Source organism: Carassius auratus, chromosome 14 (assembly GCF_003368295.1).
Source record: "Carassius auratus strain Wakin chromosome 14, ASM336829v1, whole genome shotgun sequence".
Lineage (NCBI taxonomy): Eukaryota > Metazoa > Chordata > Actinopteri > Cypriniformes > Cyprinidae > Carassius > Carassius auratus.
The window spans coordinates 18,798,334-19,010,560 of NC_039256.1; the positions used below are offsets into that span (position 1 = coordinate 18,798,334).

At 37.6% G+C, this 212,227-nt stretch overlaps 4 protein-coding genes across 7 annotated transcripts; 1 reads left to right on the top strand and 3 right to left on the bottom strand.

Moving 5' to 3' along the window:
* Nucleotides 1-13,501: 13,501 nt before the first annotated feature.
* On the bottom strand, nucleotides 13,502-131,930 carry ebf1a (EBF transcription factor 1a). 3 transcript variants are annotated; one of them, XM_026280423.1, is made up of 17 exons: nucleotides 130,970-131,930; nucleotides 130,076-130,232; nucleotides 129,179-129,242; nucleotides 128,249-128,304; nucleotides 121,075-121,148; nucleotides 116,541-116,609; nucleotides 56,606-56,687; nucleotides 55,546-55,687; nucleotides 48,654-48,784; nucleotides 47,587-47,713; nucleotides 33,144-33,232; nucleotides 24,049-24,114; nucleotides 22,496-22,673; nucleotides 21,503-21,682; nucleotides 20,141-20,335; nucleotides 19,034-19,102; nucleotides 13,502-16,616 (listed from the first exon to the last, which is right to left on the bottom strand). In XM_026280423.1, exons 1-16 carry the CDS (start codon nucleotides 131,101-131,103, stop codon nucleotides 19,035-19,037), a joined length of 1,812 nt encoding a protein of 603 aa, XP_026136208.1. In that variant the 5' UTR covers nucleotides 131,104-131,930; the 3' UTR covers nucleotides 13,502-16,616; nucleotide 19,034. The 3 variants fall into 3 exon arrangements, with proteins under 3 accessions (XP_026136208.1, XP_026136207.1, XP_026136209.1); XM_026280422.1 differs by having other exon boundaries at nucleotides 19,034-19,105; nucleotides 130,970-131,929; XM_026280424.1 differs by lacking the exon at nucleotides 19,034-19,102 and having other exon boundaries at nucleotides 130,970-131,928.
* A 4,600-nt stretch (nucleotides 131,931-136,530) lies between these two features.
* Nucleotides 136,531-153,727, bottom strand: rnf145a (ring finger protein 145a). 2 transcript variants are annotated; one of them, XM_026280426.1, is made up of 11 exons: nucleotides 153,429-153,727; nucleotides 151,850-152,088; nucleotides 147,509-147,617; nucleotides 144,911-145,002; nucleotides 142,805-143,040; nucleotides 142,547-142,722; nucleotides 142,192-142,332; nucleotides 141,260-141,442; nucleotides 141,024-141,171; nucleotides 139,220-139,576; nucleotides 136,531-137,973 (listed from the first exon to the last, which is right to left on the bottom strand). In XM_026280426.1, exons 2-11 carry the CDS (start codon nucleotides 152,031-152,033, stop codon nucleotides 137,647-137,649), a joined length of 1,953 nt encoding a protein of 650 aa, XP_026136211.1. In that variant the 5' UTR covers nucleotides 152,034-152,088; nucleotides 153,429-153,727; the 3' UTR covers nucleotides 136,531-137,646. The 2 variants fall into 2 exon arrangements, with proteins under 2 accessions (XP_026136211.1, XP_026136210.1); XM_026280425.1 differs by having other exon boundaries at nucleotides 151,850-152,093.
* Nucleotides 153,728-155,935: 2,208 nt separating this feature from the next.
* Nucleotides 155,936-159,174, bottom strand: il12ba (interleukin 12Ba). The gene is made up of 8 exons (XM_026281408.1): nucleotides 158,924-159,174; nucleotides 158,380-158,476; nucleotides 157,993-158,256; nucleotides 157,242-157,344; nucleotides 156,958-157,136; nucleotides 156,715-156,878; nucleotides 156,407-156,516; nucleotides 155,936-156,278 (listed from the first exon to the last, which is right to left on the bottom strand). Exons 1-8 carry the CDS (start codon nucleotides 158,924-158,926, stop codon nucleotides 156,218-156,220), a joined length of 981 nt encoding a protein of 326 aa, XP_026137193.1. The 5' UTR covers nucleotides 158,927-159,174; the 3' UTR covers nucleotides 155,936-156,217.
* A 2,374-nt stretch (nucleotides 159,175-161,548) lies between these two features.
* LOC113114495 (EF-hand calcium-binding domain-containing protein 9) lies at nucleotides 161,549-163,268 on the top strand. The gene is made up of 4 exons (XM_026281409.1): nucleotides 161,549-161,762; nucleotides 161,961-162,109; nucleotides 162,338-162,514; nucleotides 163,053-163,268. Exons 1-4 carry the CDS (start codon nucleotides 161,627-161,629, stop codon nucleotides 163,179-163,181), a joined length of 591 nt encoding a protein of 196 aa, XP_026137194.1. The 5' UTR covers nucleotides 161,549-161,626; the 3' UTR covers nucleotides 163,182-163,268.
* The last annotated feature ends 48,959 nt before the right edge of the window (nucleotides 163,269-212,227 follow it).

Genomic DNA, 212,227 nt, shown 5'->3' on the forward strand with positions numbered 1-212,227 from the left:
GTTTCAATTTTGGAAGATTTTTTGCTACATTTCTATTTACAAAACTCACAACCGGCAAAATTCTTGAGATATGAATCACTCTCTTGAGATTATGCCAAAGCATCTAAATTGGGTTAAGCTCATTAACTCCCAGAAATAACATTCTGTTTAAGACATTTTGTTGTTGGTTTATTCCTATGCTCTGGGTAACTGTGTTGTTGCCTTACCCAACTTTGTATAAGCATCAGTTGGTGGACAGATGGCCTTACATTCTCCTGCAAATGTCCTGATAAACATGAGAATTCATTGTTCTGTCGATGATAGCAAGCTGTCCAGGCCCTGAGGCAGTAAATCAGCCACAAACCATCATGGCCTCTCCTCCATACAGTACTTTACATTTGGGATGAAATATTGGTGTGCAGTGCCATTTTTATTAAAACAAACTATTTTGGTTTGATCTGTCCCTAGAATATTTAGAATATAAAAATATAAGCTCATTTACATCTTAAATATTCTAAGTATAAACTGATAAAACAGATACCATCAGAAATACAATAACAAATGTAGATTCTACAGCATCTAATACTTCAGCTCCATTCATCGCACTCATAGAAAAATTGCAGTGCTTTACAAATATAGGACAGGAAGAGTTAAATAAACTTATCATCAGAACCTGTACCCAATAAATTACTGAAAGAGTTGTTACCCGTAGCCGAAAGAACCACTTCTCAATATTATTAACTCATCGTTATCTCTAAGTCATGTCCCAAAACCATTCAAGCTGGCGGTCAGTAAGCCTCTTATTAAGAAGCCACTACTAGATCCTAGTGAACTGGCAAATTACAGACCCATTTTAAATATTCAATTTGTGTCTAAAATTGTATTAAAAATTGTGTCTACTCAACTGTGCTCCTCCCTGCAAAAAAATGATCTGTATGAAGAATTTCAGGTTTCAGGCCCCACCATAGCACAGAAACTGCACTTGTTAAAATTACAAATGACTCCCTTCTTGTGTCAGACCAAGGCTGCATCTCATTGCTAGTTTTACTTGATCTTAGTGCCGCGTTCGACACCATAGATCATGACATACTCATAGATTGATTACAAAACTATACAGGTATTCAAGGGCAGGCTTTAAGATGGTTTAGATCCTGTCTGATTGCTACCACTTTCTTTATTCACATTAAACGGGAGTGGATGGCTTAAGATTTACTAACTCATATTCATAAATCCTCAAGGGAATTTCTCTGAATTAATTGATGCTTGTGCCCCCCTTGAGATGTGCTGGCACCCCCCTGGGCAAAAATATAAGAAAAATATAAGAACCTTGGTTAAATAAGTTTTATTCGCTGAAAATCTTGATAACCACCCTACAATGTCTGATTCATGAATGAATTGTTCCATTGAGTCAGACAGATATTTTTTTATCAATAATTTAGTCCAGTTCACTAAATCAGTCTGAATGATTTGTTAATGTTAACGAATGAGAATTTTTGTTATTAGATGAACTATTATTGTAGGTTAATGAGAACCAGTCACCTGGCTTAGCTGGCCAAGAGGTCTTTATTTCACAAGCTCTGATTAGTTGACATTTCACTTTAACCTTGAGCTCAGAGAACATTCTATCACTGGAAGGCAGGGATAAAAAATAGAAAGTGCACTGGAAAAAGAAAATCAGCACGGCAGGTTGACTGAAAGTACATGGACAATATTGTTTGCAATACATGTTAACTTGTTCAACACAGCCATCTTCGCCAGTTCCTACAAACATTTTAATGGTCCTTTCATACAAATGACCACATCATTTGGTTGGAACACAAATGTGATATAATAACTCTATCAGTCGAGATTTTCATGAAAATGAACTCCAGCCTGTCCTTATATCAGACGTACAATTACTGGAGATTACAAGAGAATTATTTCCACATGTTCTCAATAAAAACAACATAATCTCTCTCTCTTCCAGAACATTAAGGTACTTTTGTTTGGCCTTCAGCTGAAAGGATGGGGATACAGAGAGCATACTGAGTGACAGACTAATATAGCATGTTACTATCGTAATTATATAGCTCACAGATTTATATAGTGTTTGAAAAATCTGTAAATATCAAATATAGTACTGAAATGTGTTTTATAAAAGGAATTTGGCTGAGCGCCCCCTGTCTTTAAGCATAAATGTGTACTGTACATATTTCAGGTTACATACACACACAGACACACATTTCCCACTCACCAGCTGTATGGAAGTTTAATGCTTGTTAAAGTACTAGATCAAATTGTGTACATCTAAATCAGTGTTCACTAACTTCATTCAGCAGAAAACTGTAATTTTCGTTCTCCAAAAATGTAGGTCAGTGGCCAAAAAAAAGTATTTGAACAATTTAGCTATATACTTAAAAATGTATGAATGTCTTTGAAGTAGCTATAGCGAAATACAAAACAGATACAACGTAATAAAACAGATAGCACACTTTTCAAGTAAAATATATTTAAAAAGAGCGAGAGAAGAGAGAGAGAGAGAGAGAGAGAGAGAGAGAGAGATGATCAGAAAAGTTACCCATACATTAAAATGAAATTCGAACATTTCAAGTGTCCCAAAAACTTTTTGGGCCACTACATGTCACCCTGGGTCCTTTTTATGTATTTATAATATCTTAATATCCCATTCGGATACAATTTCTCAACAGTCTAAAACAAAAATAAAGACATCAGGACAAGCATCCTGAAGAAGAAGAAGGAAAAAATAAACACTCCCACATCCATATCAAAAGTTTAATTTAAGGACGCTAGTGTGCAAAAAGGTATGGAGAGAGATACTGATAGATGAAAGGCTAAATATGGAATCACACAAGAAATTGATCCCATTGGCCATTGTGTGCGTGCTGTCCATGGCCGGCTCTGTCCATCTGGCTGAAATACAAGACAAACTTCATAAAAGGGCCAGGAAAAACAGGTCACTCCTGATAAGAAAACAGCACTGACAAAGAGTGTTCTCATTGGACTTCATTGCTGTAAGGATGTTGTTCCTCAAAAAAGACTCTCAATTTCTGTGCGATCAGACTGTGAGTTGAGTGTTCAAGTGGGTGTGTCGGCAGCTTTCATAAAGGAAGTGCATATACGTTAGTTCAGCTAAAGTGCTAGGAAATATGAGCCTGATCTCCCTCTGTTAGTATGGACTGTAACAGTTCTCTTTATAAAAGGGGAAAATACATATGTCTAACACCGGTTATATGACAAAGCAGAAAGTGTTCTCATGACCTTAATGGTGCAGTGAGTTTTAATTCCAAAAGCATGTGTTTCAAATATAGATAGTTGTTTTAAGTTTTTCAATTCTACTGTCAAACAATTTGGTTATGTTTTAAAATGTAATTGTGGAGCTGAAATGTCGAAACCAAAACATCACTATGGCTTGGGTTTCTAATGTTTCTAATTTGTTAAAATATGCTGAGTGAATGACAAAAGTTTAACTTGAGCTCGCCAAGAAAAACACATCAGACACCGGTCCGCTGTGGGACAGACTTTCTTTTAGAGGCATAATCAATGTATCCTTTGTTGCTGGTGAAAGGAAAGAGAACTATTGTCAAATACATATAGGGTATTTTTTTTACAAGAAGCATGACTTTTAAAATATTCCCATGAGCACTTTACAAGATGGAAGTTCAAATAGACTGAGTACTTCTCTACAACCAAGGACCACCGGAGCATCTGGCAGAATCATGCGTATGAAATATAAACCTTCCTATTGCACAAGAATATGTGAAAGTGAAGCGGTCAATCTAGAAGTTGTATTTTAATTTGAGAAGTAAGAAAATTATACACAGAGTACTATGGCACACAGGTGCATCTCAATAAATTAGAATGTTGTGGAAAAGTTAATTTATTTCAGTAATCCAACTCAAATTGTGAAACTTGTGTATTAAATAAATGCAATGCACACAGACTGAAGTAGTTTAAGTCTTTGGTTCTTTTAATTGTGATGATTTTGGCTCACATTTAACAAAAACCCACCAACCTACCATCTCAAAAAATTAGAATCCTTCCATAAGACCAATAAAAAATAAAAAAATAAATTTTTGGTGAATTGTTGGACTTCTGGAAACTATGTTAATTTACTGTACATGTACTCAATACTTGGTAGGGGCTCCTTTTGCTTTAATTATTGGCTCATTTCGACGTGGCATGGAGGAGATCAGTTTGTGGATTGTAGATTCTCTTTGGGGTTCAGGTCTGGTGAGTTTGCTGGCCAGTCAAGCACATCAACACCAACAACTTTTTGTGCTTTGGCAGTGTGGGCAGGTGCCAAATCCTGCTGGATAATGAAATCAGCATCTACAAAAAGCTGGTCAGCAGATGCATGAAGTGCTCCGAAATTTTTTGGTAAACGGGTGCAGTGACTTTGGTTTTCAAAAAACACAATGGACCAACACCAGCAGATGACATTGCACCCTAAATAATCACAGACTGTGGAAACTTAACACTGGACTTCAAGCAACTTGGGCTATGAGCTTGACTCGTCTGTATGCCTTGACCCCAGCCTCAGTACATTCCTTGTGAAGTTCACTCAAATTCATGAATCGATTTTGCTTGACAATCCTCATAAGGCTGCGGTTCTCTCAGTTTGTTGTGCATCTTTTTCTTCCACACTTTTTCCTTCCACTCAACTTTCTGTTAACATGCTTGGATACAGTACTCTGTGAACAGCCTGCTTCTTTGGCAATACATTTTTGTGGCTTACCCTCCTTGAGAAGGGTTGATTGTCTTCTGGACAACTGTCAGATCAGCAGTCTTCCCCATGATTGTGTATCCGAGTGAACTGAGAGACCATTCTAATTTGTTGAGACAGTGAATTGGTGGGTTTTTGTTAAATTTAAGCCAAAATCAATCATTACAATAAAAAGAACTGAAGACTATTTCAGTCTGTGTACATTGAATTTATTTAATACACAAGTTTCACAATTTGAGTTTGAAATTACTGAAATTAACTTTTCCACAACATTTTTAATTATTGAGAATTATTAAGTGTTTTATCTATCTATCTATCTATCTATCTATCTATCTATCTATCTATCTATCTATCTATCTATCTATCTATCTATCTATCTATCTATCTATCTATCTATCTATCTATCTATCTATCTATCTATCTATCTGTGTTCTGATGGCTCGTAAGAGTCACTTGCTCAGGAATCAAATGTACTGGGTGCAATTTATGCTTTTGAGTCAGTAAAAACTACACTGTTTGAGATCTATAGTTTTTTTTTTTTTTTTTTTTAGCAACCTGAATCTGAAAAGAACTTTAGTGTTTTTAGGCATTTAGTGTATCTGTTAATGTGTGTGTGGCAGCTGGTCACAGGCTCTTTGAGGAAGCTATAGGTCTGAGAGAGGCCTAAGTGTTTCATACCTGCCTCCCACCCATTGCCCCCTGCTCCCTCCGAACAACGGCCCCTTACATCGCTGGACTTTCTCACCTCCTCAAGCCCAACACAAACAGAGCGCAATGTGGAAAAAAGATCCCTATTTCCCAAGAGTACGCGAGAGAGCTTCACCAGATGTTTATAAACCATAACTTTGAAATATGGCACAAAAATGCTTACATGCTGTCATGTTGCGTTAATACTGAGAGAACGACAAAAATAAGTCTAATTATTTCCAGATGAGGATATTTTTCTCTCTCTCTTTCTCATGTTGGAACGCGAGGAGTGTCCAAACTTCATAAATCTGAAATATGTGCTGCGCTCTCCATTTTTTGCTTCCTCTAAATGCCCCCCACCCAGCTGAAAAAGAAAGAACGAAGAAGAAAAACACAGAATGGAAGTGGGCTACAGAGAGCTTGGCCTCGGGGGTGGGGGTAGGTGGAAGAGTTACTGCCCTCTGGTTCATTATAAAAATCAGCTCGGCGTGTTTGCCTTTCTGAGCGGTTTCCTCATGCTGTGAATCGGTGGTGGAAAGAATCTAACATTTATCATCATTTTGATGAAAATAAATCCATAAAGCATGTAAAATCGACTCATTTTCGCACCATTTTCCCCACACCATTCACTCCAAGACAAAAAAAAATTACAACGAACGATCCTTAAAAAGGGCCAAACAGCAGCATGACAACGAGGAGGTCTTTTTAAAACCGAACTGCACAGTGCCTAAGAGACTCGAACCTGGCTTCTCGCTCAGTGGAATTCAGAATAAAGGTGAAGAGCAGTAACACCACACTGTAAAGCCTGCAGGGCATTTGGGCACTGTGATTAGATTGAGTCCAATAGTACAGCCAAGACGTCAAAATGATGGAGAAACACGCAGCAGACCTGCAGGTCTGGAAGCCATTAGACAGGTTTGAGGCAACACTACACCACAAACAGACAGCTATTGCATCCATAATAGCAGTGGGTGTTCGCTATCATATTTTAGGCCCTTCTTTGTGGATGTCTATGTAAAAAATGTTCAATGACCCAACATATAATAGCTGTAGTGTGTGCTAATAACGGTTGTATTATTCTCCACTTTTCTCTGTTACGCACACATTCACACAAATAAACGTGCACACAGTGCCTACATCACACCTCGCTGTTTACGGAGGTTACAAAGTGCCAAATTCATGTCCACACATAATGACTCCCAGAGTTCCAGAGTCATGGAAAATCCCTATTATCCCATCTCCCTGCAGATGAACTCATTCACAAAAAGGTCCATATCACATGCCGCATGTGTCCAAACTAGGAGGCATTGCCTTGATACAGTACAGTGTATCCCCTGAGAAGGACAACAAGCGAGAGCTTCTTCAACACGCTCACACACACTCGAGCGTAATTGAGATGCATACATAAATTAGACGTGCAAAGTTTCCTCCCCCCGGACTGAAGTTCCTTGGTCCTTGAGATTAAGCACTCATCTCCGTATTGACATGTTTGTGCGGCTGTAGGTGTTTCGATTTAAGCCCAATCGATTCCTTTAAGTATCTAATATAAGGAAGGCAGGCCGTAAACACGTCAAATTAGCAGTAATGAATAGCACCGCACAAGCAGAAGGGGCTGTCGAAGGGACAATACTTTAGGAAGAGTTATATGTGCCTGCCCTCTCCAGCACAGAGGGTTAAACGGTGCCTTGGCAGCCTCCACTCCAAAGTGGATAGGGCTGTGCGGTGGTCACACACTGTTTCATTGGCTGGGGTACAACAGCAACAAGCAGAAATTAATGTGAATCTGTAGCTGATTTTAGTGGGCAACAGGGCCTGTAAACAGGAAACTTTCACAAGCCCTCCAGCCCCAAGGAGATGAGCCAGGAGCGGGGTATGAACGCGCCAAGATGGAGCACGGGGGTGGTGGCGAGGATGGATGTGTGGATGGAAAGATAGCTATTTCACAATCACACACATGAAGCGGAGATGGATAGACGAACGGATGAGTAAACTATAAGGCCTGTATGAAGACGCAAGAAAGACAGGCAGAGAGAAACGGAGGCAAAGAGGAAGGGAAAACAAACGTGCACATTTATTTTCCCTCGCCGTATTTATAAAACAGCTTTAATAAACCATAATTCCTTTCGGAGGGTCTTGTATATTGTTACAAGAACAGCTGGGGCATGTTTTGTCTCAATGTCGTGGTTTGCCTTGCCAGAAATTTAGGTTGTACAAAAAAGATCTTATACTACATCTGATATCCGTCTTTGCTATATACGTTTGCACGAATTCAGCATTTAAATACAGAATTGTTTCATTAAATGGCAAATCTTCCATCACTGATACACAACATTAATCACCGATTAGCTTGTCTCGTGACTCAGAAGTTCTATCATTATACTATAATGGCACTTAATGATGCTTGGGAAACGTAACTAATAGAAAAGAATATATAACATGAGAAATCACTACAAATCATCAATCAATGTGTCTCTGTCAATGGAGAGTCCCGTCAAACGAACAAGCCTCTATTCTGACCCCATTAAGAACAAATCAAGGGCTGATTTGCTCCATGTCCAAATGTCACGCAGAGTTAGTGCTATACAAGACAGCCATAATTATTTGCTAATATACAGTAGTTCTCAACTGGGACGCTAACATCGAAGCAAAAGGACCGGACAGAACATTAGTAAACAATTAAGTTTAAAATGTCTTTAATGTGTGTTTTTTTATTAGAGCCAATGGAGTCCAGTATGTTTTGGACATTATTAACTTTCGTCGTAATGTCAAGCATTCTTCAAAAAATCTTCCGTAGAAGAAAAAAAAAATCAAACAGCTTTGGGTAAATTATGACATCATTTTCATTTTTGGGTGAACTATTCCTTTTAAAAGTTGCAAAGCTCTGTCCTCTTATGTACCTGTTATGGAATATGTTTAGTTAATGAAGGCTGTTAGATCGATCAGTTATCAGAAAAGCCAAAGATCACCGTCGCGTAATGCACTCCGGCAAATGCACCTGCCATAATTGAGTGACGTGCACATGCTCTATTAGCTTTGTGGATTTATTGTGGTGTCCCTGTCCATTTATCTCCTTTATGATGTTGTAATCATAACCACACATTGTGATAAATAATTACTGCCATGGAATAAACAGCTAAACACACAGATACCTGCACTAATGGCTCCACATTCATAATTCAGCTATCTCACTCCTCTGCCACTCTGCAGTCAATTTACTGAATCACAGCCAATTGGCAGCCACAGCAGGAGGTGAGAATAGCCAGAGCAATCAAACGAACGGTAATATATGCAGGTTTGTCTAACAGAGTTCATGTTCCCTCATTCTCTGTGGTGCCACCTGTGATATCTAAACGGCTAAATGCAGCCTCCGTCATCCATTAGGTCCCTCCGACCCTCTCATTAGTCCTACTCACAGCAAATTACCTGCAGCAATTAGAATAAATATCAAACACAACAAGCGCCACTGCAAGCCCCGGCCACGGCACATTCGGGTTCACGCTGGAACACCTACTGTGGGTGTTCTGATTAGGGTGATACTTACATCAGAGCCCTGTAGTGCAGCCTAGGTAAAACACGGTGTTAAATGGACAGTGTCACCGCAGTCTTTTTGCCTTGTCAGGATTGCACCTTTTGCATTGTATGTTCTGGTTACAGATGATGAGGTTGACTCAAAGATCTGGTTGATAATAGCAGTTCGGGGGAAGAAAATCAGTACATATTGGTCTGTTCCTCTAACAAATCTCTCATATGACTGTAGAAGACTTTGGCTATTATACAAGTCACAAATCATGCTCTCATTGTGCTTTTGTCTGACAATTCCTCAAAGTCAGCCATGATCACTAGTCACGTCTAGCTAGATATTCACGTTTGTTTTGTTTACAGAACCATCAACAGCGCGTCTTGTGTGCTGCGCTAATCACTCCGCCCAAGTAGCCACTCCACCAAGTAACGTTAGCTGTGCTCCTACGCCTAGTGAGAATATAGTTCCCAGTATTTATACGATTAAAAATGGTCTCTGTCTCATATAGCTTTGTTATGTGTACACGCTGTGACTATACAGACCACAACATGTAAATAGGAAAATGTTTGCATTATTTTGTCACTTATTGGGATTACTATGCTACCATTATCCATTTACATCCAGTCTTTGTGCTAAGCTAGGCTAGCGGTGGGTGCGTCAAATAACACTTACAGAATCCCAAGTCCAAAAAAGTCGGAGTGTTCCTTTAAAGTTGGAAAGCTTCATTCTCCATTAATTGTAATAATGTAAAAGCACAACCAGTTAATTCTTTAAAAACAAGTTGGTGAGTGCACGAATGTGTGAAAATACACAGATTACATCTCAAATACTTCTGAAATAGGCTATGCGACCATATAATGCAGACTTCAAACTGCTGAAGATGGACCCTGATGTGCAGAATATGAAGTAAATCTTGATTTATGCTTTTGCCCTTTTCTTCGAGTGTGCACGTTAATAGCAGTAAATCTGCAGTTATGTCTAGAGGGATCTGTCTACAGTGCAAAAATCTAGGAGGCTTTTGCAAATCAAGCCCTGTATCAGAATTGACTGTTATAGACAAACATGCAAAGATTAGCTATATAAATACATCTTTTTTAGAAGATACAAAGCCTTATATGGGAATGACAACAAGATTATGTAAACAGCATATCGTCATTGTCTATGGCCATATTCACACAGTAGCAGAATATTGTTTTAGACAGAAAACAAACCAACACGCATATTTGAGTGCATAATGTGGTACGGTTCACACACAGTGACAACAGAATTCCATAACCAAATTTTGGGGGTTGGGTTAGTTCCCCTCGGTATGAAATCACGGTCCGGACATTGACCGGTGTTCTGTCGATTTGTGCGACCCTGTCAGATTTTGCTATCTCCCATTAAAACAGTGGGTAGTACAATTCGACAACGAAAAAATGCTACCTGTAAAATGATGGTTTATTAACGTCTATAAATAAAATGTTATATAAAGATTGACAATACCCAACACTGACTGAAACGATTTAAACAGAAACTTCGTATTGAAAAAAAGTGAACTATGAACCAGTTCCCAGCTGTCTTTATTTTATTTCAACCACAATAATCCCAATGCATCCAATTCAATTCTTCCTCCTAGAGGGAAGTGTCACTCCTCATTTGAGGCCAAATGTTTTAACATTTCATGTCCTTTATGATCAGTGGAGTCATGTAAAGGACATGTGGGTTTACATTCACTGCATTATTGTGGCTGTTTTGTGTGTGAAGTGTCTGTACCCACACACTCAGGTACCTGGCAGCATTCCCTTCTCTCTTGGTGCCTTCCCGCATTGGTTCGAACATCCCTCTCTGATCTTAGGTATCTCTCCCTTCTCTCTGTGGACTATGAGGACCCTCTCACTCGCTCGCTCTCCATTTCATGTCCTATTCTTCTCTCTTGTGGCTTTTTATTCATTCAATTTTTTCCCCCCTCTTTTCAACCCGTCGTCTTTGTCTCGTTCTTTCCTTGTTTTCTCCTTTTCTCCGTTCTCCCCAAGCTCCCCCGTGGGACCCCTGCTTTCCCTCTCAAAGATGTCTTCAGCTCTCCTCTCCTCCTCTATCCCTGCTCAAGGGAAGAGCTGGAGACCTGCTTCATTAATTTATTTATTTATTTGGCGCGGGCTGATGTACTTCCTGCATGTTTTAGTCTTTGTCCTAAGGTATAATCTGAAAGGTTTTTGAGCAGGTATCTGTGCAGTAAAGAACATTCCGTGCATGACTATTAATTGAATGATACGCAATAATGTTGTATGGATTACATCAGGACCTGCTGGCTGGAATATCTGGAAAGCATGCATGTTTACAATATTTCCAATGATTAAACATAATTGCAAATATTGAACATAAACAAAATTAAAATAAAGTTGATAATGTATAGTGTCAGAAATAAATCAGAAATACTCAATCAGTTTATTTATTTACATTGAACATTGTGGAAACTAATGATTTTTTTTTTCTTGAGAAACAAGATGCTACTTGACATAGCTGAGAACTGAACGAGCAACTTCTGAGGAATATACATGTTCCTCTGTGTGTTCAGTACTCTGATGCTTTCTAAGTGCCGCATAAAAATAATCAGCTCACTCATTAATGCTGGAAGAGGCTGATTTGCTCTATAGAGTTTCTGTCAGCGAATGTCAACAATGACAAGTGGAGAGAGATGCGCACACACCTCTGTTCAAATTGTCATCTATCACTCATTCCTGTACATTAGCTCCCAGACAGTCTTCCCCTGGGATCTGTGACGAAGAGAGAGTGGGAAGAGTGACAGAAAGAGAGAAAAAGACAGTAAGAGAGAGAAGGAGAGATAAGTAATCCTTCACTTGTGATGTTTAATGTTCAAAGTGGGCTTTGTTTGCTAAGTGCCTCACGGCGGGGTGTGGACTGAAGGTTTGGGGGGTGAGGGGGGCGGCCGTGTCTCTCAATAATCCATTAGCTAATGGCTGTACAAAGCTCTGCCATCTTACCTCCATACAGAAGCCAGCTGAACAAAAATACTGACATAAAACTGACAATTACTGACTCCAAAACACTCAGACATTAGAACTAGGTGGCAATATAAAGAATTCAAAGATCAGACTTGACTCAGAATCAACTTTCTGGCAAGACTGAGCAATGAATAGGAAAAGAGAGAGAGAGAGAATAATAAAAATAATATAATACTGTAAAATATGTTAAAATACTTATTTTTAAATTTTAATTATATTTATCAGTATTATTGTTTTTACTTATTTTTGATCAAATAAATACAGACTTGGTGAGCGTAAGCAGCTTTTATTAGATTATTTTTCAAAATAGTTGAAAAATAAATTATTTATATTAATCACATTTTCCCATTACAAACAGGGTTGCCAGGTTTTCACAATAAAACCTGCTCAATTGCTACTCAAAACTAGCCCATGCCATTTCGAGGAGGGATGCATTCTGGGGGGTAAAATAATTTTTTTGACAGAGGGTTCCACTGGTTAAATTAGCATTTTATGGTCTAAATATCACATGGGGTTGTTTAAGCCTGCGGACATTAAAAACAATCCCTGGCAACAGTGTTGAAATAACCCAGTTCCGAGGGAAAACCGCGGACTTGGCAACACTGATAACAAAACTTTTTTTTAAATAGTGCATTGTGGATCATAACCTTACTTTATATTAGGTGTCCTTAAATACTATGTACTTGCATGAGGTATTGGTATGTTTAATGGTGGGTTAAGATGTAAGGGATGGGTCAAAAATGTAATTATGTTATGTAATTATCTCTGTATTAAGTACAGAAATGAATTACAAATGTAACTACATGCAGGTTTTTTTAATATATAAGTACAATGTAAAAGCATGTATGTACACAATAAGTGCATTGGATTAAATATTAATTTAAACGTAAGTACATAGTAGTTAAGTCTACCTAATATAAAGTGGGACCAACAATCTAATAATTGTGGCCTCTTTATTTCAGCAAACAGACAACCACTGATTCTGGCTTTAAAACAACAGCAATTCCCACTGAAACCATGAGCTAGATTTAGATTTTTACTAATGTTTCAGGGTCATATGAAGCTCTTTTAAGCTGAGGTGGAGTTTGCCCTCATGTAATCGGGTCAGCAGAATCTTGCCAGTGACTTTTATAAGCTAATCAGATCAAGAGCATCTTAAATTAAATATGCAATAAAAAAAAAAAGAGAGATTAGTTTTTGCTGATGACCGTAAATGCAAATGATGAGTCAATTAAATGCAATGGAAAGTTCAATTAATAAGTTGAGGAGCCCATCTTATCATGTTTGCGAAAGTCTGAGCCCACATTCATTATGCTATCAGGTATATAATAATTTAATGAATGGGGCTAATTAAAATGTGCTACTTAAAGGGGAATTAGTGGGTTGGGGTAGAAGGAATGTGGGCTGGGCCCAAGGAGAGATCATTCCCCAGAGATAACGAACAATCAGACATCTGTTGGCAATAAGATGGCACAAAAATAACATGCCGGGTTACTTTGTAACATCTATTTTCCTAACATGCCCCCAAACGCCTGCTTCTGGAAGAAAGGATCAAGGAGAAAAAAAGACACTCCAGGAAAAAAGAAATCACAGACAAGAAGTAACTTTAATTTAATATTGTGAACTTTGAAAAGTTATTTTACAGCTTTCATCAAAAATGATAACAATCTATACAGTAGTTTTTGTCTTGAGTTTTCCTATCAATAGAACGGTTCAGTGTGTATTCAGTCAAAATAATAAAAAAAAAAAATTAAACAAACAAACACAAGAATAGGAGACAGGAAAAAAGGAGACCAGCTTTTTGGTTCGAGTCTTGTGTCCAATCAAATGCTTGTCATTTTATAAGAAGTCCATCTTATTCATTGCGATGGAGCCGCTAACAAAGCCACAAATGGAAAAGAAAAACATCATGAATGGTCTATCATCAGTCATTTCTGATCAAAAGTCCTCACACATCAGCATATTAAAAGCCATTTTTCTGTTAGATGGCAGATCGCAGACACACATTACAGAAGACAGCACTTAAACCATTGATAAAAGAGCCCTGAAGACGATCCTCGAGGGCCGACTCGGCTGACAGTAGAATTAGACTCGAGTCACAGCGTTACAGACTGGGAGTCAGAACCTCAGCTCCGGGGGCAAGGCCTTGTGCTCTGATATGGATTCACTTTGCTCAGGGTGAGAAATACATCAATGATACCATACAAAGTGCTATGGCACGACCCAAAAACATGCAGGTTCACATGCACCTCCAGCTAAAGCGAACGTCCCCTCAGAGTGAACGGTGACACTGTAGAATATGGCTTGAGCTCTCAAGAACGCAGCGGACATAAACGAATGAAAAACGGCAGCCTTTTGCTTTAAATTAACAAGAAAGTGCAACCCATGGCACTAGCAACACAGAAAATATAATCTCTCTCATTATCCTTCATAATACAAACAACAGAAAAAGGGCAAATAATTAATTTAACCCTCCTCGTTTTAGGTAAAACAGACCAATTTGTGCTTTTTTTTCCTGGAAAGAAATCCCTTAAGGAACTCTGTGGCTACTGTTACTGGTAGTGGTGGTTGTGAAGTCTGTACAAGTGATTTTTACGCTTATGGGTTTGCATTGTTAAGGCATCAATACTGCTGGTACTGATATATGTGTGAGAGAGAGTGGAATAGACAGGTCTATAAGCTGGCATAAATAATCAGATAAATAAAAGAGGAAAGAAAAGAGCGTGGATTAAAACTTCATCAAACACGTCCTTCTAGGCTTGACACACAAAATAAAACCATCACTCTCAGAGAAGAGCCCATGCATGTTATTACAATAGTACAGGTTCTGTCAGCCTCAAGGAAAAGATATAGATTTATATATTCATCATATATTTATATATATATATATATTTATATATATAATCTACGTAACTAAATGCTGAGATGCTACTTTTTTGCCATACATTAAAAAATTCCAAAAAGAAAACAATTGCTTTTTAACTTACAAATTATACAAAAATAGACAATGGCTTTTTACGAATAAAATAAAAATGGAAAGCTTGACGTGATACAAAACATGGACCTAAATTCAAACAAAGACATTAACAATAAAGACAATGCCGGTGATAAACGCCAACAGATGGATAAACAATCACGAAAAACCTTCCACAATCAAAGTGAATTTGGGGAGAAAAGCAATATACAAAATCTGGATATACATACATTATTTATATGGATATTTTACAGAGACTCCCCTCTTTTTGTCCAGAATCCATGATTTGTGTTTGCTGAAATTGGTGAGATTTTGTGTAACTTATGCAACGAACCGACTGTCAGTATTATTATGAGCTGCCATAAGCAGAGATAATTCTGAGATAAATACAAATAAACAAAGACTTTGGCAACTGAAAGTATATGTACAAAAATAGATGACTACCAAAGTGAGCCAATCAAATTGCTGGGTGTTGGGTGTTTGACACATTTGGAAAGCATCCTTCCTACAATGCTGTCTAAACATGAAAATACTTAGCTAATTCAAGTAATGTCCCCCCCAAAACAAGCCAAAGAAACACATAGAAAAGGAAAAAAATGGGTTGCTTTAACCGTTGGCTCTGAAATAATATTCTTCTTATACTTCATTTAACCTGTATCCTTCACTAGCAAACACAGCAAACCAAACACATTAAAATGTATATATCACAGTTTCATTTTTTTTTCCATAGACAAAGCAAAAACTAAAAAGAAAAAACTAATCAGCACATTCTTTGAGCACACATAAAATTCAAAAGTTTTTTTTTTTTTATTTAAATGGCATGGCAACTGAGGTCTTTTTCCTTCAGTCCATCTGCTTACTGCATATCTCTGCTCTATTTAGCAGCAAATATTTGCAAGAACATAAATTCTGATTTGTTGTGGAAATTGGGTCACTTTTTCTTCTCTTTGAGGATGGATCTGAACATTGAAAAATTACAGCATGACAGCATTTAATAACTCTAAAATAACTTTCCTACATCATAGCCATTCAAACCAACTGGTACCCAAATGCTTTGTATGACATATGATTAAAAAAAAAAAAAAAAAAAAAAAAAACAATAGGCAAGTGAGTATGGCGCTACAATTTCATTTCGTATGAAAACAAACAATATTATGGCAAACATTTTGTTGGCTTCTCTTTTTTTGGGACAAAAAAAAAACAAAAAACTTTTTTTTCTGTGTTCAAACGGTTGGCCGTTGCTCTCAGTTGGATTTTGCACCAATGTGTCTATTTATATAAAAACTGGTCAGTATTAACAGAGATCTGTGCTGTTGCCCGTCGCTGCTCCCAGAAACATTACAGATGCACCCGCTCCTAAAGTGTCATGTTTGTGTGATACAGTCTGTAAAAAAGGCATGTGATCATTCAATTCATCAAAAAAGCCCATGAACAAAATAAAAAGGAGTTACATCTCTCCTTTCTGCATGGGCAAAACACGGGGGGTGAAGTCCTTCGGTACAGCAGTCCAGAACAGCTTAAAAACAAAAGCAAACAAACCATTTCTTCCCATGAAATGAGATTCCTTTGTCAAAAGGCCTGAGTTTTAAAAGTTTAGTTTTCATGTCTCCTCCACCAGAAATTGCCTTCAGCCTAGAGAGTAGATTCTCTGGTCAGAGCTGAAATCAAATGTGCCTCTTCAGCGGCCCAGGAGCCCCTACATGGGAGGAACAATCATCCCTGGGATCGCTATAGTCACAGGAAGAGAGAAAGAGAGAGAAAAAGAGTAAGACATGGGATTGTTTGGTTTCATCTGTCATGCAACAAAACCAAAAGAAAAGCATCTGGAAAGCACATCGTACTCAAATGATATGAACAAATAAGACCTTGCACAAAGAGAGAAAGAAAAATCGTATTGCTTTTTAAGTTTAGGACTTCAAATAATCCAAATAATTGCCATTAGTTGCCAAAAATGTATAATTTTCTTGTGTGTGTGTGAGAGAGAGTTAAGAAATAGTTTTAGTTTTAATGAATGATTTTAATCCTGATGCGCTTACTGAAATGTTGTGCAAAGAAATGTAAGGGTTAGCTTAAGGCAATGCTCATGGATCACATTCAAATAAGAGGGTACAATATGGCTTCAATCAACTGAAGGAGGGATGGAGAGACTAAATGGACGCAGTAGTATATTCCATAATTCTCTGTGCTTTCGATCACACCGAAGTTGTGCATTAATCAGAAGGAGGTACAATTCCCTGTGAGTGGATGAGGATAATCTTTATTCCGTATGATCCACCTAAGGTTGCAGGTCGGCCGTGTTTAATTGGAGTCATTGTCAGGATAAATAGTGACTTGCTTTACAGGCTGTATATCAGTCTCCCCATCAGGGAGCCATTATATGAACAATTCATCAATCCAATTAGTGATAACACTATAGGACGGCTTCGCAACGCATTAGCTAATGCTTCTCTCCCATGAGGACAAAGCTCCAAGGGTTCGGAGGAGACGGTCAGGATATTCTTACAGTCGGAGGGATTTTGCATTTACATGAAGAGCGTAGAGGACAAACTCAGTGTATGCATGCAGTTGAAGTTATTTTTACCCTTAAAAATGACTTCCATTGGTGTAATCCAGTATAATCCAGTCATATTAAATAATATATTTGACTTGAATAAAAACAGGTCATTTAAAGCAGTTTTTATTTGACCTTGTAGCGTTTCGCCTGTTTCGATGAGCGACTGAGTGTTTACTTCATGTGCCTATGGGGACCGACGCACATTTATGCGGACATCATTTTTACGAGACAAATTACATACAAACAGCTATGCTAATGAAAAGTGCATGCAGTGTATACATAGTCTGACTGAAATTAACTGGCTTGCCAACATTTAAACAAAAATAGCTTAAGCTTAGATAAATAATATTGGCTCTCAAACATTAAACAATGTTCAGTCAAACATTAGTATCACTTCTATTCATTATTGGCCAAGAAGGAGGAAGTCCCATGAGCACTGAGCCGGGTTTCTCTCTCCATCACTCCCAACTTTCAGCAGGCCACATCACCGCACCAGATTTTTCATGTAACATATTGGCTTCCTATTGATTTCCTCTCGCTGGTCCCTCATCTCTAATTCCTGGGTTATTTCCTGAGTGTCTCTGCCTCATTTGGAATGGAAAAAAAAAAATTGAGTGGTGACCGACAATCGGTCATTGGGTCAGAGTGCTGAGTGCATATCAACATACGGAGAGGAAGCACTCCACGCTCGCAGATAAGAGATGTCTGCCTCAAACGCTCAATTACTTTAATATTGTCTCAATGAGGATGTCTAGATATTTCAGATCAACACCCGGGGCCGAATGCTGTGCAGAGTAATTGTCATAAATCAGAGGAAGCTGATTATGGCTTTGTTTCAGAAAATAGTGAACATATGTCTTTATAGATATCACACAACTGGTTTTATGTAGCCTGCTACTATTTGGCTGAGTCTCAAAAAAAAAAAAAGAAGAAGGAATGTACCCTAACTGAAACTAACTAACTAACTAACTAACTAACTAACTAAATAAATAAATAAATAGATAAATAGATAAATAAATAAATAAATAAATAAATAAATAAATAAATAAATAAATAAATAATGTAATGTAGGACCATTAACACATTTGTTTACATTGTGTCATGTTTGCAATTGTCAGTATATATTAAAATCCACGTATTTATTTATTGGCATTTTTTAAACATTTTTAGGCTGATTTTTATAAAACAAAATGGCCAGGATTACTTTATTACTTTATGAAAGATTGTCCATATTAAAAAATTAAAAATCATGAAAATAATGCCCAAAACACAGAAAATTTTAATAGCCCTAAATATTCAGCTTTCAGAATTTTATATTAGTGGATGTTAACAGACGTATGGTTGGTTAACTGACAAACACAAGCGAACAAAAAACAAACTCTGAGGAGGATTTGACGCAGGAAACAGGAAGTCAGGCAGGAAATGAAACACATATGGCATGCTCTTCAAGATGTGCAGCAGGCTCCCAGCAGAAGAGAGGAGAACGAGGGAGGATGAAGGCAGAGGATGCTCTGACAGTCACGCTGATGGATGGCTTAATGGATAGAAAGAGAGGATGATGAAGAAAGAGTGTGAGACAAGTGTAACATACTTCAGGAGAAGGCCAGTCCCTGCAGGGAGCTGGCGGTTGAGTACTTGCTAGAGTCCACAAAAGATTGATCTACTGGAAGCAGAGCGAGAAAGCAGGGGAAGGGGAAGGAAGATGATGGAAACAGAGAGAAAGAGAGTTATTTCTTAAGTACAAAAAGAGGAATTGGGTCAGAGAAGCAAATACAAAAACAAATTACCACAAGTTAGGACAAACTGACAGCTGTCTAAGTGTTAGAAGGCTGTAGATCAGACACTTCAGCTCGGTTTCAAAACAAGTGAGTTGCATCACTGCCAAATGCCTACTTAGACAGATGCCTTTCAACCTCATAAGTGACTATTTGGAAAGCTTTACATAGGCACAGATTCATTGTGTTATATAAACAGTGCTCTGCTTTGACAAAAAAGTAGACAAAACTAGGTCCCTTCGAAGGCAGCATAATTAGCTTATTGTAATTTTGGAGGCAGCTCACTTGGTTTTATAACAGAGTGCTTTGAAACAACACTGCACAGCAAAATCCATATAAAAAGGGTATAAAAACTATATACATATAAATATAAATATACACAAACATACCGACACACATTATTGTTTAAAAGTTTGGGTCAGTAAGATTTTTATTTTAAGAAGTACTTTTTTTCTCAAAAGGGAAACATTATTGATCAAAAGTGACAGTACAGGCTTTGACATTATTGCAATAGATTGCAATAAATGCTGTTCTTCAGATTTGTCTGTTCTTTAAAGAATCCTGAAAAAAGGATCACTGTTTTCATCAAAACATTAAGCAACACAACATTTTCCCCGTTAATAATGATGATATTTGTATCTTGAGCAGCAAATCAGCATATTAGAGTGATTTCTGAAGCATCATATGAAGCATTAATAACGATGCTGAAAATTCAGCTTTGCCATCACAGGAGTGAATTATTTTAAAATATCGAAAGGTATTTCACAATATTACAGTTGTACTGTATTTTTGATCACATTAATGCAGCCTTGGTGAGACTTCTTAAAAACAACTTACGGAACCCCACGTTTTTGAAGGCACATGTGTCTGAATATACAGTATGCAGATATAGGTCAAGCTTTATATTCTGCTTTTCCTCTCACCTTGGAGGCCGTTTCCATTGGCACTGGTGCAGGTGGGGGGCGGCGAGGCCTGGGGCCGCACGACGGGAGCAAAAGCGCTCTTCTGTTTGACTGCAGACACCATGTTGGCCGGAGAGAAAGAGAAGATGCCTGAGGAACTGCTGCAGTTGGAGGGAAGACTGGTGGAGGAGGCCATGGTGGGACTGGAAGGAACAACTGAGGGACGGGAATGAACGAGAGAGGGGAAAGGGTTTAGGGAGGATACCTTATAGACCTTATATATCTTATAGACTTATACCTCTCATATTATAGGCAAATACCTTTATAATATAAACATATATAGTACTCCTTGACTGGAGGTTCACAGTGCTTCACAGATGCAGTCTGCTCCTCTCAGAACAACATTAGCACAGGTCCCTCCCCTGTCCCATCTCTACTGCCTCTCCTTTTGTCTATTAATACCCTAAGAGCATTTTCCCCCTCAACGATTTTACAATTACTCCTGTCGTATTTCAGCTGCTCTCTTATATCCTGCTCTACCTTTATTGTTGTTATTATTCTGCGCTTAAATTTTATGGCACTTTCCCAAGTAAATTCTCCTGATAGTGTCATAATCCATTTATGAAGGCCTAACTAATCAATTAATGAAAATTGGAGTCCACAAAGCCTGCTCTCTCGCATTGATTGAAAGTGTCAGCATGGAGTCAGTGAGCCTGTTAAAATACTTGTTAACATCACGGAATCAAGGTACCGAAGTTGAATTGCTTCTCCCGCAATTAGTTTATTGATTTAATTAAGACGCTTTAATTTAGAAGCCGCGCGAGAAGATTGGTGTTATACGAATGGCTAAGCATTATAGACAGCGTCTGATCATGACTGAAGAAAAGAGTGGATGGGATTTGATTTCTGTTCTTAAAGACACACACACACACACGCACGCGCGCCCACACACGTCAAACGTTTGGGGTCAGTAAGAAGAAGCTTCTTATGCTCACAAAGGCTGCATTTATTTGATCAAAAATACAGTAAAAATACAGTAATATTGTAAAATATTGTCACATTTCAAAACAACTATTTTACATTTTGATATATTTTAAAATGAATCTTATTAACTAAGCTGAATTTTCAGCATCATTACTCCAGTCTTCAGTGTCACATGATCCTTTAGAAATCATTCTAATATGCTGATTTGGTACTCAAGAAAAATTTCCTATAATAATCACAGTTGATCAGGATTATATGATGAATAGGAAGTTCAAAAGAACAGCTGAATGTAAAATAAATAAAAGTAACCATTTCTTTAAATAAAATGAAAAAAAGAATGGTAATGGTAATTTTGAAAAATATAAAAAAGAGAGAAAAACAGAGAGGATCAGTACTCACTGGCATAAGGAGAGTTGGCAGCAGAGCCATTGAGGAAGTTGGGCGAGCCTCCCAGCGTGGTCATGCCTGTGTTGCCATATCCATTCATACTAGTAGAGACGGTACTGTAGCTACTCTGCTGGGGGGTCGTGCTGGGTACATAACCGTGAGGGGATACACTGCTTGTGTTTCGACTGAAACCTGAAACACACATATAATGAGGAAAAGAATATATTTAGAAATGAACAGAATCAGCTCCTGGTCATCACTGACTTAAACTTTATGGAAAAGAGCACTGTGAGCATTCTACTAAACTCCTCCTTTTTTGTTACTGGGTAGGAATAAAATCATGGACGTCTGGAATGTCATGAGGATGAATGATGAGAGAAATCTCATTTTTGGGTGAACTATTCCTTTAAAAAAAAGATGTGTGTGTCAGTGGCATACGGAGGCAGATAGGACAGGAGGATGATATGGACTATAAATATACATCAGGACATTAAACGCTGACATGGGTGAAAGCAGCAGGAAGTTCTCGCTCCAGGAGTCCCCGCTGTCTGGTACAAAGGCAGCGCTCATCTCTGCTCTGCTTACTATTCATTCTCCCTTTCATCAGACGACTGATAAATTATTGCTGACTTAACACAAATCATTAACTGTCACTGAGGCCAAGGAATGCTGAGGTGAGGTAAAGGAGCCTGGAGGTTCAGGGAGCATTGCTGAATGCTTGTATCTGTCTGCATGCTGTCTATCTCGCTAGTTTTCACCTACTTGCCTAAGGTTTGAAGGACGCAGCAGACTACTGAATACCGTGATCTGGCACAATTTACTGAGACAGTACAGAATCACTCTTATATAAAAGGGAGACAAATGGAAAACAGACAATGATTTGATAATTGCTCAAGTGAATTTGCCCATTAATTTCTCTCTTTTCATACACACACGCAAACTCTCATAGTCAATCACTTTTTTTGTGAATGGTCAAAATATAAGATTGGTGGCATCTCTGCTCACCCTGATTGGTTCCTTGTATGGACTCAGAGACATTGACAGCGAGCTGGCTGTGGAAGGAGTTGACTCCCATCATGCCAGCGTGGACTGAGCTGTTGGCCAGACCTGACAGCTGGTTGTGTCCACGTGGGACGTTGTAGAGCGCCTCTGCGATATCCGCCGCTCTTTTCAGAATGATCTCCTGTTAGGATCAACACAAAAATGGACCAATGATTAAAAGAATATTATCTAGCCAAAAAAAAAATAATTATGTATATAGAATTCAGTCACCTTAAAAAATAATCATTCAGTATAAATAATAATGGTATAATATACAAAACAGATCAATAAATAATGTTAATAAATAAACAAAACAGAAACCAATAAAAATTAAAATTAAATGAAAAAGAAATAATAAATCATCAAAAAATAAAAGTGAAAATAGTACTTAAAAAAATAAAAATAAATAAACAACAATTTAAAAACCAAAAAAAAAAAAAATACCCACTGCAATTATTTCTTAAGATGATTATATCTAAGCACGGGCAACCTATAAGCTGGCAGATAAAATTCACCTTGGTAAAATAAGATCAAAGGAATCAGTGAATAAGAGAGTCCATTTTTTTTTAATACTAAAAGAACAAAATCTAGAAGTAGAATCATTAAAGATATCTTTATCTGATAGTCAGCCCAGCTAGAGAAAAGACACTAGTTTTGGTGGCTGGGGAAGGGGGGCTGCACATTTTGATGGAAAATTAATGTCTCATAATTTCCCCTCATAAAGACTACAGGACCGTGAGGAGGTTGGGGGGATAAGGGTTCCTGAGAGAGAGCTCTTTGAGTGGGTTGATGACTGGAGTCATGCTCCATCCACTACCCAGCCTAAATAATTCAGCATCGCTGCACTCATGCTCAGCTCTCAATCGATGAGCATATGCCCTCACTCGCAGTTCATAACTGATCTAACATTGAAGATGCCCTTGTGGTCATTCAAACCAATGAGAGAGAGAGTTCTGGAGGAATTATATTGGGGGATTTATGTTGAGGGAAAATGCTAGGGAATATTAGAGAACAATTCTATAGTCTTAAAGCTCTAAAATGGCCTTAACTGAGAACAAATGCTTAATTGTGCTGCTCAATTAAACCACTGAAATGTGGAACATGGCATTATTTACAATGATCCTATAACACATTGTGCCTCTTTTACTAATTATACAGTTTGATCTCTCTTATGCACATGCACTCTTGCCTGAGAGGATGTGTAGCTAAATTTTACTTTTCATTTTAGAAAAGAGTTTTTCAATATCTAATAATATGCAGTATTTTTAAAAACGGTCTTAACAGATTACTTCTTTCTAAGGTAATTTTAGAATGTGATTTCTAAAAATTATAAAATGTCATAGTAAATTAAAAATATATTTTACACCCAAATTATTTTTTAATTGTGATTTCTACATGAATATGTACCTAAACACATTTATGAACAAATACAAGTATATGCATGGATACCGAATGAGGCCCTTTTTGTCTCTGAGTGCTCATGGTTTGACGTTTCATTGTGTTCAACTGAATCTCACCTGATTATTGTGTGGCATCCCATACAGAGCTTCCACCAGGTCTGCTGCCCTCTTCAGAATCACCTCCTATAAGACAGAAAAGACAAATGTGGCACTTTAGATTTCCATGACAGTTTTGATGCTAAATACACAAAACATAATCTTCATAACTAGACCAATTTACTTGACAATTGGTGATAATATAACTGATAAAATGGAAAAACAATAATGGAGAAAATGGAGAAAAAAAAAGATTCAAAAACATTTCATAGACATTTTCTGAAAACAAGTCTTAATCATATGCTATTATTTTATGAAATTAAGCATTTTAAGTAGTTTAGAGAGCAATGTTATTATTATTATTATTATTTTTTTTTTATTAAGCCAACACATTGCATTCAGTTTTTCCAGTCTAATTGGTTACTAGACACTCGACAGACACAAACAAACTTACACTACAATTACTACAGGATCAGTCCCTTTGGAACAACATCAGTTTCAGTGCTTTACTAAAGGGCAAAATGCTAGATTGCTCTTGACAGGGTTTACACATGCAACCTTTGAATTGCTAGCCAATATCCTTGACCACAACTCCCCTACCATTTTTAGAAGGTACAGTATACATCTTAGAAAACACTTTAACAGCCCTGTACTTCATCTAGCTCTTCCTACCAACAATACTGCCACCGTTTCCATGTATAATACATGAATACAAACACATTTAAAGCAAATACATGCATGTTAGTACATGCAAACGACCGCTCCGCAGGAGGCAAGAGCTACAGTAACGCTATTTTCCTTCCAGGTAATCGACTTTCACTTCCATAACCGAAAATCTATTTATTACCATCCTTTTCACACATTAAACATTTATTTACACAGTGTTTTTTACACTGTGTATTCATTTCCTTTCTTCCAAGCCCTCTTCTCCTCTTCATTTTTTTAAACCCTGAAGCTCCAGCGGAACCCTTTTTAAAAGTTAATGTGCCGGTGCTGAGGAAATAAGCTCGCAGTGCGACAACCAGAAAATTGTTCTCACCCTCGGCGTATAACCCTCGCTGTGAACAAGCCCCCGAGCATGTGTGCCTGCCTGCTAGCCGACATATTGCCTTTCAATCAGGCCCCCCGCCTCCCCCCGGCGGCCCCAGATGCAACACACAGGCACGAACATGACGAGGGGGTCAGCAAAGCAATAAAGATTTTTAGTGCGCTGTCCAAGGTGCTAAATTCACTCAATAATGGGAGCTCTGGCACTGCGTTAACCCCTCGTTAGGGGTGCTTCGCGGGGGAGGCGCCCGTCTTCGCTCGCCCGGGCTTGGGCTGGGTGATTGAGAGAAGTGCGGGAGCCTGGGGAGGCCTAAAGTGGTGCTTTAGTATGGATGTGTGACTCCGACGGACTCTCTTCTCCTTTACCCTCTTCTTGGCGGGATGGTGGAAGAACATAAGGGATGAGAAGCATTAGTCTATGGCTTAGTCCCCTGCTGCACCAGCACTGTGTCATTTTATCCAGTCCACCTCTCCTCTACTTCTACCCTTTTCGCACTCACTTGCCTTTGTTAGAAGGTCTCATCCTTACCTATCAATCTCCTGTCATTACGATATTGGGGGGTGGGGGAGAGATCTGTTGAGAGGGCAAATCCAATAAGGAAGGGGCCAAAAGTTTGTCCAGATAAACAAATAAATGCTATTAGCACGGGCCGTGTGTGGTGGCCCTGTGTCTGGAAGCAGAGCCCATTTCCTGGGTGAGTAGCAGGGCTTCCAGTAAGGGCCAAGCAGGGAGCCAGGAGCGGTAAACAGGAAAGAAACCTGATCTCGGATCTGCGTGTCTGTATAGCTGTCTATCAGTCAGAGCCATCATAACCCATACTCAATCCTCCCCCTTCTCCATGAGCTGTGAGCTACGAGGACCCGATCTCTGCTTCGACCCATTTGGAGTGTCTTTAGCACCCTGACAGGTGTTTTCCAGCCTTGTTTCCCATCAACGTGAAAGCTGAGATGTATATATACATTCATAGTAATACATAAGCAAGTATAAATGTGAATGTGTGCAAGCAAACAACCCCAGGCGTAGTGTTTTGAAGAATATAATATCAAATAGCCCACAGCGCAGCACCGTTAGGGCCAGCCTCCACATTAATGTGTGCCGGACATTGAATCTGTTCCTGTGTGTAAATTATGGTGGCTGGTAATATGATATACATTCATTAGGAAGGGGACTGCTGAAAAAATGAAATAAGGCCCGGGTCACATCTGGAATGTTAAGGCAATGGCGTCTGCACATTTACAAGGAAGCCAGGCCTGTAAAAACATGACAAATTTATTCCTGTGCTTGTTCATTTGCAATTTTATCATCTCCTAATGTTCTATTAGAGCAGTATTACCAGCAGGGTCACCGGCGTCGCTCATGCGGAACGGAGCCCAGTGATGATGTCATACTTCCTGCTCTGCTTCCCTAACCTCATGGACTGCTGGACTTGTGGAGATTCTGGTTTTATTACAGTAGCTTAACTGAGGTCCCTCACACTTGCTGCTGTGCAGTCTCAAAATAAATATATCTTATATGTCCTTCAGTCCACAGCATCTCATGGAAACAAAGGCTGTCAGGTGATTAACATTTTTTATTAAATTAATTACATGATATGCAAATTTAGGGGAAACGCCAGTAAAGGAGATTATTTAAAGCATTGTAGTAGAGTAGTAAAGCACTGAATCAGGCGTCAATGTATTTTTATCTTATTTACATATTACTGAATATATAGCATAAAGAAACCTTGCCTAGATCAACTAATCACATTTTTAATTTTGGTAATTAAATATTTATAAACATAACAGATTATAAATATTATTAATCATTAATATTGTTAACCATGCACTTAAAGTTAAATTGACAGCCTTAATGCAAGCATTAAAAAACTAATTTCTAGCATGTAAGAACAGCATATACTCTATATATGGTGCACCAAATGCAAACCCAATCCAAGTGGGATGTACATATAATCTTTGCAATCTAACCACACAAACTCATATGCCTCTATCTGTTTTCAATAACTGTAAATGCTTGGCTCAAACTGTGACCACACTGGTGTGTAATGTCATGCTGTTTATATCCACCAAGGCTGCAATCCATTTTGATGAATGAGGGCTATCATATAGTGAGCCTTTCCCTATCCTGACAATAATCTAATCTTCAGTTTCAAACACACCATTTGTCGCTGATGTAAGAGATAAGATACTCCAAAAGTGAGTCAATACAACCGTGATAGTTCTCAGAATAAAGTGTCAGGTTTTAATCTGACAGAAAAGTGCCTTTACCATAGTAATCGTAAATATATGACAGTAAGTAAATGGAACCTTATGGTGCAGTGGTTCATAACAAATATGGCTTGTGGTGTTATAATGTATGATAGTTAATGATTAAGTCAGTTACAACAGCAAGTTTTTTAAGGTACATATGTGTTAATTACCTTTGCGTGAGGTAAACTGTGATTTATGCAAGAGTGCATTGAGTGAATGTGGCCATCGTATTGCGTAGACATGGTGAATCACATGTGAATTAGAGCAGAATGTCCGTTACATGAGTGTGAGCACAGCTGATGCACACTTCTTTGACTTCCGCAGATTTGGGTTTGCTCACTCTGTCAAATGTATTGCTTAACATGGAGGCTTATCCACTGAGCTTATCTAATGCAAAATCAAATATCCTTAGTCTCCCTCCAACCCCCCCCCCCCCCATATCTTCCATCCATCAATATCTTCCTATCATAAACATCAGTCACTGTGCTCTTTAACTAATGTGGCTTCATTGCATAATTCATATTCTCTCCGGGCCCAAAAGGTTACTTTCTGAAAGTCAATAATAACCTGTCTGTCCACATCTGCACAGTACGACAGTGGAGTGCAGCCACCAACAATTTGCAAAGACTCAATTGCTTATACAACGAATACTATTTTTTAAATAGTTTTGCTACATTTGTCTTTACTTGCTTTGAGATTTGCAATGCTGGCCTAGAATAACTTGTGCAGGTTAAGTTTAACTAGATCCATATTCAGATATTTTATAGCGGCCTTAAGGATTTCCCAGCAAAATATAAAGAGCGTGCTGCAGTGTTACCCAGAAGCAGGAGATTTTTTCCTGGAAGCACAGATTGAATTCTGGACCCTGTGGAGGCAGCCAAGGGGGATCAGGTGGATGTGAAGTGACAGGGAAAATGTGGGAAACAACGCTGACAGAAGAGATGGAGAGAGACCAAACAAGGCCGCAGCCTAGATGTGCTGAATATGGGCCAGGTGCATTCTGGGACGAAGATTCCACTATTCAATTATTAGTTTCTCCTTCAAATGATTCCATATACAATAGATAAATATATAAACTCTACAATAAACAAGAAAATAAAATATTTGTAATGTATTATATTAATCAGTCTATATAAACGTCCATTTAAAATATGAAATAATATATGACAAATTTACACACTTATATACATAATAATACATATATTTTAAACAATATTTGGGAAGTCAAAGGTCCATTCAATGTTCCATTCAATGGGTCCTTGTGGGCCTTATATTACTATCACTGCACGCGTGCAAAAATCGTGTTGTTATATGGTACTTCAGATGTGATATTTCAATAAATTTTTCTTAAAAAAAAATATAAAAAACCATCTTGTTGAACTATTGCTGCGTAATAAATTTGCTGGGCTGGATAACATAGTAGTAAGCTTGTTCAAGGACTGAGAGAAACAAGTTAACCTGCCGTGTTCCACACTTGGCCCTCACCTGTGATTGAGTCCAGCAGTTTAGAGAAGTGCCGTCAACAAACTGTTATTGCCTCAATAAAGGGCAAAATCAATAGTGCTGAAATGAGTGGCTGGGCACGGTAGCCGACGCTGTTAATATCTCGCTGAGAGTGTTTGAACGAGAGGAGGAGGGACAGAAATAGGGAGGGGAATACAGGGAATACAGGGAAAGATGCATACAGCCTCAGATACTCGAGGAAATCAGGGTAAAATCCATTTGCTAACACCAGCCTTGTCCCGACAACTGGCCGGACATGTATAGGTACACAAAGAAATTATTTCTCATTTACCTTTCCCATGTTCAATACTCTTTCCTTGTGCAGCCTTGGCTGCCTCTCCCCCCTTGTGGTGACTCAATTATTGTTGGGCGAGCAGTAATAAAGTGAGGGCTGTGGTGCCTTCGATCGGCTGACCTGTGAGAAGGCAGCACCGGACAGCTGACTTCACCATGATGGATCACCCTGCTCTCTCTCTCTCTCTCTCTCTCTCTCTCTCTATGCCAACCTGTCAAGGCCCAGGACTTAAGGTGTACATGTTTGTGTGTTGTGATCTGCATTCTCTGGAGATGAACATTAACCAAGTTGGCATACACAATGAATACCTGTGTGATGGCTCTATTTTTGACATGTGCATACTATATAGGGCAACATTTGAGGGTAAAAAAGTCATTTTCTATTCATCAGTCTTTCATTTTTTCCATATAGAAAAATGTAAATCTGTCAAGAAAGACCTAACATGAGCTTGGGGGTTGTTAAGTGATAGCATATGCTTCTGGTGAAGCCAAAAGTACACTAAGCCCTACACTACCTGTAATCCTGCATATCACACACACACACACACACACACGCACATGCAGAGCATTTTTTAAATGTCTTTAAGTAAAGAGTGGTTAACATTCTTGAAATAAGACATTTAACTGAGAAGCAAAATGACCAATATATTAACATCTGTATTTAGACAAATATAAAAAAAATGTATAAAGGTTTTAAAGGGAAAAAAGCAAATAGAGCAAATATAAAAAAATTATATTGCTTCATATATATATTTTTTTAATTTGGCTATTTTTCTTACCCAATTAGACTTTTTTCTCTGTTTATAATCATGAACCTCAATTAATTTGGTTAGATTTCTCTCAAAACAAGGCTTAATATGTCATTTTGCTTTTAAAGTGGGGTTGTTGAAAAAGTGGGCACGTACTTCAGTATCTTAATATAACCAAACAAGCATCTAACTGCTTCCTCTGGGACTTCCCCTATACCTGACCCTGAAGCTGTCTCACCGAGTAGTTTTGCCTACCTGTTTTATTCAGCACCTCTAATAGAGTGAGGCTCACTTGTGGGCCATCCCACCCTATTCATTAAAAGGTAAAGATTCGGGTAAAAATATGGGCGGCCGTTAAGCGGGCTCTCTGGGGAGTGTGGCCACGAATGTATTCAGATCTACCTCCTTTGCACTGAAAATAGTGGGAAAGATGTGACAAGTGACCCCGACCATGACCCACCTAATTCATTCAGCTTCATCATCAGCCCAGGAAAATGAATCCAAATCAAGCCAAGGTTAAGATCACAGAGAGCATATGTGAGCAACATGCTGCCCCAGTTTCAATGAGAATTACCAGACTGTTCCAATATGTCAGAAAAAGAAAAATAATCATCATGGGGTGCATTTAACTTTTTTCTCTTTCTGCAGAGAAGCTGACAAGCAAATGACAAAAACAGGGTTCCCGAATATTTTGACAAATTGATTGCTATGGCATGTTGATTTTTAACAATTTTTTAACAATATTTTATTGATTGTTTGAATGAATTGTATTAATTTGGAAATTAAAATCACAATTGTAAAATGTAATATATATATATATATATATATATATATATATATATATATATATATATAAATATATATATATATATATATATATATATATATATATATATATATATATATATATATATATATCCAGATGACCGTGGGAACTTTCAATATGCTATTTTAAATGTCTAGCAATTTATATTTTATTTGTATCTGTCATTATAAGGGTACATTTATATCTTCATCAGTGACATCAATGAGCCAGTAATGTAATAGTCCCTATCAGCGTAAGGAGGGACGAGTAGCAACACATGTTTGCTGGGCCCTTTAGTGGGTCAGCACAGTGCTCCAGTACATGATGGAGGGGGAGTGTGTTTTTGCAAGTATGCGTGTGTGTGTGTGTGGTAGCACAGGGTTCAGACTGTGGGACTGCAGAGGAAGGTATTCAGACAATGTCCATGTGGTTCATTAGGGACTGAGATCAAACACTGTGGCCCTTTTTAGCCCCACTGACAGGAGACAGAAGATCTGTCCTCTCCCCACCAGCTGGGGAATGGACTCTAACATGAGGGATGAGTGAGAGAGTGAGCGAAGAGAATGAAAGAAGAAATAGAGAGAAAGAGGAAGGAAAAGGACTACTATGTGGGAAAGCCTGAATGTGCAATCTCCTGATGTTGGATAAAAAATAAAAAATAAATCTAATGGAAAACTGTTTAAGACATGTTAAGCTAAAGATATTCTTAAGCTACAGATAACATTTTGGACACATCTGAGTTAATATTTTCATGATCTAAAAACTCAAAATTATTTATTTATTTATTTATTCATTTATTTATTTGTTGTAGTCAAATATGAAATCTGCCTATATGATTCTGTTTGTTTTAGAAAATAGTTAAGATTGTTTTCCCCAAGTGGATGGTAAATGAAAAGCTTTCATAGTTTTGATTTTGTCATTATTATGTAGATAAAATGTGCATGATAATAATAATAATAATAATAATAAATGGGAAATATGCACACATTTGACAGGAAGCATATTTTTTTAAACCTTGCCTGACTACAACACCCAATCTGTGCTGTCACCCATGACCCGTTTAGTGTGCCTGCAAAATGTTAAAATTTGACATCACAAAGGCTCAACTATGATATCACTTCCTGTCAAACACTCACTGAGTTCCACATCACTGAACTGTGTGCCTCAATGAAAATAAGGAGAGGGAAAAAACAGACTGTGTGCCAGGGTTATTAAAGTCATAAAAAAGAAAAAAATGAATTTTGCCTCAACAAACTAATTTGCTGCTTATTACTAGTTAATAAGGTAGTTGTTAAGTTTAAGTATTGGGTAGGATTAGGGATGTAGAATATGGTCATGCAGAATATATGCTTTATAAGTACTAATAAAAAGCCAATATGTAAATAATGGCCATGCTTATAAACAACTAGCTAATAGTGGGAATTGGTCTTTACACTAAGGTGTACGTATAAAACTATGATATTAAAATAACATTGCTGTGTGCTACAGGTCACATGAGATCAGCAGTCCACTGGAACTACTTGGCCACCAACTCTACATTTGCCTGATTCCTGTAGATTGGGTTTGGTTTGACTCCACATGCGTTGACCCCCTGGTCTAATTTGATGTGTTTAAGATGTAATGGATTGGGAAGTGGCTCATGGGCCGGGAATACTGATGGCCCAGCTTTGATACAGAGGGCTTCTAACAGCACAAGGTCAGTCCTGAGCGTGAGCAGGCCCAGCCAGCCATAATTACTTTTTTTTTTTTTACACTATTAAGTGGTGCTGCTGGAGCGGGGCTCTGGGGTATAGGACACGCACAACAAGATAAAGTAATGTTTATTTATCCCTCCCAAAGGATCCATTTACTTGGCCTGCCTCTCCTTAAGAAATGTGCATGGAGAGAGAAATAACCACCAAACTGGGTCCACAACTGGGCTCCTTTCATGAGAATGCCGAACACAACTGCATGGAATTAAATATACAGTATATAATCTCTGAACTGAAGGAGTCTTTAATGAATGGTTCAAATACCTAGACCGTGTTTCAGTTAAGGCTACCGTGATAAATGGAAATCAGGACAAGTGTGTTTATGTTAGTAATTGCTCTTTGAAAACAAAAGCGAAGTAGAGAAATTAAAGTCAACACTGAAACCCATTTTTCTTCTATAATGCGATGAGTGAAACATCATATTCAATGAGAAAATATCTGGACGATGGGAGTTATTCTTTGGGATTTCTTATTCTTTTAGATACCAGATTAGAGCCAAACAGTGTCTAAATAGTTATTTGGGTATTGGTTAACATTATTCAGTAGCCTGTGTGGCCTGACTAACATCAGCAGAAAACAAAAAGCTATTTGAAAGGATAATCTTTGGAATAAAGCACCAATGAACTGTCCACAATAAGAAAGTAAATAGGGTCAATATTGACTTCATGTTAACGTTAAAAGAAAGAAAGCACAATAGTTACGTCATGTTAGAGAACTGACCTTTGGTAAGCGCTCAGGGTCGCCTGGGTGTCTAGGGATCACCTTCTGTAGCCGCTGGAAACCGTAGTCAATAGTGGGTTCATTCAGTGCTGCAGGAAAAAGAAAATTCAACCATGTTACCGCAGGGTAATTCAACACCCCTCTGCAATTACCATTACAAAGAAATCTATATAAAACATAAGTGTCATTTCCTTCAAACCTCAATATATAGTTCCAAAAAACACAAAAGCAAAAAGCAATAAAATGATAGCTAAAGTATCAAATATTATGTTTCCTAACTAGCTGCCAAAATATCTGTATCGATTCCCACTATGCTTTAGCAGTTTGCAACCACAAGGCACCACTTTATGAATAAAACAACACTTGAGCAGTTTGTGTGAATGGATCCTGTCTATTTTTGCAGTCGGCGGAATGGCACAACCTTCATGGAAAGCTTCAAAAACCGGTTGTGAGCAATGAGACTTGAGACAGATCCAACTGCATTGCAAGTGCTATAGTTTAACAGCAATGTAACTTTTTGAATTAAATTATAATAATTTATTATTTAACAATTAATTATTAATAATTTATTAATAATTTAAATGATTAAAATTAATAATAATAATAAAAAAATGACAAATTGCAATTATTATTTGTTTATAATCAATATTATATGGTGAACACATAATGTTTATTAAGCTTAACATATACTGAACTAATAATATCCCTTTAAACACAAAAACACATACAGCTAATATCACACATTAGAGCCAGAAGCAGCCAGATCATTTCACCTATAAGCAAGATTAAGATCAACACAGAACTTAAAGGCGCCTTTTTAAATTTGCTGTGTCCTTAAACAAACTCCAATAACAAATAATTCTGAATTCTACTCCCTCTTCTGTTTCGTATATGTAAGCACCAGTAATCTGCAAAACAAATCCATAGACCTCTGTTATGAGCAAATAATTAAATTAAAGTTTTCATTTCTGTAAAGTGGCACCTCCCACTCCTCAGAGGCCCACAGACAGCTTCAAGAATGCTCACTGAGGACAAAGCAATAAGATAATATTGAAAAAGGAACCCGATCTGTGTGATAGGGCCAAACATCCTGCACGGGTGGACCACATGGTGCTTGGTCCAATGTTTTTCTAACCTCCCTGGATTGAGTGGGACTTTCACACTGAGACAATGGGTCTTTCTCCAGCACTGGCCCACTGAGATTGTTTGTGTGTTTATCTGTTGTGGTGTTAAACTCCAGCCCTCAGGGGCACATTCACACAGAGCCCTTCTTTGCTTCACTGAGAGAGACTAAGAGATGTACAGAGAGATATATTTTCAGCAGAGATACTCGATATTTGATATGCAGCATACAGAAAAGTGGTCCAAAAAGTAGAGCCCGATCAATTTATCGTTTTGTTGATTTTATCGGCCGATATGAGCCTGTTGTCGATATATTGGTATTGGCGAATATGCCACCGATACAGTTATTTATTTTTTTTACAAATCATATAAGCGCACTCCATTATTTGCAACTGACCTGGATAAGATGCTTTTTAAGTCTATGGAAAACCATTAAAACTTTGAACGGCCATATCTCCATAACGGCGCAGCAGATCCGCACTTCAACTCAAGGAACCCTCTGGAACGGCGAATCGAGTGTACGTCTAGAGGCCCCCTTTCGAATGAGACCCCCGCGTCGATAGCCCCCAGGGTTCGGGAGTTACGTGTGGTTAGATTTTCAGTCCGGCGTCGGATATCACTATAATCTGACTGATTTTGTTTTAAAGTCTAATGTTAAATTGTTAAATGCTCTGCCTCCATTACATATCTTTGTCACATCATTACAAGTGATTGATCACCACATTTGAGTATTCACTGCAATAAATGTGTTTATGTACGTATATATATTCTGTTTATGTATATACTATATTCTACAGTATATAGTATCAGTCAAATGTTTGGACACATGAATGGGAATGTGTCCAAACATTTGACTCTGTACTGTATTATAATATACACAAAGAAAATTTGCTGATATAGCAATATTGGCCTTTTTTTACTCCCTAATATCAGTATCGGCACCAAAAAACCCATATCAGTCAGGGTCTATCCGAAAGTATTAAGACATGAAAGATTAAGAAATCAGTCAATTTCAATGCATATTGTACATCGATCCACTAACATTTGACAAGTTTCACAATAGTTGAGTTTCAAAATAATGCCAAAAAAACTTTTTATATTCATACTAAACTGTATATCCATTTTTTAAGTCATTTTAAACCTAACAAACAGCCTTTTTTTAAAAGTTGTCATTGAAAAGTGTGCTTTCCTATTTTAAAATAAATGGCTTATTTTAAAATAACATTTTAAAGTGTCACGATACATTATGTTGCCACTTTATACTGGTTTTAAGCTGGGTTTATACTATATATATATATATATATATATATATATATATATATATATATATATATATATATATATATATATATATATATATATATGCTGCACAAAATATATATATTTTAAAATTTGCTAAACATTTTTCATACTTAAACAATTATCAGCACTTACAGTGAGCAAATTCAAAGAAATGTACGTTGGACATAATGTATTCCACAATGGAAGGAAGTAAGGAAAGAGGGCCAAGACAGGGGCGATTCTAGGATTTTTTCAACTGGGGGGCACAAGAGGGGCCACGATTAATACAGAGGGGCCAATCTTGTGTTGTTTGAACTGTATATCCAAATCATTTCAAGAGTTCAGTAACCTTTAAAATCAGTAATAAACAGTGATACCCTATTATATTTTAATAGCAGTTATTCACTGCTCTAAAAAAAAAAAATCAAATACAATTTGTATTAACTTTTCACTTTACAAAAGTGAAAGAAAAACTGTAATAAATAAAAGAATCCAATGTATGAATAGTGTACAACTCACAAATAATAATAATCAGAATAACATTAATAATTCATAGAAATAAATACACAATTAATTAATTAATATAACTACTATAAATTTTATATAATTTCATAATATGTTTTTGTTTATTATCCACGTCCCATTCAATTTGCATAGCAGCAGTTGCAGTAAATTTGCATTGACGAATAAACAAAATCTACTTATGTCAAGGCTAATTAATCTTGAGCATATTGATTTAAAAATATCATATATCCATACTTTGTTAGAAAGCTACTTGTTCAAAAAGGTAGCTTTAGTTTAACATGTAAAATATGTGGATCCTATAAAACAGCAATCGCGGAGCACCATGGTGATTTAGAACGCCAACTGAATTTATTAGGAATCTACAGACGCAAATAGACTAAAGGTGTAGAAAAATAAAGACCTATATGTGTATTTTGGACTTTTTTTTCACCACAAGTCTGAAAGAAGATATGTTACTGAAGACAAACAGGCCCAAATCTCAAAATTGACCAGTAAAAAAAACGATGTTTTTGCATGTGTCCAGAGGTGGGTAGAGTACCCAAAAACTTTACTCAAGTAAAAGTAAAAGTAATTCTAGAAATATTTACTCAAGTAAAAGTAAAAGTACTAGTCTTGAATAGTTACTTGAGTAAGAGTAAAAGAGTATCGGATAAAAAATCTACTCCAGTAGTTAGTTACTTTGGGTCATATATACGGAGCCTATTTTTATTTAGATATATAGATAAATGTATGTAATGTATGTGTGCGTGTGTAAATGTATATATTTCATCAGCCTTTACTGCAATTTATTATAAAACCCTGTCTGTTTACTTAAGTAACAGATATAGGTTTCATGCCATAACATATTTTTAATACGACTGACTTTATATTAAATGTGAATTTAACATTGAAAGTTAATGTGATATAAATATTGCTACTAATCTTTCATTGTTCAGAAAGAGAGCAAATAATATTAACATTATTAAAGATCATTTTCACTGACAGTCTAGATTTCAATCACTCTCAGAAACTCCCATTAAAATCACTGAAACTGTTAACACTGTGAAATCAATATCTTAATTATAGATTAGTACACACATCTGCACTGTGTTGTTTCTGACGAGAGAATTCGCCAGAAAGAGCTATTCAGTAAGTGAGCGAGTGAAGGAAGCACCGGCATTTCAGCGATGACTCATCGGAACACCTCTGATTGGCCAATGCATTCAAACGAACCGTGTGTGATTGGTTATAATGCGCAACGCTGTAAAACGCATCTATCTCTGGCTCAGCGCCAGCAAGCGATCACAGATCTGAATTTAACAGCTGATGATATGACTTGCTGAACGTACTCGCACCGGTGAGATTGAATTAAAATTAATACAATCTTAATCGGCTATTTTTTGTCTTTTGGAAGCTGCATTCAACTTGACTCCCCTCTGTTATAAGCCACACACGTACAACAAACTACTGTCATAGTGGTATCGTGTACTGTAATCGAATGTAGCCCAAGTTATTACCTGTTAAACAGTAGACAGCACACGCGGTGTTCATCTAATAAGGATCTCCATCGCAAGCAAATAATAGCCTTTGCAGATTTGCTTTCAATTCAGTGCAGTTCCATAGTCCCGTTTTCAACGCTGTTGATGCTAAGCGTTACAACTCTGAGTGAACCGCTTCAGACGCTCAGTGCGTGAGGCAGGGAACTGAACGAATCATTCAAACTGATTCATGAACCAATTCACTCGTTTGCCAATTGGTTTGATCAAGCCTTTGAACAGAATTGACTCAAAAGAATGAATCATTGGCGAATGGGCATCGCTCATTGCCCAGAGAAAAGTAGACGGCGCGTTTGGAATAAACTGAAGCATTTATAACATTTATTGCATTAAGATAAAGTAACGAGAGGGGCGTCGCTCACAGTAACGAAGTAAAAGTACAGATGAGTTATTTACTAAACTGAAAGATTATAATTTGAATTTGTGAGTGACAGACAAGTAGAAATGTGGGGGCACACTGGGGGGCCAATCAGTTTTCAGGAGGGGCCAGTGCCCCCATGGCCCCTCCCCTGGCTACGCCACTGGGCCAAGATCTTACTTTAATTCTCAAATACTATAATAAAATGATTTGGGTATATGACATAAGGTCCCTTAAGAGTCCCTCTAATAGTTGTTCACTCCTCACATGTACTTTTACCCTCTCTTATTCTCTTTTGACAGACTGACCCATACCTGTCAAGTATCCCGTTTTGGCCGGGAAAGTCACGTATTTTACCCTTCTTTCCCGCCGTCCTCCCGTATTAGTATTTTCCCGTAAATCTCCCGTATTTTTATTTATTTGTTTTTTTACCTGCGTTATTAATAAAATAATAATAATAAAAACATTCCCAATCTGAGCTCTGTCACTAGTCTCGCGATAACTCCCACCTGTAGTAGCCTGTCGCGAGGGGTGTGTGAGGTCAGATGACATGAGTTATAACTTGGGAAAAACAACAACAACAAAAGAAAAAACAGAGACGGATAATGGATGCTACGATAGAGAGTGAAGGCACACCTGCCAAAAAACCAAAACCCATGTGTAAATACCGTGATAAATGGGACAGCGAATTTACTTTTTTAAAGAATGCAAAGTCTGCAACAAATTGGTACAACAACTCACTAAAAGAGTAAAAGAAAAGTTGTGAAATGAAAAGAAAAACTGTAAAAGAAAAGCAATATGAAATGAAAAGAATGTGTGGAATTAAAATAAAATGTAAATGTAAAAACAAGCAATGTTAAATTAACAGAACATATGCAAATAAGCCTTTAAATAAATGCTCTTCATATATACCCTTTTGTGTTTTCATTTGGGCTATAACACCTGTCTTAAAATGTAAGGGATACTGGAGCTTTGTTGGGGTGGTGGGACCGCTCGCAATGGGCGCTGGAAAATTTCCCTTATTTTCAAATCCAAAACTTGACAGGTATGGACTGACCGCCTTTCTATAGCCTGAAGCATCAAATCTCAAACAGAACAGAGGAGGAGCAGCAAAAAATAGCAATTGAGGACTGGAGTCCTCTGGCCTTCAGTTAATTGTCTTGCTGAAGACTGGGGTAAAAGAAAAACAGAAGTGTAACAGCCTCTCTCTCTTCCGGCCTCCCTTCTGTTTGCCCTGTAGGCCGCAGCCTGGACGTTTCCTGAGGGAGTTCACCCAGCTCCCATCAGCTCCACAGCTGAGAGGACAGACTGTGGGCAGCCTCTGAATGCAGTGGAGTGGATTCAGATGGCCAAGGGCCCAGACAGAACCAGACCCCTGGAGCCCAGAACCCAAGCTGTGCCCAGCCTGGCCTTCCTCCACCAGGGAACAGGGGCAGCTCTGACTGTACATCGATGCCTCTTGATACAACATCCAATGGCAGGTGGGATCTACAGCTTTGTGAGAACATGCAAATGCTGGTCAGTATCTGGTTTTGACATAAAGCCTGAAATGTGCATTGAAAAGAAATAAGTTATTTGTGAAATACCAGGCTAAATCCTAACCAACTCTATAAAATGTCATGTTTACTTTTACAATAAGCTGTAACTTCATTAAAAAGCGGTTGACATTGCCTAATAACAGCAGACCTCATCCGGCGAGACACAGCAGAGCTCAACGACTCGCTGATTGAGTGGCGGCATTAACCTTGACTCTCTCGGCCGCAATGACCGCCTGGATGCACAATCATTCACGCCGCACTGTGAATGACTGGCTGTTTACTTAAAGAGCAAGACAAGAAAAAAAAACAGTTAAAACAATCCTGGAGAATGATGGAGAACAGACCACAGCTATCGGCGAAGGAAAGAACAACAAAAACAGTCGAATGTGACAGAATGATTCAAAGCCGCCCTGCAGCTGACAATACATCATATCTAAATAGGCTTCCTGTAATCAGGTCTGTTGGTGGTTTGGAGACAGGGATATGGAAGTGCGGACCGGTGCAGAGTGCAGAAGTGGCCCGAGTGGAGCAGGAATGGGGGCTGGGGGGGAACAGATTGCAGGATATCGTAATGGGAAAGAAATAGATGGAGGCTGAATGAAAGATTGTGTTGTGCAGTATTACAGCAGGTCTGACATGGAGGTAGAGAAGAGAATGAATGGGAGAGTAAAAGAGCGTGGGTTGAATGAACTATGCAAAGAGAAAGCTGTAGCTGCAAGGTCTGGACAGCCACCAGCTCCTGTGGCTTGAAGACAAAATGACGCAATATTCGCAACACAAATAATCTGTTGTATTTCTGGGTGAAACAAAATAGTAAAAGGTACAATACCATCCAAAAGTCTGGGGTTGGTAAGATTTATTTGTATTTTTTGGAATGAAATTTCAAATAACTTCGAATAAATGTTCTATTTTAATATATAAAAATGTTTTGTAACACTATAAAAGTCTTTACGGTCACTTTTTATCAATTTAATTCATTCTTGCTAAATTAAAGTATTAATTCATTTCCAAAAGATCAATCTTACTGACCCCAAACGTTTTAACAGTAATGTAAAAAAAAAATAATATATATATATATATATATATATAAAACATAAAACATAAAAAAATAAATTAATTTTATCCAGCAGTATTTGAATACATTTTGAAAAGTGATAAATGGTTAATAATATTTTTCTCTGACTAAACAGTTGCATCATAAGAAAAGTTGTTTCAATGGAAGAAGAAGATATTGCCTGTAAATTATAAAATTGCCTGTAAATTAGATTTTTTCTTTTTGTATTTTTTTATTCAAATAATAACAAGAATTAATGATTTGTGAGACATGGACCAAGACTTGAGACGATTATTAGCAGAGCTTCAATCTCATTGTAAATAATTTGTCTTCAAGAAAACACATGCAATAAAAGCCGTAAAAGAGCTGGTTTTGAGGAAATCCCCACTAAACTCATTTAGGAGTGAATAATCAAGTGGCTGCTGGAGCAGAACTTTTGTGAGGGTCTAGACAGGGAACATTTAAAGTACGTCTCTTTCAAGTGGACCCATGTGCTAGCATAATGAGACTCAGGCCATGATGCAAAGCACCTCTGGGTGTTGAGTTAATGTGCTGATACAGAGATGGATGGGCCAGATCTCAGGCTAAACTGTACTCCGCCACACTTACAGACATCTGCACATGTTTACTCTCCTTCATTGCTATTGATTTTCACATACTGTACAATCCTCTCACCAGCCGACTCAATAATGCAGATAATGCTTGCTGGGAAAGAGACTGTGTACTGAACAGTTAGCAGTATAGTGCTACTATAAATTATATAGCCTCTGAACGGCCACTGAAAACAATGATGCAAACATTTCGTGGACATGAATCCATGCAATTCTGGTATGTGTCACAAATCAAACTGACATTGACCAGTGACAGTACAGTAAGTTACCACAATAACAAACCCAAACCCTTGAGACCACACAGAGAAGAAAAAAACACCTCCTGTGGTGGGCCATGGAGTGAACTTTATCAGAAAGATTGAATAAAACAGTGTATTTTGAGAGATACACTTACACCAAACAGGGAAGTAAAATCCCATGAGCTTCTTCATTTCCGGAGCCTCTATGTCCTACTTGGTGTGTAACGTTGTTTACCAAACCATGTACAGCAGACCTGTATATTTATAGAGAAACACCTTTCAACTGTCCATGCACTTGTTTACTTTTACAGTTCCAGAAACTCGCAAGCTGCGGTTTCCATTTCTTTCTGGGCTCAGGGAACGGTTTCACGACAGAAATAACACCGGCCAGCACCCAACATATATGATAGAGTTGGTTTCATGTCATCACAGATTCATTGCAGCTCTCCGATTTCATACGCGAAGGAGAACGAAAAGGTTACGTGTGATGTCATGAGCTGAAATAAAATCTACAAAATCAATATTTAAAAGAGCAGAATATCTGCCATATACCATGCCATCTCATTACGTTTACTGAATACAATCAATATAGGCAAATATAGGTCTGTTACGGATCTAACCGGAGCTCCTGGAGGCGTAAATTTAATGTTCTGCCTCGCGGACAAAAGAAAAAAAACTATCAAGGATCCTAACCGATTTTCCAAAAAAGGAAAGCTACAAATGCATTAACAATCGACAGCTCTCCTTTTTCTCATGAAGATGGGATCAAAACGAGTAAAACATATCAGCAATAAATAAATAAATGAACAACAACCACTGCTTGAAGGATTCCTCGCAATCACACAGATCAATGCTCATTGAAATTTCATGAAGGCACAGCCGGATCGCTTCATATTTCACAATAATAACTACAGGCCCGCGGGGGTGAAGAGGGGAGAGGAGGGGAGGGGAACAAGCCACTACTAAAAGACAATACTATGAGTGCTGTCAAAAGCAGATGGAGATAGTCAAAACAGTGCGATTTAAAATACCTTACACCACCAAAAAATCCTACACTTAATATCTCGCACAGAAGCCCGAGGGCAGCATGTGGGCGGCAGTTTTTAGACGGTATTTGTGGCTTTCCTGTTTTTGAGACCAGATGCTAGCACTGAGCTGCTGGTGGTAAATTGAATCAGCTGACCACACATAGACCTGCAGGGCTAGACTGACGGAGCAGAAAGGCATGCTGGGTAATTGGTCTTTAGCAGAACCTTTTAACAGGCACTTGTGGGCTTTGTACAGAGCTGTTAATGTCAGGGTGGTAATGTTCTGTACATGTTAGGGAATGGCAGACTCCGTTTTAGCTTCTCTCTCTCTCTCTCTCTCGCTCTCTGTTTTCCCCAGAGCTCTCTTTCATTCAGGTGTGATCTCATATGCTGTGGATAGGAATCGATAGGCTCAGTGGCAGGGTGTTCGATGCCTGCCTGAATTATTGCTTCATTTCTCTCCCTATATAGATGAGGCCTGTTTTTCCTCAGCCCTCCCCACGCCAGGATCAATACCTCACAATCTCATTTTTATCCATTTTTCCATAAACCCAGTGATTGCGTTTATTTGGAAAATCCGACAAGCTAAATAAGGCATCACTTTAAGACAGGGGGGAGAAAAAAATCTTGGAACCTGTGGCCGTAAAATGGATGACTTGTTTTTCTTGATCGTGAGCAGAAGCTTCTAAAAGACAGAGACATCTGTGTGAAATGGCCCACTGAAGACGCCCCGCTGTTGAGCAAACCAATTGCTCTATATCTTTATGGCTACAATCTCCACCATGCAGAGGTTTAGCAATTTAATTGGAACGGTTATCATTGATCACCTAGTGTGACCCCATTTGTCAATAGAATTAAAGAGACTCATTATCAAAATCGAACGATCACTCAACCCACTCAAGAAGAAAGCCTCTATCAAATCTAGTGCTTGAAAAAAAAATAATAATAAGTTGGTGACTATGAATGCATAAAGGATTTACATTTACAGTGGGGTCCAAAAGTCTTAGACCATGTAGAGATTATTATTTAAATTAACATTAAAAGGTTTAGGGTGAGTAATATTAACTTATTTATTCATTAAAGAAATGTAGTCAGCAGGAATGCATTTAATGTATTGAAAGTGAAAGCAACAACATTTATAACATTACGAAAACAATTTTTATATATATATATATATATATATATATATATATATATATATATATATATATATATATATATATATATATATTGCAAGTTGCTCATAAAGTCATTCATAAAATTATGCTGGATAATATGATCATCAGGTTTTACACAAACTTGTAGATTCTACGCATCTTGAGTGTATTAAAGCAAAAGGATGAGCAAAATTAAAATATTCTGAGCTTCAACCCAAGCGTTGATATAATTTTGTATCAAACTGATTTTTCCATGTCGTCTCACACTTTTGGACCCTAACGTCAATGCATTTGCATTAAAAGAGAGGGTGAATGCATGTATGATGTGAAGTCTGGCTTTTCCTCAACTAAAGTGACAAATGCCTCCCATAGACTTAATCATTGGGCAGGCGTAGAGAGCCCCCTCTAATGTGATCGAGCAGAGTCTTTTAATATCAGGCCTGATGGGTGCTGTTCAGCCCACTGGCCTGCATACTGAGCAGCAACCAATTGCCTGCTGAACATTTCAAGTGATTCATCAAAACCTCCAATCTATCGGCCGCACAGGGCTTCACATACGCTCACTGGCAGATAGCATTATAACTGTCTCTTTCCCTCAAAAACAGACGGAAAACTCCTTTGACGAATGATGCAAACATGGCAATCTGGTGAGAAGTAATACACAACCAAACATGGAAATGCATTTATTGCAGATGAATTGAAAGGGAGGGTGAGAGAGAGAAAGTAGGGAGGAATGATCCATCCCTCTTATCTGCGGAGTGCCATGCAGGATGGGTAATGTCCCAGGCGGTGAGTGTTTAATTGTTTCTGACAAAAAATATAATTGCAGAGAGCTTCTGGATGTTTAATTGCAGAGACCCAGAAACTGTTGGCGACATCACTTTGACTGGGTCTTCCTCATTAAAGCTTGGGTTTGTGAAAGGGGCCTTAACTTTAGCGTTCCAGCAATGCAAGAAAGTGCCTGGTGAGTTGGGAAATGATGGCTACTGTACCAAATGTTACTGAAATATGCTGTTACTTTTAGTTAATTCCATCATTTCCAAACCGTATGGTTTTCTTTCTTCCGTAGTGTACAAAAAAAAAAAAAAAAAATCTAGTGGTCATTTTTCCATTCAGTTGAATTCAATGAATGGGGACTGGATCTGTCAAACTTAATACCTTAATCATGATATCTTTATGTAAGAAACAGACCAAAATTTAAGTTACTATTTACTGAAAACTTATTTGGAACCATGTTCCTCAGTTTTTACATGTTGCATATTCTTTACTATAGGTACTGTTGCAAAGGGTATTAAACCCTCCAGAACAGACTACCTCCGGGCAAAAGTGAGCTACATATTAAAATATACTGGCATACTGGTAAACCTGATGGTATATTGGTCAGAAAATGCATTTCTTTGCACTTCCTGTATTTAATCGTAATTACCCGAGTAAGTGTGTGCATATATTTTCCTCTCGGCTGCCTTGAAAATGCACTGCCTTTTTAATTAATCTAACCGCTGCCACTGTATACCATCCAATGCACATCCATGACATTTCTGTATCCAGTTCACGTACAATCTGTTGCACCTTAGCTTATTTTTATGCGTATATAATGTAGAACGTGTACATTCTGTGTATAATGTGTAGTGCTAACTGTATGTATGTACATATTGAGTATAATGTGTAGTGTAGTGCTAACTGTAAGTAGGTCTAATAGTACACTGTGTGTACTGACTATATGTATGTGCATATTGCACATTTTCACCTGATGAAGTCTGTATGGTTATATGTCAACTGTCTCTGCAATTTCTGGAGCACGCTCCCAAGAAGTTCCCTCACCAAGTTACAGTACATTTGCTGTGGTGATGTGACAATAAATCGACTTGACTTGTCTAATACAGCTTATGAAGTGAAAAGTCATTTGAACTACCTTGCCTAAAATTTCCATCCAGTTGTCTAAAAGGAAGAAGGTGTCTCTCCAGGGTGAGCTCGTGCTGTGTTATGGCTTCTCTGGAGTACTGAGTAATGAGTGCTCAGCACATCACAAAAATAAAGTTGTTGAAGTTGATGTTTGAAATTCACCTGGTAGTCGTGTCTATCTCTGTATCTAGTTGTAACACAATATGATAAACAGACACACACGCACTCACGCACACTTTATAGTGCTTTTGATTCTTTGCGCTTATACCCCATTTATTGTAGTTGCATGGAAATAAACACCCAGCACATTTTCCACAGAAAAGTGAAAGTCATGCGTGTTTGGAATGATATAATGATGAGTAAATTATGACTGAACTTTCATTTTTAGGTGAACTATCCCCTTAACTAAAAACTGTTGGCCAGCCAGAGGCACCGTTCACACGAGCATGTGCCAAGAATCCTAGAGAATCTGAGACTTCTGAAATGAGAGGAATCCATTTACTGGGTGGCTGCTGGGTTCATAATCAGAGTGAAGTCAAAGCCAAAACACAGCTCTATCACTACAGATGGAATGGTATCAGATATAATCAGCATCATAATTTACTCCTAAAGACAATACTCTAAAATCATACATGTGGTACATACATAATTGTGAGAACCATGCATTCAAAGTAAAAAGCAAAATGAAATGAGTTTTTTTTTTTTTCTGAAAGGCTTGTTTTTTTTCTCTCCACCATGGCTGTAAGGGATGTTATCCAGGTACGGCTCAGCCTTTCCGCATGGCTGTGTGGTGTTTGAGCGAGGCAGCATCAGTGCACCATTGATTTAATTAGGTCTCCATCTCCTCTGCCTGACAGAAGTTGATTAGAGGTGCCAGATGCCCCATGTGTAATTCCACTGCCAGCTGCCACATAGCTTTGCCAATACTCTATGATTAGTACCCACTGGCAACTGAGCAAGGCACAGGTGCCAACTGGAGCTAGGAGAGAAAGACACATACAGGCTGATGTCCCACTGCAGTAGCTGGTACAGGGGGACAAGAGGAAGAGAGACGGCCCAAAATGCTTCAAACTGAGGAAAATTGCATGGTGGGGCCAACCTGAGGGCTGGGCAGCAGTTTAATGTGTGTGGAGACTGACAGCTCTGCATTTGGTCTCTTGTCATTAACAGCATTGGGTTTCAGTGCTGTGCGCATTAAAACGGCACATTTAATCAAAAGCTTTCTTGATGGTTATTAAGCTTGAAGCTTTAGCAAAAGGGGCACATCTAGAAGTGCAGCCATAAAACGGGGTGACCATCTGCCCTCTGTTTTGGAGGGTGTGTGGCTGAACGTGTGCTTGCATGGTTGTGTGCGAATGTCTAAATCCCTCCCTCCACTCCTCCCCATGTGCTCGCTGAATAGGCCATGAAAAGAAGCCAAGTCCAGAGCCATAAACCCAACGAGCATACTCATTCACACCCACAAATGCACAGGCATATACATAGACACCTACTGAGCCAACAATACCCACAGCTGTGCACTGTTTAAACCTATTGATGAGACAGGCCTTTAACATTGCTCCCTTCAGCGTTTTAACGCTCTTCAGAAAAGCTGCGCTTGTACTTTGACTGCAAACTCTAAATTTAAACGAAAAAAGCTGCAAGATCAGCGAACAAACTCTTCACCTCATCCTCCACTGTTTCATGTTGTTTTACCATTAGATTCCATCTTACACTTCCATCATGTGCTTCTCTTACTTCTGGAACTAAGTTAATTACTTCTCGTTGGCTGAACTCCCAATATGTAGAGTGTACAGTAAACTCATTTTGAAGCCAGCAGATATCACAGGTGACCTCTTTTTCCTCTATAAGATAAATCCTACATTTCCCTTATCTGTGCAGGCTGCAGGATCTTCCTGGAGTTCGAGGCACAGCCATTTGTATTAAGCTGTGTGCTAAGGAAATTGGTAGGATTCCTCTATGGTGTAGGTTTCTCGCTACAGGAAGCACTGGGTGACATACTCAACCGCGACCGACGAGAAATCAAGAACAGTTGAAAAGGAATACGACATGATGGTTGTACACAGCTGACAGATGCTTAATGTTATTCTTACCTGTGTAGATAAATCTGCCTGGTGTGCCTTTGCAGAACTGCTTTGACTTGTAGGACAGAGTGACCTCCACAACCCCGGGAATGTGTCTGGGAGGAGTCTGAACTCGGATGGCATGAGGGGTAATGAGCTGAAAAATACAATTAAAAATAAAACAGATTATATAGGTTGAAATAAGGCAACAAAATATTAAAATAAACAAAATACAATGTGTATGACCTTTCATTCCAAAGGAACCTGAACTGATCACAACATCAATGTTCATTATTTGGTCAATTACTTCCAAAAGATAAGACATTTTACTCTATTATTATTATTTTTAAATATACTGTATTTTTGACCATTGTACTGTAGAACTAGTTCACAAAAATGTAAAACGTGCATACCCACGTCTAACTGCAACCATACTAGCTGAGATATTAAGCTGTATTGTATTGTTCTCTGATTAGACTATGATTTGACTGCTTACAGTGTGAAACTGTGCTCAATTGCTTTTGAAGAGGATCTGTGCAACTACAAAGCAGCTGCGAGTGCTCAGTTTCTCTGCAAACGCTCTGTCATATTCAAAGCCAGCAGCACTGGTGCTGCTTTACATGGCTTTAAACTGTCCCTTTCATTGCTCACTTAGCTGGGCTTTCATATGCCAGGCACTGCACTTCTCACCTCTCAGATAAATATGGCATTGTCAATGAGAAGCTTTTTATAGAATTATCTCTTTCATCTAGCTCTTCCCAACATGAGCAGTGCAGAAACTGAGTGAGTAAAAGACCAAAACAGATGGACAGACAGGAAAACAGACAGACTGGCTGACCAAAATGGAGAACAGAAGCATTATGCCCATTCAAACTGGCACGTGTCTTTTCATATTTGTAAGCCAAGTGGATTTGGGTTAGGTTTCTCAACTATTTTAGTTAAAAAGGAGCATTCATTAATTTTTATTTGTATACAAATGTATTTTGATCCTAGTTGTGATTCCCAAATCTCTGTTGTAGTTGTTGTTGTTTTTTTTTTTGGCGAGAGCATGGCATGGATTTATTCTTGGCAGAAGTTTGCATAGAAAGGTAACTGACCTCACTCCAGACCAGCATGGTGCCAAAGATGACCTGTAGACCGTCGAAGAAGTTATCACCAATGATGATGACTGTGGCACCCCCTGTCGTCCAGCCTTCACTGGGACTGATGGCCTTAATGCAAGGGGTAGCTGTTTTAGAGAAAGACGAAGTGGAAAGAAATGAGTAAGCCAGTGGCTGTTGTATAAAATAAACAGCTAGTTAATCTCGAAAAGGCATATGCAATATACATTAATTATGACTATATGTATTTGCCTGAATACATCAAGATACCTGTAAAGAGACAAAATATAAATGATGTCAAAAAGCATCAGAATAAACATCTGGAAGCAGCCAGCAAATCATCACTAGTGTGCATTACCTGTGACATAATTTCATGCACAGACTAAATACTTAGGAAATAAATCTAAACCTGTGCAACTGATTTCATCCTGATTACAGCAAATAGATTTATGAGCCACACTCCATTAGGAAGCTTTAGGCACAGCATAATGACAAGTGACTGACTCATTAGAGTCGTCACATATGATTAGACTGTGGCCATTCCTCTGCACCCTCCCCATATGCTTCCTGACAGCGGCGCGAGCATGAGAGATGACGCCCGCTCACTGATCATTTATCTCAATCCACCCTGTATAGTAGCATGATTCACTGCTGTGGTTGCCAGGAAATCACCTGCACCCTCACCCTGATCATCTCTATCTGTGTTTTAGGAGCATTTTATTGTCGCTATTGCCACGTGAAGGAACACGACTCGGAGAGTGGAGTGACAGCATTGTCTCCTCCCTGCTCAGTGTTCTGCTCCAGCTTCACTCTTATTCTCTTCTCACTGGTGACAGAAACCCCACTACATAGTCATCATTGTTACAGCTCAACTGTCAAGTTTCTCTTTATCCTCTTCTCTCTTTGACATATGTATTTATTTAAGAGATAATATAAAAAAAAAAAAAAAAAAAAAAAAAACGTAAATTAACAATTTGACATAAGTATATATATATATATATATATATATATATATATATATATATATGTGTGTGTGTGTGTGTGTGTGTGTGCGTGTGCGTGTGCGTGTGTATGTATATATGTATAGAGTGCAATCTGAAATTTCATCTAAAATTAGGTCCTTTTCATTGCCATTAAGGTGAAATAACTGAACATAAACATAGGAGCCTGAGAAAAAGGCTAATTTATATATATATATATATATATTATTTATTTATATATATATATATATATATATATATATATATATATATATATATATATATATATATATATATATATATATATATATATATATATTATATATTTTTCTCAGGCTCCTATGTTTAATATATTGTTTATTCTATGTCTATGTATACACACACACACACACACCCATACAACATGCACGTTTATATTATTAAATTTAATACAATTTATATACAAATTTAATAAATCAATATTGGAAATTTAATTCTGCATGCTAATTTTCCCCAGTTTTCACATTTTGATTGCTTTGCTGTTATCTAATGCTCAGTTATTTTTTTTAAGAAGACAAACAATTTATACATTTTATTTATTATTAAAATTACTTTTTGTAAAAATTAAATATTTTAAAATATTACATTATGTAATTACATTGTTATATGTAAAAATTATAAAAATAAGTATGTACAAAATAAAGTTGTAACACTTAAACTCAGTTTTAGCATTTAAAACTATGACTAAAGCTATTTTAGTCTTTAATGTTTTAGTTTTGAAATTATTCAAATGAGTATATCCCATATCATGAAAATTATCATCAGCAGCCAGAATATTAATATTAAAATCATATAATAAGAAGTAAAATCATGTTTGCCTGATTTCCATACAGTTGTGTGATGCATTAGTATGATGAATTTTGATTAGACTACAATATTTTGCATTGTCTATATTCTGTATATTTTCGCTTGATGATTTCTCATGTCTCTTCCAGCTTGTTTCTGGTCGTCCTCATACACACTCATGTTCATCTGTCATTTATTTAAATGTTTTGTTCTTTTGATATTGCATATGATATATACAACTTATTCATACTGGTCCACAGACGCTCAGACTCGGTTGACCAAACGGAGAGAAGGCAAAACAGGGAAACAAGACACAGAGTGAAAGCCCCCCTGGTGCTCTGCTTATAAAAGGCATAATTCCCCTCCGCCTTTGTTTAAGTCATGGACATAATTAATGAAATCTAAGGGTCGGGCTGGAAAAGATCAGTCAGTGATGAGTGTACAATAGCAGCACTCCTCCCTCCAACCCCTCCTTCTTTCCCCTCTGGGGGTGGAAGAAGAACACGAATGCTAATTCCGCTTGATTATACACACACCTTTATTAAATATTACACTGACCCCATGTGTGCGCGAGGAGGGAGGGGGCCAGGTGCAAGCGCTTGTTTTATGACACTCGTGCAAATGTCATGAGCGCTGGAGTTTGCCAGGCACAGAGAAAATCCGGAGTCCTTACAGCAGTCGATCAAAAGGCCAGGCGCCCTGGGACACTCTGAGAAAACAGCAGCCAGCCATAAAAATTCAACACCTTAACGAGTTTAAATTTCATTTCAACGTGTTGAACTTTGGCACAGGATTCTAAAGATCGGTGTCTCACTGAAGGCGCTTAAACAGACTAATTACTGCTGTTCTAATTTGCTGCTGAATTTAAATAGAAGGAAAAGACATGAGGGAGAGAAAAATGAAAAGTAAGAGTCCTCGGAGACAGAGAACAGGAGAGTCAGCTCTGTTGTCTTCTCTGACTCTGGTTGGGGGACTGAACACACATCCTTTAACAAGCATTACACACCACTCTGACTGTAGGCAGGACCCCTGGGCAAGGGTGGGGGTCTACACTCAATACACGTATGATAGTGCACCTAACTGAGGCAGACGTGTGGTGGAGGCAGATGGCCTGTGTGCAGGAGGTGCTCGGTGCTGCTGACAGAACCTGAATTGAGATGAAACGAGGCTGTAGGCCTCACTCGCACAGCTCAAACTGGTGTGTGTCAGCTACCGGCGATGCCCTGGGAAGAGCTAGCATAGATAACAGCAGGGGAGATGGAGAGTTTCAGCAGCAGGGGATAAATAGTCTGGGGAATGAAGTTAGGGAAGCTGAACTGTAGTTTGTGAAGCTATAGTGCAATCATGCTACCCACTTGAAAAAGCAGTTAGCACCACTACAAGCTACAAATGAATGGAAGCTAGCTACATTATGATTAAATATGAAGTCGGTTCATTGAAATTCTTTAATACTAACTAAGACTGCATTTATAGTTAAAAAGTATAACATTTATTTTATTCCAGTGATGGGAAAACTAAGTTTTCAGCAACCACTTCAGTCTTCATTGTCACATGGTCCTTAAGAAATTATTAAAACGTGCAGATTTTAAGCATAGACATACATTTCTCATTATCATCAATTTTGTAAATATTGCTGATTAATATTTTTGTAGAAAAATTTTGTGAAAAAATGATAATGAAAAAAGTGTTTTAATTAAAAATTATTTTATTATTCAGCAACAGCAGAAAGTCTGTTTTATACTGCAAGTGTGTAATCATTTTTGGGTGAGTTTAGGACTTTGTATATCCATGTTAAATATAGAAATGCTAAGTAATAATATTCCAAACTGCTGCATCTGTGGAAGACCGTTATAGTCTTCCAGGATTCATATCATATTTGCAGTGTCCTGTTGAATGTTTTCCTGAAGGTATATTGCATATTAAGTATGGAATTACATCTTTTAGATTAAGGAGCTTGATTTTAAAGCATTTCAATGACCCCAAATGTACAAATCAAATCTCCTTAGACCAATCAAAATTTCACATATATTCTGTGTACCAGCCATGTAGTAATTTTCAGAAGTGAAGTAATCCACTTTGCAGCCCTGAGGACTTCCCCAGCTTGTCTGTGCTCTTTTTATTTTTCTTCTCCGAAGCTGTGTGGTGGGTGACTGCTGGGCATAATGCAATTTGGCGGCGTGATAAACCAGGAGAGATGAAGAGGAACGCTGGAGCAATCTGTGATGGTAATCTTGGCCTAAGACGACTCTTTTCCAGGGTGCTGAAATTGTGCATGGATTAAGCAGATGGTGGAATGTGAATCCATCTGATAGGATTAAACTTTGGTGCCTCCTCTGCCGCCATCTGTTCCCTCACGCTCGCTCTTACACACATCTCAGATACAAGCACAATAGCTTTCTCTTCTACAAACTTACATTCTCAAGCCCTGCAGACACCTATTTCCACCACAGTGCGTTTGTGACATGACCTCACGTATTGGTGCCCTCACTTTACCCTCGTCTCCGCAGCCCAGAGCAATCAACACACATGCACGCCATATCTGACAGAGCAGGCTCATTAGCTGGAAGGAACTGGAAATTGTTTAAAACTGACACAATAATGGACAAGAGAGGCTGAGCAGGGGTGAAAGAAGGGAAGTGTGCTATTAGAAGGCCATCTTTTGTGTTAATTTTTGTAGAAAAACTTACAGAATAATGTGAAATCGATTTAAATATGGTAAAATGTGTTAAAAAAAAATTGGGAGCGGAAAGCATTATCATATTAGCTAAAATAGTTCACAAAAATAAAGAAAATATATTTATCCTCAGTCCATCCAAGAAATAGATGAGCTTATTTATTTACAGAAATTTTGCATTACAGTGCATCACTTGCTCACCAGTGGATCTTCTGCACTAAATGGGTGCCGTCAAAATGAGATTTCAAACAGCTGATAACTCATTAGCATCTTGTGAAGTGAAAAGCTGCATGCTTGTAAGAAACAAATGCATGTCCATAATCCATAATAAGGCCTTCCCATCCACAAATGTTTTGACCAACATATTTGTTTAGGCCTGTTTTGGACTATTTTCTCTCGTAAACAGTGTTTGATCTGAATATACAATACAACATTTTCATGGCAGAAAGCAATATTATAGATAGAGGACTTAGATAAACTCATGTACATCTTGGATGGCCTGAGGGTGAGCAAATTTTCATTTTTGGGTGAACTATTCCTTTAATAAGATCATACACAAGGGGCAGGAATGTGTAGCACACGGTGAATGACAGGTGTTTCAATTTCAAGTGGAATTTAGTTATTACAAAAACTCTGTATTGAATTTTGGAGCTCTGACATTGTTTCTGCATTTCCCTCCAAGAAAAATATATGTGCATGTCAGGGTTTTATATGAGACATAATGAGGAATTACAATATAAGCCTGTCTGTCTCAGGAATTATCCAATACTTTCTTTTGGAAAAAAGAGAAGGAAAGAAAAATAAAAAATCTCAACAATTTTTTTTTTTTTTTAAATATGTCCAAGGCTTTAGAGAACTGACTTTTTTAATCTTCTCAGTGCAGTGGAAACTCTGCTGAAGACATCCCCAGGAGAATAGAGAGAACTTAATCATCATCATCATCATCATCAAATCAGCATCATTTAAATCCTCAATTTCTCATCATAAATAGAGGTTAACAGTCCAACTGAAAAATATGTTCTTATCTAGAATCATCCCAAACATAAATGAGAAAATGATTGGATTTGATTGCGGCTGAGGATCAAATCAGTGCTCAAATCATGTCCACATGTTATTAGACAGATTTAGGAGGGCCGCACCATAACCTGCAACACTACAAGAGGAAAGCAGATAAAGCCACATGCCATTCAGAAAAGAAATGCTCGGGGCTTAAGCCTTAGAGCTGTCATAAGACACATGTTCAAACCCATAGAGAACTGGCCACTTGCGGAATGCTGCATTCTCTGCTCTTTTCTTAGCCCTGGTGCATTGTTGGTGCTTTACTGCACAGCTATTGTTGGTATGCTGTTTATAAGTCAAATGAAAGCCCGGTTAGCTCAAACCACCTGTAATATTTGGCGGTGACGAGACTTGTTAGTGGCATTAAAACATGACAGCAGCACATAGACATGCTGACTCTGATTAAATGGTCACAGTCGTCTTTCAGCCAGTGGAGAGTCAAGAGTTTCGTCTGTGCTCAACTGCTCCCCGGATCATTAAATAATAAAGTTGAAAATAGTCTGGATGGATAGTGTACTGATTAAAGCTCTGAGCTGGATGAAAGGTTTCAGGTTCAAATTCAGTTGTACCGCTGTTCAACATTCCCTGACTTGTTATACCCACTAGGCCATATCCGCAATTTTAAAGCTTTTTCATATCCCCTTTATATGCTGAGAAAACTATAAGTAAGTTAATTTTCATGAACATTTTGGGTTTGTAACATTCAGATCCTTGTTTTGTCCCGATTATTTGTCCCGGTGTTCCTGTGGCCAGTGGTAGAGCATTGCGTTAGCAGCACAAAAGGTTGTGGGTTCAATTCCCAGTGAACATACATACACACAAATGTATAGCCTGAATGCACTGTAAGTCGCTTTGGATAAATGTAAACTGAAGATGAGGGAGGGTTCAGGAAACCTGAAATCACAATTTTTGCAATTCCATTTGGTGGTTAGAAATGGCACACTTCAGCTTTAAGCTGTGTCAGTAAGTTTATAAGTTGACGTAAGAGAAGAGTACAGTTCTAGCCATGATGGGGAACCATCTGTGCTCATGAAGCCAAACCATGAAACTAAATTGAGTGTGACAAAAGTGGCTTAGTTTCGCTGAATGGTGCTAGGGACGTTGCTGTTACTAGTTAGCTTCGTGAAAAAAAAAAAAAAAAGAGCTGGTTTTGAGGGAAGTATAATGAAGGAAATTTTACATTGGGTTGCACTACATTACACTAAGTCTTTTATTCCTGCAGTCTGTCTCTTCCATATGTCTCATTTTTCAGTCACTATACAAAAAAAAAAATGTGTATATCAATATGAAACAACGTGTGATCTTTTTTCTCAACAAACTGCATGTAAACAGATACAGTACATACACTCACCGTGTTCTAGGTATGATGGAGTTCCTTCAGACGGGTCCAGCCTGCGAGCTCTGCGTCCATGTTTAGAGTTATTGTGAACAAACATGTTATCAGACACAGCCAGGACGTGTCCATCCACGCTCACCGTTGTAGACACCACCACCTGCAAGAGACAAATGCTGACTGTACTTCACTTGACCCGCAAAGACATACTCTGCTCTTGTATACAAATTAATACGTAGCTCAAACAAACAGCTGAAGTGTTGGAGCAGCACATACACATGGTACGCCTGTGTGACTGCTGACTGATAAATCGACGAACAGACACATTTCACCAGAGAGCCTTGAACAATGACAGCAGCTAACAGCTCTCACAGAGCTGAAGATGAAGACTAGAAGTGTCCCACAGCAACTGAGGAGCCTCTTGATTTAAATGACTCTCAGGCTTTGAGAGGTCTCTCAATCTCAAGAGAGGAAGAGGCTTGATGAGACTTGGCGAACACTGCTTACATTATCCCTGTTCTGGGCAGCCACTTCATTCGCTCAAAGCTTTCTTTTTCTCCCTCTTCTCTACATCCGTATCTCTTCATTTATTCTCTAGTACTCACACTTTATCTGGTAAGAAAACCTTTCATTGGTCAACCATTCATACATTTTTAGTGAAATACAGTGGATTGTCAATTGAAAAACAGAATTTATAAGGGTCATGTTTCGTAATATATTCTCTGATTATCTTAATTTAAGGTGTTTTAAGTATTATTTAAATATTGAAAGTGTTTTATTGTGTTTAAAGCTGATTAATCACCATGTATTATGTATTTAATTCATTTAGAAAAGTTAATCAATTGACATCTCTGAAATATTTTTACATTTCAAACTATTTAATTGTTCATTAACTACTTATTTGTTTGTATTATTGAATATAATAATGATTTTAATGTTATTAATGGACATTTTTATAGTGTTGCCATTTCACGCAGCAAGCAATGCAAGTGTAGCTTATCCACTATGTATGTCATGGTTAAAATTGTAATTTAGCATTTTAATTTGGAAGTGTGAGCTGAGCGAATGTGTTTCCTACCTGAAATCGCCGCATGTCGCGTGGGTTCCCTGCATTCTTTAGGCAGTTCTGGTTGCATTTGAGGAAGAATTTCAGGAAAAACCTGGAAAAACACAGAAGAACAGATTTTATTAGGTAAATCTGTTTTGTTCTGATCTAGACTGTGGTGTTACAAAGAGGTAAAGATTTCAGTGATGTGTGACAGCACAACACTATTTGTTGTTAACATACTTTTCTGTATAGACTTTTACTATTATGTGCATTCATACTATAAGGTCACAGCTTTTCATACTATAAGGTCACACACGTTTATTCACACACACAGACACTGTTCTTAGAAATGAAGCACAGATCATCTCTCGAGAACCCAGAAACAGGTTGTCAGCTGACATAAGGAGAAGAAAGCAGGAGAAAGATCAAGAGAGATTGAAGTGTGATGTTGAGGTCACTCTGAAGCACAATTCAACCCAGCGAGAACATCATATATTGTGAGTATTACTGTTCCATTCATCAATCAAATTAATAATGTGTGTCAAATGATTTGTACATGTTTCTTATTTATGGGTTTTAAGAACAGTGTTTTTATGCTGAATCCAGTGGGCTGTCAAATCTTGGGTTTCTCTCTTTTTTCTTCATTCATGGTTTTCCTGTTCACTGCACTGGTATAGTTGAGAACCAATGTCTGTCTGCAGCATCTATCCACTATTATATCTGCTGTCTCTCACTATTCACACAAATGCATCAACACTCAGTAGCCTGGTGATCACACAGTTTAGGATTCCATTGCTGGAGTCTTTTAATAATTCACTGATAAACAAGTACTTTCTTAGTTTCATTTTAAGAGAACTCTGCGATACTAACACGTCATCTCCACAGTAGTAATGCGCCTGTATGCATGTTTCATACACGGATTACATAATCTGAGAATATTTGTTTTCCATTTATACTGGTTCATTTGAAAGTAGGCATTTCACTCTCTCTATATATATTTTGAATGTCTGTAAGGCAAAGATATATATGAAGTTTCACCCTCAAGTTCACACAGCCCGAGATGGCAGAAAGTGCTTCCTGTTTGCTTTCATTATTTTACAAAAGCACATTTTGTTGTTATTTTGAGTGCACCCAAATAAACGTAGAGTCTTTACAGATTTGAAAGATGTATTACTCTCATCTGTATGACCAAAAATGATGGAGTATTTTAGGAGTAGGTGCGCACACTGACGTCTGTCCTGCTGTGAGCACTACTGTTCAGCTTCCACACTCCACCCAGACACTTCAATAGGGTACATTTATTTATGTAAAATTGCTAATACTTATATATTTCAGATGATAAGCCATATTTGTGGCGGATTAATGTTTAGATGTCCTGCCTGATGTACTGTATTAGACAGCATAGACCAGCAGTTAACAATCTGTCAGTCACAGAGTGTGTGTGTGTGTGTATGTGGAGCTGGCTTGTTAGTGCTGAAGGAATGTAAGATGCATAGTCTGTGTGCGCTCGCTGTGATTCGTCTAGGATAAGCAGCCCAGGTCTCATCCTATGCTCTTTAATCTACTGTTTGTGTCGCCCCTCTAACATCTACACCATCTTACATCCATGTGCATCAATCCATTCATCCCTTTCTCATGCCTTTGTGCCTTGTAGCATGTAAGATTGAAAATTTACACTGTATTTATATGTTTGTGTGTGTGGGTGTATATACATATGTATAGATATCATGCATAGCAAGGCGCATATACTGTAGATCACATCTTGCATTTTGCAGCTCAGTGTGTGTGTGCATTGATGAGAACATGTTTGTCAGTGTTATCCGCTGTGTTGTTTGGGTAAACAGATTAGCGCTACAGGCCTCGTCTATAATATCATTTAAGAGCTCTAAGCCGCAGCTTTCTTTCCCACTGATTCCCTCCTGCCACTGACCCTGTCTGAGCGCTCCTGACCTGTCCCTTATTCTTCCACGCTCTCGCTTTCCTTCTCTTACTCTCTTTCCTGCTTTGTGTGGAGCTAAGTCTGGGCTTAACCCCATCTCTGACATCACGCTCTCATAGTCCTCCTAAATCCCCTGCAAAACCCTGGGTGCCCTTAGTTTAGGAAGACATCCTTTGTCTTTCTTTCCCTCCGTGCTATGGATTTGTCCTTCTGGTCTCCCAACCGCACGCCACTTTCTCATAAACACTCACTCATAGTTTTTAGAACCCTCATCCACATGTGTAATGTGGATATAGTTTGACTTTGTTGACCCTGTAGCTCCATTAGCAATAGCGAGAGTACTCCGATGCCTGCCGAACAGGGAGGGGACATGTAATCACACGTGTAATGTTTAATAAAGTGCGCACTGTCCCCTCCATAGGGCACTTCGGACAGGGACCTTATGCTTTTAGAAGAGATTGGACGGTATGTTGCAAATGGCATGGCTAAGAGCACTTCAATTAGAGAGGGCTATTATCACAGTCAGCGTGAGGAAGAGGGCAACACTCCAAGTGTCTGATGGGTAGGATGAGTTTAAGTCACAGCACAGAGCATGACCTGTCATACATACTGCTCTGCTTAATAACTCTTGCATTGTACTTTTAGACACATCAAACCGGCTGCTAATGAAACTGTAACTGAGATGGAAGGAGTACAGATGACAGCGTGGAAGAATGAGAGAGTAGCTGCGCTCTTATTCACAGGGGTTCTGTGCAGTGTTCATTGCTTGCTATACACACTGAGTGAGATATATCGGTTAAAGTTCACTTCACTTGAGAAAATGCCCCATTCGGGAATGCTGCAGTGTCATCAAACACATGAGACACATCGCACAGGTGTACATTTACATTACCGTTCTAATGATTGCCTGTGATTTTTATTATTTCATTTTATCTTTATTTTAAATCTTAAAATATATTTTGTTTCCTTGATTTCAAAGCTGAATTTTCACCTCCTCTCTTTGTTTATTTAAAAAACAATTATGTGATGTCAGATGGCTTGCAGTGACTTGTTGCTATTATTTCTATACACTTACTGTGATGTGATGTACTGATTGATACGATTGCTTCCTGTGTATTTTGCAGTGCCATTCGGACTGAACACAGTGGGTCAAATAGCCTGTAACGTTCACTTTGCAGTGCCCTAATGGGTGATTGTAGCTTACCCAGGCCATGAAGAGGGGTAAGAGTAAATGTCAGGCCGAAAAAGGAGCGCAATGAATTAAAGCAGCAGTGGAAGGGTGATGGTGTTGGAGTAGGCAGGGTTAATGTAATCCAAAAACAAATCGACCTTTGACCTCGGCCTGTCTAAGGGTCACATCTGTCCGCTCAGCTCTGGCCTCTTAATTAACTCTCCTGCAGGGTCGCCCAACTTGGACACTCAGCCGTTAATCCATTTGCATTATTCACCTCAAATCTCAGCCGAGGTATGATTCACAAAAAAAATGAAGCCTGTTTCGCTCTACGTCAAATTAAATACCAAACAGCCACACAGGACAGTGTTCTTTACAATCAAGACACCCACTCAAAATGCAACGATCACAGAAACATGCGCTTTAATAAACGAAAGAGCATTTGGGAAAGTCTCTGCAGCCTCTCATTGAGTTCGAGTCACTCCTAAAAGCACATCAAACAAAATCAAATTGCCCCCCACCCTGTGTTTGCAGTAATACTTGTAGCCTAAGTCACTAGCGCTATTGATTTAAATGCATTTGACTGTAGCTGTGAGGGTGGTTTCAGATGAATGATAGCGGCGTGCGGAGAGAGCGGCTGATCTGGAGTCAGCACTAACTGCAGCAGCATGGCATTATAGCATGTGGCATGTGCGAGTATGGTATTACCCACACTCTCAGTAAATGAGACCAAGTCAACGGCACCAGCCATCAATTATTCAGAGGCTGAGATGGCAATTATGGCACTGAGCACAACCAACATGAATATTTTATGAAGGCTAACGCAGACCATAAGAGTGTGAGAGGGGGTGACTGAGAGAAAGAGAATATAAATGTGTCCATTTCTGGGAGACACAGCCGATGCCAGTTCTTGCCATGGAGCGACACTCAAAGTGCCATTCGGTATGGCATGATATCTTTCTTCATCCGCTCTCTCCTCACCTTACACCATCTTATCTTCATTCCCATCTCCCAGAATGTCTCTGTGAGAGAGCAGCATGGGCTGTCTTAATAGGAGCAGGGGCAGATGTCCTCACAAGGCAGCTCTCCATTACCTCTACTCTGTGTGCATGATAGGAATGTTGCAGTTGTTTAAAACACAGAGTTTGAGTTGTGGCTAATTGAGTAAGGCGACACCATGTTGACGAGTGATAGGCTAATCTTCTGAGCGGCAGCGTTAAAGCCGAGCAGCCCTGTAACTTGCTGTACGTTTCAGCCTCTGTTTGTCATCCGCTCTCTCTCTCTCTCTCTCTCTCTCTGCCCCTTGTAGATAAACATATCGCTCATGCTTTGAAAATACACAAGTGCGTCAGTTAGCCTCTCTCCTGAACGGTCTCTAATATGCACATAATTCCTTCAAGACCAGATACTGCAAATAAAATAATAATAACGCAAGTAGAACAATCCGACAGCTACAACACGTCTAACCTTCCCCTCTTTCCGCCTTCAGGCAAGCAGAGACCAGTAGGCATGTTGTGCTGACAGCTCTAAAATTGCTTACAATACACATCTCCAAAAGATCTGTCCCAGGCAAAAAAAAAAAAAAGGAAGAAATATCACCGGCTTGCTTAGCTGGTCTTTCAGATGTCTTATTTTTCCCTCCTCCCTCCATTTATTATGGCTGGATTTCTGCACTGGCCTGCGAGTTTGGTGCCAAATGCAACCGAAGAACTATTTCAGAAAGAAAGAGTGAGAAAGAAGAAATGGAGAGCGAGCAAAGAGAATTCTCTTATCATAACATGAGAGTAGAAGAATTCGCACTCTGTGTCCTCCATTGTCTACAAATGTTTCCTCAAGAGAGGAAGCATTATTTATTTTTAGTCCTGTTTAGCTGAGGTTGTGTGGACCATTTTGGTGCACAGAATTTATATACTTATAAAAATGTATTTATGTATTGTATATTAAAGGTACACTAGTAATTTTTCTCATCTGAGGTTTTAAGATATATGTATACGTACATTATTACAGTGCTAAATAGAAATGCTGTTTGATATATTTTTAGATGAATAAAACGTAAAAATAAATAAATAAACTAATGAATGTATCACAGTTTCCACAAAAATATTAAGCAGCACAACTGTCTCCAGCATTGATAATAATAATAAATGTTTCTTGCGCAGCAAATCAGCATATTAGAATGATTTCTGAAGGATCATGTGACACTGATGACTGAAGTAATGATGTGGAAAATTCAGTTTTGTCATTATATAGTAAATTACATTTAGAAATAATTTCAAATACATTGATTTAGATTGTAATAATATTTAACAATATTGCTGTTTTTTTAATCAAATACATTATTTTACATTAAGTCGGCCACCTCATTGGGGATGCCATTTTTGATACCACATGACCAGTCGCTTTATATCATTAAAAATCCTCTTATTTAACACTTTCAGCACTGGACTAAATGAGTCAAAGCTTATTGAATTGCACATTTCTCCAATGGTATCACGTGGCAATGCATTCTGCTGCATCCAAGCCACTAGTTGTAAGTATAAGTCCAAGACAACCATTAGCCAGCTAAACATAAAAAAGATAAAAATATATATACACTTTAAAGTATCATAGTATATTGTGTGCTCACTCCAAAGAGGTTACAATTAATGAGGCCTGTTCCTCTTACTCTACGAAAGCTCCTGAGCATTAACCAGTTTGATTTGCAGCATTTCCTCTCTCAGACAATCCACTGGCATCTTATGTCATTACCTCCTGGGCCGTGTCGATTTAAGAGCAATGCATGCAAGACACAATCTCTGCAAAATAACAACAAAGAGTAGAGTGAGACAGAACGAGTGAGCGAGAGACAATGAACGTGAAAGAGGAGAGCGAGGAGAGAAATTTCACATCAGACAGCGGGACCAGACCCAGGAGACGAGTGCAGTGCAGACGGGAGAATTATTTTACATAATAAATGCTTCAAATTCAAGCCTGTAATTGATAGCTGAAGCCAGGGGACGATGTGCAGCCACCACACATGGGTTTTGGGGAGCTGTCAATCAAACGCTGCCACTGGAGAAGGGATAATGATTGTCATATGACAACTGCCTGATTTAATGTAATCATTGCAGCTAAAGCTATTGTTTACAAGTGCAAGTGAAGGTGTGTGAGCGAGCAAGACCAGCAGTAGTACAGCAGTCGATGGTGTAATAAGTCAAACTTGAGGGTGGGTTTAGAGAGTGGAAGTGCACTAGTTTGCAGCTGTTTCATCCATTTTTTGCGAAGATTTACACATCGAACTCTTTCGTCTCCGGCTTAATGCCTGTAATTGACTAATTCAGCATAAATGACCTCTGTTTCAGCTAATCATACAGAATGCTACGGACAAACAGATATATTTTCTGTAAACAGCCTCTGTACTGTGCATCGCCCATGTACACAAGCCACAAATTAATTGCATCGCTCAGAGGGAAATACAAGATCCCACACAATATATTCAAAGCAATGTGAACTGCGCAAATAGGTGGAAAGTAAAAAAATACAAATAAAAAAGTATATTAAATACATTCTGTTATGCATAATTTACATATCTTAAACTAAATATACAAGAAAAGAGAGAAAGGGAGAGAGGGAGAGAGATAGAGAGAGAGAGACCACCCTCCTGTATATTTCAGAAGCTGTAGGCAAACACCTCAATAATTCATGACGGAGAGATTGATTTTTTTCCTTTGGCGAGAGGCAGCAGATGTGGCAGGGATGGATGGAGGGAGGGAGGAAGGGTGGGAATGGAGGGGTGGTGGAGGGACAGCACAGGCCTGAGGGTTAGCAGCCAGTGGGATCATTAGACCGCCTGCTTTTTGTGTGAAGACTGGAGCTTTACAGTACACTGTTACTCACTGCCACAGGGCTCAAACAAACCAGCCTGAGTAATACTCAGTTACACACACGTCCCTAAATTCCCTAAAAACCACAGAATAGAAGGATGCAGTCAGATCAAACTTGTTTTTTGACCTAATGCCATTCAATGTGATGTCTGCAAAAAAAAAAATTCAATTCAAAACTGGGCTCCATGGATAGTTACATCACATTCCTTTTTGCTATCTAGTGAAAGTAAAGCCTAACTTTTTAGCTGATTATGACATGAATTCAATTATTATTTATTTTTATTGACATGGTTTGCATTAGTTATTTTACTATGGTATCATGAACAAACAATGAACTATTCACTGAAATTTTTATATCATATATTAGTCTAGGTTAATTTAATGTACTGTATATGTGATATATATGATACAGAAATGATGAGGTTAGAGAAAAGAGCAGAGCAGAGAGAAATGTAAAGGAGGGAGTTGGTTCCCCCTTGCGTGTCTGATGGAATCAACCTCGGGTGTGACGGGACGGCAGGTGAGGCTTTGAGAGCAAGCGACATCCTTTTGTCATCGCCTGCTCTCACAAATAATTCATGGCATCAGAGGGAAGGCGAGCGAGGGAGGCGTATTGACAGCTACCACTTCTACTTGCCTTCACCTGTCTTATCCAGTCACCCGCAGATGGGACGCAAAGGACAGAGGGACCTTTTCACAGAGACCGAATGCGAATGCTTTTCTCTTCCACTGACCTAATTAGAGCTCACTCGCGCTCCCTGCCTTCATCTCCTGTTATCTGGCATGTCCCACTAAAACCTAATCACTCTTTTAACCCAGCGCAAAGGGGTCCATTTTACCAGTTGTATATTGGCAGCACTCACAGGATGCTTTGCAAAAGTGCATGTGGAAAATTCAAATCAAACTGCTTTGGAAATTAATTTATTTGTAAATTTAGTCCATTTATTCTGTGTATCTCTAAGGAATCCACTTATTCTTTTTGTACAATCTGAAAAATAAAGGTTCTTTATTGGCTTTGGTTCGATGAAGAGCCTTTAGAGATTCCAAAAGTGGGTTTTCACAGCATTTCAATAGAAGAACCATTTTGGGTTCAGCAAAGAACATTTCTGTGAACAGTTATTAAAAGAACCATTTTCCATCGTGTAAAGAACATCCAAATAATCTTATACCATTTTATTACTATTACATTGTTTATTACATTATGCTTTGGCACAAGGCCTTTAAAAATGACTGTCAACAGCGTTTAAAGTCTGCTGATGACACTGTTTATTAATATGTCTTTTGCTCCCTCCCTTTCTCTCTCTACATACTGTATGTTAATGCACAGTACATCTATTTATATGTCTGTTCCAGTGCTTTTCTCCATCATTTGATTCATTTCTTTAAATGCAATAATTCGTATACAGTTAATTCCAGTCCTCAAATCTGATGCTAATAAAGAACCTTTCTTTGTAATAGTGCGATTCCACAAATGGTTCCATATAGAGGAAAACATTTTCTTCACATTAAGAAAAAAAAAATGGTTCTTTTAGGAGCTGTTCACTGAGAGGTTCTTTTGGGAACCCAAATTGGTTATTTTTTTGGCTGTGAAAATCCACTTTCTGGAACCCTTATTTTTTTAATTGTAGGATATTCAAAAGACTGAGCAGGAGACAAAAAGGTGTGGCAAAGTGGGATATGCGACCCTATTAGTGCTATTGAGTGTTATTTTAGAGGGTGACTGTGAGGTGGAGTGTCTCCGCCGCTTGGTAATCTGCTTCTGATAATTTATTATTTACATTATATTAGACAACGCCGCGCAGTCAGATGGGAGCGCTACAAAACTACAGCATATTGATTTTAACAGCGAGCTGTCTGCAGCGATTTGTGGCGGCACATGGGCTTGACTGCGAGTGCCAGCCTCGCAGGATCACAGGGACAGGATGCCACTGTGCTACATGCTAATGCGCACTTTAAACATTTAACACTAGGAGGTGCTGTAATTGCTCTGACAGCTGACAGGTGACCAGCAGAGTGTAACACACACTGCTGTCCCTACCCCTCCCCTCCTCCTCCTCCCTTATACCAACAGTATTTGTCTCTTCCTCAAAAGTCTCTTTGGGTTAAACCCTGCTCTCTCAAGCTCTCCGAAAAAGCAGGCATGAACGTTGCGATTCTGCATTCTACCTGAATGCAGTTGCTAATTAGAAGAGGAGGAATTATGGGCTGTGAGATAAGTGGAGGAATTTTTTCACTGGTCTGAGATAGATAGTGTCCGCCGTAGCGTGCTGGAGGTGCCGTCACCTTTTCATTAGCATCTCCGTTAATTACTGGTTCCAGGCTGTTTGGAGTTAGCATCATTAGCCCGATAGTGCTGGAAATATTAGTACAGCAAATTGGTGTGGTTTTCAATTGGGTTAAACAGGAAAACATTCAACCTTCATATAAAGAGGGTTGAGGTTTATTAAATTAGCCTCCTGCAAATGAGTACATTTTGCCCTATCGTGCCTCCCAGCACAAATTTACCAAAATAATTACACAGCCGGGCTGCCGATGCAGTCATATTTTAATAATCTCACTTTCTCGCTTTCATTAAGTTAAGATGGGGTTTATGTGTCACTTCGGTACAATTAAACACACAATCACAACCTGAGAAAAGCGCGAACATCAAAGCAGTAATAACTTTTAAATAATCCCTGTAGCGACCAAAATTATTACACCAGATATAATAAACATCTTGGTAATTGCCAGCAGTACGGCATCCTCAGTGGGACATTTTTTTTTGATCTGCGGTACGAGCCGCGTCAAGATAAAACTACAGAGTGGAGAGAGGAGGGGCCCGAAGGAGCCGAGAGACAAGAGCTCTAATTATAAGAACATGAAACACTTCCTAAATAGCTACTAAATGAGGAAACCAAATGAGTCTGGTGATATTACAGTTTAAAATACACTTTAGACAAGTTGGCCTGGTTAAAAGAAACTTTTAAAGACACAAATGCAACCATAATCAGCAGAAGATAAAAAAGAAAGAAATGTTGGTTTGGAAATAATGGATTCACTGGGTTGATTTCATGTCACAAAACATTTAAGACATTGTTTGAGATAAGCAGATAAGTAAGGAAGTATATTTTTGCATACATATATAAGGTAAATATAATAAACATAAATATATAAGGTAATTGAGAGATTAAGTTTTAAAATTAGAAATTAAGGCACAATTGTGAGATACTGTATGAAGTTTATATGAAGGTATACAGTCGCAATTACTAGTTGCAAGAGTGAGAAATAAAGTTAGAGTTATGAGATATAAAGTCAATTTGTGGGATATAAAATCACAATGTGATATCTGAAGTCACTTTGTGAGATCTGTAGCTGTAATAACCTTTCTAATTAGTTTTAAAGGTGGAAACAGACTTTTATACTGTAGGTAACTGCAGAGATACACACATAACTATTCCAAATGTCAGTAAGAATTTGTTTTTTGAAATACTTTTTTTTTTTTTTTTTTACTCCGCAAGAATGCATTTGATTAAAAGTCATTTATAACGTTGGAAAAGATTTATACTGCAAATAAATGATGTTCTTTTAACTTTCTTTTTATCAAATAATCCTGAAAAAAAAGAAAACATGACAGTTATTAAGCAGTTCAGCAAGAAAAGTTTCTTGAGTACCAAATTAGCATATTAGAAGAATATTGAAGGATCATGTGACACTGATTCAGCTTTGCCGTCACAAGAATAAATTACATTTAAAAATATATTTCAAATTGTAATAATATTTTCTAATTATTTTGACAATGCATCATAGAGACGACTTTCAAAAACATTACAAATCTTAATTTTCAATGGTGTAACTGTTCTGATAATCATATGAGCAGGACAGTTCTCCTGAAATGAGAGATGGGTGTTTTGGGTGCCCCTCTTGCCCTTTAGAACTTGTCTCGTAACTGTGACCCTTGTAAAAAGGTTCTTTATAACTGTTTTAAATACTAACCATATCTGTAACATAATATGACAAACTCAACTATAATCATCAAGCAAGTCCACAACATCAGTAGGATTAATAGAGCATGTCATGTGTCACTGGAGGTGCAGTGCACTAAAAACCTTATCTGATCCATATTAATGGCCCTTGAAGAATGGAGTTAACCTGTGGGATCCATCCTTCTCACCTCTCAATTAAAAGCTTCCCTCCCTCCCAACCACACATACAGTACACAATGCTCAAGTAGTGCTCCATCTCTATTACCCAGAAGACATTAGCCAGTCTGTTTCTTTATCCAATCAGATGGAGGTTCCATTCTCTTCTCTTCCCTGCCCAGTTCCTTTTTTGTTCCCCTCTGACAGTCTGTATAAATAGCTCGGGATGAAGTCATTCCTCAAGCACTGCTGGCAGGCCCTTTCATTATTTACACTATTTACTTGAGGGGGGAAGTCACGGCTTGCCGTCTGATTTATCTGTCTGAGAAATGAGCTCCGCTATGCAGATCATCTCCGGAACAAAAGCGACGCGCCGGCGTGTTGCGCTGCCACACTAATTTGGTTCATGAAGTGTGTAACACAGTCCTCTTTGGCAGGGGGGCTTCATTTGTCTCTGACTTTATTAAACTAATATATAACAATCTTCTCTGCGCTCAAAGCTCCGGCACACAGGCTGCGTACCCTGAGCCGAGCGCAACACTGCAGGCTGCTTCAGAGAAGAGCTGCTACTGGAAGAAGTCAGTAACTGCTAGTGAACTCTTGAATCAAAACAGCTGGAACATGTCAAAACAATGCTATCTAACTTGCAGAGGTTTGGTTTTATCAGGACTATTTAAATAAAAAAAAACTATATTTAATTATGATATAAACATTCATGCACTACAGTTCAAAGTTTTTGTAATATTTTTAAAGCCTTAGAAAGAAGTCTTGCAGGCTCACTGAGGCTGCTTTTATTTGATCAGTAAAATTATTTGACATTTTCAGCAGTTATCAGTGTCACATGACCCTTCAGAAATCATTCTAATAGGCTGATTTGGTTCTTATTATCAATACTAAAAAACAGCTGTACTGCATAATAGTTTCTGGCGAAACAGTGATACATTTTTATAGAATTGTTTGATGAATGGAAAGTTTGAAAGCTAAGGACAACAGGAATTTTGTACCAATGGGAATGTTTTTACTTTCATTTTTGATCGATTTAAGGCATCCTTGCTGATTTCAAATTATTAATTGCTTTCTTTCAAATAATGACAAATTAAGAAATGTGTATTTCTTACATTTTACTAATTTCTTAAATAAAATTTACAATGTTAAAATATTAATGCTATTTTTTTCTTCTTCTTTTTTTCCAAAGCAGCTTTTCGAAGAATAGAAAAATCCTCCAGTACCCAGACAAAAACTCCTTAAGATCTTCAAGCAGATGAACAACAAAACCAAGACTCAGCTGGAGGCTGGCACGTTTAAACAAATGTAGGGGTGCATATATACATAAATGCTTATTTAAACTGATGTAATCCATTTTAGTAGAATTGAATTCCCAACTAAATCAGATAACAGATTATTATTCTATTTTTATTTAATTTGTTGGCATTTTTGTCTCTTATGGTGATATTGTCGACCTAGTCCTGCTTAGTTTCTGAACCCAGTCTATAATCTTCCAAGAAATATTATCATATCCACATTTTGAGTTCACAAAATCTTCTGAAGCACGAAGAGGAAAAAGCGTGGGAACTCTACAGTGCATGTGAAAGTGATGTGTGTCAAGAGAAGAACAATAATCAGACGGATGTGTCTATCATCACAAGGTAGTCTCAGATCCTGCCTCCCCCCGCTGTTGGGCTGAACCCTGGGGAGGGTGTTAATTCAAACCACATGTTCGGTTTTCAGCTGCCACTCCACTACCTCCTTCGTCTGTTGGTGGAGCTCTCATTTTGGGGGACTTCTCTGCATCTCTGGAGTCGAAGTTTCACATGAAAATATATATCTGGGTTTCCTGATAAAATCTCTTTCATAGTTCCAGCTTGTGCATTGTTTTGATACCCTCCTCCCTTTTTTTCTATGTGTGCGTGTTGGTAAGAACGTTACCTGCATTCAGAGGGCACAGGCCATGCATCACTGACACTTCATCTCAGCCTTACTGCCTTGTTTCTGTACTGACCCCTTTCCCCTAGCTGCCGCGCGGTATTATTTAAGTAGATTTATGAGGCGGTGTCCCGTGCCAGGAGCTAGGGAGGCAGACACCTCGGGGGCCGAGGAACAACAAGGGGGGCCCATTAATAACCCACAGCCAGGCCTTCGCTCCCAGTCTGGACCGTGGAGACTTAGGTTCCTCCCCCTTAGGAGAGACCGCAGGCTAGCAGGCAGCTACCTGAGTCCCACACACGGAGGTGGGGTAACGGATCTGGCAGACACGTGGGCCCCTGCCGAGGAGCTCTGCAGAGCAGCCGCTTGTGATGGATGGGAGGAGGCAGATGCTATCTGAGCTCGGGCCATCTGTAAGAGCTCAGAGTAACAGTGGGGTCACTGACAGACAGCGCCGGAGAGAGAAAAAGGGGCGAGCCCGCCTAGTGTGTAGGATCACGCTAGGCACGTGTATCGGGCAGAAGGTGCGAGAGGGCATGTTGGCATGCTAATACTGTGTGAGAGAGTCAGGACGGGTCTCTGTACTCACAAAGAGGGCACCATGTTCTTTGTCACTGAGGACAGGCAGAGACACACACACACATTTCTTCATGTCACACATGCTCAGACAGGCTGCCATTCGGTATTGGGTGAAATACGGGAGGATGACACCAAATTTGATGTGAAAGTGGAAAGAAACAGTGCACTGAGAAGAGTATACTGAACTGTATAGGAAGTCGGTGTGGCTGTATGTGACATGAGTGTGTAGCTGTCAACGGCTTCGCTGAGAGACTGGCAGGAAACACCTTCCATGTTAGCCCATGTCTATTTAAAAAGCAATGTTTTATTCAAACACAACATCTCATTGCACTGAAAAATTTATCAGTCCCTACTCTCTGTCTAATCCTGTCCTGTGTCAGGTAATTCCACTCTGTTTTTCTTTAAATATTTCTCATGACAAAGTGGAGGGGTGCCGGACTCATCATGTCACATTGATGGAAGCAGAAAGTGGGAGTCTCGGACTCCTGAATTCAGAGTGCATTTCTCCAGTGGAAGCCCTAAAACCCCTTTTAAGGCGAGTATTGGTTATGATGGCCTATTACACCCTTTAGTATTAATGCAACTTTGTTAATTCCACATAGACTGACCCTTTGCTTAATATTTTAAGGTAATTTATGTTAAATTGTGTTTAAAACTATCCAAAAACGGATCTTCCATAGATTTGGATTAGAAATAAAAAAAAAAACTTTGTCATGAAAAAAAGGTGCATAACAACAGTTGATTATGTACACTACCTTTTAAGGGTTGGTAAGATTTTTTCATATCTTCTCTTATGCTCACCAAGAATAGAAAACTTGTCCCCAAAACAAACACTCATTAGCATAATCAGCCACGTCTATCAATTTGTTTTTAGTTTAACTGCTGTCATTCCAGTCTAACAGTTTATAGACTTAAAGTCATCAAAACTGTCTACATGTCTGTAGCTACAGTAGCTACTTAAAAACAGCATGTCCAGTTTAAAGGCTCAGACATTTGAGGGTAATCTATCGTCCTCATGAGTACTGAGGTTTCTTCCGGCCACAGTAACAATGCGTTGGCTAAGTATTCACGTCTGTGTTTATGTACTTTCTAAAAGGTTTCTTCCACTTAGCCACAGAGCACAGTCTTAAATAAGGGCTTGCCTGGCATGACTGGACTTCAGCAGGGCAATGGCCAAAGTACATAAAACAATATGACTGTTGGGCAGAATGAATGAGATATGTATTGCTGAAAGAAAGATGTGTGTGTTTTTGTGAAGCACATAGTACATAGGATTTAATTCTATGATGTTGTAAATAAATGGCTGTCAGGGTGATGGACATGCTCGGCAGGCACGGCTGATTGAAACACTTCCTTTCTAAAGCAGCCCTCATAAATCTGAGACAGACAAAGTGATGTCAATCACGCCGAGCGTCTCCCAACTGGGTGTGCCACCGCTGGCCCGCTGCCAAACCCCAGAACCACATTACCACCCAATAGCCCACCCCAAGTCCCCTCTCTTCCTGCGGCCATGAGTAATAAAGAATGGCCTTGTCACTAGGCCACTCGAAGACTGTCAATACACAGCCGTCTAAGCGCAAGATCCGTTTCAGCATCATTACAGGCACACACACACATAAAATCGGCACCCTTGCTAATTAAATACTCCAGCAGCTGCGATAGGTTATTTCTTTTTAAGTGGCCCAGCACCCAGGGATATCCAGGCGCCCAGCCAGAACAACAGTCCAGGGCCCAAGTAAAGCTACAGGGTTAACTGTTGACCTGTCAGAGGGGCTTGACCCCTGCTAAGGAATCAAATAATGCTTTATTGCCATAGGACTGCACTAGTAGACTAAAATTTGCACTAATGCATTTATATTAGGTGACGGCAGTCCGCCAGGGTACTTTTTCTTTGCTTGTAGGTGATGTATAAATGCACAAATACTTTAAAATGAAGTATCTGCAAACTAAATTCAAAGTATAGTATGCAAGCTATATTTATCTTGATAAAGAGTTCCTGTGTAAGCAAGGGCACATTGTGTAAATGCATACGGTGTTGATAGATGTGCTCATTTTATTCTTCTTTTTTCATTTGCCGTAACTATTGTATTAAATTACACTAAAACAATGCCCTTTGCATGAGTTTGGAGCAGGAATCCCACTTCTCCTCTTGCTGTGTATTCATAATCCATTATAAAATATTACAAATCTGTTGTGGAGAAACTCCAGAAAGAATGGGTTTGATTTAACCTTGAGAATGGGAACAAAGGACAAATGGGACACAGCTGTAGTGTAAAATAGTAATAAAATTAATTCAAAGAGTCGCAAAAGCACCATGCCAGTTTCTGAATGAGAATAAACTACTAAAGTCTGACCGGTTTAGTTGATTTCAGTCATCGCTATCACATGATGGCACTTTTAAGAAACAATCTTGTTAGAAATATCAATCAGAATCTTAAAAGAATAGTTCACTCAAAAAAATAAATAAAGAAAAAATTATAATAAAAAAAGAAAAAAGTATTGATTCATTCTAATGTCCATCAAACATGTATAACTTCCTTTCTTTCATTAGTAAAAAAATAGATGGTGGAGATGGAAAAAGGAAAAGAACAGCATGAACATCAGGAAAATATCTCAATTTGTGTTCCACAGAAAAAAATAAAATAAAAAAATAATCATGCTGGATTGGAACATCACAAATGTGGTAAGTAAACTGAATTTTCATTTTTGGAGGACTGTCTCTTTAAAAAGTTAGACGTTAGACGTGTTTATTCCACGTACAAGTCGAGTTTAGCTTGGCAGTATCAGGGCAGCTCTCTGTGCTGCAGAGCAGTAGCTAAAGGTAAAGGTGGGTGCAAAGGGAGGTGAGGGTCACAGGGGCGAGCGGAGCGCAGGGTGCCAGAGGACGTGTTGTGTCCCCTTCCGTGTTTGTCAAACAAATTAAACACGTTCTGGAGTCTTCACCTGCCCCAGCCACCATGCCACATATGGCCCACCAGAAACAAAATAAGGCATCGCGCATACATTACCATACTTAATCAACCACCCTCTCCATTTAATATGCAAATTTGCTGAAATATTACTGAATGCCGTCTGTTCTAAATGAATAAATTTGAATCGCAATTAGAATAATCCTTTATAATTAATGAAAACTGTCAATTTCGGTTCATAAGTAATTTGATTAACGAGATGATGGCACACTTATCAAGTTCAGTGGACTGTTAGATTTTCGTACGGCGGCTAAAGGAAAGAATATAGGTCTTGTTTCAGCACAGCACTGGGACGGACATCAGAAACCATGATGAATAGTTAATAACAAAAGTAATTAATAAACTTATGAGGTCAGGTTGCGCCCCAGCAGGGTTCCTGGATTTTAAAGCCGGAATCTTGAGATATGTTTATCAAGTGAGGCGAAAGAATCCTTGAACTTGAGCGCAGCGCTCTTCCACTCAGTTTACACTTCTCTCTCAGCTGACTTTAGAGGCAAGTACCGGGTAAAAGATCAAAAGTTAAATATGTAAATAAATGCCACATATTACAGGCCTGTTTTCCTTCTAATCAGGCTGCACATGCCCAGACTAGTGTTCAGGGTTACTGCCATCTCATTGTGAATCTGCTGAGGCAAACTCAACTCTCCTTATTGCTCCAGATTCAGTATGTGTACGTACAGTATGTTGAGTCCTTGACTAAACACTGCCGTAAGCACTTTAACAAACAAGAGATGCTGTTCTTACGGCCAATGGGGTGAGAGCCAGAGATTCTAACATCATCCATCCACACAAAGCTCTTAAAATATATATATTCCCTTTGTAGCACTAAAACTGTACAGAGCACTGGGCAAAGAACTCAGCAAAACGAAACTGGCTTAGGCTCTGTATGTGTGCATGTGTGTGTGTTGAGGTAGGTGAAACAGAAGGGGGAAGCAGTTAATTAGAGCCGTTATGGTGTTGGGAAACAACAGCAAGGTTAAGGCTACATGCTGATGAAGTATTTGGAAGTCATTAGCCAAGATGAGTAAAGGTCTCTCCAAAAGAGTGCATGAGAGAGAGAGCGCGAAAAGGAAAAAGGAAAGTAATAGAGATGAAATTATATCTGGACAGGGTAAAATCAGTGAAGGTATGAGGTAGATGGAGAACGTGTGATATGTTAACAGTCTAAATTAGTGCACAGTACTGCATCTAAACACACATTCCCATATATTCTATGATACTAATGGTATTTTATGGCTGTTGAATTAACTAATGGTATTTTTGTCTTACCTGTTAGAAGACAGCATAGCACAGAGAAGCAGCAGCATTAGAGAAAAAGACACAGACAGAAAATGTTAAGAAATATTTAAGCATACACACTGTATATTAAAAATACACTTTAAATGCAGAAATGAACATACATTATTGTGCTTGAAAGTTACGGTTACAGGTCACCGCAGAAATGAGCTATGACCACTGTGTTATGTATTTGGATGAAAACTTCTACATTTGAACACTTCATGATCGAGTTTGCATGTACACTATATTATTCAAAAGTTTTGGGTCAGATTTGATAAATTTTATAATTTGATAAAAAATACAGTCAAAACTGTAATAATGTGAAATTATTTATTGAATAGAAAGCACTTAAAATTATTTAATGAAAGAAAATGTCCTCACATTTGCTAAATGCATTGCATCCTCACTGGACAGAGAAAAAAATAATACGTAAAAAAAGACCATCTGACCAGTATTATATAACAGAATATTAGCTATTATTACAGTCCTGTCACATAAGACTTCATATGTAAATATTGAAAACACCAACGTTCCATGGTGTTTAGGATGCATCTTCATGAAGAAGCTCATTATGTAGGCAGCAAAGCAGCTAGAGTATGAACATACAGTACTAATGATTAAAAGTATTTCACAGTATCTCCATGATGTTTGATGGAGTTTAACTGCTCTTAATTGAAGCGAATATTAAAAGGATTTTCCCTCAGGCAATCAAAAGGAAATTCATTTAAACACAGTCAATAGCAACAAACTAACAACCGGCTAGAGCTCCTGCAACAGCCCTAAAGATTTCAGACATGAATTATTCAGAGGCCTTGACCGGATTTTTAAAGACTATAAAACAAGATAACCACATCTTCAACAGATTTTCTTCTGTAAAATGCACTGCACAACACAACCTTAGTGAATACATTACACACACGCACAACAACACACTAGTACTTGTGTGCGTGCAGGCCTCCGTGGACTGTGTTTGGAATATGGGCTTCAAAGGTCTGTGTGGAGATTAGGTCACACAGCAGGAAGTGACATGCTGTGGGCTGAGATGTGTTTTCCTCCTCAGTCCAATATCACAGACAGGCCGGTGGGGTCAAGAGTAAAGCCGATAACATACTAATTAGTGAATGTGTGAACGCTGCGTCTTCAAGTATTAGTAAATAAACTGTGTCCAGTGTTGATGTAGTGCATTTTATTTAAAGGGGGAGACTAACAGACTACAAGCCATTAAGGCCCTGTTGGGTCCTGAGTCACACCCATAATGGTGAGACCCCATAATAATGTGATTTTCACCTAAGTCACAAGTGTCTATTGCTCCAACCCACCAATAATTAGTCACATCCACAGTGCTGTGTCTCCGACTAATTAGCAAATTATGTTGAAAATAGCAGCCCCCTAATTAATGCTATTATGGCATTTCTGAAGTTGCTGCTTTAATTAGTGAGGAATCGGAGCATGCATTTCAATGCTGGCAGAGTTATACATGCTCTCTTCTGTGTAACTGGCTTTTTAACCATCCGTATAACACATATCGTGTAATTAAAAACACACTCCTCCCCCCAAACACACTCATATGCGCTTCCTCTCATCAAGCGCCACATCTCCTCCCACCTGTCAATTGTCCAAAAAGCGCATTAGAACAAATGATCTATGCGAGCGTTGGATCACCGAATAACACAAACAATTGAATGTGAATCATTTGGCATTTTGGAGCAACAACAAAAACATTTGTTTTACTTCCCTGAAAGAGTCACAGATTGTCCCCATTATTACAGACGCCTGTTTCAGAGAAACAAAGAAAAAATGCTCTGAGGTAATTGTGATTTCATGTCTCATACTTGTGGGTTTATTAGTATTATTGAAACTTTATATTTCACATTGCAATTTTTATTTCTCATAATCGTGATTTTATATCTCAAAATTAGATTTGTATTCTTTCTTTCTTGTAGCTCTGACCATACTTTATTGTTCACTCTCATTTCACTCTCTTCCTTTTTGCTTGCTCCTCCTTTCTCCGTCAGCATCAAAGATGAGTGTGGGACATGGAATGAAGTGACAGTAATGAGCTTGTTGAAAATGATAGCTCAGCTCATCAGTGTTCAGGAGACGTGTTTATTCTATAGTGTCATCAATGGTGCTCTTAACCCAGACTCACGGTCCAACACAATGCCCTTATTCTCTGTTCTCTGGCCTTTGTTAGGCCTCAAACATGTACACAGTATCCCACACAAGGACGCTCAGAGCCAAAGCATCTCTCTGTCCCGATCACCTCATGCATTCAGTCTGATTGTGTAACTAAATATACGGATGCATCGGCTTCTTCTCTGGTTTCACGACGGGCTCATTGTTTTCATCATTTTCCTTTGTTTTCCTGTCCGTGTGGTAAGATTTTGTAACTGTTAAGTAAGATTTGTACGAGTGATGGAAACCTCCCTCTCAGGTAGGATGGTTGTCTTTGGTTGCAAGCTGACCCGGGCCGCCCTCGCTCAGTGTGCACTTAGCTTGGCTTTAGCCCAAGGTGAACTCTGAAACGCTAGACATATCTGCTCTCTCTCAGTGAGTGGCACTTCAATGAGCCATCAATCCCCACTCTCGCCCCTCTCCCTGTGTAAAGTTCTGGGTTCTGATGTATACTGGGCTTCTTCCCCCTTCTTTCAGGCCAGTAAATGGGTCTATTTTAATCCGAGAGGTTGGGGGGGCTGCTCATGAAGCACCCGTTGCAGGTGGGTGCATGTCCACATGTTGTTACTTTCGCTGTTTCGTACGGCAGCGATTCCGTCGAGACCTCTTGGAAAAATGGTTGCGGTTACGGCTGCTACGCTGGGCTATGCAGTGCTGTGCCTCAGGAGAGCATGACTAACACAAATATACAACAACAACTTAACACAGCTCGTAAAGCACAACAGAACCCGCAGACACGGCTCTGGAACACACACGGCCACATGTGCACTCGCTCAGCCCGATAGCAGTAAGATCTGGCAATAAGTCACGGCCAATCTCCCTACTATTCCTTCAGGGCCAAATCGGATCCCGGTGTGGAACCCTGGCAAGACTTACTCAACACACAATGTGCCTGTAATAGTGCAAGTCTAATTTCTCCAGTTTGGCCGGGGCACCTGGTTAAAGTTAAGAGGGTGCAGTTATAGTCAATTATGATCCCATATAACACGTAGAAATACACGCCACCCGTTCCAAGGGCATAATTGGAAACAGCTCCGACATGCCTGAGGTCAAAACAAAATGTAGCAGAGCACCTCCCCGCCGGAGCCGGCCAGCCTGGGAGTCTTCACCGGGAGAGTGTGCCACCCATCAAAGCTCCCCAGCAGGCAGGAGCCCTACCCCTTGACCCCACCACCCATGTGGGCCGCATGACATCCAACCCGCTCTGGGCCTCACCACTTTGACCTGAATGAGAGTAACACACACTTATACTTACTGCCAGATATACACACAACCCATCAGATTAAAGTCCTGCTGTTTGCAGCGTGGACAGAAGGGCACAGCGGGATACCTTCCTCCACCTCATCTCTCTATCTTTATTCTCGTTCCTTTCTTTGTCTCCATCTGTCACTCCAGCTCTGACATGTCCAAAGGTCTGCCCTTCCCAACCTCACTTCAATAGGACACATCTTCACCCAGCAGTGAGGATTTTGGGGGATGCTGATTTGCAACCGCTCACCCTCTGAGAAGCCAGGCCCTCCTGTTCCCTTCTGCTAACACGTCGAATGACAAATAAAGGCTCAGCATTTTCTGCGTTGATAAGGGAGCAGATAAAGCTGTTTCAGACAGAATGAATGGCACTTTTTGCAGCAGGCGTCATAGTGAGCCACCACATCTGCTCTGTAGCACCCCTGCCCTTGGTTTCCTCTCTCAGGTCTTACTTTGACGGGACTGATGAGTGACTCCAGGTAATGGCTGTGGAGATCTCTATCCATTCACATAGACTTAAACAGTGCTTAGTGCTTTTCTTGGCTAGTATTAATCTTATTTTACAGTTAAAATATCTAAAATGCTTTGAAACAAGATTATTTACTTGAGAAGCAATACTTCGTTAGATATTAAGAGAATGGATCTTTAATATATGTTGTAAACACTAGTAGATTTTTATTTAAATAAAAATAGAAAAAAATATATACAGTAAGACAAAATACACTTATATTTTATGTACAATCTATAAAAACAAGGCATACACTGCATTGATTTTCTAATACATAAATCTTGTTTTAACAATATTTCGGTATTTCAATGTATAATTATTAGTACAAATTATTTAAAAATAAATTTAAAAAACATTAAGAAGTCATTTTTTGCAGCACTGATGCAGCAATAAACACTTTTAAACAATAAAAAAACAATATGTTATGCAAAACAACTACATGTAGCATTTTTAACCTTGTCACAAAAACTTTTTCTATATGTTACAGATATTTAAAGCTAACTCTGTATCTCTCTAATGCCCTCTTGCATTTAGATAATAACCACCATGTTATGCCAAGAGTTTCCGTATTGATGTTTCTGCCCTAAATGAAAAGTGAAAGAAGAGGCCGACAGCACATGCAAACAGTATCATAACCACAGAACAGATTTTTCTACTGAAAAGCTACAAGCGCTACAATACAAACACAGACTGTGTAAAAAATTGCAGAGGCAATTGGGTAGTGCAGAACAGCTCTAGTAAAGTCACACTAGTAAAGCCATCCTATCTTAGAGAGGACGCGAGATGTAGTGAACCACCTGTGCTCTATTTCCCCTCCACAAACTGATGCTTCAGCTCCTCTGGCCCAGCCTTAGGCTGCAACTGGGGTAAAAGGTGGTGCTGAGGGGGGTGTCAGGGGTGAAAGGTTGCCTCTTTGTCTGTCTCTCAGACAGGCCATGCACAGCAACGCAGGAACCAGAGCTGCATGGGGACTAACTTGATTGACAACTGACATTACCCCCCCTGCCTTCATGGCTGGAGGGACAGAGGGTGCGATGGTTATCCAAGCAGAGAAATGTCAGAGTCCAGACGCTGTCAGAGTGCGTCCTTCCAGCCGCCCTTTTCTCTCGCTCTTTTATAGTGTCGTCTTTTTCTCATGTCCAATCTTTAGAGCAGTTTTGTGCTTTCTTAGAGTGTTGTAGAGTTGCTGTGTGGTTCGGGTCAGAGAGAAGCATCACAGAGGCAGAAGGGCAGCAACAGTGCTTATTTAATGAGGTTACTGTCTCCTATTTGAGAAAGTTACATATATCCCTCCTGAAACACACTCACAGAAGAAATACATCACACAGAGATATCAAACTTGGTGACACACACACACACACACACACAAAGGCTTGGCACACAAAAGAGTCTGGGCTCTTTGTATATGTTGACGGCAAGAGTAGACAGAGATTAAGCGATTAGGGTTACAGTGATAGGGGAGTAGTGAACGGCAACACAAAGCCTGGATCAGCTGACCCCACCAAACCAAGTCATTTACCGAAGCCGCCAGTGTCTATCATTCATTTACAGCATGCTATACTTAGACAGGCCATTCAAGGGCCACTGCACACCTTTACTGTGTGCATAAGTCCATGCAATCTATCCATTTCATTCAGTTGATAGGCAAAGTAAGAACTGATTTTGATTCACAAGGACAGTGCTTTAAACAAGTTACTCAGGCTTTTAACTTTTTTGTTTTTGCTTCACCAAAAAGAACCAGTTCAAAAGGTTCATTTGTTTGTAAATCAGGCTACACTGCCATAGTAAAAAAAGTAATATTTATTTTTTTTAAAAAACACATTTATTTTATACTATGTATAGTTCAAATCTATTAACATTTTTACTTGCATGAGACTTACTGATATAAAAATGATAATGAAACTCTATTTGGAGAACTACTTTGCTTATTTCTTATTATTAAGCCTAAAATGTGTTTACTGTTGAGAGTGTCACTACTGTTCAGAATTGTAAGTCTTTAATTGCAAGATATATTAAAAATTTACCTTAAGTATACTTGCAATAGTTCTACTTTGCCCCAATCATAATTCTTTATTTGGACTTCAGCAATACTGGTTGTGATGTACATGTATGTTTTTGATTAACTAGGAAGAATTTGTAATTTTAGTCAGTTGTTAATGAATAGTACTACACTGATTGCATTCATCTTTACTATTAACTTAGCAGTTTTTTGCATGCAACATTCAAGATGCAATTAAGCTGCTAATGAATAACTGATTCATATGCAGCATTCAGATGACATGCATTTTATGCATTAAATTAATTTGAAACCATTAAGATTTATAAAATATCAGTACCACAGAGACAGGGAAAGGTAGAGCATGTAAACCATGACACCATGAGTCAAAACAGGGATCATTAGCTAACCGGAATCCCTGAACTAACCCAGCAATAGTTTTAATTGAATGCATGTATGTGGGTTTAATATCGCTGGAGGCTAAAGTGTATTTGCAGTAGCGGTGCTGGGAGGACGGTGCGCTGTTTATGCATTCAGCAGTGGTAATGGAGCTCTTTATGCTGCTAAAATGCGAAGTCTGGGCTCATTTCCACAGTGTTGCTGATTCCTTCAGCCTCTGCTTACTCCGTTTTTATTTGCAAGCGCAGGTCTGCCCCTCCATAAACCAGTAACAAGCTGCACATCAGAATGTATGGAATCAAAGTCCTGCTACTGCTTACAGAGTCTATTTATATTCCTCTGTTTGCTAAACCTCAATGGTGTCTCATTTGAAAAAGAAATAAAAACAAACATATAGCCTTGTTTTCCCTTTCGAAATATAGTGTATTTACTCCTTCATTTCACACTATGCAGTTCTAGTAATCAAAAAATGTGAAGATGAATGGAGTTTCATTTGAAGTTGCCATATAACAGAGCATAGCGTTAGCATCACCCCACATTGTAACCTTGCTCCCAGCAAGCTCAATGATTGTAGATAAGTATCTAGGTAGAGCTACACATGCTCCTCATGCTCGACTGACTGACTAAATGACCAACCATTTGCCTTCATTACTGTAGTTTGGACCACCAGTTGCCCTCTCAGTCCAGATCTCAATATCTATTTGCTTCATTAGCATTAAGCTAATTGCTTCTCTTGGATGCAAGGGCTACCTCATCAATGACCTTGTTTAGGGGTAACATTAAAGTTATCTCATGAGCTCTAGGCCCCACATTGCGAAGAAATATGGGATTGGGGAGGGCGTTTGTGTAGTACCACAAAACTTATCTTCGTTTTTGGGCAGCAAGAAGCTGGCGACAGTTGGCGAGTTAGCACAGGGTGCGGCAGTCTGGGCAAGATTAGCATCGTGGAGAAGCAGAGAAGGTTCTGTTCACTTCCTCAGATCAGCAGTACTCTTCATACTTCAACTTCAAAAGCCACTCAACATCAATTAAACACAGCCACCACCAGACGCCCACCACTAAAGACCTGGAGTTATATAACGGCTTTCTTGTTTGGATGCGGCAGAAATGAGTTTGTTTGTTTTTTGTTGTTTTTTTTTCAAGAGAAGAGAGGTTTTTAGAAGATGCCATAAGGCTCATGTAACCGTACGACAAGGGTGTTTTACTTCAAAGTACAGCATGCTTTTGTTTTGTTGGAAATATAAGATATCTTTGGTTGCATCATTAAAATAACCATATTTTACAATCAAAGATTTGGCCTAATTGTGAAATTCTGCCATTTTGTTTTGTACTTGAAAACATTTTAACATTTAAATTCAGTACAATAACAATTATTTCATTTTAGGTCCCACACAAGGTGATCGTCATATTTGGGAGCCCTTGGCATCAGAACATTTAAAAAAAAACTTGTATATTTTGTTCTCAAGAGTATAGTCTACTCATATAACTAAATGCTTTGGCAGAGCTAGTAAAATAGATGCAGTGAACAATAATAATGACTGGTTAAAATTGTCATTCTAAAATGTTCTTGTTTTGTAATTCTTCCAGAACAATCATCCCAATCTATTCCATATTTTAGATACACAAAAAGCATGTATTTTTCCTACAAAGCTACACATAACCCTGACAATGTGAATGTTCGTCAAACTAAAGTTTCATTCTCATCTGATATTTGCAACTTAGGCCACTTTGAAGGTGCCTTCAAGCCTCTAACAAATTAGTTTTTCTCCCATTTTTATTCATCATAATTAGTGTATACCTGCTTGTTTTTGTTTTGGAGGAAGCTTGCATCATTATGAATTAACAGGTCCTATTGTTCCTACATCTGTTATTGTTCTGGCTGTAGCCTGAACCCTGATTACTGAGCAGTGTGAACACCTGGAAGCAGGTGTTTTGGCAGGACGCATGTGCCTGAGGAGGGGTTGCTGGGATTTGGAAGGCTACACAGCAGAGGGACACATAATTCTGCCCACAGCGCTCTTTCACCCGCAACAACTCACCCAAGTCAATCACTGTTATATGCAGGTAAAATTCATAAACATTTGACATGCATTTTTTATCCACTGTTTTGCTTAAAGATACAGTAAACAAGGCTTAGAGGCTTGTCTTTTGCTGTTCCATGACTCTTCTCCTCAAGTGTCCTCAAAGACAGAGAGAAATAATTGGTGTGTGAAGATGTTTACTTCAGGTTGGTTGTATATCTTCACCATTTTCTGATGTTTGAACATGAAAAAATACATCAGGAACAACACTCAACCACTTATTTTCTTCTCTTAGACCTGCATCGGATGATTTTACGTTGTTTATTTACTAATTTAAACATTTTGTTTTAAGCAGACAGACATTACTGAAATGCTTAATGGATGGGCCTGTGAAACTGGAAGGTGAGAGGGTGTCAGAACGTTCCAATAAAAACATTTGGAGATGAAGAGAAAAGCGAGAGACAATCTTTCATCCTGCTCTCTTCCTGAAAAGCAGCCTCGCCAAAACAGTGTACCTCTAAAGACTTCATGAAGTTGTGCTGATCAAAGATACAGCGCTTCAGTATAGATCACAGCTCAAGGGAGATATCCAGACGCCACGCTGTTTCCCTCACAGTCAGTGCGTTTACATTAAACTCTGTCCAAATCATTGCAGCGATCCAAACAGCGTGTAAAGGTCAAAGGGTGGACAGACTTGGATGAATGTATAGACTTTCAGCTATTCTGGATTATTAATGTACGTAAAACATCAGCATAAATGTCAGCTTCTAACAAATTAACATTAGGAGCAAAGTGCAGTACTATTCATAATGAACAATGTAAACATGACAAGCTACCGTCTGTCCAAAAAATCAATTCTCACTCATCCACTGTTCTTTAAATAAACACGCCGTCCTATAAGGCTGGATTCTACCTAATGCGTGTTTAAAACTAGTAAATGTTTGTATACAATAGGAAATGAGAGGTGGACACAGGATGTTAGACATCTTGCTATTCAGCTTTGTCCAGTGTCATTCTGATTGTACACTATTTGCTCCAGGATATATAAGAACAAGGGAAGGAAGGGTAGACAACGACTGGATATGTTTCCATTTCACGCCTGGTTCCCATCGCTCAGATCTGCTGTGCACCAGAAGGAATTGACATCATGGCTTTATAATGGCACACACTGGACTGGACTAAGAATGTGACAAGAGCTAGAAAGAGACAATGTGAGTTAACTGTATATGTTTTCCATATAATTTCATCCAGGTTTGCTGCGCCTGTTAGTACCTACTATGTAGCACTGTTACGGTGTGTGTTTGAAAAAGTGTGTGTGAATGTACCCTTTACAGGTGGAACATACAGATATAGTCTATATATACAAATACAGACTGATATAGTCGTTATAAATATATATAGATGATTGGATAGATATGTATGGTGGATGAATGGATGGATGGATATGTAGATAGACAGATATTCATGAATATAGAGAGACAAACAAACACAATGACATTTTGTTTGGCACTTTGCATATTCACATGTGTGCCTCGGACAGATAGAGCCACAGTGCATGTGTGGAATTAGCTGTGTGTTATTGATAGAGACAGCATCTCGCTCAGGTTTGTCCCGCTTCCATTAATGAGGCTGAATTTCTCCTTGCGTCCTCTCACAGGGGACCTTACCATGCATATTAAAATTCTCCCCAACTTTCAGAAGTAATAAAGTAAAGGCGTGTAAACGTGTATGTTTTTTTTCCTCTAGTTTTCCCCTGTGTGCGCTGTAGAGACTGACTGGTTTCATGGGAACTAATTAACCTCACCTGTGTTAATTACTGCCGCAAACCAATCAACTGTTCCGACGCTAATTACCCTTTTTTTCTGGCTGGCTGCAAGTCACCATGACAACACATATAACCTCAAGGGCCGACAGTCACACCGCAGACCAAGTTTTCATGCATTTTATTTCAATCCAAACTGTGAACATCAAAACATGAACATAAGGAACAGAAGTTTTGTTCCCAGCTATGTACTTGAATCCTACATTGGAGGTGTTTATATTCGTCGGACTTAATCGAAGAGAAAAACTCCTGCATGCAGCATTTAGAAACACACTTGCTTCATAATGTGAGTCACGTAGCTTTTAAAACGGAACGCATGAAATAAGGTGAAGTGTGTAGACTTAATAAAGAGCAGCCCAGTAACAACATCTTATAAAGGTTTTGTGTGTGTGTGTGTGTGTGGATAAAAGAGAGGTGAAGAACACAAGGAAGAGAGGAGAAAGGGAGGGGGATATGTGTCTGTTGTATGATGGGATTGATTTTCTTTCAGTGGGGTGTAGCGGGTTGGCCAGAGTAGACAGAGGGGTCTTGTGGTGCCCTGCCTGACCTCTCCATATGCCTGCTGTTCACCCAGTCACCATTGTACTGACAACCACTGCCTCCTCCCTCATCAATACACTGAGACACAGAAAGAGATAGTATGAGAGAGAGAGAGACAGAGAAATGGGTCTTTGTTGTGTGTCGGGGGAGTAATCTATGATAGTTAATAAAGCAGAGAAACGACAGCATTTTCTCATATGCCCAATATACAAGCCCATCCTGTCAAAAATATGACAGCAATAGAACAGGAGTGCTTTCATTTTAATGAAAAACTGAAAAGAGAGAGAAATATTTCTGAAATAAAATGCTTTGATTCTTCTTTAATTGACATTTTGTTATGAATTGTTAGTGAGATGAGATGTGTAGCTGAATATTATTAGTAAATGTAAATTATTACGCATAATAAAGGTCTCAAGCTGCATAAAGTATTGCTAATATATATTTAAAGGCAAACAACACAAAATGTAGGCCAAGTCAAGTCAGTAAACAATGCATGATTTTATTTTATTTTATTTTAGCAGTGCTGGTTCACTTGGTTCCCCTTGGTATGATAATATGTAATTCTTTTTACAAAATTACACAATTTTATTGTAAAGAAAAGAGCAGCTTTGACATTTTACTAAGGGTGTATTCACACCTGTCTTGTTTGGTTCAATTCAGTTGTGGTGGTGTTTACGGGCGACCGCACAGTTAATTCACTACGAAAAATCTCCATGATTAGCCTGTTTTGAACTTCTTTTTTCTTTTCCCTGCTTAATCATTTTCTGCCAATGAATGGATGTCCTTAGCCAACGTGTGGTTTTGTTTACAATTTTTGGTTCACTTGCAATATGGGTAGTGTGAAAGCGAACTGCATAAACTTTTTTTTTTAAATCAACATTGTATTTGGTCCCGAACAAAGCAAGCAAAATAGTGGACTTCCCTGATGTGAATACACCCTAAGTAACTTCTTTGTGTTCAACAGGAAAAACCAGCAACCTGAGGCTTACAATATTTGGTCCGCTACATTTTACATTGTTCTTGTTACACTTTACTATAGTAATAACTTATAACAAGTATGCATAGTTACATGCAACTAACCCTAAGCCAAACCTATTGTTTCCAATACATGCTGTTAATTAATATTACTCAGTAATTATACAGCTATACTGTAACAAGAACACTATATAGTGTAACTAAATATTTTCTTCATTTTAAATATAATGATCCAGAAAATGTGCGACTTGATTGGAAAAACCTAGATTTAGATGTAAATCTGTAATTTACATCTTGTAGCCCTACAATAATAGCTCAATTATCCAGAGTACAAACACTTTTATAGGAAGGTGCATTCAAAAACCACTCTGCTTAAAAATTGGGGGGGGGGGGGGGTGCTGTCATCTGTGTCTTCCTGAAGACCTTGCTGTTACAGCCTGTGTGTGTGTGTGTGTGTGTGTGTGTGTGTGTGTGGATCGACCAGCCCCTCTTCCACACCCAAAGGTCTGTTGTCCAGTGCCGAGCGGGAGCTTCTGTCCTAATGTAATATAGATGAGGCTGGATACAGGCTTCACATACAGTGATAGGTTCTTGCAATAGTAAATTATAAATCAACATCGATTTAGCCCCAATCCATCCTCTACCCCATCCCCCCCTCCAAAACACGGCCTCCCTCTCTCACACACACACACACGCACACACTCATCATAAACACACATGCGTGCAAACACACACACACTTCTGCACTTCCCACTTAGAAGTTCATCAGAAGGCAGCAAGGCTGAAGTGCACTTTATCAGATTAGGTCTGGGCATGTCTATCAAATATGAATGAGACGAGAGACTTCAGCTGAGCCATGAGCCAGACAAGGCAAAAGAGGCAGTACAAGGTTAATCACACACACACACACACACACACACACGTACAGTACCTGCACATATAAGCACTGAACACTCCTCACCTTTAGCACTCACAGCTACACGTGTGCCATCTAGTGTGACAGGTGCAGATGCAGTAGATGTTCACACACACAAACACGCTCGGGCTGACAAGCTTGCTGAGACTGCACTACAAACATGCGCACATCTATGCCTCTATCACTTCCCTCATGGGACAGGAATAGTTCTCCAAGGATATCCCTCCGTTGCGCTCTCTTCATCTCTTCCTTCGCTCTGTTCTTAAGCCCTCTTCAAAGGCTCCACTGGTTTTTGAAAATAAAGGACCTTGGCTGAGAGCTGCTTTTATGTTACCAGCCGTCTTATTAAGGGGATGTTTTTCAGCCCTCAGACTCTCTTGATTCCATTCAATTTCCTAATGAATCTCAGAGGTTCCGCTTATTTCCAACATTAGGGTGTGGAGAGCACTGGGGTGGAGAGGAGTCATGGCTTAACTTAGATCCTCGCAGCATGCACACAATGGTACAGGAGCACTGCTATTATATTCGCTTCGGGAAAAGAAGATAATACCTTATTCCTCTGCTTATTTTTTCTTAAGCGCCGTTTCCATCTTTTATAGTCTGTTTCGGTATTGTGTTGAAACGAGCGGCGGCTGGAATTCTCCATGCGAACACTCAGGATTTTCAGCACTCTCACACCCTCTCCTTTGTTTTTCGGGACTTTTTTCCCCACTTTCCACTCCCATACCTTCCTCCCACCTTTAGTGTTGTTGTTAGAAGTCAGATTCCTCTATAGAAATCTCAAGTGGCACTTGTGCTAGGAGTAGTGTGTATATGTGTGTGTGTGTTTATGTTTGGCTGCTGGAGTAGATCTGTTTTGGAACACAGCAGCTGGTTTCTACCTGGAGTATGATGGTAATCAACTGAATGGCCTGCTACCATGTTCCAAAAAACAGCATGACCACCTTATAACTACTGGTAGATTGTTTATTGCTGGTACAAGATGGTCAGATGACCAGTTTAGACCAGCTACAAACCAGTTGGAAAACACAGATAGCAGTTTAACCTGGATTGTGGTTGTACTTGACCATGTGGAACAATTAGATGTGGGATCAGTTGATTTAGTCAACTTTTAGATTAAACTGACAAATAGAAAAGAACAGTTAACAAAGTCAACAATAAACCATTTTGATTTAAAGTCATATTTAAGGGCAGTTAAAGAAGAAACAGACTTATTATGGAGATCCCCTTACAGAAAGCACTTAACAACTCCGTATCGTCCACACTCTCTGTTGAGAGAGTTTTAATATAAAATAGCTAGGAGATATTGTGCACAAACACACACTGGATTTTAAGCATACTAATGCGATAACACGCTTAAATTCGCTTTCCTTTTATCTCCATTAACTTCCATTTCTAATAAGAACTTTTTGGTGCTTTTCCACCGTAATAAACACAAGCCTGAGTTATTGAGCCTATTTTTCAGAGTTGTTTGTGGTAATTTCATTGTGCGCTGCGTCTTCCTCTAAATAAATTGTGTTTCATTTCTTGAAGCGGTAATTTCCATCCCTCATTAGAGAGAGCGCAGGCCTGGTGCTGCGGGTCACAGGAGGCAGATCGGGAGGTAATGAGCAGAGGATCTAAATATTACAACTGCCATTTAGAGTGTGATACCCAGCCATTACACACACTTAACTAATGCTGACAGGCTTTACAATTACCTCCTCCTCTCTCGCTTTTAACTGCACCCATAATACACTGTAAAAATCTCAAATTATTAAATTGCGTAAATATGATGAATGGGAGAGCGCTCTGAAATCGTTTCTGCGATTCAATGCTTTAGTGCATAAATGTTTTGCCCGCACAATACGTTTTTATTCAATAACAGCCGGAATGGCTCCTTGCAGCGAAAAGGACTGGACTTATTTCAACACATTTGCTTTAAATGCCGCTGCTGGAAATCTGATTTGTTGATATTTAGGCCTGTGTTTAAGTAAGTTAGGGGCAAAGTGAGCCACAGTGAAAGTGAATGGGATTAGAGGAAGGGAAAACTCATAAAGATGAAGAATGGAGAATGAACAGGTTTAAACAAAGCAGCCATTGAATTCCGATAGAGCTGCGGCTTACCGCTCATTTTTTTGAGCGAAGCAATAACTGAACAGCAATAACCGAGCGCACCTCTCTTACTCATGCAAACACACTCACACACATAAAACCAGCTTCAGAGGCCTCATTTATCTGTACAATTAAGCATGTTCACTCTTACAACGGACACATTTAAAGCCGTCCAAGGTATGTGGAGCGGGGGCATGAGCAGCGCTATCTACAAAGCTTATGTATCTGTTTCCAATAGAGCCCTTCTGTTCTCCAGAGTGCTATTGATTGGCGACTGATGGCCGAGCCGGCAGACACAAAGCTAAACTAATTAAAGTGTGAGCTGGAACGCTAGCACGGATGCTGCCTGAGCGCACATTCAATTATCATGTGGGCACAACAATGCACTGGTAAAAACACACACACATGCACCACACTGCATGACCGAAGCAAAATCGTCTGCTCTGATTAAGTGTGTGTTGTTTGTACGGTAAAAGGAGGAGTTACACGGAGCCCACATTACATGCCGTGAGGAAGCTCTAGAAACATGCACAAACCATTTATGGAGATGTATAGCAGCAAGGATTTTGATTTCTCGCTATTGATCTGTGCTGCTGTATGCAAACAGCCTTAGTAAAGCTGGAGCAATGCATGCTGGGTGCAGGTGATATATAGAGCTGGAGAGCTGTAAAAGCCCAATCAGATACTGTGATTCCGCTACAGCTCTTTTATAGGAGCCAAGCTTAAACCTAGGGGCTGAGCTGTCAACATAAAGATTTAAAGTCAAAGAAACAGCACTGCCAACACATTTTGTTTGCATAAACTGATGTTTTTCTGGGTGAAACCGGATATTCATTGAGATAGAAAATGTATATTGAGAACTTTATTTAGCTGGGAATTGATTGCATCGTAAAAAATGAGCCAGACCTGAGATTGTGTTTGCTAAAATAACACCTAAAATACTATTTTGCTGTTTCCTAATATTATCCACTAATCCGTGTGGACAAAGTGACGTCAGTGGAAAAATGGAAAGTCCTTTTTAGCAAATATTCTTTGGAATAACATGCATGTAAATCATGTACAATAATACCAAGAATGAATTTTAAGAAAGGAAATAGCGTTAAAAAAGGGTATAATATAAAGTGTATATTTTCATTTATTTAAAACCATAATATTTATAATTTTAATTGTGCTAAAGTGCTAATCTGCTTTCTTTTTAACTCCATTAACTCAAATTTCTAATAAGAACTTTTTGGGCATTTCTGACCTAATAAAACACAAGTCTGAATTACCAGGAAGAGTTGTTCATAATAAACATTAACTGAAATGAAACAAAATATTAAATACTTAAAAACTTGTTTCAGCTAATCGCCAAGGCAACATTTCTTATTTTTATTTTGTTTAAATTGAACAATAATAAAAAAAGAAAGAAGAAAAGAAAAGAAATGACAAAATCTCACTAAAAATGAAAACACAAAGTGCTTAAAAATTAGTTAAAATATATTAATAAAAAAGGATACCGATTTACTAAAAATAACTTTAAACTTGGATCTTACATAAAACAATCCCAAGGGGAAACAAATATAAATGAAATTGTATGTTCTGTGTTTTCTCTGTGGTATGTCACACAGGTCTTGACTGTTGCCCTTTAACGCTGAAGTCACCATATGGAATAACTGTGAGGAGGGAGATCTGTGACAGTGTGGCTTTAAATCAACCACAGCCAATGATAGCGCTTGTTAATCTCTGCTCCACTCAAAAGCCCCCACCGCTGCCTGCTGGTAAACACATGCCGCGCTAGGGGTCACAACCTTTGACCTGTTGTAAGACAAGCTAGTTTTGAGGCAGACCTCTCATATAATGGCTCATTAAAATGCACGCCCACAGCTGCCATTATGGGATGCTTTGTAATGACTTTATGGCGAACAGGGAGAATAAATAAGGGGCACCATGCCACGCATGTCTCCTTGACACATAGTGACCCCTTCTTCAGATGACCATTGTTGGAGTGTGCCAACACTATTGTGTACATCAGTTTGTGTGTTGAGTGCATGTGTTCTTATGGGAATCGTAATGAATATAATAATTTCATTTTAGAATTGTCTTAACGAAACTGGTTCCATTAATGATTCAATTAGATTTTTAAGATTTTTCAAAGAAATTAATACTTTTATTCATAAAGTTTGCATTATGTTAATCAAAAGTTACAGTAAAGACATTTACAGTATTTACAAAAGATTTTATTTCAAATAAATGCTGTTCTTTTTTACTTTCCGTACACCAAACAAAAAAAACTTTTTAAAAAAATATTTCGCAGCAAAACTGTTTTCAACACTGACAAAAAAAAAAAAAAAAAAAAAAAAAAAGTTTCTTGAGTGTCAAATAAGCACACAATTTCTGAGGGATCATGTGACACTGAAGTCTGGCTTAATGATTTTGAAAATTCGGCTTTGCATCACAGAAATAAATTACATTTTAATTTAAATTCAAATAGAAAATTATTTCACAATATTTGCTGTTTTTACTGTATTTTGGATAAAAAAAATGCAGCCTTGGTGAACCAAAACATGTCTTCTTTCAAAAACAAAGAAATCTACCTCAAGTTTTTGAATGGCAGTGCATAAACCATGAGATATACAAATTATAAGATTTCAATTAAAGAATGCACAAATCGTTTTAGTGATGATGAATGAAGTCTTGAAGTTAGCTGTTAGCTATATGTTTCTAATTTAAAGAACCCTTGAGCTTTGTTTTTGATTCATTAATAAGAACAAACTGATCACATGTACATGTTTGTACAAAAAGAAAAGCATTAGTGTTTCCAACTTTTGCACCTCTCTGTATTTAGGATTTATATGTGTTGTGTGAGCACTGTGGAGGAGGTTATGAAAGATGGTGAATGGATGGCGCTCTGATGAAAGACTCAGCGAACATTCGTAGGAGGAACACGCACTGGGTTCTGAGCTCTCATTACACACCGGAGCAAACACACCTCCTAACTTTCCTTGAACCCCTCCCTCCATTTCTCTCTTTCTGTGCTTCTCTTTCCTTCCCACAATCTCCTTTTCCGATTCCTCAGGGGCTGACTGACAACTCCTCACCTCCTACACCCCTTCATGACACCTTTCAGTCACACAAGATCTCCTTTTAAGTCTCAAAATACTACACACACACACACTCTACAGTAATTACTGCCATATCTTTGTGAACTCCACCTGAAAGGTATTGTACTGTATTTTAAAGCTGTTCGTAATCATGACAGCTGCATTTACAAAAAAAAAAAAAGACAGAAACAAAACAAGAGTAGTACTGGATGAAGAGAGATCTGTTGTTTCTTTTTTTCTTCACATACTTGTCTGTCTCGAAGGTCCCGGAGGAGATCTGAACTAGTAAGCATATATCTAGGTAAACATGTTGTCACTGTAAAGGATCTCCAGAACTGAGATGCAAAAGGTGTTGAGATGTCATTGTAAGTTGTTTCTGCTGTTGATCTCTGCTCTTGCCTTAAATAAATTGTTTCAGTCATTCTGAGGGAATTGTGGGAACTGGTGTGAGTTTGTGCTTTACAGGCAAGGGGTAATGGGAAGCAGATGTGTGGAGAGCTGGAATGTCTCTGTCCAGGATACAGCAGGACCTGAGAGCAGTCCTACCCATCATCCCGGGCAGAAACAAACACACACACATAAGTACTCAAACACAAACAGTTATAAATGCTTAATGCAAAAGATAAAAAATAGTTTTTTTTTTTTGCTTTTATTTATTTCCTATTTTGGTTATATATATATATATATATATATATATATATATATATATATATATATATTTACAACCCCAAACTTATAAATTAATTCCTAGTATGTATTAGGAATTAATTCATAAGTTTGGGATTGTTAAGACTTTGAATGTTTTTGAAAGAAGTCTCTTATGCTCACTAATGGTGTGTTCACCATACGCAAAGCGTATATGCCCTTTGCGTCCCTCGATCTAGATTACTTGTGTGATGTTTTTCGTGTCACTCGCGCTATTTTTTTTATTTGTGCGAGTGAGGCAAAAAACATCCCCATGAGTATAACCATGGTGAGAATAAAAACGATCGCTGCTTTGTACCTGTTGTGGATGTCCCAAAAACTCCAGAAAGCCAAACACAGATCCGGGATCACAGCACCATACAGAGGCGCACACAACTCTGAAAAGTTGTATCTTAGATTTCGGAGTGCCCACAAACAGCTACAATAATGCGCTTCTCCATTTCCGGATTAAATCAGATGCGCCAATAAGCTCTGTGCTGATTGGCTTGCGCGAGAACGCATCAGGCGAATTTTGAACTTGCACGAAAAACGAGATTTAGGCGAATATCTCGCGTTCGCTGCAAATGTGTAGCACATTTCGCGTCATTTGCGTCATGTTGGCAAAGTGCATTTCCATCATTACATGAGTAAATCATTATAATATGCAGATTTTTTGCTCAGTAAACATTTATTATTATCAATGTTAAAAACAGGTGTTGTGCTTAATATTTTTGTGGAAACCATGATAAAAAAAATTCAGGATTCTTTGATTAAAGAAAAAAAACATTTATTTAATCTCTCTAAACTTTATATCTTTGAAACATTTCTAACATTATGCCTGTACTGTTACTTTTTAATAATTAAAGCATCCTTGATTATAAATACCATTTTTCTATTCATAAAGAAGTCGTACTATGCATAAAATGTATTGTGTACTTGTTTATATTTGGCACTTAGACTAGAAAAAAAGAAAGCACGGAAAACAATGTTTGTCCTAGGATGTCTCATCACATTAAACTCCAAGTAACGAACTAAGGCATTCTGTATTTCCTTTTTGAATTGTAAAAGCAGTTTAAATAATAAAAATACGCTGCCCCACTGAATTAGCCTTAAGTTATTTACATTATAGTTTTATATAGCATGAGTGTAAAAACAATTTGACAGAAACAAACAGAACACTCAAACAAATGAGGTGGGTTCATAAGCTAGCATCTACATTTAAATCTTCACAAATCCTGACAAGTAAAGCAACAACAAAACACACCAACTGCTGCATGATGGACTGGGTTTGAAGACGGAATACATAATGTGTGCTCAGATTAATGCCTGCATGTCTTTATATTAAGTCCAGCGGTCCCATCAAAGGAGCGGGTGTATTTGAAATGAGAGAGATGACATGTTTACAAGTTATTTGTTAATGATTTTGAGTGTATTTTGAGGCTATGTAGTCATCAGCAGCTTTGATCATGGACTGCTGTTGACCGTAATTGCCTGTGTATTGACAGCTTCTCTTTTAATTAATTACTTGGGCTCGTTCAGCTCACAGCCATACTTTGTTCTGCTATTTTTGTATCTCAGATGCGCAGGACTGATTGTCAAAATCTGATAATAACTCAGACTTTGCACAAGTCAAGTAAATAAAAAAGAGATTAAAGGAGCAAGAAGATGCGCTGTAAGAAAAAAACAAAGCTATTGTCTGCGTTTTTGTGCCGGTGCAGGCATTCGTGTTTACTGTTCATCTACAAACAAATGTCATGTCAGTATGACAGTTAGTATGTTGTGCATCTGTAATACATTTCAGCTTGTGTTTATTACGAGTTTCCTCTCTTCCTGTTCTTTTGGTAGTAGCGCGGTAGTGGTTAAGGCTAAAGGATGATAACCTGACGTTTTCCGGTTTGATCCTCACAATGACATATTTGTTCCTTTTCTATTTTGCCTTCACGGATTTTAGGAGAACATTCGGGCAATTCTGTCCAAATGCATGCCAGAAGATGTAGCATGATAAAACAGTGCTATGAAGATTCTCGAATTTTATCATAGTGGTATTACGGTTGATGAGTACAGTATATCAAGAGCGGTCAGGTGATAAATGTCCCACCGCTGTTCCTCTTTCTCAGGTGACTGATATCAGCTCTTCTATCCATCATCATCCCTGTACGGTGGGAAATGGAGCTCTTTCTGTGTTTTTTCGTCAGGGTACTGCCGTCACCGCCTCTGACACTCTCTGTCACAGCACAGTCATCCAGCATTCACACCTCTCAGCCTGACGAGTCGCTTGGGATGCCACACACACACTCATGACAGACACCTCAAACAGCCGTCATTCTCTTCATCATTAACACAACACCCTGGCACACTTTTAAATACTGCTCTAGCAACCACTTATTGACTGACTCACCGAGAGGATGGTTTGTGCTGTCTGAAAAGGCAGGTAGAGATGAGATGGAATTCTTAATAAAAGAACCTACACCCTAGAAATATTCACTCAATACACTGTTTGAGTATTTGGTTCTGAAATCAATCTTAGATATAATGGAAATGAGAAAATGTGTTAATTGTAATGAAAGTACTGCTAGAGTCATTTCTGTGAGGCATTTTTATGAAAATTAAACACATTTGCCTCCCGCATTTGAATGATTTTCTTCTGTTTTACCGTTTCGCGGCATACCGCATTTTTCACACCTGGAAACATCAATATTTAATCTTTATAATTCATCATTTTTATTTCATTTTCTCCTGTTTTACAGTCTCTTGGCATTCTGAATTTTTCATACCTTGAGACATCAATGTTTAATAATTATAATTTAGAATTTTTCGAAAATATTTGAATTATACAATTTTAAGTTTAAAATTGTTATTAATTTATTTATAATAATATGCCATTTATATAATGTTATATACTTTATGATTTGTTTAATTCGTTTTATAACATAATTTCAGACAGATGTCTGGAAGTGAAATAAATAGACTTGCCGATAGAAAGATTACAAATTAAATATTAATACTTTTACTGAGCAAGAATTAAATTGATAAAAAGTGACAGTAGAAACCAAAATATTTATGTTTCTAATAAATGCTGTTGTTTTGAACTGATCTGGTTTTCATAAAAACTTTATGCAGTACAACTCTTTTCTACATTGAAGACTGGAGTAATGGCTGCAGGCTTGTTACACAGCAATAAAGCACATTTTAAAATACATTTAAAAAGAAAAGTTGTTTTAAATTGTAAAAAATATTTTATTTTGCTTTTATAAAAAAGTAATATGATAAAAGACACCACAATGTCTCAACAACAATCACAAACTAGACAGCCCAAAAAACTGAAACTGTAACAAACAAAACTGAAACTGTAACAAACAGAATGTGTATACCTTGTTTTATAACATGCATCTGACAAACATACTGTACACACACACACACACACACACACACACACACACACACATTCATGCAGTTTACTCAGACCCACACCCCCTCTCACTCTCCAACACACAACGCAGGTCTTCCTACTATTGTCAGGACTAAGACCACAAGTGCCGCTCATTACTCGGGAACGATTGTCGACATTTCCGGGACAAATTATAAAAAGCAACAGCAGAAATCCATACGCCCTGCCATCAGCGGCCGGGCAACTCAAGCCAGCAAGGATACAGAGGGAGTCACCTGCAGGAATGTCGGTACGGTACGGAAAAAAGACAGAAAAAAAAGGAAGAACAGCGGTGGATTAAAAAAGAAGCACGCCTGCCAGTCACAGTGTTTACATTAGTTCTGATCTCCCTGACAGCAGCTGAACCTTTCGGCTTCTCTTTGAAGTCGCTCTGCTTGTGTTCACACTCTTTCTCTTTTTGACCGGTAAACACAAGCCAGTGAATTCAGTCCTTGTCAAACACTGTTCTAAGAACAGCCAGGGGTTCCCTGCCAGTTCTGCTAGATTACAGAAGAGCAGGGGAGGTCAGAGCGACTGACGGGTGACTGCAGGGACAGATGAGGAGATGGATGAGGAGGGGAAGGGAGATCTGTGGTGCTTTCCTCCTCATGCATCCTCACTCATTTAGGCTGTAATGAAGCGCGAGACAGGCCCCCTCCTTACACTCCTCTCATCTATCTCATTCTCTTTCTGTCTCCCTCTCTTTCTAGGTCCTGATCTGGAATGCTTCAACCATGAGATACAGCCTAAATGAACACCCTGTGATAAGGGCACAAGGTCATGAGCCAGTGAAATTCAGGTTAGAATATAAGCAAAACAGCTCAATTTACAGAATTTACTAAGTGTCATAATTAAGCAAATTCACATAAGCAAGATTTATGTTTTACTGAATAAAACCTGTGCGGTTGTCGGTATGATTTAAGCTAATTACCTTGTTGTTTATGCATTTGGGACCTAAATTTGCTTAACAAAACTAAACATTAATTCTGCAGTTGCAAAAAAATAAATAAGCCACAAGACTGTAAAACAATAGAAAATTACTGAAATGTGAAGGAAATAATGCATAATTGCCATAACTAATGTATAACTGTCATAAAAATAATGCACAAAATCTTAATGTTTCTAAAAATGTACTTCATTTTCTTTAGATACATAATGTTTTTTTTTGTTTACAGTGGCTTCAATGTTGCTTCTAATTAAGCAATTTCACAAGCTGTTGTACTCAGTAACATGAGTTGTATGAAATTGTTTTGTACCAGTCTTATAAAAAATTACATTATTTGGAGTAATTTCAGACAAGATTTGACCAGTTAGTTTACCATTGTATAAATGCACTTACATTGCATTTATACGCCATATTCCTGCGATCTCAGTTGCAGGAAAATGTGACTCAAATTTATCAATTGAATGATGGAAATCTAAAAATAAAAACAAAAGAAAACATCTCACCACCATAAAAAGGCTATGGAGGAGATGGCGCAAAATTACAGATTTTATATGTATGACTTCAGGGCTTTGTGCGTGGGGCCATGTGTCATTTTAAGTGAATGATGACAGGCATAGTGCAGAGCCCTAAAACACGCCCACCTGCATGTTTCAGGTGAGCTGTAACCCAGCATGAGTAGAGCCCGGAGGACACCAGATGTGTCAATCTGGCCGTTTTGTCGCCGGCCGCGTGTAACAGATCACAATCAGTGAAGCACTGATAACAGCCATTGTAAAGTTGTGAGGTCTGCTCTTATTTCTCTCTCACTCCTGGCTCAGTGCCTGTGGTGAGTGGAGGTCGGGCTGTGCTGCACGGGGCAGGCCTGTTGACGGCTGACGGTGGTGTGATGGATTGGTTCCCGTGGAAACAGCCTGCCTGGCCATACATCACCCAGAGCTGAAGCTGCTGCCTGGAGCAACATGGGGGAACGTCCACTTGCCATACTCTCACTAACCCCTCTCACACCTATATAGCCTTTAAACTATATTATTAAACATTATTATTTTTAAACTACCCAGGGAAACCTTTCTGTTTGAATTTTGTGTCCGATTTCTTATTCGCCTCATTGGGTGAGTGTGTGCTTTTGTGTCAGAGGAAGGGGGTGGGCCGCTGCGTGGAGGTCTGTCTGGCCTGTTTTTGGAAGGATGAGGGAAAAGCAGCTTCCTGTCCCTTGTAGGGGGGATGATTTCAGGAGCAGGGGGGTTTAAGCCAGATGTGAGGCCTGGTTTAAAGGTCACGGCGTAGCAAAGCTCTCCTTCCTGCAGTCACACACACACACACTGTTATTTTCTGCATCTCAAGCATCTTTCTGTCAACAGAGCATCTCTGTTGGCCTGTGTTTTGGAGTCTCCCTCCCAGCTTCCCGAAGAGGTGTAGACAGAGCTGATGAGCCTGGTGTTGTTTTTACAACCAAGGCTCATTGGAAAAAAAACTGACATTTATGTGAAATAATATTACATTGCTTCTTGCATAAAAACTAATGGTCCAGTGAGTGGTGCTAAATGCATGTCAGTTCTATTTGAAACAGAAAGACATGAATTTGGCAATGTTTTATTACGTTGGTATGATGTATATTTTGGCAGTTTGGAATTGAAACGTCCAGTTAGTTGCAATTAAAGGTTAATGCTGTATCTCATACTAAGCCCTACTGTAAACCGAACCAATAACGTTAACAAAATCTCGTGGTTCACAGTATTTACACCTAAGCACTCCATGTTGTACCGGGGGGGCTACCAAGCAAGTTTACTACATCAGAAAAGCCATATACATGGAGATGGTTATGTAATTTGAACAAAATGTACTACTTTACAAATCGTGTACTATGGTAAAAGTATTTTGAGGTCATGCAAATCTGTATAGCTTTTGCATGATCTGTTCTTTTTATTTATAGCTTAGTTCAAATGAGTGAAGTGAAAAGCAGAATAGGAAGGAAGGGGAGGAAACTAAATGGACCTGGAGAAGAGTATAAGATAGATGAAACGCACTTGTTCAGCCCCTTTGCTTCTGTGCTCAATTATGGAGTGTTTAGAGCAAGGTTAATCTGCCTACACAGCTTGAGCGTGGCACTTAACAGACGACTCCTCGTTGAGGGTGTCCAAACAAATCAGAGGTGTGGGAACAAAACAAAGAGCCAACGGAGTGGCAGAGCCCCATTTCACACCTCATTTGAAAAACAAATTGAATGAATCTCCCCAGATTCACTGTCGGATCAAGGAACTGGATTGAGTCAAGTACTCCTTCCCTCCACCTACTGTATAATCGCTCCATCTATAATCTAGCTCATTCCCGAATCTGTGCTGAATGACCTATTCTAACCAGGATAAAAAGAGGGGGCAAGAGAACAAGAGAGAAAGAAAAAGCACCAACACTATCAAATTTATTGCATTCTTCCTGCGAATTCAGGTCACAAAGATTTCCTGCATTTGTCCGTGAGGATCTCAGCACCATATATCACATGGACCTTTTATGAATTTATTTACCAAGCCAGAGCTCTCCGTGCACCCGCATTTCCTTTGCTTTTCTTCTGCATCTCTCAGGAAGCAGCCATGTGATGGCCACATAAATCCTGAGTCCTTTTAGAGCATTTTTACTAATTAAAATTCCACTATATGGACACTTATGCCACGATGCATTAAATAGGAAATAAGGCAGTAATTTACAAGCTCTCATTTACAATTCAACATCAAAACAGGCGAAAACAAACTCTCATGGTAAATTCAACCAAAGTAGGCACATAATCAAACAGCAATCCTTCTAAATCTGCTTAAAAAACACACTAATATTCTTCATGCATTGTTTATGTTTCTTCTCCTCAACAGTTCATGACTTTGACCTCAGTATTACAAAACACAAACTCTTTATGTGTTTGATCTATTGCACTTGTTCTAATATATGATAGACGTGATTGATTTTTTTTAAAGGTTTATTATGCAATGACAGCTATGAGCAAGCCAATTCTAGTCAACTGACTGTCCGTCAGTTTATTTATATATTTAATTTGCTGAAATATCTCTTTAAGACCATGAACACCTCAATAAAGTGGTTGATCTTGAGAGTGTCAATTAGTCATCAAAAACCTTTATAACCCACAAGCAGATTGAATGAAGGCAGTTCCAAGTTGCAAGTTTGTACCAAATGTGTGCAAATTCAGCTGCAAAAGTCATGCCTTGATGTAAACCTCTAGTTATTCATTCAGGTTGCTCCGAAGACTCTCATTCTCTATTTCCAGTATAATCTCGATATTCATGCACATGCACGGCCCAGCACTCGGCAAATAGTCATCTCCTCACAAACGCACGGACACGCGGAAGGGTCACGGGAAGATGTGTGGTGCAGGCAGAGCAGCCACGCTGTAAACATTTCATTGTAATGGAATTTGTAATTTGATGATGTAGTAATGTAGAGGTCAGGGAACGAGAGCTTCAATAAAACAGCACACGCTGAGGCCGTCTCTCTCTCTCTGCTAGGTCTGTGGATGTTTATCCTCCACGTTTCAGTCATCGTTGCTCTCATTATTGTAAAAATGACTATGCAGACATAAATCTCACCTCTAATTGTTTTCATCCTCAAAAATTTCAGTCGCCAACTTTAAACGATAAGACGAGGAGTGTGGGTGATCAGGGACATCCAGTAATGAGCAGTCAGGAGCCGTTAAATAAAGCCCTGCCCCCAGAGCCACCTCTCTATCGCAGTGTGAGACCATTAACAGGACGGAGCACAGCCCCTAAATCAGCAGCAATCAGAGCGCTACTGGTCTGGACTCCTCATTACACACACACACACACATACACACACATACAGCCATTGTCTGACCATACTGCGCCCCAGACACACTCATCTGTCATGAGGGAGGAAACACAGATAAGGAGATCTGAGAGGAGTGGATGCGAGCAGCAGACCTTATTAATACGCACAAGTGCGGAGTCGATAAAAGCCATGTCCACAGCTATCAGGGGCCCTTTACGGCTTAAGAAGGGATCCGTGAGCCGACCGTCATCAGTCAGTTTAGTGTGTTATTCCACATTCTAATGATAGAAGCCACTCTGGGAGAGGAAATGCTGTGGTTTAGTGGTCTTCATGTGGAAGGAAACAGCCATGTTGTGACAGGACCACCCTTCATCCCTCCTGTCCCGTATCTCTCTCTGTCTGTCTTTCTCTCTCAGCATACACCTTTCAGAACACGCTGCTGACCTGTGACCCCTCTTCCTGGCTGGACTCAAATCGTAAACACATGAGCTGTCTGCCAAGCTCTGCTCTGCTGAGTTTGTTCCATCCCTTCAGCATTAAATGGCCGACAGACAGCTATCAATCAATCAAAATACCAATGAGAGAGAAATATACCTTGATTATGATAGAATTTGAATTATGATATAAGTATATTGAATGTTTTTTAAGTTATATTTAGAATATTATTTTAAAGCTGAATTTAAAATGATTTACAAGCAGGTTTCTGGCACACTCACACAGTCTGCCATTGGTCGAACAGAGAGTATGCTAACTTTAACTTATGTAGAGTATAATAATATCAGATTTACTATATAATTCAATTTCTTTTTCAAGGTTGAAAATTAAAAGTAAGATACTTTTCAGCCAGCATAATTACAGAAGGATTAAAAATATATATATTTATTTATTGTATTTGTATTATTATTATTATTATTATTATTTACATTAAAAACAAATTACATAATAAATTGTTATTACTTTAAATCTATAAAATTACAAAATCATTTTGAGTGGGATATGTCTCCCCCAGTATTCAAATTAGCACTCAATCAATATGGTTTTAGATTGACATATCCTTCTGTTTACATTAAGGTGATGAATTGGAATTGGTGTGAATTAATTTCTTGTCTGTAGAGCAAATGTTTTAAGACTAAGGCAAGAGAAAGTTTGATTTGGAAATACTGTCACTATCCTGAAAAGACATTGTGCCAAATTATAATTATAATAGAAGAATGAGAGAATATATGTGAGGAATAAACTAAAGCTAAGCTACACTGCAGATATAAAGCTCCATTTCTCACAATGAAAGCCTGTTGAAAGAGAGTGGCCATGCTACATGGGTGAAGAATTATTCCTGCTCAATTCCCAATCAATATTGCCCAGTTCATACACTGATATTCAATAACTGTATTTGCCTTATAATTTCTGCATCTGTTTTTTCCTCCAACCTCCTCTGTTCTAAAGGTACCAGCACTTAAGGCGCTGAGCAATTATGGAAATGGAGCTTAGCATCCCTCCATCGCTCCCACTCGGAACAGACGAGGCGGCAGCGGCTTGACGGCTAATCGATAAGCGCTCTCCTAAGAGCAGCATTGCGACCTCTGACCTCTGTAAGCCCGGCGTCTGACAGCTGACAAAAGGAGAGCTTTATTTGACTGAATTAGAAAATTGCATCATTCCATTTCGCCTCATGGACAGAGAAAAAGGAAAAGACAAAGAGAGAAGCGGGAGGTGCAGGGAATGATTGTCAGTTCAAAAACAAACAAACATGCAGCAGAAATCAGGACATGAGAGACAGGAAGTTATGTAAGCGCTAGTTCTGCGGTTTTGGATCACTGCCTTCCTCTAAACTCTATACATTAATTTCGCTGTTTTTATCAGTTTTCAGCAGCATTGTCTTGCTCTCAGTCACTTACAGTAAACATTCAACGTGTAAACTGCTCAGGAGAAAAAACTCAACCTGTCAGAACAGAAGAATGAGGTAATTGTGTGGTATACAGGCCAGTTGTTCGCTTTTTTCCCCCACTAGAGCCAAGCAAACAGTCATAAGTGCCAGATTAGCCATCAGTGGTTTTCAAAGTCAAGTCTTTTTACCTCATTTTTAAAGCAATTCACCCAAAAATGATCATTCAGCATAATAATAAAGGTTTTGTGTTTGTTTCTGTCATAAATCTACTGTGTGGCTGCAGAAGGCTTAATAAGTGCCATCAACCATATTTATGGTGCGTTTTGGTCCTTTTATGAGTTTGACATCACATTATGTATTTGTATAGGAAAGAGCAGCAATTCTGCTTAATACCTGTTTTGTGCTCCACAGATATAAGAAGTCATTGTTCGAGTGACATAAGGCCGATTACAGTAGATGATAAAATAATTTCCACTTTCCAGAAATGTTTCTTAAGCTGCAGATCAGCAAGAATGAGAATTAGAATTTCTTCTTGTGACACTGAAGACTGGAGCAATGGCTACTGAAAATCCAGGTGTGCTATCACAGGAATCAATTACATTTTTAAATATATCATTATTCATGTAGAAAATGGTTATTTTAAATTATAATAACATTTCGCCATGTTACAGTTTTATTCTATTTTTTATTAAATAAATGCAGCCTTGTTGAGCATAAGAGACTTCTTACAAAAACAATGTCTTATCGTTTTACTTTAAATGCATTGACTGTAAGCTGAATATAACAGACATGGTAACACTATTGGTGATGGAGAGAGTCTAGGTGAAGGTCAGACAAAGAGGGAGAATGAGGCTCTTAAGGCTGGATTAAAGTCTGCCATCCTCTAATTGAGTTGAAGCAATTAATGAATGTGAATAGTCTTCTGTGACAATAGCGTGATATATGTGCAAACTGAAATGTACCGGACATGTTTGTTGTTTTTGGGCACTGGTGCCATACTGTCAGGGTGGAGGGGAGTGCTAAAAACAACAATGCAGACCACAGTAGGAGGCTGTGGTCTACTTCCTGTGTGGTGCACACTGGGAAGTATCAAATGCACAGACACAACTATCCTAAACAAAACAACTCTCCCTGTAATTCTTAAACATCTGTGACTGACAGCTGTGCTGTAGAATATAGTCTGGGTAAAAATAGCTTAGCTCAAAATGACCTGTGTGCAAATCTGGCCATGTTGTGTTTTCAGTGGAGGCATCCTAATTTGCATCTAGTAAAGAGGGGGCATATTTTCTCTGCATTCCGCTCTTTCTTGCTTTCACACACCGTTTCTCTTAGGTCTAAAATCTACTGCACAAAATGCCCTAAATAGTTGACGCACTGCCTCTGGAGAACTGGGACATAATTCATTTGGGTTAGTGTGGCTCTCACATCCCCTTCACAAACATCTGAACAAAAGCAGACAGAAACACAAGCAGGTAGGGAGTCAGATTTAGGCTTCATGAAGAAAGAACAAGAGGGAAACAGTGGATTTTCACTTGGCTGAAGAGAAAGAGAGAGAGCAACAGGGTGTCTACAGCTTACTGCTTACATAGGCAGCTGACTTCTATGGTTGCATCTTAATTGAATGATTGATTTGGAACGCATAAATATGCATAGCACACACATTTTGAATAAAGTAGTAAATATTTATTTCATTTTCTTTTAATTATTTAAAAAAATATTTTATATTAATTCTTTTTTTTAATTGATCAATGTATTTTTTTATACTTTTTTAAATATGTGAGCCAGATTTTTCCACCAACCAATGTTATTTCTGATTTCAAATATCATGATTGTGACTATATTACTTTTCACAATTAAATATTTTATTAGTTAAAAAAGGCAGAAACAGGCTTTCAATATTTATTTATTATACATCTTACTGAGTTCTTTTAAAAGTATATATTATATACTCTACCATTCAAAAGTTTAGAGTTGTAAGATTTTTTTATGTTTTATGTCTTATGCTCACAGAGGCTGCTTTGTATCAAAATACAAAAAAAGTAATATTTACAAGAATTGTTTTTTTATTCATATTTATTTAAAATGCATTTTATTTATGTGGTTGCAAAACAATTTTTTTTTTACTTCTGAATTTTCGAATTATTTTTTTACATTGTAAAAGTTTTTTAGTTTTAATTACTAAATTAATTTATTTCAAAACAAAAATAAAACTTACCCCAAATGTTAAGAATAGCAGTGTATTTATCTGTTTTTTCTTTTATTCTTTTAATGCAATTTATTTATATATAATATATGGTATTTATTTGTCAATTGAGTTCATCACAATGCATTCTGGAACTGCCTTCTCCACACAAGTTACATGCAATGCTGTTTTAGAATTTGTGCAAAATGAGGTGACTCAGAAGGTAGCATAAACTACATACCACCGACCTGCCATGAAAATGATACCTCCAGAGGCAGCTCACTAGGTTTTGAAACAGACCTTGGTGGTGTGCTTTTTAAACACACATATAAAAAGGACACACTTCTCCAAACTCTTCCACAGTGTATCCCTAAAAAGAGGTACCACAGACAGGAGGAGGTCAGTTGAGCTCTGAGGCAATGTGAGAAACCAGCTCTGAATGCACCCATTGCTGAACTATAACATGTCCATCTATTTTTCATTCTCTGACCCTTTTGTGATTCAGAATATCATTCTCTGCCCTTTGCGCTCTCTCTCTCTCTCTCTCTCTCTCTCTCTCTCTTTCTTTCTTCATCCAGCACTTACAGAGCTGTAACCTGAGCCATCCATTTACCCTGCCAGGGCCACAGCTCTCTCTCTCTCTCTCTCTCTCTCTCTCTCTCTCTCTCTCGCTCTCACTGTGTGTTTCTAAGTTTATGTGAACACTGAATGATAACATGAGCACTTCTGCATAGAAGTGGAACCCTGACATCACTTCATGAAGGAATTCAAGGCAACACGGCAAGCATTCAAGCTATTAATACGAACAAGATTAGCATTTTTTTTCCACATGCACATCAATAATAGAGATGCACATTACATCTCGGGCACTACATCATTTACGTACCAAGAGCACGTACTACACTTATCAAAATATGTATGTCAGCAGGTAAAACGTATTTGTAATTCATTCAACGCTAACACCCAGATAGGGGTGGCATGTACAAACACAGAGACAGAGAGACAGAGAGACAGAGTGAGTGGTCCTCTTTCCTCAGCAAAACACTAAAACACTGAAATCTGATTACGCATTGAGGATGAAACAGATGAGAAATGAGAGACGCCTCCACCAGCTTCTACTAGACAGATGTGTGTGTCTGTGTGTTTGTGTACACTTTTGTTCCCAACCCCCAATTGTGCAAAATTAAGCAAAAGTGTCAGACTTGTTTCCTTATGTTGTAGGCTTCTTAACTAGCTTAACCATCACATCTCCAGTGGTCAACCAGCCTCACGAGAACCTTCACAGTTTAAAAAATTATGTTCTAAGAATGTTTTGCGAGCATTCTATTTATGCTCAAAACATTCAGTTTTTTAAATGTTTAAAATACTTTTTTATTGGTTATATTAACAGTAGGGAAGTGAATGTTCTCACAATCATTTGAAACTAGCAATAAGTTATATATATATATAGATCAACTGAAATGGTTCAGAAATATGTGCTATGAGCAACTATGAAGAACCTGCTGTTTATAGCTTTGCCAGAATAGTAGCCACAAGTTATGAGAACATTCCCTGTTAACTGGGATGCTGGTTGACCAACATTTTTGGACCATTATGAAAGTTTATTTTGGTTTAGACTGTTTCACATTGAGCAAGGCAAAAAATTTCTCTAATCATAAAATGATCTTGCGCACTCCTAGCCGTAAGTGGCTAATTCAGAGCAGAATGTATTACAATAGCATTAGCGCAATAATATGTGTTGATTGTGCACGTATGTGAGCTTGAGCACATAAAGAGTGAAACGCGAGAGCATGTGTATAAAGAGAGCTGGTGTCCGCTACAAGATGAAAGCCCATTGACGTTTTAAAGCAGCTTCGACCTTTGCCTGCATCTGGCTGTCAATCACAGTTACCCACAGTCCCCTGAGGCAGTTTTGCCCGGCCCCAGGAAAAAAAAAATTAAAAAATAAGATGGTGAAAGAGTGAGAGAAAGAAAGAAACATCAGGAACACAACATGGAGGGAGCTCCAGGCCAGCCCAGTGAAGCCACCAGCACCTTAGGGCTGCATAATCATCCACTACTCAGCAACTCAGCAGCATTCACTGTGCACTACAGTTCCCACAGTCCTCAGCCCTAAGGCCCAAATATACAGGATGTCAATCAAATTGTTGAGTACTGATGGTGTTCTTGGAGATCCAATAGATGCACTCGTCTTCTGCACTTGTTTGTACAGGCTCCCTGATGTGCGGAATATTGATGGAGGAAGATAATGATTAGTGTTTGTGATAGACCTCTCAGCCACCCTACTGACCTATACAACTACTGCAACTCCTGCCTTTATTGCCCAATCTAAAGTCACTGTTAATGGTTTTTAAGATCTGTATTGCCAAATACGTTTAAAAGGAAAGTTCACCTAAAATTTATTTTTTTTTTGTCATAATTTACTAATCATCATGTCATCTAACTTCTTTCTTTCTTCAAATACATTTAAATGGAGACATTTAGCAGAATGTCCCTGCTACTCTTTTCAATATAATGCAATATAAAAAAGAATGTCAAAACTTTCATCTGTCATAATAAAATTTGAATCAGGTTTGATTTTCTGTGTTTTTCGCATCTGTAGCAAGCATTTTGATAGGAAAGGATGATGAATACAAAAATCCCCTGAAAAAACGAGGACCTCTAATGATGGCAGAACTTTTTTTCTTGGGTGAACTGTTCCTTTAATGGCTCCCAGTGTAGATTGAATTGACAGGGCATGGCATAGAGTTCAGACAGATATTTTTATTGGGCAGAGCTAGTGTAGGGTCTAGCAATTAGAGGAGTAGACATAAGGCATAATGTAGTCAGTCTCAGACAGTACAAACAAGATTAACTTCCAGGTGGGCGCAGTGTAAGGCACACACACATACACACACAACCAACACACTCAGGTCCAGCAGCAGAAAGCACGTCCAGTGGTAAAAACATATTTGAGCAGTGTCAGCCAATGAAAAGGCTCGGTATTCTGTATGATACTAATGAAACACACACACAAACTATAACTGATCTGGAAAAACATACACAGTCCTCCATTGAATACATTTACTCTGAGAGGGTCTAAACATCTCACCCTCATGGTAGCAACATGGGAGGTGTGCTTGAACAAGGTCTTAGGTCTTAAAAATGGACTTAACATAAGTTCTTAATGCATATTTCTTGTCTTACTGTGATCCCTGTCCTAAATTGTTTCATTTTTGATAACCTGGATGTATGACACAATACAGAAGAAATCTGTCAATCTCAAATTCATGTTATTCTTTCTATATTCTTAAATGTAACAGTTACTTTTCACTATCAAATCAATTTCAGATTTCTAAAATCAAGCCCTGTTGCTCATTTGCATCACATTGTGCAGGTAAAATGGGTTGCAAATGCCACTTCACATTGATTTAACATAATACATTCCGTGATCTTTACCTGAACTGAATGAGAATGTATAGCAAACGTATAGGCCGAAGACGACACGGTTGTGGCGATAAAAATAGAACAAAGAGAAAAAGAGAGAGAGCGATGGATGACAGGGTAAATGACAATGTGTGTGTTTAAAAGAAAGGTGATCATGAGGAGTGAAGGGAATAGGGTGGGAGCTGAGAAGGGGTATAAAGAGGCACATCTGTGCTTAACTTGCTCCAGGGCAAGTCTGTTCCCTCTGACACCTTCTAAACACACACACATACTCGTGTTCACACACTTCCAATGTTTCAGTAATGGGGCACTTTTTTTTTTTTTTAATAAACTATAATTAGTGAACAATGAGTGCTTAACGGTTACAAAATCTCTTCCTTTCTCTCCTTCATTCTTATTTTTAAGACTCACACTACATATATCCATGGTGCATGTGAAACAACTATGTGTAAGTATAATATTTGTTTCTAAGAAAATATCATAAAAATAGGGGAACCCAGGCCTGTCGGTAAACTAAATTAGCATCTAATGCAAATGAGTTGGGTGCTTAATGGTGGAACAGGTGCAGTCAGGGTCCCTAAATGAGATAAATGAATAAAACATCCCTGGGCACGCCTGTGAAAGCTGACACAAAGTCAATGGCATGAATTATTCAGCAGCCAGCCCAGGCTGTGTGCTGCTGACCTCTCACCACAGGAAGTGCATCCCAAACACAACAAACCACAACAATGGACTTCAGACACGGGGGTTCCCTCTGTGCAGCACGCACGCAAATACACACACCCACTGAGCGCTACACAATGCTAAATATAGATCCATGAAATCTTGATTGGCTTCACCATGTGGATGGGAGAAACCAATATAGAATGTGTTGAATGCCAAAAAATTTGTTCTTAATCAGAATTCTTTTCTCTATTTTTTTCTCAAGGAAAATATCTAAATAAGATTTACTTTAGAGGAAAAACTGTGGATATGAACCTTACTCAATTTTGTTAGATTATTGCTTTAAGCAAGAAAACAAACATTATTTTCCAATGATCAAACATACTGTAATTCAATATAAATTCAATATAAACTCTATAAAAATGACTACATATTTTAAAGGAATACTCCATCCCAAAATGAAAATTTTGTCATTAATCACTTACCCCCATGTTATCCCAAACCCGTAAAAGCTTCGTTCCTCTTCGGAACACAATTTAAGATATTTTGGATGAAAAATGGGAGGCTTGAGACTGTCCCATAGACTTCCAAGTAAATTTCACTGTCAAGGTCCATAAAAGTATAAAAAGCATCGTCAGAATAGTCCATTTGCCATCAGTGTTTCAACCATAACATTACGAAGCGACGAGAATACTTTTTGTACACGAATAAATCAAAACAAATTACTTTATTTAACAGTTCCTTTGTCAACAGTCTCCTCTGTGTCTCCCCACATCACTCAAACTGTCTACGTCTCTTGTATCAGCCGTGCCACAAGGATGCGCTGTTTTCTTTCAAATCAAAGCATAAATGCACATAGAAACAAAGCATTCTTGTGGTGTGGCTGACACAAAAGAGCAAATGCAGCATACAGTGATGTGGAGAGACACATAGGAGACTGTTGACAAAGGAATTGCGGAATCGAGTCGTTATTTTTGTTTTATTCGCATACAAAAAATCATTTACTTGGCAGTCTATGGGACAGTCTCAAGCCTCCTGGTTTTCATCCAATATATCTTAAATTGTGTTCCGAAGACGAACAAAGCTTTTACAGTTTTGGGACGACATGGAGGTGAGTGATTACATTACACAGTTTTCATTTTGTTAATTTATGTTTATACATTTTTTTATATTTTGAGCTATCAAAAAGACAAAAAAAAAAAAATAACCTAAATAAAGGTATTTGTCTTCAGTAAGGAATTACAAGACAAATAAACATTTAGGATGTTCACATACTTTTTACAAACTTGTTTTTTCACATACTTTTTACATACCTTTTTTTTCATTTTTGGATGCGGCTGATCACTTGTTTAGTATGTGTGTGTTCATCTGTGTGTTTGTGTGTGTTGAAAGAACTAATCGGATTACCCTGATGCCCCTGCATGAGCGCATCCAGTGGAGATAGGCGGGGGTTGGGGGGGGGGGGGTGCAGTGGTTTCCCAGCATGCCCTTTACAGGGAAATCTGACGCTGCTTACAGTAGACTGAGAAAAACTTCAGGTTTAACATGAACAAGTTGTATATGCGAGCTTGCATTTTAAAAAGTGAATGACTGGGAGAGTACAGTGCATCTGTTGCTGCAGAACTAGACAGGAAGCCGCCCTGAAGCTGCGGTGACATCACCTTCCCCGGGAGGAGTACTTCCTGTCTGACATTCCTCAATCAACACACATACACTTGTGAGGAAATGGCATACATCAACAATACCCTCTATATGAACACACACAAACACACGGTCTCACCCGCACACAAGCTTCTTTAAACAACACCAGTCTAATCTGTGTCACCAGTAGTGTGTGAAAATGAGACCGTTTGGTTATTTTTCTTGGAATGAAAGCACATTTTTCTCTTTGTTTTACTCTTATACACTCTTTCTCATCACTAAGTGTTGTCAGTAGCATTGAGTGACTGATCAGTCATCATGTGGGTCAGATCTCTGTCTAAAGCGTGTGAAGTGGATCAGTGATCTGGCTGATCTGTGGCTCTTATCTGTGGGAGCAGAGGAGAAGACTCAGACTGCCAGGGTTTCCAGCATTAGCCTGAAGGGCCGATCAGCCGTTCCAGAGATCACAAACTTATGCCCTGTGTGTGAACAACAGGCTGGACAAGCAGAGACAAAAGAGCACTGAGTAAAGCAGAGAGAATAGTTGTGTGTTTGCATGTGTTTCTGACCTATGAACTTGGGGACTAAATTTTCTATCATTGAGAATGCAATTCATTTGAAAAAAATGAATTTGCAAGTAAAGCAGAAATCTTTATCCAGTGTGTTAAAGAGCACATATCTGTCACTTCCAGGGACAGTTACACAAAATATGCATTACTTTTAATAAGTTTGAGGTCAGAAGTAATTTTTTTCTTAAATGAAATTAATACTTTTATTCAGTAAGGATGCATTAAATTGTGTGTTATAATTTTACAAAATATTTTTCTTTCAAATAAATGCTGTTCTTTTGAACTTTCTATCCGAAAACATAATGATAATAATAACAAGACATTTTTCTTGAATACTAAATCAGCATTTTAGTATGATTTCTGAAGGATCATGTGACTCTAGACTACAGTAATGGCTGCTGAAATTTCAGCCACAGAAATATCAATTATATATTAAAATATGAATTAACTAACATTTACAATATTTCTGTTTTTAATTAAATCAGATGAAACTAAATCAAATTATTTTTATTAAATGAATGCAGCCTCAAAAGCATTCTTTCAAAAACATTAAAAAATATTACTAACCCCAAACTTTTAGCATAAAAGTTTGATAGCATAAACTGACAAGTTGTAGCCTCTGGTCAAGCCATTATAACTGAATGACTTGCGGTTTAAAGCGTGAAGACATCATACTCTGAAGAAGTTTTCTAGCAAATTTGGGGAAAAGTCACATGCCATTTAGAAATTAATGAAGTAAATATGTGTCATTCCCATTTAGATACCTAGATAAATGTGTTTGTGTGTGTGTGTGCGTGTGTGTGTGTGTTTGGGTGTGTGTGTGTGTGTGTGAAAGAGAGAGAGAGAGCAACAGAGAAGCAAAGCGGGTGCTCAGTACAGAGAGAAAGTAAAGACAGAATGGTAAAGTTGTCAGGGGAGGACAGCACACACAGGGCCACACACACAGGCACGGGCGAGTGGAGAGGAGTGCATGCTCTTCTTTGGGAATCATCCAGGCGGATGATGGAATTGTTGACAGTGAGCTGCATATCTTTAACCCCGTATTAACTCAGAACAGCAGAGCTTGGCCTTTTATTATTCCTGCACCGTTTGGGCTTAAGTAGGCCACACATATACACCTATACACAGACTCACACACACAAGCACAGACACACACACACACACGGGAAGAGACATTGTCACTGCATAGGAGCACATCACCTTTCAGCAGCTGTGACAGCCCAGCCTAGAGAGTCACGCACACTTTTTAAAGGCCAACCCACACATTTTCCTGGACTCACAGTTCCTTTGTATCTCTTTCAGAGTGAAAGACTCCCCAGTTCATTTTCAGAGAGAAGACAGAGACATGTTTACCGCAAATGCTTTCTTTCAATGTATTACGATCATGGCTCACACACACAGATGATCACGCTGAGCTCTCCACAGTCTCTCAGTCTTAATTGCCACACAATAGGCCTACAGACCGGACAGGATTACATTAACAATGGGAGCTCCAGCGTGTGAGGATCACTCTCTGGTCACTGATTCAGAGAGCAGCTCTGTGAAATAGAGTCCGCTAATCCACTAATGCAAACATACTGCAAGAATATAACGCTGCTCACTGTCACTGGCTCTTTCCCAACCATCCAGCCTTGAGTTGCTGTTTTATTGCTTAAATTATGCTCTTTTAGAGCTCAGCAAACTATATATACACATTGTTTTTTCAAAGACATTACAAAAAAAATCTTAACAACCCCAACCTTTTGAATGGTAGTGTAAATAATCAATTCATTTTTAAACAAACTGCAAATAAGAAATAAATTGGCAGCATTCCATAATGCACCATAAGGGCTCTGTTCACACACTAGACATTATTGCGTCTATCTGGGCTATTTTTTAATTGTGTAAACAAGCATTAAATGGATGCTTTTTCAGCATCTAAATCAATGAGCACTATTAGCAAGGCGTTATATCACTTTAAAAGAAGTTTAACTTTATGAAATACATTCTATAGCATTCTCATGCTGTTTTTGAATAAAATAGCACATCCTTTTTGAGCGGCCCCTAGCAGAGAAGGAGCAAAAATGGTTCTGTGAAAGCACCCTGTGAAACAGTTCTTCCTGTTCTGCTTTCATGAGAGCCGAAGGTCTTCTTCTAGAAGGTCAAATCTAGCCAGCAATATAGTTGCGAGCCAAAGGCCTCCATTAAACATTCAGAGAAAGGGCACATCAGCCCTTTCCGTGGCGTTTTCCATCCTTCGCTATGTTATTTCTTCATGAAGTGGATATCCAGATGTTAAAGATTACATCACAAATAAAGCCTTCCAGCGGGGTCAGGGCTCACGACTGAGTGCAAAGCCACAGAACTCCCACGGTTAGCGCGGGAACTCTGAACTTTCTGCACTCCGAAATCATTATCAGTGTTTAAGAGTATCCATGGTGAGGAAGGCATCAACTGCAATGTTCCCAGGGAGATAGAACGACACCTTTCCCTATTACTGTACAGCTTATTGAGCTTTAATTACTCCTAACACACACAATGATAAGAGAGAAAGAAATCGAGAGAGAATAAGCGAGAGAGAGAGCTTCTAAGGGATGTGAAAGAGATGAAACAGGAGGCAGTGAAAAGGCCTGCTATTAGATGTCACTGGCCTTTTGTGTCCGTGTCAATGAGAGCAGATTAAAGTATTTGAAATAATCTTACTGGGGCATTAACAGAGCTCAGAGGGTAAAAGAGGAGAAGAAAAGGAGAAGACGAGGAGTCAGTCACAACACACATACATTTACACATGAAATGAGATTAGATACAGCCATCCAATGTAAACTAAAAACACCATCTGAGAAAAAAAGGCTAGCCAGTTTTAAATTCAAGTGAGTAATTCAATTTACCCCAATCAGATTTTCAAAAGCTTCCCAATGAGTCCAAAAACTCGAAACCCAGTCCCGTGACACACATCTCGCACTGCTGCAAGTAAGATTTGTTCTTTTAACAATCTAATAAGGCATTGTTAGTTGTCTTTATTTCCCTGGCATTCCTCTGGTTTTGCTGAAGTGGCCTGTTGTGCCGTCTTATGAGAGGAACCTAATTAGGAAATCACTTTCATTACTCTTCCAGAGGAATTAGCGCTAGCCTTGCTAATTACTGCTGTAAAACCTAATCAGCTCTTTGAAACAAGACCACACTAATGAGCTCTTATTTATTCAGCTAAATAACTTCAAGGAAAGGAAGACGCTCAAAATCATATTTTTGATGAATTTGGGAGCGCGCGCTCGTCTGCGCTTGCCATAATTGATTCTGTTCAATCCTGCGCCTTGTTGGTTGGGAACCCCAGAATGTGTATCCAGCCAAGAAAATTCAGTAAACTCTTCCATATCCCCCCACTCTTTTTTCAAATGACCTATTTTCCCGGCTTTTGAGACACACGTGACTAATAGGAAACTGTTACTAATTCCTATTTTACTTCTAGGCAATTAGCGATGCCCTCACATCTGAGCCTAAAGGGCTGTGTGGTGACCTCGAGCCCAGTTGCATGACTTCAGCCAGACCTGAAACACAACCGTTCAGAGTCAGACCACAACAGGAGGATCTGAGGAAGCATTTCACAAACTTTATGCAGAATAAGTGATGGGCAGTGTGTTTGTGAGAGAGTGTGTGTTGGGTGGAGGTGATGCCACGTGGCATCGAGGGGCTGCAGCTGTCTATGTAAGCTGTGAAGCGTTCTAGCCCAGTGGAGCAGAAATGGGCCAGCCGCACAGACACAGCAGCCAGGTAGAAGCCTCTCTTACTATGTTACAAACACGCACACACACTTCACTACGGCTGGCGAACCTACAGCTGTGTTCATCTGATAGCACAGGCCACTGACTTATTAACACACAGATGAGAGCACACCTTTGACACTTAACCGCACTTTAATCTGCAGAAATCCACGCTTAGTTTGCTCGCACCACAACACGATTGAGTCAGAAAATGAAACAGTCTCGGCCTCAATAATAATGTGAGATGGTGGTATGATCTTTTAAACAAAAACGGTAGGAGACGCGCTTCGCTGCACACGCTGCTGCCTCCAGAAGTCTCGCACATCTTCAATGCTGATTATTCATACATGCACACTTCAGAGCACACTTCATACTCAACAACCCCGACAGGGCCTCAAAACAGCCCGGCCCGATCACTAAACAATTACTGTTTTGCAAACAAATGGCTTCTGGTCCCAGGAAGCCTTTTTTATGCTTGTTGTCAAGTTGTTTTTCTCATTGATGGTGAATTCTTTGAACTGCTGCCTTTGATTTGGATAGTTTTATATTGAGCAATAGAGTGTATATAGTGATGTAGAGCAGCCACACAAAGCTATCATATTAAATGCAATTTTTATTTGTTTGAAAATAACTTGAATTTATTGAGTGCATTATCTCTGTACTGACGCTAACACTGCATTAAACATAGGCTCTTATTTAATTTGATATGAATTTAAACATGTTTCTAAAAAAAAAAAAGATATACAGTCTGTTATTTGTTTGTACTTACCCAAGTTTTGGTTTGAAAATGGGGGGGGGGTTGAATTGTTCCTTTAACAGTTCATCAGGCTCTGAATGATTTAATCTAAACCATCTTTTGCAAGGCTATGTACCGTTGCTTTTAACTGTAGCATTTGTTATTATAGCCTATTAATCATTACCAGGCCAATTTTTAACTTTTTTAAATTAATCAATATAGCATTTGTTATGAAGAAACAATAGCCTGCACATTTAGAACCAATAGCTACAACATGCCACAGTAAAAATCTATAGGGAAAAATCTATTCCCTTCACAGACTATGTAATACAAATTCCACAACAAGTTTGACAAAATTTTACACAATACATAATCATTCTATAATAAAGATACATTCTAGTAAAGGTGGTCTGGATTAGTTTAAAAATATTTTAATATATGTTACTCCTGATTCAAGTCTTTTTAGTTTATTTGCCTTTTCATTCTTGCAAAAAATAAAAAAATAAAAATGAATTACACCCCCCCAAAAAAATAAATCTTACTGACCACCAACTTATATAAAGATATAAAGACTTTCAGTAACACCACTTTCAGCACTTCCACTGGACTAGCAAAGAAAAGTAATGTCTACATACAACATACAAACATCTGATATCCAGCTCTTACCTGTCAATGATGACCGGGTCAGAGGGCGTCTCGTTACGATTGCCACAACTTTTCTTGTCACAGCAGCGGCTAAAAGAGATGGAGGGAGAGAAAGAGAGGAAGAAAGCAGTTAACCTACGTGTTACTGCACATATATCAGCACTGACCTAAAACACAGTGGAGAAGGAAGAGTTAGCAATTATAAAGTAGTCTTTCTTTTACTCCTCCAAGGCAGGCATTCACTCAAACTGTACACACAGCACACAATATGCTGCCTCTCTGTGTATTAGTAATTACTGCTAACAGACTCTCCGACTCAGGGACGATCACTGAAGCATTAGAAATGTGGCTGATAACAGGGCAGTTAACCAGTGATGGAGAGAGAAGATGAGGCCAGAGAGCAGGAAAGGAAAGAATACAAGAGGAGAGGTGAAAGTAAAGAGGGCACTTAAAGGAGACTCTTTTAGAATACATCCTGGAAGGATTTCAGGTCAGACAGAAGGGGAAAGTTGCCTGTGTGTATGTGTTTTTTAAGGTGTTTGAACTGTGTTCCCAAAAGAAAATGTTTTATTTAAATATACACTATATTGTCAAAAGTATTAGAACACCCGTTCTAATAAACAGGTTTGACTTTGGTAATTTCCATGAGTACAGATCTTAATGTTTAAGCCTATGATGATATTCTAAGGAATTGTGTGCTTCTAATTTTATAGCAACAGTTTGGACAGGACGCCTTTCTATTCTAACATTACAATGCCTCTGTGTAAAAGGCAAGGTTCACAAAGAAATGATTGATTCAATCAGTGTGGAAGAACTTGACCGGTCTGCTAGAGCCAAGTTCTAATCCCAGCTGAACACCTCTGGCATGACATTAAATGCAGACTTTGAGCCAAAATCTCATCCGAAACAACCAACGACTTGTATATATGGGTACGGTAATTTTTGACACTTCCAAAACTGTTGCAACAGAGATGGAAATACAATTTTTAAATACACAAATTATGTTTCCATCTTTGTTGCCACAGTTTTGAAAGTGCCTTTTTCTGTTCTAAAGAAGGGGTTGTTATGTTTTTAAATACAATATTTTTGTGTATATGTGTATATGTTATAATATGTATTTAAGATACAGATTATTATTATTATATATATAATTGATATATTTATGAACTTTATATATACTTTTTCTAATTGATGTTTATTTTTATAGTGAATGAAAACAGAAAAAGTGGGCACACTTGGGCTCCAAACATTTTTATAGTTAATAAAATTATAATGGTTTTGATGCACAACCTATTATCATTCCCTAAATATCAAAGAAAATCAATCAAAGTGTGATGGTGGTTTAGCATGTTTGTCAAACATTCTATATTTAATTTCATAGGTTACTCTGCATGGGAAAGCAGAGGAGAGCAAGATGGATACTAGAGCATGAGCAAGTAAAAGAAGACAGGAGGGATGGAAAGGAGGTGTATACATGATGTCTTTGGTGGATGGAGGCTGGCGGTAAACAGCAGGTGGGGCGGCGGTTTCAGGTTTCCCAGCACAGATGGCAGAGGGGCTCAATTGAGAGAGAGTATAGGGCTTGAGGTGTCATGTGATAGGAGCAGAACCGATCTGTGTGTGAGTGGGCTCCTTTAGGCCTGATGAGCTTGATAACATGGATTGAGCTTGACCCCTCATTCACGTCTAAGCACCCTCGTTAGTTTGGACACAGTGTGGGCTTCTGTCTCAGTTTACTCTTGCTGTCGTATTTTTATCGTCCTCTGCTCTCATTTTCTCTCACTCCTCTGAGAGCAGTCAAGTCTTTAGCAATGTTCTCTCAGAAGTGGGTCACACAGGAGCAAAGCTTTCTGGGATGCGAGGGGTGTGCAAAGATGGATTTGACACTCCAATAACCCAATGGTCAGCCGGAGCCCAAGGGAAACCGCAACACGGCCGCCCACCACCACCCGTGAACCTCCAAGCCCCCCCAACAACCCTATGCTAATGACTCCATGCATGCTCTGGCTTCATTCAGGGGGATTTTTCACCCATTTCGGCTCGTTCTGCTCCATCCCAGCGGACCTGCAGGGAAACTGTAATCTTTAATCTCAAGCGTTTCCTCCTGCTGCAGCATTTGAAGAAATTATATCCAAATTGCCGCATGTAACTACCAGGATGTGGCCCGCGCTGATGCCATTAAAGCTGAACTGCCCTTAGCCCAGCTCCTTTACAGACAGCAGCTCTAAAATATCCCCCAAAACCAAACAAAACAGCATTTCTCCAACTGTGACCACCCAGCCTTTAATAATCTGGACAAGTTTGTCATGTTTCATCTGCACCACTCAAACCAAACAAAACCTCATCAATCCGTGCATATGAGGATGTGGAACTCCATCATAAAGAGCCCAGAGTGATTGTTTCTAGCCTTGCCTCTGAGCGAGTTGTTTGGGAAAATGTGCCTCTGTCTCACGCTTGCAGGCCCATGCGGCACCATATGGCTAATGGCAAGGCGTACAGCAATTAACAGCCCTGATTAATGTAGAGCAGTCTAATTGCAGACTGGTAATTGTGCCTTTCTTTCAGCACAGGCTCTGCATCGAAACACCATATACAGATGAAGAAGGAGAAAAGGAGGAAGATAGAGACAACAATGGATTGTTTACTTATTTTCATTTTCGCCTGATTTTGGAAAGCTGTTTGGTATGAAACGGAGTACAGGCATTTGCATTTGTGGGACCTTAAGAGTACCAGTAGTGATATGTACTTCAGATGTGATCTGTGTAATCCTACAGTGGCAGATCAAAGCTGACGTGGTGAGCCTTTGTAGACACGTATGGTACTAAGTGTTTGTGTCAATACACATCGTTAAATCAGTGACTACTTTGAAAGAGCGATAACAGAAGGCTGTGCGCGACTGCGTGTGTGTGCGTCTAAGAAAGGTAGTCAAGGGGAGCCAAAGATTGAAAGAGAAAGAGGAGAGAGCCTTGGCTCGCATGCACATATTTCATTGTCAAAACTCAAAGCAAGCTGCATTCATTAGCTCTGGAATAACAAGAGGATTCTTATTGAGTAATGAGTTTTTCCTTGTCCTAATTAACCAAGCATGAGTGGAATATTTTTAGTAGAAAACTGTTCAAATGCTCTCCACTTCAACCAAAAATAGATGAGGACTCATCTCCACAACCCAGTTTTAAGTGCAAGGAATTTATCTTTTGATTTTAATTAAAGGTGCATGGCTTTCTCTCGCTCTCTCTTTTTCTTGCAGAGCAGAAAGTGGATGACCTGGATAGAGATTCAGGAAAGGGGTTGCTCTGAACTTAAGGTCCGTCTTCATTCATTTTTAATATTTTAAAACTCCATTGCTTATGCTGTAGCTACAAACAGGGACATGCAAAATTCAGAATTGGCTCCCTTTCAATTCAATAATGTGAATTTAACAGGAAGTTAAATATGCATATCTGTAAATGAATAAATAATGGATAATTTCTTTTTTTTTTTTCTTTTTTTTTTGCTTAAGTCAAATTATCTGCTTTTATGGTACTTTTTAGCTCTATATGGGGAAGAAGCAGCATAATCAATTCTGTCTAGCATGTCTATTTATTTTCAGCAGAAGAAAGTAAGTCATACAGTTTTGAAACAACGTGAGATGTTCATGTTGTTTTTATGTTTTGGCAAACTATTGCTGTGACATCACCCATCAATCCATTCACCCATCCCTGTAAACCTTCAAGGCTACCCTTTTCATCAGAATTACAAACAAGTTTTACGTTTTTTTAGTTAAAACTAAATTTCAATTGCAATTAGTTATTCAAACTGCAATTATGCAGTTCAAATTCAGTACAAATACAGGAATTACAATTCTGGCACACAAAATGAACTGTACAGAAGTGTATTTCTCTGCTTGCTTTTTGTGTGTGTGTATTTATGTCATCAAGAAATAAAATAAGCACCACCAATCACTGAAACATCAGCCTCCAAAAATAGAAATGCTGCCTGCCATCTTTTTTGGACAAAGCCAAGCTTTGATTTCTAAGGCTGAGGCAGAGTCTGGGAAAAGAACACGTCTAACTCTGATAGGAAACAGGCTGGCATACGTTTATCAGGATCCCATTTGGACTGGTGGAAAATGATCTGGGAGTGTATTGTGTAATAGTGCATTGTAAGTCTAAACTTGAGCCTTGATATAAATTTACTGCATCCCTCTGAAATAGAAGTAAACTGTTTATAAAGTTTTGACGGATATGTATGATAAATTTAAAAATAATGATCTGACCTTTCAGCAAATTTAAAGTAATGTTAATCTATCCTCCCCTTATGTCTAATTTTACAGCAGGGCTTTTAACACAGCTGTGTTTGTGTGTGTGTGTGTGTGTGTGTGTGAGTGAGTGAGAGAGAGAGCAGAAAGCTCAGTCTTGTCACACTAACACTGGATCCAGAGGTCTGCAGTCTTGCCAAGACCAAAATGATGCCAAAGTAAAGCTCTCACAGTCAGCGGGCAGAGCTTGGTAGGGAAGGTTCAAGAGCTTGATTGTGTAATAGTAAAGGAGGGTGTGTGTGTGTGTGTGTTTCTCACCTGCACATGATCTCGTGCGTCAGCAGGACCCTGCACATCTCTGGGTTTTTGTCTTGCCCTTCATAGATAATTGCCTGATGAACAAGAGAAGGTGGAAAATGTGGTTAGAGAAAATTGACAAACAAGATTTTCTTCTTGTGGTATAAACGCTCTGAGCATGCACACATTTCCATGACTAATTCCCAGGGTGTTTAAATGCTATCATGATAATAATCAAATGTCTGTTTGCATCGTTTCACTGAAACAGAAACATTATGACATCACATCGTTGTGCCATACACACAATGCAGCACTCATGGGCGGTTATGTGACCCTTATTCCATCTGGCATAGGACGGCCGTTGAAAGATCTCGTGCAGCATGGGAATGATCAGGTCAGTTTCAGTTTCTGTTATCAGAATGTTCTGTTCATTTGGTGCCATGTTTCTCACTCTACACATTGGGCTCTGAATTTCATAGATGTCTTTTCGTTTCAGCTAATCAATCAATCAAAACTGCCCCATGCACAGTGGGAATGCTTGTACAGGGTCTCTGTGTGCCGGGTGGGCCGTCTATGACTGAGCCAGGCTCAAAGTGGGCAATTTAATGCCCACTTACCTGCTGCAATGGAAAACGATCCTTAACTGCCTCTCTAAGAGCTTAAACTTGATGCATCACATTGGGTTATGTGAGAACCAATGGTGTTTGGTGTTTGGTGTCAGTCAACACAAAAGTTTAAATGTGCACATCTGTGATTCAATGAATAAATATTTAGATTTCTGTGTGTTCCACATAACACTACTGGTACTTTTTGAATCTATATGGGAAAGAGCAGCGCTATCATTCAGTCTAAGATCTCTATTTGTGTTCCACAGAAGAAATTGTCATTCAGGTTTTAATGATGACAATAGTTTTCATGTTTGTGTGAACTGTTACTTTAATATCCAATCTATTACTTGTATCTGATAACTGTCAACGGAGTTTATTTATTTTGTTTAACATTTGACACAAATTGCCAATGCTAGATTTTTATTGTGACAGAGCTGCACACAATTTGCGATTCAAACTAAATGAAAGAATGTTCACGTAACTTTAATTTTTAACTAAAAAAGTTTGTCAAGAGAATTTGATAGATAGATACTGTCGAAACATCCCAGAATTCATTACCTGTGCAATTTAATTGAATTCCAATTCAGAAAACTACTGTTTCTGTCATTCCAATTCTGTGGGGGTGTGGTTAATTTAATTCCAATTCACTCCCATGAATTGAAAAGAGGCCTGAGTTTTGCACAATCCTGCATTGTATGTATGCTCTTGGCACCATCCAGCGCCATCATTTGTTACTCGTTGGTTTAATTAAAAGCAGACAGGGAGAATAAAAAGAACTATGTGTGTAGTGTTTGTTGAACTGTGCAGATTACTGTCCTATTATGTCATAGCGGACCACCCTTGCCATAGTGCCCACCCCCACAGGCATTACAAATTGGTAATGCAGAAACTCAAAACATTATTGCTCAGCAAAGCACCCTTATTACTACATGATTAAATATGTTTGTGAAGTAAAAAAAAAAATAGTAGATGAAAAAGGACAAACAGATAAACTGCTTAACTACAGGTCCCTCTAAAGATGTGTTGTACCCCAGCTAGTGTGAAATAGCCCTCTAGGAAAGATGTGTGCATGTGAGCTGCCATAAGCCTGCATCTGTGAGACCCAGTGCATGTGTATGCATTCACGCATGTATTTGTGCGTTAGCAAGTGTGTGTTTATGTGTGTGGCAAGCAGTTGGGCTGCCAGACTGGAGCATAGCGAGCCATCTGGCCCAGCCAACACTTCATCCAAAAACCTCAGCTTTGTTTCCATCCTCCAATTCCACACAAGATGTCCCCCACAGCCATGAATCAGTGACTCTACTCAAAACATACACACACTGCAGCCTATTAACAGGCTGCTCTCTGTCACACACACACACACACACTTAAACCCGATTGCCATGAATCACTCCCTATTTCTCTATGAACACACATATACATGGCACCCATGGCAACTGAAGACACAGAAAAACAGCTGATGGTTCTAATGAGGAACTGTTTCCCTCACAAGCGCACAATGCTTTTTCAATTAAATGAAACACTAAACAAGTTTTATAAGCAAAGCATCAGACCCAGAAAAAAAGAAGAAAGTTTATTCATATTTGATGTATTTATTTCCTGTCATTGCAGTGACTTGAGGACATAAGTGATAGGGGACATCTGTTTGTTAGGTTTCGTATTGTGGAAATGAGGGTCAAGGTCCTTTAAAAGCGCACAAGCATGCATCACTGTCTGAGCCTAGAGCCTCGACCCCGCAGGCTTTCTGAGAGAAAGCGGGAGGCAGAGAGAGCAGTTCAGGCCACACAAAGACGTCCTCTACACCACACATTCATTTCATATATAAGACCAGCTATTTATCACACAAAGCCCCTGCAAACAGACTCGGAATAACTCCATGCCGAGAACAGTATATAAGTGCCTGGAAAAGTCTGAAAACAGTTTATCAATTTCTCCTCAGAGGCAAACTCAACAATGGCCGTGCATCCTCTGGATTCGAGCTAGTGCAACACCAAGCTTATTTGGGTGGATTTTTCTGTATCCCCTGCTGTCACATCTGTCGTCGAAAGGCAAAATGCTGCATGTTGTTTATGTAAAGACTGAACTTTGGTCTCTTTAACCAGGGCATGTAACCTAACAAAAACATAATATACAGTACATGAACATATATACTGTAACAAAATCTATTTTAGGACTGTTAAAAGTAAATCTAAATCTGCTGTGGAGTTATATTTATTGTGATTTATTATTATTACAAAATGTATTAAACATTATAGATTAGGGGGTCACTGGCATTGAAAAATTGAAAACACCTTGTCTTAGACTATGATCAGTCTTGTGTCAGGTGGGTTTGGTTCGGTTATGCTCAGATTTAGAGAAAATGCATCTTTAAGATTACAGTGTATAGTAGCTTTGAATGCTTAATCACTGCAATCTTTAGGCCCTCAAAGCTTGTGTGTGTAAATATTTGCAAATGAGTTGCATTAAGCCTTTATGTGGCCTGGCACAGAGCGCCCATTCACGTCCTGTCTGACATCATCAGAGTCTCCAAACAGCTAGTGATTACAGGAAATATCTAATATAGGAGATTTGTGTCACTTTGTTGCATGTCGTACACTTTGGGGAAGTGTTTCTGGCATGTAAACACACCCTATTCCGTAATTAACAGGAAAAATACATACACAAGCAGAAAGGACGGCCGAGACCTCCCTCTCTCCTGTGCAAATTTATTTAGGAACCTGCCCGAAGCTTAGCTCTAGAAAACAAACGCAGCAACAGGCAAGCTACAGCTCAGAGTTACCAACCAGTTCCAGCCCAGCATTTTTCTGAACAAAGCTCTCCTTACGGAGGGCAAAAAGCGCATGAAACATGCATGGCACGGTGTGCCGAGGTGTGTGTGAAGCTTTCATTAGGCCCTGATGCTGCTTTTAATGCATATTTTATATTGCACAAACTGCTTCTCAAATCTCGTTTGAGAGCCGCCAGTGCCGCCTTGTACTGACAGCCGCATCTGAGGCATGTAAACAATGCACTGTAAATACATGAAAACACATTTCCCTCTTTGTTACCATCACGCTAGCGTGTCAGCGCAGTGTGTGTGCGCATTAAGCCCGAGTATGTGATTCGCTTTTGTTCTGCGCTTCAGCTGTTGAGGGAAACATTTGGATGGAAGGATAAAGAGCGAGAGAGAGAGTCTTTTACTGCATTGTCTTCATCAGATCTGTCACAAGCTCATGCGTTGATCACAGAACCGGCCTGTCAGCTTGACACCCGCTCCATCTCTCCTTACCAGAGCCAACCGTTCCCACAGGCAAACCGAGAAAGCGTATATGGGTCTGTTGGGTGTGTGAGCACAAGACGGCCACTGAATATGTCAGTTTTATGCACTGAATGTAACCGTTTTGATCCCAGCAGCTCTAGCCCAAGTTGTTTAATTGTCTCTAATAGCTGTGCGTATGTACAGAAGCTAACTGTGTGGTCAGGCGACTGGACTTTACCGCCTTGCTAAGTGCTAAAGAGAAGTGTGTGTTGAACAGCTCTATAAACCTGCTCATCAGCCCTCCCGCCTGACACTGCCAAAGCCAGCACATGCTGAGAGGAGAGGCGCTCTGTAGCCTCTCTGTGCAGAGTTATGGGGCTTTAATGGGAAATCTTAAACACATTGCGAGCCCTCCTCAGCATATGTAGGCTGACTGCTCACCGCAGAGTGGTTTTGGACTGGGTTTTCCGAAAGGCATTTAAAGACCAGCTAACACTCTGTCATAACCTAAACCGTGTTTCACGCTGACATGGACAAGAGAAAAAAAAACTGCGCAGTCAAATGACAACGAGAGCAGACAAGTCTAAAGTAGAGCCAGGCTTAAGGTTTTAACACAAAAAGGTATGTTCACATGCATGTGTTCATTGTGCATTGTCAGTAATTTATTAATGTCACATTCATACAAAGCAACTTTCTTTTGGTCAGTGAGTTAAAACCATATGACCAATTTGAGCATCTGGCAAATATCTGTGTTAGTAAATTTTTCACCCTCATAAAAAATTAAATGACTGAATTTCACACTCCAAAAATAGTTTAGCAACATTAAATATACCTTGCCCCTAAAAAAAAAAACAAAAAAAAAAGTTTTTTAAACATTTCAGAAAGGGATTCTGGGTAATGTAGTGAAAAAGCCTTCTATTGTTCAAAACCTGAGCGAGAAAATTTTACCTTTTGGGGTACAACAGCTTGTCACTGGAGCAGTACCCTTTAAAGGACATAATTGTACCTTTTTTATTTTTATTTTTTACCCCTATTAGGTACATATTAGTACCTTAGAGAAGTGATACATACCCTTAAGGTACTAATATGTACCTAATAGGGGTAAAAGAAAAGGTACAAATATGTCCTTAAGGGTACTGCTCCAGTTACAAGCTTTTGTACCCCAAAAGGTTAAATTCTGACCCATTTTTTTAGTGTGTAGAAAAGTTGTACCTTAAGGGGCTTGTCATTGATACCCTTAAAAAGACGACTTTGTACCTCAGCGTGACAATATGTACCCTTTTGGTACTACTATGAAAATGTGCAGTTGTTCTTTTAACAGTACGGCCACACTGACAGGCTGCTGTGCCCCTAAAGGTACATATTTTGCATATTTTTATGTAAAAGCCAAAGTACCATGCTTTACTACCTTATACTAGCTAGCATGTTGGCTCGGCCGCCAAACTCTCTTCCACACACACCATCTCTCTTTCTCGCTCACTCAGTGGCACCACATCATTAACAGGTATGGCAGGGCAGTTTGCCACAGAAATAGCCAGTAAATCAGTTGGTAATATATGTGCACGTGGGAGACAACCCTGGGGAGATAAACGGCTTTTTATTGAGACACTCCGTGAAAGGCTGAGCCGAGGCCAGTCCCCCTGGCCACTGTATTTACCTCAGGGGTGTCAGAGAACAGTCTCACTCCCTCAGCACAACGCTCCTGCCTTTCACCCACACACATAAATCTGTCCCGCCACACATCGGCCAAACCACTGAGCAGAGCGAGGGCAAGCACTAGCATCAGTAACAGCACCTAGCTCCTTGCACATAAACATTCATGCAAAGGAAATTATAAACCACAAACAAATCACACAATACAGAAAGGGGAGCTGCGGAACTTTTTGAGCCAAATGTTACATGCAGGGATTTTGTAGTAGGAATTTCTGAATAGAAATGAATGGTTTGGGTCATGACAACAAGTATATTAGTGAAACTTTAGTATTTGCTTTTTCATTCTTTTTTTAATTTATTTATTTATTGTCAAAAAATAAAATATATTAAAAAAATAATTCTAATACTTATAAAATAAATATAAGACACTATTACATAATGAATACATTAATTTATATTTGTTTTCAAATATACACAAACGGTAATAAATATAAGAACACATTCTGTAGAAGATTAAATGTTGCATACAAAATAAAGATCAAATTAAAATAACTGTAAGATTAGTTTTAATATTTCTCTCACTCTCCACTTCTAAATAAGCACATATACACACACATAAAGCAAAACAGTAGCAACAGGGTGAAACAATGGGGTAAGCGTGCTGGCATGTTTAAATCACATGATATAGTAAGTGTTCAGAGCGTTAGCAGGTTGTCTGTCACAGCGCCTGCTAATTACCTCATGTCCATACACACTTCATCCAGGCTGGGGTAACACACACACACACATATTACTTGTCCTAAAAAAATGCCTTTTATGAAAACAGCTCATAAGAAACACAATTATTTTAGTAATTAATCAAAACAGCTTTGCATATTTATTTGATTACAAATGAATTCTAAATATTTTTCTCTCATTTATACTTATCAACTCAACTTTCAACTAAAATGTATTGCCACACATCTTGACTCGCGGCTCTAATCGCTGTTGAATACACTTCCCTAAAATGTCTTCATAACAACATTTCTAGACAGAGAGCATGGGAGAGGAAATGAGGAGACGAGTGGGAAAGAGAGAATGGAAGAGAGGGAGAGGCTGTTTCTGATTTAGGGGGAAAAGGAAGAGCGCCACATATGAGATTGTGAGGTCACTCTTGCTGCCCTGTTTTCTCATATGAGTTTTTCTCCAGGGTTAAAGCTCACAACCTGCATGGTTAATATGACAAGCTATAACAGCCTTCATAGGTGTGTGTTCATAACAAACATCTGTTCCCACAACACATTTGAATATGCACTATCTGCAAGAGAGTCACACGCATACACACACACACACACACACTCAAAAACTTATGCTGTTTAAACATTGAAAGGCACCGCTGGATAATCCCCTGTGACAGACAATGAATACAACTGAATGTCTCTTTCTTTCTTTCCCTCTTAGCTATCAATCTCACTGTCACACGTATGCACATAAATACATGCATACGCTCAGTCATCTTAAATGATGTCCCAGAGAGAGTATGTCATATTTAGACACTAACCGATCCTCGTGCCCCTGAGGCATGCTAGAGTGTGTAACCCAAACTCACCAGGGTGCACGGCACACATGCACACGTTCACTCTCACTGCATATCACACACAGACTCTCACCAGACGATTCACCAGCGAACCGTGGGGATTTTGAAATAACGTCCTACCTGTTTGGTCATGGAGTCAATCAGGCGTACATAAAAGTCCTGTTCTGTTCTGATGCCTGCAGAGGAGAGAAAATAAGTCCTCTTTAACTCACAATGCAATCATATGCACAAACATGGATCGGAAATGAATCTGGCAGGTATATATTTATCATACACAATGACATGGCTTTAATACAGCATAGATGCTTCAAATGTCTAGACAACCCAACCCAACATAGAGTGCACACAGTGTTAAAGGATTATGTGGAAAAATGGCTTTGGATGGAACTCAAAGTTATGTAGACCTAGATACATAAACTAAATAAAAAAAATAGCTTTTGCAAAGAAAAATATCAAGAAAAATGTATGGTTTATAAAAGTGTGAAATAGACATAATCAGAAATAACAATTGCAGAAAACATGATTTTCGAAAAAAAATAAATAATAATATGTTCAAAACGTCTTCTAAAAGGATGAGGATCGTTTAGGACCAGCGCAACAAATTTTCAAACGTCTGGTTGTCATTTACCACATTAGTAGACAGAAAAGAGTGTACTTTCATTATGGCCAGGCCATTAGCTTCCATCAAAAATGAAGTGCACATTTCTGGAAAACGCGTAACCGGAAAAGTGCACTAATGGGGATCGTTTTGTGTTACATTAATGTTTATAGTTAAAACGCTACGACTTTGCAGCGCATTTTAATCGATTTTGTTTGAACAATTATACGAATTGTTATTATTATTGTTACAGTATTATTGTTATTATTTCAGGACATTATATTCATTTGAATCAATCTGATTTAGTTACATGATGAATTATTTATTTCTGTCAGCCCTCCTTGTCTTTCTATCAGTCTCGATGTCTTTTATATTATTCAGATCGTCGCGCTGAAGTAAATCCCTGATGTGTTTATGCAAAGTTCAATGAGTCTTGATGCGTTTCTTCTTACCGTTGCTGTAAAGAAGCTGCAATCTGTAATGGATCCCATTGTTTGTCTTTTCTCCGGTAGTTTCCTGCAAAAATAAATTCAATGGTTAGCGAGAAAGACCTATTTGTCTATTTCTGAAGAGCCTCGTGAGTCAGAACGGCTATTCCCTTGCGGACCAGGAGGCCGAAAAAAAAAAAAAAAAAAAACCTGCTAACGCACATTAGCCAGCCGAAACTGAGTAAACGAACGAGTTAAAAATACTTATTATTATTATTATTATTACTATTATAATTATTATAAGTCGTATGTATTGTACAGTGTGATTTCACAATTTAATAACAATGTGCCCGTGGTATAGACGTGTACAAAATTATTAAATACACAGTAGGCATTAATAGCCACATCTTTTAATGAAACCAGTCACTTCGCTCACCATGATTAAGTGCTCACAAAACATTTTATTTGTGTGGAGTATTTTTATTAAAGCAGCATATGGTCCTTCAAAATAATAATAATACAAATAAAAATAAAATCATTTTTTTTTAAATAGCATCTTAAAAGGAAATACTACCTTTATGACCCTAAGTTATCACTGTAACATTTCTGCTAAAATATAGCTAGACTACAGATTTGTTAGTAAATGGATAAATTACTGAAGGGAACAAATATAAAACATGAGGCTTTCTTAAATTATAAAGGATGCGTAAGAAAAAAAGATATATATACAAATAAAAATATAATGATTCAATTGAGGTTTTATGAATTCTTGCAGAACAGTAATTTAATGCAAGAATATAATTTACTGAGTATAGGCAAATAAGCGTTCAGCTAGGCTAAATAACATTTAATCTAGCCTAAAATTATGCATTTTCATTCAAATTTGTAAAACCAATATGCAAAAGAGAACGTGTCACTTGCCTTTTCTTTTTCAACAAATCCAACAAAAGTAGTTCTTTCAATTTCCACGGGTTGTCCTTGTCTGTCGTATAGCGCTAAAACGAAGTGGAAGAAGTTGGATTTGCGAAGATTTGAAGGAGGCTGTTTCTCAAAGTGTGCTCGAGCAAGACCCACTCCACTACGAACACATACAAGACAGAGAGAGGATGAAATATATTTATATATGTATAATAAAAAAACTAACAAAAAAAAAACATAGTTTTGTGATTATTTAATTACAAAAGGGTTCAAATGCATTTTTTAGCTTTCAAATTGCAGTGCAAAAGCTCTTAAATATTACCTTTGACAGTTTAATAGTTTAAACAAATAGGCTATTTAAAAGTAGCCTGTTAATGAAAGGCCAGACTTTTAAAAAGTCAGTGAGATGTTTCAATTACTTTTATTTTCTTAAATAGCATAACAACAACAGATATAATTGTTGATAATCAAATATATATATAAGAACTCTGTTCAGCTGCTTATAACAAGCTACTGGAAAGGATTGTCTTTCAAATTCAGTATTTAAAATTTAAAAAGTATTTAAAAAGCTAGTGGTTGCAAAGTCACTTAGAAGCAAACGCTTATGGCTGTTTTAACGTTAAGAATAATAATGTTAGAAACAGGCTAAGAAAATCAGTTTTAATGTGACTTGCAACTCAAGCATTCTGTGTGTTGATGCCAACAGCACGCCGAAGAGGATGCTACGAACTTATCGCAGCAATAAATCAATCTCTTTGTCACCTGGTTATTAATAAGCAGATATCGCGCACTGATTACGATGATATACAAGAGAGCGTTTTGTGTCGTCCCAGGAAGATAAGCGCACAATATTCCGTCTAGCTGTTCACGTAGCGCTGAAGACCGCCGCCGGCTTACCTCTGAGCGGCTGTGTTCGCATCCAACACCCCGGCACCCTGCATCCATGTCCGGACAGCGTTCATCCCGGCACCGATGGGCTCCTCTTTCATACTACTCCCGCTCCTTTGAATGCTGTCTTGAATCCCGAACATGAAAACAGACTCCTGTCACCGTCTCAGTCGGCGCTTGCTTCTTTTGATCGCTCCGTTAAAAAAAAGACAAGGAGAAGTGTATGGGTGAGCAGGTGTCACCGCGTTTGTCTCTATTAGCGCTTCCTCTCTGAAACAGAAAATAGAGCGACGTGCCAAAAGAAACGCGAGATGTCAACATCCAGGTTTGGGAACACCGTGCAACAAACAAACAAAAACTGCGAGATTAGACTGGAGTTCCCTTTGGTCTAACGTGCGCAAGAAAAAAGTCTAATGTCACTTTAAGAAACAATAGGATCAAGAACGGGCTTCGCTGAGGGTTAGATCAAATGTCATCATCCAGAGACTTTTTTTTCTTTAATTTCTCCTCCTTTCCTTCCCTGTCTTTCTCCACAAAGAGTATTCTCTGATCAGATCACATGAATGAGCAATATGAAATCAACCAGGAGAGGTGGACCCTTGTGGAGACAGCTCCCTCGCTGTTCCCCTTGTTCAAACGGGAGTGATTTGTGTCCTTTCCCAAAGGAATCCGATTTGACTGTCTCTGGGAACTAAACACAAGCAAACTAACCCCAAAGGGAGGAGGAAGAGGAGGGAGTGACTGCGCGCGCAGGGCCGCCCCCCAAACATAAGTAAAGCCGAACTACCATTAGCTGTCCACCCAACCACGAAGCCCGTCGCCTAATTAGATATCACAGCCCGTCCTGCCCACTTAGCGAGCGGCATGTTTAGAAATAAAGAAGAAAAAAGACACGGAAAAAAGTTATGCGCCGCGCGTTAAATGTCACGAAGAAACTGGCAACCAGAGCGCGCGACTGAAGCCAAATTTATGAGGTTCACATGGACGCAGATATAGTTTATATATATAGTGTGAGCTCATTTTAGAAAAATCACAGTAAGTTTGTTTAAATACCGGTCTAGGGATGAGCTAGTGTTTTAAAACGTTCAAGGGTTGGACTTTTAAAAGGGATTTTTCAAGAAAATGTCGGGGTGTTGAGGTTCGTCTCGAGCTGTTAAAGTTGTCTTTTGGCGCCTCTGACACAGTTAAGCGAATATCAACTATCCTAAAGACTTTTTAAACAAGGCAGTATTTTTGGAGAAATGTAAATATAATAAATTGATAAATAATGTCAGTGTTTCTTCATATTTTTTTTGATTAAATATCGATGGTGATCCTGACACAAAGTGCTCAAGCAGCCTCCTGTTGCTATGGTTACCTGCTGGGGAACGCTGTTTCTGCTCGCGAGCGTCTGTTTACATCCAGGTAAAAATGAACTTTTACATACTTTTGTAATATAATTTATTTTCCTTTTTTTTGGTTAGTAAAACAACACCAAACACCCGCGTTTTTATTATTAGGATATTATTCTTTATTTAAAACACGTTTGAATATAATTAAGACAATGATGAAGTATACTAAACAGAGATCCCCTGTCATCGAGTTTTTATGTATGAGACATATCAGTCCACGTGACATGTTTGACAACTGATGTGAGGAAATTAATAATTAGTGTCAAACCAGTGTCGTTAGATTTAGAAAAAAAGGCGTTAGAGCAAAATGTGAACTTTGTTTCAGATTAATTGTTATCAATAGCCTAATTAAAAACGTATTAATAATATGATTAAATTATTTAATACATTTAATGAGGCATATATTGTATTTAAAAAGCCATTGCTGATATATAAAAAAGTCACGTACAGATTCATAATCCATAAAACATCTGTTGTAATACATAAACGACGGTAAACGCATTTAACAAAACTGGATAGTACAGACCCAAACAGTTTAACAGCTGCTTTGTCAGATTTGATATAAAACGACTGTAATAACGTATGTACAGAAGTAAATGCTGGGCGCGCAAAACCATTTTATAGCAACTTTTTCATTTTTCACACAACAGCAGTTGTGTTTTAGATTTAGAATGCAACTATAAAGCTTTATGATATTTTAGAAATGATGCAAAAATGAGCATATGCATGCACGGGAAATGGATATTGTATCTTCTAGAGCTGAATGGAATCCTGCAGACAGCGGACAGAGGAAGTGTAGAGTCCGGTCCAATCCAGTGTTGGTCAGAGAGAGGGGAATTCTGCTCCCCCTGGGTCCCCCTGTATATTTATATTCCCACACAGCAGTTTAAAGTGGCAGAAACTACATAAGCAGTGGTAGTGGAAACGGTGCGTTTTCATGTGTCCAAATAAGAAACAGCCATTACTTATATTAAAACGAGTTTTGTGCATCACTTAAATATAGCTTCGTGTGCATGTGTGTAGTCTAAAAAAAATTGCCTGTATTTACGATAACCTGATAAAGATACTTAAATTAACCTTTATATAATATAAATATTCCTATTGCTGACAGCGACAAATTCGATTTGATTTGTAAAACAGATGTCCACATAAATCACGCTGTCGTTGATGAGTAGCCTACCAACCCTATAATTGAATTGAACTGAAACATAAAATAAATCATAATGCAAAACAAAGTTCTTGTGACGTGAGATAATTCAGTCAGTAGGCTACTTTTATCAGTTTCAAACCATTAGGCCGCGTGTCAATATATATATATATATATATATATATATATATATATATATATATATATATATATATATATATATATATATATATATATATATATATATATATATATGTATATATGTAGCCTATGTTTATTTAAAAGAAAAAAAATCTATTAACACTGTCAGGTAGGCCTAGTTTTATAATGTTGTAGCCTGCGTAAAATTCGTGCAACATAAAACAAAAGTCAAGACAATTGTGTTGTTTTCTTAATGCACCAAAATATCCATTGTTACCTTTGACTTTGTTTTCCATCTCAGTTTGACCTATATGAAATTGAGAAATAAGAGTTTCAGCTCATGGTGATTATGAAAACTGCTAAAATGTGTGCATATTCTGTGCATAATATAACGACTAAGAGAGTCTGTGGGTAGTGGAAAAGAAAAGAAATCGTGAACGTGTCGAGAATCGGACACAGGAGACGCGTGATTATTGGTTGACAGTCCAACATTGCCATCTTGTGGCCACACATGGAAAAGAAATGGGAAAAGAATTTGACTAAAGCTATAGTTAAAAACCTTATGTACTCGCTCATGTTATCGCAAACCCGAATGAGGTTCTTCAGTGAAACGAAAAGAGATGTTAGGCAGAATTCGAGGGACTGTAAAATTCAGTCACTGATCACATTCATTGATTTTTATTTCATAAAATGGAAGTTAATAGTATCTGGCACGTTATTGGATTTTTGGTTAAACTGTCCTTTTAAAATAGGCTTATCAGAATGAACTTGTGATCGTAGGCCTACTTTTGATTATGTGCATTACAACAGAACCCCTCGTCAAGATTTAGGTCAGAATTGAAAAAATGATATAGCTACTTTACTGTGATACTTGACCTTAAACTAGCTGTTCCATTGAAGGCCTTCAGATACACACACACACACACACACACACACACACTCACTGAGAGACACACACACCAAAATGAGTGGAGGAGAAACTCACACTGGAGGGGACTTGTGAAGACAACATAATTTATATTCTAGTTCCGTGAGAAAAAGTACCTAGGGAATATCTGGCCTTTCCAAAATGACCGAGTGCTTTGTTCTTGAGTTTCACATGTATTTTTTTGTAACATTTTTTTTTTTTTCTATTTTACACAAAGGTCGGGGTTCAAGGCTAACTTTGATCAGAAGGATGGAGAGGGGTTAAAGGGTAGCGTTCTTTGATTTGCTAATGTTTCCTCCATTCTCTCTTCCTGCCCCTCATGCTAAAGGGAGTTAAAGTGCTCACACAGGAAAAGCAGATAAATGCTCACATCTGCCTGCACTGAGACACCTCACACTGCGCTTAAATATCGCGGGAATATGCCATAACTGTTTATCACATTTCCAAATCCATACAGTAAAATACTTACGTTAAAAGAATAATTATGGCTATGACACCTGCACAGATGAGGGATGTACAGTAACTCTATAAGAGGTTAAGGGAAGCAAGTGATCTTCAGACCTCTGAAAGATGGTGAGTGGTCAGGAAATGAGTGCATATCCTGTCTGTGTCTCTTCATTGGATGTTTTGATGGTTTCAGCAGTCTGACATTACCTCAGCACTCAGGTGTGGGTCTGTTTGATTCATCACAGGTGAGTTTAAGAGTCCTGTAGGTCTTATTATGCTTCAGAAAGGCACTGTGAAAGAAAGCCATGACAAATGTTTCATGGGTTTGGTTTGGATTTATTCTGACATTAAGGCTCACGTTCAGGCACATTTAACTGAATTCAGTTGCAATTCAAACAGAAGTTACAAATAGGAGCACAAATTCAGAACAGTAATAGAATTATTTTCACTAAATGTTCACATCATAATAATGTACAAAATGGAAAAATGTATATTAATAAAAGATAATAACAGATTTGTTAAAGGGGTCATCGGATGCCCATTTTCCTCAAGTAGATATGATTCTTTAGGGTCTTAATGAAAAATCTGTGACAGTTTGGTTAAAATTTCTCAATGGTAGTGTAAAACAACCCTTTTTAGCTTATCGAAAAGAAGCTCTTTTCACAGCAAGCCATTTTCTAGCATTTTCCTTTAAATGTTAATGAGCTCTGCTGACCCCGCCCCTCTCTTCCTGAGTTGCTCTCAGAGGGACTGTTTACTTTAGATGCATTCATGGTGAAACTTGCTAATTAGCACATTATTAGGTGAATTGCAAAGATTCATGATAAAAACAACAACAACCTTATACTCACTTTTTCTGTTGTTTAAACCAGATCACGAATGACTCACACGAACATAAACTAATTTAGATAAATGGGGGAGGGTGCATTTCCTTCAAAAACAAGCATAGTCCACTGCATCTTCAGCGGCTCAGATGTCAGGAGTTAATGACAACTGCTTTGTTCATTATTACATCCAACAACAAAACACCTCAATTGATTAGGAGACATTCTTGTCTACATCTGCTCCAAGTGAAACAATGGCGGACTGATGATGACAGCTCACTCAGGGCGGGTCTAAGGTAAGACACCAGTCCAGTCTGTACCGAAGTGCTACTGTCAATCAAACTATTATGGGAGGGGCCTGAGATCGGCTTGATTCGCTCCGTTCCCACGAGCCACGGCTCTCGGCCCCGCCCCACTTGTCACAATGAAATAATAATTAAATTAATACTTATAAATACATTATTATGATCATCGTCACATATGGCTTTAAGAGCAGTAGGTCTAAGAGCTTTAAGTCTTTTACGACTTAGAAAGGCAGTGTGGAAGAAAGCCAAGACAAATATTTCATACTTAAGGTTTGGATTTATTCTGACATTCAGGTTCACGTTCAGACTTCAGGCATATTTTACTGAATTCAGCTGCAATTCAAACAAAGTTAGCCTTCACATAACACCGTTCTACATTTTTATAAAATAAAAATAAAAAATAAATAAAGAGGTTAAATTCAGCATGCTACAGAATACACTCCAGTCTCGTTCAGATTTGCTTTTAAATGGAAAATAGCTGTAACAGCTTAAAAAAAGAAAAAAAATGGTGGCTTAGATAAAAGTAACCTTTTTGTAGATTAAAAATCCCACAAAACGCAAACACCATTCATTTAACAAACAATGTTAAATACATTTAACTTAAACACTAAATAAAAAGAAAAACAGGCATTCGCAAAGTGTGCTCATACATTGTGTTGTACAATGTATTTAATACATACAATGTATTCATATTCACAAATGCGCTAAATGCCAAATACTGATGAGAATGATATTGACTCTCTTAAAACGGTCATAATGTTTATCCACAGCCAAAGGCACTTCCCACTACCGCCACTAGAGGTCGCAAGAGGCGCAGCGTTCATATGAGCCTGAGGCCGCTTCACGACACGCGATGCTGCTTAACACTGTACTTTTGCATATCAAAACTCCTTTACATATATATTTGTACATGGGTATATATTTAATATATAACTTGATTCAATGCATACACACCAAAATATTTGGTATCAGACAAGACAAACTTTGGAGCATTGCTTTATGTCATATTAGTGCAAATGCAGTGGCATATATATGTATATATATTTTCTCTGAATAAAACAAATGGAGAACAGAAAAAAGACAGGCTACTGATATTGGATACTTAGAGCGTGCTAGTGGATATGTGCTAAGTGCCTACAGAGCATCACAGCACTATATTGAAAGGTAACATGATCACATTCAGGTTGGTGTTCGCTGGAGATTGTAGTTTCATAATAAAGGGTTGAGGATTGGGGAACAGCTGGTGTTTTGGTAGATCCAGATGTGGAAGGGGTGAAATTTTTATTTTCACCTCTGATAAGCTTTCTGACCTCTAAAATCTATGATTTTTCTGGATGAGAGGGGGACGGTAGAAGGATTTGGACCGTATAGATGTCAGGAGCATTCCATGTGTACATACTGTATCAGTCACAGAGTGGGCCGACAGTGTCCCATCAGACCCTCTGCTGTAACACTGTCTTTTGTCCAGCAGTGTGTGGAGTTGGGTTTGGCTCAAGGCAGCTTTTAGGATTGGGAGGAGGAGCAGGCAGGAGTGTCACCGTCGTCTTTTAGCCCAACCATGAGGTCTGATGCTGAAGCGAGAGTGGTGTCATCTTGCTGGGGAACCTGGAGAGCTGAATCTGACTCTGGATGCTGTGAAGGGTCCAGATCACCTGCTAGCTGTATCGGGGGCTCTTGTGGAGGGGCGTCCTGTGTTGAAGAGCCGGGTTGTAATGAGCCTTTCAGCTGGTTGTGGCAAAGAGGGCAGGTCTCCTGCACATACAACCACTTTTTCAAGCAGCCGGCATGGAAGAGGTGACTGCAGGGGGTGATCACAGCTGACGTCATGTCCTAGATTCAAGAACAGAAGAGGAAAGTTATAAAAAAAGAAAGAAAGAATAATTAATAATAATAATACAATTATTATCATCATCAATAATATAACTATTATTTATAATTATAACATTATTATAATTATATATAATAATAAATTATTGTTATCATCATCATCCTCATCATTATTCCAACAATGGCAAATTATTATAAGTATAGTTAATAATAATAATCATCATCATCATCATCATCACCATCATCATCATAACAATAATAATAATACATTATTTTTTTATTAATATGTTTATTATATGTTGAGTAATAATATAATAATTTTCTTTGTATATTAATATTCATTATACTGATATAATAATTTGTCATTGGTATAATAATAATGCAATTCATTAATAATACAATTATTAGTAGTATTCAGTAATATAGTATACATAATAATAATAATAATAATAATAATTCTTCACATATTATTACATTGTTATGGTTATTATATCATTTTATCACTGAATCATTTATTCAGTTGATTTGTTCGAACAGCTGATTCATTCAGGAATGAAGCAAGTGACTGTGTTTATGAAAGGATAATCATGAATCACTGACACTTTCATGAATAAAACATGGCTGTGTTTGCTTTTAGAGATGCGCAACGGCTCAGCTGTGACTTTGTTTTAAACAATTTTCATTGACAAAATAGAGCAAAATCAGGCAGTAGTGTAATAGTCAGACAATATAATGTTGTCACTTAATATTTACTTAACTTATTGTTTATTGAACGGTTGTATTAAATCATTATCACATTTGCAATCTCCCTTAATAATCTTTAAACGCTGTCAGTTTTCACTTCAAGTGTTTAAGGGAATGTTTTTTTTAAGGTTTCTTCCTAGTGTGTTATGAATGTGGTTGTTAGGTGGTTGCTTACTGACCAAAGTCAAAACAGCACACCCTTAATTAAATCTCTATTATATTCTAGTCTCTGGATAAGGCTCCTTCAAAGTAAGTCTACAATATTGTCCGCCAAAAAAAGAAATCTTAAATCCAATCACTTGGAAAAGTCCTTCCAATATTAGATATGTCCATGTATATAACACAGATGGTGTGGCACAAATTATGTGCATAAGTTTAATAGTTAGAGGATTGTATGAACAATAGTGATGCACCGTAACTGAACCCACCATCTATCTAACACAGAAATACACAAGAAGACACGTGCTACAGAATGTACCTGGGCATCCATCACACACACACACACCTGGTAGCAGATGGAACAGATGTCATTGTGCTGCTGGAGTTGTTGGTGAGAAGCTGTAGGCAGGCTCTTGATCTTGTTGACAGCATCTCTGCGGAGCAGGAAACTCTGCCAGCCCAGCTGGGCCCTCAGCCACACGTTATAGTAAGAATGGATGAGCACGATGGTGGAGCCCATCACGGTCCACTCCCCAAACACTGTCTCCGACACACCGTACGCCACCACGCACAGCGCAACCAGGAACTCCAGCAGCCTGTAGGTGCCGTTCACCCAGTAGATGACATCATCCATGTTCTCCACCGGAGCCTTGCTGAGCTCCTCCACCATGAAGAGCACATAGATCAGCAACGTGCCCAGCACCTGAGAGTCAAAAGAGTTTAAAACAGAGGGACAGTTGAATTTCACCTTACACAAATGAGCAATAATCACACTCCTACACACCTGAAATAGGTCTTTCAGTGATTAGTAGATAGTAGGGTGGTGAAATGCTGATTTATATAATGTAAGAATTGGTCAAATTATTAGGAATTATTTAATAATAAATAATCATAAATATATGATTTTTTTTTACATATAGTTTTATTTTTGGCTTTGCATCGCAGGAATAAATTATATATGAAATATATGAAAAAAAAGAAAACAGTCATTTTAAATTATAATAACATCACAATATTTCACACACAAAAAATTTCACAAAAAAATGCTGATTATACATAATGTAGAAATTGGTCCAATAACCACTTACTTTACACTTTATCAAATTATTAAACTGTATTAATTATTATGAATATGAATATATATATATATATATATATATATATATATATATATATATATATACACATTGTTGCTATTAATAAAAATGTAAACATAGAATATCACCATTATAAATAAATTACTATTACTAAATTAATTATTTAAATATCAATAAACATTATTATTATATTTAGTACAAAATATTGTTAACATTTTACAATAACTTTACATTTGTTAACATTAGTTTAACTGTATTATAGGTAACATGAACAACAACAACAACAAAAAAAAAATACATCTGAAACATTTAAGAATTTTAAATTCAACATTTACTAATACATTATTAAAACCAAAAGATATATCTGTTAATATTAACCAATGGAACTGTGCTGACAGTAACTAAAAATTAAGTTATATTTTATTAACTGTGTGTGTGTGTGTGTGTGTGTGTTTGTTTAAAGTATGTATGTATACGTTTTAATAATTAAGTTGTAGAACACATATGTGCATTATTTCCTTACAAACAGGATGCAAAGATTCTCTTAAAGCAGAGTTTCATTTCTCCTTTCTTTAAGAATAAACTTTCTTTAAGAATAATCTTTAATTTCCCTGAGATACAGGATATTTTTTGGGAATTACAGTAAAGGCTCACAGAACCAGTTTCAACAAGATGATCAGCGAGAAACATAAACATCATCCAAATAACGGGAAAGTTTTTTTTTTATAGCTTTACATTAGAAGGCCGTTAGAGAACAGAGAAAATCATATAATACATATATAAGGATCCTCTATTAGATCTGCATTTTGTATGGATAATGCTACCAAAATTCATTAAAATCTCCAAGATGTTTGTCAAGATTGTATTGCAATAACATATTCTATATCAGGAATAAAATCTCAACACAATGATAATATTCCTACAGCGCCATTGAGAGTGACAGTTTCTCAAATTAATTTCTGTTCAGTTTCTACTCCTTTACACTGTTTCTCACACTCACTAATGCTGTAGTTCAGAGCTGATGGCATGTTTGTGTTTGTGTGGGAGCTCTACCTGTAATGAGGTCAAGATGCTGGAGGAGATGATGATCAGCAGCCAGAAGTCCATGTGGAAGAACTGACATATCATGTAGGACATGTAGGCTGGGAACACCAGCAGAAACGAGCACAAGCTAACCGCTCTAAAGTGTTTCCATAAACTCCTGTTGGCAATAATGATTATAAAATTACATTACAATGTTGACTTGTATAATACAGAAATATTTGACTTCAGCAATCATCCTTATGTACTTGTCTCTGGAGGCTCCCAGCGCCAGCACTATGGGATCAGCTATCTCCAGCATTGACTGCAGGATGGAGGCCACCACAATGAAGAGGATGATGCTGAGGAGGAAGGCTCTGTGGATGACCTGGAGCTCGATCAGTCCAGTCTGAACAGCGAGGATCAGAAGAGTGATTCCCTCCGTCATTCCCCTGAGAGAGAGATGAGGGATTGATGGACTTGTGTGATTTCCATAGTCAATTGTGTAAAAAAAAAAAAAAAAAAGTGCCATAATGATTCAAATATAGACTTCATGCCAAACTGTTTAACAGGGTTATAATGGTATACTGTAGTTACTTAAGGAAGGATTAAATGGAAGACAGATTAGCAGCTGGTGCAAAGCATGAAGAAGAGCTCCTTTGCCGAGATAAGACAGGTTCAATGCATTAAACTGATCAAAAGACATTTTGACACTAAACACATTTATAATATGCTGAAAGATTAGTATTTTAAATAAACACTGTTCTTTTGAACTGTCTATTAAGCAAAGGATCCTGAAAAAGAAAAAAATAAGAGGCACAATTGTTTTCAGCATTGATAATAATAAGATATGTTTCTTTAGTAGTAAATCAGCATATTAGAATGATTTCTGAAGGATCATAGGACACTGCTATAAAATAAATGTGGAAAATATATTAAAATAGAAATTAGAAAACTAATTTATTTTAAATTGTAATAACATTTCACAATATGCTATTTTTTAATCAAATAAATGCATTTAAGTCTTTCTTCAGAAACATTAAAAATAACCTCAAATATAATTAATATGAATAAAAGTAAATAAAACATTAAATAAAAAAAATATGTTTTATTAATTAATAATAAATAAATAAGACAACATTCCTACGTGTTTCATAAGAAAAAAAACTTTTTGAGTGACAGGAGGGTGGGTATATGATACCTGTGCATGGTGTTGTCATTCATGAAAGCCCTATAGCCCTGCAGGTAGAACTTGCAAAGAGTGAGCACTCCCAAAGCAACGAATGAAACGGTGAAGACCAGGCCCAGCAGGGAGTACGGAGTACAACAGCACTCTGCAATACTGGAGACCATTTACATTTAGAAATGAAGTGCTGTGCACCTTCATGTGACCAAAATCAATCAAACATTTAGCATTTACAAACAGTTCATCGAATATTTTACTGGAAAATAAATCAAGATCAGTGACACCTATGTTATTCTATTTCTCTATGACGATCTTTAGTTTAATGTTCAGGATTGACAAGCAGAGCAGAGCAGCCTGAGCTTCAACTCACCTGGTGAGAAAAAGGAAGAGCAGCCTCTCTCTAGATGTGGGCTGGTCCCGTGTGCTGAAGTATGTGTAGATTTGCAGAGCAAACAGAACCAGCCAGAAACACATGAACAACACGGGCAGAACCAACTGATTCCACAGAGACATACCGAGAGCCAGCAAGCCATAAACCTCCACCACCTACCAGAATAATATGGAGAAGAGCTTAATTCTTGTTTCTTTGATTTAACACTGTTCTAAAACTCATTCTTTAGCCTCTAACCTGTGCAAGTTCCCGGTACGCTGTCTTGGCCAAATTAAATGGCACCAGCAGGTTGGAGGCCAAAAAGTAGATGACTTCCAGGCCTGTGAAAATCATGGCAAAACGATTGACGAAAACGATGGTCTCCAAAGGGACCAGGCACAGCCTGGCCACCAGAGGGAGCAAGTGCGCTGAGAACAGCCAAATGCGCTTGGTCTGCATCACACAGGAGCACAAGGTACAGACCACCAGCTGGCCTATTCACACATAAACACAGAGAAATAAAACATCTTATTCAAAAAAGAATTAAAGATATAGAAATGTTAGCAATAATAAGATGACTAGTACAGCAAAGCATCAGACCTAAATCTGTGCCGTTTGTTCCCTACTGTACTCACTGACATTAATGAATGCATCTGTTCTGGCTGGAGTTAATTAGGCCCTACAGATTTTAGAGTAATGGCTGAAGGACCCAGCAGCACTCAAGAACTCAATGAGCACAACATTGAAACAGCAAGTAGTAGATGCTAGGGATGTATTTTACCACAAAATGAAAAAAGACAGAAATTAGATACATACATAAAGCCTATTATGGACCAGCATATTCTTTCAAATGAGGGGGGGGGGGGGGTCTCATAAATGTGATGCAGTAAGAAAAGAATTCTGTCTGTACACAATGTCTTTCTAAAAAATAAATAAATAAACAGAAACTTACAAAATTACAAAAATGTCCATTCAGTATAGCATGTACTGTATTAATGTATACATAGGATTATTCTTTAAAGTAAATGTACTTTACGATTTAAATAATTATTTTTATTTACATGAAAGAAGGTCTTAGTTTAGACCAATGTTTTATTTTTACTTTTTCACAAATTATATATATGATTTGGTTCAAACCTTATATTTTGATTTAAAGACTATAAATAAAGACCTACAGATGTTTACTGTAAATTATTTTTTAAGTACGCATAATCTTTGCTATGTACTAACAAAAATAAAAAATTAATACATTTATAAATAAAACCCACCGAAAATTCAGCAGTTTCAGTAAAGCCAGCCAGTTTCTTAATGCATTAACTAAAGTTAATTAATGGGACTTTATTGTAAAGTGTTACTTATGCAAATTGTGTCATTTATTATTATTATTATTATTATTATTATTATTATTATTATTATTATTATTATTATTATTATTATTATTATTATTATTATTATTATTATTATTATTATCATTATTATAAGGTGAAAAATGACAGGGATATATTTGGGTAGTGAGATTTATCTCCCTAAATGTCAAGAGTAACATAGAAAGAGAAAGGGTGGAAAAAATATAGTTGATGAGAAAGCAAGAAAGTCAGAGGAAGGGACGGAAAGTGAGATAGAGTTAGGGAAAGTATGACATATTACAAATAAGGGGAAGGGGATACAGTATTTGTGAGTGAGAAAAAAAATTAATATAGGAAGTGAGCAGGAGTGGTTTTGACATTAAGTAAGGATGGTTCTTATAGAAAAAGTGATGAGAGGGGAAATATGACAGCTGCATCTATGGCTTTAGTGTGGTTTAGGGCAGGCAGCATATAAGACGGGAACAAGAGTGGGAAATGCCTTGATCGCTGACATCACATCTCAAGACATGCAAAACTACCCAACTCTCCCTAGAATGACACTACATGAGCACACGTTCCGACTGAATAAGATCTGTAATGAGTCAGTATTGGACTCGCACACAACAGGAACATGACTTGGAACATTCATTTGAAGTCAACATGAAATCAGAACTGGCCCGCTTTAACTTATTAATACAACTTCATAGATAGTGCTTGACTGTATATAATTTTAAATAAATTTTTATTAATTATATATATTTAAACAAATGATATTATTTTATTAATAATTAATCATGAATTAATTAATTGATTAATATTAAAAACAAATATTTGTAATTATATATTCAATAATTCATCAGTACACATTATTCTAATGAAAAAAGTTTTTATAAGCTTTTATTAGAATGTAATAACTTCTTACTCTAAAACTAGCTATTCAACTGACATCACAAGTGTCCCTTTTTTTCAGGCCTGCAACAACCACTGAGATGCTTTAGAGAGTTTGTAAGGCACTTACAGATGAGCGCAGTAGTGAAGCGGTTGATGGACAGAGGCTCCAGGTACAGCGGGCCCTCATAGCCTGACTCCAGTTCACTGCGCACATAGTCCCTGAAACAGAGAACAGAGACCTTATTCTAACCTCTCACAGCGCGACATTCCCCGAGTCATCACAGCCTGTGGAGGATCTATACTTACAGCCCGAGTCAGACAGAGCAGAGCGGTGGAACCATCGCTCCATCTGTTTTTATCAGACTAGAGTTCCTGAGAGAACAATCCCTTATATAACACTCAGCTGAGTCCCACTGAGCAAACAAAATAACCACTACTGACATTCAGAAGTTTAAAATACTCATTTACCCTTAGCTAAGTTTTTTTTAATAAGGGTCTGCAAGCCCTAGAGGCTCTGCAGGGGCTCCAGCAATTATTTTTGATCTAAAACTAATTTTTTTTTTAGGGAAAAAAAAAGGTCCTGTTTAACTTTGTTCATGGAACACAAAGGAAGAATTTCTGAATAATGTGCTGGTCACTCTTTTTTTAACCAATTATAATGCATGAAACTGAAGCTTAAAAAAATATGCTAAATTATAATTAAAGCATCATAAAAGTGGACAGTAAATGCTGTACACTTTTAAAGCCCTCCAATATCTTTTGGTAAAATTTTGATTATTGAAATGGCTTCACAACATCATAACAATTTTTTTTCTACATGACTCGGACAAGTTGGGAGAGTAACTTTAGAGGACCGAATGGATGTCATATATGGCACACATATACCTGAATAAACATTTACAAAGCTTGCTTAAATTCTTATCTGAGCTTGGCTCTGCTCAGTTTGAGCAGGCAAAGAGGGAATAAAGGGAGGCAGGTGAGTTAGGAGCTGGCAGTAATGGCTTTGCCACACTTGGTTGATCTTAATTTGAGCAGCCACTGCTTTTTCTACCAACACATATAATACTGAGAAATGTGCTAGAAAGCTCTCTCTTAATCTGACACTAAACAGCCAGCTGTCAAACACAAAACACCACACTGTAATTGAGGACCAATGAGCATGGCAGAGGAGCCTCCAGTAAAGTAACATGTCTGTTGTAATGCCTGCTCAGATATTAACGTTCTCTCTACCTTCCAAGCATTAAAAACATTTATTTTTGTGTAGCATTAATATAAATGTTAACAGAAGTAAAAAAAAAAAAATCTTCCTTTTGGCTAGGTTCTTTGTTAATCACATTATTAATTAGGTTATTAATTCATTATTATTGTTCAAATAGTACTAAAGGTATTAAAATACAAAATAAATAAACATTTATGTTCCATGTAGAAACAACTGCATAGAGGTTAGAAAGACATGAAGGCAAGTAAATAATAACATAATATAATATACACTACCGTACAAAACTTTGGGGTCCATACGATTTTAAGAAATTATTATTTAGCAAGGATCAAAGGTGACAGTAAACTTTTTTTTCTATTTCAATAAATGTTCCTTAATATGATATGATATATGATAATATAATACAATACAAAACCATTTTGGAGTGACCTATCACCTTAAAGGGATAGTTCACCCAAAAATGAAAATTTCCCCATGATTTACTCACTCTTAAGTCATCCTAGCTCTATATTACTTTCTTCTTTCAGATAAATACAATCGAGTTACTGTATATGAAAAAATGTCCTGGCTCTTCCAAGCTTTATAATGTCAATGAATGGGGGTTGAGATTTTGAAGCCCAAAAAAGTGCATCTGTCCATCATAAAAAGTGCTCCACATAGCCCTGATGGTTAATAAAGGCCTTTTGAAGCAAATGTACTGTATGCATTTGTGTAAGAAAAATGTCCATATTTAAAACTTTATAAACCATAATCTCTGGCTTCTGCTAACCATCATATGTGGATTCACGAGAGAGTGGTGTTCCAGTTTAAAATAAATAAAATAATAAATATAAGAAAAAAACAAAACATTTTACTTAAATATAAAAAGCTAATATTTACTCCTTTTTATACATATGAACTTTCATAATTTTCAAACTTGCTGGCTAGTAAGTAAATGTGCTGCCAGATTCAGCACTGCTGAGTGAAGAGTGAAATGTGTCAGTGAATGAAATGACACAGTTTTGTTTTGTGCTTTGATAACAGCAGCGAATAGCCTAGATTTATGCTTTCAGTTCGAACAGAATGTCAACCATGTCGGTATGCAAATGAGTAGTCTGAACTTATTTACACAGGGCTTTTTTTGCTCACACATGCACACCTGCGTACTTATGTGAACTCCTAATAATAAAGATTGGAAGAGCCAGGACATTTTTAAAATTACTCTGATTGTCTGAACGAAGAATGTCATATACACCTAGGATGACTTGAGGGTCTGTAAATTATGGGGTTACTTTAATTTTTGGGGAGAACTATCCCTTTAAGGACAAAGTAACAAACAAAGATAAGTGTAAACAAATATAATCAACCATACTGTATAAATTTACCTGATTTAAAATGCATGATGGATTCTCTCTTGATGAATGGCAAACAGTGTTTTTAAGGGAATTTTAGTGGCTATCAGGGTTATTATGGTGGGAGCAGCTTTTCTGTCAATCTCTTTCTATTTCTGAAGTCCTAAACTCTCACCTTGAGATCTGGTGACCAGCGAACAGCAGCAGAGCAGTGAGCACATACAGGTAGAGCTGCACCAGGTGCTGTCGGGGCAGGGTGAGCAGAACCAGACTCAGGATGTAGCCTGAAAGAGAGAGGGATAAAGAATGAGACCGCTGTTAGACTGCTATGTGAGGATGCTGTCAAGCACACAGAAGGGCCTCTGAGGACACATCTCTCTCAATATCTCTCAGACCAGCAGAGAGAGTCCATTCACTCAAGACTGTCACACAGCCAGAGCTCACCGACTGAATTATCCGGATATCCCGTTCATTGATACTCACACCTGCAAAAAGAGTCTTTGGCTATGCTCAGAAAGGAATACTAGCATACTGTTCAGTGGGCAGAATATACCATATACAGTACTACCTACTATTTGTTTAATAGCATATGAGACAAACAACATGCAAAATGCTAATATAAAAAAGTAGCTTTAGTAGTCTACATTGTTTACACATTACTATATTGTTCATAACTTATTTGGCAGTCTGATGTGCATAGTTAGTAAGATCATGTAAAAAAAAATCATGAATGTATAAGCTATAAATAATGTTTAGACCAGCACCATTTCAAATGTGTGATTTAGCTTTTATACAACAGTAACTTACATTGTAAACCTTAATTTTACAACTACAAAATCTATTGCAGTTGTGTATGAATCAGTGTTTCTGAACAAATCAATTGAGTGAATAATTAGATGACTCATTAATACACACAGCTACATATTATTCATTTTTTTTATATTTATATTTATGCATTTAGCAGACGCTTAAGCGACTTACATTGCATTCAAACTAAAAATTTTCTCCTATCATGTTTTCCCTGGGATTCGAACCCCCAACCTTGCGCTTTCTAATGCAATGCTCTACCACTTGAGCTACAGGAACTCTACATGTTTCATTGTTAAATTAATCAGTATTTTTTAACTAAGTAGGTGAGTCAATCATTCATTCACTCAAAGGGCAATCACTTGTCGCCACCTACTAGAATTATAGAAAGATGTAACCTGCAAAAATCGTCACTTAATATTCTCAACATAATGTACTAATACACAAACTGACTGGAAAATACTGACAGTCACTTCTGGAAAGCGCAAACAGAAACTATTGGAGTGATAGTGACAAGTCCCAGTGCTGCTGAACTGGCACTCTTGAAGCACTGACTGGCCAATCAAATTCGAGGACTGGAACTAACTGCTATTTAATGCACTGTACATTTATGTAACTAGTAGATCATCAAGTTATTTTAGGCATACAGAAAATGTGCAGCATAAACAGTACAAGTTGGATGCTGTTTTGAGCCTACTGTATGTTATGGCCATCACTGAGAAAACGGAAATAGTAGACAACACAATTTCAACATGAGAAGTAGGTTATTGGAATGCTTGCATTATACATTTACCTAAAAAAACAGAGCATTGTTTCCTGAAATGTAAATAGATTCAGTATTATATGTTATAACGAACAAGGGTATTGTAGTACATGATTCAGCCTCCAGTCTTACATTCACTGGCTCACGCTGACGTGTTTGTGTGTTCATACGAGTGTGTGTAGACAGGATGAGGTGGGAGATTAAGGCTTTTGCCATGCACAGATTAAGCTTTAATTACTCCACTGCCAAACCCTCTTGATCCCTCCTGTTGCGTAACTGTTTATCTGATGTTCAACACTCACCCTCTCCACTTCACTTCTGCCATTCACAAATATAAAAACATGCACCATACTCCACTGTCTAGAACACAGGAGAAACGCAACACAGTGGAAATATTCTACTTGGATTGAAGACACAAACTTTATCTCAGTATTGATTAATGTGAAGTATGCTGGCACACTAGCTTGAACCAATGCAATTACCTGGGAATAAAGTTAGCGCTGAAATATGAGGAAGCTCTCGCCAGGTCAAAGAGCAGAGGACTTGGCCAGGTTTGTGGCTGGATAAAATGTTGAAAGACAGCTCATATTATCCATAGGCAGTAAAGACGGAAAGTGCCCGTGATCTTGCTGACAGTAGATGTTCTCCATGTCTCAATTTAACCTCTCTGCTTTTGTGTCTTCAGCCAAACCAAACTCTCTGTACTTTATCTTCTCCTATATATATGTATTGTTAAAAAGTTGGATGGACAATGCTCTGTTTCCAAATATAGATATAATCATAGGGCTAAAGTCCAGAATATATAGAGAATAACAAAAAGTGGAGTTGTTCTGCAGAAATGTCAGCTTCATAGTGTTAAGTAAGGACATCTCTATTAGTTCTAATAGCACTGCAGTGTCATATTTTGAAACTGAAGTGTTGAACAGACAGAACAGGCCTATTTTTTTCCACTTTATTATAGTGCAAAATCCACAGGAGCTTCTCAGGGCCAGGTGGTTTTTCTTAACTCTAACACAAACCCAGCAAGCCTGAGATTAAAGAAATGCACCAAAGTTTCTCCTGACAGCAGCGCTTTTCATCTGTGGGAGCTACTGTACTTGGACTAAGTCCCCCATTCAGCAGGGGGTCCTGAGGGTACTGTAGCACCACCAACACTGAACAAGTTACACCTGCAAAACAAAGCTGCAGCCAAGAACAGGAGCTGCTGAAATTCTATTAAACAGAACACCAGTAATGTTCCTGCTAGCAGTAGCTCTGAAATGTCAGAGCAATAGCTAATAAAGCGCACTGCAGAGATGGAAGAATGGAACTGTTTTCTGCTGCTTTGTTTTATGTAATAACCGAGAAAAACAAATCATGCCTGTTTGTTGTAAATTATTCATTTATTGTTGTGAATACACTTAATCTACTACATGTTGGTATTTTAGACAGTTAGTGTGGAAAGAGAATATTATGTGTAATAAAAAGGTGAATGTCATAAAAAGAAAAAATCATTTAAATAGTTTAAAACGCATGTGCAGCATTTTCAAAAAAAGTAGTCTTTGATTTATTTTGGTTTCATATGTATTTATTATGGTTTTAATAAACAAATATAATGAATGAATGAATAAATAATAAACAAATTACAATATTGCAGAGTTTTTTTGTTCAGTATGTTTCTGAATGTTGTTTCCATGTGAATGATTAAATGGACTAAAGATCTGTCAGTATGCAAAAATAGCAGTTTTAAGGAAATATTAATAAACAAGTCAAAAATATAACATAAACAAAGTTGAAAATGTTAATCCATTTGTTACGGCCTAAGCAAGTCAAGTCACTGTATGTATAAATTGCATTTTGAATAAATGATTAGATGAGCATAGTTGCATTGGCAAAAATTACAATGTGTATCCATCCAAAACAATAACTTTTTATTCTGTAAGCTAGATGTACAGTGTGCCGTATTGTTTTGCAATTTGCTGGGTGTTAGTCTGTGTTCTAGAGTCATTACCAGAAGCTGCCATTATTGTACAAACACATCCGCATGTAACCTCAAAAGTCGCCTCTCCAGGGTAAATAACAGCCACATGGGCATAGCACATGACCACACACACACACACACACACACACACACACATACAGACAAATCACTGTCATTAGGGTTTGTTCCTTTGGGTATTACACAAACATCTGCTCCAAAAGCCAGTTTTCCTGGAGTCTGTGGCTTTAATTAAAGTTTATAAACCATAAAAAGATGGGGTTATGTGGATGAAGTTGTACTAAAGTTACTTACAAACAAAACAAACTGGAACCTAAAAACATGCTCTACAAGTCGGAAACCCTTTCAGATAGAAAAACAAATGTGAACAACTGAGAAGGGGAGAAAATAAAGTAATTAGCAACAAAGAGTTTCACAAACATCAACACAGCACGATCCTTGTGAATAACTCATGAGATGCATGTGTTTGGATATGTGCAGCAGATGAATGGGGGCTGATGCTACGCTCCACTGAGTCTTTTTAAAACTCAGGACAGGGGGCTGAGACAGTCCTGTGGCCTGAATCAGTCGCCTCTGACTCCAGACCATTGTCAGCAGGACCACAGGGTAAATAAACAGCGAGAAATAGGTTTGAATGGGTTATTTTCATTTGATTATTCTTTTGCATTTGAGGTTTTTGCCAGCTCATTTAAGTTTTTTCCATTTTCCACTCAATCATCTTCAACATTCAATTATTCGTAAGCACAAAAACATATTAATAAGATGCAAAAAAGCCACAAATTCACCAACATGTAAAATAGATACACATTTCCAAAACAGTGTTTTAAGTAGCAAGAAGGAAACAGGGAAACAAATAAACTGATCTACAGATGAGTACCATGGTGCAGAGATGGCAATACCATGCTACCTTGATGGGCATTTCATGGTGTACCCCAGAATTCATCACATAAAATAGGTTTGTTACTCACCCACATAGTGAAGGTAGAGGGCCAGGTACTTGTACTGGAAGAGGGGGTTGTTGTTGAGGCTGCTTCTCTGGATCTTTTGGAAGAAGGAGCTGACATCCCAGCGGTACAGCACCTCTAGTAACATGATACTGGGGACCCGCAGGCCCACATTCAGCACCGCCTCCACCCGCTCCTTCACAGCCATCACTCCTGACTACCGCCAACCACACACAATTCACTGGCACTATCACACACCGGCACTGCACTGATACGAGATAGAGAGCAACAAACAGAGATAGAGAGAGAGGTTCATGACTGTCAGACAGTAAAAAAGCTTTTGTCTGAGACATGCCCCGATGCATAAGAAAAGCTCTGAAAACAAGACCAGAATACTGATTAAGAGAATTATTTCTCAACTGAATACATGAGCGAATACAAAAAGTTTATATGTAAGTTATAATTAGACAGAGTACATTTAAAATGTGGCAGCATTGTACTGAAGTGGACAGAGTTAAACACAGGTTATTACATAACCTGTTTGTTTCCTTAGGGCTGCATGTTTTAAACTTACACAAAACACAGTGTAGACGTTGCATCTGATAAACAGCATAATAGACTATAATTTAGCAAATAATGTAGATAACTTGATTGTCAAAGTTTCCAAAGAAGTGTAGAGCAGCAGTTACATGATCTATTTTGCACTCAGTGTGCTACCTGTACAAACTTTTGAAGGAGGCGTACATTTTTGTAAATGTGTTCTTTTTGTGACATACTTGTAAAAGACCTACTTAGATATATAATAAAGGTTTATATACAGACAGAAGGCTATATGTTTGTATTTTTAGCAGGAAATTGTTTGGCCAGCCTACTGTTGCTATGGTTACCTCGTAATGCTTGAGCATTTCTGCCACTTATCTAACTTTTGTGATTAATGAAACCTTCCAAATCCCTTAAAACGTATACTTGTCTGTAAAAATAGATACTTTTATCATCACAACTTGTTGTTCTGACTTCCTTTGGGAGATTTAAACTTTACTAAAAAAGTATCCCGGCCAATCGACCCCACTCTGATAAAGTGTTTTCTAATGTTGGAGCCAGCGGGAGCTGTCGAAATGAACTATAGTAACCCCGACCACATTGAAAATGCAGTGTGTGACTGGTTGATCTCACAATGAGCCTGTTGCAGTACTAAATAAGCGCGTCGACAAAAAGAACTTCGTTTTCCGTGCTATTGAGGCAAATAAAACCAAACGAGAGGATATTGATGTAGCCAATGTTGTCTGTAATGTTACACTGACGCGACGCTGCGTTAGCACGTACGTTGTGATTACCGGTGTTAAACGTCTGTAATAAAAGGAAACCTGCACGGAAATATTCAGATATCTCTGGTCTCTAATTGCACGTTATATAACGTTAACAGCGTTACTTGGATGCAGCTATGGCTATGTAGTACGCGGCTAACGTTATAAATGTGCCTCCTCTCTCTAGAGATGCTGCTATGAACTGCAGTGACCTCGGATAACAAACACTGACACACTCATGTCCGGATCCCCAGCTCAATGAACCGCAATTTAACAGACAACATAAACATTCAACTTACACAATTAGGACTCTCGCAAGTGCTCACGACTACGATGTCAGACCTTTATTCTTCTGTCGGATGTCAACCATGTTGACGGAGGAATGAACGTAGTGGTTGGCGGTCTCAGGGAAATGGCATTCCTACCAACGCGGCGCGGCACCTGGACTGGTATCACATCATCCCGCAGCCATTACAGATCGCCACAGTGATCGGTACTGAGCATGTGCGCCGCGGAGAGCGGATTAGCGAGCGCGTGGCATCGCGAGGGCACAGCCACACACTGGACACTGAGAGAAAGAGAGGGAAGAAGGAGAGGTGGTGGACAGGTGGAATGATAAGGAGTCACACATTCACACGGGCTGAGAATAATACAAAAATGATAATCGACTTTAATTAGGCTATATGTGACACTGCCTTTTCACATTAATATATCTCTCCCCCATCGCCTTTTTGGCGTTGAGAAAAGTCAGCCTGAGAGCCTATTATTTCTTTCAATAATAAAACACATATAACACACACACACAATTGTCGAAGTAGGCCTGTATATGTATTAGTGTGTTTGACCCTGGACCACAAAACCACCCATATAAGGGTCAGTTTTTTTTAAAATTGAGATTTCTACAGCATGTATGGTTTGTTAGTATAGGACAAAATTTGCCAATACACAACTATTTGAAAATCTGGGATTCGAGGGTGCGAAAAATAATTCGAAATATTTGAACAATAATTTTGACCCATACAATGTATATTTGGCTAATCCTACAAATTTACCCATTCTACTTATGACTTTTTTGTGGGGTTACGCACATATACTGTAACATATTTAATTGTGTCAGTGTCAATATATATATGGACCTTACTGTATAGGCCTATATAGAGAGAGACAGAGATAGATAGATAGATAGATAGATAGATAGATAGATAGATAGATAGATAGATAGATAGATAGATTTAAAGAAGTGTAATGATCTATCTCTGCTTCTTCACACAGAACAAAAAAAAAAGCATGTGGTGAAAAACTGTTGACCTTAATCACACTTTGTGGGGAATTATCATCTCCCAACCCCTAGTAATTTCTCCTCTTGTGGTGAAGACACAGCTGGCTCAGCTATTCACTCATGTCGATGTGAACTTCCCTCCTGTATGAAGCATCATTTACGGAGTATGAAGTAGCACTACGATGTAGGAATATACGGTAAATATCCATTCAGTAATAAAATACAATAGGTCACATGTTAACCCACAATGGCGGTGCCAAAGCAGCTGTCTTGTGGTAAACCAAAACAATAGTTTCAAAAACAAGAGCCCTGAATCATGTCAAAATCACAATCTCATCGTTTTCATCTTGAATTTGTTTGTTTGGTGAAAACTCATTTGTGAAATTACTGCTAGACGCTAAAAGAATAACAGGGAGATCACTGTAGACACTTCAGACTGTACTCTACCTATTTGCATATTAAATTTTTCATATCCACAGAAGGGATGTCTGCTACATATAGACTGTAAATCATTTAATTATGAGATTGTTTCTATCAGCCTACTATAAGAGCACATGTCCTAGAGGGAGTGAGCCGATATTCTCTTTTAGTCTCTATCCTTCATAAGTAGGTCAGCAATCTGAACCCTCTTCAGTGTCTCTCATAATGATGTTGAGGAAATGCTTATTAAATCAAGCTTTTTGTTTGTCGCACTTGCCCTGAAATAACTGTTAACTGAAAAGAGTGACTAAGACCTTCTCAAGGTATACATCTCAGTCTTATAAACCTCACTGTTTATTCCCAGACATAATGCATTTAACCAAGTAAATGTACAGGCTCTTTTTTAATTACATGATCTATTTTCATTTTTTCATTTTCATTCACCTCATTTAAAATTGCTTTCTGTCTGGTTTGTGATTAGTAGAGTTCCAGTCACAGCTGATCAGATAAGCTAATGATATAGCCCTTTCATATAAACATTTTATTATAATTTTTTTTATTATTATTATTAATTTTTTTTTTTTTTGTCATTTACCAGTTTCAGTTAATGAATGGCAGGTGTGTTTGGGTAAGTTCCTCAAAATGAGTTAGTAATGCACCAATTGTGTCATTTCCAAAAACCCAACATTTGTGTTTTTTACGACAGGCAATTCATGGTGGTTAATGTCACTCATGTGTGTTACACATGTTTTTTCCAGGCTTCAATACAGGACTTGTTTTTCACACAACACTTGAACAATCAGTAATCAGCTGATTTAGGTGGTTCTTTTGATTTGATGCCCGAACTGGGGAATAGCATGTCGCTTTGCTCCACATTGAGATGTGACAGTAATTCCTGTCTTGAGCAGTCTTATGTGTGATCTACAGAGAAAGAAAACACATTTGCACATAATTAGGACCCTAACGAAGTCCAAACCTTTCAATGTGAGTGATATTTAGCAAAATACACACTGCATAATTGTTTAGAACTGGTGAGGCATCAAGTGAAACCAAGTGAACTTGTGAGACATCAAGGGAAAACTAAACATTACAAAGCAAAACCGAATTAAGAGCATATAGATGTTTTATGTCTTAAATAATCAAGTAAAGACATCAGCAATCATAATAAATACATTTAACACAGTTAAAATGCACTACAGTTATAAATAATTCATTTAAGAGCATAAGTGTTATTACAATAAATACATTATTACAAGAACACATATTATGTGTTTGCATTTAATTACACAGTATATGACCATAGAAGGTCTTATAGAGTCAGTCATTGTTCATAACTACAGAAAGCATCATAATGGTTCTATTGATTTTGATTTAATGATGCATAATAAATTATAGCGTCTTTAACTTTGGTTCTCTGTTCCTCTGCTTTCCGTTTTTCCTGGTTTTGCATCTAAAAATGAACAGAGAAACTTTGTATTATAATGTGAGCAGAAAAGAAACTTTTGTAAAGCTATAAGGACATTTAAATGGGAGTAGAGCAAATTGCTAATGAATATAACAAATCTTAGATACACATACTTGTACTGGCTCCAGTCACTCCATGAGGAATTGCAGAATTCGTCCTTGGCTCTCACACACACACACATCCCTTTTGTCACTGGCAGCTGGTGACTTTGTGTGAATAAAATCTGAGCAAAACAAATATTAATATATTTAAAGTTCTGACCAAAATGTAAAAAAAAAAAAAATATCTATATTACAATTGAAAACAGTTCTTTTAAATTGTAACAATTTTTCATAGTATTACTGTTTTTATCGTATTTTTTATTAAATAAATGCAGCCTAATTATTACGGATAGTCTTTTGACCAGTAGTGTGTTGATTACCTCTTGTAAGTTCGGTTTGGAGCAGTCACATTTTTCACGTTTCCGACAGCGAACCACTTGGAACATGAGAGGGAAGTAAGATGATGGTGTGTTCCAGGAGTGTGGGTATTTGACCTCTACAGATGTTTTGTTGATCCTACTAATAGGCACCACATCAGGCCTCACTACGGAGAGCAGAGAAAAGTTAATATTTAGTTTAGCAGCAAACAGATTCAATTTTCTTAGCAGTTTTTGAGAGCTCACCGATATCCATGAAGTAGAACTTTGTATTGTAGGATTCAACAACAAAGCTGCTTCTGAAGTATATGGTCAGGTTGATGCGCTCCACCTCCTCTGCATAGGGACAGTAGTCATGGTCCAAGCATGTGATAGACTGTCCTCCGTCATCCAGACTGCAGCTGATGTTGCTTCCACCATGAGGGCTGGAACAGAATCAATCAAGATTTTTTTTTTTATTACTATTGATTTATTTTTCTCCATTGCGTCATTGCAGATCGCAGAGCCTAAGGTAAGACTGAGAAACTTACCGTGTGGCTTTGATATGAACAACATGGCCATTCCTGTTCTCACCCCATTCCCATTTACATTTGAACGAACCTCCGTAGTTATTTGTTGAACAATCAATGTAACCTTGTTAGGTAATTCAGTAAAAAAAAAAAAAAGTTATTCAGTAATAAAATGATGATAAACGAAAACATGTTATATAAATTATAAACACTACCATTCAAACATTTGCAGGGGAAATTTATAATTATTATTTTTAAAGAAATTAATGCTTTAATTCAGCTTTAATTTATTTAATGCATATATTTTATTCATAATGCTACAACAGATTTAATAAATGCTATTCTTTTGAACTTTAAATTCATACAATCAAGAAAAAAAAGAAGTTTTTTTAAGCACCAAATTAGAATGATTTCTGAAAGATCATGTGACACTGAAGAGTAATTACTGTTTAAAATGAATTAAAGTACATTCAAATAGATTTTTAAAAATCATATATATATATATATATATATATATATATATATATATATATATATAATATTTCAGTTTTACTGTTTTTACTTACGTTTTTCTAAAATAAGTGAACCTTTAATGATCATCAAAAATTTTAATCCTACTGACCCCAATATATTTTTGTACAAATAACATGATATAATTTTATATTTTACTGTTAAAAAGTTTCACTATTGAAGACTTGAAATGATAAAAAATCTTTACAATTTTTAAAATCAATATCACGACAAGTTTACACAATGTTAAAGATGGTTGTACCTTTCTCAGGAGTATTCTTGATAAACTTCCTGAAGGACCACTGAGCCAGCACCAGTGTGTGGTTTAGATAGGATCCCTCACTGTTGAAACAGGAGAAGTTGCCCCCCTTCCAGGCCTCCACTGTGACGACGATCCTGTTTCCTTGATCCTCCAGATTTTCCTCGTTGTTTCTGGTCCATGTAATATTTTCCCCTTCATAGGCTTCTCCACAGATAAGTGGCACCATGTTTACATCTTCACTTGCATCGACATTCACAACAAGCACTGATGACAGAGAACAGAAAAACATGTGAGAAGTGCAAATATAACAATATATGTTTTAATTCTAATAAAATAAATTCAGCTGTTTAGAAAAGAGAGCTCAAGTATTTTTTCAGACAAACAAACCATTTGGTTTAAGTGTCCAGTAACTCTCAGCTGTTTTGATGGATCCGTCAGCAGAGGACCGGAGAAACACCAACATACTCAAAAAGAGAAAAAACATCTGTTGGTGGAAAAAAGAGAAAAGTTTAGACTGCAATGAATACTCTTAATCACTGGTTCTCAGTTGTGACTGCAGGTTTAATCTTACAGAAGGTTAAAAAATGCAACTATTTCATTAAAGTTGTGCTTTTAAGAAAGCAAAATCGAGACTTATCAACTTCTAAAAGATAAGTGAAAACATTACATATCATGTTGTATCTAGTTAAGCGCTTTGTTTTGTAATATGGATATTACTAACAGAACAAACAATAGGCTAAATATTTTATTTGTTAAACTGGTAAATGATACTTCAGTAGTTGTTTATGCAAGAATAACATTGCTAATTATGTGCTGATAATCTTACATATTATTGGGCCTATGCAATAAAAATGCATTAAAATATATTTAAACAAAATAAGTGAGCGGTTATTTTAATGACAATATAAAATGAGTTTGAAATAAGACTTACCATCGATCGGTCAAAAATCCAACAAGATTGACGTCCACAACCAGAATGACTTTGCTTTGTTGTTGTGTTTAGAATGCAAGCTTATAAGTAAAATGTCAGGAGGACAGAATTTCCCTGACCAGGAAAAGTCCACTGCAGGTTATAGAGGAAGCAAACCCTGCATGAGCAACTCCATCATCACTAATTCTCTCACTTCCACTGAACCTTTTCACTGTCCACTCTCTTCTCTAATACTGGACTATTTAGAGCCTATACATTAACACAACCCATTCGATATATATATATATATATATATATATATATATACACATATATATCATTATTCTTTACCAGATTGTATTATATTGGGCAGGAAAACATAAGACATGAAATTGCTAAGTGGTTTCCAAGGCGGACTATAATTGAGCCTAGGGTGGGAAAAGATATTAAGTCAATATTTGTTTTCCAACACCTTGGGTATTTTTGCCACAAGTTCTCATCTAAAAGCCAGAGGATGATTTACCTGGTTGTGTTACTGTGTTTAATTTGCTTGTCCCTACTATCCTTTGGTTTTTCCATTTCACAATTGGGTTATTCCCCTTTCCTGTCAGATAATGACATTGAGTGATTTGTGCATTTAAATTACTGATTTTAAAAATTACTGAAACTGATTACTGATTTAAATTTCACAATAAATAATGATGACACTATTCCACCTGACATATCAAAAGAGTTTTAAATGCCCGGATAACAGAAAAAAAAAGGAAAGAAAAAAAGGAAACAAAACTGTCAGTAGGCATTTTCCCAAGCTGTTGTTATAAAAAGAGTGATAAGAATGCTAAGAAATAGCATTGTAATTTTTTTATAGCCTATGCCTACTTAGAACATGGACTTTTTACCAATAATAAACCACTTATTAAAGGGGTCATATGATGCGATTTAAATTATTCCCTCCTTTTTGGAGTATTACTAGCTCTTGGTGCATACAGAAGATCTGTAAAGTTGCAAAGACTAAAGTCTCAAATTCAAAGATATATTCTTTATAAAAGTTAAGACTCGTCCACACCTACCTGAAGCGGCTCGTTCTAACACACCCCCACATCTCTACGTCACTGTGGGAAGATTAACACCACCCTAATGTTCACACAAAGAAAGGCATACCCTTTATTCTCGATGTAGTATTGTTGTTGCCACCATCATGTCGTATAGACGCTGTGTGTTTCACTGTGAAAGTGAAACTACTTTGTTTGGCCTTCCAAAAGAGGACGATACTCGATGCGTCATGCCTGGAGCTGATCCGTGCTGGTCACTGAGGAAATACATAAATTTTGCACTGTGGATCGCCGGATCGGCTTTCACCATGGCTTACTCCTTCGTAGAATCCGCCGGCCGCACCGTTCTAAAGCCGGCCTCTGCTCACTCTAGGCCTCCAGCCTCTGCTTACTCAAGGCCGTGGTGTGTGACGCTGATTTGTTGAGAAAGCGAAACTACTTTGTTTGGCCTTCCAAAAGTGGACACGACTAGAAATCATGTTCATGTCTCATCGTTCCGGCCGGACAGTGCCTCACAATATGTTAAGGGGTGTAACATTTTTGTCACACACGTGAGGTATTCGGCCAATCACAACACACTGGATAATCAGAGCACACCTCGCTTTTCAGACTTATGAGTTTTGTAACAATTAACGTATTTCAGAAAGCGGGGTTTAGAGGAGAAACAATAATGTAGAGTATGTGTAAATTAATGTGTGTGTGTGTGTTTTTCTTTTTACCTTAAACAGCATAAACATTTCATCACAGCAACATCTTTTTAGCATCAACTTTTTAGCAACATCATATGACCTCTTTCAAACTTTCAAGAACACCCTTAATCTCTACAGTAAACCCACAAAAACCAGTCAAGTCTTGTTACAGTTTATTTTCAGGGTGCAAGTAGGAATACAACATTGCTTATTTAAAGTAAATAAAATAAAATAACGTATATGCTGTGCCATAGATAGGCTATTACAAAAGAAAAGGCTATTACACTGAATGCATCCAGGTTGCGATTGGAGCAGTGGATCAGGTCTGTGTAAAATTTCCCCACAAAGTTTTATAATGAGCACAGCCAAAAACAAACATGCACTGAGAATGACTAAACTTACTTAATTATGAGCGCCAATGAAAAATTGATTTCATTTTTTAATGAAATAAACTATTGCGACAGCCTGAGCTTTGAAGCTAGTAGTTGCGACAGCCATAAAAACTGCAGTTTTCAAACAAATTAAAAAATATATACATAAAAAAATCGAGTTATATCCAGTTTTTTCATATATTTGTTTTGTGATTCCACTATTTTAAAACTATTTTGAAAGTCAGTAAACTTAATATAATTTAAGTTGAAATTACTCATACAACTAAGTTGATTATACTGACTCTGTTCAAGCAGAAAGCTGTAGGCCTATGTGTCTCATTTCTGTTCGCCTTTGGCGTTCTTTAGATTATTAGCAGTACTCTCATAAGACAAACATAAATGCCGTTATGTACTGAAGCATTGGAAACAAAACCAATGGTTTAAAAACAGTAGCTAATATATAAAAATGAAGAGGACAGCTGTGTATTTTGCCTCCTTCTCCTGCCCGTCATTACTAAGCAACGGGGTAAACAAAACAGTGCCTAATTACCATGGTAACAGCATTAATTGTTGATTGATAGTGGTTAACATTACTCTAATCTAAAGAGCAAAATGAAGTTAAAAAAGAGGGTTTTCTTCGAATATTTGAATTTCAACAAGTTTCATTGCCTTCTCTCACTGACTAACACTAAAATAATTTATGATTATTTTTGTCTTCTGGATATTCATGAGAAAAAAACACTGAATGGTAAGAATACGCTAATAATTACTTGTTAATGCGCATTTCCCCTTCAACACGAGATCAACTGACAAATCTGTAATTTTTTTATGTAATCAGTCTTTTTATGTAATTTTTATTCATCTGCAATAGGTGGATACATAGCTACAATGGAATTTCGGTATTTGGAATAACTGTGATGCTTTTCTTTTCCCTTCCCTTCCTCAGACATTCAGTTCTACCATTTCATGAAGCATGTGACAACAATGGGGAAGAAACATATAATGCTGACGTTCGACATGCTGGATTGGGATGGTGATGGAGAAATTGGTTTTGAGGAGTTTTATATGATAGTTTGCATTCTCCTCAGTAGTGAAGTAAGACATTCTCTTACAAAACATGATCACATCAAAAACAGCCCCTCCACATGTACCACAACCATACAGGGCTCACAATATCTGAGCAAAAAACGATCTTCCTCTTTTTTTTTTATGCTGCAGGAAAAACCCATTCAATGCCAAATTTCCTCAGTCTTTATCATTGTTATTGTTTTATGAGAGGTTGTGATCAATGTCACATGTGCTGAAATGTGTATCTGTACATAGCACGATGTGGAAGAGACCTTCATCTGTCACCATTTCCTCCCTGTCTTTGAACTGTTGGATATGGACGGTAGCAAAACCATCAACTTGAAAGAGTTCAAGACGTCTGGATTCCTTTTCAATCTCAAGGGGTCTGATTTCAAAAAGATCTTGAACCTGTTTGACATCACTGGGGATGAGGTACAGATGTCATACAACTACCAGTGCTGCTTAACCATCAAATATTGAATCTGTTAACAGCATTTAACATCACTGTAAAATCCTCCATAATTACTAACATATGCGAACACAATTTGGTGACTATTAACCACTGATTACTACATTTTCATACCACGTACAAATAATTGCATTTTAATTGGCAAAACAGTTTGTCATTGTTAACAGATTCTTTCAGTAAAGGATGCATAAATGGCAATCATATTGCTTTTTTTTTTCAGCAAATTAACACTATTTGATTTTAAGTATTTTTATTTTTGGTTAAATAGATAAAAAAAAAATTTTTTACATTTATGTTAACACTTAAATGTTATGTAAAAAATATCTCAAATTAAATACAGAAATAGCTAGCGGCAGGCGACCACCTCCAATGTGTACATAGAGAGGCGTTATCAATTTCAGACAAATTTGGAAGATATTATTCATGGGGATCGTTGTATGATCAAACAACTTGTGCATAATAGAGCATTAAATCTAAAATGAAATCTTTAATTACCAACAGTGCCTGAATCTAAGTGAGTTTCAGAAGTTTACCATGATGTGCATGGATGCCCAGAAGGAGTTTCAGAGAAAACCTGGAAAATTACACCGTCTCATGGACATCTGCACATATTTTGTGAAAGAAGATTAACTTCATTTACTCGACTGAGTAAAATATGCCTCAGAAAAAAAAAAATAATAATAATAAAGGGTCTTCTGTTTTACTCTGACTACTGTCTTATGTAATTAATAGGAAAAACAATATCAGTAATTGTAAGCATCAAAAGTAAAATAGAAGAGACAGTTAAGTAGGCCTAAGAAGGTTAAGAATGATATCACATACCATATTTTCCGGACTATAAGTCACACTTTTTTTCATAGTTTGGCTGGTCCTGTGACTTATAGTCAGGTGCGACTTATTTATCAAAATTAATTTGACATGAACCAAGAGAAATGAACTAAGACAAATGAACCAAGAGAAAACATTACCGTCTCCCGCCGCGAGAGGGCGCTCTATGCTGCTCTGTGCTCCTGTAGTCTACACTGAAGACATAGAGCTCCATCTCGCGGCTGGAGACAGTAATGTTTTCTCTTGGTTCTAAATAAATGCGATTTATAATCCAGTGCGATTTATATATGTTTTTTTCCTCATCAAAACTTTTTTTGGACTGATGCGACTTATACTCAGGTGCGACCTATAGTCCGAAAATACGGTAGCCTATATGTTTACCTATAACGTAGATCCCAGACTAGTCGCATTTTTACTCAAGTGAAAATTTTCTCAGGCTATATTCATTTCTGTTAAAGAAACATACATTTTCGCTTTGGCTACACAAAAGCTGTTAATATATTTCCACTATGAATGCCCATGAAAAATATACAATTCATTATAGGTGCACTGTGTGAGGCTGTCACAATGGAATCTGTTGCCAGTCAATTTTATAGGCTTTCAGTAAAATTTGAACAGTCATTCAATTTTGAAACAGCTATTCATGAAGAGTAAAATGTGAAATGTAAAATTAACTCATCTGACTACTATTTTTGCCAACAATATTAACAAATTGTATACATTTGTGTGTGCAAAAGTTATTCCAATTTAACATTTTCTGTAAAACACATTTGTGTAACTGACCTTATGGCTATTGAAATATAACCCGTTGACAACTAGCCCCATCTCCCTATACATACGGCCTACTATTATAGTTCCATACATGATTTTATGAGTTTATGACATATGCTTCCCTTTGCCCTGAAACCCTTTAAACCTTTAAATGTTTCCACCACAATCGTTTATTTAGTGAAACTGAACTTTCACAGAGAGAGAGAGTTTACTTCCCACATTTACCACTGAAAGGGAACTTGACAGTCACCTTTAGCAGCTGACAACAGTGACACACTGTCTTTTCTGAATCTCTTTTATGTTTGACATTTAGTATAAGTTACAGTTGTTATGTTATACATATGAATAGCATGTTAATGTAGATTTGCCTTTTTTTTTATGCTTGTGTGATCGTCTTCCATGAATGTTTTAACTCAAAGTATAGGCTAAGCTCTTTTGGATGTTCTACATGACAGCCAGAAGAGGGCAATAGCGTACCAGTGCTCATACCCTTGCATTAGTCAACATTTGAGTCAGTGGCAGAATTGATATCTTTATACTAGAGTACTACTCTTCCTATTATATAAGTGCATTTTAAAAGGTCAAAAGATTGAGGTCAGTATTTATATATATATACTTTTCTATTTAATTTTAGTTTTGAAAGAAATGAATACTTTTATTCGAATACAATGTGATAACCGCAGCCAGAAAGCAAACTGAAACGAGAAGACTATGTATTTTAGGACTTAGTTACTGAAATGTGGAAGATTTAAATGTCAGCATGAAAGTAAAACTACCAAAGTGCTGATTATAAACATTTGTACACAAATACACACATCAGGGTCATTATAAAAGGGCAAAAACTTCACATAAAAATGGCCCACATGACATTTCTATATTCTATTGTATTCTTTGTAAAGCCTCCATCTATTTTTTTGAAGGTATGTTACTGATCTTTTGAGAAAATTGATTGATGCTCATGTTTATCAAAATATCATAATTTGCCAAAACTGCCAAAAACGCTCTTTTATTGATTAAAGCCATCTCTTAAAATAAACTGCAATATTACATTCAGATCAGATCTGCCTCCATCCATGAAAATAACCAATAGATAGAACTATAACTCACTGGCCTATATTTTTTTCTTTTCAATTATTCATTCACTTTAATGTACTTCCATTGCACCACAACGTTAACTGTTCTGGGTTCAATTATAGAGAAAGTCCAAACAGTGAATATATTTCTAAAAATCTTTTGTTAAATGTCCCATTTGAGATCTTTTTTTTTTTATTTTTTATTCTGTAATTCTATAAAACCTCTTAGAGTACCCACTGAAAGTAAATGTTCCTGTGCTTTTGGAAGCATCTTTATTTTTATTTTATTTTTTTAAGAGTAAGCGACTACAGAATTTGTATTTATTAGTGAACTCTACAAGAGGTAACTTACATAATTAAGTGTCCACTAGATGGCGGCAATCACCAAGGAGGATCAGGTGGTTAGGAGACATCAATCACTGAGTTACAGCAAGCACACAACAACAGAAAAATAATAGGATAAACCTCATTGGACATTAGTGAGTTGAATGTGAGTTGAACTATTTAAGACCATTTAGGATGTCTTACTTTGAGGAGCATTAGACTAATCTAAACATACAGCAAAGGGTAACAGAGAGAGCCGGATATCTTAGGATTCAGTGTGCACATTTAAGCAAGAAATTCATTATGGTGCAAGGGAGCTCTCCTTTCAATAAGTGTGGGCGAAGGATCTGGGAAAGGTGGTGCTTTAACATCTGTCTGGTGCCATGACTGACAGATAGATCAATAACTGTAGCTTTTATTATAGCAGAGTCAAAGGCGGAAAATCAGGGTGACTCAGAAAATATCCTAATGAAAAGCAAACCCTCACCCGGTCAATGATCACAAGTGTATCAAAGGCATAACAAGATTCATCAGTGCTTTATTCTCAGAAGCGGTATATTAGACAGCCATTCCCAGCCATCACTTTTGCCTTTAAGACTAATTAAGCTTTCAAATGTAGTCAGACTGACTGTCAAAGAATCAAGTGTGTAAGTTTATCAATAAAGTTACAAATAATATCTGTTAAAATTCTGAAGTGTAGCAACCAGTGGGTTCTTTGCTATCTCATACATTTTATTGCTTTTCACACCAATTAAGATCACGGCAGATTTTTGTCAAATAATATGTGCAAACAAGCAAGGTTGTAATATCATTTTGTAGAAATGTCACAACAAGCATGTTTTTCCTTTGAAACTGGTTGCTAACTTACATGTGGGGAGTCATAGGCCAACCTACGTAAAAACAATACTAAACTGTCTGAAAAAAAAACTCATATTTATTATGAGAATCAAATACCCTGCTAAAACATTTGACTGTAATTTTGAATAAGATTATTTCATATAGTGATACTGTCATGTTTTTTTTTTTCTTCTGCCTACTATATTTATTCCCTTACAAACTTACGGAAAGAACTTTCAAGAGCTTTCAAGAGTGATGACAGCAGATTAAGGTACAATCATATGGAAACAAGGTAACTGACTTGACAGCACTGGTCAGGTCAGAAATATCCACGTTATTAATATGCTCATCAAGGCACAGATCAAACTGAATCCATCACACATAAGTGAATATAGCAGCACTGTCATAGGGTGTAAAATTAATCTCTACAAGCAGTCTATACCTCAAATGGATATTCCTTGTGTATTTTGAAACAAATTTCCCTTCAGAATATTTATCCCTTCAAGCAGCTCTAGCTGACGACAGGCCCGGAAACCCCTGGCCTAGCAATTCTGCAAAAGAGCGAACCTGAATATTAGACTTCACTAAGGATGTGAGACATTTTGAAGTGTAAGAACAAAAACAACAGTAAAAAAGAATATACTGAAGGAAAAACCTGCAAAGTACCCCAGACTGTATAAAAGGTATTATACTGTACAATAAGGTAAGGAGATGCTAACCCATCCATGATACCCTGAGCTAGTTCATGAGCATCACCCAGATCCCTTTATGTACCTAAAAGGCTGGACCCGTATCCCAGAACTCACCTCTCTTGTTGCATAGCTGGCCATCCATCACTGGGTACCTACTTTTAATTTTGGGTTTGTTCCAACAATGGACAGAAAAACATTAATTTTCCCTTTTTTAACCACCAAGATGATATAAATTAGATCAAACTATAAGCTACAAAACTGAGAAGAGATTAACAGGCTGATAGGTCATGAATACATCATCATAATGCGTCATTAAAACAAAACAGAAAAGAAAAACAAACCATTTGGACCTTCTCCATTTCCTTTTTCCTTTGTCGATGTAAATAACATGATCTACAGTAACAGTATCATGGATACAGTATCGACCAATCTGAGGTTTTCATCTGAGGTCAGTTGACACAGTGGGTGTTTGTGTGTGGGTGATTGGGTTTTGTCTTAACCGTGGTGACTGAATGTCCCCAAAATGACCGTGAAACCAGAAATCACCTTCATAACATGTGAACCAGCTACTGGGTCATCATGAAGAAAATGTCTTATTGTCCTCATTAAAAAGTAAAAATGCAGATTAATTTCAGATTGCAATATATATATATATATATATATATATATATATATATATATATATATATATATATATATATATATATAATTAGCACATTTTAAAACAACACAAGTAGCATAGAAAAACAATGAGTGTGTGGTACTTAATGTCCTCGTGAACTTGGATAGGTTATGTCACGAGTGATATGACGTCGTGTAATGATCAGACTGGTCATTTGTTTGTCTGGCGAATCACACTTTTGTTGTTTTGTCGATGGACTATACATTCAGAAAGATATCAGCTTTATAAATCTAAACCTATCATTTAAAGTTTTTGTTTTATTTATTTTTGCAAGACATTATTATCCAGCTAAACCCAACGGCTTTCGTGTCAAACGTATGTTTTTGTATTATTTTCCACGCATTCGTCGCCTCTCCACCAGGGGATGCTATAGTCTCATAATTAATTTTCTGTTAACGCGCTGTAAGATCATCGTGTTTATTCCAGGAACCGACTGAGGTCATGGATATATTAGCTATGTGCAGTCTACGTCACGTTTCTTCATTTACTATTAATATTTTTTGAATGAATTTATGTTTTAATCCCCTAAACTTCACGTTGCTTAATACGTCCACAATGCAACTGAAAACCTATTTGTCAGTTTACTGTTACTCAGTAGTGAAATCTTTATAGTGATATTACCACAAATATAATTAAATACATTTATAAATACATTGGCCTACAACTTAGAGAGAGACCATGTTGACTGTTCCCAACGTGATAAAGTCTACAATGATTTCATCAGTTACCATGTTTCCCACCAAGCTTTGGAAAAATGTACATTCTGTTTTGATGACATATGATGTCAGCTGAGTAAAGGCAGACAGCCACCACAGAGAGCCTAAGGGGTTGGTCCAGGAATAGAGTCCAAGAAAGTGGCTGCCTGCTTCATACTGCCGCAGACGGAATGAAAAAATGGTATTCGTTTGCTCAGGAAATATTTAGGACAGACCACCACCAATGATTCCTGCTCTGTAAAAAAAAAGACCTTATCTAAAGTGTGTTGAAGTACACACACAGTACTTCCCTTTAAAGGGATATTTTACCCAATAAATAAATATCATGTGGGTGGGAACCAGGGAAATCACTCTTCGCTTGACAGACAGATCTATCCTGTTTTGACTTCTCTGCAGTGACCTCACAATGTAGTTAGAAGTTTCAAGAGAAAAGACGGTGGAAGAGAAAATAAATAAAGAGACTCTGATGAGAAGTTCTGGGAGACATTTTAAATATTTTGCCCACCAAAGTTTTGAAATTACTCTTGGCAGGTTTGAAAATGCAAATTCCCATTGTATATCTCCCTCCGCCAAGTTGGAAAGTCATTGAGGTGTGTTGTGCTGTAAAATATGGTTTGTAGAGAAAGAGAGCAACTTTTTATCACACTCTGCCATATAGCCTGAGAATATGGTTTGACAGAGAAGGGACATATTGACTTTCCCAGAAACCACAAAATGTTCCTACCTGTTCTCTGCATCTTTTTGAATACAAATTGATCACATCACAATACATTAAAAATGGCAGAGGCATCAATTGGGTATTAGATGTGAGAAATCAATGCGAGGTGAGAATCAGAAATGAGAGGTACAAGCACAAGATGACGATGCGTATGATAATTATATGTCAAGAACAGCCTTTAAAGTGAGCAAATGTTTGATTTTTCAAGGCTCATTCATATGGCTATTTAACAGGTGAGAGGAGGCATTGACTGTTAATTGCAGTTCCCATCTTCTTCGCCGACTCTGATTTGTTCTTATTGTAGACTCTGTGTAACTCTGTGATGATTAATGCAGGGACTGTAGAGTTCAGTGAAAAGGTATAAGTTTGCCATTTCATAATCAATGTCTTTTTTTCAGCAAAATGAGCCATGACAGAAGTTATGCAAAACTGTCAGAAAAATGTATGTTTAAGGGTCGTCTGCCAACTTTATTTATATCTAAAAATTGCATTTTAACACATCAGAGTAGTTAAGGTACTATTAATGAACAATTTAGGGGAAAACAGACACAAAAATGTTGCTTTAGAGTTATTTCTCCAATTGCAGGCTGTTGGACCTCTTAAGGTAAAATTTTCACTTATTTTTTCAGAGTATACAAGATCTTATATTGACATAGATACCCTCACAGGCTCACACAATGATAATTAGAAAATTCTAGTAAAATGTATAAAAACCTGACCATTTATTTTCAAATCTGCACTGATTCTGTGATCTTATGAAGACAGTGACTTACCATTTTACCTATGAAATGAAATGTTATTTTGTCATAATCTTGATCGTGATTTCTGAGTTGAAAATTTTCTTAAACAACACTGTTTAATCTGATGTCCCAGATTAGAGATCATGCATCTCTATTGAGCCCATTTGCAAAGTCAACAGCGGATCATTACCTAACAACCCATGAGGGAAAACATAGATACGGAGGAGAGCTGAGGGTGCCATAAAACGGGACTGGACCACAGAGGAGGACCGCGAGGGCTGGGGGTTCCATTTGGGACAAGGCCTGAGAGCTGTTTTCATGCCCTTGAACTTCTGTTTATCAGGATGTGTAAGAGAAAAAACTCTTGCTCTCCTGGAGCACCAGTACTAAACAAACACACAAACACATTAATTTTATTTCCCATGCATTCCTTACCCAAATAACTTTACCAGATTCCAAGTAACAATGATGTTTTAATGAAAATAATCCAGTGAAACATTTATTTTTAAGATGAAGTGCTACTGATGATACAGTGCCAATGATGATGACAGATTTGCTTGGAGCACTTAGCACTGGGATTTAAAAACATACAGTACAGACCAAAAGTTTGGACACACCTTCTCATTCAAACAGTTTTCTTTATATTCATGACTATAAAAATTATAGAGTCACACTGAAGGCATCAAGGGCTATTTGACCAAGAAGGAGAGTGATGGGGTGCTGCGCCAGATGACCTGGCCTCCACAGTCACCGGACCTGAACCCAATCGAGATGGTTTAGGGGTGAGCTGGACCGCAGACTGAAGGCAAAAGGGCCAAAAAGTGCTAAGCATCTCTCTGGGAACTCCTTCAAGACTGTTGGAAGACTATTTCAGGTGACCACCTCTTGAAGCTTATCAAGAGAATGCCAAGAGTGTGCAAAGCAGTAATCAAAGCAAAAGGTGGCTACCATAGAATATGACATATTTTCAGTTGTTTCACACTTTTTTGTTATGTATATAATTCCATATATAATTCCACATGTGTTAATTCATAGTTTTGATGCCTTCAGTGTGAATCTACAATTTTCATAGTCATGAAAATAAAGAAAACTCTTTGAATGAGAAGGTTTGTCCAACCTTTTGGCCTGTACTGTACTTTAAATAGATTTTTATTAGAGATGATCAACACAGAAAGTTCATAATCAAGCTTAATGTTCCACCTAGAATATTAGCTACAGCTAGTGTGATTGCTCTGTGTGTCATTTCCTTTGCTGTTGCAAAGCATGCAAAGCTGCACTTGCCCATCTAACCGAGGCATAATCACCGGAAATAAAGTCTATCAAATCTTAAAAACCTAAAATTCCTTAAAAGGTTATTTTTTGTTTGTTTGTTTGTTTGTTTGTTTTCTCTCTCTCTATAGACCTGGATCTAAAACAGAAAACCTAGACACTGGTCAATGAGCCAGAAGGTGCAAGGAATTTATGCTCTTGTGAAATTAAATTTAGATTTATCTCAAATCATCTGCAAAACCATTTGAAAAACTTAAGCCTGAAGTCAAATGCCCAGACTGAATCTTATGACTCAACTGCATCATAACTAATACAATTAAATATAGACGATTGCCAGTGAATGTTAAAATTTCTTTGCAGCTGTGGTCCCGTTGCATGTGATTATCATACTTCAGCATCAGTTTAGCAAGGTCAGTGAACAGTCAGAATAGTCATATTACTTCTTTGATAAGATCAACTTCAAACAGAATTTGCAAGATTTTCATTTTCACATGCATATAAAATCATTGTAAGCTGAGCTGTTTGTGCTATCCTGCGTTTTGTCCTATTGTGTCTTCCTTTCAGCTCTTCAGGAGTTCAAATAAAAATAGCTTCTGGATGCAGTAGTGAAGTTTCTTTCTATCTCTCTCTTTATGGCCTCATGGTGTAATAATGCTCCATTGCCTCTCTTTGAAGCTTTAGATGCTCAGCATGAAATTTATTTACAATAAATACAAAACATATATTTCTAATATCCACTGCATAAGGATGGTCTTTCAGTATTTTCCTTGTATAGTACATGTACCTATTAGCACATGACAGGTACACAGGTATACTGTCACTTTATCTTTAGGCCATGAAAGGATGTTTGTTTAATGCAAATTCATTAAAGGTTTGCATGCAGTCACGATAAAAATAAATAAACAATGCTTTCTGTATTTTAGATGTGATAAAAACAATACAAATAAAGTATTTGGTACAAGGCACACTCTGTGTCTTTTTTCCATACAATGCAAATGTGTTGAGCATTCGAAAGAACATGTGCAACATGAGATGTACATTATCTAAGTGAGATCTATTATATGTGGAAGGCAGTAGCATCTCAGAGCTAAGCAGAAGAGAAGCTTTGTACTCAGAGAATTTAGTTTGCTCCTTATACTATACTGCAGTTCAGACATCATCATTGGCTGAATTGATGGCAATACTGTTGCTTGAAAAGGTCATTTTACTTTCAGTCAGTCAAAAGACTATCAGAGATACAATTTGCATGCTTTAGGGATTTTTTTTTTCTTTGTGCCCCTAAATGTTTTGCAGAAATCAGATCATTTGAGCACAAGTACCTTAATTATTCACTGCTGGCATGGTGGCATCACACTATGACTTTTATATTGCATATCTAGTTATTCATTCATTGTAATAGCTACACAGTTTATTAAATGTAATAGGTCATTGTACTTATTCATTTTACTTTTCCCAATTGTCTGTTCTTTTTAGCCCCGAAGTATAAAAAAATAATTTCACAGTTTCATGGAAATGACAACATTATGAAGTCAAACATTCTCTCAGAAATTATGGAAGTTACGAAAATTACTTCACCATAATAGTGGGCCATTTGGGCGAGAGGCAACACAATGCCTTTTACGGTTAGAGTTCTTAGCTATAATGTCATGTATAATATTAGTTGTGTACGTGTTGGAAGCAATGTAATTCAGAAAAGTTATTTTAGATCCCTGTGTCTAATTCATAAAGAGATGCTTGGTAAAGACCCCTTATTATCATCTCTATTCATGTTTCATAAGGCATCAGAAACACATATAATTATCTCATCAGCACCTCTCATAATTTGGCGTTAATTAAAGATTTTTGTTCCAAAATTAAAATGTGTGAATTATTTATTGGCAGGATAAATGATGGTGGAAAAATCACTCACATTGTTTAGATGCTCTTGATACAGACACGTTTTGTAAGGACTGACAAAAAAAAAAATGTTAGTAAGTGAATGAATTCACATGTCTTAAAACCCAAACCAGAAATACTACCCTAATATCTTGACAGAACCAATGACTAAACTAATAATGAGATGGAATTATTATGAATTATGGACTGGTATTTTGGCAAGAAGGGATGTTTTACATTAATGAAACAACATTAATGATATTTTCTTACACGTATGCAGCTTTTCACTTCAAAATATGTTAATTCATGGACTGGAGTCATGTGGATCACTTGTAGATTATTGTGATGTTTTATCAGCTGTTTGACTCTCTACAAAGGATCAACTGGTTAAGCAAGTGATTTAATGCTAAATCTCTCTAAATTGTTCTGATGAAGAAACAAACTCATCAACATCTTGGACAGCCTGAGGGTAAGTAGATTTTCAGCTGATTTTCTTTCTTTTATTTTTTTTGTTGTTGTGAAGAATCTCTTTATCTCAAAAATAATCATAAAAGCAATAGTCATGACATTTGCCAAGTATGTTAACCCATACTCAGAATTGTTGCTCTGCATTTAACCCATCCAAGTGCAAACACACACAGCAGTGAGAAGTGAACACACACCCAGAGCAGTGGGCAGCTATAGATCCAGCACCCGGGGTCGGGGAGCAACTGGGGTTCAGTGCCCTGCTCAAGGACACTTCAGCCATGGGTACTGAGGGTGAAAGAGAGCGCTGTTCATTAACCCCCCCAACTCCTGCCAGCACCGAGACTTGAACCTGCAACCTTTGGGATACAAGTTCAACTGTCTAACCATTAGGCCACAGCTGCCACCACTATCAAACTAGATGTGCAGCATTATGTTATATTCACACGTCTCTGTGCGACATACGGAGGTAATGGTCAGTGCTATGACTTCTGCCATTTGGTCCTTGTTATATTAGATGTCTCACTTTTTTTTTCTTAAATGTGTGGAAAAAATGTGTGATTGTGAGCTGACTTTAATTCATTCATTTCCAAGTGTAAAAAAAGAGAGAAGCAATCAAAGGTGCTGATTATTACAGCATGTATCCAAAAAAAGTTCAGATTTGCATTTGTAGCCACCAGACTCGAGTCGCTTTTCAAAGTGTTTATTTTTTAACTCGAGAGTTCTGTAACCAAGTTTAATGTAGTTCTGTTTTCTTCAGGAGTCTTCATTGAAGTCTCATCTGTCCTTTGAGGTGTGAGCTGAGACAACAGTCATCCTGTATGAGTCTAGCCTTTCATCTTCCACTAACAAAGTTAGCCAAAACCACAAACACTCTCGCTTTTCAGAGCTGGTAAGTGGAAAAAGCCCACCACAGCTGCTCTGTTCTTCAGCAGACCAATCTCTTGCACCATGTCAGTCATTGTTAGCACCGTGAAGGATCCAAGCTTGCAGCACCTTTCTCTACATTTACCACTGAACAATTACTCTCAATCTCACAATATCACACAATCTCCTCCGGTTTGTCATGTTCAATGGCCAGGACACATCAAGGGACAGTGCCTTATTGCTCACTTCATAATTGGTAAATTCAATTTCAAAAAAGCACTTCTGTCTGTTGCCAAAGAATAAAAAATCAATTTAATACCTGTAATGAGAAATTAGTTGTTAATTGTGTATAATTTTGGCTCCACCCAGGCTCATTAGGAAATGGCAAAAACATGCTTAAGCATACATTTCACTGCACCTTCCAGCTGAAATGAACACTAGAGGAAGTAAAACACCATAAAATAGTGTCATGACCTCAAAACATTTTTACCATAGTGCATGATTGTGAACTAATACATTTTGATGTTTGCATCACATAAGCAGTTCTATATGTATGGCTTTCGCTGACATAGCAAACTTGCTTGCTAGCTCACCTGGTACAGCACTGAATTAACATTTTATGAGTACGAATCCTGTGAAACACAAATGACAATACTCCACAAAAGAGCTCAAACAGGATTTTGCTTCAGCAAATGTACTTCTCTCTCACATTTGCTTTTGCACACATTATCGGTTACATTTAAGGTAGGGTTTAAGGTGTACATTTATTTATTTAGCACCAGTTACTGGACATATCACTTTGAAACTACCGTAAAACCTGCTACAAGGTTTCACAGAGATACAAAAAATTTGATTAATTTCACTCTAAAGGATTATAATACTTTCTGCCGAGGTTGTGTTTAGAAAATCTGGAAGCCCTTTACAGTGGGTTTTACCCCCATCCCGTTTCACGCATCATATCTGCCAGCAAGAGGTGGCTTAATTTATTGTTCTCACACCTGTCTCTCATTTGCCACATTAGTCATAACTATGCAACAGGGCTAATTGGTATTCATGAATGTGCTTGCTGGAAGTTATTCATTATTGGGATACATTAACATGAATTAAAAAGTAAATGAACAAAAGGACATGGAATTAAGGGCTAAATGGGACCTTTGGTCAAGTGCTTTACATGGTGTGTGTCCTTGTCTATTATCAACTCCAACCTTCTCTATAAGATTGAATTTTATGGATTTATGAAAGGGGATGTGTAAGAGGTGCTGTTATCTGTGCTTTGGTTTCATCTATGTGTCTGAGTAGAGAACAGCACATTTATTTTGGAGAACAGAGAAACAGGATAATAAATCTTCTGTGACTCAGGTCTAAATTTGATTGATAAATCTCAATAGTGAAGGTTATTTTTTGAAGGAAACTTGAAATAATCAGATTGACCCAATACTATACAATAACAGACTGAATTCTTTCTAATCCATTTAAAGATGAAATCTTTGAAGGCGTTGTGTTTGGTTTTCGAAGGCAATTTGGCTTTCAACACATATGTGAGTTGGGTCTTTTTTCTTTATAAAAAAGAATAAAAAATCAAGTAGTATGCATCACTGGATATAGCTGTCGGTCATTTTCAATCGTAAAACGTATCATTAAAAGTTAACTAATATTAGAGGGGTCATATGATTGCAATTGCAGTTTTCCTTACTCTTTAGAGTGTTACAAGCTTTTCAAGCATAGATAAGATCCCTAAAGTTGCAAAGACTAAAATCTCAAACCCAAAGAGACATTCTTTATAAAAGTTAAGGCTCGTCCACGCCATGTCTACGTCACTGTGTGGGAAGATTTGCATAACACCGCCCACATGTTCAAGCAAATAAAGAATGTATTACTTTGATTCTTGCTGTAGTATTGTTACCACTGCCGCCATATCGTGGAGATATCTGTGCGTTTTGTTGTGAAAGCGAAACTACTTTGTTTGGCCTTCCTAAAGAGGAAAAGTTAAGTTGTATTTACAACACTGTTCCAGAACATACATGGTCTCATGGCATAAAATGTACCTGGGTGCACTTTTTATCTTAGCACGGAATACGTACCAATAAGTACATATAACTGCAGTTTCCAAATAAATGAGCAGTAAAAGTCTGGCACCTTTTATTCCTTTTTAAAGAGTTTTGATTAAAGCTTAATTTTCACACAATTACCTGAAAAATATCATGTTATGACTTCAAAACAATATTAATAAGCTGGGAGATTTGAAAACTGCTGAATTTGAACGTTAGCATTGCAAATTGCCAGCAAAATATACTGTATATGGGTTTTCAGCGGCAGTTATTTTGTTCAGTAGCTCATGGAGTAAGGAGATGTACTTGAAAGGTGAGGAGCTCCGTTTTGAATCCCGTTTAACGGCTGTCCGACAAAGCAATTAATTTTAAGAAAGTTCAAATAGCATTTTATATCAGTTTTTGCATTTGTTAACACTATCGGGTTTAGGGTTGAATTTGGTTTAGTTGCACAAAAGGTTCACAGAGGTACATATCTTTATGAGACCAAGTTGTCAAGAACAGTTCAACCCAAATATTAATGTGTATATTAAATATGTGCAGTGCATTTTAATATGGAGTGTTTCCTGAACCTGAGAAAGCTGTGCACAACGGCTGTTTCTATAAAGTGGGGCAATTACAACATTGCAAGGACAGTTTGGTGCTTCTGACTCACAGCCTGTAAGTACATTTTCATATTTAACTAATAATGTGCATTACATTGCATTACACTGGATACACAAAATAGTGTTATTTTTAGTAACGTCATATGACCCCTTTAAATGATTTGCAGCTTCATCTTACCATGCTTTCTTAAGCATTAAACTGACGCTTCGCATTCTGCTTTTGTGAACAGTAAACCTCGCCTACTTTGATTTGATTGGCCATTTCAGTCATGTTGACATTGATGAGCATTAGACTGCCGAGGCTTTGATCTGAAGTTCCTAGTATGTGCAGCAGTCATGCATGCATCCATGGACTAGCGCAACTTAATTCTCACACTTAATAGTATTTACAGCTCCTAACAGGCTGTGTGATTATGAAAAGTTGTTACCTCAAAATGTACGTCAGTATGCGGTTTTTCCTCCTGTTTGCATGCTAGTGATTATCCCTCTGCATGCCATGCCCTAGGTGGTGACCCCTGATGTAGATTCAGTAGTATTACAGAAAAGGTTTATTTATTTTTATTTTTGCACACTGCTTTGGCTATCAATATGATGTTTTGAATAGAGGCTTCACAGACATAACACAGCATATTTAGTTTGCATGAAACTTCCTTAAGTTCAGCTTCCTTTACTAGACAGAAGAAGGAACAAGGATGGGATGATAACAAAAACTCTCTCTGCTCGTAAACTCTCACACGCACATAAACAAATATAAAGAAAAAAATAACCACATTTTCTTTAAAATGGCTCCACAGGGGCAAGCAGTAGAGATGGATTTCCTTATATCCCAGCCATTTTGATTATAGACTAAGCTCCAAACAACTCAGTGGGAGGAGCACGGCAGGCACCAGCACTAGATTTGCAACTGTCTGTATTTTTGACTTTCTCTTAGAGTCAAATTCCGTTCCTCTTTTTGAAAACTGATATGCCACAATGTTCTTCCAGCAGCAACCAGAGCATATCAGCATGCGACAGTGCTGCGTGACATTAATCGTTGCTCTAGATGGAATGGAAGGATCATTATAAACAGCCTGATAAGTATGCCCTGGCCTCGTGTCTTGGTGTCCCAGTGTGGACCTTATTGGAGATTGTGCAAAATGGAAAAGAGTCTGACTAGAGCACACCTCTCCAGCACCATGTGCCTCTGCTGGAATGAATTCCCAGACCCTAGATAAAGTATCGTGTGACTGCAGAAGCTGACTGTCATAAATCAAACTAGACTGGTACGTGGGACATACTGTACACACATTTACACGTAAAAGCATGTGGTGCTTCTTCTACTATGGTATTTGTGGCCCCACAAAATAATCACACTTTACTCACTCTAACTATGTTCAGCAGTGTACACTTCTGATTAACAGTTTGGAATAAGATATTGATGTATTTACTTAAATACAGTAATTAATAACTTTAGAAAGGACACATACAATTTATCAAAAGAGACAAAAAATAATTTTTACCAAAGATTTCTATTTTAAAATAAAAGGTGTTCTTTTGAATTGTCTTTTTTTTATATAATTTATGTATTTCAATTCAAAAACACATTTAATTGAATTCAATTATGCAAATGAATTTTTCAGAATCAGAATCAGAAAAAGCTTTATTGCCAAGTATGCTTAGAATTTGTTTTAGTGAGTTTGTTTTTGTTTAGCTGGGGCTCTCTAGCACTGGTCAGATGGCAAAAGTTCAAAAAGGGAATAACCTGAATGTGAGGGATCCAGAGTAATGCAATGTCAGTGTCTCACTTCAGGTCCTGGAAGATGATGGATCCACTGCAGCCACAGTGCTGTCTATGATGGTGAGTGGGTAGAGTGCAGGGGGGTTTCTCCTGAAGTCCACTAACATCTCCACTGTTTTGACCATGTTCAACTCCAGGTTGTTAAGACTGCACCAGACAGCCACCTGCTCAACCTCTTGTTTGTAAGCAGACTTGTACCATCCTGGATGAGAAGGATGTCTGTAGTGTCATCTGCAACTCCAAGAGCTTGACAGACGGGTCTTGAGAGGTGCAGTTGTTGATGTACGGGGAGAAGAGCAATGGGGAGAGAACATGTCCCTGAGGGGCACCAGCGTTGACTGGAGTGACTGTTTGACATGAATTTCCCCAGTCTCACTAGCTGTTGCCTATCTGTCAGAAAGCTGGTGATCCATTGACAGATAGAGCTAGGGACAGAGAGCTGGGTTAGTTTGCTCTGGAGGAGTGCTGAAATGATGATGTTGAAGGCCGAACTAAAGTCCACAAAACAGGATCCTCACAAAGTCCCTGCTTTGTGCAGATTTTGGAGGATTTAGTGCAGTCCACGGGCCTGTTTGCTTGTTGAGCAAACTGCAGGGGGTCCAGTAAGGGTCCAGTGATGTCCTTCAGATGAGCCAGAACCAGTGTTTCGAACCACTCCATGATGGTGGAGCAGGAACAGGAACAGGATGATGGTTGAGCATTTGAAGAAGGGAAGGGACATCACACAACTCCAGAGATATTCAGCATTGCGTTAGTTCAGACAGGCCACGTCAGTCAAGCTTGCATCAGTCGACAGTCAGCTGTTCCCGACACCTATCACAAGCAGTCTATTTAAATTCCAATACTTCAGCATCTTCTCCATCGCACCGCTGCTTGCAAATAACTCCCTCTTCCAACCCCAACTCCACCTAACAGAACCATGGCCATAGCCGGGCTTTGAAAATTACTGAGGTCCAGGGGGTTTCTAATAACCTCCTTATTATGGAATTGTGCTATAATAACCCCTATAAACACTATAAAAACACTTGAAAAGAGTCAGAAATGTAGATGTTTTTGGAGGGATGCTTATTTTTATCATACCCCCATCAAAGTTTGTTAATACTTTACTATATTTATGGGGTGTATAATTTTATCAGTTGTTTATTATTAATGCAACCATACATATTGCTGTTATTGTTTTTATTTATAACCATTATATAGCTGATAACTTTGTCTAGTGCTCCTATGAATGTTTATAGCATGATTTGTGAAAGTTTAACTACTATTTTACTAAAGTTTAAAATAAAGTATTTGGTAGGGTAAGGATACCCTTACGCTCACAACTCTCCGAAGACTCGTTCGACTCGGGAGTGCCTCACAGCGATCATTTTCATACCACGGATGCTAAACATCCTGAATTAAACTGAACATGCAGACATTCAATGTGAGGAGTTTGACAGCAAATTAGTCATTCAGAGAACAACTTTTATTTTTGAACATGAAAAATTTACTGAGGTCCGGACCTCAGTAACCTCATAGCTAGCTACGGGCCTGAACAGAACCTGTAATCCGATCTGACTTTTGTTTCTTCCTTTACAGTTCCCTTCATTGGAAGCATTCTCTATCACATTTTTTTACAACTCATGTAATAGTGAATTGCATTTATGTTGCATATAATGGTTCTGTTCTGTTCCGGGGGGTTTGTCTTGCTGCTCTCCCCACTTTGTCATGGCTGCATGCACAGGCGTGTGGAGTGTTGCCCAGAACCATTCCGCCAACACTAACTGAATGCAATGTAATTGTAATAAATATACTTGGTGAAAGTGGTCCTGATTGAACTATTGAAGATCTGTGAAAAGATGGGGGCCAGTTGGTCAGCACAGTTTTTCATTGTCTCTTGGTCTGGGCTTGGTGCCTTTCTTCTCTCGTTCTTTCTGAAGACCTGGCACACATTCTCTTCTCTGATCTGTAGTGCAGGAGTAGGGGTACTACAGGGCAGGAGGGGGGGGAGGGGGGGTTACAGGATTTTTCCTTTGAAGACACAATATTTTATTTACCAATAGTTATTCCTAGTTTTTCCTTCTACTTTCTCTTCCGTTCACTTTTTTCCCCCTGGTAATGCCCACCACCAACATAGCCTATACTTTATTAGGGGTGTAATGGTTCACAAAATTCATTGTTCAGTTTGATACGACACAGTAGTGTCACTGTTCGGTTCTGAAGGCGAGCCAATGGATATCACAAAGACTATAGAATACCCAAGAAATGTCACTCATATAGTTTTGAATGGAGAAAAATGCAATGCTCAATATGGCCGCTCAATCGCAGGAAGCCCTGCCTTCTGAATGAAAGAGCCAATCGCTAATCGATAAAGTCATCTTGTCACTGCAGTTGCCGTTAGAAGTCCCGGTTGCTATAGGAACAGTCAGTGCTCTGAGCCAAGACTGAGCATACGCACTGGCTGATCTAGTTTGAAAAATAAGCTTTTTATACCGCTATGAGCAAAAGTAATTAAATAACATTAATGACAGCTGTTGTCATATTTCATTGGTGATTTCAAATATTTAATCGTAAGCTTAGTGAACAGTTTTGGAGAATTTGAAGTTTCCCCACACAAAGTGATAGGAGCTGAACTTGCGTTGCCGAAATAAATTTCAGAGATAGCCACCGACTGACATGACTTGCCTTAACGGGACTTTGATATCACACACAAGCAATGTGCACTATACAGAAAGTGTAAATAAAAAAATAATAAATATATATATATAAAAAATCTACATATATAGGAAATATTTCTGAAGGATCATGTGACACTGAAAATCGGACTATACCTGCTGAAAATAAGAAAGAAAAATACATTAAATATAGAAAACAGCAATTTTAAATTGTAATAATATAATATTAATGTTTTTAATGTTTTTTTTTTTTTTTTACAAATCTCAGAGAACTACTGTGTGTAATAATAATATCAATAATATTGATTAATAATATGATTTTATAATGGATTTTCATAATTTAAAATGTAATTTAAGATTCCTAGGACAGGATTCAAATATATAACTATGAGGCATGTTAAGAGTAGTAATGGTAAATGATAAAGTTAAATAAAAAACAAACAAACAAACAAAAACTTTTATTTTGACCCCTATAACAATATGAGAAATGGCGGAAACCCCTGGAACATTACAGTAAAATACCAAATGCTGAAGAAACACTCCCTTTGTCATTTTCCAAACACTCACGATTTTATTATATAAGAGTATTTATATATCTGATTGGGCTAATGTTTGTTGGGGCCAAACAAAGATAAATGTTTATAGCTGTTGACATGACAGTTCATCTCCTTTCTGCAGCACAAGTCCACTGTAGTTCAATTCCAATCACGGCACATTTGTCATCCATCTGCCCCCTTCGAACTCACTCGGTCACCAATCCATTAACCGTGCCAAGAATTCCACTGTGTTGGCATTATAGCCTAGAATCACTTCAATCTGTCTGTCAATCCATCTATTTAACCAAGTCTGATCATATTAAGGGAGACAAAATGTAAAAGTTCAATTGAAATATCCAGTATCGACCACCATTCTGAATATTAGGGAGCTCCGTTTTAAACAAGCAATTTTCTCAATCAATCCACTCCATACGTCCTGTACCGAAGGAGCTCTGATTCAACTAACAAGGTCTCCTTTTCATCAGCTCTCCTTTGTTAAAAAAAAAGAGGAGAAAGGGCTGTATTGTTCACATTGTACTAATACAAATGGACCAGGATGTGTTTTCATTCATTAGGCTTCTCATAGGTCTTTACAAATGATATTAGTGAGCGCTTCTTACCATGCTCATGCTGTGCTTGTGTAATGGTGCGCTTTGATAGGATGCTGTTGAGATAACAGGCAGCATTCCTGTAGATAATGGCAGGCCACAGAGGCAACGGACCACTTGTGCCGACTGCCTGGGTTCTACTGATGATGATATCAGCTTTGCTGCTGGGAAAAAGGTTATTTCCATCTGCTTAAAGTACAGGAGCTGCACCTGGCACTGCTGCACTCTCTCTTTCTTTCGCTCTCTCTGGAGGAACTACACGTTTTGTCAGATTGGATTCAGAGGAAAGAACAGGCCATATGGCTTTTACTATGCAAGCAAACAAATGCCTCATTTATTTACTATTCAAAAGAGAGAGCGATAGATCAATAAGGGTGACAAAAAGACAAAGAGCTCAGATAAATGAGCTTACAAGTTTCTGTAGGGAAGACTTTTTCTCTTTTTTTTTAAAAATGTCATTTGTTTAATTTAATAAGAAAATAAGACGTTTAATAAGGACTGAAGTGTAGCCTACTTTACATGATCTCTTACCAGTGGTCTATACTGTACACACCAGTCAGAGAATCTTATAATGTCAAAATTTATTTTATTCAAAAAACAACTAATTAAACCTGCTTTATACAAGCCTGTCCAAAGGTTTGGGGCGGGTAAGATTTTTTGAAAGATGTCTCAACTAAGCTGCATTTATTTGATGAAAAAAGAAAAAAGAAAGAAAAACAGTAATATTGTGATAACGGTTTAAAATAACAGTGTTCTGTGATAATATTGCACTTATATGAAGATTTTTTTTTTTTTATTGAATACAATATTTAACAAGAACAACACTTATTTGAAATTTAAATGTTTTGGAATATTTCTATTTTATGCAAACTTTTTGAATAAATGTATTAACTTAAAGCAAAAAAAAAAAAAAAAAAAAAAAAAAAATTCATCACATAATTTTCCAATTTGATAAAGTGAAATATCTCTTTAATTAAATGTTGCTTCTGAATTTAATTTAGAAGATTGTCAGAATGACCTCCTCTCCTATAGGTTCACAAAACGGTCGTCCATAAAATGCATTGCTGTTCTATTGCAAGCAATCTTAAAGATTCCTAAATGCATACTTTCGGAAGGCCAAATAAAGTGCTTTTTCTTTCACCTAGATGCATACAGCATCTCCTTGACATGACTGCTTCAGCACTACTGCGGTAACTAAACCATGCCTTCTTTCTTTGCATGAACATTTGGCCGGCATTACGCAAATATTTCCACACAGTGATGTAGATATGTGGAGGCATGTATAAACAAGGTGTTTCACGAGGGCATGGCAGAGTCTTAACTTTGATAAAGACTATCTCTTTGGATTTGAGCCTTTAGTCTTTGCAACATTACAGATCTTCATTATGCACCAAGAGTTTGATTTGAAAATTGAAATCGCATCATATGACCCCTTTAGGGGCACTAAAAATCATCAAAATCAGAGGAGTTAGCAGTTTGCTCAGATGAATAAAAAGAAATATAATAGTTCTTAAAATGATTGTTGATTCATATGGGATCTGTTGTTATCCCTGAAGGCATTCGCATTTGGGGAATAGTGTGGGAAGTTGATTCCTGCCTTAGCTGTAGGGCTAGAAACCTACCTGCTTTGTCACCCTCTTCATGAGTTCCAAGTAATACATTTTCCACATGACTTGTTGAAAGAATATCAAACTCTGCCTGTAATGATTTGTGTTCCTTAGAAATATCTGGAGATGGGGTAACCACAAATATATGGTCTAATTTGGTAATTTTCTGTGTTATCTCACTGATTTGTCTTGTGACTGATATTTAATATGATTGAGGCATTCAAAGCCTCCCAAAAAGAGATGCAGATATCTCTGGACTTTTGTGAATTTGTGGATATGAAAATTCCGCAAAGCTTTGGTCCAGTAACAACGATAAAAGTAATAATAAATAATAATAAAAAAGAATGAAGAAAAAGTTTAACCATTAGAATAAACTTTACAGTCTTTGTGGATTGCCAATAATAGAAGTTCAATATTACAACTAGGTACTGTATATTGATTTCCAGTACCCAGGTCAGACGTGGCTCAATCCATGAACTATGTATGCATCATTATCTACAGTTCCTGTAGATTGCAAGTTTTTGCGAATTAATGCCAGTGCTGCAGACGGTTCCACAAAATTGTGTGAAATTCCATCAGCTGTAGTAACCCTCAGAACCGAGGGGAAAAGTAAGCCAAACTTGAGTCCAGGACAAGGACATGAATGGAGAACACGTTTGACATCTCTGAATGCAGGCCGTTTCTTAGCCACAGTCACAGTGTAGTCAGCGAAAACTGAGGAGGCTGGCCTTTCTTTGGTTTCTCACGCACTATATGGTGTGTGTGATCCAACAGGGCCTTATCCTGAAGCCGCAACACTTCCTGCAGAAGTTGGGCAACAGGAAGACCCACCTTCAGGAAGACCCATCAGTCTTTCTCCTAGATCAACCCTCCAAACCTTCGCACTTAGCGTCAAGATGAGTTAAGCATTTTTTGAGAGACAAAGACAAATTCTTCAGTTCCATTATGCGATCACTATTATTCAAAAGAGATCACTTCAGTTTTTTGATAGTATTAGTGTTGGATTCAACCATCTGTTGTAAAGGTTCCAGCCAGCCTTTAACGTTTGACCGCACTGTGGCAATCTCCAAGCGTAAGTCAGTAGATGGTCTATTTTCTGACAAATCTCGTACTTGACAGAGTCCAGTATCATCTGAAGACAAGTTATATTCCCAAATAAATTATCCACGGCACACTCATTTGTCAAGGACCTGTTAGCTCCGCCTGAAGACGGCCTCCCTCCCTTACCCCCGGCGGCTTTGGAGCGAGACGTCACCATGTTTACCACTTATGATTAATGCAAGTGTAGTCTTACAGCATTTCAGCTAGTTTTAAAACATTTCATGAAAACAACAACAACAACAACTGTTGTACTGTCGAATAAGTGAATAATTCTGCTGCCTTCTATGGGAGTGACTGAAGACATATCCTAGATGCTTTACATGCAGCAGCTATATTTAGCACTATTAAATGGCACATTGAATAGAAAAACAGTACCATTAAAACACTAAACTCATTATAACAAGACCTTATTTGACCACTATCAGTCTCCTGGCATGACGGATATGATGTGTGTGACTTATAAAATTAGTTGTTTAACTGTACTCCTATCAAATGTTTGACTCATAGATGTTGTGATGTCTGTCTATTTTAGTATCTGGAGCCATAGAGACTTGATTAACAAGGTGATCTGCTCCCAGAGGCATGAAGAGTACCGACCTCAACTGCTTTTGCATTCCTCTTTATTCACACAAACAAACACACACACACACACACACACAAACAGAGAAGATCTCACCAAAAGATGCCTTGGAATGCAGCACATGTAACTTCAGTAATGTCATGCATGGGAGGATCTCATAAAGCTGTGACAGAAACATTGCCAGAAACATCGCCACATTGATCTAAATGTGCTTCAAAATGAAATACACCAACATGAGGAAGTGCAACAAAAACTGGCATGTAAAAATTGTTTGGATTTGGTCTGGGTTTGAGGAATTGATCTTCAGGACATCACTAATAGTGATGGGGATTTTGGTGTGTTATGAATGAATTACTGCATGATGAACAAAATTTGTTTGCTTCAATTATTTATTCTGAAACAGCTTCAGATTATGTCTGAACTCTCAGCCTGGCAGTGGATTTTAAATTGGACATACAGTCAAGCATTTATCTTCATTAACGACAGTGTTGCTGTCCATGTTGCTAGTTTTTTACACAAACACACACACACACACACACACACACACACACACATATATATGACCTTCTGAATGTGAACCATAAACATTTACTGTACTTCGAAAAACTGTTCAAATGTCACACTGCCCATATTGTGTCCCATAATGTTCTGTGTACTGTCAAGCAATGTATTGTCATGTGCTGTACGTGTCCTGTATGTACCATGGTTTGCATTTACATGCGTTCATTCATTTCTTTCCAAAGTGGCTCACAAATGAGGAACATCGCATGCAACTTATCATAAGAGCCAAAAATAATGTAGTACACATTTCCATTTAAAGCACAAACAGAAAAAGAATAGCGAGAACAAGAATATTTTAGAACCATAAAACTCACCATGAAACCGATCTATAAAAAATACATTAGAAGCGTACCTCTGATATTTCTCACTGATTCTGTCACATATTTCAGCTGGATTCTGCCCACAGAGAAATTGGAGAATATTTGTTGATCCCAGAGGCTGTAAAGTTGGTAGGGCCATTAACTCAGCAGGAAGTTGAGTTGGCATTAGTTGGGTGATTTAGCTTTTCAACTGCTTTTGTAAATTAGGCCAACAGCAGAAATGCAACAGCAGTCTAATCTTTCTAAACAGTATGACTTTCTCTTTCTTTCATCTCTGAAACATGATAAAGAGAAATGTCTGTGGGGTAAATAAAAAAAACTGTTAGCTTATTTTCTGTTCTGTAAAAGAAAGTCAATCATACAGATTTGAGTTACATGAGGTTCATTTATGGCCGGGATACCTATCGCTTTAAGTTTAATCAATATATATGTGACCCTGGACCACAAAAACATAGCTTGACTACGTCAGACTTTGTACTTCCGCTCAATTACAGTTCCCTTCTGTACTCAGTCTGAGATAGCAAACCATCTCCCACTTTTCCTCCGGCTCCAAAACAGCCAGCCAATCAACGAACAGAGGGCAGGCTGAGAGCCGTGACGTAAACGCTAAGCTCAGAGTTTAACATCGTAGTTTAGGAAAGGGAAATCAAAAACAACTGCTTACATGGAGACATGGGATGCTATTCGCTCTTTTGTGGAGAATATTCCTGAGATTTGCCAACTGAAGCCCGGACAAGAGGAGTGTTTGTTTCACATTTTGAATGGAGGTTTTGTTGTGGCCGTACCCCGACAGATTTTGGAAAAAAGTTTAATTTATCAACTGTTACCGATCGTCAGCGAGAAACAGGGGAGGCCAAAGTCCGGCAAGGCGATAATTTTGATTAACCCCCCCCCCCCCCCCCCCCCCCCCAGTACAGTAAACACTTAACAATTATGCCCTTCCGTCTACGAAGCAAAGCAAAGTAGCAGAGTTTGGTATTACCAGTTTAACAAAAACAGTCTTAGGTGTCAATTTTTCTAAATTGAGATTTTTACATCACACAAAGGCTGAATAAATAAGCTTGCAAATGATTTATTGTTTGTTAGGATAAGACATTATTTGTCTGAGATACAACTATTTGAAAATCTGGAATCTGAGGGTGCAAAAAAATTAAATATTGAGAAATTTGCCTTTAAAGTTGTCCAAATGAAGTTCTATAAAAAAAAGTTCAAAGTTTTGATATATTTACAGTAGGTGGTTTACAAAATATCTTAATGGAATATGATCTTTACTTAATATCCTAATGATTTTTGTCATAAAAGAAAAACTATAATTTTGACCCAAACAATGTATTTTTGGATATAGCTACAAATATACCCCAGCGACTTAAGACTGGTTTTGTGGGCCAGGGTCACATACAGTATGTGAGTGTTTTAATACTGTGTTTCTATTTTAAACATCATGTTCTGATTACTTGTTACTTTGCCACATTGCAAATAATTTTAAGTGCAATCATTACCTCCAGAGAGTTTTTGCGTCAGACCTTGCTAAGAACAGTATTTGGAGCAATAAGTCCTTATTGAGAATGTTAACTTTTGTTTTAGCTTGTGACAAAACAATGTCTTGAGTGTTGTACAGGGTGAATCAGGAAGCATTATTTTTTTAAACTACAAATGTGATGTTACCACATGTGTCCTTGACCAGCTTTGAAAGTTGTTTCGTTAATGGACCACATTTAGACCTGTATTTATTGCCATCCACTTGGATGCATGCCACACATTCCCTTAGCAAACTGTTTTAGCCTTAATACTGAAGTACAAAAGTATGTATACAGCAGTATGTATTAATATATATTCATATTAATGGCTAGAAATTCTAGAAGTTTGCAAACACCAGTAAACCCACAATGAAATCAATCAAAAGGACTGATGATATTCCTCAGATTGATTTGTTTCTGTTTGGTGTTGAACACAGATCAATGGGAGACGTTGTACTCGAACACCTCTGGATGGTTTGACATTTAGAGAGATATAATTGAAGGTCGGTGATATGACACATCATTTTATCGTTGCTGTAAATGCAAGGGCATAAGTTAGCCTGATGATATTTCTGAGGACCAATCAATGGCCATTACACAGACACTTTATGGGCTCTCCACCACTAAGGCAATCAGGATCAATTTAGAGTGGCCTGAACTATCCTTCAATTCATTAACCCAACTCAACATAAGATGAGTCAGCTCCAAGCTCAATATTTGAGAAATATTCACCAAAACAATAATGACAGGCATACAGAAGACACTTATCCAAGTATCCATCTTGAGGAACGAGAGAGCATTTGATGGCTTCAAAAACTACTTGGAAGAAAGAAAGCAGCATATACACTGACTAAACACACACACATAATGGTATAGAAAGAAGGATTGAAAGAAAACATAGAAAAATCTAATCAAGAACCTCTCTCCCGTGCCCGCCGAACTGTGAAATGGATGTGGGACATCTAATCGGCTGCTAATAGGACAGTCTGCTGTAGTCGAGATACAGCATTGACAGGCACTCTCGCTAAAGTCACTCTGTCCCAAAGTAACACAGCTCACGTCTCACACGAGGCTGTTATCTTCATCTCTCCACTTGCCTCAACTGTTTCTGCAGATGGAGGGCTTCTCAAACTCAAAAATACCTTATTTCCTTCCAGCCCCTTTGAAACAGGAAGCAGCCATCTTCTGCTCACAGGCAATGGGTGGGTATGGATGTTAAAATCATGCAAATTGGCGCTTACAGTTGAGGCAAACAAAGCAGCAGGAATTAAACAAGAGGCTGTGTGAAAGGAGGTAGAGATGTTCTGGAATTCATGCTGTGAATGTGTTATAAAAAAATATATAATAATAAATAAATAAATCCTTCCAGCTTGTCAGCAAGAGTGAGTCTTTCTCACAGTCAGTATAAAACTACAATTAGAGGGAGGGTCTTCTTTAGTTATATTATAAAGTCATATAATTAGAATCACACAGCAATAAATATGTCTAACAGCGTCAGAACAGTTATGCTTTCATTTTAGGATTTTGAATAGACCATTGTATCCTAGAGGGTCATCAGAGTCTGTCTGTGTTGAAAGTAGAAACTTTGTGGCTGGTGACTAACTGGATTGCTGTATAATAATATGCAATGTTGGGGAAGGTATTTTAAATGACAGTTTACTAAACAACAGACAGTCAAGGTACTCCTTGAAATATCAGTTTGCAACGTGGCAATATCTTTAAATATATAACTATGAGATTATATTTCCTTTTCTACAGCAGCATTTATCTGGTACAAATACATTGAAGACCTTATCAATTTATTATCCCAGGCTGGAAAAAAACATGCCTGTGGAGACATTCCTGCTAAATTATGTTGCTTCTTGCATGTTCTGCAACACTTTCGAAGTGAAATGCTTAGCGAGTGTCACTTGTTATTGCAGAAGTTTGAAACTGCAATGTTGGGTGAAACGTTACAAAGCTTTATCTCCCTTACATTTAGCATGCTACCTACACTAAACCTAAACGACAGGGTTAACGAAAAGTAAACGTGAGATAAAAATGCATTTGCTGAAGCCGCCTTACCATTTTAGCTTTCTGCTAGTCTTTGAGCTGTTTGTTTCATGACATGTATCACACTCATACCTGAGCACTCCACATCAGAAGTGCTATATTTACCAGGTGAGCTACCGAGCAAGTGTACTACATAAGAAAAAACATAGATATGAAGCAGGTTATTTAATCCAAACATAAAAATGTATTAATTTTACAAATCATGTATGGTAAAGTGTTCTGAGGCCATATTATAGTTCATTGAACCACATTAAAATGAGTCTTTAGTAATTAATAATCTGCCACTGTCATATCATATATTGTGTAAAAAGGAATACAATTGGTTGGTTTTACTTATGTTTATTTCAGCTGAAAACTGCAATTAATTGTATGTGTAAGTCTTTTGAGGTTTGCATAAATGTAGGCATAGATTTTTTTCAGAGACCCTATGTTAAAATGAAATCATAAAATAATGCTCGAGTCAGATTAGCTCGTTAGACTTAGCTGTTAAACTGAATGTGCAATGCATGTGACAAAAAAATTGTAGCAGTTGGCCACGCTACACTAAGACTTGCTGGCCAAGTTATCTTATTAATACCGGAAAATGTTTTGAACACAGATAAACTACTGTTTGCTGAAAAATGTAGTTACGTGTAATTAAAAAGATTATTAAAAAAAAAAAATCTTTCATAATCACTTTCTACTGTAGGACATTAAATATTTTTTTGCCCACACAATGAATTTCAATGGTCCCCAAAAGTGGTTAATTACCAACATTCTTCAACGTACCTTTTGTTTTCTACAGAAAAATAAAAATGTATACAGCTTTAAAATGAAATGACGGTGAGTAAATGATAACATTCACTTTTAGAGTAAAGTATCTCTTTAAGTTTTTTTAAAAGTTACTTACTCCATCAGAGGTCAAACCACGTGCAAACAAATGTGTTGCTCAGAAGTGTTTGGATGTTCACTTCTATCTGCGGCTTATCAGTAGCCTGCAAAGAAGTCTGCTGCATGAGAGAAATTTGTGATGCAGATGAAATGGGGTATTTCAGCAGCTTTCAGCTTCACAAGTACATAGTGGATTGACTGCTCTGAATACATAAACATGACAACTAAATACAATAAAAAATAAACAACAAAAGCCAGCATCCAAGCAAACAAATATGATGAAGCTACTAAAAGCTAAGACAACCAACATGGTTGCAACATTTTTAAATTAACCAAGCTGAAATTTGAGTTTTGCACCTGTCAATCTAAAAATACACAAAACTGCACTGGATCATAAGTATCCAGCAAAATACATTATTCATTATAAAAATCAACTAATCAATATGCAAATGCCATACTGTCAATTATATAAATTAGCTTTTTACAAAAAGTAGCGGTAACTTTTTGTGTTTTACCATTTCGTCTAGGTTACACAAAAAAAATGATGCTTGGCAGACAGTTTAGAGAACAAGTTATTCATCACCAACACCACATGGAAGGAGTCCAATGCGTTTTAAACACAGCAACAGAATGGACCAAAACTGAGAGAGACCATGTGACTCATCATCCACAGCAGACACAGACAATGTATGTGTCTATGTTCATGTATTTAGGCCATAGTATTAGTTGCCAAGTACGCAGGGAAGAGTGTAGGAACCACGTCCCCTCACAAAGGCCAGATGACATCTGGTTCATCTCAACACTGTACTAAAATGAAATGCAGAATACTTTACAATTAATTATAAGGATGATATAATACCATTGCAGACAGTTGTGTAATGCTTCACATCACTGACATTGCGTCCAGACAGAACTTCAAATACTAGCTCATTTCTTTACCTTGGAAAATGTTTCCCCTCAACCATTCTATATAAGTTGCTCACTCCATTTATATTACACAGTAGGTTCTTAGTTATGCAATACGTTTTATAATACAATTTGTGGCATAATTTGCATGTCAATATATTGTAACTCACAGTTACATTTTGACAATAAGTCACTCCAGCAGCGGTTTGTGAGAGCTATTAAACAAAACAAGATAACTCTGCGGTTCTGAATTATTAATAACTTTTTAATGACCATCTTTAAGCAACCTCTGTGCACAAATCGATACAAATGTTCCATGAAAATTTTCCATTGACTTCATTCGCATTCTTGATGATCTTCATTGCATGTCATTTATATGAACAATTTTAAATGGCTTAATTCAACCAGCCAGATGAAATGCTCTCACAACCTATTACCATAACCTAATTCATGCAACCTGATCAATTGCACAATGAAAGAGGCAAATAGAACTGTTTGACTTTGTTGTTCTGTCAAGTTACAAATTAAGGCAACTGGCTGAGATGGTATTAATTATAGACATCTTTTGTCAATAGGCTTTTGTTCCCAGCCAAACTAAACGAATCATGTGTTCAGAGCTGCAGAATGCTCATAAAACATGGTATTTGCAGGCACAAAATACTGTTAAGATCAAGATTCTTGTGAAAATGGCTTCAGAAGGTAGACCTTGTGCATGCAATTGGAGGCTAAATTAAATTTGGTATTTATTTTCTGGACCACACCCAAAAATACAGAGAGATTAAAATGAAAGTGCCAAAAACAGGAAAGCATTCGTTGAGAAAAGGTGTGAACTCATTCAACTGCCTCGGGTAGAACAGGTGAAGTCAACAACAGTTATCACGAATCATTCCAAAACATAATTATCGTGACCATACACAGTTGTTGAGTTCAAGATAGCATTTAAGAACTTGTATTTTGAGTTTATGATCAAATGAAACCCATGCTAACATAACCCTCAAATGGGTGGGACTAGATTAGGCATGATCAAGCTTGAAATGAGCATGAATGGTATGAAGTAGTATGAAGGAAATGAAAATAGACTAAGGTGCTTGAGCATTACTGATGGGGCTGTGGTTGAACATAGGACAAAAAAGCTTGGGAAACACTGCTGTGTTGCACCTTAAAAGACCAGGTGGTAATAAATCTTCTGAATTCTGTCTGGAATCCAATCCAGGATTAACTTGTTTAGGTGAGTTAGAAGTCGACAGCGCTACAGTCCAGCATTTGTTATAGAAAAAACTTGTAAAAGAGCTTTGCGAGCTTGCGTCCATCTGTGAAACTTCACAGAAATCCTCCTCGGAAGTATTTTTAGTTATCCAAGCCAATGAACTCATCCTAAGGCTTAGTGCTGCAACTCTCCGCTAATGCCATCTTTAGACAAAACTTTCTCAGTCAATTCAGTCGCTGGTTTTATATAAATATCCTGCAGACCCTGTAATGACGCACAGATGTGCCTTATCTAAAAGTATAAAAATGGTAGTGGGGCAATTACAATTTCTAGACATCTAAACTGCAGATGTTCCAAATGATTGGTGACCTAGTGCCATTCCCAAACTGAACCCCCCCTCCAAATACGCACCTTCTATCTCTGAGAGGTGATTTTTCCGTATTCCAGCAACACTTATGATTGGACTATGTCTGTGTTGTCCCATGACATGACTGTGCAACAAACAATGCTGACCTACATTTACAGTGTACTTAGGCCAAAGAGTGAACTTCATGCAAACCAAAATGTATACTTCTTTCATAATGGGTGTTTACAGGATATAACACACACACACACACTTTCAAGTTTAATACTTTTAAAAACTTTTTATTTTATGTATTTATGTATTATGTATAGTTTGATATCCTTCTGTAGTAGAATATAACCGCTTAAAGCGGATTTCACATTCAGCATTTTATATGCCCTAAATATAAATAAATACAATTTTCAAACTTTTAGAAATTTTACTGATTAATGTCACAATTCATGGACATTCATAATTTAAAGAAGAAAAAAAAAATGCATTATGCCTTTAATTTACACATAACTCAAAATAAACATCTTGACCAGAAGACAATGCTCTGAGATATTCAGCCATATATAATATACACAATGTCTGTAAAAGTCAATGAATTACAAACTTTAAATGGAAAGTTATCATCAAATCAGCTTGCCTAAACTAAGCATGAATCTTTCCGCAGCTTGAAGCATTAAGTCGAGTTAGATTCACAGTGTCGAGAAATCTGGAGAATGTTATTATAAAGATAAACTTTGACACATGTGTTTATAATTCTCACATCTATAGTATTCTGAAATATAGTTGTTGACTTTCTCAAGCATAAATTATTTAAGAAAGGAATATAGAAGGCTTATGGATGACATTAAACACTTATAAAATACTGCAAGCATGTTCTGATCTTTCTGCATGATTTGGTCTTCAGATATTTTTTCAGATATAAATTCTGAGCATTGCCAGGAAACATCCTTTCCTTTGCAAAATGTTCTAAACAAGTCACATTCTTTCCCCTATAAAAAAACGAGAGAAAAACTAAAACTTGTGATCACCATCTGAAGATCTTTTGATTTGTCGTCTATAAGAGACAAACAAAGCTTTGTGAAAATCTTGATAGAAAACAATTAGTCATTGCTTCAAATAATCACATGATGACTTATCTTGTACACTGAATGCATACATCTTAAGATATTTATTTTGTAAAAGTTGTGCATTTCCTCCAAGAAACTTGCATTCGATTGCAAAAGCATATAGTTTGAGTTTTTCCATTGACAATTAAACTATATCACCAGTTTGGCAATCATGCAAAGTTTTGGAAGTGAACTCAAAAGCCTAACAAAAAAATGTTTTGCCCCATCTCTTTTTTTCCATCACCATGCTGTGCTTGGGGTTCCATATGAAATAATTAGCAATTTAACAAATATTTATAATAATACTGAGGCCACGAGCAGTATTTATATACAAGACCAGTACACAGGAGACAATTACTACTCAAATTCAATGAACAACAATAAAGGACTGATAAACAAATAAAAAAACTAAAAGAATATTATAGGAATGTGAATACTGACCACATACAAAACTAATTAAGAATAAGATTAGAAAATAAAAACTAGAAAAAAAAAATCAAAATTATTATTAAAAAATGTTTTGGATCACCTTCAAATTTGGTGAGTGTGGTCATAAAACCTTTGCAACGCTATATTGAAGGGCGTGTCCCTAGAGGCCGGACAAAGTTTGATGTTTCGCCATGAAACAGGAAGTTGCTGTAACTCATGCAATCAATGTCCGATTTGTCCCAAACTTCACACGTTTGATACGAGTCCTGTCCTGAACACATGTCCATGCCCATATTCAGTTATAGTCATGGTTAACACTTCTATGGACTGCTAGTAACATATATATATATATATTTTTTTTTTTTTTACATATTGAATAGAATATATACAATGGCCAGATAAATATAAATAAATATTAAGTAAGGCACATACACATTATGGAAGCAGAAAGAAAGAAAAAGGAGAAAGTAGGCATCTCTTCATTCCTCTTCGAGTATTGAAAACTATATAAATAATAAATTATATTAATTAAAAAAATAATTATTTTTATCATCTAATACTATTCCAAACATAATGTATTTTCTAACAAAATTGGGCAGTGACTGAATTTTTGTCTCCAACCAATAAGACATATTTTCACAGAAAATTCTGGAATACACACAATAAAAGAAAAGATGATCAGTTGTATCAATGTCAACTTGACAGAAAGTACAGGCATTTTCTTCAAAAATAAACTGGTGTCTTTAAAACTTAGATGAGGGATATATACAGTTAAACAAAATTCAAATTAGTTTCCTTTGCTTTGGAAGCCACTGGAAAGCTTATATACTGTGTTCACAATGGTTTAATAGTTGGCTTTTACAAAATACTATTTTGGTACAAGGATGTTAGATATTAAAACAAGACAATACGTTTGTTGGGAAGCATTGCTTTAAGGGTTGTTATCATCAAAGAAAAGTGACCAGAATTCATATGAACCAACTGGTATGTAAAAAAAAAAAGTGTTTAGTACTAGATTTATAAAACTTTATGGAATGGCATTTAAAACACACTCAAATGGTTTATGTTCACAGTGCAAAGTGTATTTGGAACATACGTCCCTGAAGGATAACAATCTCCCATCCTCGTTCATTAAATAAAGAACTGACCAAACACCCTTTCAAGCCAATCAAGAATAGAGATGTATATCTAAATAGAATAAACCTATTGTTCCATATTTGGGTTCTGTGTGGAGTGTTATTGTGATTGTATAATAATTTCCAAAACAGCAAGACCTGCTGTTGGAAGGAAGATAGTTTGTTTGGTAGTCTGAGAAAAAAAAAAAAAAAAACATCTTAGTAGGAAATCAATTCCACCCAAATTTCTAAATAAACCTCTGGGAATAGAAAACTAAACTTTTTTTTTATTATTATTTGCTATACAATTTTTAAGCCATTTAACCTTCAATGTACCATTCATACAGGAAAAATAAAAGGTGTGTAATCCTACATTTTCATAGTCTTGTTTTGTGCTTTTTAAATATTTTTTAATATAATATGTTTTCTCCATATAAAGTTAAAGATAATTTGGTTGATGGCATTAATATCTCTATCAGAAATAGAAAGACAAGATGCAGGATATATACACCTATCCAAACTCTCCATTTTGGTTAAATAAATTCTACCAAAATTTACAAATCCAATTGCATCCATGCATCAACTCAACCTCTGCATTCATTCCATCTGTCCCAAACATTTAGTTTTTCCATCATGATCTCATCTTTAGGAAGGTGTATGCCTAAATATTGAACACTTGACTTGATTGGGATATTATATGCAGTTTTAAGGGGGATTCATGTATGTATTGTCACATTTGGAACTATTAAGTTTTAAACCAGAAACTGTAAATAAATAAATAAATAATAATTATCTCAATTACTTTAAAGAATAATGTGGTATCATCAGCCACTTGACCATAATGGCAATTTGAATTTGAATTTTTTAATAGCCTAAGGAGGGCCAACATCACTGTAGCCAAAATAAACAATGAAGGTGAGATGGTGCAGCATTGTTTAACTCCCCTCTTGATATCAAATCTAGGTGAAGAACCTGTTGGTAGGGCAACTGAGCTATTAGTATTTGTGTAAAATAACTGAATAACCTTAGAAAAATTCTCACCAAACCCATACATTTGTAAACACTTAAAAACAAAGGAATGCTCTAACATATCAAAAGCTTTATAGAAGACTAGAAATAAGAGAAACAGCAAGTGTTAAATAGGCTAGCAACATGCTATAAAAATGCTAAAACATGTTAGCAACACTTAGCTAAGTGCTAAAGCATGCTATTAGTAATGCAAAGAAACAGGACTGTAACTCATGCATGCAGCGTCCAGTCTGCCCCAAACTTTACATGTTTGATAACACTTCTACATGCCAATATTCTGTAATATTCATAGCGCCATCTACTGTCAACAGGAAGTGACATGTTTAACACCATGAGCACTATAAGCAACATCCTAAAATATGCCATTGAGTGCTAAACATGCTAGAATCATGCTCAAACATGTTAGCAAAACTTACTAAGTGCTATACCATGCTTTTAATGCCCTGAACGAGTAAGTTTCTGTAACTCATCACAATATCCAATCTGCATAGTGCCACAAGCTGGCAGCAGGAAGCTTGGCAAATGACTTTAATATGTTCTTCCTATATTTAACACTTGAAATGCATATTGCTCACCATTCGTTTTTTTCCTAAAGTAATCGGGTGGGGATGGGTTTTGTCACTTATATCTGTGCTGAACATATTGTTTTTTTATTTGGTTGTATTATGGTTTCAGGTGTTTCCTGTCATGCACTGTGAAGTGTCTAGTGTGTTTGCAAAAGACCAGGAATTAAATTGTGAGTCACACAATTATTATTATATTTTTAATGTATTTAATAATATAATATAAAAAGTTCTGAATTTTGAGTGTGAATCACAATTGAATTCTTGATGTAACTAAAAAGATTTATGCACCAGAACGAGACAAGATACAAGACGAGAGAGTGTGGTGTAAACGACCTTCTAAAATACCAGACACGTGACCACATGCTTTCATCAGCACCCTTAGTGCTGCACGCATAGCAGGATGTTAATAAACTCCTTAAGCACGACACAATTATTTTTGAATGCATTAAATGATATTATTCGCATAAGAAATTGAGTAGAGTTTAATAAAAACTCTGATATTATTGCCAAAACCACCTATAAATATAGAAACCCTTAAAAGATATGTGACCAGATATAAGCTGTCAGCGGTTACAAAGAGGAAGCAAAATGTTCTTTTTAACACCCACATGTCCTCCCTTTATGACACTCTGTGTGGGTAGAATTTTATTAAAACATACGTAATCGCATTGTGCACAAAACCCTTTTCACAGTTTCTGTAGACGGATCATTTGCATTGGTTTCATGATAAAGTGTATGAACAGAAACCAGAGAAGTTTTGAACATTCAGAACTTTCTGAACAATTGCTGCATTGATCAGTTCAACAGTTCATCTGATAGTGAACCTTCTGACCAAAAAGCTAAAACAACAAGACAGTCAAATCTCTTGCTTGACATAGCATAATAATGGGAAAAGCGCAATGCATCATGACCTTTTGACACTGAGCTACTGCCAGTCTCCCAGTGCTGGTGCAGAACTAGGATGCCTCCAAACTCATTACGAGTCACTTCCTGTCCTCCTATAAAGCTCTTCCTCTCTGCTGCTCCCACCGTACTTACAAACAACACGTCCATGACCCCTGGCTTTGGGTGTGCCATGAGGGTTTAAAGGGAAGACATATAAAATGCAGATACAATGACATTGTAAAAGGACAGGAAATCAGTATGTTCTTCTTGTTTAGACTGGTCTTCATATGGAGTTTGACATGACTGTCTGCAGGGCCAACAAGCTTTCATACTGTATGCGATTAGGACATTCACTTTCTGCTTACCTAAAGATTGTCCAAAAAATTATTTGAAGATGGATTCTTCCAAAACCTAGTAAGATTAAAACAAACAAAAAATCTAAAAAAGCACTGCAAGAAGCTCTGTGAAAATAATAAAATAAAAATTTTAACAAACTTGTACTACATTCCTATAAAAGTAGCTGATAAGAAAATAAGAAGAAAGTGTAAAATTTTACAAAGCATTTTTTTAATTCATATAATGCAGTTCATATGAAAATGTCATAGTCTTTATGGAAGTCACTCATGAGGTTCTACACAGAAAAAAAAAAATTGCTAGTAAATTTCACTGTAAAATGTACTCCAATCAGGCTATTTATTTAATTCTTTTTTATAATTGTATTTTTTTACAGCGTAGGCTATATGCACTGAAACTTCCTGAGTTTAGAACCTTTGAGTGTGAGCGTGACTAAAGATTGCAAACACTATTTTATCATTTTTATCATCATTTCAGGGAAGTGAACATTCTGAAAGTACAGTATGCTATTATTATTATTATATTTTTTTCTCTGATAAAACTTGATAACACTCTCCAGAAAATTCCAGATTTCTATGAGCTGTAGATACAAACTGCTGACAGGTGGTTTATGGAAAGCAGGACAGACTATCTGCTAAGAGATGTTGGAATGTGTTCTATCCAGACAGCAGGCTGGATGAAGTGAATGTTCCGGTTACTAGCTTTTATGACTATTATATGCAGATGATTGTAATACTTTTATCAGTTCAGCCTAAATTTTCAGAAAGCACAAACTAGTGTAGTCCCTTATTGTAGAATATGAAAGTAGCATATTTGATTTATAAAACAAGGGCTTGTTAAAGTAATTCCACACCACCCTAGACAGAAAGTGATAATTATATAGGAAGTAGGTGTGACCAATGCACAGTACATGTATTCAGTATTGGTTATGCATTGTTCTCCTTTAATGCACGCCAGCCTTGCTCAGACCTCAACCCCACATCCTGTTCTTGCTCAAGGCCAGAGTAAGGATCTCAACATAAAATTATCTGCTGCTAGTATAGAAAAGTACTTGGTAAATGATCAAAGGATTGATTCCTTAAAAAAAAAAAATGTTTTATCTGACCTACAGTGTCCCCCAAAACACCAATAATCTAAATGTCATTGTACAAAATTGAAAAAGATTCTCAGAATTAGCCACATATGCATTTCATCACAGTAATTATAGTATATAGTATAATTTTCATCATGTCCTGTGACATGTCAAAAAAATATTTGTTCTCACAATAGTATGATCATTCTATTCTAGAACAAATGACACAAGCATTTGAGATAGTATCTCTCAGTACAGCAAGTTCTCCACCGCATTCGTTGATTGTAATATATTAGAAAACGTCGGCACAGGAAATACCAAATCTGATTGGACCCACCATAATTATAATAAGCATCAAAGATCGTATTTGCATCATGTCATTGTAAAATCTTGAAACACATAGCACAAGTTGTAACTTGTAAAATGTAACTGACAGTAAGTCGTTGAGATATTTGCATTATTAATCATGACTGGTCTCGTCTCCCTTCCATATAATTAAATTTTCACTGCAAAATTACTGACATGCAGGTAAATTACATGCATGCTCAATGACAAAGCAGCTCTGAGAAAACATTTCATTAACACACAATTGAAATCACGTATTCTCTTCAGGAAATGCAAGTTTGGATACGTGATCAAGACTTTATAGGTGATTACCAGGAAAAGCATGATTACAGCAAATCAGTATAGCAATTTTCATTAGGGCAAAGGCTATTTTCATAGTTTCATGGTGCAAAATGTTCCCAATAACATTCTTTCATGATCTTTAAACAGATATTAAGAATTACAGGAATGCAACAATAGTCAGTGTTCTTTTTATCTCTGCGTATGTTCAGTTTGCTGTAGGTCTGCTTATGCAGGTGTTGTACTGGAATTGCATAAAATAGATCTTAACAGCACTGCTTTCATAGAAATGAACTGAATGTCATAAGCTTTTCATATCTAACCACTTATACTCATTCCTCAACTCTTCTGAATCTCTTTAACACATAACCAACATTTTAAACTCCCAGGTGCCGAAGGCTGAAAGATTTACTGCCATACTCTTAAAAGCCTTGGCTATATTCTGGAAAAAACACTGGAAATGTTTTTCTGTTTTTCTCTTCCTGTGTCACCTATGGTCACAGAACAAAACCACTGAATTTATCTGCACTGCCTTGGGTGTAAAGTTATTCTAGCATGGCTAAAGCTAATTAATAGAGACACAAAGGTGAATAATAATACAGTATAACTGACTGACACTGACTGTTTTGTTTGAAGCATGCATTTTGAACATGGTAAGAGCAATCTTTATTCTGTCATGGCGAGCACTAGCAAAACGTTTAGAGGATGTGTGCATCCATGTCGTCGTTATTTGACACCTGATGACACACACGATCTCTGCGGGGTTTTTTGGAGGGGGCTAAGAGCACACACGCAGTGTCCATGAGGGGGCAATTTGCATGCATTGTGACTATTGCTATGTGCTGTATTAACAAAAACATAAATGGCATAAATAAAACACTAACACTGACAAGCTACGCAATATCACGTTCATAATAGAATGTGATTCATCTAATGAATGTGATATAGCTTAGCTTGTCAGTGATCTACGGCTCTGTGTATTAAATGTATCTGAATAATTTCCATCTGAAAGAACGTGATGGAGATTTACCGGTACTATTAATCACAGAACCGGCTTCATTAACGAAATGCTCATGACAATCACATGCGATTTATCATGGAACCCTTGTTTGTTGATGTCAAAAACCCCCCAGCCGATCTCCTGGGTCCGTATTCATAAAGAATCTTAATGCAAAAAGTAGCTCCCAGTGACAAAATTCTAAGAAATTTCTTAGAAATGTGGGCGTTTACTCTTAAAATTAAAGAAAAAATCCTAGTAAAGAAAAAAAGTAATTCAGAAAGCATCTTAACCCTTAAAAGAGGTCTTGAGGTCAAACTTGTTAGGAGCACAGACGAGGACTTTTAAGAGGCTTAAGAGTTTCTTTAGCAGAAGAGAAAATGGCAGAAAGACGAAGGGGCAGAAGAAATGTGTTGCAGACAATGGATGACAGTGAGTTAATAAGATGGTATAGATTATATAATAATTTATAATTTAATATATAAATTAAAGTAATCACTACATTACAATATTTGGCACTGGGAAAATGCAACAATGCAATAGTGATGATTTGGGTCTGTCACAACCTTCTGTAAGAAGAGTGATCACACAAACAATTACTGCACTTTCAGAACATCTTATTGTGTCGCAGTTTATTTCACTTCCACTGGACATTCCCACCTTGCAGGCTCAAAAAACTGCATTTATGAATATAGCAGGCTTACAGGTGCGCACAAGCAGGGGGAATGAACCGTTAATAGTTTGTGCTATACACTCCCATGTCTGCTTCTTGTCTCTTGCTGTGACACCTGGTCCGAATTTTCCTTTAAGACTGGCCTTGTGTTCATCCACTTACTGGGCTAACAGTAAACACTGTTTGGCTTTCTCGCCCTTCTTGGTTTTGATTCCATGTTTGATACATTAAAACCAACACTCAAACTGCCACTTAAATAGGACAGCAATCACTGTAATTGGAAACAGTGGAACAATTTTTTATCATTCTAAGCCAATCAAATACCTTATAAGAAATTAAAAGCATGGTAAAAAAAAAAAAAAAGATTTATATACACACATATAATGCGTGTTTGTGTGTGTGTGTGTGTGTGTGTGTGTGAGAGAGAGAGAGAATGGTCAAATAGGAAAAATTACACATGTAAATTCAAAGTAAGAATTACAATAGACCCTATACTTAAAATCACTCTTTTTTTTCCTTTTTGGACAACCAACCTATCACAGTCTTCAAAAGATTGTGTCATACATAGCAACCGGGTCAACCCCGCCTCCTCACTAAGATGAAAGTTTTTTGTCTTTTCCTTACTCAGAGTTGCTACCAGATCGGTCCCGAATCGCTCTTAAGCTAAGACTCCTACGTAAAAGTTTTTAAGCTGAATTAAGAGTTTTCTGAGAGGATTCTTAGAATCTTTATGAATAAGGGCCCAGGTCTGGCGGTAGCACTTTTAGCTTAGCTTAACATAGATCAATGAATCTGATTAGACCGTTAGCATCTCGCTCAAAAATGACCAAAGAGTTTAAATATTTTTGCTATTTAAAACTTGACTCTTCTGTAGTTACATAGTGTACCAAGAATGATGGAAAATGAAAAGTTTTTTTTCTAGGCCGATATGGCTAGGAACTATAATCTCATTCCAACATAATAATCAAGGAACTTCAGTTCTTCAGGGACTTCAGGAACTCCATGCAGTACCACGGAGGCAGCAGGCGCAGTGATACTACACAGTGCCTGAACATAGTCCCCAGCTAGTTTGTGTAGTTGCAGCAATAGCAGAGTTGCTGGAGACTCTTTCCAGGTGCTGCTAGCGTCTAATCAGATTGAATGATCTATGCTAAGCTAAGCTAAAAGCGCCGGCTGTTCAGCTGAATGGATTCGAAAACTGTAAAACTCAACTATTTAACTCTAGGGGAGATGGAAAATTAGCCTATTTTCCAAAAAAAGTGGTGTGTTCCTTTAAGATTTAGCAGAATGGTAAAAAGACACAGATGTAACAGGTGTGTGTTTAAGAGTATTTGGCTTCAAATGCCACTTAATTCTAATCAAGGACTGAATCTATTCCATTTAGAAATTAAAATGATAGATAAATATAACTAATCACATCACTGCAGAGTAAGTGGCATATGTGGTTGGAACTCTGCAGTGTTGCATGCACAATTACCCATGTGCACTCACCCGCTGAGAGCCCACCTCAACCTACAGCAACCCCTGCTTCTGCTCTTCCTCTGCAGAGAGGAACTGCACGAAATGGCTCACTGCTATTTATAAATGTTGGAAAGTGCCTGTAACATAGCAACAAAAACAACCGTTTACTGTTGGCGAGCTGAAAAACCAGAATGCAGCAGGGTCAGAAGGTAAGACTGGGTGTGGCCACGTCGAGGAAGTGTCTGATAGACAGGGAAGTTCAAGAGAAAATGGGACATATCCTATTTCCACAGTGCAGGGAAAGGAAAACATGAACACAATAAAAAGACTGACCTTGTTTCATTACCTCTGACAAAGCTGAAATATCTTTTCATGATTGTACACATGAATTAATGCCCTTGTTTATTTCTTATCCTTAATGGATCACCTCAGTCTGAGCAATGACCAAAACATTAGATGTAATTATTAGATATGGCTTGAATACGTTTCAGTTGATTGGCAAAACAAAAGGGAACCACTTAATCTGTCCCCAGGGCAGCCACTCATTTCAGACGAAAATCTATATGCAACAGTTTGGAATGAATAATGAAAATCAAATAATGTAGGTGAAAGGTTGAAGTATAAGCACATTCATAATGTATGTCCTCACACACAGCCTTTTATGAAGTCCATTCTCATCTTTAAATGTTGGAAATTTATTCATTGCTCTTTCATTTCAGAGTGAGACAAATATTGGTGAAGACGCTGAAAGCGGCACTGTTGATGGTACATTCCCACTGCAGGTTGACTCCTGAGAAATGAAGTGCTGTTTAATTATTGATAGTCCTATTTATCCTCATCTATGTCAGTTAATCATGACCGCTCCTGTCATTCTCAAAAACGCATTACAGATTCACACTTAGTGTGTGACTGCTGCTCACTCACTCTTCCCCCTCCTCTCATTGGGATGTGAATTATATTAGTGCAGTTCGATCAAAAACATTTTCCCATGATTATTTTCATCTCTGAGGGATACAATGCCTTTATGGGAGCTCTATGGAGAGTAAATGCCAAGGATTTTTGAATGCTGTCCAGTTCAAATAACTCATTGAATACTGTGGCTCTAAAATATCTTTGGAATTGACAGTTCTTATTTTATTGAATATTGCAGTTTTTTAATGATTTATCCATGCCCATCATTATATTTTTGCCCCCGTAATCTTTAAACAAAAACAAAAATAAAATATTATTATTGTAACTTTTTTCCCTTTATTCTAATAAGACATTTCTTCTTCTTCTAATATGCAATTTCATCCAGGCATGCATCACGATAAAGAAGCTTACAATTCCATTTTGATGCCAACTTTAAATGGTAAAAAAAAAGGCTGAATCTGATAACTGTTTATAGTGCAGACAAAACTGAAATGGGAAGGTAAATGTGTTTATCTATGTCTCAAACAAGTTCTAAACCGAGGCATAGTTTTGATTCTTATCAAGAGCTGGTGGTTTTTGATGACACTCGTCTGGAAACAGGGTCACTTAAGCAACAGGGTTAACTAGTAACTAAGAAGATAAGTACAGATTTGTCAATAGTACACTTTGTATTTTCTAAAAATGCTTTTTTTTTTTTTTTTTTTGCTATAAAGAGTCTGTTATTCCAATGTGATGGACTTGGAAAGGTCTACCAAAACAAGGCAAAATACAGGTGGTGTTTGTTGACTGTGGGTAAAGCCTCCATGTAGAAACACCCAGTCGTTACGTGGTGTTCGCTGCCTCGGGTGCTGTTGAAAGATAGTTTCATTATAATATAATATAATATAATATAATATAATATAATATAATATAATATAATATAATATAATATAATATAATATAATATAATATAATATAATATAATATAATATAATATAATATAATTTGACAAGACAGTCAATGAAGAAATGCTCTCACTTTTTGTCCATTTGCATTGGGTCTGATACACAGAATGAATATTGCATTTAAATGAGCAGTAAACATTTAATTAATATTTATTTATTTATTTGTACAAGTAAAACCCTTGTTTGACTATACCAATGTAATTTCCTTGCTGGAAGCAACACCTCATCACAATATAATAAGAAAATTCGCCTGATTTTTATCTTTTTAATATCAAAATAGAGTGAGAATGAATGAGTGTTCCATCTCTTATCCAAGAGCAGATATTTCCCAGGTATCCTGAGAGAATGGGGGAGGAAATGTTTCGACCATCTGTTTGCTACACCAGCACATTTATGTATATATCTCTCAATAACTGTTGCAGAAACCAGGTCAACTCTGTGACACCTCACACTTATTTATACTGTATTTCCCTTTCCTGCTTATAGGCCCATTACTGTGCTCATCTCGGCTCACAGCCCCGCCCCCTTCTGTCATGTATTCAAACACCCTTAGTCTCTCACTAAATCGTTATCTTTAATATGTCTGTTTCATGGTATAAACTGCATCTCACTTTTCATGATGTACAGTGACATCATTGATTCCTTCCATTCCAAACACACATATTTGACCTCAAAATCATTCATTCCTGCCTGGCCTCTTACCATCACTAGTCTCGGAAAATACAAAAAGTTCACTATGTACATTGAAAAATTATGATTTCATTACAATACAATTGCATGGCAAAATACTTCATTCAGAGTACTGTTACTACTGTAATTATATACAGTATATAGGTATAAACATATACATACTGTATGTGTATGTAATTTAAAAAAAATTAAGATGAAGAAAAAGCAGAAATTCTACCAGTATATCAAGTCCGTAGCTTCACATTTGTCAATTCTCTTCAATATCACTAGCACCTTCACATAAAGGCCTTATAAGGACCAGATGTAAGGAAATCTCTTGAGACCATTTCATAACCATTAATGTCAAACCCAATTCCAAACAGTATAATAAAGTCAGCTGACAGTTTCAAGGATATGGCAACAAATGATAGTGCTTTTAAAATACGTATGCAGTTCACGAAAGCAGTGAGTAATGTCACATAAATGACTGCGTAAATGTGCTTACAGGTTTTCCTGTAGATAACCTCTGTCCGTCCAAAAGAAACAACTGACTCTCATTTACACAAATGCCATCACCCTACATGGTACTGATAAGACTGGATGAGGAGGAAATTCGTCAGAGGCAAAGACTCACTAGCAGACTGACAAAACAGGTGCAGACAGACAATTGCAATGAGTAAATAAATAATATGTGTTTATACATATGTACTGTATGTATCTGCGTGTGATTTTGCACTTGTTATTTTCAGGATAGTTTGCTTGGTTATCCTGCAGGATCTGACAAGACTGATATAAAATATAATCTAGTGTCACAGCAATCTGGCAACTGGCAAGTTATTGTCACTGCATTCTGTTTTTAATGGAAACTGCAGTTTGGGCACTCGAGTGGTATACAACATTCCTTCAGTGCTGCAGGACGATGGGCAAATGGAGATTAATTCTGAAGTCCATCCACAATTGCTGATTTGTAATGGAACATTAGCTTTCGTAAATTATAATACAGAACAAAAAACTAAAGCCAATATTTTCTTATTTCCCACCTGCGACTGTCCCACTCATCATCTTACAAACAACTTATCTCCTCTAGGACATTTCCACATGCTCTTCCTCTCCTTGAGGAATCCAACTCTCATACTTAGAGAGTATTGAACGCCTACACTGAGACACAGCCCCTATGATGTTAAGCCAATGCATACAAAGCCAATTAGAAACAACATAAAAACACAGTTTCCACTGCAGAATTCACTGGCGCTCATGTCTTCTGGAAGACCATTATCCATTTTTCACAAGTGCCCTTTATAACTTTGCCAGCCAGCATCTGGATTTCCTAGTGACGGGGGTGTTGGAATTTATTTATATCTGGAAGATCACAGAGAAATAAAGAAAATAAACAGTTGATTCCAAAGAATCTGTCCACATGCACATCAGCATTCAACACAGAGACTGGTTGTGATTACTCATACAACATATAAGGCCTGTCTAGTCCTACTCAACAGGGAGCGAAGCCAACTGTAACAATGATAAAGTCACAGATTCCCAAAAACCACAATATACAGACTTCAATAGAATTCATTCTTTTATTATGATTCCTGGATTATTCCATGATAGCCTTTGTACAGGTTAGGACAGAGATCCCTACGTAATGTGAACATTTGAACAGAGAAACGTGAACTACTTATATTTTTGCTTTGTCAGATTGGGCTGTTTTGAATTTGATTATGCAGGGAAAAATGGTTTGGGCAGGTGGTCAAAGTGTGGGCTGGTTTGGGGTAAGTTTGGTAGTTTTCTAACATCTATTTGGTTTACAAACAAAACCCAAGTGTGCATGTGCTGCATCTAATCAGTCATCATAACGTTTCTAAATGCACACCCCCCACTGCAGTCGGCTGATGCTGTTCGGGTCAGTAGACAGATGTAATGATCCATGAGAAATGGGTTTTTAGCACAATAAGGAGTCAGATTTTGAAAGTATATCTGTATATTAAAGTGATAACAATGCCAGAGCCTAAAAATAGGTTACACGGTAAAGAGCGGGAGAGTGACTCATCTTTCAATATGTGAATTACACCTGTGGAGGGAGCTGACATGAAGGCTCTAATATTTTAACTCTGTAATCAGAGCACACTTGAATAATTGAATTACATTAGGAACCGAATACCATGCTGTCCAGCATCAGGACGTTTTTACTTTCCAGACTGGTACCTGCTGGACTTGATTAGTTTTGACTGTGTTTGACTAAAGTTCTGTATTATAAAATATTCACAAAAGGCTTCCTCTAATTCTGTTTAAATCTAAAGTGCGTCACAAAGGTAAATGCATTTTTATTGTTCATTTTTTCATTATCAGATTTTTGTGCAGTATGTATCAATGAATAACACAGTTTTGACTGTCATGGTGTGTGAATGAACAAGTGTGAAAAATTGGCCACTTTTTGCATTTAAATTGGTTTATCCTGATTGTTGAAAATTATACATGTATTTTTTCTAGAGTAACGGGAAATTAATTGATTGCCGTTTATACATGCCAGTGTCTGCCTGCATATTTTAGTCATATTTGGTAATTATAAATTTTTTGCCCTGTATTTTGCCTGATTCTATCAGGTTTTTATTTTTTAATCTATTTTTATATCATCTTGTCATAATTTTTTTGCTTTGAAGAGTTAAAACCGGTCCTTATCAACCTTGACTAATAAGGAAATACAATTCTACAAATCATTATTTTGACTGTTAAAGTTTTGGGAGTTTTTTATTTTATTTATTTTTTTTTTTTGCATACTGCATTAAATTGATCAGAAGTGACAGTAAAGACATTTATAATGTTAGAAATGATTTCTATGTCAGATGAATGCTGTTCTTTTAAACTTTCTATTCGTCAAAGACATCCCTGTTTGCTTTAAATTTTATATGTAAAAAACTTTTGACATGGTCAGGTTTTACATTCTCACTTTTAAAAAAGGGGAATTTAATTCCTGATTGTTCCTGTTTAAACTCAGGATGACCAGTTTCTCCCAAAAGATTAAACATTAAGGTATTCAACTTTGAATACTGTATCTTATCTAGCAGACACGATTTGTTACCCAGAGCACTTATCAGTACATTTACTACTTGGTCCTCGAGCAATTTGCACTTAAGAGCTCTGCTGACAATGCATTCTCAGTTATTTTCCAGTTCATAGATCATTCGTACCAGTTTTTGGATCATCAATCCAGACTGAATCCTCAACAATAATGGAAACATTTTAAAGGGTTTTTAAAATGTTTGAACCCTTTTAAATGTAGAACATGCATTAAAATGATGGACCTTTGTGAGCTGGTGGCAAATGAGCTACTTCTTAATCGGCTTTTTCAGGAACGACCGGTACCAGGCATTCCATAAACAGAAGTCTCAAATAACGCAGAGACAATACCTCATTGTACTCATGAGTGTTACAGTAAACTAAAGTTAAAACATTTTTGTTCATTAAAATAAAGGTGAAATAAAATAAAACTGAAATATTAGAAGAAGAAAAAATTATGAAAACATTGTTACCTTGGCAATCTGAAAGAAAATCTATTTAAATTTGAGTTAATAAAATTATGAAAAACTAAATTGACAAAGTAAATTATAGCTATAGAGAGAGAGAAAACATACAAGCACAAACAAATCAACGCTGGTACTCAATGTTCAGTGGCTTGAGAATAAAGAAATCTAGATTTATGGACTCAACAGTTAATAATTAGTGCTGACAAACAATTAATCGTGATTACTGTAAATCGCATCCAAAATAAACATTTTTGACGTAACATCAAACGTATACTGTGTATATTTATAATGTATATATGATTACAAATATATATATATTCAAAATAATTTTTATTTTTATATATTCAATTAATTTATAAGAATATAAATATATAAATGAATATACATTTAAGTATTTTCAAAATATACTGTATGTGTGTGTATTTATATGTACATAATAAATACACAGTGCACATACATAAATTATGTAAACAAAAACGTATATTTTAGATGCGATTAATCGCGGTATTACAGCTTTATTTGACAACTGTACAAACAAGCACCACACTCTTTTTAGTTGTTGGCAGCTTCTTCATTCCATCTGAAACCACAGATGGCAAACCTATTAAATCTGCTGCTCCCATGAAATCACTGAAAGTCTGTGCATTCCAAACGGATATATTGCCCTCCAAAGGGCACTTCGGAGTGAAAACAATCATGGCTGCCATACTGAAGGGTCGTTCCAAACTGAAGTGTTTAAAACTGGCCACTTCAAAGGTCCTTTGGAATGTAGGATTTTGAAGGGTACAACTGATGGACACTTCGGGCCCCCATGATCCTTTGCGCTGATTCTTTCCACGATCACGCTGCCTCCATGTGTGGGCATGGCATAGTGACACAGAAAGGCACTTCAAGTTTGGTTCCCTACAACCTTCAACCCTTAAAAGCTCTCACTCCGGAGGGTAAACCCTTTGAAGGGATTACAGCATATGGATGAACCCTTCTGAATGGAACGCAGCAAGAATCTAGTAATCTTGAAGACAGCTGGTTCATGTGTGTTAAATTAGGGTTGCAGCTAAACTCTGGTGGAAGGTGGCCCTCGAAGAGCAGCACTGGACATCCCTGATGTAGTCCCATTCATGTTTTACATTCCCACTCATATTCCTTCTTTATAAAAATGATGAAAAGAAGCCATTTTCCTCAAATTCACAGACCCGTCCTCTAATATCTCTGCAGACATGACTCTGCTACATCTAATCTGATCTTTACCTCATATCCACATTGTAACACACAGTCCATGACATTCAGAAAGCACACAGAAAAAACACACATAGCAGAGACAAGAAATCTACTAATCATTACTTATATCTCCATGTTCCAAGGGTACTCAAAGTCCACCTGCTAATTTTCATTTCGTCAGACTAATCAAACTCTACAGTATATCTTGTACCATGTGCCAGATACACAGAGCTGTATCTCCAAAGAAAAAAAAACTGCAAAAAAAAAAAAAAAAAAAAAATATATATATATATATATATATATATATATATATATATATATATATATATATATATATATATATATATGTGTGTGTGTTTTGTATTTGACTACATAGGTCATTAAATGTCACAAATACTGTATGTATAATAGAATTTTAATAAAAACACTTAAAACACTTTCTAAGAACATATTGTGAATAACTAAAAGAAGTTAAATAAAAATGTTTTAACTCTTTTTTTTAAAGCACTGAAAGATATGCATTACCCTTCAGCGTCTTCCTAATATGTATTTGTCTATCTTCTGCTGAACATAAAAATATATATTTTGTCTTATCAGCTGTTGCCCATTCCAATTACTTCTATAGTATTTTTTCCCATACTATGGAAGACAATGGGGACCAGCAACTGTTTTAATTTTGGGGGGATTTTCATTTTTAAGCATAAATGTTTGGTTAATTTCTTTCAAGTTATACAATAAAATAAAAACACTAATGGCATACACTATGGCCTTTCAAGTACTGCAGGCATGATTCTGGACATCTGGTTCTGGACATTCAGATGACACACAGACATTAGTAATCGGCATTAATGATTTTTTACTCACTCTAGCATATAAAGACTGTCCAGACCTGCTCAGCAGGTCCGACCCATAGGAAGCAAAGCCAGCAACTCAAAAATGA

Excerpts from the sequence above, each read along its gene's own strand:
- ebf1a (XM_026280422.1), bottom strand. The coding sequence starts at position 131,103 with ATGTTCGGGATTCAAGACAGCATTCAAAGGAGCGGGAGTAGTATGAAA. Across the intron at positions 48,785-55,545 it reads TCCATCATACCTAGAACACG|CTACCCCTTGCATTAAGGCC; the intron begins GTGAGTGTATGT and ends TCTCTAAAACAG. Across the intron at positions 33,233-47,586 it reads AGGCAGATTTATCTACACAG|CACTGAATGAACCCACTATT; the intron begins GTAAGAATAACA and ends TTTTTCCTGCAG.
- rnf145a (XM_026280426.1), bottom strand. The coding sequence starts at position 152,033 with ATGGCTGTGAAGGAGCGGGTGGAGGCGGTGCTGAATGTGGGCCTGCGG. Across the intron at positions 139,577-141,023 it reads GCATCTTGACCTCATTACAG|GTGCTGGGCACGTTGCTGAT; the intron begins GTAGAGCTCCCA and ends TTTGACTCTCAG. Across the intron at positions 137,974-139,219 it reads TCTGTTCCATCTGCTACCAG|GACATGACGTCAGCTGTGAT; the intron begins GTGTGTGTGTGT and ends TCTTGAATCTAG.
- il12ba (XM_026281408.1), bottom strand. Across the intron at positions 158,257-158,379 it reads CTGGACACTTAAACCAAATG|TGCTTGTTGTGAATGTCGAT; the intron begins GTTTGTTTGTCT and ends CTCTGTCATCAG. Across the intron at positions 156,879-156,957 it reads GTTCTACTTCATGGATATCG|TGAGGCCTGATGTGGTGCCT; the intron begins GTGAGCTCTCAA and ends TGCTCTCCGTAG.
- LOC113114495 (XM_026281409.1), top strand. The coding sequence starts at position 161,627 with ATGAAGTTAAAAAAGAGGGTTTTCTTCGAATATTTGAATTTCAACAAG. Across the intron at positions 161,763-161,960 it reads TGAGAAAAAAACACTGAATG|ACATTCAGTTCTACCATTTC; the intron begins GTAAGAATACGC and ends TCCCTTCCTCAG. Across the intron at positions 162,110-162,337 it reads GCATTCTCCTCAGTAGTGAA|CACGATGTGGAAGAGACCTT; the intron begins GTAAGACATTCT and ends ATCTGTACATAG.